This window comes from Schistocerca serialis, chromosome 1, assembly GCF_023864345.2.
Source record: "Schistocerca serialis cubense isolate TAMUIC-IGC-003099 chromosome 1, iqSchSeri2.2, whole genome shotgun sequence".
NCBI classification, from domain to species: Eukaryota; Metazoa; Arthropoda; class Insecta; order Orthoptera; family Acrididae; genus Schistocerca; species Schistocerca serialis.
Window position 1 is genome coordinate 828,698,006 of NC_064638.1, and position 288,358 is coordinate 828,986,363.

The 288,358-nt window shown below is 42.5% G+C and overlaps 1 protein-coding gene across 1 annotated transcript; it reads left to right on the plus strand.

Moving 5' to 3' along the window:
- Positions 1 to 855: 855 nt before the first annotated feature.
- LOC126458302 (glutamate-gated chloride channel-like) lies at positions 856 to 234,642 on the plus strand. The gene is made up of 12 exons (XM_050095248.1): positions 856 to 869; positions 27,733 to 27,814; positions 47,937 to 48,040; positions 57,072 to 57,142; positions 77,450 to 77,519; positions 90,712 to 90,865; positions 126,509 to 126,591; positions 144,046 to 144,180; positions 154,826 to 155,232; positions 177,957 to 178,082; positions 189,511 to 189,639; positions 233,801 to 234,642. The coding sequence occupies exons 2-12, from the start codon at positions 27,738 to 27,740 to the stop codon at positions 234,194 to 234,196; spliced, it is 1,752 nt and encodes a 583-aa protein (XP_049951205.1). The 5' UTR covers positions 856 to 869; positions 27,733 to 27,737; the 3' UTR covers positions 234,197 to 234,642.
- Positions 234,643 to 288,358: the final 53,716 nt, after the last annotated feature.

The window sequence follows — 288,358 nt, forward strand, 5'->3', positions numbered from 1 at the left end:
CAGGTCCTGTACGGGCCTTTCTGGTAACAGGAAATGTTCGACCGCTGCCCTGGCCAGCACATTCTCCAGATCTCTCACCAATTGTAAACGTCTGGTCAATGGTGGCCGAGCAACTGGCTGGTCACAATACGCCAGTCACTACTCTTGATGAACTGTGGTATCGTGTACCTGTACACGCCATCCAAGCTGTGTTTGACTCAATGCCCAGGCTTATCAAGACCGTTATTACTACCAGAGGTGGTTGTTCTGGGTACTGATTTCTCAGGATCTATGCACCCAAATTGCGCGAAAATTTAATCACATGTCAGTTCTAGTATAATATATTTGTCCAATGAATACCCGTTTATCATATGCATTTCATCTTGGTGTAGCAATTTTAATGGCCAGTAGTGTATATGGACGTACCTTTTGATTGCATAGACTTAAAAGCTTAAATTATTTGCAACGCCAAGGGGCTGGGACCTTGGTATTTGATATGAATTTCAACTTGGTACCTCTACTCATTTGTGAGAAAAAGGGGGTTTAACAATCGGCCAGAGAACCAAATGATCCATTCGTTTTTACCGATAGAAGAACGGAAGCCTAAAAATATAGACGGGTTTAGTGGAAATTTATTGGGGGTGCAATGAGCTGAAGGAGTGAGTTATGGGCAGTAGGCAGACTGTTAGCAGCGTAGGCGTAGTGTAGCACGTCTGCTGTATCGCAATTTGGCGGATAGAAGGGCAGGTGGACGGAGTGGAGTGTGTAATGGAGGGCGCGTGTGACGGCTCAGCCCTGGGGGCGCAGCGCCGCCACAGCGGGCGAGATGCGACCTTGCGCGCAGGCGCGCCACCGCTGCACTCTCGCGGACGCCGGCGCGCCGCTAACAGGTAGGATCGCTGCGCGCCCCGTGCTCTGCTGTGCTCCTCTCTGCCGTGAGGCCCGGCCGGCCGGCCGGCTGGCTGGCCAGCTGGCTCACTGCGGCGGCCGCCTCTGCTCTGCGCTCTGGTCGCCGTCCCGCCCCTATCCGTGTACCCCTGTGTAGCCACTCACTCCCCGCGCATTCGTTATTTAAGCTCCGCATGTGCCTGCCTTTACACGAGTTTACCTGCGCCGCCGTCTCGCGCGCCGGCCGCCGTGCGGGGTGTGGCCGCTGGCTCGTTTCGCCAATCTCCGCCAGGTGGCTCTGGAGAACTAAAAATAGATTCCGGTTTGTCCATCGCGCTCTTTTTTCCGGAAAGTAAATCAAATTTACGAGTGTATACGCTGATCCTACTGAGTATACCGCTTTGAGTAATTCAGTGTGAAAATATCGGTCTTAACGACTGCAATGCGGGATAATCTACATGAAATGCATTATCGTACTTAATTTCCATAGGTCTTAACAGCTTAATACCCTCCTTTGGACGAACGAGGTAGTCATAACGCGATCAGTCGCGATATTTTGTTGTTCACGAGCGTACATTAATCAATGAACGTCGTACGTGTTGTGGACAGGTGTGTAATATTCACCTCCGTCTGACACAGCTATTTTTGCAGTGTATGAATGATTGTACTCATATCCTTCAGTGTTTGTTGACATAAATTTTTACATCTTTTATACCCATTACGGGTTTTCACGATTATATTTAATTATGCTGCAGACGTTCGTTAAATTAAAGTGTAAAATCACCCGGTATTTTACATAAAATAAAAAATCGAAAACTCATTTCTTCATAGTGCATTATGATCATTTCCCTTTTGATACGACGACGTAACGAAACATCCGTGGCTCCATTGAAGTATACATCCTGTCATTCGTCCACATAATATAATGAAACAACAAAAACTCGTCATACAGAAATTGAGAAAGTATTTGATCGAGGCCCTACGCGTATACGAAATCATCGTTTATCGGTTGCAGCATCATGTTTAGTGTAGTGGTTACTTTGTTTTGTCTTCATATAATATCAAGCAGTGTTGATATTACTGCAACATTGCTCTGAAATGGCTTTTACTCACTACCTGCACAAGAGCAACTGAACGAAATGAATTGTTTGCGTTGAAAATGGATTTGTAATGCTCTGAAACTAATACGCTGATAAATACATTTGGTAGCGGGATGATGAGCTTTTTTTTCCTTTGTAGTTTACTCTATATTACTTAGATAAAAACGATAAACTGTTTGCTTTTTGTGTACCGGAGGTCTGTGTATTGATCCATAACCTATGGAGAAAATAATATAAATGTTTCATATTTACCACCAAGGATGGGAATTGATATGGATACACAGACATTTGGAATTTCATCACATCTGCAATATTTTTGTATTCAATTTTCAGTTTATCTTGGAGGTATCGCTGCTTTTCTTGTTGCTTATAATCGGAACGCCACAAATGTCTTATCTGTCTAATTGTTAATACGAAATACTCGAAAATTCTACGTCAATTCAAATTAAAATCCGAAAAATGCCTCCATCAGCTTCAGTATACTTTTTAGTTCTCATGCTGGGAGTGAGTGTGTGGCTGTTGCGGAAACATGTTGGCATAATTTTGCACATAGCTGTTGTAATGATAATTCGAGTGATCAATATCGGTTCCGTACCTTTCGCTTTCAATATTTTTTAGCCTTATTTTCACTCGTAGAGGGCCTCTAAACGCGACCGTGTCGATCTCGGAATCGTTCGGTGAAAGTAAATTTCTCTAATGTGTGGTCTCACTATAATAGTGAAGACGTTGAGAAGCTGAAATGCAGGAAGAGTTTAATACCCTAGACAGCCTTTCCCAAACCTGGTGAAAGCCAGACAACCAGCGACAGATTGAAATGGAAGTCGCAAATGTGATTCAGCAATAGCATATTACGCCCAGTCTAAACCGTGTAACTCAATTTTTTAAAATTTTAGCAGAGACAATCAATATATGATATATAGGTAGATACGTTGTAGTCGCTCATACACATAATGAAATCACATATCACAAAATTATTTTTATTATCGTTATCCTACCTGACTGACCGTTTTGAAAGTTCATATTTTAAGTATATTATTCTCCCTTAACTGTATAATTATGAAGAGAGACAATAAATTTTCAGTAAATAAAACGTCTACAGTAGCGAACGGGCTGACGTTATACTATTATTATAAAGGAAAAACTTATTTCGCTGGTAAATTTTTACGTATAACCAGAAAATTCGCACGAAGCTTTCTACATATTGTCTTGTCAAAGAACTACAACTCTGATATCCTGCATTTAAATATGTTTGACCGATGTCATAATTTAATTGCTATTTACTTGGTGGAAATTATACACTTCGTAATTTGGTCTGCATACATATTTTATGTGCCAAGCTCGTGCCTGATCCTTAATGTGGAATAATAATTAGTGATTCGAAAATTTCTTTCAACGTTAAAAAAAACTATTACTGTATGATCTGACTTCTACAACTAATCTTGAAAGATTTGACTTATCGTCTTCTCTACAGCGAGGCCCTTAAAGACAGAGTATATTCTGAAACTGGAGAATGACGCGACAGGAAACAAGTGAGAGACTGCCCGCAGAAATTATCCTGAAGTTCGCCTTACTTAATTCGGGAAAGCTACGAAAAATCTGAACTGCCTAGTTTGAAGCCGATTTGAACCTCCTTCTTCTAAAATCCAGTGTGTTAAATACTGTACCATCTAGCTCTATTTTCGTATGAAATAACAGTATTTGTTTCTGAAAGTTTTGTGCACTTACTCATGCTACACCCGCTTACGTTTTAAATTACGAAAACTCAAAAGAAAAAAATAGACATACGTTAATACTATCTATGCTAGGTTACGGCCGTTAAGGGTGACAAGCCGAAACGACGGGCTGAGGCACAGCAACATAATAATAAAAAAAAAAAAAATTACAAATTATACCGTTCAAGTAACTTTAGAAGGCAACAAATGTTTTTCTGCGCATTCGTCATGAGGAAAGAAGCCAATTTTGTATGTATTATCTGATTTAGATGTAATGATATTTTAAATTAAAGCGCACGTCGAGCGTTGCAGATGTCTTGTATATGACCGGAATTCGTAAAAGCGAAATAAAATGCATTTTTTTTTTTTTAGCCGGCCGAAGTGGCCGTGCGGTTAAAGGCGCTGCAGTCTGGAACCGCACGACCGCTACGGGCGCAGGTTCAAATCCTGCCTCGTGCATGGATGTTTGTGATGTCCTTAGGTTAGTTAGGTTTAACTAGTTCTAAATTCTAGGGGACTAATGACCTCAGCAGTTGAGTCCCATAGTGCTCAGAGCCATTTGAGCCATTTGCATTTTTTATAACAATGAAAAGAATGCCTTCGTTTAAACTTATTTGTACTTTCTCTGTAACACATCTATACCTATAACACATCGACAGTGACAGTCTTTCAAGTCATCAAGATAAAGTAAGGTACACCGAGATCATCTGTACCAAAACATATAATAAGGAGCCGCCCCTTCACACCGCTATAAAACTCTTCAAAGTTCCCACCAAAGATGACGCCACATATACTGTAAGCCACAGAATTCGATTAACAATAATACATCGACACAGAGTTCAAGAGCTGTCTCACAAGTCGTACTTCATCTCCAGCAGTGTTATCTCCGTACTTGTGCTAACACGGAGGTCGAAGCATGACCTTTCCTAGATCTCGCTGTAATTTACTAAGGAACGGGGAAGCTAAATGTCAATGCTGAGCCTGTAAAACATAGTGCAGCGCTAAAGAAACCACTATTAGCATTATTACGCCTGTAATCCAGTATACGTACACAAGATGTATGAAACCTTTGTAATGTAGTAAATACAGTAGTGGAAATCAGCATAGACGCAGGGTTTCTACGACAGTAATGTACAATGTCTTAAGAATACGGGTATAGATTTTAATATGAAACTAGAAGATCCACATCAGACACAGACAGTCATGACGGAATTAGGCAGTTTGTTTCGTAGCACTAGAAACAAAATAAGACGTTCGCATTTCCTGGATGGAAATTCTAATGCAGCCACGCGCTGTCCTGTTGTGTTATTGCACTTTTGGCACTCTGTCCGTCCTCCATTCTTCCTAATTATCTCAGACATTCTCTTCGGCGTTGATTTTGTTAGGATCTGTAGTTCTTGCAGTGAAATTGTCTCCCGAGTGGGAGCTCATATATGGCCTCAAATTGCCCTCCATCGCGATAAACACACCTTGCAGGTATTCCCCAAAGGTTTCCCACAGAGTTCCAATCCACGTTACGTGCAGGCCTTGGCAAGACATCGATATGTTTATCTACAAACCAGATTTTTGTTGTAGCAGAACCAGGCACCGACGTATTGCCCTATTGAAACATTAGGCTTTCGTCCCCTGAGACCTCATACATTATAATTCATTCAGTCTCTAGCATCTCTGTGTAGATACTTGAGTTGATACTAGTGTTCATCCACTTAATGCGTGTTTTACCTTTAGTGAAGACGTCTGTCCAAATCATAACGCTTCCACTACCAAAACTTCCACTTATTCTTACTTGCCAGTCTATTTTTACACCATGCCAATCATACTGAAATCCATCTAGGCCATCTAAGTCAAATTTCTCCTCACTCAAGATTACATTCTCCCATCGTCAAGTCCATGACATATGTTTTTCCGTACATTCCAATCTAGACTGTTTATGATTGGGTGTTACAGCAGATTTATTAAATACAAGATGTTTCCATTTGACAAAATTTGTCGTACACGTCAGGAATTTACTGGCAATTGTAAATCAGCAACAAGGTGAGAAGAACAACAGTTTGTGGCCCTTGCTTTACGCATCGGTTTCGACGTCTCAGATAATTTTCTACTTTGACCACATTTTCCGTTGTGTCCATATCGTGCTCCCAATCTAAAGAAATTATCACAATACTTTAACTGTTCAGTTGCTTGGCGATTTAACGATTAGAGAGTACCATTCCCTTCTACACAACGATTTTTGCTTTTTCGTAACATGATAATTGTTTACCGCTTGGAATTGTCACAATCATGGTTTATGTACACAATATGCATTGTCACTATTGGTGCTGTTTCCTGTCTGCAGAAAGGCACGTACGCCTACACTAACACTCCACAGACCCGACTGTCTTTATACCGAGTTCCACACTTGGTCACCTGAATCGTTGATGTCTTGTTATATACTGTACTACTGACATCAAATGCGATACCATTTGACCACATTTATCAGTATACTAGATCTCATACTATTGGATGTACACTGTGCGCAACTATTGAAACTGACAATGTTAATTTTGCTACATAATCCATGCCTTTATATTGATTTCCACTACCGTAGACTAAACAGAACATGAAGCAGCGAACACGCTTGTAAAATCGTGCGGGTTGAGTAAAAATGTTATGCGGATGACAAGCAAGCTAATGCTATATACAGCGTCCGTACAAAATGTTCCAAGACTGATTTTATTCCTGGCGTATAAGCGACGTCAGAGAAGTAACTACGATGGCAGCTTGAAATAACTACTGTAAACAACAGATATATATTCGACCGATCAGTACTGAGCAGACAGTGTTAAGCAGTGGACGTGCGGCTGGAATGTGTCCACTTGCTGTGTCACAAGTCGTCATGCGTCAGTATCTTTAAAGCAAGTATTTGACATACAAAATGCGAACAATTCTTTTGTGGAAAAAATCATTATGGGTTACGAGACTTGATGTCATCAATACAAAACTAATACAAAACGACGAAATGCAGAAATTCACATGAGAGATCAACGCTTTAACGACTTAATCTTCGTTCAAGTCAATGTGACATGCGAATTGAACACAACATCTCCAAGAAGGACTTCCTGACAGTTTCTCATGGCTGTGTGCATGTTCTGTGCGTTGTACTGAAGTAGGGAGAAATTATGCAGAACATCTGAAACATTAAAAGCACAACCTTAAACTTTCTCTATTTTTTTATTACTCCAGTCTTACTTTTTCAACAGATATGGTATGGGGAACAGCATCTCGAGTAGAGCATTATCTCACAGTTAAGCGTAGGTTGGAAGTACACCGTTGTGGAACTGGAGTTTTAGCAGCGTCATATTTTCAGAGTTGTACTCCGGAGCAGTCAAGATCTGCGATGGACATGAAATTTACTAGTGGTACTTTTTTGTAAAATACCATCCATCTGTGAGGACTAATTATTGCTATAGGAGAGTTCGTTTTGCATTACTCGTACCATCTCCAGGAAGTTACTGCTCACATTCAACACATAACTGGTGTGAAAGAACAGTATCAGCGACGTTGGTACTAAACTATTCGGGACATTTCATTTTTCAACATGTATACTGTGCATATCACCTCTAAAACCAACCATCTAGTAAACCAATTTTTTCGGCAGAAGTATGAACCGTAGGTGGCCACAGTGAATATGAGGACGCGATCAGCAAAAAACACAAAGATATATATGATAGGAATTAGTTCGGGAGACAATGAAACAAAGAAATGGATCAAGGGAAAGGCTGGAATGAATAGATTTTTTTTGCATGTGTGCTTTACATGTACCCTACGGACTGTGCTGCTCTGCACTATTTGTTGAATTCATTTCTAATCGTGCTTCATATCCTTATAGGAAAATTATCCGTGTTGTTAAAGACAACTACTGTGATGCTTTGGTTAGTGTATTTAAGGATTAATTAGTAGGATTTATTAACATTTACTGTGATCGAACATTACGAAATTAAAAAAGTCTATCTATTTACACATAGTCAAGAAGCGTTCAGAAAACGTCTTTCTTTTGTAACACAAGTAGCTCTTTGTTCAGACTAAGTAATGAGTGCTATCGATACGGGATATGAAACTGATTCAGTATTTCTAGATTTCCATAAGGCTTTTGACACTGCTCCTCACAAGCGACTTTTAATCAGATTGCGTGCCTATGGAGCATCGTCTCAGTTGTGCGACTGCATTAGTGATTCCCTGTCAGAAAGGTCACAGGTCGTAGTAATTAAGGGGAAGCGACCGCCTATAATAGAAGTGACATCTGGCGATCCCCTAGAAAGTGTTATGGGCTCTCTGCTTTCCTGATCTATATAAACGATTAGGAGACAATCTGAGCAGCTGTATTAAATGGTTGTGGATGATACTGTCATTTACGGTGTAGTAAAGTCATCAGAAGATATCTGTATGGTGTCAAAAATGAAAACTGACTCTAAATAATGAAAAGTGTGAGGTCATCAACGTGTATACTAAAAGAAATCCTTTAAATTTCGGTTACAAGCTAAACCTCACAAATCTGGCTGTAAAATCAATTAAATACTTAGGGATTACAGTTACGAACAACTTACACTGGAACGATCGTGTAGAAAGTGCCGTGTGGAGAGTGAAACAAATAATGCATCGCCGGCCGCTGTGACCGAACAGTTCTAGGCGCTTCAGTCCGGAACCGCGCTGCTGCTACGGTCACAGGTTCGAATCCTGCCTCAGGCATGAATGTGTGATGTCCTTAGGTTAGTTAGGTTTAAGTAGTTCTAAGTCTAGGGGACTGATGACCTCAGATGTTAAGTCCCATGGTGCTTCGAGCCACACACTGTATCATTCATACAATACCTTGAGGGTGCAACAGATCTACTGAAGAGACAGCCTACACTAAGCTCGTCCGTCCTCTTCTGGAGTGTTGCTACGCGGTATAGGATCAAAGGAAGGTAGATCGTTTTGTATTACACTCCTGGAAATTGAAATAAGAACACCGTGAATTCATTGTCCCAGGAAGGGGAAACTTTATTGACACATTCCTGGGGTCAGATACATCACATCATCACACTGACAGAACCACAGGCACATAGACACAGGCAACAGAGCATGCACAATGTCGGCACTAGTACAGTGTATATCAATCACCCTTTCGCAGCAATGCAGGCTGCTATTCTCCCATGGAGACGATCGTAGAGATGCTGGATGTAGTCCTGTGGAACGGCTTGCCATGCCATTTCCACCTGGCGCCTCACTTGGACCAGCGTTCGTGCTGGACGTGCAGACCGCGTGAGACGACCCTTCATCCAGTCCCAAACATGCTCAATGGGGGACAGATCCGGAGATCTTGCTGGCCAGGGTAGTTGACTTACACCTTCTAGAGCACGTTGGGTGGCACGGGATACATGCGGACGTGCATTGTCCTGTTGGAACAGCAAGTTCCCTTGCCGGTCTAGGAATGGTAGAACGATGGGTTCGATGACGGTTTGGATGTACCGTGCACTATTCAGTGTCCCCTCGACGATCACCAGTGGTGTACGGCCAGTGTAGGAGATCGCTTCCCACACCATGATGCCGGGTGTTGGCCCTGTGTGCCTCGGTCGTATGCAGTCCTGATTGTGGCGCTCACATGCACGGCGCCAAACACGCATACGACCATCATTGGCACCAAGGCAGAAGCGACTCTCATCGCTGAAGACGACACGTCTCCATTCGTCCCTCCATTCACGCCTGTCGCGACACCACTGGAGGCGGGCTGCACGATGTTGGGGCGTGAGCGGAAGACGGCCTAACGGTGTGCGGGACCGTAGCCCAGCTTCATGGAGACGGTTGCGAATGGTCCTCGCCGAAACCCCAGGAGCAACAGTGTCCCTAATTTGCTGGGAAGTGGCGGTGCGGTCCCCTACGGCACTGCGTAGGATCCTACGGTCTTGGCATGCATCCGTGCGTCGCTGCGGTCCGGTCCCAGGTCGACGGGCACGTGCACCTTCCGCCGACCACTGGCGACAACATCGATGTACTGTGGAGACCTCACGCCCCACGTGTTGAGCAATTCGGCGGTACGTCCACCCGGCCTCCCGCATGCACACTATACGCCCTCGCTCAAAGTCCGTCACCTGCACATACGGTTCACGTCCACGCTGTCGCGGCATGCTACCAGTGTTAAAGACTGCGATGGAGCTCCGTATGCCACGGCAAACTGGCTGACACTGACGGCGGCGGTGCACAAATGCTGCGCAGCTAGCGCCATTCGACGGCCAACACCGCGGTTCCTGGTGTGTCCGCTGTGCCGTGCATGTGATCATTGCTTGTACAGCCCTCTCGCAGTGTCCGGAGCAAGTATGGTGGGTCTGACACACCGGTGTCAACGTGTTCTTTTTTCCATTTCCAGGAGTGTATCACGAAATAGGGGAAAAAGTGTCACGGATGTGATGCGCGAGGGGTGCTGATAGTCAGTAAAACAAATGTATTTTTCGGTACAGCGAGATCTTTTCACGAAATTTCGATCACTAGCTTTCTCCTCCGAATGCGAATATATTTTGTTGACGCTCACCTGCATAGTGAGAAACGATCATGCCATAAAATGAGAGAGATCAGAAAAATCGATTAACCCATTACTAGGCAGCTGAATGTGAACTGCAGAGTAGTGACGTAGATGTGGATTGTAGTGAATGTGAAATGGAGGTTGGAGGGTCACGTAGCCAGATGAATGGATTAGATGGCTCCAGGGAATTGTCTCTTGGACTCAAAGAAATTAGAATGGACTCATAAGACAACCTAATGGAACGTCAATCAGTGCTGCAGAAGTAACATACTTATGTTTATCGTAAGACCTTAATGTGTAGAGAAGTCTCAGGGAGATGGACCCTTCCGAAATAATAAAAAATAAATAAAAAAGAGACTCTCAAGGACTGCGTTTAGTGCGTACCCAGGGGTTTTAGTGCCAGTGATTCATTTCTCACGATCATAAGCAATCAGATGCTGCTTATGAGGCCTGTCTGCATACCCTCTGTTTTCACTCTGCAGGCTGTGACTACGCTGAGTTTATAAGTGAACAATGTTTGAAACATTCGTTCTAGAATACAACCTTGTTTGGCCGACGAGTACGTACGCCTGTTTAACAGCTTCAGCAATTATGAACGAGGTCACATTGAGGGGCTGCGGGAAGCCGGATGGACGCATTGACGGTTTGTTGCATCGGTTGGACACAATGCCTCAGTGGTATGTCACTGATTTGAATAGTGATCTGTGGATAATGGCAGCATCTGACCAAGTTCTAGACGTCCGCAAATTGCAGACACATCAAGATCGACGCATTATGCAAGCAGCTGTGGTAGAACGAAGATCACCCACGGACAGAATCCGGGCACATACTGCACCTGCTGCGCCATCAGGGACCACTGGGAATTATTGCTTGTAACAGGATTAAGATAACTTACGTTTCTGGCCTGGCTACTACTGATACCGCGACAGCGCCAAGCACGGCTAAACAGGCCGTTACTCCAGTGTTACTGCCATTTCTTCGATTGAAAGGTGATGTGATTTTTCAGTAGGAGTATGCACGTCCACGTAAGGCTGTGAATTCCTAAGGGACCAAACTGCTGAGATCATCAGTCCCTAGACTTGTTCACTACTTAAACTAATTAATGCTAACACATACCCATGTCCGAGGGAGGACTCGAACCTCCGGCGGGAGAGGCCGCACAATCCGCGCATGGCTCCTCAAACCGCGCGGCCACTCCGTGTGGCCATACATGTTCTATCTGGTACAAATCTGGGGATCTCGCTGGGCACAGGAGTATCTCAACATCACGCAGACAGTTCATAGAGACATGTTCCAAATGTGGATGAGTATTTCCCTGTTGGAAAATGATATCATGATAGCGTCACATGGAAACCACACATGAGGACGCAAGATGTCCGTGATACATCGCCTTGCCTTCACATACCCGATGGTTCGTTATTCCATGACGCCAGGAGTAACACCGCTGTGCCTCTCCAAAATGAGCAAGTCATGGTAACTCAAGACCCACTGTAATAAGCGTTGAGTCCTGAATTGTGCCAAAATTGAAGTGATAAACTTACGAATCATGACAATGGTTGTAAAACGCCTCTAACTTGATCGAAAGGTTCCAAAACTTCACATGATGCTGATCTCAGTTAAATCCTAACAATACAACGAGAACACTTACATTCTGCTGCCGTCTCGGATCCCGAACGCTATCTGCTCTCCATCGATCGCTGAACCAGGAAGCTACTGTTCTCCACCACTCTTCACCTATCTACAAAACCGAATGCTCTCTGTACTGTTCCCATTGTTGACCTATCGGAAGAGAGAAAATTTACGAGTCGAGGCCAAGTCTGGCTGGGGGCGTAACTACATAGTCAATCAGGGCACTGTCAAATCTCACCTGGCACAGGCAAGTCTGTGGTGGGCGTATCCCAACTTCAGTTCCAAGGTTGTCCCCTCACGGCTAATGCCAGCTTGTCTCGCGGAGGCGTAACTTCAGGATAATGAGAAGGCCGACCACCACTGGGCATTCCACCAAAATCCTAGCGTGATGAACTCCTGGCTTGCTTGACAGGAACTCTGAAGTCCCGCTCGCCAGATTGTTGCCTGCATCCATTATGTGAGGGTATTCTCCATTGTCTGACTAATACAACAGTCCATTCTGTCCATAGACAGACACCGCTGATGTGAGAATTCGGTCAGTCGAAAATATTACATCAGACGAAACATAACATTATTTCAATGAAATCTGACTTACTTATTGCTTATCTGACTTACTTATCTGACTTGCTACTTATTGTATTGCATTACCGATCTATATTCTATTTTTTCTTTTTTTTACTCATCTGTCTACTGACTGGTGTAATGTGGCTCGCGACGAATTGCTCTCCAGTGTCTACCTTTTATCTGAAAGCAGTACTTGCGACCTGCGTCCTCTATTATGTACTTCAATCTCTGTCTTCCTCTACAGACAGCTGACCCTGGTACCATGGAAGATATTCCATTCTATTAAAAGGGCTAACTGCCAGAAAGATTGCAATTACTTCTGCTCACACTGAAATTACTGGTGGAAACCAATCTTAAGCGACTTTTAATCAAAGAAGGCGGATGTCTACTCAAAGAGAAAATTGTGAGATATACACCAGGATTTTCCTATGTTCCTTTTATTAATTTCCCACTTTGTCATCGATTGTCGGATTTCATTTTCGTGTTGGCTGGGTCACGAAATGAGACAGGAATGCCGGCCCATATTATCATTTGTCAAGCATGCAAAGCTAAACAATACAATGACACCTTTCTATCCGAGAGGTTGGTTACATTCCCAGGCATTTAACAGGAGTCAAAAGCAAGTAAACAGTTTAGAAAGGGATAAAAATATGACAGATATCTGACATATCTCTCACTGATCACCGTGTCTAGTACGAGTACGTCTCATCTCCGTGATGTCCACGGTGATTACTCAGTACCTAACGCTATTCACACCCTTTATGTACCGTACCAGGCGTGGCAACAACACTGAAAATGAAGTACCTTAATGCACTTTGGTGGCTGCGCTATCCGTGACGGAGAATTGTAATTATAATCGTTTGCTTTTGTGTGCCAAATTAAACTGACTTCCGACAATGTCATCCAGGTGCTTAACATTTTTTTAGTGCTTTTGTTATAGTAGTAATTTTGCTACAAACGTGTTTCAAACCTCAACCACTGTACACGGTTTAACCATATGATATGTCCGATGACGAAAATATCTGCCATGTGCTGTATTAGCGTCAATAATAATGGTGGCATTTTCCGCTACCGACATACTGCAGTCTCGCTCCATGACTCAATCATGATGCTATCATCGTTTCACGCGTCCCTGATGATGTCAGTAGGTCAAAAGTACTGTACGTGCAATTCCTCTGCCGAGTGGCCCTTTGAAAAATTTGTGCTGTAGATGATTAGGTGTTGTAGATGTAATTATTGTTTAAACTAAATGTAACTATGCCTGTTTTACTTGCATCGACAGGAATATGGTGGCCACATTCTGGATGGGCCATGGACCTTTTCACTGGCTACTGGCTGCTTTATGGTCATTCATCCCCTTTCGGATACTACTAATGATGAAAGAAGGGAGGGGTTAGAGTTAAACGTCTTACTGGGAACTGACGTGACTCCACATTAGATGTTACTACAAGGTGCATCGTAATCATAGTCGTTCCAATCATATTCGCTCATTAACTAGGCGTAGATGAATAGAACTTTTCCTCTCTACAGTCTGTTACATACATTCTGCATGATATGAGAAATTATGAAAATAAAGGAGGAAGATTATATAACCAACATCAAAGTCCAACCGAGAACACACATGGACAAATGTGAAGTCAGCATTGTTGGACATCTGCTAAGACGGTTGAACATTTTCGCTATGTGAGTGACGCCGAGCTTCGCCATCAGCTGCCTAAAAATTTACCTTTCTCCTCTTCAGATGCGAGCGAAGTTCATATAAGACGTTACAACGACCAGTAAATCATATACAAGAGAAATGATGGAAATCAATCCTGATAAACTAGCATATTTGGTTAACAATAGTCAATGTTTGCTCCAAAATGTCCATAAGGTTGTCTTCGAAGAGAAGCTCAATGCCAACAAGAAAGCCTTGCTGAGCTCTATCACAACCTTATCCTATTAACGAGTGTCATCGCAACTTTCATGACTGAAATGGACGTTATATCTATTCCAGCCGTTTCACCCTTTAATGGATACGACATATATATCGCACACATTTTTTCCTCACCTTCTGTCTTCCCACTTCTTTCTCACTCTGTCCATCCACCTCATCCTAACACCTCAGTCTGTCTATCTCCTCCTCACCACAATCTCAATATCTTCATCTCCTTCTCCCCCTCTCTTTCTCCATTTCTCCACACCTTCTCTCTGACCATACATGCTTCCAATTCACTCTGAACTTATTCTCCACCAGCTTTCTGTTTCCATGTCTGCCTCCACCTCTTCTTTTTCCATATGTCCATCACCCCCTATATCTTAACCTGCCTCATACATCTCCCCCTTCCGCGATCTTTCTGTCCATCTCCTCCTCCTCAATCTGTACTGAGCCTTGGCCATCAGCATGTCTATCCCCTGAAATACAGTTCAGTAAAGCAGGCTGATACTACTCCCACAACAAGACTACATATTGGTGTCCTACATGTTGTTGTCCAGGAAACTACACTCCTGGAAATGGAAAAAAGAACACATTGACACCGGTGTGTCAGACCCACCATACTTGCTCCGAACACTGCGAGAGGGCTGTACAAGCAATGATCACACGCACGGCACAGCGGACACACCAGGAACCGCGGTGTTGGCCGTCGAATGGCGCTAGCTGCGCAGCATTTGTGCACCGCCGCCGTCAGTGTCAGCCAGTTTGCCGCGGCATACGGAGCTCCATCGCAGTCTTTAACACTGGTAGCATGCCGCGACAGCATGGACGTGAACCGTATGTGCAGTTGACGGACTTTGAGCGAGGGCGTATAGTGGGCATGCGGGAAGCCGGGTGGACGTACCGCCGAATTGCTCAACACGTGGGGCGTGAGGTCTCCACAGTACATCGGTGTTGTCGCCAGTGGTCGACGGAAGGTGCACGTGCCCGTCGACCTGGGACCGGACCGCAGCGACGCACGGATGCACGCCAAGACCGTAGGATCCTACGCAGTGCCGTAGGGGACCGCACCGCCACTTCCCAGCAAATTAGGGACACTGTTGCTCCTGGGGTATCGGCGAGGACCATTCGCAACCGTCTCCATGAAGCTGGGCTACGGTCCCGCACACCGTTAGGCCGTCTTCCGCTCACGCCCCAACATCGTGCAGCCCGCCTCCAGTGGTGTCGCGACAGGCGTGAATGGAGGGACGAATGGAGACGTGTCGTCTTCAGCGATGAGAGTCGCTTCTGCCTTGGTGCCAATGATGGTCGTATGCGTGTTTGGTGCCGTGCAGGTGAGCGCCACAATCAGGACTGCATACGACCGAGGCACACAGGGCCAACACCCGGCATCATGGTGTGGGGAGCGATCTCCTACACTGGCCGTACACCACTGGTGATCGTCGAGGGGACACTGAATAGTGCACGATACATCCAAACCGTCATCGAACCCATCGTTCTACCATTCCTAGACCGGCAAGGGAACTTGCTGTTCCAACAGGACAATGCACATCCGCATGTATCCCGTGCCACCCAACGTGCTCTAGAAGGTGTAAGTCAACTACCCTGGCCAGCAAGATCTCCGGATCTGTCCCCCATTGAGCATGTTTGGGACTGGATGAAGCGTCGTCTCACGCGGTCTGCACGTCCAGCACGAACGCTGGTCCAACTGAGGCGCCAGGTGGAAATGGCATGGCAAGCCGTTCCACAGGACTACATTCAGCATCTCTACGATCGTCTCCATGGGAGAATAGCAGCCTGCATTGCTGCGAAAGGTGGATATACACTGTACTAGTGCCGACATTGTGCATGCTCTGTTGCCTGTGTCTATGTGCCTGTGGTTCTGTCAGTGTGATGATGTGATGTATCTGACCCCAGGAATGTGTCAATAAAGTTTCCCCTTCCTGGGACAATGAATTCACGGTGTTCTTATTTCAATTTCCAGGAGTGTATTTCTTGATATGAACAGTAGGCTGCCCTACAAAGCAGATTGGTTTGTCAGGCTGATACTGTTCCTACACAACATGCGTGTCATGCAGTGCAGCCTATATGCCGGTGGCTTGGAAAAAAAACAGTTTTTGCCTTTATCTCTACTCCTGTTGGAGCTAGGAGGATATCAACACCACAGTGCTGTTTTTACGCCATATTGGGTTGGAATCAATCCAAGGATCTGGTAGTAGATACTGGACACACACACACACACACACACACACACACACACACACACATTGCTTTTTTATGTGACAGAACAGGTATGACATGGAACAACACAAGGTGACTGATAACTGGAAAGCAAATAATGTCAGAAATGAGTAAGACCCCACCACGATGATGGCATGTATAACTTTCGAATGTAGCAGATGTGCTCATTCATATGGTGGATCTGTAGCTGATCACTTCATATTTAACTGATCACTGAATATTCTGTTACAAAGGCTGACATATAAGAGGAACACCAGTCATACTATTATGAATTGATCGAATTCCTGTTTGCTTGTTGTTGTTATGGTATTCTGTCCAAAGACTGCTTTTATTCAGTTCTCAGCACATCTTTATCCTATGTAAACAACACAGCATGTTGTTATCAATGGAGAGACGTCTACAGACGTTAAAGTAACCTCTGGCGTGTCACAGGGGAGTGTTATGGGACCATTGCTTTTCAAAATATATATAAATGACCTAGTAGATAGTGTCGGAAGTTCCATGCGGCTTTTCGCGGATGATGCTGTAGTATACAGAGAAGTTGCAGCATTAGAAAATTGTAGCGAAATGCAGGAAGATCTGCAGCGGATAGGCACTTGGTGCAGGGAGTGGCAACTGACCCTTAACATAGACAAATGTAATGTATTGCGAATACATAGAAAGAAGGATCCTTTATTGTATGATTATATGATAGCGGAACAAACACTGGTAGCAGTTACTTCTGTAAAATATCTGGGAGTATGCGTGCGGAACGATTTGAAGTGGAATGACATATAAAATTAATTGTTGGTAAGGCGGGTACCAGGTTGAGATTCATTGGGAGAGTGCTTAGAAAATGTAGTCCATCAACAAAGGAGGTGGCTTACAAAACACTCTTTCGACCTATACTTGAGTATTGCTCATCAGTGTGGGATCCGTACCAGATCGGGTTGACGGAGGAGATAGAGAAGATCCAAAGAAGAGCGGCGCGTTTCGTCACAGGGTTATTTGGTAACCGTGATAGCGTTACGGAGATGTTTAATAAACTCAAGTGGCAGACTCTGCAAGAGAGGCGCTCTGCATCGCGGTGTAGCTTGCTTGCCAGGTTTCGAGAGGGTGCGTTTCTGGATGAGGTATCGAATATATTGCTTCCCCCTACTTATACCTCCCGAGGAGATCACGAATGTAAAATTAGAGAGATTAGAGCGCGCACGGAGGCTTTCAGACAGTCGTTCTTCCCACGAACCATACGCGACTGGAACAGGAAAGGGAGGTAATGACAGTGGCACGTAAAGTGCCCTCCGCCACACACCGTTGGGTGGCTTGCGGAGTATAAATGTAGATGTAGATGTAGATCCCTGAACATCTATTGCAACCAACATTCATTTGAACCTGCTCACTGCACTCATCTTTTAGTCACCCCATACAGTTCTATTCAGTACGTAATTAATGATTCCTAGGTCTCTCAGAATGTATCCTATCACCTGACCCCGTGTTTTAGTCAAACTTATGCTACATATTTCTTTTTTCCGCAATCCTTTTCCAACTTCCTCCATTTCTGCAGGGTATCGCAAGAGGAACGGTCAGTATTCATGCGTATTACAGGACTAAATGTTCGAAGCAAAAAAGTATCGTAAACGTGAGCTTTAAAATTCATACGTTAAAAGCTATGAGAACTTCTTGATCTTCAATACTCTGACAGAAATCTCTTCTACGGCAAGCTCTTTGCTTTTCATATTTTAGAGGTGATGGTATGAAGCCAAAATAAAAAAAAATCCAGTAAACATGAGCTCTGAAGTGCTATGCGATAAAATTCATACGTTAAGGGCTATGAACACTTGTTCATCTCCAGTACTGTGGAAGGCATCTCTGCTACTGACCAAGTGCTCGCAGCTCTTAAGGTATGCACTGTGTAACTCATGTTACTAGACAATTTTTTTCCCTTGTTTTGGTCGATATGGAAGGCAATGAGCTTGCAATATGAGGGATTTGTTCCACAGGATCGAAGATGAAGAAGACCTCATAATTCTTAAGGTATGAATTTTAGATCCCACATTTACTAGGATTTTTCGATTCGAATGATCGTTCCTGTTATACTCCTAAATATTGATAATTACGTTTGGGACATCCTGAATAATGTTACTTCAACTTCATTTCTCTTGTATGGCTCCTCTATATATCCCTTCCACCTTTCGGCTTTCCCTTCTTTGCTGGTTATCCATCCGAACTCTTTGTATTTGTAGAGCTACTTTTCTTTTCTCCAAAGGGCTTTTCAATTTTCCGATAGGCGGTATATACGTGTCTTCTTCTATAGCATTTCATGCGTACATCAGCTATTGCTGTTTAGCCATTTTGCACTTTCTGACATCTCGTTTTTTAGATACCCAAATTAACCAATAAATTATGATCAGAATGCATATCTGCCGTTGGAAATGTCTTACAGTTTAAAATCTGGATCCGAAATTACTTCCTTACAATCATACAATCAATCTGATCCAGTTGCCTCCTGGTCTCTTCCACGTATACAGCCTTTTTTCATGGTTCTTAAAACAAGTGTTAGCGATGATTAAATTACGTTCTGTACAAAATTCTAACAGGAGGCTTTCTCTTTAATTCATTTCACCCAGTCCATATCCTCTTAGTATTCTCCCTCTTCTTTCTTTTCCTACTATCGAATTCCAGTCCCCCATCACAATTAAATTTTCCTTTCCCCTAACTATCTGAGTAATTTATCTCTTCATACATTCTTTCAATCTCTTCATCATCTGCAGAGTTAGTTCAAAAAATGGTTCAAATGGCTTTGAGCACTACGCGACTTAACTTCTGAGATCATCAGTCTCCTAGAACTTAGAACTAATTAAACCAAACTAACCTAAGGACATCACACACATCCATACCCAAGGCAAGATTCGAACCTGCGACCGTAGCGGTCGCTCGGCTACAGACTGTGGCGCCTAGAACCGCACGGCCACTACGGCCGGCTAGAGTTAGTTGGAAAATAAACTTCTACTACTGTGATGGCTTGTGCCTTCGTGCCTATCTTTGCTACGATAATGCAGTCACTATGCTGTTTGTCGTAGCTTAACCGCATTACTATTTTCTTATTCATTATTAGACCTACTCCTGCATCACTGCTATTCGAGTTTGCATTTGTAACCCTGTACTCATCTGACCAGAAATCTTGTTAATCCTGCAGTCGAGCTTCACTAATTCCCACTATATCTAACTTCAACCAATCTATTTCCATTATAAAGGTTTGTTGCCTTCCTTCCAAAATAAGGGCTCTAACATTCCACCCTCCGACCAGAAGAATGCAAATTTTGTTGTTACTGATGACACCCTCTTCAGTAGTCTCTGCTCGGAGCTTCGATGGTGGACTATTTCATCTCCTGAATACTTTACCCAAGAGGATGTCATCATCATTTAACCATACATCATAGCCGCATGCCACCGGGAATGGTTAAAAGCCCAGATCAATCGATCAATCATCCATACAGTTACCCGCGCAACTACCGAAAGAGCTGCTGGCCCTCTTTAAGAACCCTATGTTTGTCTTGCCTCTCCATAATTACCCTTCCGTTTTGGTTGTACCTACGGTATCGCTATCTGCATATCGTTGAGGCACGCAAGCCGCCCCACCTCGGCAAGGTCTGTGGTCCACAATGAAACGGTAGTTCGTTTTGCTTACACAGAAAAAACGATCGTGGATACTTACTTTATGACCCCAACTGTTTACCTCGTAGGTAATATACTCTATTCAATTCCAGATTATCCTTTCAGCCCTCTGATCTGAGCATAGCCACCCTATTTTCACAATAAATTAATTAAATGTTAATATATGTTACGTATTCTATTTCCATTATACAGCATGGAAGGACAACACTTTGCATATGTTAAGACATTCATCGATGACGGTTACGCTAAACAAATTTTCGTTAAGCATAAATGCAATCTAAACAGACTGTCCTGCGAGCATAATTTTTGCAGGAGTCTTTAGACAGGAATTCTTAGGAATTACACCCGACTGTGTGCGTCATAAGGCACTGTCGGAATTATCCTACTCGTACTTCGGAAAAGACGCAGGTTCCTCTCGTAGTCTTTAGAATAGACACTGACTAGGTTCAGTCCGCGCTAGATGGGCTAACACGTAATCCACTGCTTCATTGGGAAATATCCGTGTCAGAAATGTCTTCATCATACGACGGTCGACGTGGGAAAGCCTTCTCAATAAACAGTTTCACGCTTGCACTGACAGTAATAATCGGCACGTGCTTACATTTCTGATAGAGCACCTGTGTTCCCATATATTAGTAAACTTGTCGACTTCTTGAGTTAGTTGGTGCGGCCATCCACTTCTGCATAACTTACACCAAAATTTTAGCCTTCGTATACCTACTACAAATAACGTCCTCCATAAATTGTTATGCAACCTTTGCCCTCCGCTGATCCGTCCAAAACTAGCTTTTCGTGTCTGCCTAAGAACATGTTCCAATAATTTATCGCTATTGATCAAGGCACTGACGTATTGTAAAGCAGAGAAAGACGCGTCTACTGTATTATTAAGATGTCTCTCATGCAGCCGACCTACAAAATTGGTGACGCACGGACTATTATGGATATCCAAGAAAAAAATAAAGACTGAAAGTTTATTTAAAAATTCATATTTTGGGGCGCTGCAGTTAATCTTGTTGGAAACTGTTACATTGCAGTGGAGATAAACTTTATAAAGTACTATGCAGGAGATAAAAAAAATTAAATTCCATAAACAGTTAAGCAAAGCCATATGTGAGGAAAATGTCTGCGATTACAGAGACCATAATTGTGTGTCTGTAGCAATACATATGATGACGCTCAGGGACACATAGACCGTATTTACATGGTTGCTACGTCTTTAAGTACAGTAAAATGCCGAAACTTCGACGCCCTCTTCGAAAGTATAATAGGAACAGATTATTTCGTACCTGAGCACTGGTATTTAACGGGCACTCGGTTTATTGCTTGGATTTCGGTGCTATTTCTCGATAAATTTCACCAGTGACTACATAGAGAGGTAGAAAAAGTCTAAAAAGATCATAATTTTATGTTTAACTTCTACTGGTAATGATTACAGACTTAGAATATTTTTATAAATTATGGTAAGTAAATCATTCCACAAAGTAAGTGAAGTCAGAAGACATGTTTTATTAATTTTCGTATCACCACTAGGTGTGGAGTAATTACTGCTACTGAGTTCATCTACTGAGCTGTGCTAACCTCACCTGGTACTTTTTCGATTTTCCTTCATATTCCTGTTGACATTACTATTCTAACTAAAACTTACAAAAGTGAGATGTCGAACTGATCACAAACTGTCCTTACTTCTAACTGTCCATGTTTTGGACAACAGCGTACTTTTCAAGGATTACAGATAGTTAATGGCGTGTCTCTAGTTTCACAAACCACTTACTAACTCGTATGCTCCCCACTACGTTTGGTAGCAAAAAAAGGTTTCTAAATTAATCTTGACGTTTTCGAACATATACCTGTTAGGTTTGATATACTTACTTGAATAAATGAAGATTGTTTTATGAAACTCGATGTAATGTAGGGGGCCTATGGTTCTTCGGCTCTAACGCACCAGGCTCAGACTGTCGTGGTAACTACGTATACTGGTCTCCGCAATGCCAGGGCTGGAGGAGGCTTCTGGTGGTCTTATTTCCGGAGAGAGGGGGTGAGGCCCCGGTTCTCCTGCGCACATGTCGCACAGTAGAGAACTACAGGGAAATTATGAGCTCATTATGAGACAGCTTGGACATGATGCGGAACCTCCGTCCGTAATGAACGGACCCCAAAAGAATACCTTTACGGCAAATAAACACAGATATTGGAGTGTGGACCTCTAACTGGGCTTACTGAATAGCTGATAAAGGATAAGCTATAAAATATCTCCCCCTTTCTGAGCATCCCAATTAATAATGCGGCTTGTTCTCTCAGGAAACCTTAAAACGGTTAGCTGATAATCCACGAGCGAGATCAGAAACTGTAATACGGGCAAAAGTGGAGCAAATCCCATGTTTTGCGACACTACGAGGGCGAATTTCGGCTGCATTTTCAACGAGCTGCGCAGGATAGGTAGTGTGGTTCTTTCGCTAGGTGGCATAAATAAATATGACAAAGTTTCTCCTACGATTGTCAATTAAGCACATATTTCAAATGTGAAAACGATTCAGAGGAATTCAAAATTTTCCGAGTTTTTTAGATTTACATATGTTGAGCTGATAATATTTCCCGAGGGAACTTTTACACATTCACATTTTTTTTCTTTTTACGTTTCCGTACCTCAATCGGTATAAACGGAAACCTTATAGGATCATTTTGTTGTCCGTCTGCCTATCTGTCTGTCCGTCCGACTGTCAAAACCCCTGTTTCTCACGAACGAGTAGACATATCTCATTTAAATTTATGCTGCATACTAAGGTCTACGGTACCTTGGTGCTGTAAGAAATTGAAACTTCTATGTTAATGCATTCAAAAGCTACTGTCAATTGTGTCATATTTTGATACCAACTCACTCAAGAAAACAATGTACTTGCTGTGGACTTAGAATCATAAAATTTGGCAAGAAGCTAGGTTTCAAAGTCAACCTAAAGAAATAAAATCATTAAATTGTTAATTTGTAATTACATCAAGCGAAAAAACTTTTTGTCATTTGTTATACGATTGTCTGTCTGTCTGCTCGTCTGTTAAGTTTATAGCCCCTTGGAGATGCAATAAATTTAAACTTTTAAGTCGGTGCATTCAAAAGATACGTCCATTTATGTCTCACATTTTGATATTTGCAAATCACCAGGGTCTTCATGTTTACCTATAATCACGAAATTTCGCAGAAAGAAAGTTTTTACACTACAGCGAAAGGAAAACATTCGAAAATTGAAAATTTCTAATTATCTAACACAAAAAGTTTTTTCTTATTTGTACACAGATACCTGTCGATCCTGAAGGCCCCTTTTTCTCAAGGTTGGATGGACGTAACAAGTGAAAATGTATGTAAAATACTCACGTCTATGGTTCCTTGGCGATGTAATAAATGTAAACTTTTAAATTAATACAATCCAAATATATTGCTATTTATGTCAAACAATAAAATGTGTTAAGATACTTGAAAACTAGGTCATTAAAACCTTTACGGTACTTCCCATTGGCCTTGAATCATGAAATTTGACTGGAAGCAAGGTTTAAAAGTAAAAATGGATGAAAAATTCCCCAAAGTGTTCATTTGTAATTACATCATACGAAAATAATTTTTTGGAATTAGTTATTCAACTGTCTGCCTGTCTGCTAAAACACATTTTTCTCAGGAACAGGTGGACGTATCGAGTTGAAATTTATGTCACATACTAATGTCTATGGTTCCTTGATGGTGTATAAAAGCTAGACTTCTAAGTCGATACGATGTAAAGATACGACAATTTACACCACATATGCCGGCCGGTGTGGCCGAGCGGTTCTAGGCGCTTCAGTCTGGAACCGCGTGACTGATACGGTCTCAGGCTCGAATCCTGCCTCGGGCTTGGATGTGTGTGATGTCCTTAGGTTAGTTAGGTTTAAGTAGTTCCAAGTTCTAGGGGACTGATGACCTCAGATGTTAAGTCCCATAGTGCTTAGAGCCATATGAACCATTTTGAACACCACATATTCTGCAGTCGCAAACTGTCTCATTAAAATCTATAACGTACTTTAGACTGACATAGAATCATGAAATTTGGCAAGAAGCAATTTTTCCCAACACAAGTAAAGGAAAAAACAAACAATTCTTAATTTGTAATTATATCACACAAAGAAACTCTTTCTTCTGTCATTTGATATCCAAATTAAAACATTCTTTAAAGTCTAGGAATTCAGAGGACTGATATCTTGTATCAGTGTCAGTAACATGTTCATGAGTACTTAATGATGAGGCCTCAGTAGTAGGTAGATGGTGGTGCTGGTACAATTTTGATATAAAATTGGTATCAAATAGATATACAAATTAATGAAATTGATCATTTAATTATGCCCCCAACCACACCTATCCACACCCACACCCACAACGTCCACTCCCAGATGACGTCTTATGTTTGTCTCTGCCTGCACGTGGGGCCCCACATCCTCTCCTCTCCCCACCCGATCCCACCTCATCCCCCACCCACCCTCCTAGTGGGGATTTCGAATTTTTGTGGAAATTTCGAATTTTGGCAGGAATTTCTTTGTCCTTGGAAAGTACTGACGTCCCATGACTATACATGGTTTCGTGTTGGCGAAGGACTGTCACCTCAAGGTGGCGAGAGTGCACTGGGGTATGGCAGAAGGCCGGGTGTAGCCAGCGACTGCAGAGGGTAGCTGTTGGCCTCAGAAAAACCGCGAGGCACTCAGTGGTAGAAATTAACTGTTTGGAAAAGCCTGTTTCCCCCCGCCCCCCACTGGTGGATAGAGGGAGGGAGGGAGGGAGGGAGGGAGGAGACAGATGAGGGGAGTTCAGAGTACCTCCAATTTTGGCAGAGAGCCCATTGAGGAGGACATGGCTGCAACTGTTGCCCCTCCACAGTCTTCTGGGGGTCGGTTTTTGCGGTAGTTCTTTTATTCAATGATTTTTTGCCAGGCCCCACTACATGTGTTCACTATGACCTATTGATTTCGAGTGCTGGTTTTTTTCACAACAATTTAGATGTGTAACTAGAACATTGGTGCATTTTCCATCAGTTTTGTAGTGTATATTGGCTTCTGTTACTTGAGCTGCAAGAAGTTTGTCAAGCAGGAGTCCATTGCAACCTCTGGCGAGAATCAGCGACCCATACAGCCGTCAGGTGTATGCTTACAGGTAATACACTTATCAAACTCCCCTTTGTCCAACACAAGCATCTCATAGTTGAATATATTTCCTGCAAAAATAAATAAATAAAGACAGTACCTTACACCCCAACCGTTTTCCAGCCAGCTTGTAGGTGAAGGGTAGATTTTGAGTGTATCTCCTGCTAGTTTGGAGAGGTATTGTGAAGTTTTTTTCCCTGCAGGATAACACCAGTTGCATGGCATCGTCATGTTTTGAGCTGTATTGCGATTTTAGGCACACTAATGCTATGCATGTAGTTGTGTAACTAGGTCTGATCCTTATGACTAATTTTGTAATTGTGTGTGTGAATTCCTAAGGGACCAAACTGCTAAGGTCATCGATCCCTAGACTTACACACTACTTAAACTAACTTAACGCTAAGGACAACACTCACACCCATGCCCGAGGGAGGACTTGAACCTCCAGTGGGAGGGAATTATGTAATTAGGACCGATCTTTATTTCAGTTTCCCAAACAAAAAAAAAGAAAGTACACTAACCTAACCTTCCTCTCCTGCATCTGGGCAGTTTCCATGTGTTGAGAACTTGGTCTTTCTGTCCAGAATTACCAGGGTTCGAGTCCTAGAAAGGGCACCACCATTTTTAATTCAAAGACAATTCCAGGGAGGGTTGTGGTGTCGAACGTCAGCACAGCCCTAGGACAAAGAAATTCCTGCCAAAATTCGAAATCCCACTAAAATTCGAAATCCCCACCATGAGTGTAGTCGGGGTTGGGGAGGGCTGGCGTGGGAAGGGAAAAATGCCTGGGACCCATGTGCAGGTCTGAGGTAAACACATGATGTCATCTGGGGCTGGGAGGGTATATCAATTTGATATGAAAATTGCACCAACACTGGCATCTCCCTTTTACTGCCCTCCACCTTGAAAATATTATTGTTAATTAACCAGTTAAATAATGAAATGAACTGTAGCTATGATAGACGTATTTCCTGAGACATTCAGTGGATTTGAAAATTTGCGGCAAAACATTTCCAATGACACAAAATCACGATTTTCTGCATCGTTAAGAGTGCTCCATCGATTTACTCATAGTAGTACCAAGTGATTTTGCATATAAATGTATTTCTTGGAATTGACGGGAGCAACAGGCAGCAAAAGGTCATTATTCACAATTTTGATAACGGTTGTGATGTGGGATCTGAGTGGGGTACTGTCAAGCGGGGGTGCCCCAGGGATCAGTGTTGTGGCCACTCCTGTTCCTTATTTATATAAATGGTATGCTCTCTAGTATTATGGGTAACTCTAAAATATTTCTGTTTGCTGATGACACTAGCTTGGTAGTAAAGGATGTTGTGTGCAACATTGACTCGGTTTCAAGTAGTGCAGTACATGACCTCAGTTCATGGCTTGTAGAAAATAAACTAAGGTTAAATCGGAGTAAGACTCAGTTTCTACAGTTTCTAACACACAATTCAACAAAACCTGACGCTTTAATCTCACAGAACGGGCATATGATTAGTGAAACTGAGCAGTTCAGATTTCTAGGTGTTCAGATAGCTGTCGTGGAAAGCCCACACTCAGGATCTTGATCAAAGACTTAATACTGCCATTTTCAATATTCGAACGTTATCAAAAGTGAGTGATACTTCGACACGTAAATTAGTCTACTTTGTTTATTTTCATTCACTTATGTCGTATGGTATTATGTTTTGGGGTAACTTCCCATTCTACAAGGATATTTTTGTCTCAGAAACGGGTGGTTCGGGCAATAAGTGATGTGAGTTCAGGAACCTCTTGTCGACCTCTGTTCACGAGTCTGGGTATTTTGACATCGGCCTCTCAATATGTATGTTCCTTATTGTCTTTTCTTCTTACCAATTTTAGTTTATTTCCAATAGTAAGCAGCTTTCACTCGGTTAATACTCGGCAGAAATTAAACCTCCATTTGCATCGGACTTCCTTAACTCTTGTGCAAAATGGTGTGCAGTATACTGCTGCATCCATTTTCAATCAGCTGCCACTCGAATTCAAAAATCTTAGCAGTAATCTACGCGCTTTCAAATCGAAACTGAAGAGTTTCCTCATGGGTCACTCCTTCTATTCTGTCGAGGAGTTCCTTGAAAAATTAAGCTGATTCTTACTGTATTGCTGATAGCGTTTACTTAAGCTTATGGACTAACACTTTTTCAGGTTCATGAACATTTATTTTTATCTGTTATTACTTTTATGTTGTAAGAACATGTACTGACACGTTCCATGACCTGGGAGATTTACTCCTCAATTTGGTCCTACGGAACTTGACGTGTAAATAAATAAATAAATAAATATACAAGTTGAAGTGGAACGTGTATTAATTGCAGTAATATGAATGCTCCCCGTTTGCAGGGACAATGGCGGCCTTAACACGGTGGCTGCCAGGACACTTCCACACGCTGGTGCTGATGGCTGCGGTTCTGCCAGAAGTCTGGTAAGTGCTAGATCTAGTGTTCATGACGTAGTTACAGGTCTTGAGACTCCATGATTAATTTATATATGTTTAACCGCTCAAAGTCCTTTTGAACCGTAAGAGGTAGTCCAATGTACGGAAAAAGTAAATAAACTGTTTATCATTTCAAACATTATCGGCGTAACTGTTAATGTATTTATTCAATTGTGAGCCAAGGCGTTCGGTTCTTCGTGGAAAAATAGTTGCTGTTGCCTACGGAGCAATGATTGTAACCTTGTGTGCACCTCTTCGTCCGTTTCAGATCGACGGCCGCGAATGTCTTTCTTTAGGGCTCCAAAAAATGGAAAATCACGTGGAGAGAGCTCGATAATATGTGGAAGATGTGTAAGTGCAGGCCCACATGTTGCCAATCTTGTTTTGCGTATGCTGCAGAGGTTTTGGTGTGAAGCTCTTACACATCCTTGATGCAGGCCCGACCTCTCTCCAAGCGATTTACATTTTTGAAGAAAGAGATTCATGGCCGTCGATTTTCTTCGGACGATGAGGTGCACACCAAGGTACAGTCGTCGCTCCGTACGCAATCTGTTTCAAAAAATGGTTCAAATGGCTCTGAGCACTGTGGGACTTAACATCTGAGGTCATCAGTCCCCTAGAACTTAGAACTACTTAAACCTAACTAACCTAAGGACATCACACACATCCATACCCGAGGCAGGATTCGAACCTGCGACCGTAGCAGTCGCGCGGTTCTGGACTGAAGCGCCTAGAACCGCTCGGCCACCTTGGCGGCCATACGCAATCTCATGCATTTTTCCATGAAGAGAAAACTTCACTTGAACACACAAATGTAAAAGATGAGCGTTAAGTTCCTCCTTTGTATACCCCTTGTGTTTGTAGATTTCGCTTTTAAGCTAACCCCACGAACATTAACCAAATGGAGTAACATGGAGGCCTAGAAGGCCAAGAAATGACCCCGTACGAATGAGCTCAGATCAACAACACAGCACCTGTTTATAAGAACTCCGAAATGACTTGCAGTGGACGGCGGACTTCTGCGATGCAAACTACATAATTAAAGAAAACATGTGATCACAATGTTTCATTTACTATCACCTGCATATGTCCCGTTCCCATTGTTTTCAACAGTTTCCTGGGAAACTGTTAAGAACAGGTTATTGTTCAGAATCACTAATCCGATCACCACCAAAAACATGTACCTTTCCTCCTGACTCGCCCAAAATAATATGAGAATGACTTTAATGCAGGAATGCCAAATTAAACATGAATTTCCCTAATAACACTGAAAATGGTACATAATTTAGGATTGCATTATTACTCCTACGCCTGCCGCAACCGTGGTACACTCTCCTTAGGCACTGCATTTTCAAACTGATTCGGCGAAAATTTAAGTGTAGATGGAGAGGAAGCGTAGATGGCGAACGCCCACTAAGTTTACAAATGACGACCTGTCGAGAGTAGAAAGAAGCAATAACCACGGAAGATCTTTGTGTAAGTGAGCGGTCGGCAGTGACATGTAACCAAACATAAACAGTAGCGGACAAGTCAGTGCCAAGTTGGTGTACTGTGTGGTGCCAGCACTGTAGTCGATTATACTGCAGACGAAACAATGTAGCCTCGTATATTTACTATTGCATCAGTTACATCTTGTACTCCGAAGAGCATCAAACAAATATCCAAAACCATTACAGGTCCTGTAAAGTAAAGTTTTTTCGTTCCTCTATCTCTCTTTTGGAGACAACGCACATTAATTACCGTCCACGGCGGTATCTAGAGTGTCTGTGAACTCTTCTGATGTAAAAGACGTTTAACAGACAGAAATATGTGCTATTGCCACAAGAGCGATGTCCGGTCAGTACCCGCGGAAAGAGTACCAGCAGTTTTCCACTGTATAAATTAATTTCTCTCTCTGGCAAAAGTGAATTCCTCACATTAGTGTCAGATCGGCGCACTTCGTTTAACTTGGCAGATACTCGTTTGACGTGTGAGACCACGGTCGCCTTGCGATTTACTACAATCTGAGGGCGCTTCTTGGCCGTGACGAAGCCAGTGTGTAGATCGCACCGAGCTCACCCCTAAACGTCTCTGGACTAACCAGTCCGCCATATGAGGATAAAAGGTAAACATTGGCAACATATGCGTGCGGTGGAGGCAAAGCGAATTCATCCTCAAAGGCGAAACTTCAAATGCGGTCAGAGTAATCGCCGCAATGAAATTATTATATATCTGCGACTGTGAATACCAGTGTCTACTGGGAACCATTTCTGAAATGTTCACTCAGTTCTTTACTTGCTCCTCATACAAGTCAAATATTATTGGCAATACCAACATCCTTTTTAACAGTAATTTATCTTCCTCTTCTTCCATTGTTGTCACTTCCGATTTTGTGTGTGTCATACACAACAGAAGTATTTCCTTTATAGCTTAAGGAAACCGTAACAAATTACAGGGAAGACGGCTTTACAACTAGGAGATCATAAATAAAGAAATGAGAAGACGCTGTTTCAAAACAATTACACTGGCAATGTCATTATTTATTTGTATGTTTACATCCGGAAATATTGGCAATAGAATACAAATATCAGCGTTTTCGAAGAGTAGCATACAATTAATTTGCATTAACCATCGAAAATATTTTTCCGGCTACAAGTTTTGGAACTGAACGCGTAAGGTGTCGACGGTCAAGAATAGGAGAAGGAACTCAGATGCTCTCTCTCTCTGGGGATAGGTACTGGTTTCTACATCCAAACTATTACGGCAGTGACCGGTAATATGCGTAGCGCTGCTGTTCTCCTCGTACTCTTTAGAATGTCTACAATATTTCTTGTAATAATTAAATGAAATTAATACGTTTCCAAAAAAATCTCAGCATGAATAAATCTGATATAGAGTGCAATGTTCTATAAAGAAAAGAAGGTCCCGCTATGTACTGCTAGAATTTGTTATAGGAAATAAACGTAACAGTCATATTTATGTTCTACTATCACCCTACCTACAACTGTGGGATAAATTCATTTGCACAGATTTACAACATAAATAAACAGAATAGTTCTAACCTTGTTTGGAGCTGAGTCGAAACAAGGCCCCGGGTGAAGACAACATTCCATTAGAACTACTGACGGCCTTGGGAGAGCCAGTGATGACAAAACTCTACCATCTCGTGAGCACGATGTATGAGACAGGCGAAATACCCCCAGACTTCAAGAATAATATAATAATTCCAATCCCAAAGAAAGCAGATGTTGACAGATGTGAAAATTACAGAACTATCAGTTTAATAAGTCACAGCTGCAAAATACTAACGCCAGTCCTTTACAGACGAATGGAAAAACTGGTAGAAGCCGACCTCGGGGAAGATCAGTTTGGTTTCCGTAGAAATATAGGAACACGTGACCTTACGATTCATCTTAGAAAATAGTTTAAGGAAAGGCAAACCTACGTATCTAGTATTTGTAGACTTAGAGAAAACTTTTGACAATGTTGACTGGAATACTCTCTTTCAAATTCTAAAGGTTGCAGGGGTAAAATACAGGGAGCGAAAGGCTATTTACAATTTGTACAGAAACCAGATGGCAGTTATAAGAGTCGAGGGCGCACGAAAGGGAAGCAGTGGTTGGGAAGGGAGTGAGACACGGTTGTAGCCTCTCCCCGATGTTATTCAATCTGTATATTGAACAAGCAGTAAAGGAAACAAAAGAATAATTCGGAGTAGGTATTAAAATCCATGGAGAAGAATTAAAAATTTTGAAGTTTGCCGATGACATCGTAATTCTGTCAAAGACAGAAAAGGACTTGGAAGAGCAGTTGAACGGAATGGACAGTGTCTTGAAAGGAAGATATAAGATGAACATCAACTAAAGCAAAACGAGGATAATGGAATGTAGTCGAATTAAGTCGGGTGATACTGAGGGAATTAGATTAGGAAATGAGATACTTAAAGTAGTAAATGAATTTTGCTATTTGGGGAGCAAAATAACTGATGATGGTCGAAGTAGAGAAGATATAAAACGTAGACTGGCAATAGCAAGGAAAGCGTTTCTGAAGAAGAAAAACTTGTTAACATCGAGTATAGATTTAAGTGTCAGGAAGTCGTTTCTGAGAGTATTTGTATGGAGTGTAGCCATGTATGGAAGTGAAACATTGACGATAAACAGTTTGGACAAAAAGAGAATAGAAGCTTTCGAAATGTGGTGCTACAGAAGAATGTTGAAGTTTAGATGGGTAGATCACATAACTAATGATGAGGTATGGAATAGAATTGGGGAGAAGAGGAGTTTGTGGCACAACTTGACAAGAAGAAGGGACCGGTTGGTAGGACATATTCTGAGGCATCAAGGGATCACAAATTTAGCGTTGGATGGCAGCGTGGAGGGTAAAAATAGTAGAGGGAGACCAAGAGATGAATACATTAAGCAGATTCAGAAGGATGTAGGCTGCAGTAAGTACTGGGAGATGAAGAAGCTTGCACAGGATAGGGTAGCATGGAGAGCTGCATCAAACCAGTATCAGGACTGAAGACAACAACAACAGTTCTAACCACACAAATGTACGAATCTGAGTTTGGCCATAGGTACCCAGAATCGTTTATGGCATTAATAAAGGAGACTTTTTACAATAGAAACTACTGGAACTTCACTTCCTCATGTTACAAGACAAAAAAGAAAATTAACTTTAGAAAGAGCAAAAAATTAAACGTACAATCTGGGACCAATGACATATTAGTATCTGAGATTGTCCACGGTTAAATCAGACCTTCGATTATCATAATAAACAAGGTCAAGACACAGTAATCCAGAATGTAATGTCAGTGATTGGATCTTTAGTCATAAGTGTGAAGACGAACCGGAATAGGAATTTATATTACTGATCCTGCCGACGAAATTTCTAAATAATATGCACACAAAGTAACTAGGGCGAAGATTAACAGTTGTAACTTAGTTTCCTTTTATGTCAATGCACTTTACCGAAAATCTTTCAGCCAGTAGACTCCATGCGTTAAGTGCAATTCTGGACGGCCTGCGAAACTCATCAACGTTTACCATTAATTCTTCATTAGTTTAAAAACCCTTTTCCAGAAACATTTCTCTTTATAAAAATGAACAGATGGTAGTCGTAGATGAATGCAGTAGACGTCATAACAATTTCTACTTCAGTTATCTCACTTTTGATGGGGGTTGGGGGGGGGGAGGGGGGGGCAGATGCTTTTTCCTATTGGCAGATTACTTTCTCCAAACCTGTTCTCGTGACGTTTTACAGCCAGTAGTTCTAGAGGGATTTCATAGCATCCGTCAGTCACTGAATTACTTTTTGAGGGTAATCTATAAGAAGAATTCCTTTTGTCTCCTACTTAACATTTGTCAACCTTTCTGCGCGCTTCATCCACAGTAACATATTGCGAATCAAAATAAATCAGATTCTTTTCAAAAGAATTTCGATGGTCCTGAGCAATTCGTTTCTGCTTTTTAAAAGCTATACCTTCAACAAAATTGTCATCCATTTAGTGCATAAACATAGTTAAATAATAACTTCGCGTCATAAGTTCAAGGTCAAGATACATGCTTGCACAGCAAAATTACATCAGCAACACCAACAAAAATGGAATCACAAAACATTGTGGTCATAAACACTTCCTTAAAAATCCATTTGTGTCATGAAGTGTTCAAAAATCCCACCGTTAATTGCGGTAGACGTTTATAGTCGGTTGTGCAAAGACTTCTGGGAATATTGGAAAGATTCCTTCGATATTCTTGCACTTGCTGCAGCAAGGCAATCTTTTAGATCCCCTCGGCTCGTCAGAACTTGTGCACGGACTTCCCGTTTGAGTGAGCGTGCAGCACAGTTGGTGACGCCTTCTCGCCCAGTTCAATGATGCAACCCTGATGCTAGTACCCCAGACATTTTCGTATTTCTAGTGATACTTCCTCTATGGAAGCTGGTAGCAATTGAGTAACAAACTGTGCATATGTTTCACCCATTAAGGTTTCTTAAGGGTATTAAGGACAGACATGTAGTTTCCAATACGCCTGCGCTAAACGTTGACCAGTGCGGCTTCTCAGGAGCCCAGTAGTGTATATCTCTGACTAAGCTTTCTCATGGGATTTAAAGATAGCTTCATCAGTAACGACAATTCTCTGCAGAAAGAACCCATTGTCCTGAAGTCGCATCAGAAACGAGTGACAGTAAACCATATGATTTCTGGAATCCCGCTCGTTCATCTGCGAGTGAAGTCACACATGATACGGATGGAAGCCGTCTGCGCAGAAAATTTGTGGGCTGACTTATTCCAAAGGCACTTTCAGTTTCTCTGGAGATAACATGTGGATTATGAGCAAAAGCTGCCACGAAAAATATTGCGTGCGCTCCGTTCGTTGCAGTCTTGCTACTTGCTCTGTGCACAGTATGCTAGTGCCCACCCAGTAACAATATTTTGCACATTCGCTTAATTAGCATCCTGCTACATTCTTCATACAAAAGTAGCGTAGGGAAGGTGGGGATAAAGCCCCGCACTTTTCAGAGCTTCTAATATTGTGGTGAATGAAGAGGTAGAGGAGGAGGAGGAGGAGATTAGTGTTTAACGTCCCGTCGACAACGAGGTCATTAGAGACGGAGCGCAAGCTCGGGTGAGTGAAGGATGGGGAAGGAAATCGGGCGTGCCCTTTCAAAGGAACCATCCCGGCATTTGCCTGAAGTGATTTAGAGAAATCACGGAAAACCTAAATCAGGATGGCCGGAGACGGGATTGAACCGTCGTCCTCCCGAATGCGAGTCCAGTGTGCTAACCACTGCGCCACCTCGCTCGGTGAAGAGGTAGATTTTCCGGCAGTATTCAATTGAAGTCATAGGTTGGATTGTTACCTGCAACTCATCCAGATTCCGGCACCATCTGATTATTAATAACAGAATAATTTACAATATGTAAAGCAAAACTTTCCGGTTCTTACCCCACAAAATTGGGCGAATCCTAGCACTGCGGAACTTTGTCCCATTTGATATAAACATGGATAAAACTGATGATTTCATAATGAAAACACTTGAAATGACCCTTGGCTGCATTGTAGTCAGGTTGCTCAACACAATATTGAACTGAAATGTCTCGTAAACTTAAATATAATGCTTAAAAATCTTTGTACAAAATTAATATTTTCTTTTCCACAAAAGGACGATTGGTTGTTATTTTTGCAGTCTTCAGTCCGAAAACTGGTTTGATGCAGCTCGTAACCTCCCCCTTCCTAATCGGCCCACTGGATTGCGATATATCTGAACCGTAATTGCATATGCCGAATGAAAATTTACAATGAATAAGGCTGTCGTTACCAAAGAAAAATAACACCGGTTAGTTGGAGGTAAGTAAACAACAGACTTTTCTGAAGGAAGAATCTCTTCTTGGAAGGAGAGACAGCATTGGACGTATTTTTTGTTTTTTGTTTTTTTTTGTTTTATTAAACGCAAAATCGATTTTCGGTCACTTAGTGACCATCTTCAGTGCTGTAATATATAATTTAAATTGGTAGGCACTGGTGTCAACAAGGTTACAGCGATCACATAAACTGTTATGTGATCGCTGTAAGCTTGTTGACACCAGTGCCTACCAATTTAAATTATATATTACAGCACTGAAGATGGTCACCAAGTGACCGAAAATCGATTTTGTGTTTAATAAAACAAAACAACAACAAAAAATACGACCAATGCTGTCTCTCCTTCCAAGTATACCCATTATATGGTCGTGGTGCACAGGACACTCCATGGAGTCGCCAATCAATAGAATCTCTTCTATATTTAAGCTAATTTAGATGATAACTTTGAAATGGGTGGAACATAGTGCAATCGCTCACGAATCGGGGAAAGGGTATCACGTAGTATTTACTAAAAAATCTCTGCTAACACAAAGAAAACACTGATTAGCTGAAAAATGGACAATTAAACGTTCGCCAGCCCGCTAGGGCAATGAATCTCCAGAATCTTGAGAAAGGTAATGGCGAAGAAATTTAAGCAAATAATCACTGGCGTGGCAACAGAAGGGAGTCACGCTTTTCCGCAGCACAACAGTTCACGAGGAAATAAATGAATCAGAAAGCACTGAGTTTGCAGTTACTTATTCTGAAATACTAAATTTCGAAAGTAACGTTAAATGAAATTACTGGTTAAATAAATGACCGGCTTAACTTGAACTTTGTTAGGTAAGAAAATAAATTTCGGTAAACTCAGTGTAACGTAATGCAAAAGTTAGAAGAAGGCAAGTAATTTACTTTTGATTATAGAAAGACTGAACTGAATTTAATTTAAGCAAATGACTGAACCTAGCAGTAAACAGGAAAACGACATCCCGGATGCCCTGTAAGTTTTAACAGTTGCAAGTTATTATTCAAGTTCTCCATACTTTATGAAAGAAATGTTCCTGGGCAGAGCCTCTACATTACTATATTTGTCAGTTAACAACCATACGACGTTGTAGCTGTGCGGACGACGAAGAATGTAGCGGACGACAATGCTGAGCAGCCGTTGTTGTTGTTGCTGCTGCTCGATGAGAAGAACCTCGAGTTGTCTCCAGAGCCACGGATGGTTATGGGACAGGCAGTAGTTGGAACTGCAGCGTCCTCCACCTGTCCACTCCTACCGTGCTCTCAATACTCGCAGGTTAACGAATGAGGCGCGTCTGCGCTGGCGCGAGCATAGTTACACTACTCGCAATTAAAATTGCTACATCACGAAGATGACGTGCTACAGAGGCAAAATTAAACCGACAGGAAGAAGATGCTATGATATGCAAATGATTAGCTTTTCAGAGCATTCACACAAGGATGGCGCCGGTGGCGACACCTACAACGTGCTGACATGAGGGAAGTTTCCAACCGATTTCTCATACACAAACAGCAGTTGACCGGCGTTGCCTGGTGAAACGTCGTTGTGATGCCTCGTGTAAGGGGGAGAAATGCGTACCATCACGTTTCCGACTTTGATAAAGGTCGGATTGTAGCCTATCGCGATTGCGGTTTATCGTATCGCGACATTGCTGCTCGCTTTGGTCGAGATCCAGTGACTGTTAGCAGAATATGGAATTGGTGGGTTCAGGAGGGTAATGCGGAACACCGTGCTGGATCCCAATGGCCTCGTATCACTAGCAGTCGAGATGACAGGCATCTTATTCATATGGCTGTAACGGATCGTGCGGCCACGTCTCGATCCCTGAGTCAACAGATGGGGACGTTTTGAAGACAACAACCATCTGCACGAACAGTTGGACGACGTTTGCAGCAGCATGGACTATCAGCTCGGAGACCATGGCTGCGGTTACCCTTGACGCTCCATCACAGACAGGAGCACCTGCGTTGGTGTACTCAACGACGAACCTGGGTGCACGAATGGCAAAACGTCATGTTTTCGGATGAATCCAGGTTCTGTTTACAGCATCATGATGGTCGCATCCGTGTTTGGCGACATCGGGGTGCACGCACATTGGAAGCGTGTATTCGTCATCGCCATACTGGCGTATCACCCGGCGTGATGGTATGGGGTGCCATTGGTTACACGTCACCTCTTGTTCGCATTGACGGCACTTTCAACAGTGGACGTTACATTTCAGATGTGTTACGACCCGTGGCTGTACGTTTCATTCGAGCCCTCCGAAACCCTACATTTCGGCAGGATAATGCACGACCGCATGCTGCAGGTCCTGTACGGGCCTTTCTGAATGCAGAAAATGTTCGACTCCTGTCCTGGCCAGCACATACTGCAGATCTCTCACCATTGGAAAACGTCTCGTCAATGGTGGCCGAGCGACTGGCTCGTCACAATACGGCAGTCACTACTCTTGATGAACTGTGGTATCGTGTTGAAGCTTCATGGGCAGTTGTACCTGTACACGCCATCCAAGCTCTGTTTGACTCAATGCCCAGGCGTATCAAGGCCGTTATTACGGCCATAGGTGGTTGTTCTGGGTACTGATTTCTCAGGATCTATGCACCCAAATTGCGTCAAAATGTAATCACATGTCAGTTCTAGTATAATATATTTGTCCGATGAATACCCGCTTATCATCTGCATTTCTTCTTGGTGTAGCAATTTTAATGGCCAGTAGCGTACATCACGCCCAACAAACACTTCCGCACTCTTTCATAAATCAAGCTGCTGTGCCTCCTCTCTGCTCACAACGCAACTGAGGCTCTCCATACGCAAAGATAACCAACGGCACAGCTACTAACATTTCGTCGTTGCCATCGAGACATTTTAATAAAGTTCCCTCGGCTATTACCCAGCAATTTACAAGGATTCCCTTATACTTACAGTCGGTTATATATAGTCAAAATTAAATACACTAGTACATCGATTGCGTATTAGATACAATTCCTGTAGTAGAGCTTACAGCTGCAGGAGCAAAAGTACAGCGCAAGTTATCAACGGATATTAAACGGCGAAAATTTTAAATGGGGCAGAAGGTATTTTATGCACGCTACTATATCCTGCGCAAACCTCATCATCTCAGAGTAACTACTGCAGCCTACATCCTTCTGAATCTGCTTACAGTATTCATCTATTGGTCTCCCCGTACGATTTTGTACCCCCTCCCGCACCCTCCTCTAGTGCTAAATTGCTGATCCCTTAGTGTCTCAGAATGGGTCCTATCAACCGATCACTTCTCCTAATCGGTTGTGGCACAAACTTATTTTCTCCCAATTCTGTTCAGTGCCTCCTCAGTAGTTATATAATCTACCCATCTAATCTTTAGCATTCTTCTGTAACACTACATTTCAAACGCTTCTATTCTCTTCTTGTCTAAATTGTTTATCGTTCATGTTTCACTTACATACATGCCTACACTCCATAAAAGTAGTTTCAGAAAAGAGAAAGAAGAGAAAAGAAGGCGAAGAAAGGGGGAGGATTGGTAGTGTAATCTAAAAGAGTTGAATTACTGAGGCTAAGCTACCTAGGTACCTACCAAACAGTGTAATTTGTTAAGTGGTCTGATTCGTCCTTGCTCTTCTTCTTCTTCTTCTTCTTCTTCTTCTTCTTCTTCTTCTTCTTGAGATACTTCTTCGCCAAATAAGAAGTACATACCTATATCTGAGCTGCTGTCATGATGTTAAAAGTCTGAATCTGAATCTCAAAAATAATCAACTGAATGATTTATTTTCTTCTTTTTTGGCATTGATGTAGTCAAATCTATCTTGCGTCGTTTCGTTTCTATAGCACACTACTTTATTGCTTTGGCACAACTTTGCTTCTGAATAGCAAGTTTTTCTTTTCCCATACATTCTGCTTCTATTCGTTCTTTACTGGTTATCGATATTAGTAACACAGATTTCAATGCTTTGCCAGAGGTTCCCCTAAATATTTATTTTATACAGCGGAATATTATATTACCATGAGATAATCTCACCCAGTGTGCGTCGAGTATTATCTTTTGCGGAGGTTATCATTGAATAATTGTAATCACGTTGTTAGAACTGCAGCGATTTACTCCAAAACACTTGCAGGGATTTGACCCATTTTGCCTCTTTTCTGAGAAATCTGTCATTGTTGATTTTGAGGACCAACTGGAACAATTATTTCCATGCGGAAGTGAAGCTTAAATGCAGCGATGTCAACGAGTAATTCGTTGATACTTCTTTTCAAAACATTAGAAAAGTTACAAGCAATTAGTACAAAACAGACTTATCACGTTTTATCACCTCTGGAGCAACTTGTCAGGACGCATGGAACATTAAGTCACGATGAGACAAACCTTCCACCCGCAGTCATAGTTCTAAATACGCGAATTCAACGGTATTTCACGTTGACACTCGATGGCAGTCATTTCAAAGACTAAGTGCGGGTTTTTACTCCACCCGGTGCTTTACCCCCACCTAACCGACATGTTTCTCTCGTCTTGTGAAAGGTATTTACTTTTTCAAACTCGACAGATTAGGTGCTACATCCGCTCTGGGCACCTTTTACACCGGTATCGCAGAGGTGTAACACTGTTTCCTCCTTATCCGACGTGAGGTATTTCCTTCTCTTAGTAGTAAATCACGAGCTTCAGCATAAGACAGCAGTCGGTATCAACATCAAAACACATATATCGGTAATTGCTAAATATTATAATTCCTCTGAAGCTAGCTACTAATCTGACTGCGAAGAATAATACGCCGTTGTATCCGTCTGAGTCAGAACTGCGATACTACCAGCAAAAAATTACTATGGTTCCATTTGAAGCTGATACCGATATCTCCGTAATTGATACGGCTACGAGATAAAGAGACTATACGTCGCTTACAAGGAACGGAACTACGATATCGTAAACGGTTGCGGAAGTATTTGAGACGAGCGGCGTAGCTGAATCAAATGGCTCTGAGCACTATGCGACTTAACTTCTGAGGTCATCAGTCGCCTAGAACTTAGAACTAATTAAACCGAACTAACCTAAGGACATCACACACATCCATGCCCGAGGCAGGATTCGAACCTGCGACCGTAGCGGTCGCTCGGCTCCGGACTGTAGCGCCTAGAACCGCACGGCCACTGCGGCCGGCGTAGCTGAATCACTCTGTTTATGAGATACGTGTAAGCTACCTCCTTTTCACTTTAACAGCATTTCCATTCTTCTTACTTTTTGTAGATGAATGATCAATTTGCAGTTAGTAAGTTTATAATCTCGTGACACACCTCACTAGCATATGGCATTGCGAGGGTACTGCGCGCCATGAGTGTTACGTGTAAGAGTAACGCCGCCTTCCGTTCCGCTTTAGATGGCAGTGTGGCCCAACGGGGAGCGAGGATAGATTGTCACTAAAGAGCAGCACGTGATTACAGGCAAGCTACCGCTATAAAGGGAAGAATGTGTGGGCGGGTGGTAGGACGGAGGACGTTCGCACCTAAGCCCTCAGAAATGAATAGGTGTCTCCGCAGTGACAGCTCACTTGTTTAAGTTAAGATGCCAACTTATATAATACTATAATCAATTTCTACAACTGAAACACAATCACAACATAAATAAAGCTGCCACTAAACCTAATAGTACCAGTAACATAACGTTTACCACTTAATGCTGCGTGTTGTCTGGAACTGTAAACGTATCCTAATTTAATGTATTCTATAGACAATGTCCCCTCGTGGAACCTAAAATAATGTTCACCTGTTATCTTAAGATAGTCACTTGATCAAAACTAATTGTCTATGACTAAGCATATGTAGAAGAGCAACAGCAATTCTATATAATGGGACGAAAGCAACAGTGAATCTGGACCAAATTTTGTATTAATCTGTTACTCTTTGTCGTCAAACACAAATGTGGCAGGAAGAGGACACCTTAACAACGAAAATAGTTTTTGTTATTGACGTGGCTTGCTTTCAAGCCTCGTCAAAACACCGGATACACTGACTGAGAAACAATTCAAGCACCCAGGAGGGTAAGACGAAACGAAATTAAACTTCACGGATTGAGAAGATATGTTATATTACTTAAGTGATTACAATATCGAATCAAATTTACAGGGAATTTGGCAGTATGAGCCCACTTAGAAGCACGAGGCTGGCCTGGATGTATGCACTAATGCGGTTAGAAATAGTGTCATAAAGCCATTCATCTTGTTCTAATTCAAGCTGACCCTCAACTGTTGCAACTGGTATCCAAGATATTGGCCCTAGGATGGTGTCGACGTCGGAGCTGGCACCACATGTACTCTGTTGAGAGCATACCTGCAGTTCTTCTTAGCCACTAAATTACCTCGACGTCACACAAATAGCTCATAGAGGCACGTTCCATGTATATATGAGAAAAATCCTGCAGAAAAAAGAAACTATAATATTGACCTATCAGACGCAACAGGTAGGGACGCAGGATGTCCACGACGTATAGTCGTATAGCCAGAGTTTCCTCAGTCACTACCAGCAGTGACCTGAAGTCATAGTCAACGACTCCTCACAACATTGGTGATCATCATCGGCCAGTGTGGCAACGATCTGGCAAACGCATTCTTCCAATTTTTGAAGAGGCACAGCAGTGTTACGCCTGGTATTATCTGGGGACCTCAGCATCATGTAGACAGCCATTGGCTTTGACTTCAGGTGACACATTGAAGTGACTGAGGGAAACCTGGTGGCGCAATGATGTCACGGACATCCCACATTCCAATGTGTTAGCCTTTCATGTGGCAGTATCATGGTGACACTTTTCAAGACGACAATTTGCACAAGCTTGGACGTCAACTCCATACCAGTGCAAGTATCCACGATAGCAAGCATCAATTATTACAGCTATGGGCCAGCTTCCAATAGGAGAAAATATAACAGCGTCATGACACCGTTCCAAACCGAATCATGGCATGTATCCAGACCAGAGATGGTGAATCATCATAATGAGAGGTGCACTCATACCCCCCAAATTGACTATGTCGTTAGCACCGATAAGGCGTCACATACCCTGAGTCGGTGATGTTTCATTTTGTTTCCTATTCCCATTCTGGGTGCTCGTTATCTCGTCACTGACGTAATTCGTGTACATAAATCACGAGGACGTAGTTATCAGGAGAAAGAAAACTGGCGTTCTATGGATCGGAGCGTGGAATGTCAGATCGCTTAATCGAGTAGGTAGATTAGAAAATTTAAAAAGGGAAATGGATAAACTTATATATGGAAGGAATTAGTGAAGTTCGCTGGCAGGACGAACAAGACTTTTTGTCAGGCTAATACAGGTTTAAGGAAACAAAAGAAAAATTCGGAGTAGGCATTAAAATCCATGGAGAAGAAATGAAAACTTTGAGGTTCGCCGATGACATTGTAATTCTGTCAGAGACAGCAAAGGACTTAGAAGGGCAGTTGAACGGAATGGTTAGTGTCTTGAAAGGTGAAAATAAGATGAACATCAACAGAAGCAAAACGAGGATAATGGAATGTAGTCGAATTAAGTCGGGTGATGCTGAGGGAATTAGATTAGGAAATGAGAAACTTAAAGTAGTAAAGGAGTTCTGCTATTTGGGGAGCAAAATAACTGACGATGGTCGAAGTAGAGAGGATATAAAATGTAGAGTGGCAATTGCAAGGAATGCGTTTCTGAAGAAGAGAAATTTGTTAACATCGTATAGATTTAAGTGTCAGGAAGTCGTTTCTGAAAGCATTTGTATGGAGCGTAGCCATGTATGGAAGTGAAACATGGACGATAACTAGTTTGGACAAGAAGAGAATAGAATCTTTCGAAATGTGGTGCTACAAAAGAATGCTGACGATTAGATGGGTAGATCATATAACTAATGAGGAGCTTTGAATAGAATTGGGGAGAAGAGCATTTTGTGGCACCACTTGACTGGAAGAAGGGATCGGTTGGTAGGACATGTTCTGAGGCATCAAGGGATCACCAATTTAGTACTGGAGGGCAGCGTGGAGGGTAAAAATCGTAGAGGGAGACCAAGAGATGAATACACTAAACAGATTCAGATGGATGTAGGTTGCAGTAGGTACTGGGAGATGATGAAGCTTGCACAGGATAGAGTAGCATGGAGAGCTGCATCAAACCAGTCTCAGAACTGAAGACCACAACAACAAATCACCGTAGTCACAGAGAGAGCTGTTCGGAGTTTGAACTATACCAAGGTGCTGACCGTATGGAATGATTCAGTAAACAGCAGTATTTGATTTCTGAGCACATTGAAAATTACTTCATGCAAAACAAGCAAATCATTATTAGCCTCAATAGGGACAAAGTGCTTCGATAATCAGAAATTTGCCCCATCTACAAATAATGGCTCAGATAACTGATTCGAAACACAGGGATCATTGTCATTTTACTGAGCTTCATTTTTCAAGAGCTTCACATAATATCTGTAATTCGTATTACAGAGCAAATTTTACAGTGCCAATAGTGTTTCACGATCAGAAGAATTTTCATCCTCATTTCGCAATTAGAAACTAATACGAGCAAGTGCAAAAAAAATAATTGGTGAAAATGAATCCAAGTCAAAGTTTGAGACATTTACTAGAACTATCGCAATGAAATATCATTGCGACATAACATTTCGGCGTGTTTCGATGTATGTAAGTGACAAATCCATTTTGTTGGCCGAAGAGGGTCTTTCAATTGAAGTGTTCAAAAGCCTGCTAACTGATGAAATAACTATCAAAGAATGTGTTAAAGTGCGCGCAAATACTGGTGTTGATTTGATTCCAACACATTCTGAGATATCTCCGAATTATATTAGAAAACTGATGTCTTGCTATTCGCTGATGCGCACTCTGTCTCAAGACATGCAAACTAGATATGGTACGTTATGCAATTTATCTGCTTTAGTGTGGAATACTTTGGTGAAAATTAAAAAATGCAAAATTATAACTTGTTACAGACAAGGTACAAGTACAATTTGTTGAGCATGGCGTCAGAAGTGGTACTGTTCACTGTTTCCATAGGCAAGCTGTTCGATAATTACAATAAAAATAATGACTAATTTTCTATTTTGAATCCAGATGTTGGTTGTCTCTAGAGCGGGGAAATGACACAGTACCTACCATTCTCTGATTTTGTGTGACTGTCTGTGAATAGTTTTGAGGTAGTGAGCAATCCAGCTGATGGAGACAGAGGTTACATTTTAGAAGTAGACATTGAGTATCCGGAATATCCATGCATTTCACACTGATCTAAGGCCTGAAGAAATGATACTGCTACGAAACATAAACAAGCCAAGAGTTACAAATATTCTATGAGATTTTCAACATTTTATGATAGCAAAATTCCGCTACCCACTACAGATATTCAAAACATTCCATGATATTCCATTTATGTCACCATATATCACTATTAGTGCTGGGAAACCTATAAACGTAAAAATTCAAATGAATGAATAAGAGTTTTTGGCAAAACTATGCAGAATGTGCAAAAAATGAATGATTTCAAGCTAGTAACGCGTTGGGGAGGTAGATATAACACAACTGATCTGATTACAAGACCGCATTTCGAGTGCAGTGTCATATTAAGTAAAGTTAATTTCCTTTTTAATTCAGTAGACACCGTTTCTGACAAATTCATAGCTGTACGAATGGCTACTTTAGGACACTTCTTCCATTATAGGTATATGAATGAAGAATTTTGAGGCGAAAAATGGTGAAATGAATCACACAGACACACATAGCTTAATATATCATGCATCTGTCTCAAATATTTCTGACATTATTAAAAGATACATGGATAAGAGCGTTGAAACTTCTAATTAACGCTATAATAACATTTATAACATTGTGTTCTTCAATAAAAAGAAAGTTCATTTAATGAAAATCGAGTTATATGAGGACATTATTACAGAATTCATACACTCTCGAAAGTGAAACACAGAGTGTCATGCTTAGAGCGAAAGGTGTGAAATGCTCATCAGCTAAGCATTTAAGTACTGATGATTATTCACAATGTGTATTAACTATGTTGATAAATCGACTGTTCAGCATTTTAATAGATTCATATTACATACAGTTTCCAGAAAAACCTGATAAATGCTTCATACTCAGCAATAAAGTGAGCAATATAGCGTGCAGTCATTTTCAGGAAGATATGATTAGTCATCATCTGTGTGTGTTCAGCAGGAGGCGATATAAAATTTATTAATGTAGCAGTGAGACCTGGCTGTGAATGTAATGTGCTGATATTGTAATATACATGTTGTGTATATACACTACGTGATCGAAAGTATCCGGACACCTGGCTGAAAACGACTTACATGTTCGTGGCGCCCTCCATCGGCAATGCTGGAATTTAATATGGTGTTGGCCCACTCTTAGGCTTGATGACAGCTTCCACTCTCGCAGGCATACGTTCAGTCAGGTGCTGGAAGGTTTCTTGGGGAATGGCAGCCCATTCTTCACGGAGTGCTGCTCTGAGGGGAGGTCTCGATGTCGGTCGGTGAAGCCTGGCACGAAGTCGGCGTTCCAAAACATCCCAAAGGCGTTCTATACGATTCAGGTCAGGACTCTTGCAGGACAGTCCATTACAAGGATGTTATTGTCGTGTAACCACTCCGCCACAGGACGTGCATTGTGAACAGGTGCTCAATCGTGTTAAAAGATGCAGCCGCCATCCCCGAATTGCATATGACGATCACCGGGCATTCGCCATACAAACACCCTGCCATAGAATCACCCATTTTGTTCTGTGATTCGTCACCCCCAAAAACATACGTTTTTCATATTAGAAGTGACATACAAAGAAAACATTTTTCTCATAAACTTTCAATTTTTCTCATACGATGCTTGTCTGGTGTTCAACGATGGTAACATGGAAGAATTAGGAACCTTATAAGACTAGGATTTGATGCACGTTGCTTCAATGAAAGCCTTTCAAAGAAGATTGATCATGTGCATATTGCTAGTTCTGCAACGTCAATGAAACATATGCCAACAGTGCACGCCAGAAGGATTAACTGGAAGATAAGAGCTACATTAAAACTAAAAAGACTAAATGTATGATTATGGCATTAAGATGCTCGTTTCTGGCATAAATTCTAATAAAATCTTTTTCCTGTATTGCCCACAGTTTTCATTTTTCAGTGTGTAAGGAAAATTTTCTGCTGAACCATTGCAGATAAAAAGGTGAAATTTGTTACATACTTTGTTCATACTATTACACAACTTCCTGTGATGCAAAATTTTTCAAAATGCGTTGCTGCCAAATTTATTTAAATTATGGGGAAAAAAATTTCTATTTATTATTCGTATGAATTTTTAAAAAATTGTTGCGTGAGTTCCAAGGTGCTATTAGCCAACTGGTACACAGTTTTCTTTATCTATTTACTAAGACCAACCAACCACATTTTGAAAGATATAAGCTAAGTATCCTTTAAGAAATGTTCCTCGCGTGATAGTATGTCTTCTAAAAGTGTCCCGGAATGTCCTGATCAAATTATTAGACAAAAAATTGGGAGACACATCCACATTATAACCAATAACATAATGACAACAGGGGTAAAACGTGGTTCAATTACCTTTCATAACAGTAAAAGTTGTTTTAGCTTATATGTGCCCATGAATATTCTCATGAGTCCTTAAGGTCATTAAATTTGATGACGACAAGAATGAGAAAGGAGTGACAGCACCAAAGGAAAAGTTGACGGAACATACAAGTAAAAAGTTTATGTTGGGTAAATCGATGGTATACAAATTACACGATGCTAAAGAGGTGGAATTCAAATATCTACCATTAAGTGAAGCGCGTATAGTAAATGCGCCATTGACAATATCTATACATGTTTTATTACCCAGCAATCTCTGCAATATTATGTACAATACTAAGAAATACCAACTTCACGAAAACTACACCGGCCGCGCAGGGTAGCCGCGCGTTCTGAGGCACCTTGCTACGGCTCGCGCGGCTCCCGCCGTCGGAAGTTCGAGTCCTCTCTCGGGAATGTGTGTGTGTGTGTGTGTGTGTGTGTGTGTGTGTGTGTGTGTTGTCCTTAGCATAGGTTAGCTTAAACTAGACTAAGTATTGTGTATGCATAGGGACCGATGGCCTCAGCAGATTGGTCCCATAGGAACCTACTACCACCACCACCAAAACTCCACAGCTTTCGTCGGACAGAACTGGACTTCAAAGCTAAGAAGGAATATTTGAGAATAATTGTTTTTCTATGGGAACTGGCTAATGTAATAACGAGATGACATAGTTTGAAAACTCTCACCATCAATATTATAGTGTCCAGTTGTTTATTCAGTCACATTACACTGCGACCAAACTTTGTCACAGTGATAGTGTATGAGGAGTATTGTCAAACAAATGTGCTTATCAGTGTCTAAGTGTTGTGTTATGCAGTGCATCGGCGGAGAGGTATCGCTTAACTTCTGAGAATACTGGAGTTTATAGTGTTTACAGTAGTGTTCACAGATACAGATATTTCATGAAATCAACTTTTCATGATACATCGACCTTCACGGAATTGATTAATTTACATTCTTACGTCTCGTCATCGAATCAAAGCTTACAAAAAATTTTAATGTCTTCCTTAAACGTAAAAAATGCTTGAAATGATCTAATACTGAAACTTAATCAGAACAGAGATACAGACAGTGAAAAATAAGAATGATTCATGGTTGGTTTATGCTTCAAAAAATTTTGAGAAACTATATTTTCTTATTTTGATCATAGGGATATCTATCTGGATATTTTTTGTTGTTGCAGTTGTGTGTGGGTGAACAGGAGTCTGCAACAAGAGATGCAGACGCTGGAGTTGTTGCTGCGGCCGGACCGCTACGATCCACAGGTGCGCCCGCCCGGCATCACAGGTGCGTCGCCTGTGTAGCTCTGGGTTGCATAGCAGCAGGCGCGCCGTGCCAGCAAACAGCTCCCTCTCATTTTACAAACGAGGTTCCCGACACGCATTCCGAGAATGTTTCTTTTTCGATTGCGGAATAAAATTATTGCCTTAACTTCAGAAGGAATCCCTCAAACCTTTAGAGTCAAAACTACGTTTTTGGTACAAGGTCCTCAAAGAGGTGAAGAAGTAATGACCTACAGGGACTTTTTTTGTTTAGATAAAAATTGGATCTGCGTAGCCATAATGTACAGCTCAAAGGGATACATCGAAATGGCGACCGTTAGCACCGACGTAAAACATTGGCCAAATGTTTTGCCACACTCTCTCAATAACCCGTGGTGTTTGTTGTACAACAAGACAAGTGTCTATAGTCATCATCATCAGTTATCTGCTATATTAGCAGGTCCATTGCCTCTCCATTTTCTGCGATCCATTGCTTCCTTCTTAAGGCTGCCGTATGTTGTACCATCCATCATGGCGCCCAGTATCTGGAATCTCTTCCTTCCTCGCTTCCTTTTCCCTTCTACATAACCTTCTGAAACTGTTTTTATCAGTCCGCTTTCTTTCTTAATATATGCCCAATCCAATTTCTTTTTCTTCTCTTTATTACATCTAGTAATTGTCTTTTCTCTCCCACTCTTCTCAGTACCTCTTCATTTTTTACTCTGTCCATCCAACTTATTCTTTCCATCTTCCGCCATGTCCAGATCTCAAAAGCCTCCAGTCTTTCTCTGTCTTTTTTCCTCCTAGTCCATCTTTCAGCACCATATAGAAGAACACTCCATGCAAGACATTTTATGAGTCTCTTCCTGAGTTCTCTGTCCAGACCGCTGCAGGAAATTCTCCTTTTCTTATAAAGCGCCTCTTTTGACATTGCTACCCTTGTTTTAATTTCTGTGGTGCACTTCCAGTCGGTGTCTATCCTGCTTCCAAGATACTCAAAATTTTACACTTGTTCTAGCATTTCTCCATTCAGCATAATTTTTATTTCCTTATTTCCTCCTAGTGCCAATACTTTTATTTCATTTGTGTTAATTTTCATTCCATATTTTTTCCGTTAGTTGCAATGGTGTCCACCAAATCCTGTGATTCTTTTTCCCCTATGGTTAGAAGGACCATGTCATCAGCAAATCTCAAACACCCTACTCTTCTTCCTCCAATTTCTACTCTTTTGGCATCTAATGAGCATTGGTCAATCATATTTTCCAAGTAGAGGTTGAAAAGAGTAGGTGATAAACAGCATTCTTGTCTTAGTCCTTTTCCTGGTCTGATCCAGTTTGTACTTTCTCTTCTCACTTTAACTGAAACTTTTTGATTAAGATATAATGAGTTAATAAGTCTTCTGGTTTTCCAGACCACTCTCTTTTCCCTCATTACAGTCGCCAGCTTGTCCCAAACCACACTGTCAAATGCCTTTTCTAGATCGATGAATGCACATACATAGGTCTCTTCCTTTTTCAATAAACCTTTCTTCCAAGATTCGTAGGAGTCCTATTGCATCTCTGGTGCCCGTATTCCGTCTGAAGCCAAACTGCTCCTCGCCGAGATTCTCCTCCATTACTTTTTCAAGTTTTTTATTGATTATTCTTAACATCACTTTGGCTTCATGTGAAATGAAGCTGATTGTCCTGTGCTCGTTGCATTTCTTGGTTCCTTGTTTTTTCGGTAATGGAATCATTACTGTTGTCAGAAAGTCCTCAGTCCATTCACTACTGTCAAATATTTCATTACATAACCTCAATATTTCTCTTATTCCATCGTGGTTCAAGCATTTTAATATTTCTCCCGGTATTGTATCTGTACCTACCGCTTTGCCATTTTTCATTGCAGCTATGGCAGATTTTACTTCTTCCATTACGATGGTTGGTCCTTTCTCGTCATCACTTACACTCTTGTGTGATTCAAGTTCCAGAGTTTCTGGTTTGCTATTTGTGTCATATAGCTCTTTTATATATTCTTCCCATCTCTGGAGGACATCGTTACGATCTTTGTACACTACCTCTTCGTCTTTACTCAAAATTTCCGTAGTAGCACTACCTGCTCTGTTTTATTCCCATGTCATAGTCTTTACTCTGTTGTATAGTAAGTCGTATCTTCCCTTCCTGTCCAGTTCTTCAATTTCATCACATTCCTCTTTTAGCCATTTTTTCCTAGCCTGCTCTGTTTCTCTTCGCAGTTCATTATTTAACCTTCGATATATCTTTCTTGCATCTTCAGTGTTCTTGTTTTTCAATTTTCTTCTCTCTTCCATCTTCTAGGAAATCATTTATTGTGTGACCCATGGTTTTTTTTATCCTTTTCCCTTTTACATATCCTATATTTTGCTGTCCTGCTTTAATGATTCCTTCCTTCAGCATATTCCAGTACTCGTTGGCATTATCAGGTGCTTCTTTGTCTCGTAATGTGTTTAGAAACTCCCGAGACAACATTTCGGTAATTTGTTCATTGTTGGATCTTATCTTCTCTAAATCCCACTTCTTCACCATGGTCGCCTTCTTCAGTTTATTCATTCTTATTTCTATTTCTGCCATAAGTAAGTTGTGGCCACTATTAATATCTGCACCTGGTAATGTGTGCACCTTCTTGATTCCATTCCTGTATCTTTCTTCTACCAGTATAAAATCGATTTGGTTTCTATAATTATCCCCTGGTGATTTCTAAGTGTAGAGCCTCCTCTTTTGGTTCTTGAACCATGTGTTTGCCGCTATCAACTGTCTTTCCCTGCAGAAGTCAATTAACCATTCACCTCTGTCATTTCTCTTTCCAAGACCATGACTGTCTACTATGCTTCCCTCTTTCCCTTCTCCCACAATGGCGTTCCAGTCTCCCATTACTATTTTGCAGCATTTTTTATTTTCGTCCATTATTCTCTCAATTACATTGTACGTTTCCTCTACAATTTGGTCATGATGTTCTGAAGTTGGCCTATACACCTGGACAACCAGTAAATCTTTTTGTGCTCCTTTCAGTCTTACACCAATATCCTGGTCATTTGAATAGTCTACATATTCCGCACACTTAGCCAATTCCTTTGTCATAATCATTCCTACTCCATTAATTCCTTTAACTTCTCCTCCTGAGTAGTACAATACGTATTCATCTGACTGCAACTCTCCATGTCCATTCCATCTTACCTCAGCAACTCCTACGAGCTCCATATGATTCTTTTCCATCTCTCTTTTAAGGTTGTCTAGTTTTCCTGCTTGTAGCAGAGTTCTGACATTCCAGGTACCAATTCTCGTTTTGGTTTTTTCCCTCCTTTCAAGTTCAAATATTTCTGATAAGACTGTTGTTGTTGTTGTTGTTGTTGTGGTCTTCAGTCCTGAGACTGGTTTGATGCAGCTCTCCATGCTACTCTATCCTGTGCAAGCTTTTTCATCTCCCAGTACCTACTGCAACCTACATCCTTCTGAATCTGCTTAGTGTATTCATCTCTTGGTCTCCCTCAACGATTTTTACCCTCCACGCTGCCCTCCAATACTAAATTGGTGATCCCTTGATGCCTCAGAACATGTCCTACCAACCGATCCCTTCTTCTGGTCAAGTTGTGCCACAAACTTCTCTTCTCCCCAATCCTATTCAATACCTCCTCATTAGTTTTGTGATCTACCCATCTAATCTTCAGCATTCTTCTGTAGCACCACATTTCGAAAGCTTCTATTCTCTTCTTGTCCAAACTATTTATCGTCCATGTTTCACTTCCATACATGGCTACACTCCATACGAATACTTTCAGAAATGACTTCCTGACACTTAAATCTATACTGGATGTTAACAAATTTCTCTTCTTCAGAAACGTTTTCCTTGCCATTGCCAGCCTACATTTTATATCCTCTCTACTTCGACCATCATCAGTTATTTTGCTCCCCAAATAGCAAAACTCCTTTACTACTTTAAGTGCCTCATTTCCTAATCTAATTCCTCAGCATCACCCGACTTAATTAGACTACATTCCATTAACCTTGTTTTGCTTTTGTTGATGTTCATCTTATATCCTCCTTTCAAGACACTGTCCATTCCATTCAACTGCCCTTCCAAGTCCTTCACTGTCTCTGACAGAATTACAATGTCATCGGCGAACCTCAAAGTTTTTATTTCTTCTCCATGAATTTTAATACCTACTCCGAATTTTTGTTTTGTTTCCTTTACTGCTTGCTCAATATACAGATTGAACAACATTGGGGAGAGGCTACAACCCTGTCTTACTCCCTTCCCAACCACTGCTTCCCTTTCATGTCCCTCGACTCTTATAACTGCCAACTGGTTTCTGTACAAATTGTAAATAGCCTTTCGCTCCCTGTATTTTACCCCTGCCACCTTTAGAATTTGAAAGAGAGTATTCCAGTCAACATTGTCAAAAGCTTTCTCTAAGTCTACAAATGCTAGAAACGTAGGTTTGCCTTTCCTTAATCTTTCTACTAAGATAAGTCGTAAGGTCAGTATTGCCTCACGTGTTCCAGTGTTTCTACGGAATCCAAACTGATCTTCCCCGAGGTTGGCTTCTACTAGTTTTTCCATTCGTCTGTAAAGAATTCGTGTTAGTATTTTGCAGCTGTGACTTATTAAGCAGATAGTTCGGTAATTTTCACATCTGTCAACACCTGCTTTCTTTGGGATTGGAATTATTATATTCTTCTTGAAGTCTGAGGGTATTTCGCCTGTTTCATACATCTTGCTCACCAGATGGTAGAGTTTTGTCAGGACTGGCTCTCCCACGGCCGTCAGTAGTTCCAATGGAATATTGTCTACTCCGGGGGCCTTGTTTCGACTCAAGTCTTTCAGTGCTCTGTCAAACTCTTCACGCAGTATCATATCTCCCATTTCATCTTCATCTACATCCTCTTCCATTTCCATAATATTGTCCTCAAGTACATCGCCCTTGTATAGACCCTCTATATACTCCTTCCACCTTTCTGCTTTCCCTTCTTTGCTTAGAACTGGGATTCCATCTGAGCTCTTGATATTCATACAAGTCGTTCTCTTATCTCCAAAGGTCTCTTTAATTTTCCTGTAGGCGGTATCTATCTTACCCCTAGTGAGATAGGCCTCTACATCCTTACATTTGTCCTCTATCCATCCCTGCTTAGCCATTTTGCACTTCCTGTCCATCTCATTTTTGAGACGTTTGTATTCCTTTTTGCCTGTTTCACTTACTGAATTTTTATATTTTCTCCTTTCATCAATTAAATTCAATATTTCTTCTGTTACCCAAGGATTTCTACTAGCCCTCGTCTTTTTACCTACTTGATCCTCTGCTGCCTTCACTACTTCATCCCTCATAGCTACCCATTCTTCTTCTACTGTATTTATTTCCCCCATTCCTGTCAATTGCTCCCTTATGCTCTCCCTGAATCTCTGTACAACCTCTGGTTCTTTTAGTTTATCCAGGTCCCATCTCCTTAAATTCCCACCTTTTTGCAGTTTCTTCAGTTTTAATCTACAGGTCATAACCAATAGATTGGGGTCAGAGTCCACATCTGCCCCTGGAAATGTCTTACAATTTAAAACCTGGTTCCTAAATCTCTGTCTTACCATTATATAATCTATCTGATACCTTTTAGTATCTCCAGGGTTCTTCCATGTATACAACCTCCTTTCATGATTCTTAAACCAAGTGTTAGTTATGATTATGTTGTGCTCTGTGCAAAATTCGACCAGGCGGCTTCCTCTTTCGTTTCTATCCCCCAATCCATATTCACCTACTATGTTTCCTTCTCTCCCTTTTCCTACACTCGAATTCCAGTCACCCATGACTATTAAATTTTCGTCTCCCTTCACAATCTGAATAATTTCTTTTATTTCATCATACATTTCATCAATTTCTTCGTCATCTGCAGAGCTAGCTGGCATATAAACTTGTACTACTGTAGTAGGCGTGGGCTTCGTATCTATCTTGGCCACAATAATGCGTTCAGTATGCTGTTTGTAGTAGCTTACCCGCATTCCTATTTTCCTATTCATTATTAAACCTACTCCTGCATTACCCCTATTTGATTTTGTGTTTATAACCCTGTAGTCACCTGACCAGAAGTCTTGTTCGTCCTGCCACCGAACTTCACTAATTCCCACGATATCTAACTTTAACCTATCCATTTCCCTTTTTAAATTTTCTAACCTACCTGCCCGATTAAGGGATCTGACATTCCACGCTCCGATCCGTAGAACGCCAGTTTTCTTTCTCCTGATATCGACATCCTCTTGAGTAGTCCCCGCCCGGAGATCCGAATGGGGGACTATTTTACCTCCGGAATATTTTACCCCTAGAGGACGCCATCATCATGTAATCATACAGTAAAGCTGCATGCCCTCGGGAAAAATTACGGCTGTAGTTTCCCCTTGCTTGCAGCCGTTCGCAGTAGCAGCACAGCAAGGCCGTTTTGGTTATTGTTACAAGGCCAGATCAGTCAATCATCCAGACTGTTGCCCTTGCAACTACTGAAAAGGCTGCTGCCCCTCTTCAGGAACCACACGTTTGTCTGGCCTCTCAACAGATACCCCTCCGTTGTGGTTGCACCTACGGTACGGCTATCTGTATCACTGAGGCACGCAAGCCTCCCCACCAACGGCAAGGTCCATGGTTCATGGGGGGCTGATAAGACTACTGTTATGAAATTGAAGAATCGATTATTTGCGATTTAATAAATTATGTAAACGAAAACTGCGTTAAGGTTGACATGCTCAACAATATGTTGTTCACCGAAGTAGTCTTGATATCAACCACCAATTTATTTGCAGATAAAATAACATTTACATTTTCATCATTTAATCTGCAGATTTTTTAAGTTGTAGATTCCTAAGTCATATTTTCTGTGATATTTGTATTACGCCATCAACAAAACTATTCCAATACTAAAACGTTATACCACATTTGCTGTGGTAACCTCAAACTTAATTTTTACATTGTCAACATAAATTAGGTTTTGATTATTTATGATTTAAGTGAAATTACCCAACTACTTTGAAACTTATGACAAATGATAATACCATCCAAGAACACAGTATTAAATGTTTGATTATGCATTAATGCTATTTGATACTGATTGTGAATATTATTTTAAGAGAACTTGATACAAATTTCTAAATAATAATTTGGGAATATTATCTTGGCAAACACCAGTTGTGCATTTCTGAAGAATATTTTTCCCCCTGATTTCGAAACACCTCATTGACAATCTTCTTTTGGGACAGGACGAGGGACAGGACAGATAATGTGTATCAAGAACGGTAAATCTTAGGTAGACCAATTGTTGTAGATTTTTGAAGCCATGTAAAGCTAGAAGAAGGAGGTGAAGTCAAATTGCACCTCTCAGGAAGTTTCATAACTCTCGAAAATGATTCTGCGCAGTATTTTATTTTATTAGGAACATATCATGCAGTCAGGACCTTATTAGACACAAGACTAAAGCCACATGTACACGAAAATGTACAGCTCATATTAGATAATAACAGATCACAGTAAAATTTCGTAGTAACTATTACATAACGTGGAGAAAAAAGATAAACAATTGTCAAATACATTAATTGGTTCTGAAACGAAATTGCTATATAGTTTTTTGATTATACAATATCTTTAAAGATAAAGATAGTGATTATCGCCCAAAAGACTATGTGAGGGAAAAAAATCCTCAGTAGAAATAGAATCCCAATCCCATACAGAGAATGAAATCTGTTATAAAGACCATGACAATTTTGTTTGAGTAACAATGGCATCCAAATCAACAGTACCACAAGACGAAATCGTTGCGTTTTAGCCGCCCAATGAAATTGCGAATTTTTATCACTCAGTCAAGTAATTCGAAATTCTAAAACAACAGAGCTAGAGAAACCATAAATGTGTCTTGCCTGATCATTCTTCTAGTTACATAAGCAGCTCACGTGTTGACTATTACAATATTTCGTGTGGCTGCTATAATGTGTAATATGAACCATTGGCTTTAGTATTAAAGACTATTATCACTTTTTTGACTGCTTGGTTCGTAAGTTTCAGTTTCTTACATTCTTTGTTGGATTAAGGAATAGATTACATAGCGCTACATCGTCTGGCTTGCACGAAAATAGAGAGTGCTTACCCTATTTTATTTGCTGGACAATGTATAATTAGCAAAGATGATTAAATAACGGAACGAATATACTGAACCGTTCGTGTTATCGTGAAGGTGTATTTCTTGCAATTTCATCTTGTCCAAAATTTCAATGAGCGGAGTTATAGGGAGATAATTTGTTGCTCCTTTTTTTTAACATTGATATGAAAGAAAGTATATCATTGGTTTTCGTGTTTGAATCATAGTGATAGACAGTTAGAGACCTCATTAAGTACACTTGTACTTTATAGTTGTTGGACATATTTTAACCTTAGTGGTGCATTTGTTTAAATAACAGTACTATGGGTGGATGTACGCATTGAGTCTGTCGTGTCAGTCCAATTGCCAAGCAGTTGTTAACTGAATTGATACGTAAGTACGACTGTTATGTATATTAGAATATTCATTGAAACTAAATGTGAAATATCGTGTGATAAAGGAATTTCATTTTAGGTCACAGAAATCATTCTTGTGGAAAAAGATTGGCTCCAAACGACAGGCTATTAACTGTAGAAAATGAAACAGTTTTACTTGACATTTATAGCGACAGGCTCAATCGCAGTAACAACTGCTGGTACTTTAAACGTTCCTATTCTGCGATAGCGCAACGGTTTCTACATAGTAGTTTGCTGTATATTTGGTAGATTATGAGTTTTTTGTGCAATTCCAACTATTTATGTTCTTAACATGTCCTTTACTTTATCTCGTAGTATACAAGTCGTAAATTATTCTCTCTTGTGTCGCTGTGTACTTGCATTTCCAAATAACTTGACTACTGTGTCTTTAAGTATCACACTATTTCCGAAACAAACTCATGAACATCTCGTAACCTAGGCAAACGTTTTGGCTGCCGCAGCATGCTGCATTACGCAACAACAACGTAACGACTAATGTTCGTTCCATTTTGTTTGCCTATAGGTGCCAACCCAACCATAGTGAGAGTCAACCTCTTCGTCCGCACGCTTACCAAATTTGATGATCAGAATATGGTGAGTATGCCGTTCAAAGCTATCTTTGTGCCTATTTATATACACAAACAGCACATTTTAAGTTAACTACTTACTGAATCTACATTCTCTTGCGTAAATGAACATGCAGTCATAACAAGAACTGTAATGAGTTATCAGTTTGCAGCGGACTATGCACTGACAAATTTATTAACACAGAATTTAAAATTAAGTAATAGGAGATCATTTCTGAAGATATTTATCTGGAGTCTAGCCTTGTACGGAAGTGAAACAGGGATGGTAAACAGTTCAGACTGGAAGAGAATAGAAACTTTTTAACTGCGGTGTTATAGAAAAAAGATAAGATCTCGGGGAAGCAGAGAGAGGTCTTCAGTCTCAATATGTGTGTAACAATCACAGTAAAATGGTAGTCATATCAACAATCAGCACTGTAGTTGTAAACTGTCGTAGCTATGTTGGGAAAGAGCCAAAGCTCCACGCATTAACAGAAATCACTGAAGCTCAAATCGTTGCACGTATCGAAAGCTGGCTAAAGACGGAGACAACTTCAGCCGAAATTTTTACAAAGGACCTAACGGATTCTTAAAGAAACGGATGGAAAGTCATCGACCAAAACGCCAGTGATATCTGTCACTTCCCCAAGGAATTGTTGTAGGTACTCTGCTGTTGCTAATCTACATTAGTAATTATATTCTTGGTAAATGATTTTGTCATTACTGTCTAGTACAATCATCAGAATATCAAAACCAATCGCAAAATGATTTAGATATCTGTATGGTGCGAAAAATGAGAGCTGACCTCTAATGATAAAAAGTGTGAGGTCATCCACATTAAGTACTAAAATCCGTTAAATTTCGGTTGTATGATAAATCAAACAAATTTAAAGGCTGTCTGTTCTGCTAAACACCTGTGAATTACAATTACAAACACTTTAAATTGTCATGATCCATAAATATAACATTGTGTGGAAGGGAAACCAAAGACTGCGTTTTATTGACAGAACATTTATAAGATCTAACGGATCTACTAAAGAGACAGCCCACGCTATGTTTGTCTGTCCTGTGCTAGAATACCGATGTGCGTTATGGGATCCTTACCTGATAGCATTGACGGAAGGCATCGAAAAAACCCAGAGACGGGCAGTTTGTTTTATATTATCGTGAAACGGGGGGGAGAGTGACACAGATATGATAAGCGAGTTGTGGTCGCAATAATTAAATCAAAGGTTTTTTCGTTTCGGCGAGATCTTGTCGCGAGATTTCGATCACCAACTTTCTCCTCTCAATGCGAAAATATTTTGTTGTCGCCAGCCTACATAGTGAGGCATGATCATAGTAGTAAAATAAGAGAAATCATAGCCCGTACGGAAAGATTTAAGTGCTCATTTTTGTCACGCGCTCTTAGAGAGTAGAACTGTGGAGAAATAATGTGAAGGTGGTTCGACGAACTGCAGAGTAGACATATAGATGTAGATATTGAAGATTGTTGGGTACATCAAATAACTAATGATCGTAATGAATCGATTTTAGGAGAAAGGAAGTTTCTACCTGACTAAAAGAAGGGTTTAGTTGATGTGACACATTCTTAGTCATCAAAGGCTCATGAATTTGGTAACGGGGGGGAAGTTGGAGGGGGGGGGGGGTGAGGAATTTAGAGGGAGACCAAAGATCCACTATAGCAAGCAACGTCAAATGAATGTAGGATGCAGTAGTCATGCAGAGATGAAGAGACTTGCACAGGATATAAAGTAGAGAGATGTATCGTACCAGACTGAAGACCCCTGAACATCGCAGGGTTAGCATTATTGTAAATTTATGACGCTTGTAACACACGATAAAGCTCAGTTTCAGAACATGGGTCTAAGAGGGTACAAAATGTCGCACAATAAGCAGCTTTTTGACTAGCTAAAAAGAGTGAAAAAGGGGGGGGGGCACTTCCAGAAGACCTAGTCCACATCATGATAATAGCTATGCATCGCAAGAACGACGTGAGACTCAATCCTGATCACACCTCATGAAAATCCCCAGTAGATGGAACTATCAAAATATTAGTGATTTTTGTAGACGCACTCACAATAATACCGCAAAAAATCGCCAAAGCATATTAGAAAACTGTGACGTCACATTTGGCACTGAGATCTGGCGAAAACCAGAAACAGATGATAGTAAAATCTTAGGAGAAAAAGTCAGGCTTCACGGCACATCTGTATCAGTAGACAATCCTAATCGAACTGTAGCAGATATTAATTCTGCACTCGAATGGAACTTAAGACGAAGTTTGCTGCTTTAATCGGCCACCGGATTCATCTGCAGACGTAACTGCTAACGTCAGAGACAACCACCATTGTGGTGAACGAGAGAAAACTTCCAGCGAAACAGTCTATAAAAGATTTCTTTGAAAATTACCTGTTACAGATGGATACTATGGATATGCTCTGAGGTAACAGGCCATGTGACAGCGATACGCACTTATACTGAAGGCGATGGTATTAAGTGGTAGTGCATTGGCGGAGCTGCCATATGTTCTCAGGTGATTCATCTGAAAAGCTTTCCGACGTTATTCTGGCCACACGATGGGAATCAACAGATTGAACGCTGATCGGTAGTTCGAGCTAGATGCATGGGACATTCCATTTCAGGAATGGTTGGGGAACTCAATATTCCGAGATCCACAGTGTCAAGAGTGTGCTGAGAATTCGAAATTTCAGGGATTACCTCTCACCGTGGACAAGGCAGTGGCCGGGGGCCTTCACTTAACGGCCGAGAGCAGCGGTGTCTGTAGAGTTGTCAGTGCTAACAGACAAGCAACACTGCGTGAAATAATAGCAGAGGTCAATTTGGGACGTATGACGAACGTATCCGTTAGAACAATGCGGTGAAATCTGAAGTTAATGGGCTGTGGCAGCAGACGATAGACGCGAGTGCTAAAACCACATCTCCTGCGGCGTCTCTCCTGCGCTCGTGACCGCATCGGTTGGACCCTAGAAGACTGGAAAACCATGGTATGGTCAGATGAGTCCCGATTTCAGTTGGTAAGAACTGATGGTAGGGTCCGAGTGTGGCGCAGACCCCACGCAGCCTTGGACCCAAGTTTTCAGCGTTGCAATGTGCAAGCTGGTGGTGGCTCCGTAATGGTGTGGGCTGCGTTTACATGCAATGGACTGGAAATTGTTATGTTCGGCTACGTGCAGACGAATTTCACCCATACATGGACCATGTTTCCAAACAACGATGAAATTTTTGAGAATGACAATGCATCAAGCCAGAACAGTCTAGATAAATCGAGCGAGTGATTTGGCCACCCAGATCGACCGGCATGAATCCCATCGAACTTTTATGGAACATAATCGAGAGGTCGTTATATGCACAAAATCACGCACCGACAACAATTATGGACGGTTATACAGCTAGCATGGCTGAATATTTCTACAGGGGACTCTGAACGACTTATTGAGTCCATGCCACGTAGAGCTACTGCACTAGGCTTTTGTCACCTCAGTGCATGCTACACGGTGCCATCACATTAATGTGATCACCGCATACGTTCGACGTCAGTGTGCAATAACCACTCACAGTCGGCAGGTGGCAGTTCTAGCGTTGGAAGGTGTATGAAGCTTAGCTTATTGGGGGGGGGGGGGGCATACAGTAAAGTCGTCATAATGCACGAAACGCAGCGATTTATCTGGCATCCAGAAGGGCATGATCAATGGCATTCGGCCCAAGGGTGCAAGATTTTCCAAATCGGCTAAGTTTATGAAATATTCGCGTGCTGCCGTGGTTAAAGCATTTCGAACATGTCAAAATGACGATATCCAAAACCAACGCCGAAAGAACTATGCTGCCGGCCGGAGTGGCCGAGCGGTTCTAGGCGCTACAGTCTGGAACCGCGCGACCGCTACGGCGCAGGTTCGAATCCTGCTTCGGGCATGGATGTATGTGATGTCCTTAGGTTAGTTAGGTTTAAGTAGTTCTAAGTCCTAAGGGTCTGATGACCTCAGACGTTAAGTCCCATAGTGCTCAGAGCCATTTAAACCATTTGAGAACTATGCTGCACAAGGGCGGTACATGATAGAAATGAACTACGGCTGCGGTGATGTGTATGGGAGAATGGGCGTGCAACTGTTGAACAACTGACCGTCCAGTTGAACCAAGTGGTTACCGACAGAGTCTCCTTAACAACTGTTCAGGGAACATTGCTGTGTATGGGCTCTGCAGCAGGTGCCTGGTTCGTGCACCGATGTTGGCTGCTGTTCATCGAGACGAAGGCTGGAATTCGCACGCCAGTACCGCAACTGGACGTCCACAGACAGACGACAGGTGGAATTTTCAAATGAATCACGTTTTTCGTTCGATCGGAGACATGGCCGTTGGCGTGTACGGCGTGAAATATCTGAAAGCAAACACACTCCATGCGTTATGGTTTAGCAAATGTTTTCGTGGCATTACCTGTGTGAGCTCGTCATCCTGGAACGAACAATGAATCAACGCAATTATGCGTCTATCCTGAGGGACCGCGTCCATCCCTTCATGCAGTTTGTTTCTGCTCGGCCCAATGGCATCTACCAGCAGGACAATGCATGCAATGTGTCACACAGCTAGCAGTGTACGTGCATTAAAAATAGTTCAAATTGTTCTAAGCACTATGGAACTTAACATCTGAGATCATCGGTCCCCTAGACTTAGAACTACTTAAACCTAACTAACCTCTCAATGTTCTCAATGGAGAGACGTCTACAGACGTTAAAGTAACCTCTGGCGAGCCACAGGGATGTGTTGCGGGACCATTGCTTTTCACAATATATATAAATGACCTAGTAGATAGTGTCGGAAGTTCCATGCGGCTTTTAGCGGATGATGCTGTAGTATACAGAGAAGTTGCAGCATTAGAAAATTGCAACGAAATGCAGGAAGATCTGCAGCGGATAGGCACTTGGTACAGGGAGTGGTAACTGACCCTTAACATAGACAAATGTAATGTACTGGGAATACACAAAAAGAAGGATCATTTATTGTATGATTATATAATAGCGGAACAAACACTGGTAGCAGTTACTTCCGTAAAAGATCTGGGAGTATGTGTACGGAACGATTTGAAGTGGAATGATCATATAAAAAGGCGTGTGCCAGGTTGAGATTCAGAGGGAGAGTCCTTAGAAAATGTAGGACATCAACAAAGGAGATGGCTTACAAAACAGTCATTCGAACTATACTGCTCACCAGTGTGGGATGCGTACCAGGTCGGGTTGACAGAGGAGATAGAGAAGATCCAAAGAAGAGCGGCGCGTTTCGTCACAGGGTTATTTGGTAAGCGTGATAGCGTTATGGAGACGTTTAGCAAACTCAAGTGGCAGACTCTGCAAGAGAGGCGCTCTGGATCACAGTGTAGCTTGCTGTCCAGGTTTAGAGAGGGTGCGTTTCTAGATGAGGTATCGAATATATTGCTTCCCCCTGCTTATACCTCCCGAGGAGATCACGAATGTAAAATTAGAGAGATTCGAGCACGCACGGACGCTTTCCGGCAGTCGTTCTTCCGCGAACCATACGCGACTGGAACAGGAAAGGGAGGTAATGACAGTGGCAGGTAAAGTGCCTTGCGGAGTATAAATGTAGATGTCGATGTAACCAAAGGACACCACTCACATCAACACCCGAGGCAGGATTCGAACCTGCGACCGTAGCAGCAGCGGGGCTCCGGACTGAAGCCCCTAGAACCGCTCGGCCATAGCGCCCGAGTGTACGTGCGTGGTTCGTACAGCACCAGCATGAGCTTACCGCACTCACCTGGCCACCAACTCCACCGATTTAAACCCAGTCCGGACTCTGTAGGACCACCTAAATTGGGCTGTTCGCACCATGGATCCTCAGCCGAGTCCAGTCACGCCGCTGCTATCGGCATGGCACCACGTCCCTGTTGGTACCTTCCAGAACCTCACTGACTCTCTTCCTACATGTCTTGCAGCAGTCCGCGCTGAAAAGGTGGTTATTTAGCTCTTTCACAGGTGGTCACGTTAATGTGACTGGACAGTGTATATGTGTTAGCAACGTACCGGCGCGACCTCTTCGAGGATGTTCGCATAGAAACTGTAATTAGTGATGCAGTTGCAACAACTGTCGTCACTCAAGTACATATGGTGTGCTGCAGGGGACTGTAATGGTGACCACTGCTGGTCGGTATAGATTAATGACTTATCAGATGGTATTTTTGCTTCTCAGGCTCTGCAGATGATGCACTTATCTATGAAGAAATTCTGTTGGACAAAAATTGCAATGTTATCAAGCTACATATCTATAAAACATCAGCCTCATACAGAGATTTGCAACTATCGCCTAATACACTGAGACGGAAAGCTGTGTCCTTCACGAAACCTGAAAATCGATGAGTGAGATATGTCATTCCAGAATTAAGGAAAAGAAGAAGCAAGATTAGGTGTAACTGTGCATTCAGCTACGAAGTCTTTAAAGACGGAAGAGGAGTTCGGACCGAGCACGAAAATTGGCTGCACTCTTTCAAAGAATCGGCCATAAGTTGAAAGGTTCCCTTTGGAAAATTTTAAATGACTGTGCTGGTAAACCTCTACGATATTTGATTTTCAAACAGCTGAGCAGAACTGAACGTACTCAGACATTTCTCTCTCTACTTATTCTGATCAACACTAAACTGACACACAATATTTTTAGCACAAAGCAATCTGACTTCAATAATCCCTACAAAATAATGGCCCTGACTAACAATAACCTATATATAACCTATATACCTTTCATAAACCACTTACCTCACAGAAATCTTCGTTACTCGAACTACTGCATTACAGCGAGCGCCAATACTGCCAGCTAAATAAAAGATTCTAACTACTGATAGGCATAGTTAGCAAATGAAAGATTTTGTTAGAGAACAAACAATGTATTTACCTTAATAATGTTCAAAAGTTATATATATATATATATATATATATATATATATATATATATATATATATATATATATATATATATATATATACACTCCTGGAAATGGAAAAAAGAACACATTGACACCGGTGTGACAGACCCACCATACTTGCTCCGGACACTGCGAGAGGGCTGTACAAGCAATGATCACACGCACGGCACAGCGGACACACCAGGAACCGCGGTGTTGGCCGTCGAATGGCGCTAGCTGCGCAGCATTTGTGCACCGCCGCCGTCAGTGTCAGCCAGTTTGCCGTGGCATACGGAGCTCCATCGCAGTCTTTAACACTGGTAGCATGCCGCGACAGCGTGGACGTGAACCGTATGTGCAGTTGACGGACTTTGAGCGAGGGCGTATAGTGGGCATACGGGAGGCCGGGTGGACGTACCGCCGAATTGCTCAACACGTGGGGCGTGAGGTCTCCACAGTACATCGATGTTGTCGCCAGTGGTCGGCGGAAGGTGCACGTGCCCGTCGACCTGGGACCGGACCGCAGCGACGCACGGATGCACGCCAAGACCGTAGGATCCTACGCAGTGCCGTAGGGGACCGCACCGCCACTTCCCAGCAAATTAGGGACACTGGGGTATCGGCGAGGACCATTCGCAACCGTCTCCATGAAGCTGGGCTACGGTCCCGCACACCGTTAGGCCGTCTTCCGCTCACGCCCCAACATCGTACAGCCCGCCTCCAGTGGTGTCGCGACAGGCGTGAATGGAGGGACGAATGGAGACGTGTCTTCAGCGATGAGAGTGGCTTCTGCCTTGGTGCCAATGATGGTCGTATGCGTGTTTGGCGCCGTGCAGGTGAGCGCCACAATCAGGACTGCATACGACCGAGGCACACAGGGCCAACACCCGGCATCATGGTGTGGGGAACGATCTCCTACACTGGCCGTACACCACTGGTGATCGTCGAGGGGACACTGAATAGTGCACGGTACATCCAAACCGTCATCGAACCCATCGTTCTACCATTCCTAGACCGGCAAGGGAACTTGCTGTTCCAACAGGACAATGCACGTCCGCATGTATCCCGTGCCACCCAACGTGCTCTAGAAGGTGTAAGTCAACTACCCTGGCCAGCAAGATCTCCGGATCTGTCCCCCATTGAGCATGTTTGGGACTGGATGAAGCGTCGTCTCACGCGGTCTGCACGTCCAGCACGAACGCTGGTCCAACTGAGGCGCCAGGTGGAAATGGCATGGCAAGCCGTTCCACAGGACTACATCCAGCATCTCTACGATCGTCTCCATGGGAGAATAGCAGCCTGCATTGCTGCGAAAGGTGGATATACACTGTACTAGTGCCGACATTGTGCATGCTCTGTTGCCTGTGTCTATGTGCCTGTGGGTCTGTCAGTGTGATCATGTGATGTATCTGACCCCAGGAATGTGTCAATAACGTTTCCCCTTCCTGGGACAATGAATTCACGGTGTTCTTATTTCAATTTCCAGGAGTGTATATATATATATATATACATAATCATTTCATGATATCCAGTATTAAAAATTTACTCTTTCTAATGGACACACGTCCACATCGTCCGCTCTCAAAATTCTGCCATCTCTCTCCCCACATCCACCACTGCTGGCGGCTCACCTCCAACTGCGCAACGCTACGCGCTGTTCACATACAAGTGACCAACACTACAATAGCAAATATTCCAACAATGCAAATCAGCCACAGACTGCACACAGCACAGTCAGTGGTTTTCATACAGAGCGCTACATGGCGTTATCAACATAAAAACCTAAACAGCCTACTTAGAAAGTGACTTAGGATAATAATGGAAAATCTAAATTGGTATGGTCGGAGGGGCATTTGAATCGCTGTTCTCCTGAATATGAGTCCAGAGTTTTGCAGCTGCGCCTCCTCGCTCTGTAATGCTTATAGATATAAAGTGGAATGACCGGATAGACTCACCTGTGGGTAAAGAAAATGGCCGGTTAAGATTCACTTGTAGGATACAGCGAAACTGCATTTCCCCTACAAAACAGGCAAAATACATGTAAGGTCTATATTTGAATACTGTTCAAATGTATGAGACCCACATCTAGTCGAACTAACTGAGAATATCGATCATACACAAACGGGAGGTGCGACTGGCAAGAACGTGTAACATAAATAAAGAAAAATCTTAAATTACATAAACTCGGTAAGAGGCGCTGAACAGCTTCCTAAAAGCTGGTAAGAAAACTTTAAAAACAGTCTTTTAAGGTTCATTTCAGTACATGTGATTGTGTTAAGGGTTGCTATGTTCAGCTACATTGTATCACTTTTATGTCTAACTTTTGACTACATGACAAAATCAACCAAGAGACGTTTGAAGAAGAAGATAAAAGAAACTTTAAAGTTACATCAGGTTCTAACAGCTAAAAATTACAAAACTGAAAAATGCAGTTTATAAACAGAAAATGGGAAAATATTAATACAGTAAAAAATTTAATGAGGAACCGATTCATATGATCTTCGAGGCAAAATTTCGATAAATGGAGGTTGAGAAACTAATTTAACAGCATTTCATGGCGTTAGCTACATCTGGAGATAAATCAACACACTCCAAATAACATTTTTTTTCTCTCTGTGACAGATACTTTTTTCTGAACATTTCAGTAGTAAATAGACTCTGGTTTCTAAGAAAAGTGTTCTAAAAGAAGTTTGAAATAATTTAATTACATCTTCCAAAGATGTTTTCAATGTTATCAGCTCTCTCAAAACTAAATGTTCAAATTCATATTATGACTTCTGCAGCAAAATATTCAAACTTTATTTGACTGGCCTTATAAAATATTAATTTAGTTACGTAATGGCAAAATACGGAAATTCGTCCTATTTTGTAGGTTATAGACATACAGATATAAAAATTAACACCAGTCGTCTTACTTCAAGGGCAGCTAATAAATTTTTGAAAACCTCAGCAGATGGTTCAAAATATATGGATTAATTTTAAATATTGACAAGACAGAAAATTCAGATTAGTACATCTCATAGAACTCTACAACCCACTGAAATAGTTTTCTCAGCGAGTAGGATACAAGAAGAAGAGAGTGTTAACTTTTTGGGACTGCATCCAGAGCACTTCCTGGTGTTACTAGAGGCTTTCCCTACGGACAGGTTCTTCAAATGATTCTCGGATGGAACGTCGGATATTATGAAATCCGTGCATGCATGATTGCTGACTAGCAGGCAGTGTGGACACTGGTTCATGGTCACTACCTAGTAGTGACTGACAAAGCTTTGAAGTACATTGTTCACGAATAGATGTCGTGTTTACTTAAAACTTATAACATCCACGATAACTATTAATAAAGCTTACAAAAATACCACAGCATTGCAACTGCATTAACCAAAGTGACTGACGCAGCCAAACATGCTATGGGCAGACGTGAAGCGACCATTTTAATACTGCGTGATTTCAGAAAGCCTTAACGTGCTCTTGATTTCGATATATTACTTATTAAAATGAATCAGCTGAATTTCCCAAACTGCGCTATATATGTGACTCAAAAAAAAAAGATGTCTGTGTCTATAAGTCAGAGACGTCATCAGGAAAACATGTCGGCTCTGGAATACAGCAGGGTTCAGTCCTTGAACCACTGCTTTTCTTTTTACGTGTCAGTGACGTTTCATCTGTGCTTCACTCTAGTAACTTCGACTTATATATGGACAATATTCATTTGCATCAAAGCTACAGCCCTGCGAAAATTGCTGCTGGCGATTCATATGACTGATGACCTTTGTTCAGTATCACGGGGTGGACAAAATTTGGGTTTAAACTAAGCCCTAAACAGTTTGACGTCTTCCTCATTAACACACGAGAAGTTGAACGGCTGGCATTTTCATGAAACAGTTCTTCCAGTACTTCTTAATAGTGTTCAATCACCGTTTCAGAAAAAAATTAAAAAACCCATAGTCATGTATCAGCGTTCAAATTACGAAGAACAAATTACTGCAGCATGCAGGAGATCTCTCTCTCGTGTCTACATGAAATCCAGAAATTTAGAAAAAAAAAATTAAACAAAAATTAGTCCAGTCTTTAGTCTTGCCTGATCTTTATTGTTGTGGTGATGTTCAACACGGCACAAATAGCGGAGAGACGACTCGAGCAGACACGCTCTGAATATTTCACTGTTTATTTGAGTGGCACTCTAAGTACTAGCGTCACATATTAAACACGTATCATTGTGCCACAACTGCAACACCAGAGCGGATACGGCGAGCATTTTAGCTGTACTACTGTGTAACACTAAATCTTTCTCAGTCTCTCTCATTTTCAGCCATACGACTGTGGAACAAATTACACTACTGGCCATTAAAATTGCTACACCACGAAGATGACGAGCTACAGACGTAAAAGTTAACCGACAGGAAGAAGATGCTGTGATATGCAAATCATTAGCTTTTCAGAGCATTCGCACAAGGTTGGCCCCGGTGGCGACACCTACAACGTGCTGACATGAGGAAAGTTTCCAACCGATTACTCATACACAAACAGCAGTTGATCGGCGTTGCCTGGTGAAACATTGTTGTCATGCCTCGTGTAAGGAGGAGAAATGCGTACCATCACGTTTCCGACTGTAGCCTATCGCGATTGCGGTTTATCGTATCACGACATTGCTGCTCGCGATGGTCGAGATCCAATGACTGTTAGCAGAATATGGAATGTTGGGTTCATGAGGGTAATACGGAACGCCGTGCTGGATCCCAACGGCCTCATATCACTAGAAGTCGAGATGAAAGGCATCTTATCCGCATGGCTGTAACGGATCGTGGAGCCACGTCTCGATCCCTGAGTCAACAGATGGGGACGTTTGCGAGACAACCATCTGCACGAACAGTTCGACGACGTTTGCAGCAGCATGGACTATCAGCTCGGAGACCATGGCTGCAGTTACCCTTTACGCTGCATCACAGACAGGAGCGTTTGCTATGGTGTACTCAACGACGAATTTGGGTGCACGAATGGCAAAACGTCATGTTTTCGGATGAATCCAGGTTCTGTTTACAGCATCATAGTGGTCGCATCCGTGTTTGACGACATCGCGGTGAACGCACATTGGAAGCGTGTATTCGTCATCGCCATACTGGCTTATCATCCGGCGTGATGGTATGGGGTGCCATTGGTTACAAGTCTCGGTCACCTCTTGTTCGCATTGACGGCACTTTGAGCAGTGGATATTACATTTCAGATGTGTTACGACCCATGGCTCTGCCCTTCATTCGATCCCTACGAAACCCTACATTTCGGCAGGATAATGCACGACCGCATGTTGCAGGTCTTGCACGGGCCTTTCTGGATAGAGAAAATGTTCGACTGCTGCCCTGGCCAGCACATTCTCCAGATCTCTCACCAATTGAAAACGTCTGGTCAATGGTGGCCGAGCAACTGGCTTATCACAATACGCCAGTCACTACTCTTGATGAACTGTGGAATCCTGTTGAAGCTGCATGGGCAGCTGTACCTGTACAGGCCATCCAAGCTCTGTTTGACTCAATGTCCAGGCGTATCAAGGCCGTTATTACGGCCAGAGCTGGTTGTTCTGGGTACTGATTCCTCAGGATGTATGCACCCAAATTGCGTGAAAATGTCAGTTCTAGTATAAATTATTTGTCCAATGAATACCAGTTTATCATCCACATTTCTGCTTGGTGTAGCAATTTTAATGGCCAGTAGTGTACACTGTAATCGCCATCTTACCTAACCTGCACTTAGGAAAAGCTTAAAACGTTATCTTTTATTATCGACGAAGCTTCCTTGCCGGCATATCCCAGCCGTTTTCTTTCAGTCCAGCACGGAACCAGGATTTGTCACATTGGAAACTACTAGTGCTTTTTTCATGCGTTTCACTTTGTTTTCTTCTTTCCATTTCATTTCTCGCCCAGACGAACTCTAGCTGAAGTTTAATTACTTCTGTACTGTTGCCCCACGTCTTTATTCGATGTCACTACTCACACCGAGGCGAACATAACGAGCAAATTGTCTAATATAATATCGGTAAGACTACCATATCTTAAATTCCTTACATTGATTATTATACGTATCATTATTAATTTTGTGGTCATTACCATTACATACAGCGTGAGAAAATGGGAGATACCCAGAAGACATGCACAGATCGAGCTGTAAATCTGTTCACGTACTCAACATCGGCAGGCTACGTAAATTATCAGATTTGCAATTCTCTATTACAGTTACAACGGCTGTACGAGTGTATTATGTTGTTCGTGTAACCTGGCTTGGTAGGGTGTATAAGGGGCGTGAACAGCGTCAGATGTTGAGTGGTCACTGAGAACGACAGGGAGATGTCGCGTACACGAATGAGGCAGCGTTATCAGCACCTGACAGAGTTTGGATGGGTTTCCATTTGGCCAGGGGGTTAAATCGTGGAATATCCAGATTTGTATAGAATTCGGGTGTGACAGTGGTCCGATGTTGGACTGCATGGGGAAATGAGGGTAGGATTACCCCTCGTCAAGGTTCCGTCCGACCACGTGTAGACACAACAAGGGAGGATCGCCGTTTTGAACACCAAGCATATTGTTACCCCTTCACATCTGCGCCTGCTATCCGGGAACAGCAACACTCTGCGTCATCTCACACCATTAATTGCAGACTAGGAACAGCCGGGCATTGAATTACCGTTCCATGCGCAGGCTGCGGTTAACACAATGCAAACAGCTTCGTTTGGAGTGGTGTCGTGAGGATTGCTGATGAGTGGCAGCGACGAACCGCAGTTCAGCGCTATGGTCGGCGAGAATAGTGGCGAGCTGGGGAGAGGCGCCATTCTTCCAATGTTTGGAAAGACACAGCAGTATTACGATTAGCGTCATAGTGTGGGGAGCCATCGGGTACGACTTCTGGCCAGAGCTGAAATGACAGGCAATCCTGTCGTCACAACAGTACGTCACGGACATCCTGTGTCTTGATGCGCTTCCTATTATGCAACATTATCATAGTGCCATTTTGCAACAGGGTGTTGTTCGTCCACGCATGGTTCGTGTCTCTGTGAATTGTCTACCTGATAACATATGTTTTTGAGTGGGTCCGCCTATAGCAGACCACAATTTTGTTTTTTGTCCCAGACATATTTCACTGCAGTTGCAGCATCATCAGTGTTTTTTTTATTGATATGGCTGCTAAATATAAGGAATGTTCTTTACTGTTTAAATAGATACAAATATTAGTTTATAAATCGTAATTACACGTTTACGTGCTCATCACAAGCCTACAATTATTATTTAGAAACTAATATTTGTATGTATTTAAACAGTAAAGAAGATTCCTTATGTTTAACAGCCATAACAATAAAAAAACATTGATGATGCTGCAACTGCAGCGAAACATGTCTGGGACAAAAAATAAAATTGTGCTTTGCTAAAGGCTGACCCCACTGAAAAACATATGTTATTGTTAAAGTAAACACAGACAAAAAGCTTCAACATCAAGATGATTGTCTGCCTAATGTTGAGGCACTACCGTGCCCAGTAAGATCCCCAGCTATCTCCAACACAACATACGAGGGATCAGCTCAGACGTCCCAGTGCCAATATCCAGGACATTAAGGACCGTTAACATTAGTTGCCTCAGTAGAGGATACAACGGTTTTATGACACCGTTCCGAACCGCACCCTGGCCAGAGGAAGTGCATCTCACTGGTTTAAAATGGTTCAAATGGCTCTGAGCACTATGCGACTTAACTTCTGAGGTCATCAGTCGTCTAGAACTTAGAACTACTGAAACCTAACTAACCTAAGGACATCACACACATCCATGCCCGAGGCAGGATTCGAACCTGCGACCGTAGCGATCGCTCGGTTCCAGACTCTAGCGCCCAGAACCCGAAAGGCCACTCATCTTACTGGTAAATAGTTTAATAGTGACAAGTTTCTTGTAAATTTGGCGCAATTTTGTCATCACTGAAATAACGTCACATACATTTCAATCCGTGCTGTTTGATTTCGATTGCTTCTCACTTTCTGGTTGATTTTTTATTTATTTATTTATTTTACAATTCTCCTGCAGCGTACTAATTGCAGTGTTGACTCATTAAGGATGTCTAGTTAGATGTAAGACAGAATAAACGAATAAATAAAAAAAGTAAATAAATTTAAAATAGCAGCCTTGTTGAAACAGCATCGTTGGTTACATTTACTGAAGCTGTGGTGCCCATGCCGAGAAAGGTAAGAGCAAGAAATGTATCCCACTCACTAGAGTACACGGGCTCCGTTGCTCCAGGTGCCTCAATACTGCTTTTAGGTCGTCTTCAACAGCGCAGATGACTACGACGGACGTGGAAAAAGTATTGAATCCTGTTCGTTGAAAATTACTGTCGGATTAGAATTTTGTTGACCGAGGTAATCCGGGGGAGAAAAGGTTTGCAAACTCATGACACAGATCATCAAGGACCTGAACATACTATTTTGATTACCCTATTGACATATTCATTTATTGAGATTCAAAATAATCAAATACGCCTAATCCAAACTTATTTACAGACATTTGGAATGAAAATACTAAGAATAATAACATGTGAACAATTCTTCTGTACGACACCCCACACGAATATTTTGCCTTGGAGATCGGTCGATCACTCTACCTTAACTAACGCCGTTGCATTATTGTAAACACAACTTAGACGAATGAATATTAGAGAAATTCACGAACTTATGTAGAACAAATAAAGTTTTTGTGGTGTCACCGCCAGACACCACACTTGCTAGGTGGTAGCCTTTAAATCGGCCGCGGTCCGGTAGTATACGTCGGACCCGCGTGTCGCCACTACCAGTGATTGCAGACCGAGCGCCGCTACACGGCAGGTCTAGTCTAGAGAGACGACAGTTTAGCATAGCCTTCAGCTACGTCATTTGCTACGACCTAGCAAGGCGCCATTATCATTTGCTATTTATCTTGTGATGCATGTACCGTCAGACCGATGTTCACCAATTATGGATTAAAGTTAAGTATTCCACAGCTACGTCCTGTTTTTGCTAGTTCATTTCCGTGTCCTGTTCCAGACCTCACGCCAGCCTGCGTGAGCTTAAACGCGTGCCATTCGGCTACCCGTCATTGTGGATTGGCTGTCTTGCCAGTCCACAACAGTTTTACTCTGCAAAACGATCACTAACTTTTTCATCTTGCCTGTTTCCGAGCTCAGCGTGATCGTGACGCAGCCTGCAGCTGGTGTATTGTTGGTGGACGACGCACAATGGCGTGTAGGGCGGCTGCGGCAGACACTGAGGAGGAGGCCTATCTCTGTGGCACTTTCTGCTGTATCGATGAAAACCGGGTTTAACAATCCTCGACAGACAGAACATCAGCAGATAATACAATTGCACGACAAGCAACAGCAGCCAGACGCGATCTCTGCGACACAGTGGCAAGCACCTGAGTGAACCTGCCACTTGCAGGGCCGGCCCTTAATGTCGCGCTGGGTCTCGCAAGACCCTGTGGTCTTGGCACATCGACAGGCCGAGCGGGACGTAGTTGAGGGTCTCGCTAATGGCTACGGACGCAACACGTCTGACGGTGTGGTCGATTATACCTCAGAATCGAATCGGGATGTAATTATCAGCACCACAAATTTCCCCTCGTTGCTCTTTCCAGAACCAAGTTAAAGGTTTATGTTTACAGACATGCTGCTTCTTTGTCTCTTCTTTTGGTGAGGGTGTTTATCAGATTTTTTTCCTCGACTAATTCTTCTACTCTTAAATGGTTCAAATCGCTCTGAGCACTATGGGGCTTAACTTCTGAGGTCATCAGTCCCCTAGAACTTAGAACTACTTAAACCTATCTAACCTAAAGACATCACACATATCCATGCCCGAGGCAGGATTCGAACCTGCAACCGTTGCGGTAGCGCGGTTCCAGACTGTAGCGCCTAGAACCGCTCGGCCTCTCCGGCCGGCCTTCTACTCTTACTCGTACTCAGCCCGCATTATATATTTTTCTTACACCGTTGAGTAGTGCGCCATTTCTGGTGTTTGCAAACTCTTCCGGTTCTCCAGTGGTCTGCGCATCGTCTCCTTACGGTATTGCGTGCCATTTCAGTACCACTTTCATCAGTACTTGGCACCAGGATAAATCGTCTGTAAGACAACATTTGTCTACATCACTCTACCTGTTGTCAGTAATTCTCCGAACTCGTTGTGTAATCTTGCTTCTTGTGGAAGTTCTGCCATATCCGATTTTGATGTTAACAGAACAGCTACTCTCCATTATAGTACTCTTCACAAGTTTCGGCCTTCTCTGTTCTCGTACTTAGTCCATTAATTAAGTCCTACAGAAATTAGTATAACCTTGAACATTCAAATGTCACTTAAGAAAACCAACTAGCTCGAGTCGTTTGTTGTGTAACCATTGCAAAAGCTGGCAAACGCAGTTTACAATGAATTCTTTGACTGGACATTGAAAAATCTTACCTCTCACATATTATTGCATAAGACGTCTGTTAACCGTTAGAGTTCCCGTGCCGTCGCTTCAGTCACTAAGTGCAACTGCTCTAGCTTATGCCAGTATGGTTTGTGACCAGTCAGCTGCTGTTCGAATATAACGAACGGGATTACGGTTCTCGCGCAGAAAACACGTAGTTCTTATAATGTATACTAAATGGAGAGGAGAAAAACGATGCAGCATACCCGATTTGTAACACCAACTTTTTCGTTACTCAGAGGTCTACGAAGATCAAAACGTAAAATAGGTAAGGTCGCTATTGTACTACGCACATTCCATTAAACGTACTCTTAAGTAAGAATTCGAGAACTGTTTTCTTAAGACTATGTAGTGCACTGAAACATTCTCCCCCTTAGTGTTCCATTTGAACTAATGATTAAAAATTCTGAACAAAAAATGAGAGCATATGTACTGAGTAACAGATAGGTTACAGAACAAGTGAACCTTTATCTCAAAACGCTTCAACTGTTTTCGAAATATGTAATTTGGAAATTCTGAAACCGAAGGTACAATCATAGAATAAGACCCATGGTTATACTTAGCTATCATACATTCGAAACTTCCAGACGGATTAAAACTGTATGGTGGACTGGGATCGAATGTGGCGCCATTGCCTCTCTCTGGCAAATGCTCTATCGGCTGAGTTATTCAAATAGGACTGAACGCCCGCCCTCCCAGCTTTACTTCCATCATTATCTCACCTCCAACCTTCCAAACTTCACAAAAGTTTCTCTGTACGTCTTGTGGGAATACCCCACTCGTGGAAGAAAGAATACTGCGGGGATATGGCTTAGGCACAACCAGAATGAAAATAAAAAAAATCGTTCTGGAAAATTCATTCTGTCTCACATGGTTGTCAGCGAAGTGTTGTGTTGTGTTTGATGTTGCTCTAACTGATTCCTGAATGAGAACTCCACGGAGAGATATGGAACGGTTGAAAGGGAGCAGTTAGTCTATCTTTTGCACGAGCTCATCAAGATTCAGTCTAAAAACCTCAGTGTTCATTCGTTTTGAAGCCTATCGCTATTTGAAATTTGTACACGAGTACAGGTCTATTCCAATAGGCCTTGATGTCCATAGGTAAAAGTCTGATCAAAGTGTATTTCTGGAAACCCGCAAATGTGTTTCCTGTGCCTCATCTATGTGCCTCAGTCCGTTATCAACATTCCCCTCGTCACCAAGAAAGACGGTTTACTTCCTTCAACTAACTAACAACGATGCTCTCGCACACTAACATCCCACCAAAATTTTCTTGCGATTTCATCGGTTGTAGTTTGTGTTTGACGGCTTTAATAAGCGTGAAACTGTGCAAGTAGCTTTTTGATGGCATTATAACGAAATTTCGAACAACTCTGAGACATTTGGGTCAATCAAGTTGCTTTCCGCTTTCTCTGAAACACCTGTCCATGCGGAACAATGTCTGATTATTAACTTTTGGACTCTACTGTACGACAAATAATTACCTAAAAATTTCGGAAACAACTAAGGTTCAAATATCAGCCCACTTACTTTTGTATCAAACATTGTCTTTTACCAACTGTCGACAACTTAGTACACCTCGTGTGAAACTCACATGCTTTGGATCTATGTATACAGGAAGGTTCCATGACGATGTTACAAAGTTCCAGGGGTGAAGCAGAATGTAGCTGTTTCAAACAGAGGTAAGAGTTCCTGGTCCGGAAACAATCCAGTCGAAAAGTAGAAGCGAAAATCATTCTCACAATGGAATGCAAGTAGTTGTACTGTTTTTGCTGAGATTTTAGACAAGGCAACTTTCAGAGGCGGTAGTATGGACCAAAACAAGAAAAAATGTCTAGTAAACGTGGGATCTAAAATACATGTCCTAAGAGCTATGAGAACTTGTTCGTCTTCGATACTGCGAAACACATCTCTTCTACTGCTGGCTCTTTGGTTTTCGGAGGAGGTAGTGTGGACCAAAATAAGGAAACAGTCCAGCAAACAAGGGCTCTGAAGTGCATTCCTTAAGAGCTACGACCACTTCATCATCTCCGCTACCGTGAAACCATCACTTCTCTTAAGATTTGCATTTTAGAGTTCATATTTACCGGTATTTATTTCTTTATTTTGGTCCATGCTACCTACTCCACAAAGATGGAAACCAAAGATCTTGCGGTAGAAGAGATGTTTTTCACAGTATCGAAGATCAACAAGCGCTCACATGTCTTGAGGTATGCATTCTAAAGCCCATATTCAACAGACAATTATTTCCCTGTTTTGGTCCATGCTACCACCTCTAAAAGGTGCCCACGTCTCAGCAACAACAGTTCTGACACGTGTATTCCACTGTCAAACGTAACACAACGATTTTCGTTTATAACTTTCGATTCAATCGTTTCCAGACCAGGGTCCCTTACCTCGAATTAATGCATTTGCCCTTCTGCGTAATCCCTGAAAGTCTGTAAAATCATCACGAAATCAACTTGCGTAGTTTTGCTTTTACCTATTCTCAACAGAAGTATGTCCGTGATCTCGGCTTTACGAACGACCTTTCCGTAGAAGCATAGTCAAGATAGAAGTAGAACTTGTTATCGCATTCTACAGCTCTGTTTCCCAGTAATGCTGAACGCTTGCAAGTTCCACATCCTTGTCAAGGATGTCGTGCACCTTCATTGCCGGAACATCTCCCTTGCTAATATCCTCTTTAACATTTATTGGATTACACTTCAAAATAATTTGGTGTGTATTGACGTACTGTTATTAGTCGTAGCCATCAGTTTTTAAAATATTATTTGACTTGCCTTTTTGAGACATTTATGTACTGCTCTGGATTACATTGTTGCATGGTTATTCGTGCAGTTTTAAGGGCGTAAAGACGTTAAAGCATTCGTGCACGGATAGAAACGTGACAGATAACTAGTGTTTAATTTTTTAATCTATGCAGACTGGCGACATGTCTCTGTGTTGCAGGAATTCGAAACGCAGATAACGTTCAAGGAACAGTGGACGGACGCGAGGCTAAAATTCAACGACTTAGGAGGTTTGTACCGTTCATACTTCATTTAACTCATTATAAATCGCCGTTTCTTTTCTTCTTCCTTCTTGTCGACGTAAGGCGCCAACATGAACAGAGAAAATGTCACGAACGGAACGGACTGTCTCTTAAACAGAGAGAGACAAAAAGAAAACTGTGATAAGTAAAGAAATACAACAGATAAATGAACCAGATTATCTTAAGTCCCTGACGATACATTATACAAGGTGGAAATATTGCTACTCGGACAATTAAGCTGTTTACTTATGTATTTATGCATGTGTCTGTTGATGTGATATTCTCCATTACATATCCCTCTAATGTAATCTCTTAATCGGAACATAAATGCAGATTCCCAGAACTCTGTACTGTAAGTGTTTCTCATGGTGTAGCTTTCCACTCACTGCTTCCTCGCCCGCCTGATTATCATATTTTGTTTGCTTTAGCGTACGTCCGTCTGCTTCATTCATCTCACATTTCTTTCCACTTCAGTACTTTATAGTATATACTTTCATTTCGTATCTTATTTAACCATTCACATTTTACCATCTATTTGTAGCTCCACGTTTTTAATATTAACATAATTCTTTTGCTACATACTCTCTCCATATTTCATAAATGCTCGAATTCGTTCTCGAACGTTAAACATAATTTCAGGAATTTCTTCTTCCATTCTATAAAGGTAATTTTTTGAAAAATGTAATTTTTTACAATTTATAAAAGGCTGCTTCGCTCATGCCATTTGCTTTTTCTTTCTTCTATCTTTCATAGTGTTAGATATTCAAGACCCATTTCCATTATTTTTCATTGCTTCTAATAAGCTGACATTCATTCTCTTCTTATTTATATTTATTTATTTTGTAAGGACAAGAGGAGGAGTGAAGGGGAGATTATTATCAGAAACTTTTTGTTTATTGGTCATAAATGTGAGCAGGATATAGTGCATGTGAATACATGTACTACCGCGTTTCTCTTGCTGGTGCAGGTATCTCCTTGTGTGCCTTGTACTTCTTTCCGCTCCATGGTCTTTACAGCATTTGGTAGAACTATGGAGGGACTTTATCTCGGAAGTCCTCCTCCACCATACCCAAAGACTTGTAAAACGTGGATATCTCACTGCGGATTAATCTGAGGTACGTATTTGTTTAGTAGCAAATGGCAACAATCCACAGACCATGGTCAGATCTGAAAATACTGCCATCTTCTGAAACGATCCTTTTTTGTGATTTCTGCATATGTCCTATTAACTCGTAAAGATTGCTTTCTCCTTTCCATGCTCATGTTTCTGTCACAGTATTTGTTCTTAGCATTGCTGAAGTTCTTATGCTGGCAGAAAACATCTGTTGAGGAAGAACACGCACAGAAGTACCACTGCTCTCTGCTTCTTAAACTTGTAGATTTAGTAGATAGTGCTGTAAGACTCGTAAAAGTGCTGTTGTGTGACAACTGTTTAGTGCGCTTCTTGCCATGTACTAAAAGCAAACGAAATGTTTTTCACTACTCAGGCCATATCGTAGAAACCGCGATGTCTTTCGATATAATAAATCAGTAAACGTCTTATGGATCACAACTTCTTTTCTTACCAACTACAGTTTTCAATGTGCGCTGCAGGTCATCTTCAGGTCTGCCACGGCGTAGTGCAGTTTTTTAACAGTGGTATAAGACGGCTATTGACAAACACATCGCAGTGCCAGACCTGAAAATAATCTGCGACGCCGACTGAAATCTGTAGTCGGTAATAAATGAAAATGTGGTCCAGACAGTGTTTGTTTACTTATTATAAAATGTTTTCCTTCGTGAAATTACTTTGGCGACTTTCTTCAAGAAAGCCACATGATCCTTACGGGACACTCTTCAGTTTCATCCAATCACGTAACATCTGAGCCGGTCACCGCGAAGGAAGCGCATAATCTTCACATCAGCTTTAGAATGATAATATCTACCATCTACCACTGGTGTATGAATGTATCTACGTGGCTTACATTTTCAGTGTAGTTAGTTGATGTTAAGAAATGGCAATTCTGACGCAAATGCAGAAGCTGCTAGCCAAATAGTTTTTGAATCTCGTCTTTAGGGCAAAAAAACAGGGAACACGTCATAATTAGCAGTATATTATGAAAACAAGACGATTAAGTTGAACATTTGACTTGGCGGATTTAGTAAGAGTATCTTAGTCATCCTAAACACGTAAATAGTGGATCGGAACGGACTGACAGATCGTAGCTATATCTCAGCTTACGTGAGGTAAAGGCAGGGAGAGATAATCATTCTCAAACTCAGTGGTAGTGCCAACAAACACTAATGAAACTAAAATGTACAGACAGTATAATGTCCGAAGGAGCATGGCATCGTTGTGCTTTACAAGACAGGCACTGCAATTTCCGATGCAATACCCGCACTGCAATTAAAATGTCCTCCTCTGTACGGGAATTACATAATGTGTGTACGAGTACAGGTTGAGTCGCAGGAAATACGACATATGGAGGTTTGGGGCTGACCGTGAGTCGTGCGCGGGTAGCCAAAGCCGTTAAGGTGGTCGATCGCGGAAAGCACGAAATCCTGGTTCGAATCCTTCTCAGTTACGAATTTTGGTTCTCGTCATTCCCTTACACAACTGATGGTTCGTATTCGCAACTGGAAGTAAATCGAAATAACTCGCGGAGATGTAACAGCTTACGCACAGTCGACATTAAAACAAAGTCAGTCTTGAACTGATCTGAACTTTGATCTTCATCTGTCATTGCTCATTGAACAAACTGCTTCTTTTGCAAAATTTAAGTTACGGTTACTCCATAGGAGTTTTGTAATACTGAATACAACAGAACAACACAAATTAATGACGCCGTATATGAAATGCCGCGCTGATTAGAATAGTTAGACAAATAACACAGTAACGAAAGGCCAACACTTATAATAATATGGCTACGATTTCATTCACGATTAAGCCCAGTCTAATTTCAACTGTTTCTCTGATTACAGAGTCCCAATAGTTCGATGCGTCGGCAAGAATTCTCAATTGCTGAAACGTAACCTTGTGTTTATTTTTACAGGCTGCGGTCGGTCACCGTAGATTTTTCGAAATTCTTATATTCAAATTGAATCACAGAGAATGGCAAGAGTCCTGATAGACTGACACACGTATCTACTGACACACTCGAAAGGAATTAGTCTGTGTGAGAACAACTTTGAATCAGACACCTACCATGGCTTTGAAACGCATGGAAGCGAGAGCCTGTTAAAGATAGAGCTCAGGAGAAAACTTCTCATGGTTTATCAATCCAGTACCTAGCGGCGCTGCAGCCGAACTGGACAGCAGGCGTAGACGTCATCTATGGAGGCAGGGTGCACCAGCTCTACATACTTCATCTCCTTGATGTAGTCCAGCCAATCAGACACCGTTCTCTGGGCGGATGGGGGGGGGGGGGGGTGGACCATACGATGGCCTGTGGAGTGTGTATGAAGACTCGGACATAGAAAAAAGTGGAAGAAGCCTTGCCAGTTTCAGACAGTCAGATTTTGCCTCCAGACGATGATGATGAAGCCGATCATCTAAAATTTGGGATTCTATCCGAACTTAAAGCGGCAAGTTTACCGTGAACGTGTCATCCAAGAAATAAAAAAAGGACTATCGATGCGTAATTAAACTGCAGAAACTGGAGAAACTGGAGCTATTCAGTTATGATTTATAGCTTTGTGTTAACCTTCATATCGAATATTACTATCGAAATTTTAACAAATTTAATATTTTCACAACTTTTGAAAGTAGCAGTTGTTTTAGACAATGCTTAAATAATTTAGTGGGTTTATATAAAAAACGTTTTAATGTCTTTTTGATTTCATTAACCGTTAAGTCACATCTAATATGGAAGGAGGCGGTTCAATTTAAAATTATCTTTTCTATCTGTGAATGTTTAGTAATAAATGCATGATATTGTCATTACAAAATATATCCTGCAATCCTTAAATTTACTGGTATTGTATTCCCATTATCTATGATCAGCATTCTCTTCTGGTCCGTAAATTTTTTCTTAAGATTCTAGTTGTGATTTATGCTGTTGTAGTTCAGAACAATACCTGGAATCACATCTGGACAGATGGAACAGTCACAAGGTGCCTACATAATAAGAAATATTTCATAATGATCTAATGTGAAATCACGGTGCTCAGTAGATATGCACGTTAGAAGTTGTCATTATTCTGATATTCTGTAACAACATTATCAAAATTTCAATAACGAAAAAAATACTGACATTAATATACTTTAAATAAAGTAGATACTAAAACGATAATGTAAAGAACAAGGGCAGTGTCAACAATTAGGGATGACTTTCAGTTATTACTTTAATAAACTTCATTATCAGAGGAATAGTGTTATTGACCCAACTGAACACTTTATGATAAATCGCAGCTCAATGATAAATTACAATAATTAATTGTGTGTATTGTAGGGGTGTTATTTGCTAAATAAATTTTATATACTTTTCTTTAAAAGATTTTCTGTTTCATTGTAAAAAAAAGTACTACAATGTTTCATAGTACGATAAATGATTAAGGTGAATTATATAAATGATTATATTTCCACATCATCTTAAATTTCATTACATTTGTGTATCTTCCATTTTACAGAATTTTAATTAAAATACATTCCAATATACACTCCTGGAAATTGAAATAAGAACACCGTGAATTCATTGTCCCAGGAAGGGGAAACTTTATTGACACATTCCTGGGGTCAGATACATCACATGATCACACTGACAGAACCACAGGCACACAGACACAGGTAACAGAGCATGCACAATGTCGGCACTAGTACAGTGTATATCCACCTTTCGCAGCAATGCAGGCTGCTATTCTCCCATGGAGACGATCGTAGAGATGCTGGATGTAGTCCTGTGGAACGGCTTGCCATGCCATTTCCACCTGGCGCCTCAGTTGGACCAGCGTTCGTGCTGGACGTGCAGACCGCGTGAGACGACGCTTCATCCTGTCCCAAACATGCTCAATGGGGGACAGATCCGGAGATCTTGCTGGCCAGGGTAGTTGACTTACACCTTCTAGAGCACGTTGGGTGGCACGGAATACATGCGGACGTGCATTGTCCTGTTGGAACAGCACGTTCCCTTGCCGGTCTAGGAATGGTAGAACGATGAGTTCGATGACGGTTTGGATGTACCGTGCACTATTCAGTGTCCCCTCGACGATCACCAGTGGTGTACGGCCAGTGTAGGAGATCGCTCCCCACACCATGATGCCGGGTGTTGGCCCTGTGTGCCTCGGTCGTATGCAGTCCTGATTGTGGCGCACACCTGCACGGCGCCAAACACGCATACGACCATCATTGGCACCAAGGCAGAAGCGACTTTCATCGCTGAAGACGACACGTCTCCATTGGTCCCTCCATTCACGCCTGTCGCGACACCACTGGAGGCGGGCTGCACGATGTTGGGGCGTGAGCGGAAGACGGCCTAACGGTGTGCGGGACCGTAGCCCAGCTTCATGGAGACGGTTGCGAATGGTCCTCGCCGATACCCCAGGAGCAACAGTGTCCCTAATTTGCTGGGAAGTGGCGGTGCGGTCCCCTACGGCACTGCGTAGGATCCTACGGTCTTGGCGTGCATCCGTGCGTCGCTGCGGTCCGGTCCCAGGTCGACGGGCACGTGCACCTTCCGCCGACCACTGGCGACAACATCGATGTTCTGTGGAGACCTCACACCCCACGTGTTGAGCAATTCGGCGGTACGTCCACCCGGCCTCCCGCATGCCCACTATACGCCCTCGCTCAAAGTCCGTCAACTGCACATACGGTTCACGTCCACGCTGTCGCGGCATGCTACCAGTGTTAAAGACTGCGATGGAGCTCCGTATGCCACGGCAAACTGGCTGACACTGACGGCGGCGGTGCACAAATGCTGCGCAGCTAGCGCCATTCGACGGCCAACACCGCGGTTCCTGGTGTGTCCGCTGTGCCGTGCGTGTGATCATTGCTTGTACAGCCCTCTCACAGTGTCCGGAGCAAGTATGGTGGGTCTGACACACCGGTGTCAATGTGTTCTTTTTTCCATTTCCAGGAGTGTATAATGGAGTACTATCCAATCTACAACACTAAAATAAACAAAATTTTTGAAAGCTGATCACAAATTAATAACTTTTCAGTGGAAAATCTCTTGTAATAACACAAGTCAACAACGTGACATAAGTAAAATACGTACAAGTAGATTTACGTTGTATCTTATAAGATTTAGACAGGGCAAAACTACGTGCTCCACAAGCTGAGTATGGTACCAAGTCTGTTCCTTCATGTTCTTATTGTTCCAAAAGGGAGTTCCAAAAAAACCATTATTTCCAAATCTATGTTCATATTTAATGAGGTTTGTAGCAACATACACCGACATTTACCACTAAATAATCTTTTCTGAAATTATTGTTTTTCACTTTAGCTATTTATTTGTCGCTATTTCTTAAAATGAGATTTTTTTCAAAATATGTTGTTTATTTTACATATTTTGTTGATATTACATCTGTACCTGGTTATGAACCTTACTGTATAGCAACATCACTGTTCTTCGTTTTATGAGAGGTACATAATGTTTCTGATTTAGCAACCTGCCTAGTCGAAATGCATGAATGTAGTTGTTTCTGAGAATGTTCTATTATGGAGTCAACCTGTATTTTTACATATTTTTTAATTTAGCGTTTTGGTTTCTTAACCGTACCTCTGTGAATTGGCTTTTTACTATTCCTGTCCTCCTTATACATATTGCACAAGAATTTTTCAAAAAATCTATTATTACGGTTTTAAACATGGCTGTTACTCAGCATCTGTATACTAGTTTCAGCACAGGATGATACAGCTAACCGGTTGGCTGTATAATCCTATGTTGAAATCTATTATTATTAACTAAACTGAAAATATAAAAATTAATTTTTGCGCTGTTGTCAGATACTTTGTGCACAGAAGTAAAAATAATAAAAAGCAAGGTTTTGGTAAAAAAATGTAATAAGTTATGAGAATCTTATTAATGACAGAAACTTGGCATTGTGTCTCCAAGAGAAAAAAAGTGATGTTTTATTAGTCCTTTATCTACTAAGAAGGCCTAATAAAAATGGAAGCAGGCACTGAAAATTTACAGTATGTCAAACATTTTTCTGGGTTTTCAATGTCTTAAAATGTTCCAAACCTTGGTCAAATAGTAGATGGCTTTTATTATAATGACGAAGTAAATTAGTAGTCCAATGCCACTACTGCTCTATATATGATACTATTTCCTGCTGCTCCTACATCCACATGGCACAGATATCATACTGCTTGTCTGGATCCTGGCTTACTGGAGCAGCGAAGAGAGGCAATCATGTGATTCGTTTTGTTAATTATTTATTTGATGTCATTGGCTGACATTGCGAGTCAGATTGGAAGCCATTGCTGTAGGATGGCACTGTAGCGTGTATCTCAGTATCTGACAGAACAAGACTAAACGTGTAAGAAAACTTGTACCAGTAAATCACCTAGCTCCTTCCCTTCTACTCATGTCATTCTTTCACGCGAGTTCTATGAGATCCTTGTTATGATTTAATATTGGTCTAAGACACGCTATGGTTCAAATGGCTCTGAGCACTATGGGACTTAACATCTGAGGTCATGAGTCCTCTAGAACTTAGAACTACTTAAACGTAACTAACCTAAAGACATCACACACATCCATGTCCGAGGCAGGATTCGAACCTGCGACCGTAGCAGTCGCGCGGTTCCGGACTGCAGCGTCTAGAACCTCGTGGCCACCGCGTAAGACACGCTAGTACATGTATAGTGCTACTTTAGTAATGTACTCTTGACAGCACAAGAAATGGCCGTGGCTGGTATTTGAACTACCTACCAAGCTACATAAGTGAAAATCACATGATGGGGAGTGCAGATCAGTTCAGAATGTAAAGAACACTTGTAATTTTGAGACCAGACAAGGAATAAGATCTTTTTGAAACTCGGCGAACGGTCACAACCTCTGGAAACAATCAAGAAGACTGCGCCGCATTGCAGGCCTGTTAACAGCATTTCATTTCGTGATGTTGAGTCAAGAGCGATAAGAACAATTTACACGTCGACAGCTGCAGTACGGTGCATTCGTAGCTCAGCGGCATAGTCAGCGGTCTAATAGGCAACTGCCTGGCGACAAGGTTTGTTTTGTGTGTTACTGCATTAATTTTTTTAATCAGTAGAAACCACGAAATTAATAGAACGGACAGCTTTCGGTTATTATTAAGATATTTTCGACCCTCAAAAGGGTACATACAGCCTGTAGCTTTTTTTACCACTTTATATCCCACCCAAAGTGTTTCAACTTCAAAGACAGTCTGCAGTCTACAATTTGCAAGGCATGGAAGTTTTCAGGCGGATAATATGTTTCCCATTTTCTGTCACCTCCTCCCAGACAGGTAAGGTGACGTTTCTCTAAATGTCGTCATGGGTTGTTGGCACGGTGGTAGGCCTGTTTTCTAGTATGTTCGGTTTCGTCTCTCCCCAAACGTTTTCAGTAGGGCCGGCGCAGGAGGACAATGAAGAAGAGAAATCTTATTCTGTTTAGCAAAGAACTCCTGCACCATCGCTGACATGTGTATGGGGGCTGCTATTGCTGGAAACATTAATCCATCAAGATATAATTGTCGATTGATGGGGCCATAATATTACTCCACCATTCGCTCATGATAACATTGATTCGTCGGAAAATATCAGGTTCCAACAGCCACTGTTGACATTGGCCTCGATAAACGCTAATCAGTAGAGGCGAAGTCACCACTGAGCCTCTCCATGATGGCCACCCGTTTGGTAAGTAGTCCGACCTCACGAAGCACGAGCCGAACCGCATCCACCGACCGGGAAAACTTATTGTTTCAACCACATCGCGTTTAAATTATTTTTTTTATTTTTACATGTGGATGTCGAGTTTCCTCACACCTACTGGATTCTTCAGCAACTCGATAACATTTTATCCGTCGTCGCGCAATGCGTTCAGGAACGCCATACCGTATGCAAGCCTCCAACAGCGTCAAATTCCCTTCCCTCACAAAAGCAATGACGCGGCCGTGAATAGACAGTTAATGATGAGGAATGGTGCACGGATAATGTGACTCGAATGAAAGAGATGTGGTGTATGTACTTGACGTTGATCCTGTACTGTCGATGGCTATTATACACTGGTGTGCAAAACCTATGAACGACAGTAAACTAAGCACGAACTGTCAATACCAAGTGACACACCTCAATGAAACTTGGAATGTGCCTCGGTGAGCCATTCTGCGGCTCGCGTTGGTGCTGTTTGTAGGTTTCTGTCCTCTGTTGGAGGCCAGACCGTATTGTTTAGCTGACATGGTTGCGGCTGTTTGTCTTCTCTTGTTGACTGGCTCCACTTGGTTTTTCCAGCACTGCCTGTCCGCCAGTGGCAGCAGCAGCAGTTATCGATATGTAGTAACTGTGGCCCTATCTTTGGGGTGACGTCTTGGTTCTTCCAGGTCGTGTCAGTGGGAGTTCTGTTGGGGACTCAGGAGGAGCCACGTCCGCACAATGCGAAAACACGCCAGGACTGCTGGCGGCGCACATTGGCTGCTGGACCGAAGGCCTGTGGTCACGAGGGTGCACGACCTCGTCGGAAACCGGATCCTGCAAGTTTAAGTTGAGTGCATTTGGATTCAAGTAGAGAAACCTCCACCATTGTGAGATCTTGCGGTTCTCCAGTGACTTGGGTTCGTGTTGCTGCTCGTAGTGTTGCCGAGGCGAAGGGCAGTGAGTGGAGTGCTTGGGAAAGGCACATCTGATTAGCTTTCCTGCACTTCTAATTACTATTTATTGCGTTCAGTTTGTTATTTGTTAAGTTCAACCAGCGGTATTTTTCCTGTCTCGTGGCCGTTAATGCCCAAGTTACCTGCCCTGGGGGTTAGTGGTTGTAATGGCTGTGTACATTTCCTCTCCTTGCCACTGCTGTCTGGTGAGGCGTGTAGTTTTGACAGCATCCTTGATTGTAAGTTGGTTGGCGGTTGTTCTACTCTGGTGATAGTGATTCCTTTCTCGTTACGGGTGTTCTAAGCACAATATTCTGCTGGCAGAGTCCAGACCGCCGGTTCCAGTTCAAATGGTTCAAATGGCTCTGAGCACTATGCGACTTAACTTCTGAGATCATCAGTCGCCTAGAACTTAGGACTAATTAAACCTAACTAACCTATGGAAATCACACACACCCATGCCTGAGGTATGATTCGAACCTGCGACCGTAGCGGTCGCTCGGTTCCAGACTGTAGCGCCGGTTCCGGCTTTGGCGTATTTTTACATCTTTGCATTTGGTTTATTCGACGTCAGGTAGCCTTAGCAAGATTATCATTAGTCATTTGTTAGACCGCCACTATTCTGAGTTACCATCTTGCTGTTTTACAGTATGTTTGTTAATTTTTTTTCATAATTGCCGTTCTTGGCGTTAAAGGTCTTCAGCCCTGACTGGTTACTTGCTTGAAATTCTGATTGGGATCACCGGGCTTGTTTTAAAACATTATTTGCTGTGTCTATAGTTTATCTCATTTGGTAAATTGTAACGCACTGAAAGCACTGGGTTTATTACGTGTTCCCAGTACGTTCAGCATATGATCGTTTTGGAGGTCCGGGTGTTGCTGTATGGCGAGGCATAATGATGCACGGCGCTACTGACCTCCAAATCTTTGAACACTGTACGTTCACAGGTCTGTTACTGTGGCACTGTTCTGCTTACCGACGTGCATGTTTTTACTGGTGCATTCGGCCCTAACTTTATTTTTATTGATGTCAGTGCGCAAGTGCATCGAACTGCACAGGTTGAGGAGCTTTTGGAACGAGAGGACGTTTGGCGATTTGACCAGGTTGCTCATTCCACGGACTTAAATTGTATCGAGAACGTGTGGGATGTGTTTGGAAAACGTATTACACCACGCCCATATGCACCAACGACCATCCAGTCGTTGCCAGACCCAGGGGTGGACAAATGGAATGACCTACCACGAGGACACCTTACCGACCTTCTGGCCAGCATGGGAGCACGTTGCAGAGCATACATTCCATCCGTAGTGATCAGACACCCTATTAAGAACCACGTCCCGCCTTTTGTAATGTCCATGGGACAATCATGAATCTGGATGGCTACAGTATAATTATAGCCTCCGAATAAAAGTTTCGTTTGTGCTCGTCTCTTGCACATTTCTTTCAGTTACCTTCTGCACTACATTATAGAGTTATTTCTATGTATGGTACAAGTTTCATTGAGCTATGTTACTTGGCAGTGACACATAAGGTGGAAATTAATTTCCTCCATATGTTTTACGTACCAGTGTATATCAAATAGTGCTCTTGCAAATCTAACTATCTCACTGTCAGTAAACTACCATGTAATATTAATGAAACTGGGTGAATAATTCTCACGTATTATCTGAAACAGAGCTAGTGGATTTAATTTTACGACTTCAGCGAGGTAATTTTCCACCATTAATGACTAATTAATTAATACCGAAAATTCTGTCGCACCTTCTGTAGGAAATAGGCTGTACAACATCGAAATGTGTTTAATCTAATACAGTGGAGAGTTCCATAGACTAGATATTGTAGAACCAGAAGAACAGCCTCCTGTGGTGAAAAATAATTGACATGAATTCGAACATGAGACACTATACATATCAAGACTGAGCGATGTTTACTGAACTACAGTGACCATCTGCTGGCCAGAGTGGCCGTGCGGTTCTCGGCGCTACGGTCGCAGGTTCGAATCCTGCCTGGGACATGGATGTGTGTGATGTCCTTAGGTTAGTTAGGTTTAATTAGTTCTAAGGTCTAGGCGACTGATGACCTCAGAAGTTAAGTCGCATAGTGCTCAGAGCCATTTGAACCATTTGAACAGTGACAATTTACTAACTTGTATGTATGTATTGAACTGGGTACGTAGAAACATAGGAGAGGGTTCGTCCCCGCCGTAGCCGTCAGTGGTACCCAACCCCACAACAGGCTACAGCAGTCCACTCACCACAACGCCGCCCCACACCGAAACCTGAGTTATTGTGCGGTTCGGCCCCCAGTGGATCGCTCCCCCTCCCCCCTCCGGGAACGTCTCATTCTAGACGAGTGTAACCCCAATGTTTGCTTGGTAGATTAATTACGATGTACGCGAACGTGGAGACTGATTTACTAACATTGTATTCAGTTAATGTGCCATTACTTTCGATAATGCCAAAAAAATGGCTCTGAGCACTATGGGACTCAACTGCTGAGGTCATAAGACCCCTAGAACTTAGAACTACTTAAACCTAACTAACCTAAGGACAACACACACATCCAAGCCCGAGGCAGGATTCGAACCTGCGACCGTAGCGGTCGCGCGGTTCCAGACTGTAGCGCCAGAACCGCTCGGCCACCAGCGGCCGGCCGATAATGCCAGAGTATTCTATTTGTAGGAAAGATTTTCTGCCTTCTCGGAGGAGATCTATAATGCTGACAAGATCAGTTTTCCGTAATTTTTGAAGTAATATTTCCTTGTTTGCTTGTTCCCTAGGTAAGCAGAAAAATTTGGCACATTGCATTTCATTCACGTGAATGCCGTGCCGGACTTCGATTTCCGTCGGTCAGTTTTTCTGCTGTCATGTGTACATAGTCACCCGAATGACTGCATCCTTCAGTATTGGCCAAAACGGTGGTGGATTTATATCAGGGCACACATCTAGAACACTGGTGATCAGGAGCTTTACGTCACCAACTCTCCTCCCTTTCCGGCTAAATACTAGCAATGACAATTTCATCCACTATCGCGATTCAAACCGACGTACACATTGCCCAGTGACATCATACTGGAAATGACACGGCATGCCACATGCCAAACCTTTTTTTAACTCTGTACAATCGCTAAAACACCGGCGCTGCAGGGGCAATGTAATGCTCCTTTACCGAATATGAATTTTCATTTGTTGGTTAGAGCCCAACGTAGCCAGTCTGAAATGGCTATTCTTCCACCTAAAAGCTCTAGTGCCACGGTGATTGTGTATTAAAGCTATTCGTGATTTTTGTTAGAGTATGTGAATAAATGAGTTTGTGTTAGGAATTAACCACTTAAATTATGGCACCTAAACTTTTGGAAGTGCCTTATTTTCGAATTAAAATTCCAAGTTCATTGACGACTTTTTGAATTCTTCTTTCTCATTTCAGGTAAACTGAAGTACCTCACGCTAACAGATACTAAGAGGATATGGATTCCAGATGTGTTCTTCGTTAATGAGAAGAAAGCATATCATCACAACGTCGTCACACCTAATGTCTATATACGGATATTTTCTTATGGTACTGTGCTTTTCAGTACAAGGTAAGGGCATCAGTACGTTTTAAATTTCAAATAGAAAGATAAATGGACGTTTTTGAGTACCTTCGATGGGTTGTAGTTGTGGTCTTAAGCCCGAGGACTGGTTTGACGCTACTCTCGACACACTGCTGTGCAAGGTCTTTAATCTCTGTCCTACAGGGACCTACATTCATTTTGATCTGCTTACTGTAGCCAAGCCTTGGACTGTCTCTCCACTCTTTCATCCATTATCGCATTGATCGCATATCTGTGACAGTCCCAGATGAATTTGAAATAGAGACAAGTCGTAAGAACAAAATGAAGTCATCTCAACATAAAATACTTAACATCAAAGTTTGGCAGTACAGCTACACAAATCCTTCACAAGTATACTAGCGGCGTTGGAAAAGCACATTTACATGGCGGCTAACCACATGTAGGAAAAAGGGCGGCAGTTGAGGCTGTGAGCGTAAGGAACGACGGCTCGGCCTCGATAACGCCTATGCACCATTAAATAGAGGAATTTCGACGGAGAATCGTCGGCAAATGAGAAAAGGGCCATTCAGTCGGAGGAATTTTGGTACTCGTCCTTCAGCTGTTAATTTACATGTAGGTTTGTCATTAAAATGAACTGGGGCTACGATATTAGATGCAATCTACTCGAATGAATAGACCATATTCTAGTTACGATCTGTCATTCCGACAAAGGAAGTAGACACCATCTATTGTCGTAAGTAGAAACCATCGTCAACGTTATGTGAACATTGATGAGCCAAAACATTAACCATATACGTAACAGTGTCGGTCCTCGTTAGGAAAGGGATACAGCAGCGATTCTGTGCGGCACGTATCCAAAAAGTCCTTAGTATATTTTTCGAGAATGTGTAGCACAAGTCGATAAATCCCTCCAAAATATGGGCCGTTGGTTTGTGGGTGCAGAGCTGGCCCTTGATAATTTTCCTGACGTATTACACTGAAGAGCCAAGGAAACTGGTACACCTGTCTAATAACGTTTCGGCCCCTGCGAGCAGGCAGAAGTGATGCAACACGTGGCATGGACTAGAATAATGTCTGAAGTAATGTTGGAGGAAGTTGACACCATTAATCCTGCAGGCTTTCCATAAATCCGTCAGAGTACAAGAGGGTGGAGATCTCTTCTGAAGAGCACGTTATAAGGCATCCCAGATGTGCTCAATAACGTCCATGTCTTTGGAGTTTGGTGACCAGTGGAAGTGTTTATACTCAGAAGAGTATTCCTGGAGACACACTGAAGCAATTCTGGACGTGTGTGGTGTCGCATTGTCCTGCTGGAATTGCCCAGTCCGTCGGAATGCACAATAAATGGATGTAGGTAATCAGACAGGATGCTTACGTACGTGACACCTGTCGAAGTCGTATCTAGACGTATCAGGGGTCCATATCACTCCAACTGCACACGCACCACACCATTACAGAGCCTCCACCAGCTTGAACAGTCCCGAGGTGATATGCAGGGTTCATGGATTCATGAAAGACCAGGTGAATGCTCTGCAGTGCGTAGTACCGCGCCGACCGTTTGGTGTCCATGGCGCGATCCGGACACGACCACCGACTTGATGTTACAAGACATGTGGCTCATCGGGAGAGGTGACACGTTTCCACGGTCCAATCTCTACGTCCGTTGAGAGCATAACTGACAATAGCGTTGGGCCAACGTGCAGGAGTCGTCTACTGCGGAGCCCCATGTTCAATATTGTGCTGTAAACGGAGTGCTGCGACACACACTTGCTGCACCAGCATTACACTCTGTCGTCAGATATGCCACAGATCGCCGCCTGTTCTGCTTTACCGAGCGGCCAATCGCCCGATCTTCACATTCTGTGACGACGCGTGGACGTCCAATAGCTTGTCGTCTACTCGTGGCTTCACGGTGCTACAACAACTTTTCGTACATGCTCGTGACAGCAGCATACAAACAGCCGACCAGCTTCGCCATTTCCAGATGCCCATTCCCAGGTGCCGGGACATGACAATCCACTCTTTGTCAAATTCGCTTGTGTCAGTGGATTTCCTCATATGCGGCTAGTATCTAAGCTATAATGCTTCCCCATTCGACTCTGGCCTGCTTACATAATTTTCTTACCGTGCCACATGTCGCAATGCCCACCGGTGGCATTCAGTCTCACCGTGGACAGTGGATACGATGTGGCTCATGAGCCTATGCAACGATAGGTGTGTACTGTTTTCGTCTTATCACGGGAAATATCATTTATACGTCATGCCGAATACCCACCACTCATGACTTTCACGTATGACGAGCGAGGTGGAACAGTGGTTAGAAAACCGGACCAGCATTCAGGAGGACGACGATTCAACTCACCGTACACCCATCCAAGTTTAGATTTTTCCGTGATGTCCCTAAATCGCGCCAGGCAAATGTCGGGAGGGCACTGCCGATTTCCTTCCTTATTCTTTCCTAATCCGAGCTCTAATGACTGCAATGTACTTGAGGTGGCAAACTCTAACCTTCCATCTTTCTTCTATTGAACAAAATATAAACAAGTAGTATAAATTCGACAGCTATGGAAATTATCTTTTTTTTATTTACGTGTTTCGTCTTGGCTTTCTTTTATTTCATCTTTTATTAAAACATTCTCGGAACTTGATCTGAAATCCCAGATCGTCTGCAGCATCATGGTGTTCTGATGATTTAACATTGTATCAGGTCTTGCAGACATTCAACGAAAGAAAATATTTTCCTTTAGTTGGTTTAGGATCCATTACAACACTTATAAAAAGAGTATGGAGCTATTTTGACACTTAATTTTGACATATTGCTCAGAAAAATGCAACAGCTTAATTTCTCGGATAGTGCAATGAGATGGTTTGAAAGCTACTTAAAAGACAGACAGCAATGTGTTGTCTGCGTAAATGAAAAATCTTCCTGGAAAAATGTTTCCTCGGGAGTGCCACAGGGATCAGTCTTAGACCACTTTTGTTTTCAATATATGTCAACGATATTTCGTCGGTTCTGTCCTCCTGTAAATATCATTTCTATGCCGACGACCTCCAGCTCTACCTAACCGTCAGACCTGAAGATGTAAACACTGCAATCGCTCAGATGAATGATGATCTGTCTTCAGTAGTGACATGGGCGAAAAACCTGGGGCTTAAAGTAAATGCAAAAAAGACGCAAGTAATCTTAATAGCCCATCAGAAATTAATAAGTTCAGATTTCCGCGAACGGCTACCTCCTATTCTGCTCGACGGTACTCCAATACCATATCAGAAAACAGTTAAGAACTTGGGTGTAACTTTGGATGAGCATCTCATCTGGGCGAAGAATACAGTCGCAGTGTGCCGAAAGAATTCTGCTTGTCTCTATGCTCTCAAAAAGTTTCGGAACATATTTCCACAGGACTTGAAACGCCAGCTCGTGCAAGCACTCGTTCTAGCGAACCTCCACTATTGTGATGTAATTCAACAAGGCATGAGTAGTGAAAACAAAAGACGGCTAGAAGTAACCATGAATGCCTGTGTGCGTTACACCTGCAACATTCACCGATATGATCATGTTAGTGCTTCATACTCCGAGCTAGGATGGCTGGGGCCGGACAAATAGCGTGACTACCACACTCTGTCTACTTCACCGACTCCTCGTCGCGCAAGCACCCCAGTACCTTGCTTCAGAGACTAAAAACCTGTCGTGCCATCATAATCGAAACACGAGGTCACTCTTATTTGGTATCCTAACTGTGCCTACTCACAAAACAAAATCTTTTGCAAACTCCTTCTCAGTTACCGCTGTCCGCCTCTGGAACAAACTGCCCCTTACCTTGCGCAAAATTCAATCTCCTGCTGCTCTTAAGAAGAAGCTGAAGCATTTCCTACTATCATCTTCATAACGTTCTCCACAAAATTAATGTACAAGGCCAATCCTCTCAATCTGTCAAATAGCAAAGCTAGCGTCTCCTATCTTGCTCCTGAAGTGCCTTCCTCTTCATCTATCTCTATTAGCCACGCAATCTTCTTTTCCTTTATATTTCCTTAATTATGTTTCATCATGTCTCTATTCTTCTCCTCCCTTCACCATCAGTCTCCCTCATACTCCCTGCTGCTAGCACTCCTATCTAAAATCTGTCTCTTCAATAATGTCTAATTATAACAGTACTTATGATCTACGAATATAAACTCTATATGTATGTATGTATGTATGTATTTTTCCAGGTGTGCCTTTGTAATTGTTTATTTCACTTTTTGTACTAGATGTAGTTTAACATGCCTACTAAAACATATGAATGTAAAATAAGTAGAATGCCTGGTTAGATGTAAGAGAGGGCCTGATGGCCCTAATCTTGCCAGGTTAAATAAATAAATAAATAAGAGATTGTTTCTAATCTTATAACAATATTCAGACTTGAAAAGAAACTTATTTATTTATTTTTCAAGTAAAGACCTGCTGCCTGTTGTTATACGGCAGGTCGTACATTTTGTGACTTTGCATGTTATGTCATACAAATTCAGTTTCATTGCTAGTACGCAAGAGATTCTACATAAAATAAAGTATTTTCTGCAATTGTAAAGATAAGTCGTTAAGTATCACTTTGGACGATTCACGTTGTAAGCAATTTTAACAATATTTGATAAGGATGAGTAAAGATGGATATGCTGTTTAACGCAAATCGTTTATTTAGAAAATGTGTGCTTAAATAACATTATGATTACCTGGATAAGTTACTGCTCGTATAAAATCTTCTATTGCCTGCCAGTTTCGATCAAAAGCCCCATTATTCGCCAGCGACTCGTTTTCCAGTCGAGTAATAAGTGTCAAGTTCAGCATGTAATGCTGACGTTTGAGTATCAAAAGGAATGTTTCAGGATAGTGTAAAGCAGGGCTACAACGTTGAAGCTACGAGAGAAGCGCAGCCTACGCCCCTGACGTAGTGAGATTAAGAAGTTCTTCCGAATATCGCCCCGTGATCGTGGCTGAAATTTTTCTCTCAAATATCTCTCGGCCTTTTTTACACTAATTTAATAATGCTTGTAGAAAGGGCAACTACAGCTGTGACTAGTCATCCTGACCCCTAAGCAATTCATTATTTGTATAGGGTGGTCAATGTATTTAACACAGGTAATAGTGCAACGTAAGAAGCATGTAGTAATACAACTGTGAAGAGGTTGGAGCAATAAAATACCTGTCATAATGACAACTAATTACAGATGTGCAAGTTTTAATTCGCAACTGTTCCTTCCGTTTTCTTTCGGAGTACAACGGTACTACTGTTCAGTAAGTGTCATGGTGCAATCTCAGAAAGCACTTACTTTGGATTTCCTTAACACCTAACAGCGAAAGCAACAAAGCCGAAAACGTATCAAATGAAACAAAAGACGAGTTAATAAATGCACATCCACAGAAAGAAGTATACAAATGGAACTATCTCTATTTGGCCGCTCGGATTAGGCGAGCGGTCTAAGGCACTGCTCAAATGGCTCTGAGCACTATGGGACTCAACTGCTGAGGTCATTAGTCCCCTAGAACTTAGAACTAGTTAAACCTAACTAACCTAAGGACATCACACACATCCATGCCCGAGGCAGGATTCGAACCTGCGACCGTAGCGGTCTCACGGTTCCAGACTGCAGCGCCAGAACCGCGCGGCCACTTCGGCCGGCTAAGGCACTGCTGTCTGGGACTGTGCGGCTGGTCCCGGCGGAGGTTCGAGTCCTCCCTCGGGCATGGGTGTGTGTGTTTATCCTTAGGATAATTTAGGTTAAATAGTGTGTAAGCTTAGGGACTGATGACCTTAGCAGTTAAGTCCCATAAGATTTCCCACACATTTTTTTATCTCTATTTGTTTCTCAGTTGAATGAAAAGAATCTGTACTTCTCACGTTAAATATCAGTCGTTTGTGTTAGAGAAACTGTGCGTATCTGTGTAAGAACACTTGGTAAGGTTATTAACAAATTATTAGACTCCCTATTCAAATTATCTACAGTGTTTACTCTTGACGAGAAAGCTGTTTTCTTTGTTACTCTTTCCGTTACATCTTTGCATGGTTTTGCTATTAAGAGTACGTGAAACACTTTGTCGATTTATTTTTTGATGTATTATTTTCCCAGACACGTAAAGTGGCACGCTTGAGATCCGGCACATGGGAGTGCTCGGTCCTTTGGAGCCAAACACCACTTGGCTATTAGTGAGATGGTTGATTTCGCAACTGGGATTATTTGGAAGGAAATTTACGCCTAGGGTGTTTGCCTTCCGAAACCTTGGTCAGAACTAGTAGATTGGATTGACATTTATTATTATTCTGGGAGCATACATGCCAAATAAAAATATGGCGGTTAAGTACATGAGTTACTTCATAGTACCCGTTCTCTCAAAGTTGCGAAACAAATTCTTAGCATACTTGGACCGGTTGTCTTCAGCTTGAACTCGGTTGTAAACTTCTTTGAGCCGCAGTTGGGCTGTTGTTGCCTGCATAGTAGGCCTGAGGATACGTACCAAATAAAAATATGGCTGTTAAGTGTATATGAGTTGCTTCGCACGTGTTTCAGCATGATTGATTCAAACAATTTTCTTTTCATTCTCTACCTAGAGCGGGAGCGCGCTGTTCGAGTAATGATCCATTGCAGATCAGGGACTTTTCAGCCACATACCAAATATCACATAGGGATCCCAGAAACGGAATGCGAAGCGACTCATATTTGCCTTACATTCAAGGGAAACCAAAACAAAAGTATCGGAACTATTTCTAATCTATTTATGAGATAATAGGTCTCAGAAGATATAAGACATAGTGCATGTGGAAGAGTATTAGTTCAAAAATAGACTGCTACGCACCATAAAGATAGCCCATTGAGCGGCGGACATGCACGACGAAAAGACTGTTACGCATCATGGCTTTCCACCAAAGCCTTCTTCGGCAAAGTAAACACACACTCGTTCACAAAGGCCCGCACACCTCACGCAGTCATGTCGGCTACTACCCATAGCTCCGACAAGAGCTTCAACTCAACGGATCATCTTTACGGTGAGTATCAGCCTATCCCTTTCCTAATATTGTTGATATTCCAGCCGGGAGTTTCCATTGTTTGGTTTAGTTTAAGTACCTTCAGAGTCAACAAATCGCTCGACATATGTCGTGTACCTGCACGATCATCAATCGATTACTCAGTATTGATTGTATTTTGCATTCCTTGCTCCAAGAAGTAGGGCGAGCTGTTTGAGATCCGGCGTCCCCATTAGGTTGGGTGTGGGACGGGGAGGGCATCTCAGCTGAGAATATCTGGGCATGTCATACGATGGTTATAATTTACTTCCAATATTTTCATTCTCCACTTATGAGAGTGTAGCGGACTGTTCGAGGCGCGGCCCATTAAAGAGTCACGGTTCTATTCATCGAATTATTGGGCAAGCTGATGATGGGCCTGATTTTTGTTATTAGCTATCAATAAACGTTTGCAGCATAACTGACGGCAAGAAATATCGTTTTTAACTTTGTTCAGTGTCATGTAGAAATCCTCACGATACATAACTATTTAAATAGATGTTAACCAACACTGATCTTTACATCATATTAAATATTTAATTATCAGGAGACGAACCGCTAGTTAGTCAACACAATAACATACACAACGAAAAGACCGTTACACATTATGGTTTTCCGCCAAAGCCTTCTTCAGCAAAGTAAACACACACAGAGACAGACAGACAGACAGACAGACAGACACACACACACACACACACACACACACACATACACACACACACACACACGACACGCACACCTCACGCAGTCATGACATACCACCCGCAGCTCCAACAGACAACTCAGCAGAAATAAGATGTTTCCTGGTATTACTTTCCTTCGATATACAGCCATTATAACTCCTTGGATGCAGCCGATAGAACCAGAGTGACAATTATTGAAATAAATGAAATAAAATCGTTATAACTTCCGAACGGTTTGCGTTAGGACGTTCAAACTGCACAGTGGCAGCGTGGCATGATAGGGAATTAGTATGCGCATGTGCACGCTCCTTGTTGCTGTCGGCCATTTGCATGTGAAAATGCCTGTGCGTAAAGCGCTTGTGAAGGCCTACTACGCAAGCAACAACAACGCAACTGCGCCTCTAAGGAAAAAAATGGCACTAAGCACTATGGGACTTAACATGTAGCGGTTCTAGGCGCTTCAGTCTGGAACCGTGTGACCGCTACGGTCGCAGGTTCGAATCCTGCCTTCGGCATGGATGTGTGTGATGTCCTTAGGTTAGTTATTTTTAGGTAGTTCTATGTCCTAGGGGACTGATGAGATGACCACAGATGTTACGTCCCATAGTGCTCAGAGCCATTTGAACCATTTGAACTTAACATCTGAGCTCATCACTCCCCTAGACTTAGAACTAAATAAACCTAACTAACCTAAGGACATCACACACATCCATTCCCGAGGCACGATTCGAACCTGCGACCGTAGCAGCCGCGTGGTTCTGGACTGAAGCGCCTACAACCACTCGGTCACAGCGGCCGGCTGGCTCAAAGGAAGTTTGCAACCGAGTTCAAGCTGAAGACAACCGTCCAAGTGTGCTACGAATTCGATTCGCGGTTTTGAGAGAGCGGGTAGTGTTGGTGATGACATTTTTCTCAATGTCAGTCGTCCAAAAAAAAAATGACAACACCTAAAAACATCGACAAGATACGCGCTATGTTTCAAACCAGCCCCAGGAAATCGATAAGACTAGCTGCAGAACAGGTGGAAATCAACCAGGAGACACTGCGACAAATGGCTGTTGCAGACTTGCATCTCTTTCCATACAAAATTCAAACCCATCAGCCATTAAGCACCAGGGCCATGGAACAGCAATTGTGTTTCGCCAACACTATTGCCCACTGAACTGACGAACAGGACTTTGATGTGAATATGGTTTGGTTTAGCGACGAAGCCCACTTTCATTTGGATGGGTTCGTCAATACGCAAAATTGGCGCATTTTGGGGACCGAGAATCCGCACCCTCAACAGGTGACTGTGTGGCGTGCAATGTCCAGTCACGGAATAATCGGTGCGATATTCCTTGACTTGATGGCACGGTGACTACCGAACAGAACGTCAAGGTTTTGGAAGATGATTTCATCCCAGTTATCTAAAGTGACACTGATTTCGACAGTATGTGGTTCATGCAAGACGGAGCTCGACCCCATCGAAGCAGGAGAGCATTTGATGTCCTGGAGGAGCACTTTTGGGACTGCATTCTGGCTCTGGGATACCCAAAGGCCACTGACATGGGTCGCAATTGGCCGCCATATTCTCCGGATTTGAGCTTATGCAACTCCTTTTTGTGAGGCTATATTAAAGACATGGTGTACAAAACCATTGCTGAGTTGAAAACAGCCATTCAGGAGGTCATAACAGCATCTATGTCCCGACACTTCAGCGGCTCATGCAGTATTTCGCTATTCATCTTCGTCAGATCATCGCCAAATGACAGGCATTTTGAACATGATATAACATAAATCCGAATATCTGTAGCGACGTTTACGTGTTGAATAAAGCGTGTGCACGCCGTACTTTGTAACTAATTTACGTTTTTTCATATAGTTCAGTAACTATCGCCCTGTAATATCTTTGAAGAAGCTCTACGATGTCTGCAGCTCGGAGCGGATTGACACTGCCGATTTATTTAAATTAGTTCCAAAGATATCCCGGGCGTTCCAGTTTCACACAGCAAATGATCTGCAATATTAAAAGATTCGGAGCAGCATCAAGGAAAATATGAGGTAGAGAATGTAATTATCTGAATTTCTCACAAAGACCTGATTTCAAAGCATTTGCATGGGGCGCCTCTAATTAACTGACACCACGTAATTTATTACAAGAAAAATGCAAATATTAAATCACACAGCTTTTGCCCGACAGTGAATAGATGCCAAGTCAAAATTCCTTGCCATTTGTATCCATTAACTTCTGTCCAGTAGGTCTGTGAATCGTTTGCTCGGGCTTGATGTGTTAGTTTTAGTGCTGTGTCGGCGTTTGCACGTTAGGCAACTCCACTCAGCTCCGCGATTACTTAAATTTAATTTACAAACTGCATTCTCCACAACCAGACAAGTAAGCTAGTTACAGACATCCATCCATCGTAAACTATTTCGAAATTCTGTACGCACAAACTCTCCTCCGTCTGACATTGACGTCAGCTATAGACGACATTAAAATGAAAATTTCAACTGCCTCTAGAAACTGTCATTGAGTTAACTGTGAAAGACATCCCTGGTCATAGCTGTTTACAAATATAAATCTTTCATCGTCTTAATATAAAACTAACGTTCAGATTCACATCTCCCAGCTTGTGCAGTGTAGTGAAACGTTGGCAGAATTTAACAAGATAAAATCATTATGAAGCCCTTGAGAAACTGAATAATCGAACTTAAGTTACATAAGGCTTCTGTGGAGTCTCAGATACTTTTGGAAGACACACACGAAAGATCATGGGACCAGTTTTTCATTGCACATAAACTGTTCACCCTAATGTATTAATATTTAATCTGTACTATTCTCATCAATTAAAGCCCGATAACAAACTGGTTTTTATTGATATAGCCACAGATGTAACAGCGTACTTGAAATGGTTATGCAGTCGTATATGGCAGTCTAAAAGCACGTAGGAACAAATAAATATCTGACTAATTCAGTCCTTCGTTGCGGATTTTGTAATATCTATTTTCCATTATTGCGGAGCGGTGCCTCCTGACAATGTAGTGCAATTTTTCGGTAATGAAACTTTTGTACTGTTAACGTGAGAGATTAATAACGGTAGCCTGAGCCCTACATTTGTTCACCTCCTTCGTAATTCCCATAATGTCGTTGCTAATATTCCAAGCTAGTGTAGAAATGAGAATATTTTTGCCTCCACTTCGAGGCATCGATTACAAGCCAATAGATTTTTTTAAACTTCATATGTTTCTGTATTACCTCAGCAGTTTCAACGGGATGCGGTTGTTCTTAACGGTTGGGCCACTTTATTCACTTATCTTTAAACCAAGAGAATTGAGCCTGCATTGCTATAGCCATCTATATGTTGTTAAAAGCAGTACCTAAGACAAGATTCAGTAATGTTCATAATATCTGATATCATAAAGCAAATGGAAACTCAAACCAATTCTCTGGAACACACTTACTTCCTGAGGAAAAAATTCGGTACCTTTGTGTTAAGAAACCATCAGTGACGCTAAAGGTTCAATTAAGCAGATTATTGTAGAACAAAGGCAGAAAAACTATAAATAAATAAATTCCGTAAATATGTTACATCTGCCTTGTTATCCCACTGGCAATGTGTAGGACTTGACAACACATCCACTAATCCTATGACCACTTGCAGTGAAGATGGAATTAGCAAGGAACACAATTTTTTAAGATGTCATCTGACTACCCTGTGATCTCTATGTAGCTGTAGGAGCCTAAGCAAGATACTAAAATTATTTCTGAGATAATCTGACGGTAGATATATGACTGAGTATGATCATATTCGGTAGAAAACGTCTCCTCTTCTTTTTTTTCTTTACATATAGAAATTTAAGTCCTCTGCTCGCCTCTTTCTATATATTCAGGCTAATCTCAGGAACAACAAGAACAACTGTGGAGATTTTGATATGGTTTTCATTAAAAGGTAGATCAATTTATAGCCCGCATCTCGTGGTCGTGCGGTAGCGTTCTCGCTTCCCACGCCCGGGTTCCCGGGTTCGATTCCCGGCGGGGTCAGGGATTTTCTCTGCCTCGTGATGGCTGGGTGTTGTGTGCTGTCCTTAGGTTAGTTAGGTTTAAGTAGTTCTAAGTTCTAGGGGACTTATGACCACAGCAGTTGAGTCTCATAGTGCTCAGAGCCATCAATTTATAAGGAAGTTCTGTGTATACAGTTTACAAATATTTCGATTAAATTGGTTGAACTATGATGAATTTGTGAACCGTCGCTGTGAGAACGATGCCGTTTCCAAAGAGCAGTGAAGGGAAATCTCCTTGGATCAATAGCTCTGTGCAACACGATGTAGCCACAACGAAGGTAAGGGCCTGACATGTGGGTCTCCGATTTTGATCAAGTTTTGCAAGGACATTCTATATTGAAAATAAACAGAAACATGTTGTGATGTTGTGCTAGACACACTCCAATTTTAGAAAAAAATCGAGGCCATAGGTGATGACGGAAAATTGCGTTTTCAATGCTATGTGTCGAAACGTCGTATAAAAACAAACATTTTTATTAATATAATTTGGATTGTAAAGTTAAAGTTAACGTTAACGTTTTTCATGCTATAGTTTGAATATACATCATTGTACACTCCTAGCAGAGCGAGGTCAGTGGTCGAGCTCAGTAGACCTGTAACAGCCGAGCGGAGTGGACGTGCTTTGTGTTTTCGTCTGCAGCGCGAACTTGCTTGCCTTGTTTACTTCCTCTGCCCAACACAAAATTGACGCCGTAGCATGATAAGATTACGGTAATCAATACAGAAAATCAATACTGAAACTTGATTCTCGAAGCAACATTAATAGACTAAAAGCGCTTGATGTCAAGCGCTTTTTAAAGGAAGCGGTCAAGATCCCACCTTCTGACATTGTCCCATTCACTTTTCGATCATAAGTAATACAGTCTATATGAAACTTATTGACGATGCTACATCAGACATAAAGCAAGGATTCCGCTTCTGTATGCATATGGCAATGTTTGCAATTTCAAGGTTGATCTTGCTGGACTGTACATGTATTCGACCTACCCTTCAAACAACCACCAGCAGATGTTGTGGCATTGCTCTGCTCCTGTGGCATGGTAAAAGAACACGTGACAGAAAAGTGGACCCAATTTAAGACGTATTCAGTTCTCAACAGAGTATGGCAGTAATGCAATGAACTCCAATGACATGTACCATCACACTCCCAAATAGGAGGCTACCAGGTCATAGTTAGTTATGAAGGCCAGTCTCTAACGTATACTGGATGTAGCAAGCCAGGTCGTGCAGGTCACCTACATTAAGAGTGTCTAGTGACGTCACTCGTAAATTATGCTTCTCTCCACCATCGATATGGATAGCCCTCCATAACCACTACACCACCACGCTTACCACCTGGCTATGGTGAATATCAGCATGGTTAGCTTCACTGCCAAGATTCAACTCTTGAGAGGAACAGTTGAGCCACCGGAATCGACTTTGCATTTCTACAAGAAATTCAGACAAATGCACTTCTGGTCTTTTATGGTCGCACAAATACATGACGCCTGGTGTCCCATAGACACCAAAATGATAATTTTAGTGCGCGATGGTATCGAAGCCACCGACATCATGCATCTCCCTCCAGTTGAGGATTAGTCGTCACAACGCTCGACACCTGATTCTTTAATGTTTATGCACCAAACGTCATGACCAAGCTTGGTTCTACGTTGTGTACGTTGCCGCTCTTTTCCTAGGCTGGTACGAGTCTTCGCCAGCGATATTAATTGCGTCCTTCATCCCAAGGACCAAATCCCGCACAGCTGGGTGTGGTGATTCACGATCCTTCCTTGCGTGACATGTGGGAAAAGGTAAATGGCGACAGCTCTGGATGCACGCATCTTACCTATCATTCGGTGAACTGACTATATCGCATATACACAATGTGATCAAAAGTATCCGGACACCTGGCTGAAAATGACTTCCAAGTTCGTGGTGCCCTCCATTGGTAACGCTGTAATTCAGTATGGTGTTGGCCCACCCTTAGCTCTGTGACAGCTTCCAACCTTGCAGGCATACGTTCAATCAGGTGCTGGAAGGTTTCTTGGGGAATGGCAGCACATTCTTCACGGAGTGCTGCACTGAGGAGAGGTATCGATGTAGGTTGGTGAGGCCTGGCACGAAGTCGGCGTTCCAAAATATCCCAAAGGTGTTCTATGGGATTCAGGTCATGACTGTGCAGGACAGTCCATTATAGGGATGTTACTCTCGTGTAATCATTCCGCCTCAGGCCATGCATTATGAACAGGTGCTCGATCATGTTGAAAGATGCAGTGGCCATCCCCGACTTGCTCTTCAATAGTGGGAAGCAAGAAGGTGCTTAAAACATCAATGTAAGACTGTGCTGTGATAGTGCCACGCAAAACAAAAAAAACACGAAAAACATGAAAAACACGACCACACCGTAACACCACCGCCTCCGAATTTTACTGTTGGCACTACACACGTTGATAGATGACGTACACCAGGCATTCGCCATACCCACACCATGTCATCGGATCGCCACGTTGTGCACCGTAATTAGTCACTCCACACAACGTTTTTCCACTGTTCAATCGTCCAACATTTACGCTCCTTACTCCAAGTGAGGCGTCATTTGTTATTTACTGGCGTGATGTGTGGCTTATGAGCAGCCGCTCGACCATGAAATCCAAGTTTTCTAACCTCTCACCTAACTGTCATAGTACTTGCAATGGATCATGATGCAGTTTGGAATTCCTGTGTGATGGTCTGGCTAGATGTCTGCCTATTACACATTATGACCCTCTTCAACTGTCGGCGGTGTCTTCAAATGGTTCAAATGGCTCTAAGCACTATGGGACGTAACATCTGTGGTCATCAGTCCCCTAGACTTAGAGCTACTTAAACCTAACTAACCTAAGAACATCACACACATCCATGCCCGAGGCAGGATTCGAACCTGCGACCGTAGCAGCAGCGCGGTTCCAGACTGAAGCGCCTAGAACCAGTCGGACATAGAAGCCGGCTCGGCGGTCTGTCAGTGAACAGACGAGGTCGACCTGTACGCATACAGAAGTATGACACAAGGGACACCCAATCACCTGACCACGTTCGAAGTCCGTGAGTTCCGCGGAGCGCCCCATTCTGCCCTCTCACGATGTCTAACGACTACTGAGGCCGCTGATGTGGAATACCTGGCAGTAGCTGTCAGCGCAGTTCACGTAATATGAAAAAAAGTATGTTTTTGGGTGTGTGCGGATACCTTTGATCACATAGTGCACCTGTCGAAGTCTTTCACAAGAAGTGGTGGCCACCAAACGATATCCTGCAGCCTTCAACAATCACAGTACCTATATCCACATAATGCATCTCCATCCCCAACAAGTCTGGCATAGTAATGGCTTTTGGAAGTTTAACATTACTCACTTCCAGGACCTAGACTGCCATCAGCAAGTTACCATAACACGGGCCGACTGTAAACGACGTCAATCCCGATACCCCTCGACTTGGCGTGGATGTTCCTTTGTGCTAAACGGCAATCCTGAACACATTGATGCAATTCGACAAGGTCCAGCAGATGCTGGACTTTTACTATGCTGTCCTCAGGCGCCTCTATGCTCTGCCCTGATCACTGGACAGACAATGAGAATGACACAATCAAGGCTCACATACTATCATTGACGAAGCAGTGATGACAGGGCATATAGACAGCTCACGACGACATGACCGGTCTGCCGCAGAGCTGCCCACCATGCACAACAGTATGACAGAGATGTGCTGACGATTAATCACACGTCTCAGACGCGAGACAGTCGCCCCTATACGACTGAAGCAGCCATTGTGAAAGCCGTGGAGCATCAGTTTTGTCGTTTTGACCAGGAAAGTGTCGTAGATGACGAAGCCACTGCGAAAGCTTTACAGAATGTGATGTGCACTATTGACACTTCAACAGTGACAGCATCAATGGAGGTAGTATCGCCTGAAGAAGTGGGGGCGCCTTGGACAAGGGTGTAGTCAATTAGTCTGCATGGCGCGATGGATTACCAGTCGAGTCTTACCAGGTATTTCGTAACTTCATGATGCTCTGCTGGGTTACAATGTTCAATGAACTCATGCCCCGAGACAGCACTGTACTGCCTACTTTAGTCGAAGAACTTCGTATACCAGTGCACACGCCAGCAGGTGGGCAATTGGTCAATGACTATTGGCTGCTTACAATATTGAATGCTGACTACAATATCTTAGCCAGGCTTTCGGCAGGCCGCATTAAGGTGACACTGCTGATTATCCTCCCTCTGGGATAGGTGTCGCTGGGGTAAAACGCCAACGTAGGTCAACAAATGGCCACTAGGGACTGCGGGGACTTAATAGCGATTTCCTTGGTGTACCACCTGAGAGCCGCAACCGTCTACATCAATTTCGATCAGGGGTTCCATAGAATGCACCATAACTTCCTCCTGCAGCTGATGGACCATATGGACAACCCATCCCCCCCCCCCCCACACACACACACACACACAGGGCCCCATCGACATGCTGCTGCAGCTTTTGCCAGTGGCCAACTCTCAGGTCCAGATCAACGGATGGAAAGTTGGCACGATATCCACTAATGGGACTCTATGACAAGATTGCGCCCCTTCTACCTTCCTGGAGCCACTCCTTGGGGGCCTCAACTGCCCTCTACCTGAGATCAACTTGCGGGTCACCCCTTCTGCTACAGGGCGTGTGCTGATTACCTGCTGCTGTTGTTTCGTTCCACTGATGTTCACAGCATACTGAATCGAGCGATATGTACAGGTTGAGGCATTCTTCTGAACATCAACAGATCGGCGGCATTGGACATTGGGCGCTTTCTAAGGCCCGGCACTGTCTCTCTCCTTCTGCCAGTTACTGAAAGGAAATATTTGGGAGTCACCTTCATGAAGGATGTGCGCGGAACCGCTATAGTAAACTGTCGGTGGTTACTACAGGATATATGCGTGATTGTGTGACCGAATCTGCTCCAGGACTTAAACCATCTGCAGTGTGTGGAATACGTGAACCTCCATGTAGCATCAAAACTCATGTGGCACTGGTCCTCCCCCAGCTGGTAGAGCTAGGTCAAAGACTTCAGGCAGACTTCGGCTATCTCCTATCCACACGACACGTATCTAAAATATGTTACGACACTCTCACCCTCTCCCTGCTCAATGGAGGGAGAGACTGGTTAACGTGTGGGCAGGCAATAGACCAGCCAACACGCCTCCCTCACGGGTCGCCTATTGGAGGTCTGTTGCCGGTCTCTCATGGCCTGACAGTGTCGGTGACGCACGTCGCAACACAGCACCCTCACAGATCTACATTCATTCTCGAATACACCTATCTGATCTCTGATGTCCTCGCAACGCGCCCGCCGACGCCAACCAATTTTTACATCGTCCTCCCGTAGGCGGCTCTGCGTATCATAGTAGAAACCAAGTACGTAACTGTCGCTGTCCATTGGCCACAAGTGTAGCAAACGATACACCACCACTTTCTGCCCACCTCCATGTGCCCGACGTAGTATCAAGCCAACAACAAAATATATGTGCTGAGACACCCACCCACGCTATCAGATTAACGGACTATCCCCTTTTCCCAAACTGTCGTCTCCTGTGCACTAATGAACATCGCTTCACGTGCATTTTGTCGTCCAGTGTTTGCCGACCGACACAGATCTTAGCTTGTTACCTCCGCGTAACACGTGACGTGATTGAATCTCAGATCCTCCTCTGTTCGGGTGACTATTACTTTCCCCTCACAAAGTATCATGCACTTTCATGGTTCAAGGGAATGATCATCAACTGCGTCTTCGGTGAAGGGTAGAAAGTGCTTAGTTGCTGGAGGTACCTGCAGAGTGCTCACAACGCTCTCCATAACACACCGAGTTACCGTACAGTCCCTGTAAATTATTTACGCAGTTTCTCCCTCCCCCTCCCACCAGTTGGGGAATGCCAAGCTAAGTTTGACATTCCACACAGCATCACATTGAAGACAGAATGCCCTGAATTTTAAGCAGTGATGAAAGAAAGAGAGGCTGATTTATGCAAAGTTGCATTCATTGAGGAAACAGCGAAATGCTATGAGTCTGTTATAAATATTTTATAGTTCATTGTTGGAGACAGAAAACGCCAATGGCAGTGGACGAGAAAAATCCAGTTGCACCATTTCTTGAAGAGATTCTTTTAGATAAAGTACCGCAGATAATGTACAAATATTTCTTTTGTTTATCCTTTGATAACATTGTGTTATATGGGATTTTCTTTTGTAAAAAATTTACTAATTATAATCAAATAATCAAGAAATAAAAAGGAAAAGTTAAACAATGTGGGTCCTATCGCCTTGGAAGGATTTTTGGGTAAAATTAGGAGCAACGCCTGAAGAGAAATAGTGTCAGTGCCAAGTAGGGGTAGCTTTGATTTTTGCTTCGCTTTTTTTTCTATTTGAAGATGAAAGTCAGTCAGGTAGGTAGTTGGGGGAAAAAATCGGTAGCCTGACAACTAAGAGGTCGTGAGATGCGTTCTCTATTGAGTCACCGAATATATTTTTTTTTTTAACAAAGCTGTCGAGACTTAGTACCAAATCGCTGGCCGTGTTCGATTCTTGGTCGACGCTTCTTTTTCATTCGATACTTTTCCGGTGTATCGATAATACCGTGTTAATCAGACTACTATTCTTTGCCTTTTGGAGGGGGGGGGGGCAAAACGTCGGGAGTTTCGATTAATAATGATAAATAATGTAATAAATATATATAATGTATTGAGTAATCTTCATCATGGTAAAGAGTATAAAAATACATCTACAGTATATTATTCTGTAATACTGACTGTTCGTCTATTCGTAAGCGTTCTCTCAATTAGTGGGATGAAACTTATCGTAGAAACAGGCAAAACAAATATTTCTCACACCACGCACATCAGACGAACAAAATCTCGCCACATTGACATTTTTCCGGTGTATTCACGTTGTCAAAAACGTATCTATCAGATATGAGTTTGCAACTCATACCAAATATGTAAAAGAATGTCCTGAAAAACAGGCAGGAACAACTGGTTAAGGACCAACGCACGAATCTGTAGTGTTACCTTTTATTATCTTCTCCTCATTAGCTATTGAAACAACATCGCTTTGTTATGTAATTTTAATTTTCACCAAAAGCACATTCAACATATCACGGAAAAATACACGTCTTTCGTATCAAGACAAGAGAGAGAGACATCCATTATTTCTTAGAAACAAAAAAACTACGCAAAAGTAAAAAAAAAAAAAAAGAACAAAATTATTTATAAAATCGGTCGCTGGCGCAGCGCTCTTCTGCGTGTGCGATCGTAAATTATAACTTTGCGGAAGTCAAAGTACCATTACAATGCCTCCTCTACTGACACGCTCCGCAAGCGAGCGTGGCAGTATAGAAAATTTACATAGATACATACATATATGAGAAAATAAGAAATTTACATATTACAAAAAATATTTCTGAGCATAATGCTCTTTGCATATCAGTCTTTGTATACAGTCTTTTTGGTGTGTATCTTCTTTAGGAGTCGTAACATTAATGTCTTTGAATTGCAGCGTATTATCGTTGCTTAGCACAGCGTTTGAATTCAGTTCACATGATTCGTGTTTACAATGGAATTAATTCGAACAATAAACATTTCTATTATATTGCTCCAATGTCTTTAAACGTAGTATCGGATTCTGAGTGTGTGTGTACTGCCTGGATCTCGTGCGTGTGACTTGAAGAAAATCCAAAGTTTGTTCAATGTGTCAACACGAAATTGTGATCTCCAGCAGTCGAATTTTGGTGGCGTCTACCGGAGTATAAATGGTCAATGAGGGCACAGGAAACACCTCACTGCCTACGACAGGTGATGAGCTTGTCTTTTACACCAACCTGAAGACCTGCCGGCTTCCACAACACCATACACTTCAAAGCATATTGACACTACGTAAATATTGCTTGACCAGTGTTCCATCACGTTGGTTTCTTCTTTGCATTTTCAGTTCTATTTATATGAATCATGTGCTACATGCACAAGTCCTTTGCAGCTCATTAACATCTCCTTAAAATACATTTCTTGATATAGTAAGTACATAAATATACAAATATTTACAATTAATCGTTACATGAGATAGTTACATTGTTGTCATATGCTACATATACACAATTAAATGAAAAATATAGTAAATTTTTTTACGTTACATTCAATATCATTGTGCTGACATGTGAATTACATTACATTCAGATTGAAATATACATTTTATTTATTTTATTTGTTAGCTCTCTCTCTCTCTTTTTTTTGTCCTCTTATTAAACTAAAATTACATTCACTCATCTCATTCAGTCACTCACATCACTCATATCAACATTACTATTATCACATGCCTCCTAAAGAAAATAATTCTGTTTAGTTCTCTGCCTCCTCTAATGTGTACATGCCTCAATAGCAACTCCTCTTATAACCAAATATCTTATTAGCTATTGGATGGTTCACATTGCTTTCTAGACTTACCTGCATTCATTAGATTGTAAGTATCTGTATAACTTAAATGTAGGCTCATCATAACTGTATATCATATTAATTATCTTCTCCTCAGTAGCTAACATTTTACTGTATGTATTTTTTCAAATGTCTGTGTGGATGTAGACCTCTGGGTTTATGTGTTAATGGATATTCTAATGAATAACAGCCAGGGTGTGGAATATTTGCAATTCGGTATGGTCCAGAGTATAAGATCTGCCATTTCCTGTTTAAATGTTTCAGTTTTGTGGGTTTAGGATGTGTTCCTAGTAAAACTAACTCATCAACTTGAAATGTTTGGGCTTTCCTGACACCTCTGTCATATTTCTGCTTCCTTTCCTTAGCTTTGTCACATAATGTTGTGTAAGCTAGTCTTACCTTTTCTTCTAAACTAACATGATTTGTTGTTGCTGTAAATTTAGGTAGAGGGTCTGCTCATTCATTTCTTTCTGTTTTATCCATAATTAATTCAGTTGGTGTGTATCCAGTAGAAATGTGAGTTAAACTGTTCACTATTTGTTCAAATGGTGCTAGGTATTCTACCCATTTTGTGTGTTTCTCTGGTGTGTGTGTGCTCATAAACTGTTCAAAATCTCGAAATGTTCTTTCTACTGGGTTTCCTGCTGCGTGAAATCTTGAAATTAAAATATGTTTAACATTCTGTTCTTCAATAAATGTCTTCCATTTTAAACTGGTAAAATATGCTGCATTATCCGTGATCATAACTTCAGGTTTTCCTATTCTTACAAAATAATCTGTTAATAGACGTCTGGTAATAGCAGTGGTAGAAACTGAACGTAAAGCATATAATTTTAAATACTTTGTGAAAACATCTAACACAGCAAGGATGTATTTCATTCCTCCACGTGCTTGTGGATAGGGTCCTGCAATATCTAAAGAAATTAGCTGTAATGGCCTCTTAGGTATGATTGGATGCAATTCATTCATGCTTGTGCGATTAGAATATTTGGCTTTCTGACATATGATGCATTTCCTAATATTACTCAATACTCTTCGCCTTAAATTTGGAAAATAGCAATATTGTATAATCTTATCTGTACATTTGGTTACACCATAGTGTCCCCAAGTTCTGTGTGTAAATAAAATAAAATCATCAACATGAGCTTCAGGTAAGCAAACACACCAATGCTGTGATTCAGGGTTTCGTCGGTGAAATAATACTTCTTTGTGTAACGTGTAATATTTTTCAAGATGTGGGTCTGTCCCTGCACGTAATTTATTCTTTATCTGGATCCACCTGGGATCATTGTCCTGCAATATGGCTAACTTCCTGCACATGTTTTTGTAGTAAGGTGCAAATGTACCGTCATACATGAGTAAAATTTTAAAATCTGATGTTTGTTCTGTCACATCTGAAAATTCTTGTAGGCCTTGTGGCAAACGAGATAGAGCATCGGCTATAATGTTGGATTCTCCTTTTATATATATAATATCAAAATAATATTCTTGTAGTGATGCACACCAGCGTGCAAGACGTGGATGTAATAACTTGCATGATAGGAGGAAAGAAAGAGCTTGATGATCAGTATAAAGCTTAGTACGTTTTCCCCATAGAAAGTAGCGAAACTTGCGAAACGCCCATACTATGGCAAGTGTTTCGCGCTCGGTCACTGAATATGACTTTTCGCATTCAGTGAGCGTGCGGCTAGCAAAACTTATAGGTTTGATGACTGTTTGTTCATCTTCTACATGAATTTGGAATAAAAATGCTCCGAGCCCATAGGAACTTGCATCTGTTACTAGGCAAAAGTCTGACGTCATGTCAGGATGACATAACAACGGTGCATTAACTAAAGCATTCTTAATCGCTTCAAAATCTGTCTGATAGAACTCTGTCCATTTCCAAATATTTATTTTGAGTAAAGATAGAAGATGTGGACTGTTAAGAAGGGGGTAGGGTACAAATTTCCTGAAGAATGAAGATAGACCAAGAAAGGCTTTGAGTTGTTTACGATTCTGTGGGGATGGAAAATTCTTTATTGCATCAATTTTTCTTGAGTCTGGATAAATGCCTTCAGGTGATATGATGTGACCAAGGAATTCGATTTCTCTCCTCCCTAATTTCGTCTTTGATAAATTGATAGTGACACCTGCGGCACAAAATTTAGTCAGAAGTTGCTTCAAAAGATTTACATGTTCTTCCCAAGTAGTGGTTGCAATGACAATGTCGTCAACATAAACTGTGATTTGCGATAACAATTGTGGTCCAAGAACAGCATCTAAGGCTTCAATAAATACTCCAGCACTCACTCGTAGACCAAAGGGTAGAACACAAAATTGATAACTACGTCCCTCACATAGAAATGCAGTGTATTTACGACTGTTTTTATGGAGGTTCACCTGCCAAAATGATGAGCGGAGGTCGATACTGGTTAAATACTGTACATTATGAAATTTTAAAAGTTGTTCTTCCAAATTAATAGATTGTGTGTTGATTGGAATTATAACTTTGTTAATTTCTCGTGAATCCAGCACTAACCTTACACTACCATCCTCTTTATTAACTGCTAGTATCGGACTGCAATATGGTGAATGTGACCTTTCAATGATACCCCAAGCTTGCATTTTTTCAATCTCTTTCAAAACTGCGGGTTTCTTTGACCAAGGAATATTATAATATGTTCTACAGTATGTTTTGTGTGGTTTAACATCCATCTCATAAGTATAGCCTCTAATAATTCCAGTTTTTTCCACAAATACCTCAGCAAATTGCTGCAAAACTTCAAGTAATTCAAGTTGTTGTACCTTCGTCAGATATTCAGATTCTGTGCATTTCTCATATAAATCATTAGGTTTAATTCCCTGAGATACAGCTTCATTAAAAGTGAAATCACATATGTTTATTGCTGGTGGATACACAAAATGTAACTGTTCAAATTTACCTTGTTTACTGTTGAAGTTTTTACCCTGTGTTAACTCTATTGTCAGTTGTTGTTGGTTTACAGTTAAATGACATTTCCCTTTTCCTAAATCTATGATTGCTTGATATTCATTCAAAAAGTCAATTCCTAATATGCAATGCATAACTAATTTGTCTACTACCAGAAAACTGTAATTGAGTGGTATATTTGAAAATGTGAAGTTAATTAGCACTTGAAATTTCACATTCTTTGATTTGTTACCGGTGGCACTTATAATGTGACAATTCTGTACTGGCAATGTTTGTATGTTCATTATTTGTTTGAGTTCATTATATAAGGACATTGAAATGACACTTGCTGCTGCTCCTGTATCTAACATTACTTCCACTTCATAACTACCAATCATAACTCGTGTTATAGCCTGAATAATCTTCTTTGTTTTACTGGTACTATTAAAATTTACATCCTGATATAATTCTTTTTCTATTTTCTTACTGTCATCATATCGGAGAAAACAAATCGTCGGTTCCGTTGCGCTCTGCTCCCTATTGACCGTAACTCGAGCGCTTAGCTCGGTCGTCGTTCGTTTTCCGGCAAATTCGGTTGTTGCTGCGGGTTGGGTTCATTGCCCAACTCAATAATATTTACATTTCTGTCGCGCGTCACCCAAGTATCAGCTGTTTGGTTGTTGACATTACCCCGCGTCGCATCGGGAGTTCCGTTAGGTACAAATTGAGGGTTGCTGTATTGCATGTGTCGTGGCGGTTGTCCATTGTGATTTCCCCATACATTATTTCGCCCATGACTGTAACTGGTATTGTCATTACTGTTATTCCTGCAATACATGTTTGGATGTTGTTGGATGTTGTTTCTCTGAAAATATCCTGGATGGTACCTGTTATCCTCTCTTCTTTGATCTCTATAATTTCGGTTCCTTCTTCTGTTGTTATTTTGAATATAACTTATTGTTCTGATTGTAATTACTGTTCGGATAACCATTATAGTAATAATTACTGTTTCCTTGCCAATGCTGCGAGTTGTTTCTCCTAATATTGAATGGATTTGTCCCACTGTAGTGTGAATTGTTTCTTTGAGTGTTTTGTTGTGGTGTCGGAGGCGGATTCCAATAGCCTCTGTCATTTCTGTTGTGCGTACGCGAATTGCTTGGATGGATTGGATACAATTGATTGAAATTCCTGATCTCAGCTCTGTAAACAACATCTATCTCATCAACATAACTGAAAAAATTCTTTATGTTGTCCTCGGACACTCCTATTAATTTATCACGGTAAGGAAATGGTAAGTGGCTTTTAAGTGTTCTAATTACATCTGGTAAATCTGCTGGTTTTGTCCAATATAATTTTTTGTCTAGGTAGCGTTCAAAGTATTGTCGTAAAGTCTCTTTCTTCGGGTTGTAAATATCTGGATTGTATACTTCTCGTTTTAAACTTTGCTGTTCTGTGATCGACCAGAATTCCTCAAGAAATGTTAGTTCAAACTGTTCAAATGTTAAACATCGTCTTTTAATTGCTGCTCCCCACTTAGCTGCTCTTCCACGTAACAAATTTGTAACATATCGAATTTTATCGGCTTATAACCAATGTCTCGGGAAAATACCATCAAAAGAGCGGATGAAAACAATCGGATGCACTTTGTCTTTCTCATCACATGAAAATGTCTGAAAGTATCCATGTCGTACTAATGTTTCATCAGCTACTCTCGATGGTATTATGGGTCCTGTATTTTGTGTCAAACTGTGCATAGTATGTGGTGATGTCTGATAGTAATTTTGATCTTGTGGTAGGATTGAAAATGGTTGATTGGAATTTGTGTCACTCATTGGTAATTCTATTTTCGACTGTGTGCTGGGTCTAGCATTATTATGATTCTCATTTCTGTTTTGGATGTCTGTTATGGGTTTTGGTATCACTGACGAACTTGGTATTACATTCTCTTTAAGTTTACGTACCTCTTTCTGAATATTATCTGTTTCTCCCTTTACTTGTTCCTTTGTCTTATCTAAAATGATCTGTGTCATTGTCTCAAACTTCTCATCTAAATAATCATCACATAATTTGCATTCACGTACAAGTTTTTCTGCTAGAGTTGTGTCATTCTTTAAAGATGCTACATCTGCTCTGTCTTCAAGCTTTTCTAACTTTTCCTGTAAGGATTTCTGCTCCAATGTTACATCATTTAATCTGTCTGAAAGGTCTGTAATCGTCAGGTCTAAGTGTTCTTGGTTTGTTTTTACAGAATTGTGTGACTGTCGTAATTCGTCAACTTAGGTACTGGTTTTCTGTTGTCCAAAAACTACTGTTAACAATTTCTCATTACATCGTTGTAAATCAGTTTTTGTCTCGTCACTGAATTCCACAAATACCTTTTCTTGTCTCGTAACCTTGTCTGATAAGTCAGTAAATTTCCTTCCAAGACTACTGGTGGTTTCTGTCAAGTCGGCAATTTGTCTCGATTGTTTTTCAAAATTTTGTTTTATGTCCCGTGTTAGTTCATCGAATTTAGTGTCAAATTTCCCAATGTCACGTTTTAAATTTTCATTTTTCTCGTCTAAAGCGTCCAATCTTTTGTCAAATTTTCTGTTTTGGTCACCAAGTAACTTCAGAATCTGGTTGAGCATGTCAGACTCCTGTGTCTTAGTTTTGTCCTTTTTTCGTGTCTGATTGATGTCTGGTTCTGAAGTTGACGTTGTCAATGTCACGTTTTGTCGCGTAGTACTCACTCTCCATTCTCCTGTATATCTGTTTAAATATAGGGGTTGTTGTCTTAATCGATCCGGAAAAATTATGTCGTGAACATCCTCCCTATTAAGTTCAATATTCATTGACTGTCGGACATGTTTTGCAATGTGTCACTTTCACTAAGCTCGTCCGCGGAAACAATTTCTACGCGTCTAGCGTCCATCTTGCGATTTTCATAATTAATTGCAAATAAAATTTTCCAATGGTAAAAAATTTTTTTTAAATATGATATGTTGAAATCTGAAATTTATCTTATGGAAATGGATATTTCTATATGATTTCTAATTAGAAATTGAATTATTAAACTGGTACTGAAATTTCCCTCTCACAAATAAATGACTGAATATGCTCTTCACTCACCATTTCCAATAATAGTAGTAAATCAATTTTAACTACAATTTGAAAAAATAATTTCGAAATAAATGGATTGGAATAAAGGAAGTACAGATGGCTGTTTGAAACTGGAAAAAAATGTAAATTTCTGTACTCACCAATTTTTTTCAGTCTTATGTTGCAAATGTAGCGTCAAATATACAGTTTTCAATCCAAAATTTTTCTTTCGCGTCCGTGCAAATTATTTTATGGAACGTTATCCTTTTCCCTTTTTTTACCAAATTAATTTCCTCAGCATGAAAATGCAAATTAACACAAATTAATAATAGGGAAAACAATATTGTTGTAAATTTCATGCACGTAACATTACAATTGAAATGAATGAGACTTAGTCCAAATTCATTTTCTGATGCTATTAAGTGGTTAAAATTAGATAAAATGTCCAAAATTTATAATAACTGCACTTGTATCAAATCCAAACTGCACTTGTATCAAATCCAAACTGCACTTGTATCAAATCCGAAAATTGCAAGTCCTGTCACGGTCGCCAATTGTAGTGTTACCTTTTATTATCTTCTCCTCATTAGCTATTGAAACAACATCGCTTTGTTATGTAATTTTAATTTTCACCAAAAGCACATTCAACACATCACGGAAAACTACATGTCTTTCGTATCAAGACAGAGAGAGACATCCATTAGATCTTAAAAACAAAAAACTACGCAAAAGTAAAAAAAAAAGAACAAAATTATTTATAAAATCGGTCGCTGGCGCAGCGCTCTTTTGCGTGCGCGGTCGTAAATTATAACTTTGCGGAAGTCAAAGTACCATTACAAATCTTAATAGCATCCGTCCTATACTGTATTTCTCTCTCTGCTTTGATATCGTATGATTTTGAAATCGTGCGACGAAGTTCTTTACCTGTCGGGAAAAGGATTCATCACACGTTTGACAGAGAGAGGTACATTTCGGTGGTATCACTTTCACGTTGCAGGTCGGTTGGGCATCGTCATCTACAGAAGTCCAATGGTAGTGCGTCACATATCAATGAAAATGGGTGTCAATACGTTATGTATATTTATTTGGTTATTAATCACACCTCCCTTTATTTTATTTCAAAAAACGGCAAAGGAAAGTATTCTGATTTTCAGAATATTATCAGATACACCGACAAAAATATCGAATGGAAAAAAGGGAAGACTATGGATCGAACACAGACCAACCGTTTGGTAGTTTAATGTCTTGACCTCTCTACCGACAATCTCGCACTGCTAGACGTTAGAATAATGTGTTACCAAGCTACAGCATGAAAACAAAAAACGCTAATAGCTCTAATATTATTAACTTTGGGTCCTCCACTAAATTAATAAAAATGTTTGTTTTTGAACGTTCTTTTGATGTAGAGGATTGCTTCGATTTTCAAAAACTAGGGAGTGTCTAGCAAAAAGCCGAAACACGTGTCCCTTTATTTTCAATATAGAAGGTCCTTCCAAAACTTGATCAAAGTCGGTGACACCCCCTTTCCCCCCCTTGTGTGGGCGCATGAACGCTCTCTTCGTTTGATGTACCGACAACTAGAAGACGTGTCTGGTGGGGCGTGGTCAGCGTGGGCGCGACTTACCGTAATCACGCATTATTCGTTAGGGCACTTTGAAATAACGCTACATTTCACGCTCAGTGCTGTGTAATGTAAAGTGGTCCAACTGAAAAGTAGCAGCACTGCTCGTAAAAACTGGCGAATTCCGAGAACTTCTTAGAGAAGGAAACAGACATGGGCACGATCTTCTTGACACCTTAAAAATAGAGGATGGAATGGCATTCAGGAACTCATAGCGGATGACTACAGAAAATTTCGAAATACTTTCAAAGATGGTTTGGCGATGCGCTTCGAAAATAAATAATTGCAGACTGTCAATTTGTGCTTCCTTCACACTAGCAATTTTTCAAATTGTAATTTTTCAGGAAACACGAAAGATTGTTCAGAGATTTGTATATCCATGAACATTTTTCGAACTTCACACGTAATGCATTAATTTCTAAACAGCAATTGATACCTCCATAAATCAAAAAAGAATATGTATAAAAATGTGTTTAGAAAAAACCATGAAAATGTCGAGTTATTTAAAAACTTACTTAATGCGTAACACATTTATGTACAGATTTTTTTCTCATCATCCACAAATCAAGGAAACAAAGTATATTACATACGACTGCTTTTTAAATATAACTGTTGTAGACTGCAGTAATTACATTAAGACAAACTTGTAAATATTTTAAGTAATTAAATTAATTAATATAGATACGCGCGGGATAACAGCGCCGCCCTCCTCCTCCTCCCCCCCCCCCCCCCCCACCACCATGCCGTCGGAGGTAGGAGTCCTTCCCATAGCAACTTGCCACAATTTTCCAAATTTCCTAGTTAATACATTGATAGTCCAGTGTCTCATTCTGTTTCCCCAAAAGATACATTTACCATCACATTACCTATATTTGCGCTATCCACAACACAATTCCTCTTCAATATATTTTCATATAACTCCATGGCATCATCAGGTCTTTCAATGAACTTCATCAGCTTTGACATATCTCGTCTATTTTCTTTACTGGCATGATTCATTTTCACTTCCTCGGATTCACCCATGGCTCTGAAGGATTTCTGGCCTTCTTTCTGGATCTCTATTACAGTTGACTTCCCACAATATGTATATCTAAAAGTAAACTTGCTCTAAGTTTCTCACCATCTGTTTCATCATATGTTAGTGTCAGCTGCACAAAAGCCCCTTGGATTCCTATGCATGTGTAATCGCTTGGAAGGTTTTGTGGCATACAGCGAGTTTTAGAATAACGGAGGGCATTTCGTAGCTTCTAACCATGGAAGTAAATGGGTTCTGAAACAACTCTTTTCTGAATAAGAAAGACTGATATGTCAGGTGGTATATTCTGTAAAAAACTAATTTTGGCCATTGTCGAAAAAAGCTAGTTTTGGAAGCACGGCTTTCAGTTTGGACTTAGAATTCACTGCACAGTCTTCGAACAACGGGCAGTGTTCCTTGACTTCGAAGTCATTCGTACAGTACGCAGTCATTTGAGAACTACTGCATGGTGAAAAAACTTGTGAATCCAAATTCTGCTATTTTTAATTTTTTATACGAAAAGTAAAAAGTTTCGAAAAGTTGCTTCAGCGAAGGATGTACCTTTAACAAGGAAGTTCTTACAGTAGCTAAACAGATGATTCAACTTTCAGCTTTCTGCTTCCCTTAACCGTAGATGCAAAGACGATTCTTTGCATGACAGGACGAATAAGTCGGCCACAAAGACTCAGACAAAGAACTAGGGCAATGCTCCTGAACAACTGTCACGGGTTACACTTCTAGGTCGGCCTCTGTGGCCGAGCGGCTCTAGGTGCTTCACTCCGGAACCGCGCTGCTGCTACGGTCGCAGGTTCGAATCCTGCCTCAGGCATCGTTGTGTGTAATGTCCTTAGGTTAGTTAGGTTTAAGTAGTTTTAAGTCTAGGGGACTGATGACCTCAGATGTTAAGTCCCACAGTGCTTAGAGCCATTTGAAGACATCAAGGTAAGCCACGTTTGTTTCTGTTTCATTTTCTTTTATTCGTGGCTTTCGGACTAGATTCACACAGTATTCGCACAGAATGTTTACGTTGGTTGTAAACATATTAAAACAAATTAAATCGCGATGTACTTCCATCATTGCCTCGAGATCTCACTCCAAACGCAAAATACGAGTACATATGAAACAGGTAACATTCATGCCTCCTAAGAAGTCTCGTGGCGTGCGCTGCTTACATCACTTCAGTTGTATGGAACTAACAATTTTCAGTTACCTAACATTGTCCTAAGAAATTTATGTATAACTCTACGTAGCAGGCCGTAAACAAATTTACCGCTACGCCAGACAGATCATCCGGCTGAAGACAATTAACGTTAGCCCCACCCGTGCGATTTCGGAGTGGGTCGCTAGTCTCTACTACGTGAATACAACTTCGGTCCTGTGGGACCAATGTCTCACTGCGTTCATTTTTCATTTTCTGCTATTCTATTACTGGAAAAAACCTGCCACAAAATCCGTTATAGCTCTTTGGTGATTTCCCTTTTCATATTGGTTTCATTATTGAAAAGCGTTCCAGTGGCGTAAGCATCTGTGACGTCAAAAATTATTCTTAACTAAGAAATGGAGCAATTTATCACCAAAAATATCGCAACAGCCTTCACTGTTTACTATAGCAGTTTCTGTAATCTAAGGGCCCTACGATATAAATAATATATCAGATGTCAATTTGTGCCACACAACCAACAATTTCCCATTATTCAGCTTTTATTTTTTCCGATTTTCATGCTTATATCAGTGCTTGATTTTACTTACAAATAAAGGTTTCTATAATACTGCGATGCGAATTCAGGGTCACTGTTTTAACCATCCAACGGTGCTCTCGGCTTTTATCAAGATCAATGTCTTTTTTAAATTAAATCTGTCTACGTTGTCTATGATACAACATTACATCACCTGACAAAGTTACTTTACAGTTATCACTACCGACCACACAGGAAATAAAAATACATTTGTATTGCTTTCCCTCTTTGAGTGGCTTAAATAACGGCCCCACAGTGCATTTAAAAACGTATTCGCATATTCAGTTTGGTCATGAAAACTCATTAATCGTATAAAAATAAGGGGGGGAGAGGAATGTTATATTGTTATATCCCAACTAAACCATCGTAAATTGCACTACTCCAAATTTATTCAAAGCAAGTCATAATCTATACGTTTGCATTAGTTACTTACAATTTTTTGATATCCAGTGGTATGTTACACAACAAATTAAGTACAAATGTTCCGTTTTATGCCCTACTGCAATCGTAAATTTTATGATAGTTTAGTAATCTAGAGTTAAGGAGAAGCAAACAGAAGTGTGCCAGCACGCATTTCGTACCCATTTTGGTTTAATTTCAACAAGAATGCTACAGCGTGTAGGGCCAGCACTACCAGTATCATTTTTCTACACACGCAGTGGCCGGTTCACCAGCTACCGCTCTGGAATGCGCTCCTTCTCCATTATGTACTACTTTCGCCTAGTGTTGACAAGAGACTCTCCTATTAACAATCACTTAGCTTTTATTTGTATGTCTACAGCAGACGTAGTGTTAGTTATTTGTCTAATGCAGTTTATTTTCATTTCAACTCTGCTTGGATTAATGAAAACTTACCGCTGGTTTTTCCAATACGGTCTGTTCTTAAACGTCTGCATTAAGTTAAAACCACAATGTCTAGAAATAGGTCATATTTAATAGTGCTCAAAAGAGAAAATAAAAGCCCGTCGAGACGATGTTAAAAAAACAATGGAGACAGATACAATCTTGAAGTGACCAGCTACATGCCAAGAACAGACATGTATTAAATTTACTAATAGAAGCTAAATTGGAGAAAAGTCTGACGATTTAAAAGTGTAAAGTGGTACCTAATACCGCTGCATAACGACAAGGGGGGAATATTCTGACAGTTCGGAAGTTCATTGACGACACGATGCCAGCTGTGAAAATAAATTGAGCGTAGATTCTGGTGCTGCACTCCGTTTCACTATCATCGTGCGGTACACTGTATAGCCTGCTGTTTATTCGGAGATGGAAAATACACAGGACATGATGCATAAATAACGAGCGGCAAGGTCAAAGTTAATTAAACTTGCGCTACACATTTAAAATCATGTATTACTTACAGAATGTGGAAATATGGCGAAACCATTAATACAGTTCTCGATGAAGGGTTGTTGGGTTAGGTTGTTTGGGGAAAGAGACCAGACAGCGAGGTCATCGGTCTCATCGGATTAGGGAAGGATGGCGAAGCAAGTCGGCCGTGCCCTTTCAAAGGAACCATCCCGCCATTTGCCTGGAGCGATTTAGGAAAATCACGGAAAACCTAAATCAGGATGGCCGGACGCTCTCGATGAAGGGCGTGATCAAATGAAAGCTATAATTTCTATAACACTAGATATAACAAGGACATTTAATCTATGTAAAATTCCTTTCTGCAGCCATTGTGAATACGAAATAGTGGATCAGAGTAATAATATCTTAATTTAATAGACCTCTTCAGGTGTGATCCTGTTCTGAGGACACGTTTTTCAAATGAAATACAAATTTGAAACCAAATTGTGAACCCACAAATTCAAAACGATGTGAAAACTGTTAAATGATTCTATGTTGGAACGGATCTTTAGCGAAAATGAGCAGCATCAGTTCTATTCACTTACTGAAGACCTAACCCCCCGATGTTGGGAAAGGACCAACTTAGTGTTGTAAGATATTTGTACTTACATATAAGGAAACCTGATAGAAAGGAGTGAAGTAAAGTAATCGTTTTTAAGATTCCGTAAGGTATGGGACCAAGATGCTGAGAATGCTGAAAAAGAAATACCTGATTTAGAAAAAATGCGACTGGATAGGTGCTGAGGTCAAGGATATGATGGTGCTTCATGTGTCAGTGGCAAGTACTCAGTTTTGCATTCCAGAATCGAAGAACAGGTCCCAAATGCTGAATTTACATGTTCTTCAACACGAAACTTTAATATGGTACTAAATGACTTCGTGAAGATTGTAGCGGAGCTGCAACAGTCTTATGAGAAAGTACAATGCATTCATGTTTTCTTTAGTACTTCGATCGTTCGAAACAAACGAATCTGTTGCAACTGTGAAGTTTTACAGCGACTCTGAAGAAACTGTTCCCAGCCAATTGCTCTTCCAGATTTTGTTGTTCTCAATCAAACAGAATTCCATACTAATTTTTAGTGTTTATCCTATGGGATTTTAAAGCATAAGGAAAAAAGCAAAGAGGAAAGAAGCTTATAATTTAGTAAAAATATGGAAACTTTTGATTTTGTCCTACGTCTCAATTAAAAGTCAGACTTTGGAAAATACGAAGCTACTTTCCAAACGACTGCAGTCCCGTAATGGTGAGTGAGTGTTTGAAATCTTATGGGACGTAACTGCTAAAGTCATCAGTCCCTAAGCTTACACACTACTTAACCTAAATTATCCTAAGGACAAACACACACACCCATGCCCGAGGGAGGACTCTAACCTCCGCCGGGACCAGCCGCACAATGCATGACTGCAGCGCCTCAGACCGCCTGGCTAATCCCGCGCTACTCGTAATGGTGATTTAGAGATTCCGTCTCCACTACTTCAAACTGTGAGAAACAATTTAGTCACCGTAATAAACAATTGAGATTGTTGTAGAAGCGAAAGTACTTTCAAAAGTTTGAAGCTTGGATACAAAGTACAAGTAAAAGCGTATCAATTTAAAGTAAAGAAATGTTTGGACGAGCTTTCTGCAGATCTTAGAGTTATGGATATGCTAAAGTCTTCTGAGGCCATAGTTCTAATGCTATACATATTTCTATCAACAATATTAAACATTTCACCAGCCTTCAGAATGTTAAGGATAATTTTTATTTCTTACATCCTTTTCAACATTTTAAACTAGAAAGCGAAGAAAACAGAAAAACTGGCTAAAAATACGCATCATATTTTACGTTAAATCTTTCACATGAACGTATTCGCATAAAAACTCATGTCGAAAGAATTAAGAAAGAGAGGAAACTTGTCAATTACAGATATCGAAAAACGTTTTTCTGTTGAAAACATTTCTCGCAGGTGGTCTACGTGATGCGTGCACAGCTCTTCAGCTGTACCTTTGTATATGACTATGAAAGTCATTTTTACTATGAAAGTCATTTTCTAAATTGAAACTAATCAAAACGTTTCGTAGAAACTCAATATTCTAGTGTAGGTTGTGTGCTTCAGCAGTTGTAGGCGTTCACTGAAACTGGAAACTATCGTTCACTTCACTTGCATGACGTTGTCTAAAAGTTTGTTGAGTGCCACACGTAGAATTGGAAAAATGTGTGTTCCTTAGCATCTAGCCTCACTTCACAAAACTGAAGGCGTTGTTTTCTACAAGGAGCGCACCAATAGATCAGTTTATTTCACTTTTAAACGGAATTACGGTGTGTGAAATTCTAATTTTTTTCATATTTATTCTTTGAAGGTTTGTTACTAAACAAAGGCCCAAAAAATTTATTTACATGAGGGAGGGGGGGGGGCGTCAAAACCTTAGTTACGGCACTGCCTCTTGTATTAATGTAAGGCGGCTTGTCACCCGATATTGTTCCGCATCGCCTCTTTGAAATACTCCTGTTAACTCTTGTAACCCTAAATGTCTTATGCTATAATATCATTAATTGAAAATGCCTCCAAACTTCCGGAATCAACACGTGAACCTGCAACAGTAGCTTCAGTCAACCAAGTACTTTGAAGTATAGACATTGTAGACTCGGCTATATGCCTTGAAATATTCGATAGTATAACTATATTGTACCGGGTGATCAAAAAGTCAGTATAAATTTGAAAACTTAATACACAACGGAATAATTTAGAGGTAAAAATTTACACACATGCTTGGAATGACAAGGAGTTTTATTAGAACAAAAAAAAAAGTATTGCTAGACGCGTGAAAGATCTCTTGCGCGCATCGTTTGGTGATGATCGTGTGCTCAGCCGCCACTTTCGTCGTGCTTGGCCTCCCAGGTCCCCAGATCTCAGTCCGTGCGATTATTGGCTTTGGGGTTACCTGAAGTCGCAAGTGTATCGTGATCGACCGACATCTCTAGAGATGCTGAAAGACAACATCCGACGCCAATGCCTCACCATAACTCTGGACATGCTTTACGGTGCTGTTCACAACATTATTCCTCGACTACAGCTATTGTTGAGGAATAATGGTGGACATATTGATCATTTCCTGTAAAGAACATCATCTTTGCTTTGTCTTACTTTGTTATGCTAATTATTGCTATTCTGATTAGATGTAGCGCCATCTGTCGGACATTTTTTGAACTTTTGTATTTTTTTGGTTCTAATAAAACCACATGCCATTCCAAGCGCGTGTGTCAATTTGTACCTCTATCTACATTATTCCGTGATTTATTCAATTTTCAAATTTATACTTTTTGATCACCCGGTATTTGTGCTATTCAACAGGCCTCTACAACGCGGAGGAGATGTTATAGATATCATCACTATGTTCCTCTTTACAGGAGCTTGAAGGCAGTTACCATTGAGATTTATGATGCGGCATATAAACTGCAGGTTTTTAAATGGGGGACGGGGGAGGGATCCTAATGTATTTAAATGTTGTGCATGCACCAGAGCACCAGTTCAGAATTGTATGTACAATAATAACTATCACTTTCAAGTAATTCTCTAGGAATTTCCAACATTAAAAGTCAAGACAAATCAATAATGCTGTGTCATCAGTCTTCTTTTTCAGTTTTCGAAACAAACCATTTTCACACAGTAGTGTTGTAACTGCCATCATTTTAGGCAGCACCAGTTTATCATACATATTTTGCACGAAACTGATTGCATGTTATATTTCTTGCAGAATCTCGATGACGCTGTCCTGCCCGATGGATCTGAGGAGGTACCCACATGACGTCCAAGTGTGCTCCCTAATGATGGGATCCTGTAAGTCTGGCATAGATTACACGTCGTAGGATTTTATTTTTGTAGACCACTTTTTTGGAGCTTTTATGTTACTTCATGTTTCTTACAATTATTGAGGGAACATTAAACAATCGCAATACCTATCTTCAAAAGTGTATTTGTCCATTAAGGTTGATTCCACGCTTCATCTCGCTTTCCACATATGGCAACATCTACAGGACATTGAAATACTTTTAAGATTACTGCGAAAAATTTAGTGCTTGTGAAACCACATGCATTTAGGGGAGTACTGTTGTTAAAATAAGTAGCAAGCATCAGGAACAGGCCCATTATTATGCTTGAGCCCAATAGTACGATTTACGTGTCATACAAATCAGAAGGCCGTAAAAGATTTTTAAAGACTGGTAATGTTTTATCGTTTTTAGCTAGCGGTTTAAGTCCAGAGCAAAGCCGTTGCTTCAGTAGCGTGGCTAAACAAACATTTTAGTGGTAGCTTTAGTTGTTAAAGTGTCATGTTGGGCACAATTTTACATAGTTTAGCCGTTAACTAGGCCCCACAGCAGAAGTTAATTTATGTGATAACGAATATCATTGAATCTCACATCGGTCATTAATTATCGTTTCTTATATTTCATAATATAAAATATTTGCAATTAAGTGTAATATAAGCAACGGACAACAAAAGATTAGGTGCCCCATGCACATTAATTTAAATCCAGTGCATTACAAACGTTTTATGCTGACTAAATATCTCTTGAAACCATAACTAGATTGACTGCAGTTAGCCTTTGCAGAAATTGTTACAACATTAACATTTTACTTTGCATATTACAGTTCAAAAGGGGAAAATAATACGCTCATTGTCATAGTTAAAATCTCAGTGCCACTATTCTAGGATTTTGGTAACACAGACAACCAGCACATTTTTGAATGTCACTACCAGATAGTAAATGACGGCTGAGATGTTGTGACTTGGGGCACAGCATACATGGATTGACAGCATTTACAGGTGCTGCACGTGGCAGCCGAACGGCAGGTAATTAACTTTTCATAACTGTAAATGACAACGACATAAATGTGCCAGCGTGTATAAAGCTGACATGGCCTAAATCCAAAACATCTGCACTTGATAATGGACTAATAAATAAAAAAGTTTAATTTCCACTGGCGTAAACATGTCTTTGAAGGGCAGGCGTCTATCAGCAATGAGTCCAGAAACAAAATTTCAGAAATAAAGTACTGACCTATCCCCCAGTAGATATTGAAATGCCGACAGTGAAATGGCGCATCAGGAAGATCTCTCGTTGCCTTGCAAAAATTTTCTCTGCATGTTGTCTCCTTGCATCTGATTGCCCAGCTTGTATTTTTCATTCATCAGTCGAATTATTTGTTGGTCATCATTCTGTTGTATCCGTCCTCTTTTCTCCCATTAAATAAAACAAAGACTAAGAATTTCCCCCCTCCCCCCCCCCCCCTAAAACCATTGCTGGGCAACCTTGAGTAACAGATTCTTCTACAAGCCCAATGTCCTTTCGAATACTCAGTCTGATAGGCCCCTTCAACCACCAACACTACATACTGCCATGTCCTAGAGATGAAAACACAGTGTGCCCCATCTCGTTCACCAGACAACTAGACAAACAAAAGCTGAAGTTAAATGGGGTGGAATTGTCAGAGGAAAACCTTCCTCTTATTGCCTGGCCAATGCTTCATAGTCCGAATAGCATGCTTTTTTTCTCTGCCTCAGAACGACATCTAACACTGCTGACATTAGGAGCCATAACATGACACAAGTGAGGTTTCTTGTTATAAAATCTATGCAAACTATGGTTCCTTTGAAGATGCTGCCTGTCAAAATACAGAATGGTATGTTGCAGCATGTTGTTAACAACTGATCAACGCAGTTTAGTAATAGACAACAGTTTTACTAAGTTTTCACTAAAGTCTAAGCCAGTTTAGCTGCTTTCTAGGACTGCAATTAAATGAATACAACTGAATAACAGTTTTTGATCCAGTGTTAAAATTAAAAAGCAAAACTAAAACACAGAGTAGAAATTAGAACATGGAACAAAGGCCATCAATGGCTTCAGTGGAATTTACGGTAATGACAAACAGCTTTGTAATTGAACTGAGGTCCACGATCTCAGAATGATCCTGACAGATTCTGAACTGGTGATATAGTGACTGTGACGAAGCGACGAGTGGTGTTCGCTGGGTACACAAAAAGGCTGTCTGCTTGGAGATGATTGATTTCGGGCAGTCTTATGCTGGACCATGAGGAGGTGCATCTCTGGGCCAGTTGATTTATCTCATCCCACAGGTCTCAGCACTGCTAGATGCGTTATGTCATTTAGTATAATGGATCTGACAATTATTCTTTGTATGCATAAGTACAGCTACACGAGAGTTGGAACTTTAAGAGTGGCAACTACAGGGTGGCGCCCGAAATGTGTAACCAATTGTTTCTTTCACAATTTAGGACGCACATTAGATATCCCGCTGGGATCTCTACAGCAGTACCAGCAGAGCTTGGAAAAACAAATGAGTTACGAAATAACGTGTAATTCACGATACTGGCACTAGGAGACTAGTAAGCAGCAATGGCTGACAATGGAAGACTGAAGACACAGCAACGATCGGCAATGTGTTACTTTCTCATGAAACTAAAAACCTTGTGACTCAGAGGCGTTTTCGACAACAGTTTAACACACGATGGGTCCCTTGCAAGAAAACCATCCACAGGTTGCACGATAAATTTCTACAGGAAGGAACAGTATCGGAAGCGAAGTGACCTCGGCCTAAGCCTGTTTGTTCGCCGAAGAATATTGAAGCGGTAAGAGTTGCTGTACAGAGAAGTCCCGGGAAATCGTGTAGAAAGGCAGCAGTGCAACTGGGAATATCCAGACGCTCCGTTCAACGCATTCTTGAAAGTGACCTCCATTATGTACCCATACAAGATGACCTGTGTACAGAAGCTCACTGAAGAACACAAGCAGCAGAGACTACTGTTTGTTCAGTGGGCAGAGGATAGGGAAGAAACTCTTAACAACGTTTGGTTTTCAGACGAGGCGCATTTTTATTTAGACGATATGGTTAACAAACAAACTGTGCGCTTTTGGGCCACTGAAAACCCACAAGTGCTTCATGAACGACAACATTATGCTCCGAGGATTACAGCGTGGGCAGGAATTTCCAGTCACGGACTTATTGGACCCTTTTTCTTTGAATAAACTGAACAGCGAGCGTTATTTGAGCATGTTTCGCAATAGCTTCACTCCACAGCTTCTTGCAACTGCCTTGCCCTTCAACAGGCAGTGCTTCATGCAAGATGGAGCAAGGTCACATACTGCCAACACTGTGTTGGAGTTTTTACATGAGCATGTCGATATGCGGATCATTTCACTCAGGTTTCCAGGTCGCTTCAATGACGGACAAAATTGGCCCCCCAATAGTCAAGACCTCAATCCATGTGTGACTTTTCTTTGGGGGTAACCAAAGGAAAAATTTTTTCCCGAAACGTCCACGTGATTTAATGGAGCTCAGAAGACTTATTCTTCAAGCTTGCAGTGAAATTACGGAAGACATGTGCCAGAGGGTAATCAATAACTTCAGTGTTCGTTTGAAGGAAGTTAAGAAACGAAATGGTAGACATAGTGAGCATGTGCTGAGTTAGAACAAATCTCCATGGACGGCTCTTCATTGTAGTACATGTTCCTTTCAGATTCATTGACAAAGTTTATATTCAAAAACAAAATGGTAACATTTCGTGCATCACCCTGTATTTATTTACAGCTCATACAAAATAGATACGTGTTTCAAAGTTTTACTGACCTTCAGAGTAGTCACGAGAATTGAGTATAACCCGTTGCCAGCGATATGAAAGTCGTAGGATAATGTTAGCAGTGCCAGTTGTGTTGACAGTTCGAGCGGCGCGTTCTATTGCCCGACGAATTTGTAGCAGTTCTGAAGCAAATGTCGTGAAGTGTTTCCTTCACTTTAGAAATCGAGTTGAACTTACGAGGGCTTAAGTCTGGCGAGTGCAGTAGGTGGTATAACACTTTTAGCAGCCCCATCGGTCAAACAAATCAGTAACAGCTTGCACTGTACGTGCTTGAACATACACCTGCAAAATGATGGTCATGTCTTGCAGAAAGTGTCATCACTTCTGTCTCTATGCTGTTCATTTTTGGAACACAACCTACAACCAGCTTAGAGACAGAAGTGATGACACGTTCTGCAGGACCTGACGACCATTTTGCAGGTGTGGTTGGGCTGCTAAGTGCTATACAACCTACTGCACTCCACTGCATTAAGCCCTCGAGAGTTCAACTCGATTTCTAAAGTGAAGGAAACGACGGCATTCGCTTCAGAACTGCTACAAATTCGTCGAGCAATAGACCGCGCCGCTCGAACTGTCAACACAACTGGCACTGTTAAGAGTATTCTGCGACTTCCACATCGCTCGCAACGGGTTATACATAATGCTGGTGACTAGTAAGAGCTGTAAATAAATAGTTGCCAATATAAAAGTTCCAACCCTCGTATATAATTGCATGACAACGATGCTGCTGGACATTAAGACCTGTAAATAAATATGGTTTAGTCTGAAGAACATTTTCCGCGAAAATTCAGGCATTTAGAGCTCGCACAAAATACAGTGAAGAATCGTATTCTCGTCCTGAGAGCTGGGCGAGCCCAACTCTGTTCCGAAGGGGAGGCCACCTCAGCTGATTGATACTTCCCAACCTAAGCACTGAGTGATCTCGGTGCTGTCTCTTTACTACATAGCACGTCTCTACAGTCTTCGTGCACCATAGATCTGAGAAAAGTTCTGCGTAATCAGACACAAATGACTATACGCAATGCCGTTAAATTTATGTTGGAAGAGGCAAATGATGAATCCCAAATCTCGTTAAACTATGTGCTTGGGAGGGTAACAGGAACCGGTAACTATTTTAATCAAACAATATACATTGTAAAGAAAGAAGTGGAACAGCTACAAGTACATTCCAAGATCAGTGCGGCCATGCAACATTATGCCAACGTACCATCTGCATCACAAAACCTATCATGTTCCACTATGTCCTTGCTTTCATTGCGTGTTCCAATCTCTCGTCATATCAAAGCACATCATGCATTCTCGAGTAAGACCGTTTTGTCCGACTAGGTGCTGTGATATGGAGACGCATAATGTTGCATGGGCATACATATCTCCAAATCTTTGAACACAGTACATTACCATTAACATTATGGTGAGCCTGTGCTCCCTTGTTATGTGCATCCATTCTGGTCTGATTCCATTTTTATGGACGACAATGCGCGATCGCATCGAGCAGCGCAGGTGGAGGACCTCTCGGGAAGAGATGACATGCGGTGAATGGACTGGTCTGTCGATCCCCCCCCCCCCCCCCCCCCCCCGACTTAAACCCCATCGAGCACGAGTGGGATGCATTGGGGGGCCGTTGCAGCAAGTCCACGCGCACCAACGACTGCGCTGTTGGAGGAATGAAACGCCCTGCCACAAGAACTAACTAACTTCGTGACCGAAGAGAAAGCACGTTGCAAAACATTTACGTCTACATACATACTCCGCAATCCACCATACGGTGCATGGCGGAGGGTACCTCGTACAACAACTAGCATCTTCTCTCCCTGTTACACTCCCAAATAGAACGAGGGAAAAATGACTGCCTATATGCCTCTGTACGAGCCCTAATCTCTCTTATCTTATATTTGTGGTCTTTCCGCAAAATATAACTTGGCGGCAGTAAAATTGTACTGCAGTCAGCCTCAAATGCTGGTTCTCGAAATTTCCTCAGTAGCGATTCACGAAAAGAACGCCTCCTTTCCTCCAGAGACTCCCACCCGAGTTCCTGAAGCATTTCCGTAACACTTGCGTGATGATCAAACCTACCAGTAGCAAATCTAGCAGCCCGCCTCTGAATTGCTTCCATGTCCTCCCTCAATCCGATCTGATAGGGATCCCAAACGCTCGAGCAGTACTCAAGAATAGGTTTTATTAGTGTTTTATAAGCGGTCTCCTTTACAGATGAACCACATCTTCCCAAAATTCTACCAATGAACCGAAGACGACTATCCGCCTTCCCCACAACTGCCATTACATGCTTGTCCCAATTCATGTCGCTCTGCAATGTTACGCCCAAATATTTAATCGACGTGACTGTGTCAAGCGCTACGCTACTAATGGAGTATTCAAACATTTCAGGATTCTTTTTCCTATTCATCTGCATTAATTTACATTTATCTATATTTAGAGTTAGCTGCCATTTACACCAATCACAAATCCTGTCCAAGTCATCTTTTATCATCCTACAGTCACTCAACGACGACACATTCCCGTACACCACATATCATCAGCAAACGGCCGCACATTACTATCCAGCCTATCTGAAAGATCATTTATGTAGATAGAAAACAACAGCGGACCTACCACACTTCCCTGGGGAACTCCAGATGATACCCTCACCTCCGATGAACACTCACCATCGAGGACAACGTACTGGGTTCTATTACTTAAGAAGTCTTCGAGCCACTCACTTGTGAACCAATCCCATATGCTCGTACCTTAGTTAGGAGTCTGCAGTGGGGCACCGACATGTACTGCGACCACTGGTGATCGCTCACCCTATAGAGAACCACGTCCTGTTTTCTGTAATGTCCAGGGGATCCTCATGAATCGCAGTGGGCTTCAGTGTAATTGTTGTCTTTGAATAAAAGGGTCGTTTCCTTTCGTCTCATAGTTTATTTCTTCACTTACTTTCTCTGTCATACTGCAGCAGTTTTTTTTCTATGTGTGGTTCAAGTTTCATCGAGTTATGTAACTTGGCAGTGTTAGATTATTCGAAAGTTACTTTCGTCCATTCACGTTTTGCACTCTAGTGTATTTTTTGGCCGATCTACTTTTTGTATTCCGCCTGGAAGGCGGCGCCTGGGTAGGAGCAGGGAAAGGTAATACACGTCGGTACTGCAGTATGAATTTAAATCACCTTTACTCTAGTAAAATGAATACATAACTTGGAATGAGGTGCGAAGTGTCCCAGCCGTCTGCTCTATATGAAATGGGGAGAATCTGTAGCGATGTTCGTAGAGCTCTCCAGCGCCGGCTAGAGGGCGCTGTCGTTGGTGTCTGTCGTAGTGTCAACCTAAGCCATGGCATTGTAGCTGTTAACACCACATCCCTCCTACCTGAAATGACGGCCCGTCGTTGAGTATGGTTTCTGACGGCGGGTGGAGGGACCCAAGGGCGGCGCAGCTGAGGGGGCGGACAGCGGAACTGCCGGGACGCGCTGTCTACCCGCGACCTCGAATTGCTCGCGAGTGGGCGAGGAAAACGCCCCGTGGAAAACCTGCCCAGGCCGCGCACCGCTTCTGGGTATGCTCGGATAAGGAGGCGGAGCAACGACCTCCATGGGCGACGGCGGCGGCGTGACGGCAGCCTCAGCGTTCATCGGTTCCGGAACCGTGGAGGAACACGGCGGCGGCAAGAGACGCCCATCCGATGCAGGTGACCGGACCGGCAGTGGCGACGACGGAGGCGCGTGCGACGGAGGCGCGTGCGGCGGAGGCGCCGTCGGTGGCGTCGTGGGCTGAGTCGGTGGAAGCCGCGAAGCCCCCAATTCTGTCGGAAAACCAGCGGCAGAAAACCGAGGACGACACAAACGAATCTGGTTCCAGTGTCCCTTGATAGTGCCGGAGGGACCAGAAATGAGAAATAAGGCGCGGCCAAGCTGGCGAAGAATGCGCCCCTGCTCCCAGCGCTGCCTGCCAGAGGAAATGCGATAGAACACCAAATCATGAGGCGCCAAGCCAGAACGAGGTGAAGCAGCGGGAGCGCGCGGTGGCGGGTGCAATAGCTGCAGGTGCGACCGATGGGCGCGGCCGTGTAGCAATTCCGCTGGGGAAGTGGTGCCGCGTGGATAGGAAGCAAGGAAAGTCCAGAGCGCGCACTCGAAAGAGTGCGTGGCGCGCTACTTGCTCATCTGCGACTTAAACGTACGCACAAAGCGTTCAGCCTCGCCGTTTAACTGGGGTTGGAAAGGGGGTTTGGTCAGATGGCGAATGCCATTAGCAGCACAGAACGCTTCAAACTCTGAGGACACGAATTGGGGGCTGTTGTCGGAGACAACTTCAGGAAGGCCCTCAATGCAAAAACTAGACCTCAAAGCTCGAATAGTACTAGCAGACGTAGCAGAAGACATACGGACAACAAAAGGAAAATTGCTGTACGCATCAATAACTAGCAATCAGCGGGTGTCCCAGAATGGACCTGCAAAATCAATATGAACGCGCTGCCAAGGCGTAGTAGGAGTCGGCCACGCAAAGAAGCGCTGGCGGGGAGCAGATTGATGCTCCATGCAAGATCGAAAGTTAGCAAGCAAATTCTCAATTTGTTTATCAATGCCGAACCAAGTGCAGTGACGACCCGCTAATTGCTTCGTCCGCACGGTACCCCAATGACCAGCGTGCAGTAAACGGAGGATCTCCGACTGCAACGAACGAGGTAGAGCCACACGAGACTGATGATTTTCAGTTCGTAACAAGATAACATCGTGGTGTACAGACAGGTTGTGGCGATGAGCGAAGTAACGTCGAACAAGTGGATCGCGAATCTGCGAAGCAGATGGAGGCCATTGAGTACGAATATATTGCAAACGAATCTTCAAAGACGCGTCGGCAGTTGTCGCGGAAGCAATGCGACGAAAATCCACTGGAAAACCATCAGCTAATGCCTGATCTTGCGAATCAAACATGCAGGACAATTCAGAAAAATCGAACACTTCGTCAGGACCGATAGGCAGACGAGACAAAGCATCAGCATTGCCATGCTGGGCCGTAGGCCGAAACAAGATTTCGTAATTGTAGTTAGTAGCAGTAGTGCAGTACGGGCCGGAAGTGGCTTTGACGGGTGGAACAACGACGTCAAAGGCTTATGGTCGGTAACCAAAAAGAATTTGCGACCGTACAAAAAAAACACGAAACTTAGTTACGCCATATACAATGCCCAAAGCTTCTTTCTCGATTTGAGAATAGTTTTGCTGGGCAGAATTGAGCAACTTATATTCAAAAGCTATCGCGCGATCGACAGAATTAATGCGGTGTGAGAACCGCTCCGATACCGTGAAAAGATGCATCGACAGCAAAAACAACTGGTTTGGAGGGATCTAAATGAATCAAACAGCAATCACTCAACAAAGCAGATTTGAGCTTGTTTCAAGCAGCGTCACATTCCGAAGACCAAACAAACGGAACATTCTTACGCCGGAGGCGATGCAAAGGCGCGGCACTCTTCGCCGCATTTGGTATAAACCGAATATAATATGTAATTTTGCCCAACACAGACTGAAGTTATTTTAAGTTCCTGGGGGCTGGCAAGTATCTAATCGCACTGTGACAGCGAGGGATGAATACCCAGTCCGTTAATCATGTGTCCTAAATACTGAATTCCAGTTTGAAAAAAATTGCTCTTGTCTGTTACACTTTAGTCCTGTTTTTAAAGAACAGTAAATAAGGCACAAATTCTGCGAATGTTCGTCAGGGGAACGACCTGATAGAACTACACTACTGGCCATTAAAATTGCTACACCACGAAGATGACATGCTACAGCCGCGAAATGTAACCGACAGAAAGAAGATGCTGTGATATGCAAATGATTAGCTTTTCAGAGCATTCACACAAGGTTGGCGCCAGTGGCAACACCTACAACGTGCTGACATGAGGAAAGTTTCCAACCGATTTCTCATACACAAACAGCAGTTGCCCGGCGTTGCCTGGTGAAACGTTGTTGTGATGCCTCGTGTACGGAGGAGAAATGCGTACCATCACGTTTCCGCCTTGGATAAAGGTCGGATTGTAGCCTATCGCTTTTGCGGTTTATCATATCGCGACATTGCTGCTCGCTTTGGTCGAGATCCAATGACTTAGCAGAATATGGAATCGGTGGGTTCAGGAGGGTAATAGGGAATGCCCGTGCTGGATCCCAACGGCCTCTTATCACTAGCAGTCGAGATGAGAGGCATCTTATCCGCAAGGCTACACCGGATCGTGCAGCCTCGTCTCGATCCCTGAGTCAACAAATGGGGACGTTTTGCAGCAGCGTGGACTATCAGCTCGGAGACCATGGCTGCGTTACCCTTGAAGCTGCATCACAGACAGGAGCGCCTGCGATGGTATACTCTACGACGAACCTGGGTGCAAAAAGGCATTTTTTCGAATGAATCCAGGTTCTGTTTACAGCATCATGATGGTCGCATCCGCGTTTGGCGACATCGCGGTGAATGCACATTGGAAGCGTGTATTTGTCACCGCCATACTGGCGTATCACCTGGCGTGATGGTATGGGCTGCCATCGGTTACACGTCTGTCACCTCTTGTTCGCACTGACGGCACTTTGAACAGTGGACATAACATTTCAGATGTGTTACGACCCGTGGCTCTACCCTTCATTCGATGCCTGCAAAACCCTACATTTCAGCAGGATAATGCACGACCGCATGTTGCAGGTCCTGTACGGGCCTTTCTGGATACATTTAATGTTCGACTGCTGCCCTGGCCAGCACATTCTCCAGATCTCTCACCAATTGAAAACGTCTGGTGAATGGTGGCCGAGCACCTGGCTCGTCACAATACGCCAGTCACTATTGATGAACTATGGTATCGTGCTGAAGCTGCATGGGCAGCTGCACCTCTACACGCCATCCAAGCTCTGACTCAATGCCCAGGCGTATCTAGGCCGTTATTACGGCCAGAGGTGGTTGTTCTGGGTGCTGATTTCTCAGGATCTATGCACCCAAATTGCGTGAAAATGTAATCAAATGTCAGTTCTAGTATAATATCTTTATCTAATGAATACTCGTTTATCATCGGTATTTCTTCTTGGTGTAGCAATTTTAATGGCCAGTAGTGTATCATCCAGATAACTGGAACAACCAGAGACAGTGGAACAACTGCTGCAAGTATGACTGAAAAATAGCAGGAGGCAAAGCACAACCGAACGGAAGGCAGCGAAATGTTAACAATCCATGGCGGGTGTTCATCACAAAATAACGCTGCAACTGTTCGTCGAGCGGAATCTAAGTACGCGTCCCGAAAGTCAACCGTGGAAAAGAATTTTTCCGCACCAAGCTAATCAAAAATGTCTTCAGGGCGTGGTAAGGGAAACGTAGCTACCACTGTGTGGGATTTACTGTAGACTTGAAGTCAGCACAAATACGGAGGCAACCGTTTGGTTTCTTCACACTACAGGCGGAGTCCATGGCGAAGCAGAAACAGGGTCTATGACACCAATGTCTAGCAAATGCTTAAGTTCAGAAGCTACGGCATCACACAGGCATGGCATTGTCTTTATCTAACATATGCTGCAAAGTCTGTGGCGCAACCAAGACCATCAGAAAAAGAGTTCAGCAAAATCATCGCATAGTGCGGCAACACTGTCTGCATGGTCACTAGCGTTGATGCAAAGTACATTGTCCTGAATTGCGAGGCCAAAAAATTCAAATGCGTCCAGCCAAAAATGTTCGTAGCATCACTAGAGCAGAGACATGGAAAGACACAGTACGGGTCGTTGCACCATACGTTTCTTGCAAACTACACACGCCGAGCACAGATTTCCAGTCCAGTAAACGTATTCAGCGTGGAATGCTAACGACGAAGTGGGGGCGAATCAAGCAAGTCATACGTAGATCTGTTCAGTAAAGAAACTGAAGCACCAGTGTTCAGCTGCATACTAACAGATCGACCACAAATGTTCAAAGTCACAAAAAGTTTCCTCGCATCGCGCTGAATGCGAGAGGAAGTGTCTGGAAAAAATTCACACGACGAGCCGTTGTCGCACTTTAAGCATAATGCTTTCAATAAATAGCATTAACGTCCATCGGCTGATGTGAATTATCATGGCGGTTGCCGTTGCGCTGACTCCCACGAGAATCACGCGAACGGGAGACAAGTTCGGAATTAGAGTTTCTCTTGCTACACACAGCTTGCACATGTCCTTATTACAAAAATAAGATTGTGCTTGACGGGATGGGCAACTGTTCAGTAGGTGGGCACGAAAGCAGTTCGGATATGGATTTCAGTTTCTTAGTGGGTGCCTGGTTTGAGAATTGTTTACGTGCGCGAGAGCGGCGCGGCTGGCTGGGCTAGGACCGGGCGAAAGGGCACGTGTTGTGCCGCGCTAACAGTACACACACCCGGCCGGGGTCACGTCGATCGCGGAAGTAGCCATATCTAAAGTATCTTGTCTGTCTAGCAAGTCCACTACTTCCTGCAAAGACAGGTTTTTAAATCTGAGGATTTGTTCGCGGATCAGGTGATCCTCCACATTCTGCGTAATAGCGTCTCTAATCATATCCGCATGTGAACGTCCACACGAGCAATTTAAGTCACACTCAGAAGTTAGTCCCTGTAGGTCCGCTAACCGAGATTTATTCGACTGAGTAGGGCCACGCCGGAGATTAAAGAATTTATATCGTGCAGCTACCACATTTACACTGTCACGGAAGTGGGAGTTCAAAGCATCAATCACTTCGTCGTAAATTTTAGTTTCCGGGCGGATGGTGGGAAAATTTCACGAGCACACGGTATAACCCAACACCCGCGTTGGCAATGAAAAAGGCAAGCCGCTCTGTAGCTGGTATGTCGTACGCTGCGAAGTGTGCCTCGAGCTGGGCGATGTATTCTGGCCAGCGTTCAACGTCAGGATTGAAGGCATGAAATGACGGCGCCGTCGGTGACGGCGTCGGTACAGGCGGTGGCGTCGGAGGCGCCGAAGTAGCTGCAGTCTGTAGTGTGACCAGTCCATTTACGGCAGCAAGCAGCTGCGTCATTTGTTGAGCCTGAAAACGTACAAGATCGGACAGCGAAGCCTGTTCCTGTGGCGAAGCCATGGTTGACACAAATGAAAGTTACATAGCGAAAGGGGGGAGCACGCAGATACAGTCACTCAAGCAAACGGAGGTATCACAGAAAAAGCTAAAGCAGTACCGAGCAAAAAAGGAAATGATAGGAAGATCGCCTCGACGCCAACTTTTGTATCCCGCCTGAAGGCGGCGCGTGGGTAGGAGCAGGAAAAGGTAATACACGTCGGTACTGCAATGTGAATTTAAATCACCTTTACTCTAGCAAAATGAATACATAACTTGGAATGAGGTGCGAAGTGTCCCGGCCGTCTGCTCTAGATGAAATGGGGAGAATCTGTAGCGATGGTCGTAGAGCTCTCCAGCGCCGGTTACAGGGCACTGTCGTCGGTGTCTGTCGTAGTGCCACCCTAAGCCGTGGCATCGTAGCTATCGATACCACACTACTATTCGTTATGTTGTAAATAGCTTCATGTACAAGAAATTATTTTTAATACGTCTTCAAGATGATCACTTCTTCGCAAAAGTTTAAGGAAATTCATTAACAACTTATCTTCCTTACCTAAATGTTATGTTTATCTTCTGTGTCGGTTCTCCATCCTCAAAGAGTATCTTTGGGCCCTTCAGAACATCATATGGGAGTACAACAAAGAAGGTAGGCGAACACCATCTGCAGAAGTCCGGATTTCTGCAATGCCAGCTACATTTGTTTCTTCTTGCGACAAGTTCTTTGAAAATTTTGTAAACTCCTCAGTGTGGGATTTGAAATATTTTAGCTTAGCCATCAATTTTGCATAAACAGATTCTGGCTTTTCTCAACCGTTGCACTACCTGCTTTTTACCTTTCAGACAAGGACCTAACGTCAATGATTTCCTCAGTTTTGTTATTTACTTTAAGATTTGCCATGTTGATAACGAAAATACTATGTGAAAAAAGTACACAACGAACTGCACTAGAAATTAGTACAACGTAAACAACAACAAAAGTGACTTTCGTGCTTCGGCAACACGTTTGACGAAGTGCTGGATCACACAAACGCAGTGATATGCACTCTTGCTCATCTGCAAGTAATCTAACTTCAGTCTTACTTCGGTCGACTGTACAGAAGCGATCGCGAGCATAGCTATTTTGTAGTACGTACTATCCGGTTCAGCTGTACTGTACGCATGTAAACGTCCAACTATCATCTACCGGGAAGAGTGGGGAGGGTTCTTCAGTGGCTCGGTCGCCTTGTCCCGGTTCTTCTCGGCTCCACTCCTAATGACTTATCAACAGATGAGTCGCAACAAAGCAGTCAGTTCCTCTTGCTGGTATTCTATTCGCTCATTCATATACGCAGTCCGGGCCGCCTCATGAGTTAGTATTCACCAGGTGATTCAAAAGCTCTCCACCTGGCCTATCACACACTAATATGTTCAGTTACTATCATCAGAGCATCTAATCGATATGTAGTTTCTAAGACTATACTGTATGCTCAGGTGCGGGGTCTTTCCTACGCGAAATAGAATATGTGCATTAGCAAGCTTCTTTGATACTCTATGAAATACCTTTTCGTACAACGTCCCAGAAATTAAGTAACACGGTCGTAGGTAAAGATACTTTGCCTACAGTTTCCCTTTCCTTGCAGCCTCTTCTGAGTGGGCTATTGTGACGATATCCACCCAGATACCCTCTCTTGATTTTTATTTATTTTATTTATTTTTATTTTTATTTTTTCAAGCAATGCCATGTTTGTGAGCTATATCGTCCTTTTATATTTTTCGTTCTATTCAGTTGCGCGATCAATATCTTTCACTAATTTCCCGCCGGCCGGAGTGGCCGTGCGGTTCTAGGCGCTACAGTCTGGAGCCGAGCGACCGCTACGGTCGCAGGTTCGAATCCTGCCTCGGGCATGGATGTTGTGATGTCCTTAGGTTAGTTAGGTTTAATTAGTTCTAAGTTCTAGGCGACTAATGTCCTCAGAAGTTAAGTCGCATAGTGCTCAGAGCCATTTGAACCATTTGAACTAATTTCCCAAATAGCACGTTGCATGCCGCCTATTGGAGCGTGTAACTGCAGTTGGTCTTATAACAGAAGACAAAGTGAACATAATTGTTATTTCCATTTGATTCTTTGTGACGTTCTTCATTTGTTCGTTCCTACTCATGTGACGAGCTAAATTGTACCTCAACACAAATCAGACGTGACTGTTCATATTGCCGAAAACGTATTTTTTCTGAAGTATTCGTGTGTTCAATTTTCAGAGCACACTAATTCTCCTGGAGAAATACGTCTTCGGGAATGTGAACAGTCATGTAAAAATGGTGTCGCTCTGACATCACTTGGCTCTCCTCGAACGTTGATAGTCACTTATTTATTTAATGATTTAAACAGTTTATCGCACAAGAAAGTTCTCCGACAATAGCAAAGTTATTCAAGGGCCTTTCTTTGGTCTTTATCCTTTATATCAATTTAAGCCAAAGATTATGTGTAACATTGCTTTTAACTTCAGTACAGATATATGGATTTGTAAACGACCGTTAAGGATAGACTCGTCTCCGCAACTGAGGTAACGTCCTCACGCTAGTGTGGTAGCTGTCGACGTGGAGAGAGCCGTTTCGAATCAATGTACTGAAACTACTTTCATCGTCAGTATTGCCCAGCAAGAGAAGGAGGTGATTCCTGATCACAAGGCTCTATGCCATTCCTGATCACAAGGCTCTATGCCAAAGTCCTCGGTTAAATTCGATATCTCTCTGCAGTGTCCCATCGAGCTTAATGTGACACTGTCGATGGCTGTCTGTACTTCGGATGGCGACGTAAAGATCTGCTGCCATCTGTCATTAACAGCAGAAACAGGACGCTACACAACGCAACACTCATTTACGCCAGCTATACAAGACTGTTACAGATACTGGAATACCTGGAATGCAACCAGTCCACATGCCACAATAAAAAAAGCAAAACAAAGAAAAAAACACCTTGTGACATTGGGACGTGATTCACACGACCTTATTCGTTCATTCATTCATATATGTGTTAACAAAAATGACAGACATCTACCTTGAAGTGTAATTACTATACAGTATCACAGGGTTGCAGTAAATTGTGATCGATTTCCACATGCAAGGAAATATTTCGTTCTGTTCAAAATGGGTGGCAGATTGCGCCAGATCAAATAATATTAATTAATGTTAGTTAATTTACCTTCTATTATTGATTTTATGTTGTATAGAAATTATTTGGCCTCGTTCCATCTGAATTTAGTGAATATTTGATTTCCACCAGTTTCATTGTGGATTTCAGTAAATGTATTAACCAAATTACGAAATAAAATACTTGTATACAATCGATACCCCAAATTATTTTGTACCAATAGAGAGTTACAATCGGTCAGTACCTATAAGTAAAACTAAGAACGTGGCATTTTTAGATATTCATCCAGTAAGAAGAAAAATAATCCTCAATTACAAACCGATAGAACAGGTGGCCCATTTTAAGTATTTAGGATGTGAAATATCGTATGATGAAGATATGTATATACAGAAAAAAGTAATTCTTATGGGCGCATATGTGGCACAATTAGAATGACACTTAAGGGAAAACAAGGCAAAAGACAGAACTGAAATTTTATTAAGCCACGGCCATTCATACTTTATTATATGGGGCAGGAAGTTGGACTTTGAGAAATAAAGATTTACGGCAACTAGAAGCATCGGAAACCTAATTTCTAAGATCTATGGAAGGCTACAATAGGGAAGACAAAATTAGAAACGAAGTAATGAGCGAAGAACTGATAATACAACCAGTATCCCAAAAGGCAATCCAATACAAAGAAAAATGGAGAGAATATCTATTTCGTATGTCACCACAAAGACTTCCTAAACTAGCAATGGGTTATAAAGCATGGGGTAAGAGAAGTGTGGAAATGCCAAGGATTTATTTATTTAATCGTATGGCTAGGACTCCCCGTCGGCCAGGCCGTTCGCCGGGTGCCGGTCTTTCAACTTGACGCGACTTCGGTGACCTGCAGTCGATGAGGATGATAGGAGGACAGCACAACACCCAGTCCCTAGGCGGAGAAAAATCCCCGACCTAGCCGGGAATCGAACACGGGCCACGCCGACCATTCAGCTACCGGGGGCAGACAATACCAAGGATGATATGTTGAGACGGGGATAGGCTTTAGGCCTAAACCTGGAGTGGCAGAAGGAGATGAATGGATCTGATTGTCAGGCAAGCCAATAGGCTATCGATTTCTAACACTGCTTAATAGCTCTACGAGTGCCCTTTTCAGTGGCATAGAAAGAGTTGAACTTAAGAAAAGAATTCTCAAATGGCTCTGAGCACTATGGGTCTTAACATCTGAGGTCATCAGTCCCCTAGACTTAGAACTACTTAAACCTAACTAACCTAAGGACATCACACACATCCATGCCCGAGGCAGGATTCGAACCTGCGACCGTAGCAGTCGCGCGGTTCTGGACTGAAGCGCCTAGAACCGCTCGGCCACGGCGGCCGGCAAAGAATTCTCAAGGCAGTATACTAAGCTCATTGTGGAATGTCTTCGCCAGTTCCTAGCGAGTTTCCTAGAAGTTTTTTCACGAGTCATTATGTTGCAGATGGTTGGAAGACTGATGACGTGGTGCTCCTGTGGAAAGACGGCGACCCTGTGCAGATCATGAGCAACCTACACCTGTCGCTCTTCACTCTGGAGAAGTTCCTCACGGACTACTGCAACACCGCGACGACCACAGGTACGGCAATGGCCTCTACTGGAGCATCGGCCGCTCTGACCAGGGAGAGAGAAGGGTGATGGTAAAGATGCAACCAACAGTCGCACTCTCTAAATTTGTGAAACTGGATCTATCGGTCGTTGAAACACTAACAGTTAGACCTTACTGTGTTCCTAGTCCCATTTGATCCCTTTTGACGACCATGTGCTACAATATAAGAGAATGAGAGCGACAGAGGGCTAACTCATAATTGTGGTGAACAGATTTTCTTCCGACTCATAACACAATCCTTGAAAACAGATGACGTTGAGTATGGTAGTATAGGCACCTAGGAGACAGACAGTGCATGAAGACCTTTTATATCCGATAACCTATCGCTTACTCTACAGTTGGGTTGATATTTTGCAATATTCAACTGTTGTCACTATATTTTTTATCGTATCTAATAAAAAGTTAATGTTGTTAAAACAGACCACAAGTCCGCTGACGTGGACAATCTAACCAACCATACGAGAAGGAGGCTGGTCAGAAGCAACGAAAAAAAAATTGCATGACGTTAGCTAATTTTGTTAATTTTATATTTCACACGACCTGTGTTTCGGGTTCCAACCATATTTTCTAGTGTAAATAAAAAATAGTAAGTCATGGGAAAAGAGTTACGTAATAAATACAATGTTTCAACAAGAATCCACAATCATGTCAGTTAACAGGAAGAGACAAGAATGTTATCTAAATATACTTATTCTTGCTGATTGGGTTTGCATGGTAAAAAATGGGAAAACAAGAAACCTATTTTCGTTTTTCACTAGGGGTGCGGCAAGGTGGCTTTTACGTCTCTAATGATATAACAAGTCGCTATTGCCACGTGAACAAATTCCGTCAGTGACTGAAATTGCAATCGGTTGGTATAATGCTTGCATATTGATAAAACATCAGTTCTACCGTTAACAGATATTTTTTCCGCAGTGTATGTGTTTTACTTCCTCCAGTACCTCGTCTCCTACCTTCCAAACTTTACTTGTGGACGGTGCGTGGGTCGTGCTTGGGTAGCTCAGCTGGTAGAGCACTTGCCCGCGAAAAACAAAGGTTCCGAGTTCGAGTCTCGGTCCGCCACACAGTTTTAATCTGCAAGGAAGTTTCATATCAGCGCACACCCCGCTGCAGAGTGAAAATCTCATTCTTTAAGTATTTGACTTCAGTATTCCTTGCATAATGAAATACTCAAAAAAATCCCAATTTCGTCTCCTTAGGAGTCGAATTTCTAACAGTCCCTTCTTAACCGAGAAGCCAAACATCAGTTCCCGAAGATGTAACTTTAAAAATGCTGACACACTGAAAGATATTCGTAAAACACTTCACTACCTCTTTCACCCACTTAGGAATTAAATTTCCAAAAACAGTGAAATGTGTGTTTTTTATTTCTAAAATAGAAGCCGAATACCAATTCTTCATAGCTTTAGCCTTAAAAACGCTCGTATAATGAAATCTTTCCATAAAAACTTTCATGTCCTAGTTTACCCCATAGGGCTTGAATTTCCAAAAACAGTGGAATACGATTTTTATTTTTAATCGTGAAGCCAAACTCAAATTTTCATAGATTTGACATTAAAAATCCTTACGCAATGAAATATTTCACCCCATTAGTGGGTTTAATTTCCAAAAACACTGAGACACATTATTTTTTTTCATTTGTAACCGAGAAGTCAATTACCAATTTTTAGAAGTATAGCTTTAAAAATACTTAAGTAGTTCTCTAATAATTATTTATTTTCAAAAATAATTTTAGTCATTTCGAAAAATTCTGAAACATGTATTTCTGTATTTCTGACAGAGAAACCAAATATCAATTTATGTAAGTTTACCTTCAAAATGACCTTAGTAGCGACATATTTTTGAAAAACATTTCATCGTCTGTTACATTCCTTTAGGGGTGGGATTTCGAAAAACGAAGCCAACAGTATAAGATAAATACCTTCTCCAATTTTCAAATTTCCGCCCTTAGCCGTTTGGGTTGGGCAGTAATGAGCCAGTGAGACTAGGTGGCCGTTATCAAATGCGTCTCCATTGCTACAGGTAAGTATCATAGTGACCGACCGCAAATGACATGTAAGTAATCGAAATTAGTCGTTAGGGGAAGGCATTAAAATAACTTACTTTTAACAACCAACAGCCTATACGGGAAACGTAAGTTCTCTCAACAATGGTGGAAGGCTCTGGCGTTTCCAGACGGTGGCAGTGATGAAACACCGCGACATTTCGACGACTGTGACATTCATCATCTTCTCAAGCAGAGGTTCCCAACAAAATTTTCTCGACGACCCCCCCCATCGAGCATGATTGGTGCCTTGTCATATCACAGTATCAAGTACCTAAAAAAGCCAAATTAAGAGTCTTTTTATACGTTTACTGGTACTTAGAAAAAACATTGACATATTCATTATCGAAAAAATATTGAGCTTAAAACTTTTCCAATTTAGCCATCATTGTTTTTGCTAAATTTCTGATTATCGATCAAAATCTTTGTCTTCAAATCTGGGTCTTCAGTATAACAAACTCCTTAAAAAAATGAAAATTGAGTATGAACTGAAAATGAGAGGAAAAAATTAAAACTGAGTGTATTGGTCTTTCAAGTGTACTATACTTGAGACTGCATTGAGTAGACATGTGTGAAAAATAAGAAAACACTAATTTCATACAAAGTATTATTTATTTGAAAAAATACAGTTGCAACAGAGTACTCCATCAGTATGCAGTTAGTTTTTATTTTCAGTTCTTAATGGGATGAGTTCAATCTGACCTTTGAGTCAATTATTTCTGAAATATTAGATTCCAAACTTGGAACTTTCACTCTGAAATCCGACTGTATGTCGAGCCGATTCCTATATTTATTTTTCACGAAACACGTGGAAGAAAATGCTTGCTCACACCGATGTTTGGTAGGAAATGGAAGGATATTTTTCATTGCCTTATCTCCAAGTTTCTTGTAGTCTTTGGGTGCCGATGCCCAGAAGCCTGTAATTTTATCACCGATGAAAATGTTTATCGTCGTACCACATATGGACAGATCCACAAGTTGATCTTGCTCATCTTCAGTGACGCCATGGATTTTGTCTATTTCTTCATTGCTGAAGGGATTTCGAATCCATCTGTCGTCAGTTTCAGGTTCAGGGAAATACTCTCTAAAAGTGGTGGCTAGGCTACGTAGATGCTCGGTTACATTGATCTTGATCTGGTCAGGCAAACTCTTATCTGATGACTCCAAGAATTGTTTTAAAGTAGAAAAGTTAGTTAGTGACTCATTTTCTATCCTTGACGCCCAGACCTGACACTTTTTGACCATAGCACTAATCGTATCCTCAACTTTGAACATGTCTACACTTTTTCCTTGTAAACTCAAATTTAACACATTCAAGTGTTCAGACACATAGCTAAGAACGCAACTGAGCAAAGCCAAGAGAAGTTAGTGAGAAAATCCGCGTACTTTGTGTCAAGAAGGAAGACACGAACCTCGTCTCTAAGTTCAAAAAATCTTGACAAGATCCTACCTCGAGAAAGCCATCCTACTTCTGTATGAATAAGAAGTTGCTCATGCTCACTGTCGATCTCTTTACACTCCAGGAAAAAGCTAGACGCAGAAGTTAGCGTTCGCTGAGACTCTGCTCATGCAGGAAGTGACCAAAACAAAAAATCTGTTATCGAACGAAATATATTTAATATATTTTTTAATCTAATAGCATCTTGCGGACCCCTCTGGCATAGCTCGCGGACCCCTGGTGTGCCGTGGACCACCTGTTGGGAACCACTGCCATAAATTATCTGGGAGTACGCATTAGGAATGATTTAAAATGGAATGTTCATATAAAGTTGATTGTCGGTAAAGCAGATGCCAGACTGAGATTCATTGGAAGAATCCTAAGGAAATGCAATCCGAAAACAAAGGAAGTAGGTTACAGTACATTTGTTCACCCACTTCTTGAATATTGCTCACCAGTGTGGGATCAGTACCAGATAGGGTTGATAGAAGAGATAGAGAAGATCCAACAGAGAGAAGCGCAATTCGTTACAGGATCATTTAGTAATCGCGAAAGCGTTACGGAGATGACAGATAAACTTCAGTGGAAGACTCTGTAAGAAAGAGGCTCAGTAGCTCGGTATGGGGTTTTGTTAAAGCTTCGAGAACATACCTTCACCGAGGAGTCAAGCAGTATATTGCTCCCTCCTACGTATATCTCGCGAAGAGACCATGAGGATAAAATCAGAGAGATTAGAGCCCACACAGAGGCATACCGACAATCTTTCTTTCCACGAACAATACGAGACTGGAATAGAATGGAGAACCGATAGAGGTACACATGGTACCCTCCGCCACACACCGTCAGGTGGCTTGCCGAGTATGGATGCAGATGTACATTTTCTTTCCATATACTTCGGTATGTGTATAGCTAAGTTTGTGTCAAGTCTTATTACGCTTATCTAATGGTCAAGTGGCAAACAGTGCCACAGAATAAAGTTTTTCTAGCACTAGACGAAACGCAACAAAGCATAAATGTGAAAATATGTATTATTAGTATTCTTAGAATTTATTTGTAGAATTTAAGGTCATTGAGCCAATTTCCGCATAATGGTAGTTATGAAATCTATGCTTTCATGAATAAGAATTCAGTTAACTATGCTATGTTTTATATCAAAACACTCAGTGTATTATCACGCGTCTAACGGTGTACTTTTTTTTTTTAATTCGAGAGTTGTGAATTTTATGTAATTCGTGGTGACAGGAGTCACAAATGACTACGAGGGGCTGTAGAAGTTGCAACCAATGGGAAGCGAGCGTGCTGCGACGTTATGGGCTAGGATAGAGAAGAGGATTTGCGTTACGGATGTGGTGAAGGGAAGTCTCGTTTATGGTCACGGTGAGGTGAATTTCCATCTGAGTCACGGTACAGCGAAGACTTGCTGCACTTAGTTTTTCTTACAAGGGAACCTCCCATCGCACCCCACCCCCACCCCCCTCAGATTTAGTTATAAGTTGGCACAGTGGATAGGCCTTGAAAAACTGAACATAGATCAATCGAGAAAACAGGAAGAAGTTGTGTGGAACTATGAAAAAGAAAGCAAAATATACAAACTGAGTTGTCCATGCGGACATAGGCAACATCAAGGACAACTTGAGCTCAGCAGCGCCGTGGTCCCGTGGTTAGCGCCAGTAGCTGCAGAACGAGAGGTCCTTGGTTCAAGTCTTCCTTCGAGCGTAAAATTTTACTTTCAGACAATTATCAATGTTCAGGAACTCAGATATATTCAACTTCGCTCTCCAAAATTCCAGGACATGTTCAGATTTGTTTGGACATAAGCAGGATTTGACGGTCTACACACGGAAAAATTTGAAAACGTTAAAAACATATGTTTTGACAGAGCACAGGGAAAAGTGTGCGACTGTGAAACTGTTGGATTCGTTTCTTGCAGTTTATGTGACAAACTCTTATGTTTTCATCACTTTTTTGGGAGTAATTCTCACATCCACAAGAAAACCTAAATCGGGCAATGTAGAATCTTTTTACCCATTCGCAAAGTGTACAAGTTAGGTGGGTCGACAACATATTCCTGTCATGTGACGCACATGCCCTCACCAGTGTCGTATAGAATATATCAGACGTGTTTTCCTGTGGAGGAATCGGTTGACCTATGACCTTGCGATCAAATGTTTTCGGTTCCCATTGGAGAGGCACGTCCTTTCGTCTACTAATCGCACGGTTTTGCGGTGCGGTCGCAAAACACAGACACTAAACTTACACAGTGAACAGAGACGTCAATGAACGAATGGACAGATCATAACTTTGCGAAAATAAAGAAAAACTTTTCACTTGAGGGGAGATTTGAACTAAGAACCTCTCGTTACGCAGCTGCTCACGCTAACCACGGGACCACGGAGCTTCTGAGTTCAGATTATCCTTGATGTTGCCTATCTTCGCATGGACTACTCAGTTTGTATATTTTGCTTATTTTTTCATAGTTCCACACAACTTCTTCCTGTTTTCTCGATTGATCTGTGTTCAGTTTTTCAAGGCCTATCCACTGTGCCAACTTATAACTAAATCTGAGGGGGGTGCGATGGGGAGGTTCCCTTGTTAGCAGCATGGGTCCGTATGTGTGCGTGGTTGCGATACTTAGAAATTCCAGAAGCGAAGCTGTGTTATGAAGTTTTTAAACCTCAGGTAACTTGCTGATGGACTGTGTAAGAGCTTAGCAATGTACATTGTTTATAAAATTTAGTAGTATAGTATGTGAGCTTTCTCTTACGGATTGCAACTGACTAAGCCAGTTATTTATTTGCCGTAAAATATCTTCTTTCTCTTTTTCCTGGCCTTTATCCAATATCACCACAGGATTGATATGTTTGATTTTAAATTAACAACAGCTTCAGTTGCAATGTTTACCTAGATTTACCTAGGTTTCAGTTGGGATAACCCAACCTTCTTCAGAATAAAAGGAACTACGATTTGTCCATAATGGACAACGTCAAAAACTGAAAACTATAATATGGTAATACATCGTCATATTGCAATAACTTATCTGGGAAAGAGCCTCGCCCCAACTTCGTGACCGCAGTACGGCAGCAACGGATGTTCACATCTACATCTACATCCATACTCCGCAAGCCACCTGACGGTGTGTCGCGGAGGGTACCATGTGTACCTCTATCGGTTCTCCCTTCTATTCCAGTCCCGTATTGTTCGTGGAAAGAAAGATTGTCGGTATGCCTTTGTGTGGGCTCTAATCTCTCTGATTTTATCCTCATGGTCTCTTCGCGAGATATACGTATGAGGGAGCAATATACTGCTTGACTCCTCGGTGAAGGTATGTTCTCGAACTTCAACAAAAGCACGTACCGAGCTACTGAGCGTCTCTGCTGCAAAGTCTTCCACTGGAGTTTATCTATCATCTCCGCAACGCTTTCGCGATTACTAAATGATCCTGTAACGAAGCGCGCTGCTCTCCGTTGGACTTAGTCTATCTCTTCTATCAACCCTATCTGGTACGGATCCCACACTGCTGAGCAATGTACAAGCAGTGAGCGAACAATTGTACTGTAACCTATTTCCTTTGTTTTCGGATTGCGTTTCCTTAGGATTCTTCCAATGAATGTCAGTCTGGCATTAGCTTTACCGACGATCACCTTTGTATGACCATTGCATTTTAAATCACTCCTAATGCCTACTCCCAGATAATTTATGGAATTGACTGCCTGCAGTTGCTGACCTGCTATATTGTAGCTAAATAATATGGGATCTTTCTTTCTGTGAATACGTAGCACATTACACTTGTCTACATTGAGATTCAATTGCCATTCCCTGCATCATACGTAAATTCGTTGCAGATCCTCCTGCATTTCAGTACAATTTTCCATTGTTACAACCTCTCGATATACTACAGCATCATGCGCAAAAGCCTCAGTGAACTTCCGATGTTATCCACAAGGTCATTTGTGTATATTGTGAATAGCAACGGTCGTACGACACTCCCCTGCAACACACCTGAAATTACTCTTAATTCGGAAGACATCTCTCCATTTAGAATCACATGCTGCGTTCTGTTATCTAGGAACTCTTCAATCCAATTACACAATTGGTCTGATAGTCCATATGCTCTTACTTTGTTCATTAAACGACTGTGGGGAACTGTATCGAACGCCTTGCGGAAGTCAAGAAACACGGCATCTACCTGGGAACCCGTGTCTATGGCCCTCTCAGTCTCGTGGACGAATAGCGTGAGCTGGGTTTCACACGACCGTCTTTTTCGAAACCCGTGTCTATGGCCCTCTCAGTCTCGTGGACGAATAGCGTGAGCTGAGTTTCACACGACGGTCTTTTTCGAAATCCATGCTGATTCCTACAGAGTATATTCCTAGTCTCCAGAAAAGTCATTATACTCGAACATAATAAGCGCTCCAAAATTCTACAACTGATCAATCTTAGAAATATAGGTCTATAGTTCTGCACATCCGTTCGACGTCCTTTCTTGAAAACGGGAATGACCTGTGCCCTTTTCCAATCCTTTTGAACGCTACGCTTTTCTAGAGATCTACGGTACACCGCTGCAAGAAGGGGGGCAAGTTCCTTCGCGTACTCTATGTAAAATCGAACTGGTATCCCATCAGGTCCAGCGACCTCTCCTCTTTTGAGCGATTTTAATTGTTTCTCTATCCCTCTGTAGTCTATTTCGATAACCATCATTTTGTCATCTGTGAGACAATCTAGAGAAGGAACTACAGTGCAGTCTTCCTCTGTGAAACAGCTTTGGAAAAAGACATTTAGTATTTCGGCCTTTAGTCTGTCATCGTTTGTTTCAGTACTGGAACTGGCCATAGCCTCAAAAGCGCTTCCAGGTAAGTTATTGCAATATGACGATGTATTACTATATTATAGTATTTAATTTTTGACGTTGTCCATTATGGACAAATCGTAGTTGCTTTTATTCTGAAGGAGGTTGGGTTATCCCAACTGAAATCTAGGTAACTCTAGGTAAACATTGCAACTGAGGCTGTTGTTAATTTAAAATTAACATTTATATAGTTCCTGACAGGGCCACGAAATGTTGAAAATATTGATATGTTTGTTGTCAGATTTTGCAGTATTAGTGGCAAGAGGGGGCGGGTGCCATTCTTGTCGCCATCCCTCTCACCATCTCTCCAGAATGAAATCTGTGCATTCCAACTGTCGGCGTCCAATGTTGTCACATGTGAAAGTGTAAGTCTTCTAAATGTTTGCGAATCGTGTAACGGCACATTGCTACCTGTCAAATATTGATCTAGTCGGACTTGGGAAACCGCCTAAAAACCACATTCAGGCTGGCTGGCACACCGGCTCTCCTCGTTAATCAACCAGACGGATTCAATTTGGGGTCGGCGAGCCTTCCCCAATTTATAACGCGCGTGCAGCTGTCCAAGCGGGTCTGTTTGCCGCGAAAGATGTGCCTGATTAATAAACAGTTCTAGTTCGCACTCGTCCACTGGTTGTCAGATGTTAGCCATTCAAAGCTATTCCCACTATAGCTTGATAATTTGAAGCAGTTCTTGTTCTGCAGTGAACTTTATGAACTACACTACTGGCCATTAAAATTGCTACACCAAGAAGAAATGCAGATGATAAACGGGTATTCATTGGACAAATATATTATACTAGAACTGACATTTGATTACATTTTCGCGCAATTTGGGTGCATAGATCCGATGAAATCAGTACCCACAACAACCACCTCTGGCCGTAATAATGTCCTTGATACGCCTGGGCATTGAGTCAAACAGAGCTTGGATACCTTGTACCGGTACAGCTGCCCATGCAGCTTCAACACGATACCACAGTTCATCAAGAGTAGTGACTGGTGTACTGTGACGAGGCAGTTGCTCGGCCACCATTGACCAGACGTTTTCAATTGGTGAGAGATCTGAAGAATGTGCTGGCCAGTGCAGCAGTCGAACATTTTATGTATCCAAAAAGGCCTGTACAGGACCTGCAACATGCGGTCGTACATTATCCTGCTGAAATATAGGGTTTCGCAGGGATCGAATGAAGGGTAGAGCCACGGGTCGTAACACATCTGAAATGTAACGTCCACTGTTCAAAGTGCCGTCAATGCGAGCAAGAGGTGACCTAGACGTGTAACCAATGGTACCCCACACCACACGCCAGGTGGTACGCTTCCAATGTGCGTTCACCGCGATGTCGCCAAACACGGATGCGACCATCATGATGGTGTAAATAGAACCTGGATTCATCCGAAAAAATGCCGTTTTGCCATTCGTGCACCCAGGTTCGTCGTTGAGAACACCATCACAGGCCCTCCTGTCTGTGATGCAGCGTCAAGGGTAACCGCAGGCATGGTCTCCGAGCTGTTGCTGCAAATGTCGTCGAACTGTTCGTGCAGATGGTTGTTGTCTTGCAAACGTCCCCATCTGTTGACTCAGGGATCGAGACGTGGCTGCACGATCCGCTAGAGCCATGCGATAAGATGCCTGTCATCTCGACTGCTAGTGATATGGGGCCGTTGGGATCCAGCACGGCGTTCCGTATTACCCTCTTGAACGCACCGATTCCATATTCTGCTAACAGTCATTGGATTTCGACCAACGCGAGCAGCAATGTCGCGATTCGATAAACCGCAATTGCGATAGGCTACAATCCGACCTTTATCAAAGTCGGAAACGTGATGGTACACATTTCTCCTCCTTACACGAGCCATCACAACAACGTTTCACCAGGCAACGCCGGTCAGCCGCTGTTTGTGTATGAGAAATCGGTTGGAAACTTTCCTCTTGTCAGCACGTTATAGGTGTCGCCACCGGCGCCATACTTGTGTGAATGCTCTGAAAAGCTAATCATTTGCATATCACAGCATCTTCTTCCTGCCGGTTAAATTTCGCGTCTGTAGCACGTCGTCTTCGTGATGTAGCAATATTAATGGTCAGTAGTGTATTTGTCTAATGAATAACCGTTTATCATCTGCATTTCTTCTTGGTGTAGCAATTTTAATGGCCAGTAGTGTACTTCGCAGCGATGTGCGATCGTCCCTTTAATAAGAGGCAGACAGGCCAAATATAGACAAACTCATTCACTTACTCACACAAGCTGGGTGACAGGTCTCAAACTGTCGGCACTTTGCCTTGTTGCAGGAGACTACAGCTGCCTGAAGGTGGAGCTGCTGCTGCGGCGGGAGTTCAACTACTACATGATCCACGTGTACCTGCCGTCGTGCATGCTGGTCATCATGTCGTGGGCGTCGTTCTGGCTGGACCGCGGCGACACCGCGTCCCGCCTGTCGCTGGTGGTGGCCGCGCTGCTCATGCTGGCCGTGCAGGTGTCGCGCGTGTACTCCTCGGTGCCGCAGGTCGCCTACACCATGGCCATCGACGTCTGGATAGGCGGCTGCTTCACCTTCGTCTTCACGGCGCTGCTGGAGTCGACGCTGGTGAGCCACGCGAGCCGTTCAGACCTGCTGCGGGAGATGAAGGAGCGCGGCCAGCTGCCTCGCATGGCCACGGACACGACACTGGACGACACCAGCCTAACGTCTCCTAAGGTAAGCCTCCACTTCGTCTAGATACACACAGTATGCCTCTTCACTCCGCGTGCACACCTGTGCGAGCGATGCCATTTGCAAAACTCTTATATTACACTACTGGTCATTAAAATTGCTACATCACGAAGATGACATGCTAAAGACGCGAAATTTAACCGACAGGAAGAAGATGCTGTGATATGCAAATTTTTAGATTTTCAGAGCATTCACACAAGGTTGGTGCCGGTGGCGACACCTACAACGTACTGCCATGAGGAACGTTTCCAACCGATTTCTCATACACAAACAGCAGTTGACAGGCGTTGCCAGGTGAAACATTGTTGTGATGCTTCGTGTAAGGAGGAGAAATGCGTACCATCACGTTTCCGACTTTGATAAAGGTCGGATTGTAGCCTATCGCGATTGCGGTTTATCGTATCGCGACATTACTGCTCGCGTTGGTCGAGATCCAATGACTGTTGGCAGAATATGGAATCGGTGGGTTCAGGAGTGTAATACGGAACACCGTACTGGATCCCAAAGGCCTCGTATCACTAGCAGTCGAAATGATAGGCATCTTATGCGCATGGCTGTAACGGATCGTGCAGCCACGTCACGATCCCTGAGTCAACAGATGGGGACGTCTGGAAGACAACAACCATCTGCACGAACAGTTCAACGACGTTCGCACCGGCATAGACTATCAGCTCGGAGACCATAGATGCGGTTACCCTTGACGCTGCATCACAGACAGGAGCGCCTGCGATGGTGTACTCAACGACGAACCTGGGTGCACGAATGGCAAAACGGCATTTGTTCCGATGAATCCAGGTTCTGTTTACAGCATCATGATGGTCGCATCCGTGTTTGGCGACATCGCGGTGAACACACATTGGAAACGTGTATTCGTCATCGCCATACTGGCATATCACCCGACGTGATGGTATGGGGTGCCATTGGATACACGTCTCGGTCACCTCTTATCCGCACTGATGGCACTTTGAACAGTGGACGTTATATTTCAGATGTGTTACGACCCGTGGCTCTACCCTTCATTCGATCCCTGCGAAACCCTACATTTCAGCAGGATAATGCACGACCGCATGTTGTAGGTCCTGTACGGGCCTTTCTGGATACAGAAAATGTTCGACTGCTGGCGTGGCCAGCACCTTCTCCAGATCTCTCACCAATTGAAAACGTCTGGTCAATGGTGGCCGAGCAACTGGCTCGTCACAATACCCCGGTCACTACTCTTGATGAACTGTGGTATAGTGTTGAAGCTGCATTGGCAGCTGTACCTGTACACGCCATCCAAGCTCTGCTTGATTCAATGCCCAGGCGTGTCAAGGCCGTTATTACGGTCAGAGGTGGTTGTTCTGGGTACTAATTTCTCAGGATCTATGCACCCAATTTGCGTGAAAATTGAATCACATGTCATTTCTAGTATAATATATTTGTCCAATGAATAACTGTTTATCATCTGTATTTCTTCTTGGTGTAGCAATTTTAATGGCCAGTAGTGTATATGAGATTAAGTTTAGTACAGCATTTGTAGAAAGAGTGGTGTATAATAAATATAAGTTGTTTCAATTCATTGTTAATTCTTCAGTCACAGATTTTTATGGCACGTAAAATCCTATATATTGCTAAAATTTCTCGTATAAAGTACTGACAGATAAGCCATACTTCGTCAATCGAAGAAAATTTTCTATCTTGAAGGTGCAAGAAGTTTTCTTTTTACCATGGTACATATGATGCTTGGAAAGATACTGCGATTCTTATACCTCTTAACAATTTCCCCTATCTTGAAAATAGGAATATGTGTTAGATTTCAGTAGCTTCATTTTCAAAATGTATTTAATGTGTAACTGCGTTTTGGAAGAGGAGGAGGAGACTAATGTTTAACGTTCCGTCGACATCGAGGTTATCAGAGACGGAGCACAAACTCTGATTAGGGAAGGATGGAGAAGGAAAGTGGCGATGCCCTCTCGAAAGAACCATCTCGGCATTCCCTGAAGCGTTTTAGGAAAATCACAGAAAACCTGAACCAGAATGGTCGGATGCGGATTCGAACCGACGTCTTCCCGAATGCGAGTCCAGTGTTCTAATCACTGCGCTACCCCTTTCGGTAGTGCCTTATTTGATTTCACTAACTGGCTGTTGGTGCACAGTCAATTAATAATGTAAGAAATAGACGACTAAGTATATTTGTGACAAGTGTACATTACCATATGTTGTAACTTGAAGATGTTTTCACATTTGAAAACAAAAAAACAAAAAATCACAGTAACGTTTGCAATTCCTGAAAAAATATGCAGCACGTTAAACGCGAATAATATCGTTTAAATCCTGAATAAGAAAATATGTTAAATTTCCATTACAGGCTAGAGGCGAAACTCTGAAAAGCGTTCCAACGTACATCTCTCTTCCCTTATTATTCACTTATTTATTCAGTGCATCACCCTCCCCTTCTTATTAACATTCTTTGTTTTTTCGCAACACCCACTTGCGATGTGAGACAATTCGCTGAAATGCTGTCCTTCTACACTTATGATCTAATTTACAATCTGCGAAACTGGGACATTAAATAAGGCTTTCATGTCCACTTCAACTTCTTTTTAAGGGAACAAGCGTGACGCCCATTGTCTTAATGCAACTACAGCCATACCAGAGAGCAGTGAAAGGAGCGGTTGGAGAGGTAAGTGTTGAAGGAACCTCTCCTCTTTTTCTGTACGCTTCTCCCATTCGTGCTCTCCCCGAACACCTTTGTCATGACGGGCCTTCGGCCTGAGTTCAGTCAATACCATCAGACAGTGCTATCCTGCACATGTCTGCTCAGTGCATTGCACGGCGCTCACTTGAAAATTATATGATATCCCAAAGCGTCAGCTAGAACGTTTCGGCAAAGATTTCTGATTAGAAGCGGACAGTTACTTATTTTAAACAATTTATTATGACTGCAAAACAATACCCCATGATAATGCTTAGAAAACACTAAAGTGAAACAGCAGCTTCACCATGCTAATGTAGTTTCGTACGTTTCATAAGCCAGGTACCTTCTTATCGCCCTTCTGTTAAATTGTTTGTTGTTGTGGTCTTCAGTCCAGAGACTGGTTTGATGCAGCTCTCCATGCTACCCTATCCTGTCCAAGCTTCTTCATCTCCCAGTACCTACTGCAACCTACATCCTTCTGAATCTGCTTAGTGTATTCATCTCTTGGTCTCCCTCTACGATTTTTACCCTCCATGCTGCCCTCCAACGCTAAATTTGTGATCCCTTGATGCCTCAAAACATGTCCTACCAACCGATCCCTTCTTCTAGTCAAGTTGTGCCACAAATTTCTCTTCTCCCCAATCCTATTCAATGCCTCCTCATTAGTTACGTGATCTACGCACCTTATCTTCAGCATTCTTCTGTAGCACCACATTTCGAAAGCTTCTATTCTCTTCTTGTCCATACTAGTTATCGTCCATGTTTCACTTCCATACATGGCTACACTCCATACAAATACTTTCAGAAACGACTTTCTGACACTTAAATCTATACTCGATGTTAATAAATTTCTCTTCTTCAGAAACGATTTCCTTGCCATTGCCAGTCTACATTTTATATCCTCTCTACTTCGACCATCATCAGTTATTTTACTGCCTAAATAGCAAAACTCCTTTACTACTTTAAGTGTCTCATTTCCTAATCTAATTCCCTCAGCATCACCCGATTTAATTAGACTACATTCCATTATCCTCGTTTTGCTTTTGTTGATGTTCATCTTATATCCTCCTTTCAAGACACTGTCCATTCCGTTCAACTGCTCTTCCAAGTCCTTTGCTGTCTCTGACAGAATTACAATGTCATCGGCGAACCTCAAAGTTTTTACTTCTTCTCCATGAATTTTAATACCTACTCCGAATTTTTCTTTTGTTTCCTTTACTGCTCGCTCAATATACAGATTGAATAACATCGGGGCGAGGCTACAACCCTGTCTCACTCCCTTCCCAACCGCTGCTTCCCTTTCATGTCCCTCGACTCTTATAACTGCCATCTGGTTTCTGTGCAAATTGTAAATAGCCTTTCGCTCCCTGTATTTTACCCCTGCCACCTTTAGAATTTGAAAGAGAGTATTCCAGTCAATATTGTCAACAGCTTTCTCTAAGTCTACAAATGCTAGAAACGTAGGTTTGCCTTTTCTTAATCTTTCTTCTAAGATAAGTCGTAAGGTTAGTATTGCCTCACGTGTTCCAACATTTCTACGGAATCCAAACTGATCTTCCCCGAGGTTGGCTTCTACCAGTTTTTCCATTCGTCTGTAAAGAATTCGCGTTAGTATTTTGCAGCTGTGACTTATTAAACTGATAGTTCGGTAATTTTCACATCTGTCAACACCTGCTTCCTTTGGGATTTGAATTATTATATTCTTCTTGAAGTCTGAGGGTATTTCACCTGTCTCATACATCTTGCTCACCAGATGGTAGAGTTTTGTCAGGACTGGCCCTCCCAAGGCCGTCAGTAGTTCTAATGGAATGTTGTCTACTGCCGGGGTCTTGTTTTAACTCAGGTCTTTCAGTGCTCTGTCAAACTCTTCACGCAGTATCGTATCTCCCATTTCATCTTCATCTACATCCTCTTACATTTCCATAATATTGTCCTCAAGTACATCGCGCTTGTATAAACCCTCTATATACTCCTTCCACCTTTCTGCCTTCCCTTCTTTGCTTAGAACTGGGTTGCCATCTGAGCTCTTGATATTCATACAAGTGGTTCTCTTATCTCCAAAGGTCTCTTTAATTTTCCTGTAGGCAGTATCTATCTTACCCCTAGTGAGACAAGCCTCTACATCCTTACATTTGTCCTCTAGCCATCCCTGCTTAGCCAATTTGCACTTCCTGTCGATCTCATTTTTGAGACGTTTGTATTCCTTTTTGCCTGCTTCATTTACTGCATTTTTATATTTTCTCCTTTCATCAATTAAATTCAATATTTCTTCTGTTACCCAAGGATTTCTATTAGCCCTCGTCTTTTTACCTACTTGATCGTCTGCTGCTTTCACTACCTTATCCCTCAGAGCTACCTATTCTTCTTCTACTGTATTTCTTTCCCCCATTCCTGTCAATTGTTCCCTTATGCTCTCCCTGAAACCCTGTACAACCTCTCGTTCTTTCAGTTTATCCAGGTCCCATCTCCTTAAATTCCCACCTTTTTGCAGTTTCTTCAGTTCCAATCTGCAGTTCATAACCAAGAGATTGTGGTCAGAATCCATATCTGCCCCTGGAAATGTCTTACAATTTAATACCTGGTTCCTAAATCTCTGTCTTACCATTATATAATCTATCTGATACCTTTTAGTATTTCCAGGATTCTTCCAGGTATACAACCTTCTTTCGTGATTCTTGAACCAAGTGTTAGCTATGATTAAGTTATGCTCTGTGCAAAATTCTACAAGGCGGCTTCCTCTTTCATTTCTTCCCCCCAATCCATATTCACCTACTATGTTTCCTTCTCTCCCTTTTCCTACTGACGAATTCCAGTCACCCATGACTATTAAATTTTCGTCTCCCTTCACTACCTGAATAATTTCTTTTATCTCGTCATACATTTCATCAATTTCTTCATCATCTGCAGAGCTAGTTGGCATATAAACTTGTACTACTGTAGTAGGCATGGGCTTTGTGTCTATCTTGGCCACAATAATGCGTTCACTATGCTGTTTGTAGTAGCCAACCCGCACTCCTATTTTTTTAATCATTATTAAACCTACTCCTGCATTACCTCTATTTGATTTTGTATTTATAAGCCTGTAATCACCTGACCAAAAGTGTTGTTCCTCCTGCCACCGAACTTCACTAATTCCCACTATATCTAACTTTAACCTATCCATTTCCCTTTTTAAATTTTCTTAGCTACCTGCCCGATTAAGGGATCTGACATTCCACGCTCCGATCAGTAGAACGCCAGTTTTCTTTCTCCTGATAACGACGTCCTCTTGAGTAGTCCCCGCCCGGAGATTCGAATGGGGGACTATTTTACCTCCGGAATATTTTACCCAAGAGGACGCCATCATCATTTAATCATACAGTAAAGCTGCATGTCCTCGGGAAAAATTACGGCTGTAGTTTCCCCTTGCTTTCAGCCGTTCGCAGTACCAGCACAGCAAGGCCGTTTTGTTTAATGTTACAAGGCCAGATCAGTCAATCATCCAGACTGTTGCCCCTGCAACTACTGAAAAGGCTGCTGCCCCTCTTCAGGAACCACATGTTTGTCTGGCCTCTCAACAGATACCCCTCCGTTGTGGTTGCACCTACGGTACGGCCGTCTGTATCGCTGAGGCACGCAAGCCTCCCCACCAACGGCAAGGTCCATGGTTCATGGGGGGGTCTGTTAAATTATCAAAGTGTTATGTAAACAATTAACAATTCTTTAGCTTTGCATGTTAGTTTAAACTAAATACAAGGCAGAAAACACAGCTCTTCTGTTCGCCACAAATGCCAGCACAAGCAGTGTACGTCAGGTGGTTGTTCTTCCTCATATTGATAAATTTTTTGGAGTGGGGATGGGAGGGGAAAGAGAAGAGCAGAAGGAGGAAACAGCGTTCAAAACTTCGACGAGGGGGGAGGAACAACAGACAGAACTTTTAATGCAAATTTATTGCTGTTTATTTTTCCTTATCTGAAGACTTAGTGTTCGAGAAATCATTGCTATCAACGAACTTTTCTCGGATGCTTCCTTCAAAAAGACTTTTTCTGCAGATTTATTAGAGTGACGTACGTACTTAATCCTGTCTTCCGCCATGACCTCATCAAGTGTTTACTCAAGTGAATTCTGCACATCTCTCATGCTGAGTTTGAAATTTCTGGATGGAACCTTACCTTTCAAGAACCCACACATTTACTAAAGGGTTGTATTGGCAGTGATAAGGGGGCTGCCTCACAAACTCCTACTCCATTTCTGCTGCTAAGATGTCAAGTTAATATTGTTTGTAAATGTGTTTGTCACCCCTGAGTTCCTACAACATCGATCTTGTGTAGCATCCCAAAATTGAAATAATTTCTCTTCTAGCCACTGTGGAATTTCTGTCTTCTTTTTATTTATATTTGGAATTGTCACCTTTTCTCTTGAATGATAACGGGGGTTATCCAAGACATGTCACGACTCTCTTCTAAATCTAGTAATAAACCTAAACCAATATGTAAATACATCACTATTCACTCATTCGTGTTAATAATTGAATTTGCAGAATGTAAATATTACCTTTACGCTTTCGACGAAGCGATATCTATATGATACTGCATGGTAGGTGGTAAATCCGTTTCCTTTGCCAGTCGATATTTTAAACACGTCGTTGCCTTTTGAAACCTGCCAGATGTGCTTTCTGGTGTGATTCCGATTTAGGTCACATCGGTACAAATGAAAGGCCAGTGGCGCTTTCCTTTCCTGAGATTTATTTTTCTCAGAAAACGAAATATAGCTGCTGCATTATCGGAACTCTCCAGCAGAATATATTGTCCTTCTTTGCATTTTCTGTACTTGAATCCCAAAGATGTTACAGTTTTTAACGTGAATGGCAGGTCCCTGTGAAAGCAGTCTTGTGTAAAACAACTAATATCTTTTGGCTTGTAGTTCACTCGCCTAGGTCACAACATTCTAATACAGTACGACGATCCACGTCTTTCTGGCGACTAAAGCTTCGTTTCTTGACCACAAGTTTGCATTGCCCGATCTTCTACAAATTTTATCTCTACGGTACGTAGTGAAATATTACACACATCTCTTGCATTCTGCGGTGACAAAGTTTCGTGTGTTCTGGTATTGTCTTTAAGACAGAGCAAAAATTGTATAGGGCTTCTTCTGTTTGGATCTTTGTGTCTTGAAATTCAGTCATCTTAATTTGTAAACAAAGATAGCAGTACTACCTGGTGAAAGTCACTGCTCTCTTCGCAGACGTACACTTACATGTAAGGCACACACAAGCGAATACTAGACAGTGGGTAGCAGCAGTGTTGCATGGCCGTGCCAGCAGCAGTACGAATGAAGCGCAGTATTCCCGCATAAAATTTATTGACCGGTGTTCGTTTGGTACTAGATGCTGCGTGGACGGCACCTATGATAGAACCGATTCTGTGCCAGAAGTGTGTGTTTAAAGGCGCGGATCAAGCCAGACTAGACCAACTGATTCTCATTGGCAGTTATAAACGAGCGGAAGACGTGGGGTGGAAGCATTAACATACCTCCCTCAGCCTCCTCTTTCACTGCTCTCTAGTATAAAACAGAAGTGGTGTTTGAAGAATGCCACAGTTCAATGAAATAGTGTCCCTAATACCTATGGCCCTTCAACAGTCCTCGCACAGACTTCTCTCAGATGTGACGAACAACATGGACCACAGCGACGGAAGCGTCTGTAATTATACGCCCAGTACTCATATCTTTGGTGACACTAATTGTGTGGAAAAAAATGGTTCAAATGGCTCTGAGCATTATGGGACTTAACATCTGAGGTCATCAGTCCCCTAGAACTTAGAACTACTTAAACCTAACTAACCTAAGGACATCACACACATCCATGCCCGAGGCAGGATTCGAACCTGCGACCGTAGCAGTCGCGCGGTTCCGGACTGAGCGCCTAGAACCGCTAGGCCACCGCGGCCGGCAATTGTGTGGACAATAGGACGTAGTCTAACTCATGTTTCCGTCGCTAACATTCAGTCTCCCATCCTAGTTGGCCATAAAGACGCAGTTAGGTAATTATTTAACTGACATAAAATGCTGAACAATTTGAAAGGTGTCTGTCTTAATCACCAATCTTTCATATGTTCCATTTATTTACATGTCTATTTCCAGCACGCACGTTTGCTTTTGTATCGGCAAGACATTGATGATTTCCGCACATCGGCTACGCTTGAATCTTCGCCTGTGGTATTTCAAGCTCGTCAGGTTCAGACGTTGAATACCGTCGCCTTACGTGGCCAGGCTAGATTTCGAAACGAGGGAATGGCAGTTAGTTGGAGTGTGTTTTCTGTTGTGGCTGCTGGCCAGGAAGTGGTCGCTGGAAGTTGTGTGTGAAGGTCAGACAGTTGTCTGATGTATTCCGTTTTGACACTACTGTGGGTAGAAGGCGTGATATTAGTGTGAAGTGGTTATGAGCTACAGTAAGCTGCACTGAATATATATATATATATATATATATATATATATATATATATATATATATATATATATATAGGGCGGTCCATTGATAATGACCGGGCCCAATATCTCACGAAATAAGCATCAAACGAAAAAACTACAAAGAACGAAACACGTCTAGCTTGAAGGGAGAAACCAGATGGCGCTATGGTTGGCTCGCTAAATCGCGCTGCCTTAGGTCAACCGGATATCAACTGCGTTCTTTTTATAAAAGGAACCCCCATTTTTTATTACATATTCGTGTAGTACGTAAAGAAATATCAATGTTTTAGTTGGACCACTTTTTTTCGCTTTGTGAGAGATGGTGCTGTAATAGTCACAAACGTATAAGTACGTGGTATCATGTAATATTCCGCCAGTGCGGACGGTATTTGCTTCGTGGTAGATTACCCGTGTTAAAATGGACCGTTTACCAATTGCGGAAAAGTCGATATCGTGTTGATGTATGGCTACTGTGATCAAAATGCCCAACTGGTGTGTGCTATGTATGCTGCTCGGTATCCTGGATGACATCATCCAAGTGTCCGGACCGTTCGCCGAATAGTTGCGTTATTTAAGGAAACAAGAAGTGTTCAGTCACTTGTGAAACCACAACCACGACCTGCAACAAATGATGATGTCCAAGTAGGTGTTTTAGCTGGTGTCACGACTAATTCGCACATTAGTAGCAGACAAATTGCGCGAGAATCGGGAATCTAAAAAAACGTCAGTGTTGAGGATGCTACATCAACATCGATTGCACCCGTACCATATTTCTATGCACCAGGAATTGCATTGCGACGACTTTGAACGTCGTGAACAGTTCTGCCACTGGGTACAAGATAAATTACGGGACGATGACAGATTTTTTGCACGCGTTCTATTTGGCGGCGAAGCGTCATTCACCAACAGCGGTAACGTAAACCGGCATAATATGCATATTGGGCAACGGAAAATCCACGATGGCTGCGACAAGTGGAACATCAGCGACTTTGGCGGGTTAGTGTATGGTGCGGCATTATGGGAGGAAGGATAATTGTCCCCTATTTTATCGATGGCAATCTAAATGGTGCAATGCATGCTGATTTCCTAAGTAATGGGTTGTTGGGTTGTTTTGGGAAGGAGACCAGACAGCGAAGTCATCGGTCTCATCGGATTAAGTAAGGATGGGGAAGGAAGTCGGCCGTGCCCTTTCAAAGGAACCATCCCGGCATTTGCCTGGAGCGATTTAGGGAAATCACGGAAAACCTAAATCAGGATGGCCGGACGCGGGATTGAACCATCGTCCTCCCGAATGCGAGTCCAGTGTGCTAACCACTGCGCCACCTCGCTCGGTCCTACGTAATGTTCTATCGATGTTACTACAAGATGTTTCACTGCATGACAGAATGGTGATGTACTTCCAACATGATGGATGTCCCGCACATTGCTCGCGTGCGGTTGAAGCGGTATTGAATAGCATATTTCATGACACGTGGATTGGTCGTCGAAGCACCATACCATGGCCTGCAAATTCGCCGGATCTGATGTCCCCGGATTTGTTTCTGTGGGGAAAGTTGAAGGATATTTGCTATCCTGATCCACCGACAACGCCTGACAACATGCGTCAGCGCATTGTCAACGCATGTGCGAACATTGCGGAAGGCGAACTACTCGCTGTTGAGAGGAATGTCGTTACACGTATTGCCAAATGCATTGAGGTTGACGGACATCATTTTGAGCATTTATTGCATTAATGTGGTATTTACTGGTAATCACGCTGTAACAGCATTCGTTCTCAGAAATGATAAGTTCACTATGGTACATGTAACACATTGGAACAACCGAAATAAAATGTTCAAACGTACCTACGTTCTATATTTTAATTTAAAAAACCTGCCTGTTACCAACTGTTCTTCTAAAATTGTGAGCCATATGTTTGTGACTATTACAGCGCCATCTATCACAAATCGAAAAAAGTGGTCCAACTAAAACATTCATATTTCTTTACGTACTACACGAATATGTAATAAAAAATGAGGGTTTCTATTTTAAAAAAACGCAGTTGATATCCATTTGGTGTATGGCAGCGCCATCTAACGCGCCAACCATAGCGCCATCTGGTTTCCCCCTTCAAGCTAGACGAGTTTCGTTCTTCGTAGTTTTTTCGTTTGACGCTTATTTCGTGAGACATTTGGCCCGCTCACGATCAATGGACCACCCTGTATATTTCAGTTATGACTTCATATTGAGAAAAACAAACGTATGCCTCTCTTTGTCTGCTCAGCAACAGCTTTTCTTTACGACTTGGCGTGTTACGTTGGAGCAGTGCGGTTGCGTAGATCTTCTTATCGATTGGGTAGGAAACTGGCATTAACGGCTATTAGGCCTGCAGCGTTATAGACGTATTGTAAGGATATTATATGTATAGTAAGCCAAAATGTTACTATATTCGGACTCTTTGTTGAGACTTAACGAAAATAAATACCGACAGTCGTAATTTTATAAATTATTTTATTTCGTTTTGTTTTATTAGCAGTTTCGGTTCCTCATTGGCACCATCTTCAGGCCCCTATACACTTACCTGGATATGTCATCTAAACGTTTGTGCTGTTTTGTGGTATTATGGCTTTGGGAGGTCATTTCGACGAAATATAACAACGTTATACTTGAAAGCATAAATCTGAGGTAGGAGATATTAAATGTAACAAAAAGTTCCCCTGCGCTATGAAAGTATTTTGTACGTAGAACGACAAGTGAGAGTAGTCAAATTGTATTTTGCTAATTTAGGCCTTTTTCCTTTTTGAAGGCAGTTATATATTCATACAATTTAACAGACGTGACGGAAGTTTAAATCTGGAACTAGCCTTTGTAGCCTTTGAGGTTGTCTCCAGTAGTAAGGGATGAAACGTTGGGAACGGAAACATCCCTGTGAATACGACTTAATTCCTATGAAATAAACGACGCAAATACAGCGTTTATACGAGATAATACTGTCTCTTTTCATTTCTGGGTTTGCATTTCCATCTGGGTAAGTTGAGTGCTGTTATCCAGGCATTATCATTTATTCTGGGCATACTTTTTGTTCGAAAACGGCTACTTGACGACCACTAACGACTGTTAGCGTTAATATTTGTCGGAAAAATATCACAATAAATATTTAAAGGTGTAAGCGTTTGATACAGCTGATAAGACTCGATAATAAAGTCTTAATGTATAGTGGAATGAGACGTTAGATGTAAGGAAAAGCTAAAATTAATTATACAGGGCTATTACAAATGATTGAAGCGATTTCATAAATTCACTGTAGCTCCATTCATTGACATATGGTCACGACACACTACAGATATGTAGAAAAACTCATAAAGTTTTGTTCGGCTGAAGCCGCACTTCAGGTTTCTGCCGCCAAAGCGCTCGAGAGCGCAGTGAGACAAAATGGCGACAGAAGCCGAGAAAGCGTATGTCGTGCTTGAAATGCACTCACATCAGTCAGTCATAACAGTGCAACGACACTTCAGGACGAAGTTCAACAAAGATTCACCAACTGCTAACTCCATTCGGCGATGGTATGCACAGTTTAAAGCTTCTGGATGCCTCTGTAAGGGGAAATCAATGGGTCGGCCTGCAGTGAGCGAAGAAACTGTTGAACGCGTGCGGGCAAGTTAAACGCGTAGCCCGCGGAAGTCGACGAATAAAGCAAGCAGGGAGCTAAACGTACCACAGGATGGCGCTCCACCGCACTTCCATATGACGTTCGGCATTTCTTAAACAGAAGATTGGAAAACCGATGGATCGGTCGTGGTGGAGATCATGATCAGCAATTCATGTCATGGCCTCCACGCTCTCCCGACTTAACCCCATGCAATTTCTTTCTGGGGGGTTATGTGAAAGATTCAGTGTTTAAACCTCCTTTACCAAAGAAACGTGCCAGAACTGCGAGCTCGCACCAATGATGCTTTCGAACTCATTGATGGGGACATGCTGCGCCGAGTGTGGGAGGAACTTGATTATCGGCTTGATGTCTGCCGAATCACTAAAGGGGCACATATCGAACATTTGTGATTGCCTAAAAAAACTTTTTGAGTTTTTGTATGTGTGTGCAAAGCATTGTGAAAATATCTCAAATAATAAAGTTATTGTAGAGCTGTGAAATCGCTTCAATCATTTGTAATAACCCTGTAATCTTCATGCAGCATCCACTAGTCACTTGGAGCCTGTAATCAATGTACCGCTACAATTTAAATGTCTTGATAGTGCATCAACAGTTCTTAAACGATTTAGATAACACTATAGAGGCCCATAAACACTCTAAAATACTTCTGAAACGGTAACAAAACTGGAAACGCATTCAAGTTAAACAACAACATGCCATGTCTGATGGCCTTTGAAGTAAGTTTAACTTGAAAGGACGTCAGGCATCAAGGCAGGCTGTTGTTTAAATTGTATGGCGAGGAAGCAATAAGGGAAGTGAAGGAAAATTTGAGATCGTGAGTGAGAGCTCAAGGGAAATAGGCAACATTGTTAAGATTTTCTAGCAGTGAAGTTCTTTTGCACTGACGTAAAGAAGGGCGAGGAAATCTATTAGATGAAGTAGACGGCATACACTGTGGAGATTCCGGGATGACGTTAAAAATAAAACAAATAATTAGAAAATCAAAAAGCTATGATGAATGTTACAAAGAATCATAGAAAGGAGAGCAAAGACTCGCTCAAAGTGAAATTTCGGTAGTAGGAGATACGGAATGAGTGTCAAATCTAGGAATCAATCAAGAAGGAACAGAATTTCCGTACACTGTTACAGGCAAAGGACTTTTTCTACATCAGCACGGTCCAACTCTAATCAACTACTTGCACTGAATCTAGATATAATCTCCTGAGACTGTAGCGGAGAAACAGCACTGTATGGAAGAGAAAGAAGGTCCGTGAATTAATCAGGTAAGCGACAGGAATCATTTGAAATGTGATACTACGAATGATCTAAATTTCTTTCTCTTCCTTCTCGCTCATCTGTAGCTGAGCGAATACTTCGTCTCTGATTTTAACGATGTTGCAGGAACGTCAACCTTTCACTCTTCAAGATGACGATTACATGTCCCTTTATTCTTCATTTTCACGTTTTCTCTGCTGCATAATGCAAAATAATGTGAACCTAAATACTGAAGTTTAAAGAAATTGTGGAAATCTGGCAGCTGCAAGTGTCGACGGGACAATTTTGCAGCCAGTGCAGGCTCTTCCTCCGAGCGTTTCCAGCGACTGGATGTAAGACGTTTCTGTTTGTTGTTCTATTGTTTGAAGTGCGGCAGATTAGAGACAGAATTATGAAGTATTGTCTTGAAGCACGAATTTATTTGAAGAAGTAATATGTGAAGACAAACAATTACACGAAGTGTTGCCCACAAACTTCGTGACGTCGTAGTTCCTACCAAGTCTTCGTCCGAGATTGTCATACTTTTGTCTTTAGCAATAAATAAGCGTAAACGTGGGATCAGCTATGAAAGAAGCCTCGTAAACTCGTCCATTCCAGACCATATAAAATGTAGTGTGCGAAAAGAATGCAAGGAAGTAGATTTATCCAGGAGAAAGAACTTCTATAGATGGTTTGTTGACAAGGATATTTGCACGTAAAAAAATTTCTTGTGACTGGTGTGGCGAGGTTTTACATTTTAAGGCACTTCTGCACAAGAAATGTACGATATTGCGCAATAAAACACCATAAAAGCTCACCACGTAAAGCATTGCCCACCCGCTTAAAACAGCACTCTGCTGGCTTTGTTACGAATGTGCCAGATAGTGTGTAAAATCAACGCAGTAAGTGGGATCGACGTGAAGGTCCTGATAGAATAGCTGAAATAAGCTTTTGGAAGTTCCCATGACCTCAATACGATTGAAGTTACCTGATTTATTGATCTATCAACAACGTATCTACATGAAATAGTGTATCTCTCGCACCCCCTAAACACGGCCTAAAAAAGATCTTAACCGAAAGGGGCCAGAGGCAAGTGGTACGCTTTACCAGTAACAGTCGGCTTCAACTCGACAGGAATTGTTGCCGTCTGTGAAAGCAGGTCCATCTCAACCAGATTTCGAGGGAACACTGCGTAGCGAACTGTTTGCAAGGTGTCGAGCGCACCGACTGACTAATGAGTCGTTTAACCTGCAGTGCGTGAAGGACGAAGTTTAAGTGGAATAAGCTTCTCTGATGTTAGGTGGTGCATTGTGTACCATTACTTGTGCCTAACCGTTCAGATAACTCTGAACAAACTGAGATGTTTATTTCAACTCTGTTTCTTTTACTTTTTAATGTTGAGTATTCTGTGGACAGTGGTATTTTCCAGGATCACAATAGCCTTGTTCACAGGACAGACGTACACGTACCTGAGATGAGAAACACAGCGGCACTCTATCTCATTCCGACTGGCCGGCTAAATCCGGCAACCTTCACCAAGAGGAAATGTCTGGGATTATTTGGAATAGTACACTGATGACCCAAAACACTATGACCACCTGCTTAATAGCTTGTGTATCCGTCTTTGGAACGAAGTACATACTGATTCTGCGTATCAGGGATCCGACAGTTTTTTTGGGAGGTTTGTGGAGGTATGTGACATTAGATGTCTACGCACAAATCATGTATTCGCGTAAATAACGGGCAGCTGATCTGCGGTGATGGCGGCCGGTAGCGAGCCAGATTGATTCGATAGAATCACGCAAATTTAATCGCCGAGACATCAACGAGAGTTCAATACAACACTCCTCAAAACACAGCAGCACATTTCTGGCTCCGAAACAAATTATACTGCTGAAACACGACATCGCCGTCGGGGAAGACATCTGGCATGAAGGGATGCCGGTGATTTGCAGCTGCCAGCGTGTCTTCGATTACTTCCCCATGTCCCACGCGCTGCACGTCTCGATCCGCCGTTCGCCTCGATGACGGCATTTGTTTGAGACGACCATCGACCTAGTGTAGCAAAAATGTGATTCACCCGAAGAACCGAGAGGTTTCCATTGATCGACGATCGAATCCCAATGGTCCCATGCCCACTGCGTAGTTGGCGATGTCGTTGCCTCAAAATAAGAACACGTAGTGGTGGTGTGCTGAGGAAGTCCACGCTCAACAATGTACGATGAACGGTGTGCTCCGAAACACTATTGCGTGCACCAGCATTGTGCTCTTTCGGCAGAGATGCCACAGATCTCCAACTATCCTACTTTACAGAGCAGTCAAGCCTCCGAACCCCACGTTCTGTGAAGAGTAGTGGACGACCAACCATTTAGTGCCTTTGTGGTCGTTTCACTGTGCTTCTACCTCTTTCCGTAGATGCTCACGACAGTTGCACCCGAACATTCGACCAGCTTCGCCGTTTTCGAGATACTCGTTCACAGACTCTGCGTAGTAATAACCTGCCCTTTGTCAAAGTCGCTTATTTCAATGGATTTCCCAATTTGCAGCCCATATGTTCACTAGGGTGATTTCCCATCCGGGTCTACTCCATTTACGAGGGTAAGTCAATTGTGAAACGCAAAGTAGTTATAAAATTTTATTGTAATCAAATAGGAAACTTACAAAAACATCATTTTTTGAAATAGCTACTTGGTCCATCATTGTACAAGCGTCTTGATTCCCTCATAAAAGAAGGTTCTCGGCTGAGCTGCGAGCCAGGAATGCACCGCTTGTTTCACTGCTTCGTCCGAGGCCAATCGACGGCCCCTTATTGTCTGTTGGAGTGGGCCAAACAAGTGATAGAAGGGGCAAGATCGGGACTGTATGGAGGATGATCCAGTACTTCAAATTTGAGTTTCTGGAACGTTTCAGCAGTGTGGGCAGCACTATGCGGACGGGATTGTCGTGCAACAACACAAAAACACCTTTTGACAGCAATCCTCGGCGTTTCTACATCTACATCTACATTTATACTCCGCAAGCCACCCAAAGGTGTGTGGCGGAGGGCATTTTACGCGCCACTGTCATTACCTCCCTTTCCTGTTCCAGTCGCGTATGGTTCGCGGGAAGAACGACTGTCTGAAAGCCTCCGTGCGCGCTCTAATCTCTCTAATTTTGCATTCGTGATCTCCTCGGGAGGTATAAGTAGGGGGAAGCAATACATTCGATACCTCATCCAGAAACGCACCCTCTCGAAACCTGGCGAGCAATCTACACCGCGATGCAGAGCGCCTCTCTTGCAGAGTCTGCCACTTGAGTTTATTAAACATCTCCGTAACGCTATCACGGTTCCCAAATAACTCTGTAACGAAACGCGCCGCTCTTCTTTGGATCTTCTCTATCTCCTCCGTCAAACCGATCTGGTACGGATCCCACACTGATGAGCAATACTCAAGTATAGGTCGAACGAGAGTTTTGTAAGCCACCTCCTTTGTTGATGGACTACATTTTCTAAGCACTCTCCCAATGGCTACGAAGTCTTTCGCGACGTATTTCCTGAGTAAAAATTTCTCGGTGTACATGCCGCGTCAAATCAGAATAAATCTCCGAGCTTTCGACCACTACCTCCATGGTCGTCGTCAGGGCTAAAACTGACTGTCGTGAACTAGCGAGGTTCCCACATTTTATATGTAAAGGACGGCTTCTTATTGGCTGGAATACGTCAGCGATATGGCGCGTAGCGAAGTGGTGCCCTCTACTTCCATAGATGTACGAGTAGTTGCTATCCCACGTTGCTTGCAGCGCCATCCCTTAAATCAGGAGGTAAAGTGCGAGAAGTTTTTCTCTGCGATTTTTCTTTATCCAGTGCGCTCTTCCAAGTGTTGCTAAGTGCATAGCCGTTGTCTCTATTAAAGTTATTATCGCTAAGTCTAATTTCGACTGCTTCCCGGATCACAGAGTCCCAGTAATTCGATGTGTGGGCTATTACTCTGGTTTCTTCAAATAAAATCTTATGCTTGTTAAGCAGGCTATGTTCAGCCACCGCTGATTTTTCCAAATACCTGTATTTCAGGTGGCGTTGGTGCTCGATGCAGCGGTCTGCAACGGTTCTTACAGACTGGCCCACGTAATTCTTGCCGCATTCGCAAGGAATAGTATAAATTCCCGGCACTCTTAAGCCGAGACTATCTTTAACTGGTCTCAACATTTCCTTAATTTTCCTAGGTGGTCGAAAAACTGGTTTTATTCCTTGCCTCTTCAGGACTCTGGCTATCTTGCTCGTTGTAGCACCGCAAAAAGGAAGCCGCGCTATGTGTTGGTCCTCTTCTTGTATGTGGCCGGCATCGTGTCTTACTTTCTTGGACAATACTGATTTAATTTCACCGGCAGAATAACCATTCCTCTTGAAAACAGTCGTCAAATGGTTGATCTCGGGACCGAGGTGGTCCTTGTCGGAAATAGTCCTGGCTCTGTGTACTAAAGTATTCAGCATAGCTCTCTTCTGAGACGGATGATGGAAGCTATGGCTATGCAGATATAAGTCTGTATGGGTGGGCTTCCTGTACACAGAATGGCCCAGTCGTCCATCCGGCTTTCGCTCTACCAACACATCTAAAAAAGTTAACTTCCCTTCCTTCTCGACCTCCAATGTAAATTTTATGTTTGGATGTACACCATTCAGATGTTCGACGAACTGCTGCAGCGTGTCGCTGCCGTGTGGCCAGATTAAAAAAGTATCGTCGACGTATCTGTAGAAGCATGATGGGCGGAGGTGAGCACTGCTCAGGGCTCGTTCTTCAAAGTCCTCCATGAAAAAATTCGCTATTGCTGGTGACAATGGCGAACCCATGGCTGTTCCATCCGTCATTTCATAATAATTTCCACTGTATAAAAAATAAGTGGTCGTCAAGGTATGCCGGAACAACTTCAAAATTTCTGAGGAGAAATGAGCAGACAACAATTGTAATGTGTCATCCACAGGTACTTTGGTGAACAGAGAAACCACGTCGAGGCTGACCATGATATCACTTGGGCCTATCTTCATCTGTTTTATGATATCAACAAACATTTTTGAATTTTTAATATGATGTGGGCAGTGACCAACTATAGGCCCCAATGAATCTCAACCTGGTACCCGCCTTACCAACAATTAATTTTATATGATCATTCCACTTCAAATCGTTCCGCACGCATACTCCCAGATATTTTACAGAAGTAACTGCTACCAGTGTTTGTTCCGCTATCATATAATCATACAATAAAGGATCCTTCTTTCTATGTATTCGCAATACATTACATTTGTCTATGTTAAGGGACAGTTGCCACTCCCTGCACCAAGTGCCTATCCGCTGCAGATCTTCCTGCATTTCGCTACAATTTTCTAATGCTGCAACTTCTCTGTATACTACAGCATCATCCGCGAAAAGCCGCATGGAACTTCCGACACTATCTACTAGGTATTCCTTCGAATTGCAGGCTTTAACCTAGCAGTAAGCATCTCACTGTAATGTACACTGTTTATTGTTGTGCCTCTTTCCCCATAACGTTCCAGTACTGGACCTTATGCGTCGCAAAAAACCGTAAGCATCAGTTTTCCTGCGGACGGTTGGGTCTTGAACTTTTTTTTGCACGACGAATTTGGATATTTCCATTCCATACTCAGCCGTTTACTCTCCGGCTCGTAACTATGTGTCCATGTTTCGTCACCAGTAATGAACCTATCGAAGAAGTTGTCCCTTTCGTTACCATAGCGATCCAAATGTTTTTAGCAGATGTCCAAGCGCGTTTGTTTATGCAACTGTGTGAATTGTTTTGGGACCAGTCTTGCACAAACTTTATAAAACCCAAATGTTTTGTGGATGATTTCGAAGGCAGAAGCGTCACTAATTTGCAGATGATGTGCCACTTCGTCAATAACCAATCGTCTGTCTAAGAGAATCATTTCACGTGAACGCTCAATGGTTTCTATATTTGTGGCGGTAAACGGTCGACCGGCTCCTTCATCGTGCATAACACTTGTGCGACCATTTCGGAATTTTTCAATCCATTCGTAGACACTCCGTTGTGGTAAAACACTGTAATTCGGCCCCTGATACGTCTTCCGAGCACAAAAAAGAATCACTGAACGTTGCTCTTCTTTAGTGCAAATAGACAGCGGAGCAGCCATGATTAACAGCACGGCAGCGATAACGAAACTAACCTAGCAGCTTGAAAATTGCAAAGATATAACAACAAATAAACAAAGTATGCGTCATCAACGTAAAACGACAGTACTACCAAAATAAACAAAATTATAACTGAATTGCGAATAATAAATGACTTACCCTCGTACATGCTTTTGTCACCGCGTCATGTGCCTGCAACGCCACCAGCCGGCATCCAACGCCGCGGTGAGCGGTGGTCGTAATGTTTTGGCTTAGCGGCGTGGCTCTATAGAGTCCAACCATCATGAGCAGCTTCAGCTAGATGTTGCACACCTGAAGAACCGTGTGGGATCTCTTCCTCGCCAAAGTAAGGCCGTACTCAAGGCAAGAGGCGGTGTTAAGACGATACTAACGTAATGTCTGCTGGATGAGACTAATTTTTTGTCTGGTGTGCTTTTCATACAGTTGATGCCATTACACAGTTCTAAAATGCAGGTGAAGTGTTCAGTAAATGCAAGCGCGAACAGCTCGGTCTAATTCCTGGACTCGCATTCGGGAGAACGACGGTTCAATCCCGCGTCCGGCCATCCTGATTTAGGTTTTCCGTGATTTCCCTAAATCGCTCCAGGCAAATGCCGGGATGGTCCCTTTGAAAGGGGACAGCCGGCTTCCTTCCCCGTCCTTCCCTAATCCGATGAGACCGATGACCTCGCTGTCTGGTCTCCTCCCCCAAACAATCCAATCCAACCCAAATTAATTCCTGTCACGTCACTGTTACCTATGTTCTATAAGCGGCAGTCAAATGAAAACGAGAAAGATTAAAAAATGTAAGTAAACTGTAACTTATTCCAAAAGTAGCCACCATAGCTGTAATACATTTATCCCACCGTGAGACAAGACGATCATCCCTTCATGGTAAAATATTTGTGGTTGTTATACGGAACCTTGATTATACGCTGACGCGGACCTTTTCGTCTGAAGCATACAGACGGCCACGAATGTCTTTCTTCAGGGCTCCAAGAACACTGAAATCGCATGGGAATAGAAAGGAACTGTGTGAGAGATATGTAAGACTTTCCCAGCCAAACTTTGCAGCGTAGTCGAAACAACGTTGGCAACAGGTGGGTGGGTGTTATCCTGTAACGTAGTGATGCCGTCCGCTTGAACTTCATGGCGTGCTTCAGTTTTTGTCCACGTACCGCTGTGCGTAAATTGTGGTCCCGTGAGCCAGAAAGACAATGAGCAGCGGCCCCTTGGAGGCAAAGAGAAAGTTCATAGTGACTTTGCCCAGCCGGTGTGCCCGTTGTTTCGGCTATGCTGTAGGCGTTTCGCTCGAAGCACTTATATATCTTCCATACACTACCGATCTCCCCCCCCCCCCCCTCCCTTTCCCCTGCGAAGAAAGACATTTCTGAATGTCGATTTGCAATCACAATTCCTTAGTCAACCACAAATATTTTTCCATGAAACCGGACCGTCCTGTCTCACAGTTAACACTTATGGAGAGTACTTTTGAAATAATAGGCAGTTTACCTCCTTTTTTCCATTGGTCTCGTTTTCATTTGACTGCTCCTCATAGAGGAAAAAATTCCAGGTCATTTTAATTAGTTTGTAAGTTCGCCCCTGGTAGCTGAGTGGTCAGCGCGACAGAATGTCAAGCCTAAGGACCCGGGTTCGATTCCCGGCTGGGTCAGAGATTTTCTTCGCTTAGGGACTGGGTGTTGTGTTGTCCTAATCGTCAACATTTCATCCCCATCGACGCCCAAGTCGCCAAAGTCGCCGGCACGGTAGCTCAGCGCGTTCGGTCAGAGAGCTGGTTGGCCTCTGTAATAAAAAACTGAGTGGAAGGGACAACAAACGAACTTGAACGGATGTCATGTGACGTCCGCATCGACCAAACACAACGAGTAACGACGAACAAAATAAAAAAAAATGGCGTCAAATCGAAAGACTTGCACCCGGCGAACGGTCTATCCAACGGGAGGCCCTAGTCACACGACATTTACATTATATTTATTAGCTTACAAATGACTGGAAAAAACCATGGATATTTTCACGCTACCGGGCACATCTCTGCACATTCCTTGAAAGTTACAGCAGAAAGTTTCGATGTCTGGACAGTCATTCAAAGTCCTTCGCCGGCAGCCCTATACGTTTAAGTTTCCCTAAAACATCCGCTTGCTATTGACGCATTGAAGGATTCAACAACACATGAAACAAATGTAATTAGTCTTAATGAATTGCAGTACATGACAGATAATTTGGTCAAAACTGTGTGCGGAATACCTTAGTGCAGTGCAGTCCTAATACTAGTATTTGAAATACATTAGAAGTACGGAAAATCCATATCTAAAATCTAGCTCCATCAATGAAAATCGTTTTGCGGTTGCTGACCTTGTGATGCGCTGCGTATTTACCTTGACACACATTTATGATAGGCCCCGAGGAAGAGCAGACAAACAGTACCGTTGGCGTTCGCAGTTGCTACGTTTCCACACTAATGTACTAATTTAACAAAATTTTACAGAATCTGCACTCTGCTCTAGAATGTAATAACGGATTTTTCTGTCTCCGAAACCAGCTGGGCCCGTTGTTGGAAAGCGCGACCTTCGCGAGCCACGTGGCCAGCTCGGAGCTGCTTCTGCAGAAGAGGCGGCAGCTGGCTGCGGACTTGCCCTCTGTGCACAGCAACCCAGCGGCCTCCGAGGTGGGTACTCGTACGCTCCCAGACACGAACTCCTCAGTCCCCGTGCTGCATGCGTTTCAGTTGCATCACTTTCCTTTAATGGCTTGCCACGTCCGTCTCTTCTGCCCGTTTGTACCTTTTAGTCTTCGCTGAAACATTACAAGGATGTTTGTCTTCCTGCCAAGAGTGGTGGTTAGAGGGACGGGGGAGGAGGGAACAGGGCGCTAATTGCTACGTCTGCAACACGGAAGGTCTTGCTGTTTAATTCTGTTAACTTCTTGTCTAAAACGGATAGTGATCAACAAAATGTGTTAGAAAAGTTTTCACAGTAAATGTTGTTTCATTATTTCAATCAGTGTACAGTTAACTGTACTTTAAAAAATGTAGAATATTAGGTAACGAAAAAAGAAAATCAACAAAGGAAAACTAAAAAGCCCAACTTACCAATATCTAATCTACTATCGTACGAATACAACCTAAAGAAGAAGAGGAGATTTTCACTGGTGATGTGAGAGACCCAGAAAGAACTTTCTGTATTTTTACATGTTAGCAGGAACCTACTTTCAGCGTTAGTAGCGGTGACTAAATCTATTCTTTCTAGAGATACGTCTACTACCACTGGTGTATTCCGACAAGACGGTGAAATTCCCTTACCGTTTCTCCAGTAAACTATGAGTCCAAATATCGCACACTCTTTGCTTCTACACTGGTGTGCGCAGCATAAGTACGGAAGTAACTTTCGTGCGATATGTCAGTAACAAGTAACATAGCTCGATGAAACATAGACAGTAAACATAAAGAAAGGCAACTGAAAGAAACAAGCAATGAGACGAACAGAAATGACAGTTTCCACCACACTGAGCTTTGTGGCTGTGAGCATTCCCTGTTAAAGGGTGCACAAAAATTGCGCTCTGGTATCAATATTATTACGCTAATTGTTGGCGGGCGACATTGACCATGATCAGAACATTTATTAGCCCCAGCTGGTATATGAAATCACATGAGCGTTTGGAATCATTGGCCGGGAGGCCCCTTGCGGGGCAGGTCCGGCAGCCTGCGTGCCGGATGGGGATGTAATGATGATGAAGACAACACAACACTCAGTTCCTGAGCGGAGAAAATCTCCGACCCAGCTGGGAATCGAACCCGAGCTCGTATGACGGCAATCCGTCACGCTGACCACTCAGCTATCGGGGCGGACAGCTGGTATATGCCATCATAGGATCGAAATCGACGTCGTCTTTCCAGGTGCGCCAATTTTTTGCGGTGGTGTATATTGTGTTCACCAAATAAGTTTGGCACCCAGTATGAAGTGTCAGGAACAGAACCTCTCACCATAGAATTTGAGGTGGTTTGCTAACTTTGAGGCAACTAGGTACAAACAGAAATTTAAGGCAACACGGATTAAAATATTTAACGATAATTTGTTGAAAGAACTTTACAACTACTTAACTTTAGTATGATGACGAGTCCGATGCGTGGCAATGTTCTTAATTAAAAACTAATGTAGTTACTGACTAAACCAGTACTATGTCCAGTCTGGCTGTGCTGGTGGTGACATGCATACTGTGACACTGTGAAAACTCTAGGAACACACTGACTGATCACTTAACCTATGCGTTCTCTTAAATTCGTGGTGGGCGGATGAATGAATGTTCATTTGCGAACTATTTGCCTGACATGGACGGAAGCACGAATTCATATTTTTATCGCCCTCTATGGAGTCAGAAAAACTATGGTGGATGGATTGGATTGGATTGGATTGGACTATTTGAATAATATACACTCCTGGAAATTGAAATAAGAACACCGTGAATTCATTGTCCCAGGAAGGGGAAACTTTATTGACACATTCCTGGGGTCAGATACATCACATGATCACACTGACAGAACCACAGGCACATAGACACAGGCAACAGAGCATGCACAATGTCGGCACTAGTACAGTGTATATTCACCTTTCGCAGCAATTCAGGCTGCTATTCTCCCATGGAGACGATCGTAGAGATGCTGGATGTAGTCCTGTGGAACGGCTTGCCATGCCATTTCCACCTGGCGCCTCAGTTGGACCAGCGTTCGTGCTGGACGTGCAGACCGCGTGAGACGACGCTTCATCCAGTCCCAAACATGCTCAATGGGGGACAGATCCGGAGATCTTGCTGGCCAGGGTAGTTGACTTACACCTTCTAGAGCACGTTGGGTGGCACGGGATACATGCGGACGTGCATTGTCCTGTTGGAACAGCAAGTTCCCTTGCCTCTCTAGGAATGGTAGAACGATGGGTTCGATGACGGTTTGGATGTACCGTGCACTATTCAGTGTCCCCTCGACGATCACCAGTGGTGTACGGCCAGTGTAGGAGATCGCTCCCCACACCATGATGCCGGGTGTTGGCCCTGTGTGCCTCGGTCGTATGCAGTCCTGATTGTGGCGCTCACCTGCACGGCGCCAAACACGCATACGACCATCATTGGCACCAAGGCAGAAGCGACTCTCATCGCTGAAGACGACACGTCTCCATTCGTCCCTCCATTCACGCCTGTCGCGACACCACTGGAGGCGGGCTGTACGATGTTGGGGCGTGAGCGGAAGACGGCCTAACGGTGTGCGGGACCGTAGCCCAGCTTCATGGAGACGGTTGCGAATGGTCCTCGCCGATACCCCAGGAGCAACAGCGTCCCTAATTTGCTGGGAAGTGGCGGTGCGGTCCCCTACGGCACTGCGTAGGATCCTACGGTCTTGGCGTGCATCCGTGCGTCGCTGCGGTCCGGTCCCAGGTCGACGGGCACGTGCACCTTCCGCCGACCACTGGCGACAACATCGATGTACTGTGGAGACCTCACGCCCCACGTGTTGAGCAATTCGGCGGTACGTCCACCCGGCCTCCCGCATGCCCACTATACGCCCTCGCTCAAAGTCCGTCAACTGCACATACGGTTCACGTCCACGCTGTCGCGGCATGCTACCAGTGTTAAAGACTGCGATGGAGCTCCGTATGCCACGGCAAACTGGCTGACACTGACGGCGGCGGTGCACAAATGCTGCGCAGCTAGCGCCATTCGACGGCCAACACCGCGGTTCCTGGTGTGTCCGCTGTGCCGTGCGTGTGATCATTGCTTGTACAGCCCTCTCGCAGTGTCCGGAGCAAGTATGGTGGGTCTGACACACCGGTGTCAATGTGTTCTTTTTTCCATTTCCAGGAGTGTAGTTCGGTGGAAATGTGTTACGTGCGCTGATCAGTAATCTATGTCTTTATACTGACGTTGAGATTCCGGGTACTGCTGAATTCTGTAGCCATCGCAATATTTCTTCTAGACGCATAAATGAAATGCTCGCTTCTTTTATAGGCAACCAGTAGAAGACCTCAGAGGTTATTTGTTAATTAGTATTTATCATATCTGGAAGGTTATTGAACTATCTTAATGTTTTTATACTCTGTAACGTTCGATGTCTGTACAAATACCAGTATTCTGGTGTAGTCGATATTTGTATTTGTATAAAGGCCGATCAAAAAGTTTCCTTTCAGACACTATACAGTACAGAACTGATATGCCAGTCAGGCAAAATTTCCACGAACGTCGAGGCAATCATCCCATCGACGTATGAGGCTGAATATACCTGTTTGGTAAAACACCGTGTCCTGCTGCGTGAAGAAATCTGTAACTTGCCCGATAGGAATCGTCGACATTTCAAGGCCTTTTTTAAGGGACCGCATAGGGAGACATCAGGATTATAGAGTGGATGTTCAAGTGTCTTCTAGAGACGCTGTTCAGGACCCGATGAAAGGGCTAAAGGAAACACATTACGTGGGATGGCATGAAAAATATGGCAAATGTGTATTTTTACTTGGACGGCGCTATCCAGCAGTGGTCTGAGAATAACAAAGAGAAGTTCAATGGCTGAGACAAATTCCAGACTGAAATGAGGAAAACGTTTCACGACAATCAGCAACAAGTTCGTTTAGCGAAAGAAAATTGAAGAACAGGATCCATCCTCATGCGGAAACAACACAGTCGTACATGCATAATGTTTTAACCCCTACCACGTTGTGAAATAAATATGATGGAAACCGACAAAAGCTCACACTTGATGAAAGAATTCGCAAAATTCAAGTACCAAGTTCTGATTATGGATTCCACAACTACACAGGAATTCATAAAGTGGAACCACCGAATCTAGGAAATGTAACAGAAAAACAGTCGAACAAAACAGGTGTGAGTGACTGCCATGTGGTCCCTACGGCAGTTGTGGAAGACGTCCACAAGCTCGCCTCTCTCATACGCGAGATGGTGAGAGACGAGATAGAGCCGTGAATGGCTGCCTGAAATTTTGGGCCCAGTACAAAAGTGGTACCAGCCATGAACGTCGACCCCATATTGCAGAAGGTAATAGAGAATGTCGAAGAAGAGCTGTAGCACCAATCTTCACCAATAGCCGGTCACAATCACACTATGAAAAATGGACTAGGCCAACTCCGACGCATGCCACAACCGTCAAACGATACTCCATCGTCTGATCAACACAGTTACAACCATATCCTCCGCCAAGTACAGCAGTCTGCAGGAGAACAGATATTTGGAGGAAAAGGAACAACATCCGGATATTTTTTCACAGTGTCAGCCATCTCAACAGTCTTCTACGCGCGACTCAACTATAGAAGTTTATCGTTGACCTATGCCACGAAGCCCGTCGCCATACCCTGGACAAGGTTTCTTCCCGGCAAGCTGTACAGAGGTACCAACACCTCTTTTATCCTCCAAATTCAGGAAAACCAAGCACGGCCACCTTTCACGGAGACGGGGCCACCAGAAATGAAAATCTTCCAAGGACGACAGCCTCAAAGAGGTTAGGAAATCTCATTGATGCCGTCATCAACGTCCAGTATGTCCAAGCGCTAGTGGATTCAGGTGCCTCATTTCCCATTATGTCGAGTGCTTATTGTCGTCAGTTAAAGAAGGCTGTATTCCAACATATGGAAGTGATTGTGCCGAAGGTCGTAAATGAGAAATACGAAGGTCATTTCAAAAGTTCTGCAGAGGGAACTGCAGAAAACATTTGCTTTACAAAATATTTTTACAGGCCTTCAACATAACCTCCATTCTTGATTATAACAGCTTCCCAACGTTTTGGCAGCTTCTGCTTTCCGGACAGGGCACGTCCATTGTTGAGCTTTCTGATTAGCCGGGTCACCTCACTGGAAGCTTCCCAAGAAGTGGTTCCTTCAATTTGGGAAATAAATCAATCTTCTGGGCTCATATCAGGATTGTATGGCGGGTGGGGAAGTATTTCCCATCCATATCTGTAGAACTGCCTCTCACTGGTAAGACAATACGCGATCTTGCATTATCGTGCAATATGAGGACTCCAGTTGCAAGAATGTAAGGCTTTCTTTGACGAATTTTCGGGTGCTGATCATTCGCAGATACAACTTGTAGTATGCGCCTATTATAGACGTCTCCTGGAGCACTCTATCTGTAGCTATAAGTCTGTTCACGTCGTATGCACAGACCATCGTCAATCTCACCTTTGAAGTTGTCAACGGTATTTCTCGAGCGTGGAGAGTCGGAACTTTTCCATTCTGACGGCTAAGACTTCAGTTCTGGCTCAAAATCTCGTATCCAGATTTCTTCAAGTGCAACAATGCTTTTCAGAAACTGTTCCCCTTCTGTCCCACAACGTTGAACCAATTCTTCCGCGATTCTTTTGCTGCCAGCTTTCTGCTCTTCACTCAGGTTACGAGGAACCCATCTGGTAGCAACTTTTCTCATTTTTAACTTTTAATTTATGATTATGTAAACTGAAGTGACGAACGTTCTAACCACATATGTAATTTCCTCTCATTTTTCGTCGATTCTCTCTTAAAATGACATTAATTATAGCCTGAGACGTGTAGTCCCTTGCATTTAACGGCCTTCCACTTCTTCGGTTGTCCTCAGTGGTTACCCGACATTCACGGAAACGAGAAAATCACCAATATACTGTGCTGCGATCCACTTCACTACTCCCATACACCTCTCTCAAAGCGCTGTAAGTTTCTGTTGGTTTGTTTTCACACAGGTATTCGACTTCGTTGTAGGAACGCTGGTCACTAGGTGTAATCTGACATAACTCGATTTCGGCTTCCATTTTAAAACTGGATTACTCACGACAAAGGTACGAGAACCAGCAAACACACATACGACCGTCATGCCAAAAGTTTCGCTCACAACTGAGAATGAATTTCGACTTGACCACGTCCCTGTAACGGTCGCTCATTCGCAGTGTGCAGGAATTTTGTAACGACCCTTTTACGTCTATCCAACAGGAAAATGTATTGCAAGAATAACTACAAACGACACAATACGGCCCTTAGAATTTTTCGTTTGAGTCGAATGCAGTCTTAAAGTTGTTCTCGGGTGAGACCTTGAAGACATTTTATGCTGTCATAGATAGTGGAAGATCAAATCTCCAGACTGACGAGGCTGCACTATCAAGCACGTAAAAGAAAGACTTCGCTTGGCAGCTGTTTGCCGTTAAAGACGCCGTTATCCCGCCGTCAAGTGAGACGAGTTCCAGTCACCAGTCAAGACGTTTACGAGGAGTACAGGGCAAGTGCTGTCATCCGATTCCCCAGGAACTTCGCTTAGTGAAAGACGGGGTCAAACTAAGCGAGTACGTGTCTTGATTTATCCGTAGATACTCGGTCGTTTTTGAAACAACGGCAGTCAAAGTTTTCGACGTATTTTCGAGGTACTTTATGCGACTTTTACCGCGCGACATAGACGAAATCATTAGTCTTACGGCATCTTAAATTTGCGACCAGCGATCGAAACCAGATTACTGTTTTTTATTTATTTTATTTTTGTTATTTTCATTTACCTACTAAGTCCGCAGAAGTTTACTACATGAATGTTTTTTTATCAAATTAAGGCTTATAAGGACGTTGTGTAAGACAAGGCTGTAGCCTTTCGCCCCTACTCTTCAATCTGTACATCGAGGAAGCAATGATGGAAATAAAAGAAAGGTTCAGGAGTGGAATTAAAATACAAGGTGAAAGGATATCAATGATACGATTCGCTGATGACATTGCTATCCTGAGTGAAAGTGAAGAAGAATTAAATGATCTGCTGAACGGAATGAAGTCTAATGAGTACACAGTATGGTTTGAGAGTAAATCGGAGAAAGACGAAAGTAATGAGAAGTACTAGAAATGAGAACAGCGAGAAACTTAGCATCAGGATTGATGGTCACGAAGTCAATGAAGTTAAGGAATTCTGCTACCTAGGCAGTAAAATAACCAATGACGGACGGAGCAAGGAGGACATCAAAAGCAGACTCGCTATGGCAAGAAAGGCATTTCTGGCCAAGAGAAGTCTACTAATATCAAATACCGGCCTTAATTTGAGGAAGAAATTTCTGAGGATGTACGTCTGGAGTACAGCATTGTATGGTAGTGAAACATGGACTGTGGGAAAACCGGAACAGAAGAGAATCGAAGAATTTGAGATGTGGTGCTATAGACGAATTTTGAAAATTAGGTGGACTGATAAGGTAAGGAATGAGGAGGTTCTACGCAGAATCGGAGAGGAATGGAATATATGGAAAACACTGATAAGGAGAAGGGACAGGATGATAGGACATCTGCTAAGACATGAGGGAATGACTTCCATGGTACTAGAGGGAGCTGTAGAGGGCAAAAACTGTAGAGGAAGACAGAGATTGGAATACGTCAAGCAAATAATTGAGGACGTAGGTTGCAAGTGCTACTCTGAGATGAAGAGGTTAGCACAGGAAAGGAATTCGTGGCGGGCCGCATCAAACCAGTCAGTAGACTGAAGACAAAAAAAAAAAAAAAAAGACGTTGTATTAATTGTAAAGTTATAACTAGATTTCACGATAAGTGTCACACATTTATTATATAATAAGTGTATGTATGGCATTATAAATACTCATATTCTGAATTTCATTCTCATATCAATTCTTATATTAATTTTATATCTTATTCAAATGTTTCTTCTTCAGGAAGATTTGGTGCATTCCATTGGATGATACCGATCGTAAGAAACATTCGGAAAACAGATATTCTGAACACCAAGAGAAACGGGCGAAGAGGGTTTGCCACACTGTCATTTCTTCGTATGAATCTCACACTGGAAAGAAATGTTGTTAACAATGGTGAATATTTCGCTTGTTGGCAATAATTTCGCAGGAAACCACGCATAACGGATTACTTTCTCATAAATTGGAGCTTATAATTGACTACGAATCAAGGTACTCTACAAGAATTTCAACTAAATCTTCAAATACACTCATACTCATAAATTAAGGATGATTGCAGAATGTGGTGCCACACAACGTGGCACTACACAAAACTAGTTCAAAAATGGTTCAAATGGCTCTGAGCACTGTGGGACTTAACATCTATGGTCATCAGTCCCCTAGAACTTAGAACCACTTAAACCTAACTAACCTAAGGACATCACACACATCCATGCCCGAGGCAGGATTCGAACCTGCGACCCTAGCAGTCGCGCGGTTCCGGACTGAGCGCCTAGAACCGCTAGACCACCGCGGCTGGCACAAAACTAGTGCTAATAGCATAGGCACATAGGGAACACACACGACAGAGATCTGTAAGTCCACGGTATTGGTGAGAAGTTGAGAAAACCACCCCGTAACACATGTGCTACAAAACGCCACTATTTCCCGCGCATATCCCCTGACATCAATGTGGGATATGATCACCATGCACATGTACACAGGCCACACAACGGGTTGGCATACTCTGGATCAGGTGGTCGAGCAGCTCCTGGGGTATAGCCTTCCATTCTCGCAACAGTGCCTGTTGGAGCTCCTGAACTGTCGTAGGGGTTTGAAGACGTGCAACCATACGTCGACCGAGAGCATCCCAGACGTGCTCGATGGGGTTTAGGTCTAGAGAACAGGAAGGCCACTCCATTCGCCTGGTATCTTCTGTTTCAAGGTTCTCCTCCACGATGGCAGCTCGGTGGGACCGCGCGTTGTCATCCATTAGGAGGAAGGTGGGACCTACTGCACCCCTGAAAAGGCGGACATGCTGGTGGAAAATGACGTCCCGATACACCTGGCCTGTTACAGTTCCTCTGTCAAAGACAGGCAGGGGTGTACGTGCACCAATCATAATCCCACCCCACACCATCAAACCACCACCTCCATACTGGTCCCTTTCAAGGACATTAAGGGGTTGGTATCTGGTTCCTGGTTCACGCCAGATGAAAACCCGGCGAGAATCGCTGTTTAGATTATACCTGGACTCGTCCGTGAACATAACCTGGGACCACTGTTCCAATGAAAATGTAGTGTGTTCTTGACACCAGCCTTCAGGAGCTCTCCTGTGACCAGGGGTCAGTGGAATGCACCTTGCAGGTCTCCGGGCGAATAAATCATGTCTGTTCAGTCGTCTGTAGACTGTGTGGCTGGAGACTACCGTTCCAGTGGCTGCAGTATGGTCCCGAGCAAGCTACCTGCAGTACTCCGTGGCCGTCGGCGGGCACTGATGGTGAGATATCGGTCTTCTTGTGGTGTTGTACACTGTGGACGTCCCGTACTGTAGAGCCTGGACACGTATCCTCTCTGCTGGAATCGTTGCCATATTCTTGAGATCACACTTTGTGGCACACAGAGGGCCCGTGCTACGACCTGCTGTGTTTGACCCGCCTCCTGTCGCCCTAGTATTCTACCCCTCGTAACGTCATCAATATGTGTTCTTTGAGCCGTTTTCAACACACAGGCACCATTAGCAAGTCTGAAAACGTTTGCATACTTATTCGCTGCACCGCACTCCGACATGCACCAACACACCTCTGCGTATGTGAACTGCTGTCAGCGCCGTCTTGCGACGACCGCAGGTTAAATGCACCGCATGGTCGTACCCCGAGGTCATTTAAACCTGCAATCCGCTCACCAGAGCGTTGTTTCACTATGTATCAGCATTACCCCTAATTTATGAGCTGTACTTTTCTCATTTCTTTATTCAGTCATATGACATACAATTATCACACGAATAAGAACAACGTTATATAAATATGCATTAGGTAACGTTCGCGTAGCAATCTTCTACATACATAAGTATATAAACGAAAAACAAAAATAAAAGTAATAATTGGGTGTGGAACACGGTGCCCAAGATTTAGAAACAGCAACGCTAACTACTGAGCCACCATTCCATGCGGAGACATATAGCTAGATAACATTGGTATATCTATATAATAAGAATAAAGAAAGACAAAACTACATATAAAACTAACTAAGTGTCAAAATCTAAGTTCCTACACCATGTAAGAGCTCTATGCTCAGCTTCCGTGACGTTGCTCTAACTCTCGTGGTGTGAACGTAAGGGGCATCCATTTCTAATGTGCTTGAGTGTCTATTTCGGAGCCCCACAGTCACAAACCGGAAACTATGTAGCACGCCATCTGTAAATTGAGTCTGCGCATCGACCATGCCTAGTGCGATCTCTGTTCAATTTTACCCGTAGATTATCGAGTTCTGTGTCATGGGACTTAACATCGGAGGTCATCAGTCCCCTAGAACTTAGAACTAATTAAACCTAACTGACCTAAGGACATCACACACAACCAGGCCCGAGGTAGGATTCGAACTTGCGACCGTAGCGGTCGCGCGGTTCCAGACTGTAGCGCCTAGAACCGCTCGGCCACTCTGGCCGGCGCAGGGCCCCGACACTAGCAGTTATTGAATAGGTGCACTTCTATTGAAAACTCAGTAAGGTGCAGAAAGGTGAAAGCTTATACTTCCAGAGTACCCCTAAAGTCGTAGATAAGCTATCCTACAGGCAAGACAGAGTGCCTTGCAATGGTTTCGGCCGTCAACAGGTTCTGACCGTTTTTATTTGGCAAACTATTCACCGTTGTGGCAGACTACCATTCTGTACTTTTGCTGACTAACCTGAAGGATCAGTTGGGTTGTTTAGCGAGACTGACAGACTTCAGGAGTAGGACGTCATAATTATACGCAAAAAATGGATGGAAACACAAGTATGGCGACTGCGTTTCAAGGCAGAAAATAGAAGCGTGTATGAAATCTCAGTCATCACTGCATTAAATGACGTTACTGCTGAGCAGAAGGAAGATTCAGCACTACCGAAATTCAGGGAAGACTTAAATAATTAGGAGCTGACCAAAGTAGAATTCCAGTTGATAAACGAAGTATTATATGTTGCGTCCCATTCCGTTGTCTTCGTAGTGCCTAATTTTCTGTGTCTCAAAGTGTACAACCATTAATTTAACATTAAGTTAAAAAATTCTATGTTTTAAAATATTTAATTAATTTAATCGTTTAAAGTTTTACATTTGGCAGAAAATGGTATGAAATTAATTTTCATGTCGTATAACGCAGACTTCCATGACGAATACTGTAAAAATATGCTTTCTTTATATTTAATCCGACTAGTACGTAGTTGCGATCATTCCAGAATCAGTACATCGCGATGGTGGAGACGAGGCGTTCAGACACTGCACAAGAGAAGACGAAGGAGCAGGCTCACCAACCTTGTGCAGTTGCGGCCCTGACCGTGGAGGACAGCAGCGCCTCGTCCAGCAAGGTGAGTGCCTGAGGCCGCTGCAACAGACAATTCCCTACCTGTATCTACGTCGTCAAAACCATCCTCCTGATAGACATAATATACCACGCCTCAAGCACTATTCTCTGATTACGTAGCTATCGTGTCTGGGTGTCTACATTTTCATTTCTGAAAAAATACGAGGTGCATGGAAAATAACTTGCGGTACTTACGGTTTCCAATACAACGTCGTAAATGAGGGGAAAAAACATGTATAAAATGGATCTTCAAATGATTAACGTCCGTCTTTTAACAGTCAGTTACTATTTCTGTCTCCTTTATATGTATATTTCATTTTCTCCCTGAAAGTACATGAACTGTTTACTTGAATAACACACAGCTAGCAGTTCTTCGTACTCCACTCAAAGTGGCGCATCTCCAAATTTCAGTGTGCCCCCGTCCGAATGTGAAATTATATACTCCATTCTGCTCTGATTAGATAAAGTATCGCACGTGGGGTGAAAGCTCTGCACACTAATTATAGCACTGCACCCAGAGCCGATCACGATCCTCTGGTTTGGAGCACAGAGAAACGTCTAAACCCGAGGTTCAGACAATTCTGGGATGATATCGGGTGCGAATTTCTCGACCTCTGCTGTCAGGTCAGACTTGAAATACACGAATGAAGGACTATTCGGGTAGCGGAATACTTGTTGTGTACACGAGGAGGTTTTGTATGTTAGAGGAAGGCCTTTTGGGACCAGTGATGGACTGCCTGCTGAAAATGAAAATATGGCAGCTACATTATTCTCACAGAATGTTCGTCCTGGCCAGTCGGAAATAGAAAATGTTTGCACGTTAAATGGTAAATTGCAGCAGCATCCATGGTATGGTTCCAGAATTATTATGATCGCTTATCGAAGTTTCTTGGAACCGGAAGCGAATAGCACTGAAATCCTAAATATAGACTGGAAAATGTATCGCTGTTGTAGATTAGAGACGCCAGTTGCGGTGGCGTATTTATTGCAGTAAATAATTCGATAATATCTTATGAGGTAATTACACATTCCGAATTGGGAAATAACCTGGGTGAAGTTAACCAACAGCGTTGGTCCAGCAGGGTAGGTGGGTGCTTTTATAAACAGTTTACTTCATAAGCTGTAATGACAGAGCGCTTCAGGGAGAACTTGCAGTGATGAAGTTTCTGTTCACGTTGTTATAATAGGGGGAGATTTTAGTTTGACAGCTATCGAATGGGAGAGTCATGCTATCAAAACTTGTGCTTGAGATAGGGCTTCGTTTGCCGTGATTCTGAATGTCTTGAGCAAACATTACTAAGAGCAGTCTGAGAGAGAAACGTCTTAGATCTACTAGCAACATACAGACCTGAAGTTCTCGAATCAGTTAGAGAAGAAGAGGATGTGAATGATTATGGTCATAATAACGGATACTCTTAACCTTTCTTTCACCTCCAGCATCTTCCTAATGGCGTGGTAAAAGGGACTCACGAATCCTCTACCCAAAAAGGAATATGCCAGAGAACCTTCTGACAACCGGCCCATCTACGTGCTATCAGCATTATCTAAGACTACAAAATACACACATCACAATCAGCCTACAAATTTATTAAAATGAAGTTACCTTCTGGACGAATACCAATCTGGTTTCCGTAAAAATCGCAGCACGAGGACTGCTCTTATAAATGTGACTGTCAAACTGAAACAAGCCATGGAAAAACAAGAAGTGACAATTGTGCCCTTTTTGCTTTTCAGCAAAGCTTCCGAACTGTCGACTTTGACGTTCTACTTGTTAAACTCAAAAATTAAAACTTTTCTTGAAGTGGTGTACAGTGACTCTGATCATACTTTACACAGCAACAGTGTGTAATGATCAGAACAAATAGGTCACACTGCAAGAATGTATCACAGGTCCACAAGGATCAGTATTTGGTCAGTATTTGGCCCATTACTTTTCTAATTATATGTCAATGATGTGTCGACTTTTACCTCGCATTGCAAATATCTTTTACACGCTGACGACCTTGAGTTACACTAAGTAGAAGCCCAACAAATCTGCGCATAGCCATCCAGAGCTTAAGCATTGACTTACTTGCTTTATTAGAATGGGCGTAGAACATAGGTTCGAAACTTAACCAAAATAAAACGTAAGCAAACTTAATCGCTCACAAAAGACTCAATTCTTCTTCAGGGAATCTCTTTCAACCCTAATCCTAAACAGCACAAAAATCACCCTTTCTTATTCTGCAAAGAATTTGGAGATAATTCTGGACCATAACCAAGACTAGACTTATCACACAACTGCAACCTCTAAGAAGGTGTCAGCATCACTCTATTCACAAAAGTAATATAAAAAAGTATTTCCTCTTAGGCTTTAAAAGAAACTCGAAGTGTCACTTTATCGTGGCCAAGTGCCGGTAAGTGTAGAGATGATCATACTCTGTGTTTGCTGTATCGTCTTCTCAATCATCACACTCCATCCTGTTTATCTTCAATCCTTACTCTACTACCTGAACAATACAGCAGATATACTCGTTATCAACAAAGTGAAATCCTCTCTGTACCACCACATAACACTGCCATCTTCTCTGAGTCATTTCCTGTACCAGGAAACCGTCTTTGGAGCAATATTCCTCAAAATACGAGGGCTGTTCAATAAAGAATGATCATAATTTTGATGGTCCTTCTCAAAGTAGTCTCCCATGAATGGGATGCACTTGTCCCAGGGTATATGCCAGGCTTCAAGTACATGCTGAAAACCATTTTTGAGAGGGCCTCCAAATCCGCCTCCGCAGCCTTTACAATTGCTTCTGATGATTTACAATACCTCCCTCGAAGGCGTTTCTTCATGTTAGGGAATAGAAAAAAATCACATGCGACTAAATCCGAACTATAGGGAAGGTGAGGGATGCATTTCACGTAGATTTTTGCAAGATATTCAGCAACAACATTGGCAATATGCACCTGCGCATTATCGTGGTGCAGCATCCTGCCTGCTTCATGAAAATGTGGTCTTTTGCGCCTGATATGGCTTTGCAATGTTTTCAGGACATCCGACATCCTTGTGGTATTGTCCAGTTACTGATGTGTGTGCAGGTAAAATACGCTGATAAACTATTGCATGAATAACAAAGAATGAGTTGACCGTAAATTTCCCAGCAGAAGCAACCGCTTTTTTTTTTGGAGGGGGGCATGGTGATGAAGGATATTTACACACTGAGCTTTGCTGTTTCCTCTCAGGATCAAAATGAGCTAGCCAAGTTTCATCACCAGTGATTACATTTGAAAGAAACTCCGGATCTTCCTCTAATATCAACTTAAACCGCATGCAGACTTGCACACGAATGTCCTTTTGTTCGCGAATCAACAGTCTTGGAACCCATCGCGCACAAACACGTGCCATGTGTAATTTTTCTGTCACCAACGTGTGGGTGGCACCCAATGAAACGTTCAGTATTTCAGAAAGTGATTCGTCGATCCTCTCTCACAATGATAGCAGCAGTGTTGATGTTCTCTTCCGCAAGAGCAGTAACTGGAGCACCGGGTCCACCTTCCTTTGAAATTGATTGTTTCCCCTCTCTAACCACTTTAAATCACCTTAGAGCTATGATGTAGGGAAGAACAGACTCTCCGTAGGCCTCCCGTAACATTGTATAGGCCTCAGCTGAAGATTAGTTGAAAGCAGAATTTCATAGCCGCATATTGTTCCTCGTGTGTTCCCTCCATTGCAGCGGTACGCGATACTGAACACGTCTGACCTTGCCTGCATCTCACAGGCGGGAACCAGGAGTCTCAAAAATGAAACTACTACAGCCCCTTTGTTGCACATTAAACTAACAGAATATCATAAGATTAAATTTTAGTGCGAGAAATTATCACCATAAAAATTTTGATCATTCTTAATTGAGCAGCCCTCGTATTACAGAAATTAAACTCCTTCCAAAGTTCAAAAAACAGCTAATGGTCCACCGTCTATCGCAATAGCTATCACTCCTTGCAGATCACTCTCATCAGCCCTCCCTCTTCCACGCTTTTCCCTGTCCTTGCCTACAGAGTTCTGTATTGAAATTCTCCTCTTTCCTAGCAGTCTTTGTTACATTCTTATCAATGTTCTTCTCTGTTATTATCCCTTTCACTTCTTCTAGTAACAAACAAGGCTTCAAAACTGCTAAAACAATCAGTATCAATCATAATGATTCAATTATTTTATCAGTGTTAATGTTAATGTTACTATTATTACTGAAAATTAATTTTTATTAATAATGCAAATTATTATTAACGAATTTATTATAGAATCATTAATATCATTCTTAATTCCTCCACAACTTTATCTTCAATCTCTATATTACCAATATTATTATTATTATTATTATTATTATTATTATTGGAAGTTATTAATTTTATTAATAATGTAAATTCCCCCCCCCCCCCATGAACCATGGACCTTGCCGTTGGTGGGGAGGCTTGCGTGCCTCAGCGATACAGATAGCCGTACCGTAGGTGCAACCACAACAGAGGGGTATCTGTTGAGAGGCCAGACAAACGTGTGGTTCCTGAAGAGGGGCAGCAGCCTTTTCAGTAGGTGCAAGGGCAACAGTCTGGATGATTGACTGATCTGGCCTTGTAACAATAACCAAAACGGCCTTGCTGTGCTGGTACTGCGAACGGCTGAAAGCAAGGGGAAACTACAGCCGTAATTTTTCCCGAGGGCATGCAGCTTTACTGTATGATTACATGATGATGGCGTCCTCTTGGGTAAAATATTCCGGAGGTAAAATAGTCCCCCATTCGGATCGCCTGGCGGGGACTACTCAAGAGGATGTCGTTATCAGGAGAAAGAAAACTGGCGTTCTACGGATCGGAGCGTGGAATGTCAGATCCCTTAATCGGGCAGGTAGGTTAGAAAATTTAAAAAGGGAAATGGATAGGTTGAAGTTAGATATAGTGGGAATTAGTGAAGTTCGGTGGCAGGAGGAACAAGACTTCTGGTCAGGTGACTACAGGGTTATAAACACAAAATCAAATAGGGGTAATGCAGGAGTAGGTTTAATAATGAATAGGAAAATAGGAATGCGGGTAAGCTACTACAAACAGCATAGTGAACGCATTACTGTGGCCAAGATAGATACGAAGCCCACACCTACTACAGTAGTACAAGTTTATATGCCAACTAGCTCTGCAGATGACGAAGAAATTGAAGAAATGTATGATGAAATAAAAGAAATTATTCAGATTGTGAAGGGAGACGAAAATTTAATAGTCATGGGTGACTGGAATTCGAGTATAGGAAAAGGGAGTGAAGGAAACATAGTAGGTGAATATGGATTGGGGGACAGAAATGAAAGAGGAAGCCGCCTGGTAGAATTTTGCACAGAGCACAACATAATCATAACTAACACTTGGTTTAAGAATCATGAAAGAAGGTTGTATACATGGAAGAACCCTGGAGATACTAAAAGGTATCAGATAGATTATATAATGGTAAGACAGAGATTTAGGAACCAGGTTTTAAATTGTAAGACATTTCCAGGGGCAGATGTGGACTCTGACCACAATCTATTGGTTATGACCTGTAGATTAAAACTGAAGAAACTGCAAAAAGGTGGGAATTTAAGGAGATGGGACCTGGATTAACTAAAAGAACCAGAGGTTGTACAGAGATTCAGGGAGAGCATAAGGGAGCAATTGACAGGAATGGGGGAAATAAATACAGTAGAAGAAGAATGGGTAGCTTTGAGGGATGAAGTAGTGAAAGCAGCAGAGGATCAAGTAGGTAAAAAGACGAGGGCTAGTAGAAATCCTTGGGTAACAGAAGAAATATTGAATTTAATTGATGAAAGGAGAAAATATAAAAATGCAGTAAGTGAAACAGGCAAAAAGGAATACAAACGTCTCAAAAATGAGATCGACAGGAAGTGCAAAATGGCTAAGCAGGGATGGCTAGAGGACAAATGTAAGGATGTAGAGGCCTATCTCACTAGGGGTAAGATAGATACCGCCTACAGGAAAATTAAAGAGACCTTTGGAGATAAGAGAACGATTTGTATGAATATCAAGAGCTCAGATGGAAACCCAGTTCTAAGCAAAGAAGGGAAAGCAGAAAGGTGGAAGGCGTATATAGAGGGTCTATACAAGGGCAATGTACTTGAGGACAATATTATGGAAATGGAAGAGGATGTAGATGAAGATGAAATGGGAGATATGATACTGCGTGAAGAGTTTGACAGAGCACTGAAAGACCTGAGTCGAAACAAGGCCCCCGGAGTAGACAATATTCCATTGGAACTACTGAAGGCCGTGGGAGAGCCAGTCCTGACAAAACTCTACCATCTGGTGAGCAAGATGTATGAAACAGGCGAAATACCCTCAGACTTCAAGAAGAATATAATAATTCCAATCCCAAAGAAAGCAGGTGTTGACAGATGTGAAAATTACCGAACTATCAGCTTAATAAGTCACAGCTGCAAAATACTAACACGAATTCTTTACAGACGAATGGAAAAACTAGTAGAAGCCAACCTCGGGGAAGATCAGTTTGGATTCCATAGAAACACTGGAACACGTGAAGCAATACTGACCTTACGACTTATCTTAGAAGAAAGATTAAGGAAAGGCAAACCTACGTTTCTAGCATTTGTAGACTTAGAGAAAGCTTTTGACAATGTTGACTGGAATACTCTCTTTCAAATTCTAAAGGTGGCAGGGGTAAAATACAGGGAGCGAAAGGCTATTTACAATTTGTACAGAAACCAGATGGCAGTTATAAGGGTCGAGGGACATGAAAGGGAAGCAGTGGTTGGGAAGGGAGTAAGACAGGGTTGTAGCCTCTCCCCGATGTTGTTCAATCTGTATATTGAGCAAGCAGTAAAGGAAACAAAAGAAAAATTCGGAGTAGGTATTAAAATTCATGGAGAAGAAATAAAAACTTTGAGGTTCGCCGATGACATTGTAATTCTGTCAGAGACAGCAAAGGACTTTGAAGAGCAGTTGAATGGAATGGACAGTGTCTTGAAAGGAGGATATAAGATGAACATCAACAAAAGCAAAACAAGGCTAATGGAATGTAGTCTAATTAAGTCGGGTGATGCTGAGGGAATTAGATTAGGAAATGAGGCACTTAAAGTAGTAAAGGAGTTTTGCTATTTGGGGAGCAAAATAACTGATGATGGTCGAAGTAGAGAGGATATAAAATGTAGGTTGGCAATGGCAAGGAAAGCGTTTCTGAAGAAGAGAAATTTGTTAACATCCAGTATTGATTTAAGTGTCAGGAAGTCATTTCTGAAAGTATTCGTATGGAGTGTAGCCATGTATGGAAGTGAAACATGGACGATAAATAGTTTGGACAAGAAGAGAATAGAAGCTTTCGAAATGTGGTGCTACAGAAGAATGCTGAAGATTAGATGGGTAGATCACATAACTAATGAGGAAGTATTGAATAGGATTGGGGAGAAGAGAAGTTTGTGGCACAACTTGACCAGAAGAAGGGATCGGTTGGTAGGACATGTTCTGAGGCATCAAGGGATCACCAATTTAGTATTGGAGGGCAGCGTGGAGGGTAAAAATCGTAGAGGGAGACCAAGAGATGAATACACTAAGCAGATTCAGAAGGATGTAGGTTGCAGTAGGTACTGGGAGATGAAAAAGCTTGCACAGGATAGAGTTGCATGGAGAGCTGCATCAAACCAGTCTCAGGACTGAAGACCACAACAACAACAACAATGTAAATTATTATTATTGTAATGGTTATGTTCTATTTTTTATATTTGTTGTTCCTGGTCATATGTAAGAGATTACCTGAAGGTCCTAATATGATCAAGCTAAATAAGCAACAAATACACAAATAAAGCTGTAATAACATCAGTGACTACAGGTGTTGTGAGGACTAGGATATTTTTGCCTATTGGGACTATCAACTTGCAGAGTATCTGAGTAATCAACATCAAATACTCACTTCTGAAGATGACTGTGTACTTGGAACAATTTTGCAGAATTATGTTTGAAATTCCCTCATCCCCACATGAGGTTTTGATTTTTAGAATTTTTAGAATTGTATTAATTTCAGTGTAAGACGTTGGTGCTATTTCTAGTTGCATAAAGTTTTGTGTAATTACTTTGTTAATATATACTCTTGCTTCTTCAACTGAATCATTTGATCCCACATTTGCTGTTAAGATTTGAAAGTAACTGTTAAAAGTACTTGCATCTACATCTACTTGTAGCTTGTGAAATATCAGTTACATTTTCATTTAGTTTAATTGTTATGGAATCTTGTACTGGCTGTCCTGTCTCCCATTTGATAATGTCTTGTATAGTTTCAGTCTTATTTTCTGCAATATTTATTTCTATCTGTATTTATTTATATCATGCATACTACTGTAAACTTCAATGATTTTCCTTAAAATACTATAGTAGTTTTGCAGTATGCAAGTAATGTCGGGTCCAGACTTACTCAAGTCTTTACATAAATTCGCCTATTCCTGTTACAAGAGATTTTAATTCCCTTGTGTATCCATAGCTTATTTTCTTTAAATGGATCTTCTAAATAATTTTTTAGTAAAGGGACTTTCAAATATTGACACAAATTAACTGTCGAATAAATTGAATCTGATACTAGCATCTCTTCCTACATATACCTCATCCCCTACCACCTCTTTCAGCTTACTCTTAAAAAATGTGCTCATTAATAATATTCACTACTTTGTATGAACCTGCCTCAGGGTTGTAAAGAGCCATACTGCTTACTTCCATTAACTGCCCATCGTGATTAGATAGATCATTAGCAACTGTGTGCACATTAATTGTTTCAACACTGTCTATAAAATGTTATCAGTCAGTAACCTAGTATTTTGCTGCACATGAATTGGAAAACCATCCTCTAAAATTAGATTTTTCCCATCCATAGCTTTTAAGAAATCCACATTGAAATCTCTATAAACTGCTGTGTTTCTTCTTGTGTCACGTAGCTCAATAATGCATCTAGATTTCTCATAAATAGCTTAAAGTTTCCTAGAAGAGATCTGTAGACTCACAAGGACATGCTTCTAGGTTCTGATAAACACAAAAACTATTTCTTTCAATGTTTTTGACTTTGTGTCCACCTTGTACATATGATACAACTCCTCCTTTTTCTATATTAACATTGCACGAATATGATGCAACTCTATGACCGCTGATATAAGAGCGTAAAGAGAGCAATGAGAGAAGCATTCAACGAATTCGAACATAAAACATTGGCAAACAATCTAAACAAGAACCCTAAAAAGTTTTGGTCATATGTAAAATCGGTAAGCGGATCTAAATCCCCTATTCAGTCACTCGTTGACCACGATGGCACCGAAACAGAGGACGACCGAAGAAAGGCAGAAATACTGAATTCAGTGTTCCGAAACTGTTTCACTGCGGAAAATCGTAACACGGTCCCTGACTTCAGCCGTCGCACGGACGCCAAAATGGAAAATATTGAAATAAACGATATCGGAATTGAAAAACAACTGCTATCACTTAGTAGCGGAAAAGCATCCGGACCAGACGAGATACCCTTAAGATTCTACAGTGATTATGCTAAAGAACTTGCCCCCTTTCTATCAGCAATTTATCGTAGATCGCTGGAAGAACGTAAAGTACCTAGCGACTGGAAGAAAGCGCAGGTCGTTCCCATTTTCAAGAAGGGTCATAAATCAGATGCGAATAATTATAGGCCTATTTCGCTTACGTCAATCTGTTGTAGAATAATGGAACATGTTTTGTGTTCTCGTATTATGACGTTCTTAGATAATACAAATCTCCTTCATCATAACCAACATGGATTCCGCAAACAGAGATCATGTGAAACTCAGCTCACCCTATTTGCCCAAGAAATTCACAGTGCCGTAGACACTGGCGAGCAGATTGATGCCGTATTCCTGGACTTCAGGAAGGCATTTGATACGGTTCCGCACTTACGTTTAGTGAAAAAAATACGAGCTTACGGAATATCGGACCAGGTTTGTGATTGGATTCAGGATTTCCTAGAAGAAAGAACACAACATGTCATTCTTAACGGTTCAAAATCTGCAGATGTAGAGGTAATTTCGGGAGTACCGCAGGGAAGCGTGATGGGACCTTTATTGTTTACAATATACATAAATGACTTAGTTGACAACATCGGTAGCTCCGTGAGGCTATTTGCAGATGACACGGTTGTCTACAAGAAAGTAGCAACATCAGAAGACTCGTACGTACTCCAGGAGGACCTGCAGAGGATTAATGCATGGTGCGACAGCTGGCAGCTTTCCCTAAACGTAGATAAATGTAATATAATGCGCATACATAGGGGCAGAAATCCATTCCAGTACGATTATGCCATAGGTGGTAAATCATTGCAAGCGGTAACGACCGTAAAATACTTAGGAGTTACTATCCGGAGCGATCTGAAGTGGAATGATCACATAAAACAAATAGTGGGAAAAGCAGGCGCCAGGTTGAGATTCATAGGAAGAATTCTAAGAAAATGTGACTCATCGACGAAAGAAGTAGCTTACAAAACGCTTGTTCGTCCGATTCTTGAGTATTGCTCATCAGTATGGGACCCTTACCAGGTTGGATTAATAGAAGAGATAGACATGATCCAGCGAAAAGCAGTGCGATTCGTCATGGGGACATTTAGTCAGCGCGAGAGCGTTACGGAGATGCTGAACAAGCTCCAGTGGCGGACACTTCAAGAAAGGCGTTACGCAATACGGAGAGGTTTATTATCGAAATTACGAGAGAGCACATTCCGGGAAGAGATGGGCAACATATTACTACCGCCCACATATATCTCGCGTAATGATCACAACGAAAAGACCCGAGAAATTAGAGCAAATACGGAGACTTACAAGCAGTCGTTCTTCCCACGCACAATTCGTGAATGGAACAGGGAAGGGGGGATCAGATAGTGGTACAATAAGTACCCTCCGCCACACACCGTAAGGTGGCCCGCGGAGTATAGATGTAGATGTAGATATTTAACTTCTCCATCCCTGTGTATACCGGGTATTCAGAGAAGTACAGAACATCTATCACTTCAGAATTTTCCACATCTTCTAGAAACGCAATAAACTCATGTATCTTCTTTCTTAACCCTATAATATTCAGATGAAACTAATTCATTCTATTTTTCTGGAAACTGTTACAAAACTGTTGTACTGCTCTAATTTCTTTCAGTACTCTCTGTCTGTAACCTGACTGAAACCTAAAAAATGTACCCATATGATTCCAGTAGTCACAGGGGTTTTGCCTTGTGTGCTTGAGTTCCCCCTTACACTCTCTGCAAGGTGCTCAGCTAATCATTCCTTCCCTCTCCTACTCACGCGTGAGCCATGATTACTGTATCCCAATCTCCCAATTGCAGCTATTATCACGGCACAGACATACTTTAAGTCAAAAGTAATTCGCTCAGCTCTTTGTTCACACAGTTAACAGCCACGTTAACCCAAGGCTGGTCATGTCGCTACAAAACCTTGACAAATTGTACGAGAGTGTGTATTGTTGCTATTTTCTCAGGTTACCTTTAATTGTATATTCTAGGTTGTTAGCCAGACTGTTTTCTGCTTCTCCTACTACAAGTACCCTATCCTCGCCATCAAAATCTCTGGACACGGCCCGTATGTTCTCTAGCACCTGGCTGAGCTTGCCTCTAGGTTTCACGATGCTTGTGACTTCCTATTCTACCACTACCTTTATCTGTAGCAACAGCCTACATCTGTCATGTGACTGCTCCCTGGTAGCAAAACTCTTTTCTATCTAAGTGACTTTTCCACCGATTTTCCTTAAAATGGTACCTATGGCTCTGTTGCACCTTATTAAGCTCAAAAACTTGTTGAGGTGACCGGAGGCGTGGTGTACTGTTTATCAACCATTTCACCACGGAAACTAGCGCCACCTGATAAATCGTCGTTATCGGTAAATACCCGATGCGACACAAACTCCATACCTCACCTTGGCAGACACCCCCTCTGCCTGTGGTGTAATGTGGATGATATGGACAATCACGGCCTCTTCCGCTGCGCGGAGGCGGACGGATGTTTCCTTCTCCAGCTGATACTGGTCCTCTACATCCGGGTGCCAAAGCACTTGATTGTCGCCAATAAGCTCCTGTGTGCGAACGCAACATATTTTCCATCATGAAAGGAGTATGCGGTCATCAGGATAAAGGTTATGGCCGTCATGTATCTTTCCAGAGATAGTGCCAAGAATGTGATCGATGGTTGGACGGTTTTTCTAACACAGCACCAAATAATGAGACGACACGTCAGATGCCGGTACACTTTTGCTAGCTACTTAGGAAGAATTTTTTACTACCCGCACGGTAGTTGGAACATCCCCCGTGAGCGGGGTTGAAATGAAATGAAATGAGCGTATGGCATCGTTGGCCGGGAGGCACAATCCGGGGAAGTTCGTCTGCCAAATGCAAGTCTTATATCAGTCGGCGCCACATTGGGCGACTTGCGCGCCGGTGACGAGGAAGAAATTATGATAACACAACACCCAGTCCCCGAGCGGAGAAGATCTCCAACCCGGCCGCGAATCGAACCCGGGCCTGCTTGCCTGCTTGCATGGGAGGCGAGCACGTTACCACACAGCTAAGCAGGCGGACGGCGCGGTTGAAAGGTGCAGCTATATTTCATGACCATCAAAGGCTCGGTGTTGCATCCCGATGGCGCGTCCCCACCCGGCGTCTGGCGTCTTTAAAACAAACGGTCGCTGGTTTGTTTTCGCACTTAAGGCACATCTTGGAGTTATTTTTTGTCTGTTTGCAATGTTAATTAAAGCAGTTTCCTGCTATTCTTTTTATGCTGTATAAAAAAGGCAGAAATATAGCTGGGCGGAGCCGAATATGGCTGTAGATATTCTTGCCAAGGAAAATAAAAATAAAAGAGAGAGAGCGCGTAGCGTCAAAAGTAAAAAAATAAAAGTAATATCTTGCTCGTGGCTTAGATCAAAGTTTGTTGAGCTTTGTGAATTTCTTGAACACTCAAGCTGGCTACTTTAAAATTTTACGGGACTCGGATTAATTTCATGACCGCAAGGTCCAGACACAAACTTCTGAAGGCACAGAATTATTGCGTAGGTTTCTTTGATTGTATTTACGGAACCACCCGAACGTAACATTGAGTGAGGAATGTGAGTCATCTGCGAACTGTGATATTTCGCTGCATATATTATTTGTAATAGTGAGTGACAAACTTGTTAGTCGTTTTGATGCAGTAGTGTTGAGAATACTGAACTTTCGCTTACGTAGAAATGGCAAGCGAGAAGCTGCAAATTTTAAGTATTTTCTGAAACTGTGCTCAACTCTCTCCTCGCGCTACATTTCTACTGCATAATTAATTGTTGTGTACCTTTTTAATCTTGGTTTGAACCTGAAAATCTATGTGAAGCCGCCATGCTCATTTGTGCAAAATTTCGTGTAATGAACATTCTTTGGTTGAACCTCAAACTGTTTACTTTAATCTGCATCATTGTCTTATGGTATTTTATCTAGTTTTATAACATATTTTCATTTAGTTTATTTCATTATATGTACTTACTGTATTCGCTGACTTGTACACCTACTATTTAACGGTTTCAAGAAAATTTCGGATGCCTTAAAAGCGCTCGTGCACGACTGGCCTTTCTGACTTATTGCAAGCCAAGGTAATGAGTTTTGCTCACACCGACACCGATTGTTTTAAACCGTAGCGCACACGTAATTCTCGTAGCATGAAACGCTGTGTGAGGGTTACTTCTTTCGAGGTTACGGCTGATTTGCTCTGATTAATAACGACAGAAATCGTGAAGCGGCAACGGGAGTGAGCAACTTAAAACTCTTACCACCCTCTCGTCCTGCACATCCCTCCTCCATGTACCACTGGACTGGAAGTGCGTTAGCCCAGATATTAAGTCAACTGCTGCACACAGTGTCTCGTGCAAGGGCGAAGATTGGAAACCCGTCCAGACTGAGACCACAGACTGAGAATCTAGCATAAACTGTTGATGTTATCGTCGGAGATGACTACTTTTACTAATCCAGACCACTTAAAATAAGTAGCTCACATTTAACGAAACGCTAGTCTTTTGCACTATCTGACAGGGCACGAGTGATATCCGGATTATTTATATAAAATCCAGAGGAAGGAAGCAGCCCAGCTGTCTCGACGGAACCACTGGTGCACCGGGACAATCCCTAGAGAAGCGTCTAGTTTGTGAGTGCTAGAAGCGAGGCAGCAGCTTCAAGACATCCCTGTTGCGAGGCATTGTGTGGTGAGAAAATATATGGTTTCTCGAATTAAATATCTTCAAACTTCTCACAGAAATACAAAAGAGAGCACGTTGTTCAACTAACTCGTGTCCACGGCAGAAGGTTGTGACATACAGCAGAGAAAGTGAACAATTCGATACCAGGACAGGAAATACGGGAAACAGTTTTTTTTAAAAAAAAAGTCTTTATTTACAATACATAATAATAATAATTATACAATATAACCCACCACCTTAATGATTAGTGGGTCCTAAGTGATACAATGTTGTACGTTACGTGCAGTTATTACAGTTAATTTGTAAACTACAGGCAGTGTAAACAGTACAGCTTAATAGGCAAAACTTACGATTTTTTGTGAAACTGTGCACTACTACCTACTTATTAATAATCCTAACTGACTGCAGCGTTACAGGTGTGTCAGTATGGATATAAACCTACTGCAATGCCTTGCTCATCGAGCTAATCCTGATGAGCGTGCCCCTGACATTAGGCAGGCCAAAATTACTAGTCGCTGCAGGTTCCTATTTTGGTATCTGCTTCTAATCCTACTAACTACTAACTAACCTACGTCAAATCCGGTGCTGTCATGATCGTGAAGTTAATGTACCCCAGTACCCCTAGCCCTGCACGTGGCGGATTCCAACTAGCAAGTCGACCTGTTCACGCACAGGCGGTACAGGATTAGGGTACTAGGACACGTTCAGTAGTTGGTTTTAATCGCGAATGTCCCTCAGTTATGCAGTCAGAACTTTACGTGACACCTCATTTGCCAGGTTATTCAAAGTTTCGAAAGTCTCTTCGTGTCTCAGTAGGTCATATGTATTATTGTTTGGTAGTTGTTGCTACATCATCGAAAAGGGGGCACTCGTAAACCACATGGTCGGGAGTACCCTCCGATGCGCCACAGTCACACTCAGGTGTAGCCCTTTCCCCAAACCAGCGTAAGTATGTCGGGTAGGACCTATAACCAGTGAGAAAATGAATTAAACCCCGGGTTGGCTCAAAATACCTCATGCCTAACCTTTCTTTAACATTTGGCAAGAGTCTGAAAGTTCTTCTGCCAGATTCATCCATTTCCCATAATTCCTGCCATAGATTCTCGCCCCTTTTCCTTATCTCTCCCTTGTCCCTAGCCTGAACTCCCAGAATATTCACTATTTTCATATCGTTCCCTTTCTTAGCCCAGTACCATGCTGCTTGCTCTCTAATTTTGATGTCTAGAGGTCAGAGCCCCATTATCACTAATAGGGCAACACCTGGAGATGTTCTATAAGCTCTCACAGATCTTAACAGCACGTTCCTCTGTACTCTTCTCACTGTCATGGCGGGCACCACACTTGTGAGCCTGTGTGCCCAGACTCGCGAGCCATAACCCACTATTGAAGTTAGTATACCGTTATGGTACAATTTTATCAAGTGGGAGGAAGGTGAAATCTTTCGTGTCCTATGGAGATGTGGTTATTGAGTACTTGTAATGTTCTTTGGATTACGGATTCAATGTGCTTCCCGAAGTTCCACCTTTCATCGCTGATAACTCCCAAGTAGCGAGTGTCATGTCGCCTGAGAACTGGTGATCCCCCAATTCTCACTGTAGGATTTCTTACTAGCTGTCCTTTCAGCAAAAGGTACGTTCATTTAGTTGGTGAAATAGACATTTTAGTATCATGGCACCGTAGTTGCAATTTTGCTTTGGCCCTTTCTATTTTTGGTTCAATGTCTTTGCGGCTCCGGCCGCCAACCAGCAGAAGGTCATCGGTGTAGGCTATAACCTCTAGCACCTCTCCGCTCTGTTGCAAGTTGCCTAGAAGTGGTTCCATATGGATATCCCAGAATAGGGGATCTAAAATGGAACCCTGGGGACATCCATAAGTTAAGGTTTCTCCAACTTTACCGCTAGGGGATGATAGCCAGATCTCCCGACCCTCACAATAGCTCCTCAGGCAGCCATGTAGAAGCCCTGGACACTCTGTCTCCAGCAAGCAGGAGAAGAGCGAAGGCCACCACAGGTTGTCAGAGGCGCCACTGATGTCAACCATGATGGCAACAACGTACTTGTAGAGGGTAGAGCCACAGACCTCAGCCGCCAGGGCGATTGCATCAGTTGCCGATTGCCCCGGCCTGAAGCCGAGCTGCCTGCTGCTCACCCCACACAGCACTCGGTGTACGCTCAGTCTCTCAGCTAGCAATTTCTCAAGTAATTTTCCAAAAATGTCTAATAGGCAAATAGGTGTATAGGACTTAGCTTCAGCTGGGTCTTTATCAGGCCCTTTTCTAATAATTACTACACTGGCTACTTTCCAGATTTTAGGGATTTTTTCCTTGTCCAAGACATTCATTGGATAGGTGGGTAAGTGGGGCTACCAGTTGGGGTGCTAGGAGCTGCATAACCTCCGCCACAATGCCGTCGGCCTGGGGGCTTCCCCTCTCTTCAGTGATTTAATGTGGGCAGCCACCTCCTCTTCAGAAAAGGGGTAGACTGTCCTGTCGTTTACAAGTCTGTGAAGATCTTCATTCTGTAGTTGATATTGATCTTCGGTATCTCCAACCATATCGTCATCAGGCAGCAGAGACCTGAGAAGGACCTGGGCAGTCTCCTGACAGGTTTCCATCATCCCGTCCCTATGCCTCATCGTTGATGTCATCATTTGGGGAGCGGATCTTTTCCCTAACTAGTTTATAGGGTACACTCCATGTGTCCAATGCTAATTGATTTACCACAAAGCTCTCCCAAAACTGCTCGAAGTTCTTTTGAAATTTCTCTTTCGCCTCCCGGTATCGCAATAGCCATCTTTGCTTTTCCCACCAGAGGACATTGCGCTGGTAGTGCCTCCTCAGCCTTCTGACTGACTGACGCAATTCCTTTAGCAGCTGACCACGGTGACGGGGAGGCTGCCTGGCCCTCCTCCTGGTTGGAACGGCTGCCTTCACCGTTCTGGATACTGCACTCACCAGTTCCTCAGCCCTCTTGTCTACGTCTCGGCCCTGTTGCACGTCACCTTCTGGCAATGGAGAAATGTCGCACTCTCTCGCTAGTCCCTCCCAGTCTGCTCTTTTGTAATTCAGTTGCAGCTCCCACCTCATGGCCCAGTGGCACTCTGTGTCTCCTAAAGTAAAGGTAATAAGATTGTGATCGCTTGTTGTGGCATTTTCTTCAACTTTCCAACTTTCCAGTTTTGTATCATGTTTACAGCGTTCGGTGTGACTAGTGTCACATCAGTGTTGGTACCTTGTCCCTCTCCCGCCGCATAGGTGGGAGGATTACCAGGTTTATTAGCCACCACAAGTTGTAAAGCCATGATCATCTCCTCCACTTTACCACTTTTCCATCTCTTGTGCCCCTGTATTATAGGGGGGATTTTGCATTTATGTCAGCTATTATAACCATTTTTCGCCCCCGCAACGCCGTGGCTACTCTAGTTAAGTGATCTAGGTGTTGTTCGATGTTATCTCAATACTGGAAATACATATTTATGATAGTTATAACCCCCACAGAAGATTGTATCTCCACAGCGTTGCAGTGACTGTTGGAGTGTTGCGAAAGTGTTGTTATCCATAGGGTTTGGTTTGTGACAACAATTGCCACTTCGGGGGCATCCCCACTGCTGACAATCTGCCATGTAGCGGCTGCAACGGATAGTTTCCCGGCTTGAGAGTATGGCTCCTGTAGGCAGAGCACATCAAGCCTCCTCTCCTCCACCTCCCTTCGAAGCTCCTGCATCACAAGTCTGCTGTTATGTGCGTTCAGTTGTCCGATAGTTAATTTGCTCATTACGGGAAGTAAGTATGTATTCTGTCGTCAGGCCAGGTCTTGCTCCAATCACAGGCGATACGACCATTGGCTAGAACTGACTGAGTGTAGATGTCATTGAGGTCAAATTTCTCACCACGTCTTTCAAATACTTTGTTAAGCAAATCTCGCAGGGCTCTGAAGTCGGTGGGAAGGTTCACTGACTTAAGCTTTATTCTGTCTACAGCCTCTATTACCAAGAAGGTGACCTTTCTGCCGTTGTTATGTCCCCTTCCGGACCACATGTCTTAAGGCAGTGGTCAGGATAGTCGGCTGCTCCAATCTTGCCAGTTGCAAAGTGTATTCTATATTGGGATACACCCTAACTGGGCCTACAGGCGGTAGCCTGATTACGGGGGTGTCTGGTGCGGTTGTGTGTGCACTGGTGCTGGTGACTATGGATTCTCGGAGTGCCTGACACTCTACTTTCCTTGGCTCATCTTTGGAAAGTGCCAGAGGCGGGGCCCCCACTACAGGATGCTCTTGCCGCTGTTGATCTTTAATCGGCCTCATTCCACGGTTGTGGGAGGGGAGAGCTGTGATCTTCACAGGGAAATCTGTTTGAGTGCCTATGTCCATCATAGGGAGATCTGCTTGAATTCCTTTCTCTGCTGTTTTCACTTTAGAGGCGCCTGAAAGCGACCTTATAGATTCTTTAAATCTGTTTTCCCTCATGCCATCCCTCCTCCTTTTACTCGTGGGTTTACGCTTAGCCATCCTGTTTACTGAGCCCTGCTCAGCCATAGTCAATTCTTGAAATTAACATTTGTTCGAGCATCCGGTAGGTTGGGCCATTCCGTCCCGTGGCACCACAGGATTTCTTGCCTTGACTTTTGCACGGAGTACAAACTCCTGCTGCCCTACATTCTTTGCGAGTGTGACCACTCTCACCACACTTGGAGCATGCCGACCCCCTGGTGCAGTGCCTCATAATGTGGTCCAGGTCACCACAGTTGTGGCAACGAGGTACCACGTGGAAGCCTACATATAATCTGCCCATTGACCTGATTCTTTTCCACATTTGCGCAGAGACCCCGGCGACGTGGTGTACTATATCATGGTCCCGAGGCCCCGTTTTAAATCTCAGCTTGGAAGAATTCTTAAATTCCTCGTCATCAGTTTCATCGAAGTTTTGTGTCCTGATTGTCTCATATAGCTCATCATTTGTCATTACTGTCAGTACATAGCACAAAATGACTTATGGGTTGCTTTTCCTAGGTGATTTGCATTCGACCACCGAGTTCAGCTTTTGATTGTTTAGTAGTTTCTATTTATCCTCCTCGTGGTAACTTCTACGATCACCGAATTCCTACCAGGTTTAACTCTTTTAATTTTGATTTTGTCTTTGACGGGAATGATTGTGGTAGTTAATAATTCTTGAATTTTCTTAACACTAGTGTCTTGGAGAGGCAGAGTCCTGAGGAAGAATGCCGTGTCTGGCCGTTTGGTAACTCTTTCGATAGTGTCTTTAGTTGTTTGTGGCTTGCTTGGCGCTTGCGCAGCCACAGCCTCCCAGGTCTTAGTGGGTTGCTTCCTCAATCTGTCATTTTTTTTTCTAACTCTATAACGCGGCCTTCAAGTTTTGCATTGGCTATAGCCCATGCAGATAACTCATTCTTGATTTCAGACAAAGCCGCTTGACTTATTTTGCCGTTTTTGATGTTTTGCTCCAAGAGCAGTGTGATCCTCGGGTGTCTCTGTGTAACTGTTTCGTCCTCTGCCTGTCCCATCTCGTCCTGTGGAGAGGGAGCAGACATCTAGGTTCCCGTTTAGGCGCACTCTAATCACTCGTTTCGATTTCAGCCATCATAGGTAACAAGTGATAAAAAGGTGGGAGCCCATCACTTGCCCTGGATCGGCTCCTCTGGTATGGGGAGGGGGGACAAAAAACGAAGCTCGCCCACCGACCTCGCCCCAATACCAAGGGCACTCTCAAGCTGCAGGGTTCAACGCGCCGTCGCCAGCGCACTGGTCCCCATCGGTGGCTCCGTCATCGACGATTTCACCCGACGCTCCTCGGTAAGTGCACCCCGCACCCCGGAGAGGCGGATGCACCTCTCGCCCTTCGCCGCTTACTAGCCCGAGCTTCGGCCAAGGACCCACTCCTAATCAGGTGGGGGGTCGGTCATCCAGTCTTTCGGCGGTCTGGACCCATCTAACCTGGCCCAGGCGATGTCACCACCTCCTGGGTTTGGCAGAACACGTCCCGGTTACCCAGGGGCGCGGCGAAGCGCCCTTGCCGACTCGCGCCGTGATCCCACGCCGACAAACGAGGTCGCCGGCATGCAGAGCACCTGCTGGTCTAGGCCTTGCGAAAAGAGAGAGGGACAGATCGTCGGTTCCTCAGTCTGGCACCACGGGAAGGCGGAAAGAGCCACTTGGGAAGGAGAGGCTACAGGAGACGCGTCACTTCCCTTTGTGACGACTGCCGCGGCACGCCCGACTAGAAGCGATACGACCTAGTGCGAGCCTCCGTGCCTTACGGCGCGCCGGCAACGGACAGCGCCGCACCGAACGCACCGTCAAGCGACCGACGCCAGGCGGGAAACAGGTTTAGTAAACCTTCAGAGTTCCAAGCCGAGGGTCAGCAGTCGAGTTATAAAGGGAGACTGGATCTTAAGTATCTAACCAACCACACACGCGGTGAAACGAATAATTCTTCAGACACCGTCAACTTGTTTCTGGCTCCACGTTGTTTCCGAAGCTAGCGCAAAGAGTAAAATCGGCAAAGAGTTCCCGTGTCGCCGAGACTGCACACGACCACTCAAAAACTCTCACAGTATATCACGCCCGCCTCACCTAACTATATAATAATGGTAAATTTCTATCTTATTTTTCTTCTTTCGATCTTGCCTGTCTTTCTCACTTTCCACTGTTTTTAGTTTTCATTTATTGTTATTACCAGATTCTTTTGTGATACATTGCCTGACAAAAGTAGGTGCACTACCTCCTCATTACTTGTGTGTTCTACCCATCTAATCTTCAGCATTCTTCTGTAGCACCACATTTCGAAAGCTTCTATTCTCTTCCTGTGTAAACTATTTATTGTCCATGTTTCACTTCCATATGTGGCTACACTCCATACAAATACTTTCAGAAACGACTTCCTGACACTTAAATCTATACTGGATGTTAACAAATTTCTCTTCTTCAGAAACGCTTTCCTTGCCATTGCCAGTCTACATTTTATATCCTCTCTACTTTGACCATCATCAGTTATTTTGCTCCCCACATAGCAAAACTCATTTACTACTTTAAGCGTCTCATTTCCTAATCTAATTCCCTCAGCATCACCCGACATAGCACCACCCAGAAGACAAATCTTCACACGTTCAGAGGATATGTGATGTCATTTTAGTGAGTCAAATTTACACAGAACTTTGTGTCGTGAACCCGATCCGTGTGACGCTGCACCCGCTCTGGCCTGGATGCATGCAGTGATTCGGTTGTGAAGCGTCTCATAAAGCCGTTTTATCCTCTCGTCAGGCAAGACGGGTACCTCACCACCACGCATACAGTTAATAGACATAAGTGCCATGTGCGGATGAGCATTGTATTGTTGAAATATGACACCACGATACAGCTTCATGAGAGGTAATACCGTATTTTACGGACTGTAAGACGCTGCGGACTATGAAAAATGTCTTAATTTTCAAGCAATTTTGTTTAAAAATAACATTTTTACCAATTTCATTATTAGATTGCAAAGCCAGCCTAAAAGAATTCTTAGTTTATAAAATCTAACTGCTTTTAAAAGTCCCTGAAAATCGTCATCTGAATTTCCTTCTTCTTATTCTTCTTTTTTTTTTTTTTTTCGACGTCGTCGTTGTCCTCTTCGCATATAAGATGGTCCTCACTATCACTGAGAGCATTACTTATGCCACACTTCTTGAAAGATTAGATTTAACAATAATGTTTTCTCTCACTCTAGACCAAGATTATTTTGTCCACTAAGACACTTGTTTGATTGTAGGTCGTTCGAAAGCTCCCTTCGGCGTGAATTCATGTTGGGTTTCATATGCTATTACTTTCGATTTATAACCCGCATCATATGAATACTTTTTATTTTTTTCCATTACGAAACTAGCTACTAACAAAAATATTGTACTGTTACCGGTAACACAAATCCCTTTCAGTTCAAGTCCATTTGCTCCGTAGACTGCAATGACGCATCAGACATTGTTCTAGGTTTGTGATGGCGCGGCAGGAGTGGGACAGTGTTAGCAAGCTTGCGAATCCTCCGCAACTCACGTTGGTCGCATCGGTGCACCGCTGCTGTCAGCTGAATCCTATGTTGCAGATGGAGATAGGTTTCCCGCGGCGTGGAATATATGGCCATTTTTGAGACTGGTGGAAATTTTAAATCAAACACTGGGCATTTTTATATTAATTTCGAGCATAAGACGCACATGAATTTTGGAGGCAATTTTTAGAAGAAAAGAATGTGTGTTATAGTCAGTGAAATACTGTACATGAGAACATACCGTTGTGCCGACAGAGTTCGGTCAATCATTACCAGCCACGACTTGAACTTAAACCCGATGGGAATCCACACCTTGACACAACGTGCAAACTGCTATGTTCCTTCAAAACAGTGGAAGAATGGGATTTCTTTCCAGCTCACCCCCATGCAAGCCGAAGAAGGTCGTCCGAAGTAGCACTGTGGTGGATCGGCGCCATTCATCTGTAGTCCGTGCTTCCAGATCGCGGCATCACTCCAAACGCAGCCGTTTGTGTTGCACTGTTAGCGCCATCTTACACTTGGGACGGTACTTCCCTTGTCTCCTGCTGCTACTCTCCGACCAATGGTGCGGGATGACTCAGAATGTCGCAGGAAGTCCTTTACTTGTTCTCGGACGGAAGAAGCAGATTTAAAGGGGTTGCAACGCCCTCAGTAAACGAAATGGCGATCCTGCCTTGTTGCGGTCAGACGGGGTCGACCGTAACCTTGACGACGAGCACGCTTGACTTCACATTTCCATGCAGTCCTACATCGGGTCACTGTCGCATCCGAATGCCCCACAAATCTGGATACTGCACGGCCCGACTAGCCAGCCAAATGAAGACCCATAATGAGGCGCCTTTGAAACTCTTGTCAGGAGTTTAATGCGCTGTCTCATACAGTTATGCGGCCGGCCGGTGTGACCGAGCGGTTCTAGGCGCTAGAGTCTGGAACCGCGCGATCGCTACTGTCGCAGGTTCGAATCCTGCCTTGGGCATGGATGTGTGTGGTCCTTAGTTAGGTTTAAGTAGTCTAAGTTCTAGGGGACTGATGAGCTTAGAAGTTAAGTCTCATAGTGCTCAGAGCCATTTGAACCATGTGAACATTTATGCGGCTTGATTGTGTTATTCACACTGATCGCTCAACATCTGGCGCTGCTCACGACCTTATTACCGTGACTGGCCTGGAAACAGCACTAAACAAGAACAGCGCTAATGCATTGCCATGCCCGTATACCTCTCACAGAGAATTGCAGCTCCGACCATTGAAGTTACATTAACATCCGACCATGTGTTCTGGGTGCTTTACTTTTTTTGTCAAGCACTTTATTGTATGGAGAATAATATTGACGAATAGTTTTAATGGCTAAATTAGTAATAACTAAATATCACATAGAAATTATTCATAATTTGAGATAAAATAAAATCTCGTGTGACTAGGGCCTTCCGTCGGGTAGACCGCCGGATGCAAGTCTTTCGATTTGATGCCACGTCGGCGACCTGTGCGTCGATGGGGATGAAATGATGATGACTAGGACAACATAACGCCCAGTCCCTGAGCGGAGAAAATCTCCGATCCAGCCGGGAATCGAATCCGGGCCTTCTGGAGTGACATTCTGTCACGCTGACCACTCAGCTACCGGGGGCAGACATTGGAGATAAGAAGGATGATCCGTAATTGCTTTGGAGAAAATTTAATAGCCAAGATCGCACTCAGTACAATTTATTCCTGATTGTCAGTTTCAACAGTTGAGACTGTCATCTTCTGATTTTTAAAAGAACCTGTTCCGTTGGCTGTATCACACGTACCATTTTACCATTGTAGTGGATATTATGTAACACATTCCACACAGGTTTCTCAAAAATAAAAATAAAGACCTGTTTGTCTGAAATAAAAACAATACAGTTGAAAAGCACTCTGTGTAACTGGGGAAGTCCACAGCACACAGCATTCCGTTGATGTTTGCTAGACGTTGAATTGCGTAACAGTGCACATTTCAGGGCATGTTGACTTTTACACTCCTGGAAATTGAAATAAGAACACCGTGAATTCATTGTCCCAGGAAGGGGAAACTTTATTGACTCATTCCTGGGGTCAGATACATCACATGATCACACTGACAGAACCACAGGCACATAGACACAGGCAACAGAGCATGCACAATGTCGGCACTAGTGCAGTGTATATCCACCTTTCGCAGCAATGCAGGCTGCTATTCTCCCATGGAGACGATCGTAGAGATGCTGGATGTAGTCCTGTGGAACGGCTTGCCATGCCATTTCCACCTGGCGCCTCAGTTGGACCAGCGTTCGTGCTGGACGTGCAGACCGCGTGAGACGACGCTTCATCCAGTCCCAAACATGCTCAATGGGGGACAGATCTGGAGATCTTGCTGGCCAGGGTAGTTGACTTACACCTTCTAGAGCACGCTGGGTGGCACGGGATACATGCGGACGTGCATTGTCCTGTTGGAACAGCAAGTTCCCTTGCCGGTCTAGGAATGGTAGAACGATGGGTTCGATGACGGTTTGGATGTACCGTGCACTATTCAGTGTCCCCTCGACGATCACCAGTGGTGTACGGCCAGTGTAGGAGATCGCTCCCCACACCATGATGCCGGGTGTTGGCCCTGTGTGCCTCGGTCGTATGCAGTCCTGATTGTGGCGCTCACCTGCACGGCGCCAAACACGCATACGACCATCATTGGCACCAAGGCAGAAGCGACTCTCATCGCTGAAGACGACACGTCTCCATTCGTTCCTCCATTCACGCCTATCGCGACACCACTGGAGGCGGGCTGCACGATGTTGGGGCGTGAGCGGAAGACGGCCTAACGGTGTGCGGGACCGTAGCCCAGCTTCATGGAGACGGTTGCGAATGGTCCTCGCCGATACCCCAGGAGCAACAGTGTCCCTAATTTGCTGGGAAGTGGCGGTGCGGTCCCCTACGGCACTGCGTAGGATCCTACGGTCTTGGCGTGCATCCGTGCGTCGCTGCGGTCCGGTCCCAGGTCGACGGGCACGTGCACCTTCCGCCGACCACTGGCGACAACATCGATGTACTGTGGAGACCTCACGCCCCACGTGTTGAGCAATTCGGCGGTACGTCCACCCGGCCTCCCGCATGCCCACTATACACCCTCGCTCAAAGTCCGTCAACTGCACATACGCTTCACGTCCACGCTGTCGCGGCATGCTACCAGTGTTAAAGACTGCGATGGAGCTCCGTATGCCACGGCAAACTGGCTGACACTGACGGCGGCGGTGCACAAATGCTGCGCAGCTAGCGCCATTCGACGGCCATCACCGCGGTTCCTGGTGTGTCCGCTGTGCCGTGCGTGTGATCATTGCTTGTACAGCCCTCTCGCAGTGTCCGGAGCAAGTACGGTGGGTCTGACACACCGGTGTCAATGTGTTCTTTTTTCCATTTCCAGGAGTGTATATGACGAGTTCAATACAGTACATTAAGGAACCACATTTTTTGAATTACACAGATTATCCAAGATGTATTTAACTTGCCATGTAAACGTCAACATGCGCTGATATGTGCACTGTTACGCAAATCAACGTCTAGCAAACATCAACGGAATGCTATGTGCTGTGGACATCTCTAGTTACACAGAGTGCTTTCCAACTGTATTGTTTTTATTTCTGACAGACCGGTTTTTATTTTTATTTTTCAACAGACCTGTGTGCAGTCTGCTGCATAATGTCCACTAGAATGTGAACATGGTGTGTTTGATGCATCGAATGGAATATGATGTATGACAAAAACTTTTTAAAGATCTTAAATGTTGAAACCGGTAATGAGGAATAAACGGGCTGAATTGCCTATTAAATTTTATCCCTAAATATCATATTTTTCTTAGGAAATACAAGAGGAGCAACGGTTACCGCCGGAACGATCACTGGAATGTAATACAGTAGATACGTTGTCCACAGCTCGTGATCTTGCAGTTGGCGGCGCGGTAGGTCAGCGCGCTCGGTAATGAAGCTAATAAAGGTTTCATCGACAGACTGGTTAACATTGTTGCCTATAGATTGCGGGGTCCTAGGTTCGTTTCCTGTCAGCATGGGAGATTTTCTTTACTCTTGGACTTGGTGTTTGTTTTGTCCAACATCCCATCTTCACTGCAACGATGTGTAAGTCTTTGAATTAGCGTGAAATAGGAAGACTTGCACCAGGGTCCTAACAACCTCTGATTGCGTTTCCCAGCCAATGATGCCATACCATCATTTCATTTCGCTAGGGACTTTAACAAATGGTGATAAAATGTATATGTTTTGTGCAACATGTCTGAAAAATATAATGTAAAGTAAACAGTACATATTAGTTAGCTAAGTCATACAATGTCAATAAAAAAATAATCTCTTGGCACGTGTGCCGTAGTGCGACATTAAGTACTTTTTCATGTGGCACGCAGCCACTGAAAGTAGAGTGAGGTGGCTGTATCAACTACCAAAGCAACTGCGAAAAAATTTTCAGTGTTTGGAGACAGCGTAAGGCAACTGAAGTATCAGTGCTAGGGCAGTAAGAATGACGTAAGAAACTCAGATTTGAGAGAATGCAGCTCTAAGATGACACAGTTACCGAAAGACCTACGCGCTTCGAATGCAGAAGCTTGGAATACGTCAGTGTTCTCCTGTTTTGCGTCATTTCCGGAACATCAAGCAGCCGTTCCTTCGTTACTCGATAGGAGCCGAAAGTTTCTTCTCCAAGTATCCTATTGTTGCGAATTGTCATAATACCTCTGTAAGTCCGTCAACTTTCTTGGTGTTTCCTTAATATTTTAAAAATTTAATCATGAGTGAGTGCGTTCTAACAAGCCCTAACTATATCTAATTCAACTCGTAGTGGTTCATTCAAGGCCTTTCCGTGGCCTTTACTGTGAACTGGGTCACGTAGTTGCACGGACAGCGTGTGCCCTCCCAAGGGTCACGTCCTGGCGCTGGATGGCTGCCCTTTCGAAGTTTGCGAATATCGCTGCATCTACATGCAGAACCGTGACCAAGTTCTCCCGGCAAGGCAGCTTCTCAGAACTGGATAGCTCTCCAGCGACTGGGGAAGGGGGGGGGGGGTGTTGGGCTTGTGTGTGACGCACTCCCCTGTGTCCCTCTGCAGGCCATCTGCGCGGACTTGCATGCGTCAGTGGATCCTGCTTGTCGATTAGAGACAATGACAGCAATCTCGACTGCTAATTAATTAGTTAAAATCTTATTATATCAGTCCTAAAATACGTTTCTATCTTCCTTGTTGTCTCAAATCAGTGAGTAATTGGTTATGGGTAGACTGTATAGATTGGGAATATGTCAGTTTAAACTCTATTAAGCAGCCTTTTTGCTCTTAAAATACGCAGCTGTCAGTATACTACTTATTTGTATAGGTAAAACTAAAAATAATTATTAACATCAACGATATTAGACGGTGCACGACGAATTTCGTGGTACTCTTGGCTCTAGATTTCATTGAAAGAAGTCACGCTAACTCATCACAAAAACATAAATTTCGATCCTATTCGAGCCTTATTCGAACGTATCTCTAGGATACCCACTTTCTTTTAACGTCTCCCAATGTAGTTCGTTAAGTATTCCTGTGACACCACGATTCTGCATTCGTTAATACAACCTGGTAAGGTTGGCAGGAGTGGGAACGAGGGCGAAAATGGATTGCCTCACCACATTCGACTTTATCAATGGATTGTGTTAAATTCTTTTATCTCCTCTAACGGGATGCTAAGGTACTGTGGCGCTGGGATCTCATTATATACAAGACTTCACACATGTAGTTGCAAACAAACTACATATTAATATTCTGTTATTCTATTTTTTCAAGGCGATAATTAAAACCTTGACTATCTTTCGTACGGTATAGTTAGACACTTCTTCATAGCAACATACCACATTCTCACTTTTCCATTTTGCAAGGGACGTTTATATATATATATATATATATATATCTTAGATCAACAGTTGAACTTCTGATACTCAACTTACCGGATAAATGGAAACGTTCTTCATCGCTCATCATTTCAAGCACTTGTTCCAAAAACGTTACGCGTGTTGGTAATTTTCAATCTTCAATTACGGAGCCACGTCTATTTTTTAATGATGAAAGAGTAAAATATAATGAAGTATTCGCTTTGCGCTGCGACTAGAGCTTTGAACTGTTCTCCGCAGCATGTCTTACATATCCCAGCAACAACGGCAAATGGTCTTGTCGAAGACAGCTCAGAAACAAAACGTAAGACTGCAGTGTCCTCAAAAAGTTTGAGCTACTATTCTTGTAATTCTTTCATCACCATAAAGAATTCTTCAAATTTCGCGTTTTCCTTAACGCCAGTGGGCTTAAGGAAACGGATTGTGTTTTATGTCAGAATCTGTCTCTTCCTAAATGCGGATTGCTTTAAATAAATTGCCATAAAATCAGAAATAAGTTGTTTTTCACCTTGAAACGTCTTACTGAGGGCAGTGTACAGCTAAATCCACTTAAAATGCAACTGTTCAATCCTCTAATTTTCGTTCCTGCTTTCCTTTCTCCTTCAGAAATCCAACAATTGCGACTCTTAAATCGAGAAATCGTTGCAGTAATGCCCCTTGACTTAACCAACGCACTTAGCATTAGTAAGCAACATTTCCACACTCTTCAAGGAATCCCATCAAAAACTGTTGCAAAGGACGGTAAATGATGTTTGCCACTTCAAAGAATTTACTATTCGTACCAGTAATTTTATCACGTGCTCCTTGCATGTAAATTTAGAACAAAGTGCTTCTTCATACACAAATCAATAATTCCCGTGCAAATCGTCTGTCAATCGTTGTAAGTTTTTGCTCTTTCTTCTGCTAAATCCATAATTTCTCTTTGCGTGGTACTGTATTGTCGTTCGATGGCATATTTGTAGTCGATTATGCTACTGCCTAATACATATTGAGAACTTTCTCGTTCTGTTCTGTGATAACCATTAATTCTGAAAGGCTTGTGACGACAGGTCGCCAGACTGCTTCATTTTGTGCAAAGAACCACTGTACTTGTGGAATTCTTTTGTACCGCGAAGAAATAGCAAAAGGATTTAATAGCGTACACACAACGATTCTTCGGAATTGAAGAACATTTTCCTGTGGAACAGTACTGCACAAATGTTGAATAAAAGACAAATGTTGAATAAAAGATATCAGATGGGAAGTGAATGACGTTTGTATAACGCGTTTCAGGGTAACTCATCATAAGATATCTATGAAAGAGAAGATGCGTAGTGATAAGTAAAAGCAACAGCGCTGCCAAGCCCCATCACAAAAATATCCGCTGGTTACAAGCAAAGGGAGCATACCAGATACATCGAGTTGCACAGATGAAGTGAAGTTACATAATACACTGCCAGACTCAGACTCATGGCAGCAACAGTGATAACAGCACTACGAAACAAAATGCTGCCGGTAGCCAGCAATGGTGTACCCACACTGGCGTTACACAGCGTCAAATGACAAGCTATTTATGTGTGGCAATTTTTTAGAGAATTACGTAAAGTCTCGTTGACAGAAAGATCCAGCCAACATTATAAAATGTACACATAACGGAATTGGTGGCTTATAGAGCCAATATGGCAGACAAAAGTTTTAAAATAATTTTCCCCAGGTAAAATAAAAACACAATTTTTGAAACCGTACATAAATTTACAATATACTCCTTTCACGACAGCAAAAACATAGATCGATCCAAATGACAAGTTGAGAAATTAAAATACAGAGCTACTGTTGGCTTATGAGCGCCAGTGCAAAGAACATAACTATATGACATTATAAGTAGATGGAGCTTAAGAAAATAAAAGCACAAGTTAATATTTACAGGTCTTCGTTTGGTGCCATAACGTATGTATTGAAGAAAGGTTGTCAGACATAACATATTACACTCATTTAAAATAACACCCTATATCAGACAGCCTGAATATCATAACACCTTTAAAGACGCAAAATTAGCCAGCTTATAAATACATAAAATAAGAATAAAACAAGGCGCAGGGGCAGGGACTGAGGAATATCAAAAGTTACGCAATCAATATGTCGTTAAAAATATCAAACAACCAATGGCTGTTAGTGCGAAATTGTTCATTCAGTATTGCAAAGGGGCCATGTGATTGGTGATATAGACTTCTGTATCTTCTGGAATGTTCAGTTCATGTTCAGCATGGAGCCTGTTCATTCCTCTGTCAATCGAATACATGGAATGCCCTCCTTCTAACAGATGGCAACCCAAGGCCGTATCATTTTTGTGTGTCTGTTCTCTGAATCTGATTGCAAAATCAGTACCGGCCTGTCCTAGACAACAACAATCACAAGGTACACATCTAATTTTATACACCCCAGACTTTTGGTACTTGCCTATCTCCCCACCCACGGAATCACGAAAAAGCAATCCGAGTCCCTTCCGAGTGCGGGAGATCATTTGTACCCTTGTATTTTTGAAGGCGTGTGCAATATTTTCGCACTGTGAGCCAAAACGGAAAAGGGGGTGTATTTAGCCTTTTCGTTTGCGAACGTAGGCCGAGATTACTTGTTTGAGAAGAACTTACTTCCCTCTATCACGGTTAGCCAATCCGACTTGCACGACTGTACCTATTTCCCTGTCTTAACTTAGCCAGTCTGTTAAACATTCATAGTAAATAGGGACGTTTATGTTTAACTGGATGACATGAATCATCACTAAGTATAATATCAGAAATTGAAGGTTAGTCAATAAATTTGCACATCAGGTGACGTGTACAAGTTTGTATTAATTAATAAGTCTAGCAGCAAAAAGTGTTTACTTGTAACACAGGCCCGGCGCACGCTACGTTGATCATTCTGCGCTACAAGTGTACGTAGCTTACGCGCATGCTGTGATTAACAATGCCTCTCTCCCAATATAAATTATCATTAGGAAGATTACTTAAATAAAAGAACTACAGTGCAGAGAAAATATAAGACAAATGAGTGCAGAGATATTTACCTGCGATCTAAGAAATTATTTGTCTCGTATTCCTTCAGTATTCCTCAAAATTTATTGATCATGGCTTTACGTTTTAATTTTACTTCAGAAATCAGTGGTCAGATCATCAAAAGATGGCAGAACAAGGTTACAAAATTTCTTCAGATTATATAACTGTTAAAACACGCAAACTTCTTCAAAAGTATTTAAATGTAGGACATGTTTCTAAGGTTCTGTTAACAAACATAGCCCTAAATTGCGCGAAAATTATTTTGTTATCACAAGGCCTGATAAAGGCAGCTCAGTGATACTGTTGATTATATTTCTGATGTTGATTATATTTCCAACACTTTTGAATTATTTTAGTCCAATGACATTGTTGAAGTCAAGAAAAATCCGAGGCTTGCGTTTTATTAACTTTTTTAAAACTTGTGCAAAAAATTCTAAGTTTTTGCTTGCATCGGATCATTCCAAGAAAAGCCAGTGTATGATAAATCCTAAAAAGTCTAGGCTTCAGACAATATTATATCTGCATAAGACTAATTTTCCAATCAGGCCGATAGTGGGTCGATGCCGAAACCATACTGATAATATAAACAGTTCCTGTTAAACTAAACTAAAGGGAGCTTTCACATTTTCTTAATCACGGAATGTAAATAATAGTTATGAGATGGCTAAACGTCATAAAGTTTGTTCTGTGCCAGAGCAATCAATGGTTGCATCTTTCGATATAACTATCGTTTACAAAAAGTATTTATACGCGAAACTTAGGAAATTATACGGAAAAGTCTTTTGCAGTCCAGAAAGCTAAGTATTGGTGAAATTTGTGAGCCGACTAAGCTCATATTGTTTACCGTGACCCTTTCATTTTTTCACGTTCTGTAATAAGATCTATTACCAAAAAGATAGACGTGCCATGGGATCCAGCCTTTTGGGTATCCTTGCCGACATTTTCATTAATGACCTAGATAGTACTTTTTTACAAATATCGAATCAGTTAAGAACAACATTGCCGTCTACTGTTGGTACTTAGATGACACCATCGTTCTATGCTGAAGAACCAAAGAAACAGGTGCACTTGCCTAATACTGTGTAGGACCCCCAGGAGCCCGCAGAAGTGCCGCAACACGACGTGGCATGGACTCGACTAATGTCTGAAGACGTGCTGGAGGGAATTGACATCATGAGTCGTGCAGGGCTGTCCATAAATCCGTAAGAGTACGAGGGGTGGAGATCTCTTCTGAACAGCACGTTGCAAGGCATCCCAGATATGCTCAATAGTGTTCATGTCTGGGGCGTTTGGTGACCAGCGGAAGAGTGTGTTCCTGGAGACACTCTGTAGCAATTCCAGAAGTATGGAGCGTCGCATTTTCCTACTGGAATTGCCCAGCTCTGTCGGAATACACAATGGACATGAATGGATGCAGGTGCTCAGCTTGAATAGTACCCTGCTTACGTACGTGTCATCTGTCGGATTCCTATCTAGACGTATCAGGGGTTCCATATCACTCCAATTGCACACTCCCACACTATTACAGAGCCTCCACGAGCTTGAGCAGTACCCTGCTGACGTGCAGGGTCCATGGATTCATGAGGTTGTCTCCATACCCGGACACGTCCATCCGCTCTATACAATTTGAAACAAGACTCGTCCGACCAGGCAACATGTTTCCAGTCATCAACAGTCCAATGTCGGTGTTGACGGGCACAGGCGAGGCGTAAAGTTTTGTGTCCAAAAGCCTACATCGATGATGGTTCGTTGAATGGTAAGCGCACTGACACATTTTGATGGCCCAGCATTGAAATTTGCAGCAATTTGCAGAAGGGTAGCACTTCTGTCACTCTGATCGATTCTCCTAAGTCGTCGTTGGTCCCCTTCTTGCAGGATCTTTTTCCAGCAGTAGCGATGTCGAGGATTGGATGTTTTACCGGATTCCTGATATTCACGGTCACTGGAGAAACGGTCGTACAGGAAAATCCACACTTCAACGCTCGTGCAACGACTATAACTCGCTTAAATCTTGATAACCTGCCATTGTAGCAGCGGTAACCGATGTGACAACAGCGCCAGACACTTGCCAACATCAGTGCCGTGTTCTACCTGTTTATATGTGTCTGTATTTGAATACGCATGCATATACCTGTTCCTTTGGCGCTTCAGTGTGTATCGTGGAAGTGAAAAGGAAATTAAAAATTATCCTGTTAATGGTGGAATTCTTGAAAGAGTGGTGCCTTATTTTTCTCGATTTAAAAAACTCAAGAGAAGGGTGAAGGCTTATTTTTAGACATTTTCCGCAAACCTACGACTTCTGACATTATAATTGGTAGTGATTCATGTCACCTACTTGCACAGAAAGTGCCTCTTTCCTGTTAATGTCTAACTGAATGCCTAAGTTATACCTAAATTATGAGAATACGAACAGGGAAATAGATAAAATCGTGCAAGTCAAATTAGCTTACGCTTACCCTCAAACATTTATACGTGATGTAAGGAAAAAAGAGTTCTTGTCACGCAAAAATCTCGGCTTCCGTTAGCAAACGATGGTGTTAAATATGCCTCCATTTCCTTTTGGGCTCACAGTGCGAAAAAATTGCACACACCTTCAAAAATGCAAGGATGCAAATTGGCTTCCGAGTGGGAAGAGACCCAAATTGTTTTTTCGTAATTCCGCGGGATTGAGGAGGTAGGCAAATACCAACAGTCAGGGGTGCTCACGATTAGTCGTGTATCTTGTGATTGTGTTCATGTGGGACAGCCAGGTACTGATTTTTCTATCAGATTCAGGGAACAGACACGCAAAAATGATACGGCATTGGGTTGCCATCTGTTACAGGAATGGCATTCCATGCTTTCCATTGGCAGAGGAATGAATATCCTCCATATTGAACATAAAGGGTGAGAACTGGATATTCTGGGAAAGATAGAAAATTATATGTTATATTTCGCAGAGTGCTTGTAGGGGGGTACAAGGTGCCTTAGACAAAATTTTTCGTTGGTGTGATGAATGGCAGCTAGCTCTGAATGTAGAAAAAAGTAAGTTAATGCAAATGAGTAGGAAAAACAAACGTGTAATGTTCAAATACAGCGTTAGTAGTGTGTTATTTCACAAGCCACGTCGTTTAAATACCTGGGAGTAACGTTGTAAAGCTATATGAAGTGAAATGAGTATGTAAGAGTTATAGTAAGGAAGGCTGACAGTTGACTTTGGTTTATTAGGAGAAACTTAGGAACATTTGGTTCATCTGTAAAGGGCTCGCAATAGGACACTAGTGCGACCCACGCTTGAGTACTGCTAGAGTGTTTGGGATCCTCTGCAGGTCGTATTAAAGGAAGACATCGAAGCAATTCAGAGGCGGGCTGATAGATTCGTTAACAGTAGGTTGGAAAAACACGTAAGTATTACGGAGATGATTCGGGAACACAAATGGGAATCTTCGGAGACAAGGTGACGTTCTTTTCGAGGAACACTATTGAGAAAATTTTGAGAAGCAGCATTCGTAGCCGTACTGCAGAGCACTCTTACTACCACCAAAGTACATTTCGAGTATGGACCACGTATACACTATAAGAGCAATTAGGGTTTATACGGTGGCATATAGACAGTCGGTTTTCCCTAGCTCTATTTGTGAGTGGAACAGAAAAGGAAATGACTAGTAGTGGTACAAGGTACCCTCCTTTAAGCACCGTATGGTAGCTTGTGGAGAATTTATGTTGATTTGGTTGTAGATATAGCTTTGAACCAGTAGCATTACCCACTTTCAATACTGACTCAGCAGTTGCACTCTAATCGCCAAAGGTCTTTTGATATTTTTAACGACATATTGACGACGTAATTTAGATACACCACAGCCCCTATCTAGCCACAATGCTTTGTTCTTATTTTACATATTTGATAATTGGCTATTTTTGCGTATGTCAAGTTGTTTGTGATCTTCAGGTTGTCTGATCTATAGTTTTATTTTTAGTGATTTTAACACGTCACGTCTGTCAACCTTTTCACAATACATACATTAGGGTATCAAAATAAGAGGTGTAAAGATTAAATTGGGCTTTTGTTTCTCATATCCCATTTTTTCATAATGTAATTTGTAAATGATTATCTTGTATATGTCTGTAGATTTATTTACAAAGTGAAATTGATTATTTTACTTGTACATACACACATACATAGATATTCAGTGGTCATACTCCCTGAGGTCCGTGCGCTGCTTCCACAAACTGGCTCCATTCTATTTTGTTTCATGCTCGGTTCGTCTAGGTGTCTTCATTCACTAGGGCCGCCAGGTCCTTCGCCACGTCATCCATCCATCCATCGCTGGTTTGGTCATCCTATGGAGCGTCTGGTGTTTGGGTTTCCCTCAGGTGCTTCTTTCACTTGCTTTACTTTTTGCACACGGACTACATGCCCCCCACCGGATTTTTGTGCTCTTTAGCTCCTGTAGGATTGTTGCCTGTTGCATCAAGAGGTAGATATCCTCATTCTTTCTCCTTCTCCATTCTCCTTTATCTAAGATCGATCTTCATACATTCCTCGTTACATTACTTTCAAATATTAATAGTTTTTCCTTTTCTCGTCTCACATGACTGCTGAGTGTGTCATTTTTTTTGTATTCTCATCTGATATTGATTTTGAGCTGAGCGTCTCACTGAGGGAATACATGCATTTCATTACCACTGCTATTCTTTCCTTGATGTCCATTTCTATGATGTTATTACTATTAAACCAAGATCCGAAGCATTTGAAGTAGTAAACTCTCTTGAACCTAATGCCCACTATCTGAAGAAATTTTTGCTACTTTTGTCTTATTTCTGACTGCACGAACTCCGTTTTGTATTGATTCACCTTTACCACAAGTTTCTGTACGTAATTGGCCCTTTTCTGGTATATTTCTTTCGACTCGTAGTTTGATTCACTTGGCAGTATTATATCATCTGTGCAAGCGAGACAGTTGAAATTACCATACACCTATACTCCAGTCCACACCTGTTGCCTGCATTCCTTTATTACTTTCTCTGGGATGACACCGAATACAACACACAGGAGAGCGTCGCCTTGTCCTAGACCTGTCTAAATCTCGAAGGTTTTCGCTGTGACTCTTCGGAAACGCCCTGGTGCTCTTGACTCATCCATACAATTTTGCACCATTCTCACTAGCTTCTCAGGGATTTTGAAGTCACGCAGTGCATTGTATAGGCTATTACAATGGATTCTGTTGCAAATCGATGAACACGCCATTCTATCTTTATCATATTCACAGCGTTTTTCAACCCATTCTCTTAGACTGAAAATGTGATCCGTTGTCGATCGGTTTGGTCGAAAGGGAGCTTGGTGTTCCTGTATGCTGTTCTGTATGAATGGTTGTAATTTGCAAAATGCAAAATAAAATTATTCCAGTTTGTACGTTTCTATATTAGCCCTCTTAAGCCAACAATAACGCTGTATTTAATTTATCAAGTTGTCATCTGGATCACCGGCCACAATTTTTGTGATCGTGGAACGAGGGCATTGTAAACATCTGATTTCTCTTTTTCTCTTATTTTATCAAGTAAAACCATTTTAAAAATTTTGTCGAAAACACTGGCGCCATAAGCAACCAATTCAGTTACCTGTATATTTTATATTGTCTGCTGGATCTTTCTATCTAAGCGACTATGTATGTTTCTTTAAAAAATTGTAGCGCATGCACTTGACGCTGGGTAGTTCCACAAAAGGTCCACTATCGCTGCCTACCGGTCGAATTCAGTTTCGATCACTGCAGAGCTGTCAGCTTGCCTCTGTCAGCTATGTACGTGTTGTACAACTTCAATTCATCTGCTATGCGTTCTTTAGTTGTAACCTGTGGATTTTTTCGTGATGTGTCATGGCACCGCTGTTGCTTTTACTTACGATTATGTATCCTCCGTTTCACAGATATCTGATGACTGGTTATATAATGATTGGTTATCCCCACCAGCTGAGGACGTTTTATTAAGCGACTTATTCAGCAATGGTGCAGTTCTCTTCCAATTATAAGAAGGCTGTTCAAAATATATCCGACCTTATTTTTTATTGTTGAAACTAACGGTGGTATCAGGGCAAGCGCGCGGCCTATGTTTGTAGACTTAAAGTGCACATGCCTGACTTTTGTTCACGGCTGTGGAAATAACGAGTCGCTGGATAACCGTTGACAAGTGGACATGTGTAAGTGGTAGTCGTCGGATTTGTGGACAAAACTACTGAAAACGTGGAACAAGATTATTGCATCAAATTTTGTTTTAGGCTTGGCTATTCTCAAGTTGAAACAATCAGCAAGATTTGGCAAGTGTTTGGGGGCGATGCAATGGGAACCACACAGATAAAGGAGTGGTATAACCAGTTCAAAATGGTCGCTCATCAGTGAAGAGTGAATTGCGTTCAGTTATGCCCTCAACATCTGCTAATGAGGTTTTTATTGATTACGGAAGGATTCTGGTGTAGCAGGACAAAGGAATCTCGATCAGAGAACTTGCAGACGAATTTAAAATTAGTATTGGATCCATTAATTTCATTTTAATGGAACATTTGGACTTGAGGAGGATCTCCGCAAAATTTTTAGGAAGTTACTAACGACTGAGCAGAAGCAACCTCGTTCAGAGATCGCACATGACATGCTGGATACTATGAACAGTAACCCCAACTTTCTTAACACCGTGATCACTGGCGATGACTCCTGTGTTTGTGGGTACGATCCAGAAACAAAATTCCAGTCACCGCAGTGGAAGCGTCCATCACACCTGAGACCCAAAAGGACAGATCCGCAGCAATGTGGAAGTCAAGCTGACAGTCTTTTTGGCTCCAGAGACGTGGCCCATCACGAGACACCCCAAAAGGTACTAATGTCAATAAGGAGTACTACAAGAAATTCTGCGTCGCCTTCGTGAAGCAGTGAGACGCAAACAGCCGGACTTGTGGGCAACAGGCAGTTGGTACCTTCACTATGATGAGGCATCCACCCATCGTTCTCAATTAATTCAGTTCTTTGGCCAAACATGAGGCGGCTGTCGATTGTGCCTCTCTATTCCACTATTTCACTCACCTAGCAGCTATTGGCTTCCGGCTTTTCTCTGAACTGAAAAAGGCTCTGAAAGGGAGCAGATTTCAGAAAATGGAAGACATTATGGATAATTCGACAGAGCAACTGTGCACCATTCAAAATAGGTTTTCCAGCGATGCTTCTAGTAGTGGCAGCAGCGCTGGATGAGATGTGCAGAAGCTACTCTGGAGGTGACTGATGTCAAAAAATTGTATGTGAATAAAGACTGATTTTATAAATAAAAGTCGAATACTTCTTGAATAGCCCTCGTACAGCATGGTCGCATGCTTCCTGTACGACTCTTTGACAGATCTCCAAAGTTGTTCTGACCGAAAAATGTCACACCAAACAGTGGAAGGAATAGCGCCGCACCACATTGCTAAATGGAATGCCACACTATACCGAGCAGTTCACAGGCGTACTCAGTAGTGACCAGACCGGCTGTGTTTCTCACTGCACGGGTGATGCGCATTGTGCACTCATGTACTTTTGCATCCTGTGGCCGACCCTACTGCAGACTTTTTTTTGCCTAGCAATTTTGCAATAATCTTGTTACTTTTATAGTTCCAGAGAAATAAAAGAAAATTTTCTTCTATTTTTGTCCTTAAATTTTTTACGAACTAAAGCCATCAGCAAGCGGGAAGATGTAGCTAACATTGACGTAGCTCTTTACGAGTTTCGTGACGTCACTTTCTGCTATTTCACGTTGAGGAGCCATTTCGGCCGACCGCTGTGGCCGAGCGGTTCTAGGCGCTTCAGTAAGGAACCACGCGGCTGCTACGGTCGCAAGTTCGAATCCTGACTCCGGCGTGGATGTGTGCGATGTTCTTAGGTTCGTTAGGTTTAAGTAGTTTTAAGTATAGGGGACATATGACGTCAGATGTTAAGTCCCATAATGATTAGAGCCATTTGAACCATCTTGAGCCATTTCGTAAAGTGAAACACAAAATTCACTGTAGTGGCCAAATTCGTGGGATTCTTCCCAGTATCGTGTCGAACCTTATTTTACCCGGCAGAGGGCAGCAACTCGACATGGTATGGACTCAACAAGTCGTCGGAAGTAGCCTGCAAAAATATTGAGCTATGCGCAACAAGTCGTTGGAAGTTCGCTGCACAAAATATATAGCCATGATACCTCTATAGCTGTCTATTTGTGCGAAATTGTTGCCAGTGTAAGATATTGCGCACGAACTGACCTCTCGGTTGCGTCCCATAAATATTTGATGTGATTCATGTCGGGTGATCTGGGTAACCAATCCATTCGCTCGAATTGTCCATATGTTCTTCAAACCAATAACGAACAATTGTGGTCCGGTGACATGGCTCATTATCGTACATAAATATTCCATCATTGTTTGGGACCATGAAGACCTTGAATGGCTGCTGGACCGCCAACAGCCAAGATCGCAAGAATATTAAAGAAGCACGAAATAACTACCATCTTTCGCGCACCGAAAAAAGTCAAAGATATACTTGGCTCAACTAAAGACAAACTGGTGCTGCAGACGCCGGACATTTACAGTATTGAGTGCGAATGTGTGATGGAATATATCGGCCAGACACAACGATGTATTTCCAAGCGCTGTACTGAACACATCAGGAACGTACGACTAGGACAGACAAACAAGTCCGCTGTAGCAGAACATAGCATTATCGAGGGGCACACCTTCGTATTCGAAAAAACGAAGAAGGTGTGCAGCGCCATCGGTTTCTGGTACTCGATCTTCAAAGAGGCAGTGGAGATACGTCTGCACAATTTAGTAAACAGGGATAGCGGTTTTCAGCACAGTGCAGCGTGGGATCCCACAATTGACAAAATACGTCAGGAACGCTCGGATCTGAAGGCAGCGGCGTCCGCAGACAGATTGGATAGCCACCGGGTCTCGACGCCAGTCCGCGCCGCGCCCTCTCCCCTCCCCTCCCCCAACGCGGTACCTCCTTCCGGAGGAACGTGATTGGCCGGCCTACAGTAGCACACGACGGCCAAGCAGCTATATAGACATGCAGCATCCTGACCACAGAGGCTACTGCGGGATAGTGCTACTAGACGTAGCCAAAGCCTTTGATTCAGTATGGCATAGAGGGCCACTCTACAAGTTGTACACACAAGGGTTTCCCGGGAGCATAGCTCAGCTCAACAAGAGCTATCTCACGAATAGGACTTTCTCCGTCAAAGTAGAAACTGCCACCTCCACCAGAAGGCGTATTCGTGCTGGGGTGCCACAGGGATCGGTCCTGGGGCCCGTATTGTACAGTTTGTACACTGCGGACACTCCAACGGCCCCCCTGGTGCACACCGCACAGTACGCTGACGATACAGCCTTCTACACGAGAAACGCGAACAAGGACCTGGTCATCCGTAGGCTACAAAAGATTTTAGATGACACAGAAACTTGGGCCCGTCGCTGGCGCATCACCATCAACTCTGAGAAGACGCAGGCAATGCTGATTACCCGCAGGCTCGGAAGGCGCGATCCTCCTCAACGTCCCCCCCTCCACCTTCACCTAAATGGAACCCAACTCCCCTGGCGCAGAACCGCCAAGTACCTTGGCGTAACCTTGGACTCTCGTCTTACGTGGAAACTCCACATAGACGAGGTCCACAGGAAGGCCTGCGCCAGAATGTCCATCCTATATCCTATCCTGAACACAACTAGCTCCCTTCCCTGCCCTGTAGCAGTAAATACACAGTAATGGAGTATGCGTGCCCTGTCTGGGGATACGCGGCAAAGCATCACCTGGACAAACTCCAGAGGCTGCAGAACCGCGCCCTCAGAAGGGCACTGCACTTACCTCTTGGATTCCCTACAGACGACTTGCACGCCGCGGCCGAAATCCCACTCCTGAGAGAGCGTTTCCAGGATCTGGCAAGGGCCTTCTATGAGGGTTCTTCCAGATCCGGAAACGCGCTCACCCACTCCCTAGGTCGGTATGACATGTCCCGCGATAAGCATAAGCGCCCTATGACGATCTTCGACGATTAAGTCGAAGAGAAAATCCCAATACCCAATCCCTAATCCAGTTCCTTCCCATACAACACAAATCTTTTCGCCTACCTCAGGCAAGTACCAGACTCACTCACAACAAACATCACAAGTCACAGACACCAAAAAACTACAGAAAAATCACACACACACGTTCACAGGGGAGTAAAAGCCGAAAGGCTACAAACTTCCCCTCACACTTCCCCAAAAAGGGGAAAGTAACAGATACGAGCAGCAGCAGCATCCCGACACTTCGCCAGAAGATGATGGGTACGAAACTCATTGAAACGTTGCGACGACGCCACCACTCGGCTGATAAAACGCGAAGAATTCATCAGTGGAATACGCCGAGAAAGACGGAAATCCCATGTCTCCAAGTAGCCATTACAGTCACTTGGGCCGGAGGATCCAGTCCATTCCAAGTAAATACAGTCCACACAGTTGTGGGGCTACCACCAGCTTGCACAGTGCCTTGTTGACAACTTGTATCCATGGGTTCGTGGGGTCTGCACCACACTCGAACCATATCATCAGTTCTTACTAACTGGAATGGGGACTCACCTGACTAGGCCACCGTTTTACAGTCGTCTAGGGTCCAACCGATATGGTCACGAGCTCAGGGGAGGTGCTGCAGGCGATGTCTATTAGCAAAGTCACTCGCTTAGGTCTGTGGCCATAGCTCACTGACACCAAATTTTGCCGCACTGTCCTAACGGATGCGTTCGCCGTACGTCCCACATTGATACCTGCGGTTATTTCACGCGGTGTTGTTTGCTTATTACCACTGACAACTCTACGCAACCCCGCTACCTTCGGTCGTTAAATGAAGGTCGTCGGCCACTGCAATGTGCACGTTGAGAGATAATGTCTCAAATTTGGTATTCTCGGCGCAATCTTGACACTGTGTTGATGTCGGAATATTTAATTTCCATGCGTCTAGCTCCAGCTACCATTCCGCATTCAGAGTCTGTTAATCACCATCGTGCGGCCATAATCACGTCGGAAACATTTTCACATGTATCACCTGAGTGCAAGCGACAGCTCCGCCAACGCACAGCCCTTTTATACCTTGTCTACGCTATACTACCGCCATCTGTAAATGTGCATACCGCTATCCTATGACTTTTGTCATCCTAGTGTAAGTCGCGTGATGTTTCGGCAACCTGTCACGTAAAGTAGAATAAACAGGAAGCATGAACGCTCCCTTTGTCACAAGCAGAAAGCTTGTGGCCCCGCAGTAAGCAAGACGTCATATTGTTCTTGTCGTGTTGAGTAGAAGACCCTATTCGGGGGGTTTTATGTTATATCTTATATTACATGAATCCGCGCTGTTTCTAAGTACCAGGCCGGCCGAAGTGGCCGTGCGGTTAAAGGCACTGCAGTCTGGAACCGCAAGACCGCTACGGTCGCAGGTTCGAATCCTGCCTCGGGCATGGATGTTTGTGATGTCCTTAGGTTAGTTAGGTTTAAGTAGTTCTAAGTTCTAGGGGACTAATGACCTCAGCAGTTGAGTCCCATAGTGCTCAGAGCCATTTGAACCATTTTTTTCTAAGTACCAGGATATTGCATGCCTCGAGAACGAATTATTATTGGCACGGCTTTTGGTTGTAATTCGACGGGGAACGTCGTATTTGAGGTTAAAGAATTTTGTATTTAGTTATAATCGCATTAAAACTTGTGCGTTTTGTTAAAATTAAATGTAATTAATAACATGTCGGTGATTACGGCCTATAGACGACAGTAAGATAAAATACAGTCATTCATTAGGAAGCTACACCCTACTGTAAGTAGTAGAGACCCTATAATATAGAACAGGGATTAGGTCGACATAGGATTCGAGTCCTGTTAGGTATAGTTTTTTTTCTCCACCTTCGCGATTTCCAAAAGGTTGAGACTTCCTTACGAAATTAACAAAAATAATTTCTGTAGTATTTGATGCTGCGAGAAATGTAAGAGTTTCTCCATAATGAGTGAGTTTGTTCGATTTAGCGAACTTTTATAAGCTGGTGTCCTTACTGACAGGACATGTGTCTTTCCTTTTTGTCTTATTTTGTGTTGAAAGTACTGACTTTTTTTTGTTTTTACACCACAGAAAGAACAATGTGACTGGAGCATAGACAAGGAAGAAAATGTGCGCTTCAACACAGCTTAAAATGTTGTATGTTGTTAGCTGAATGTTTGTATGTGAAATTTAATGTAATATTCTGATCACATACAGACTATTTTTGTCCTGGTTCAGCGTGATCTGGAAAGAATCTTTTCTCTTTTTCGCTTGTTGAGCGAAGTTGTCCCTATCTCATTGGTTGCAGATTCGTGAAATTTTCGTCAGTATCGAGTCGACCTCACTCAAGTAAAGTCTGAAACTTCTTCATAGGTATCAACAACTAACAGAAATAATATGTTTTAGCTGAGTCTCAGGTAATAAATCTTTGTCGTCGAAAATTCATTTATTTGTCTTTGATGAGAATAATTCTTTCATACTAATACAGTGATGATGAACATATCCTTCATTTAGTTAATAGCTCATTCAAGCATCCGTTTTCTGTCATGAGCAAGCCCAGAACAGAAGAAACCCCAATAATCTTAGTCTTAATCACGATCATGCTCTCCCAGAGATATTATTTAACCGTTGTTTGCTATTGTGAAGGCAGTCACTGAGTACTGTCTTTGGTTCCTAATCTCGCTAGGCAGATTTTACAAACAAGCAAATTGTATAGGAATGATATATTACAAGCTAACGTAGGAACCTGGCCCGCGTAAACCCGACAACTGTCGCTAGAGAGCGCTGAGACCGCAAAATCACGCTAAGCACATCGCCCCCTCTGCCAACTGCCCTGCATCTCCTGAGATCGGATATCGCGTCCGCGTGTACTCAACGTTAGCTGCCGACGGCTAAGTGAGCGATAACAATTTCTGTTGCAGGAGGCAGCAGCGAATCAACCTGGCGCATCTATGGTGAGTAGTGTGGGGCCAACCAAACCAGAGAAGCAGCACGGGCGAGAGACGGTGTCGAGTAAGGAGTGCGAGATCCAGGTTGCGCCGCCGGCACACAGGAGCGCTGCAGACCTACAGTCCGATGTGGGCAGTGAGGAGGCGACCGAGTCCCGCAGGCCCAACCTGAACCTCCTGTCCTCGGGCAGTGCCGGCAGCCTGCTCCAGGCCAGGGCTGCCAACTGCTGCTGCTGCGTCTTCCTTGCCAAGTTCCCCTCCCGCGCTACGCGCATAGACATCATCTCTCGAATCACGTTCCCAATCGCCTTCACCCTGTTCAACTGTTTCTACTGGTACACGTACTTATTCACTGAGGAGGAACCTTAATGGGGCCTTGTTGCTGCAGTCGTATCTGGGCCGCGTTAGTTTCCTGGAACTTAACAGATTCTAAATTTTTACACGATCTTATATCTGTGATGCGTTTGCTACAAGTATTTTATAGTAATCAAAGTTTTATTCTAGCGTATTTTGGAATACAGTATCAATCGAATGTTTCGATTTATCTTCGCAGAGGAAATAAGGTTTTGTGATGGCCTACGAATTCTTGATATGCTCATTCTACTAGTATCTCACATTTACTGCTGATAGAGTACAAGCAACCAGACATGATTCACAATTTTCTTTGGGGCTTACAACCTGTCCCCTTACGAACTAGCCATTTTTAATGGTGTTTAGTGACTGGCAGTTATATAAATGTCGCTTACTTTTCACTTCGAAACTGCTGAAGGATGTCTGCGCTCTGAGTGTTGGTCGAATCTACTTTTTCACCCCTGTTTCACACATTTCTGCTCAACGTTCTTATCTTAAACATCAATTAACTTTGATGTTAAAGTAAATAAATAAAAATTGTTTAGAACGTGACGTTCAATAAGAAAAATAATTTATACCGTTTTTCTGTTCCTGTTATTTCTATGTTTCTATGGAAGCAAGTCTTTCAATTGGTTACAAATTCGCCGACTTGTATGTCCCTAATGTAACCAGTTACCCAACCGGAGAAACGAGACCAACAGCTTAACGTGCACCCGCGTGTCTTTTCAGGCGACTCCTCCATCGTCGAGAAGTGAAGGCTAGCTGAGAGGCAGAGTTCGGACAAGGAATCGATCCCGCGCCCTCACGGTTTAAGGGCGTCCGGTTTACCACTAGACTTTTTGGCGATTATTTAGATGTTTCAAATATTTTTGATAAATAACTCTACGTCACTTTATTAAAACCACCAGTTTCGATCAAACGACTGACCATCATCGGGTATAAAAAACCTTAGTTACGTGGCATGTGTCTAGTCACGATCATTTGTATCTAGATCAGCGTTATAGACTAAGTACGTCCAACTTACAGAATGTAGCAAGTATCCGATTTGTACTTGGGGCAATATGTTAACAGGGCATATCTCATGGTCATATGAAAGTGTTAAGCGTTACTCCCCGTTAACATATTGCCCTATGTGTAAATCGGGTACTTTGGTGTATTCGAGGCACTTAATGTGTAACGTTGATCTAGATTCAAATGATGCAGATTGAAGGCATCTTTAACTCGATGATGATCTGTCGTTTGACCAAAACCATTTGTTTTAATAAATTCGCATGCAGCTATTGTGACAAATAACGATTTTTCTTATCTCTGTAAGAACCATTTGTAGTAGTAGTGATTAAATAAAAACAAATCTTTTTCTTTAGTGTATACGATCTTGCAGTATTTAAAAAACGAGAACAGCACACCATGCATGCGTCAACGCCTTTTCGTTCCTTTTCACAGGGTAGCGTCCTCGTATCAACCATATTCAGATGTTTCATTTCAAGTTCATATGAATAATAATAGAAGTATTCATCATGCAAACATGAACCCCTTGAAGGAAAATATGTGTTTTAGTACAATGATCATCTGATAACAAAATATATGGTTTTCGTGTGCATAATAAAGAACAGAAACAATAGTAACTTACAATGTGAAACTAATTTTCTTGCTATTTCATGAATTTCATTATAAAACTCCAGAAATAATTAAATCGGTTTTGAATGAAGTTGCTGTGTTCAAGCGACTTATTCGATCAAATGAAGTTTTAATGTTCAATAAATGTCGTCACTTACCTAGTTACAATAAATGCTCAATCTGAAGAAACTGAGTTGTTCCTGATTTGAACCTTTCCACTTGTGCAAAATTTATTTCCTCTAATTGTCTTGGAGACAGGTGTTACTTGGTGTACAATTTGTTTCCACTAAAATCTATAGGATGGAGTTTATTCGTGCATATTCTATGAGGTCAAAACAGAAATATAACTTCATTAGCAGAAATTTTTCTCCACATTTGAACACTCATAGCTTTCTTCGGTGCTTTTCAAAATTTTCTGTAGCTCTGTACCTAACCCTATAAAGATATCAGGTAGAAAAACCGCCGGCCGGTGTGGCCGAGCGGTTCTAGGCGATTCATTCCGGAACCGCGCGACTGCTACGGTCGCAGATTCGAATCCTGCCTCGGGCATGGATATGTGTGATGTCCTTAGGTTTGTTAGGTTAAGTAGTTCTAAGTTCTCAAATATTAAGTCCCTTAGTGCTCAGAGCCATTTGAACCATTTTATTTGTAGAAATGCCCTTCTTCTTAAATAGATCATCCTTTATGTGGGCGATGCTCATTCGTGGTATTATCACACAGAAGGTATCTGAATAGTAAGTATTTATTATGACTGCATCATAAGGAATAATGAACACATTGTCATCCAGACAGTAATTTTATGCAAGAAATCGTAAAGCAATAACAAAAAACAGAGCTGAAGTGGACCAACCGCTCATCGTACGTAAGTAGCAGTCCAGATGCGCCTTGTATTCACAAAGCAGATGACGGGTTCGAGTCTGAACACATCTCATTCACTCCATTGTCTTTAGCATAATCAGCAGTTTCACATCAAACACTGCATAGTGATTTGGTAGGCGTATCCTAAGGACAGACACAATCGAGGAAAATGATGATGCATCTAACCACACCCACATTCTGGACCAATCACGTACAGCACCTTAAAACTATGGTTTTACTTAAAATATTATAAACAGTGACCCGAAAAACTCAGTACCTTCTATATCTCGTCACATTTAAATTCAAACTGAACCTTTTGAGGGATCAAGGTGGAAATTGGTTAATGGCAGTCATACCTACCGGTTACCAGCTCCGCCATACGTTGCTATGCTGAAAAGGGGAGTGTCTGAAAAGTGAGTTACCGATTTTGATCAAGTTTTGGAAGGACGTTCTATGTTGAAAGCAAAGAGACACGTCTTTCGGTTTCGGCTTTTTGCTACACACCCCCAGTTTTGTGAAAAAATCAATATCAAAGGTGATGACGGAAAATCGTATTTTCAGCGCTACACATCTAAAGATCGTATATAAAAAAAAAAAAACATTTTTCTTGGTATAATATGCGGTCCAAAGTTAATAATGTTAGAGTTATTAATATTTTTGTGTTTTCATGTTGTAGCTTGGGAACCCGTCATCCTATGCGTCTAGCAGAGCGAGGTCGGCGGTCAGTCGCTCAAGACGTTGGAGTACCAAACCGCTGGTGGGTGCTTGATTCTTGGTCGTCGCTTTTATTTTCGTTGCATCTGAAAATATTCTGATAATCAAAACACTTTTCTTTGCCTTTTTTAATAAAATTTTGGTAGGCGTGATCAATAAACATATAATTATATATATAACGTATAGTTATTTTCATTGTGATAAATAGCGCGCTATGATAGCACTTTTGTAGATGCTGATACTAAACCGATATGCACCGTTAAAGTGATAACACCGAAATGTACACCTGTTTCTCAACCGTGTGACGTTCACTTTTTCCGACAGGTAAAGAATTTCACCACATGACTCCAAAATCGTGAGACATCACAACAGAGCAGAGAATTACAACATTGGTCAGATGCTAGCAAAATTCATGCATTGACACGGAATCAGTTATTCTCATCTCTCCTTTACGACATGCTTTTATACGCTTGGTACGCATGAAAACTGATAGATCTGGCTCTACCAACGTGAATGAGATGTTTTCCACTATCAGAGTAAAACTTGTCAATGCGTCGTTATTTCGTTGGTCTGTTGTGCATGCTGCGAGAAATATTTATGTTCTGCCTGTTTCTGTCTACATCTACATAGATACTCCGCAAGCCACCGAACAGCGTTTGGTGGAGAGTATCGGTGCCACTACTAGCCATTTCCCTTCCTGTTCCACTGGCAAATAGAAGGAGGGAAAAACGACTATCTATATGCCTCCGTATGAGCCCTAATTTCTCGTATCTTATCTTCGTGGTCCTTACACGCAGTGTGTGTTGGCCGCAGTGGAATCGTTCGCCAGTCAGCTTGAAATGCCAATACTCTAAATTTTCTCAATACTTGTTCTCGAAAAGAACGTCGTCTTCCCTCCAGGAATTCACATTTGAGTTCCCTATGCATCTTCGTAACATTTACTTTTTGTTCGAACCAAATGGTAACAAATCTAGCAACCTGCTTCTGAATTGCTTCGATGTCTTCCTTGACTCTGACCTCGTACGGATCCCAAGAACTCGAGCGCTACTCAAGAACAGGTCGCCCCAGCGTCCTATACGCGGTTTTCTTTACAGGTGAACCACTCTTCTATGATACGTTTCACCCCACTGATTTCGAGAACGCTCAGTAATAGATGATCAGTTAGGGTTACGCAATAATGTACATCAGGTCCTTTCAATTACTATGCATCATTATGAAAATAACTTTCAATACGCTATACATATTTATTTCATTATGATACCATACCTGCTCATGTTTTATTTTAAAAAAAATGCAAAGAAAAGTATTCTCATTGTTGTTGTTGTTGTTGTCATCATTCCCAAGACTCGTTTTATGCAGGTCTCCATACTGCTCTATCCTGTTCACGCCTCTTCATATCTGGGATACTACTGCAACGCCTACATCCCCCAGAATCAGCTAACGATTTTTACCCCAGTACTAAACTGATGATACATTACTGTCTCAGAATATTTCCTATCAACCGATCCCTTCTTCTAGTTAGGTTGTGATACCAATTTCTTTTCTCCCCGGTTCTATTCAGTACATACTCATTAACTTTCATCATTCTTCTGCAACACCACATTTCAAAAGCTCCTATTCTCTTCTTGTCTAAACTGTTTATCGTCCATGTTTCACTTCCACATATGGCTTCACTACATACAAATACTTACAGGAAAGATTTTCTGACACTTAAATCTATACTCGATGGTAACAAATCTCTCCTCTTCTTCAGAAATGCTTTTCTTGCAGTTACCAGTCTACATTTTATGTCCTCTCTACTTCGGTCATCATCATTTAATTTGCTGCCCAAATAGCAAAACTCATTCACGACTTTAAGTTTCTCATTTCCTAATCTAATTCCCTCAACATCATCTGATTTAATTCGACTACATTCCATTATCCTCATTTCGCTGTTGTTGATGTTCATCTTACATCCTCCTCTCAAGACACTGTCCATTCCGTTCAACTACTCGTCCAAGTCCTTTACTGCCTCTGACAGAATTACAATGTCATCTGCAGACCTGAAAGTTTTTATTTCTTTTCCTTGGACTTTAATTCATACTACAGTTTTTCTTAGGTTTACCTTACTGTTTGTTCAGTGTACAGATTGAATAACATGGGGGAAAGGCTGCAACCCTGTGTAACTCCATTCTCGAACACTTCTTCTCTTTCAAGTCCCTGGACTCCTTTAACTGCCATCTGGTTTCTGTACAAGTTGTAAATAGTCTTTCGCTCCCTGTATTTTAACCCTCAAAATTTCAAAGAGAGTGTTCCAGTCAACACTGTGAAAAGCCATCTCTACGTCTACAAAAGTTACAGACGTATAAACGTATCTTCTATGAGAAATCGCAGGGTCAGTATTGTCTCACATGATCCTACATTCCTCCGGAATCCAAACTGATCTTCCTGCGGTCGATTTCTACCAGTTTTCCCATTCTTCTATAAAGAATTTGAATTAGTATTTTGCAGCCACGACTTATTAAACTAGTAGTTCCGTAATTTTCACGCCTGTCTGCACCTTCTTTCTGAGGAATTGCAATTACTACATTCTTCTTGAATTCTGAAGGTGTTCCGTCTGTCTCGTACATCTAACTCATCACACAGAAGAGTTCTGTCATGGCTGGCTCTCCCATTGCTACCAATAGTCCTAACGGAATGTTGTCTATTCCCGGGGCCTTATATCGAATTAGAACTTTCAGTGCTCTGTCACATTCTTCAATCAGTATCGTATTTCCCGTCTCATCTTCATCTACGTCCTCTTCCATTTCTATAATATTGCCCTCTAGTTCATCTTCCCTGTATAAATCCTCTACATACTCCTACCACCGTTCTGCTCTCCCTTCTTTGCTACAGACTAGTTTTCCATCTGAGCTCTTGATATTCATACAGGTGATTCTCCTTTCTCCAAAAGTCTCTGTAATTTTCTCGTAGGCGGCATCTATCTTTCCCACAGTGACATGTGCTTCTCAGTCCTTACATTTGTCCGCTACCCATTTTGCACTTCCTGTCAATCTCGTTTTCAGGCGTTTGTGTTCCTTTCCGCCTACTTCATTTACTGTATACTTATATTTTCTCCTTTCATAAATTAAATTGAATAGCTCTAATGTTACCACAGATCTTCTAATAGCCCTCGTCTTTTTACCTACGTGAACCTTTGCTGCCTTTACTGTTTCATCTCTCAAAGCTACCCATTCTTCTTCTACTGTATTTCATTCCCCTATTCTTGAACAGTTTATCCAGTTCCCATCTCCTTAAATTCCTGCCTTTTGGCAGTTTCTTAATTTTTAATCTGCAGCTCATAACCAATAAATTCTGGTAAGAGGTCACGTCTGCCCCTGGAAATGTCTTACAGTTTAAAATCTAGTTCCTAAATCTCTAACCATTATATAATAAATCTGAAACCTTCCGGTGTCTCCAGGTCTCTTCCACGTATACAGCCTTCTCTCGTGATTCTTAAATCAAGTGTTTGCTGTGTTTAAATTATGCTCTGTGCAAAATTCTACTAGGCGGCTTCCTCTTTCATTCCTTTCCCCCAATCCATACTCACGTACAATTTTTCCTTCTCTTCCTTTTCCTACTATCGAATTGCAATACCCTACAACTATTAAACTTTCGCCTCCTTTAACTGTCTGAATAATTTCTTTCATCTCATACTACATTTCTTCAGTCTCTTCAATATCTGAGGAGCTAGTTGGCATGTAAACTTGTACTACTGTGGTTCGTGTGGGCTTTGTGTATATCCTGGCTACAATAATGCGTTCACTATGTTGTTCGTAGCCTCTTATTCGCGTTTCTATGTTTTAGTCATTATTGAACCTATTCCTGCATTATCCCTATTTGATTTTGTATTAATAGCTCCTACTCGAGCGAACTTCACTAACTCCCACTATATCTAACTTCTTTTTTTTAATTCTGTAACCTACGTGTCCGATTAAGGGATCTGCCATTCCACGTTCCGATCCGTAGAACGCCAGTTTTATTTCTCTTGATAAAGACATCCTTCTGATTGTCACCGCCCGGAGATCCGAATGGGGGACGATTTTACTTCCGGAATGTTTGACCCAAGAGGATGCTATCATCATTTAACAATACAGTAGACCTGCATGGCCTCGGGAAAGTTACAGCTGTAGTTTCCCCTTGCTTTCAGCCGTTCACATTACCAACACAGTAAGGCCGTTTTGGCTGATGTTACAAGGGCAGATCAGCCAATCATCCAGACTGTTGCCCCTGGCCCCTGCAACTACTGAAAAGGCTGCTGACCCTCTTTAGTAACCACACGTTTGTCTGGCCTCTCAACAGATACCCCTCCGTCGTGGTTTACATTACGTCTACCTGTAGCGCCGAGGCACGCCACACTTCCCACCAACGGCAAGGTCTATAGTTATCAGAATATTATCAGATATAGTGAAAGAAATACCGAATGAAGAAAAGAAACGACCAAGAATGGAATACGGACCAGCCGATTGGTAGTTTAATGTCTTGACGCCTCGACCGACGACCTCGCTTTGCTAGTAGTGTGAATGACAGGTACCCAATGTATAACATGAAAACACAGAAACGTTAATGATTCGAACTTTATTAACTTTGAGCCGCACACTACATTAATAAAAATATTTGTTTCTAGACACTCTTTCTATGTATATCACTGAAAATACAATTATCCGTCATACCACGGCTTTTGCGAAATCTGGGAAGTATCTAGCAGAAAGTTGGAACACGCATGTCTTTATTTTAAATGCGGAACGTCCTTGCAAAATTTGATCAAAATCGATGACCCACATGTCAGACCGTCCTTTTGTCAGACTCCAGAATGGTCAGCCGACTGCAGTCTAATTGGATTGCACCATACGAGCTGCCACTCCATTTTTACTGAGGGTTGTTTAACCGGTGAATATACAAGACGAAGTGCTAATCCGATGCTCTCACCGTGCATTAAATAAAGCATTTTGATATACTGACATATCATGTAACGCAGCCATTAATCGAAACAAAAACCTCTAAAAGATAAGAGCCGTTTGTTCACAATATCTTTCTATCCAGAAATCTGAGAAAGTGAGGCGTCTTATCTCTATGTCCTTCAAGACAGGCAATCATGTCAGTTTCTCGTCAAATACACTAATGAGCCAAAACATTATGATCATCTGCTTAATAGTTTGTTTTTCCGTCTGTGGAACGAAATAAATCACTGATTCTGCGTATCAGGGATCCGACAGTTTTCTCGTAGGTTTGTGGAGATATGTAGGATTAGACGTCAACGTATAGGTCATGTACCAGGGCTGTTCGGAAAATAAGGTCCGATCTGTCGTGAAATGAAAACCATAGTGAAAATTTTTTATTCGCAACAGTTAGCCACACCTTCGAGCTACTTCTCTAAATAGTCGCCGCTCAGACTTAGACATTTGTCGTGGCGGTGTACAAACTCTGCAGTATCCTCGTCGCAGAAAGCAGCCGCCTATGCTTTCCAGCGATTCTGTACGTCGGTCTTCCTTTCGTTGTTTGTGCCACAATGTTGTCTTCGTAGCCACCGGTTCATGTGAGCAGAGATGAACAACGGCGGGAGCCAATTAAGGGCTTATCAAACACTTCCCACCGAAAACGCTGCAATAGCGTCTTCTTTTCCCCTGCAGAATGCGGCTGAAAATTGTCTTAAAGAAACGCATGTCATTTGTGTTATGTGGGCTGTATAGCTTTAGGCGAAATCTCTCACCAGGTCCACACACTTGGCGGGAGACATTGTTGTTTTAGGCATTTCTACATGATCACCTTGGGTTCTGAACTGAAAAGAGCGACGTGAAGCGATTTATAGGCACGCTAAAGACACAGTGGTTTCCATTTCGCGCCTAATCGGACCTTACTTTCCGAATACGCCTCGTAATTCCCTTAAATAACGAGCAGCTGATTTGCATACGCGGTGATGGCACCCTGTAGCGCCGCTGATGGGTTCCACAGCATTTACATTAGGCGAATTTGCTCGCCGAAACCTCAAAGTGAGTGCATTATAATGCCCCTCAAACCACTGTAGCACAGTTCTGGCTCCGAGACACGGACAGCTATACTGCTGATAGATGACATCGCCGTCGGGGAAGACACCAAGCATGAAAGGATGCAGGTGCTTCGCAGCGTTCAGAGTGTCTTGGAGTACTACCGCAGGTCCCACGCAAGCGCAGGAGAATGTCTCCCATAGCATAATACTGTTCCCAGCAGCTTGTGACCGTGTCGCCCCGCACGTCTCGAGCCGCCGTTTACCTCGATGATGGCGTTTGTGGAGGCGACCATCGACCTAGCGTAGCAAAAATAGCTTTCCACTGATCGATGGTGGAATCCCTATGGTCCTGTGCCCACTGAAATCGTAACTGACGATGTTGTTGGATTACCATGTGAACACGTAGGGGTGGCCTGCTGGGGAGCTCCACGTTCAACATTGCACTATGAATGGTGCGCTTCGAAACAGTTGTGCGTGCAGCAGTATTGTGTTCTTTCGGCGGAGATGTCACAGATCACCATCTATCCTACTATACAGAGTAGACAAACCTGTGAACCCCATGTTCTGTGAAGAATAGTGGACGTTCAACCATTTAGCACCTAGTGGTGGTTTCACTGTCCTTCTACGTCATTCCGTATATGCTCACAACAGCAAAACGTGAACGTTTGACAAGCTTCGCCGTTTTCGAGATACTTGTTCACAGGCTCAGCGTAATAATAATCTGTCCTTTGTCAACGTCGCTTAACTCAATGGATTTCCACATTTTCAGCCCACATCTTCGTTATAGTGATCCGTCTTCAATGTCTGCTGCGTTAAGATACTTTATTTACCGCGTCACGTGCGCGCAGCGCCAACAGGCGGCTTCCAGCGTCGCTGTGGGCAGTGGCCATAATGCTCTGGCTGTTCAGTGTATAATATCGTAGACTAGTTGGATTTGTGTTTGCCATCTTTCAGTAGTACTAGTGATAGATTAGAAACTGGTCGGTCATGATTGAACGAAATACATGCTTCCTTCTATATGAATAATTAAAATCTGTGTTCTTTGTCCTTTCCTCTAAGTTTTTAATTTCACCAGCAGTTTTGGCTGTAGTTACGGGAGCAGATGATGATGATAAAATCTTAAAGTTAGTTCTTTTTCTGCGTGTGGTAATGAGCCATATTTCGTCTTGGAGGAGTGTCAGTCTAGGCAATCAATGCAACATGAAGTTTGCGATCATGTTGTGTTCACCATGAAGAAAAGGTTGTATTGGATGAGAATGGAGGAGTAAAATTTTGCTGAAGTGTTCCTGACCACACTGTGTGTCATCCAAGTGTTGCTAATCAAAGCAGTTTAACCGTGGACCGTGGCAGTGACAGTTTTATCAGAGACGTTTACTGACGAGACACTGTAACCCACGCAAATTCCATTAGGTTTATACTATGTACATACACTACTGGCCATTAAAATTGCTACACCACGAAGATGACGTGCTACAGACGCGAATTTTAACCGACAGGAAGAAGATGCTGTGATATGCAAATGATTAGCTTTTCAGAGCATTCACACAACGTTGGCGCCGGTGGCGTCACCTACAACGTGCTGACATGACGAAAGTTTCCAACCGATTTCTCATACAAAGACAGCAGTTGACCGGCTTTACCTGGTGAAACGTTGCTGTGATACCACGTGTAAGGAGGAGAAATGCGTACCATCACGTTTCCACCTGTAATAAAGGTCGAATTGTAGCCTACGGCGACTGCGATTTATCGAATCGCGACATTGCTGCTCGCATTGATCGAGATCCAATGACTTAGCAGAATATGGAATCAGTGGGTTCAGGGGGGTAATACGGAACGCCGTGCTGGATCCCAACGGCCTCGTATCACTAGCAATCGAGCAGTCGAGATGACAGAAATCTTATCCGCATGGCTGTAACAGATCGTGCAGCCACGTCTCGATCCCTCAGTCAACAGATGGGGACGTTTGCAAGACAACAACCATTTGCACGAACAGTTCGATGACGTTTGCAGCAGCATGGACTATAAGCTCGGAGACCATGGCTGTGGTTACGCTTGACGCTGCATCACAGACAGGGGCGCCTGCGATGGTGTACTCAACAACGAACCTGGGTGCACGAATGGCAGAACGTCATTTTTTCGGATGAATCCAGCTTCTGTTTACAGCATCATGATGGTCGCATCCGTGTTTGGCGACATCGCGATGAAGGCACATTGGAAGCATGTATTCGTCATCGCCGTACTGGCGTATCACCCGGTGTGATGGTATGGGGTGCCATTGGTTACACGTCTCGGTACCCTCTTGTTCGCATTGACGGCACTTTGAACAGTGGACGTTAGATTTCAGATGTGTTACGACCCGTCGCTCTACCCTTCATTCGAGCCCTGCGAAACTCTACATTTCAGCTGGATAATGCACGACCGCATGTTGTAGGTCCTGTATGGGCCTTTCTGGATACAGAAAACGTTCGACTGCTGCCCTGGCCAGCACATTCTCCAGATCTCTCACCAATTGAAAACGTCTGGTCAATGGTGGCCGAGCAACTGGCTCGTCACAATACGCCAGTCACTCTCTTGAGGAACCGTGGTATCGTGTTGAAGCTGCATGGGCAGCTGTACCTGTACCATCCAGGATCTATTTGAGTCAATGGCCAGGCGTATCAAGGCCGTTATTACGGCCAGAGGTGGCTGTTCTGGGTACTGATTTCTCAAGATTTATGCACCCAAATGGCGTGAAAATGTAATCACATGTCAGTTCTAGTATAATATATTTGCCCAATGAATACCCGTTCATCATCTACATTTCTTCTTGGTGTAGCAATTTTAATGGCCAGTAGTGTACTTAGGTAAGCAGCCTGCCCTAAAATATCCGAGACTGATTTTATACGCATCGTAAAAGCGACGTCAGCGCAGTAACGACGGTGGCATCTTGAACTGACAACTGTGAACAACAGAATGATCTGCTATCGACCGGCCGGCCGCTGTGGCCGATCGGTTCTAGCCGCTTCAGGTCGGAACCACGCGGCTGCTACGGTCGAAGGTTCGAATCTTGCCTCGGGCATGGATGTGTGTGATGTCCTTAGGTCAGTTAGGTTTAAGTAGTTCTAAGCCTAGGGGACTGATGACCTCAGATGTTAAGTCCCATAGTGCTTAGAGCCATTTGAACCATTTTTCGCTATCGACCAGTCAGCAGGCAGTGACAAATACTGGACGTTCGATCATAGTGTGACAACGTTGTTGCATCACGAATTGCAAAGGAGCAACGGACTGAACATCTCTAAATAAACTGTTCCAGACATTCTCCAGAAAAGTTTCAACAAGGAAGCACGCCTCGATACGCGAAAAATCACAGACGCGTGGACGACTGCCGCATCTTGACTGAAATGAAAAATGCGAACGACTTTTTAGAAGAAATCATCACAACTGACGACACTTGGTGTTGCGAATACCAACCTACGAAAAACGGAAAAATGCTGAATGCATTTCTGATCGGTCGCCAAGACCGCAGTAGGTGAAAATGTGACTCACGAATCCAGCAACATCCCAAAAAGGGATTTTTGACAGTTTCACTAGGTTGTATGAATCTTCTGTTGCTTAAACTCAATAGGAAGAGACTATATAGAACACTTTTACTGGATGAGAAGGTAAGTAAACCACCATCTTAACGTTTCTCTATTTTTCATTAATATAGTCTCTAAACTCTTTGTGTTGACGTGGTATGGCGGTATGTCATATATCGTGAACTTCTACTGACTGCTACATCTTCCTGAAATGACACCTGCAGGTAAATCGAGGTTGCAAGAGAAAAATTTCTTCAGTCCATACCTGGCCAACAACAGCTTATTATTCCAAAAACTTTGCTCACAAGAAAATAAAATTATACAATATTTCTGCTGATCCGTTGTTGGAGAATAGGAACAAATGACGTCCAAAATTCTAACAGCATATGACGACTGCAAATCATTTATATTATTTCTAATGCGATCACCGACAACAGCCCTTTTCATGTAAGAGAGTAGACCACTTTTACACAGCGGTGACGAGTGGCCTCGAATAACTGACACCTTTCAAACTCAGAATGGTGGAAATTACTCATATCCTAATCACTTACCTGTATTACAATGACCTCCTGGAAACGATCTGAAAATCGCTGAACGCTACTGGCACGGTCCTACAGACGGAGGGCTGCACTTGTTTTGTTCCGATCTGACGATCGTGTGAGTTAGTCACATAGGGATTACCTGTTTATCGTCAAGTTCAGCCCATCCCGCAATGTGTCACTTTGTATGTACAGAAATCATTACAACATTGCGTGTAGAAAATGAAAGAAAACGGTAGCCTACCAAAGATCGACCACTGAACATAAGGATTTGTTCCTTTTCACTCCAATATAACTAATACTAATGAAAAGGATTAATGAAAGAAACTAGAATGTCTCAGTTTTTTCGAGCCATAATTATGAAGCACTTCAGCATAAGGAATCCCTCTTTCCTAACGTTTATCCGTCGTACAGGGTCCACCGTTTCCATGATTCGGTAAATTTATTCTATTTAACTCGGTGACCGGATGCTCTTCCCATCGCCACAGTCGCCAGTTAACCTAAGGGACGGAAGTCGTATGCTCCCGGTCTGTTTGTAAATCGTGTAAGCCGTGCCCTGCGTGTTATCGTATTTTAATTGTGCCTGTATTGTATTTATGAGATGAAGACAGGGGACTACCCTAGCTTTCGCTTAAACGAGTGTGGAAAACTGTCTAAAATCCACACCTGGTAGTTAATCCGCCTCGCGGATTCGATCCGGGTCCTGCTCGCCTCCAAGACTCGAAAAAGGGACTTATCGTCGGAAATGAAAATTTAGGTTTCTCTTGATGTGAACAACTTACACTTTATAGGAATAACTAGAGCCCACAGCCGAAGTGCTCGGTGGGACGGCCTCCAGTCAACGCAAGCGTTGGAACGCAACGAATGATTAGAACTGATTTCTGGGTTTGATGTCCCATTGTGACTGCACAAAAACTGGCAAGCTTAAGCCGCAGCCTGAGTTAAAACACGATGCAGTATTGACGTGATTGAAATGCAACACTCCGTATCTTTCTATTTACCTGCGCTAGAAGAAATATTACTTCACAAATTACAGGAAAGTGATCCGTTCCAAGAATGCACAAAGTCTTTTCTGTGAACAGAATACTGTCCAGTCGTGTCACAATTTCCCTACAACAGTTTTTTTTTCTTTTGCCGTCGGTGTTATCTTTGTGGCACAATCAGGATGTTAACTACAGTGTGGGTTTAGTTAGGTTATTCAACAACCTTCATAGTGGAGATGAGACCGAGGAGCTCTCCTTGGTTGGGATGACTGTTCCATTGCAACAGGTTGGTAGTTTTGGTGTATTTGGCAGGATTGATCTGCTGAAGTAGCAACTTATTACTTTTGGTAGTCAATTCATTTATTATTATTACCAACTCGTTTGTTTATTGTGGTATCAGACCAAAACCCCTTAACAGAATGTCAGATGATTTCAATAATCACTGAGAAGAACCTTTATCAAAGACGGGTGCCTTCATTGCCACTCGGTCTGCCACTTGGCCTAAATCATGAATCATCAAAGCTTTGCAATAATCGACTATTAGTCAAGGGCCACTTGCCACATAGTACAATAGACAAGTAACAATCAATAACTTGTTAGTTCTACTGACTGAAATTCCGCTGACTCTTTTTTTTTTTTTTTTTTTAGACAGAGACAGGTAGTCTCTGTTCATTGCGATTCCAATGAATTCTGAAAACTGCTGCTTGGCTTGCAATTTCCGGGTGTCCATCAGAATCTATCACCGTCTGCTCGTAGTTGAAGTGTCTATTGCTCCATCAGGCGCTGCTGAGAAGCGTTGATGCTCAGATTCAGCAATCTCTACTCTCCTTTACTCCGCCCCTTTGAGCTTTTATTCCGTTTTACAATTATTCTGAGTGCACACAGCCCTCTGCATATCTGTCGAGAATGTTCCCTTGGAGTCGGCCGCTGTGGCCGAGCGGTTCTAGGCACTTCAGTCCGGAACCACGCTGCTGTTACGGTCGCAGTTTCGAATCCTGCCTCGGGCATGGATGTGTGTGATGTCCTTAGGTTAGTTAGGTTTAAGTAGTTCTAAGTATAGGGGACCGATGACCTCAAATGTCCGCCCCCGGTAGCTCAGTGGCTTGCCGGCACGGTAGCTCAGCGCGTTCGGTCAGAGAGCCGGTTGGCCTCTGTAATAAAAAAACTGAGTGGAAGGATCAACCACCGAACTTGAACAGGATGTCTTGCGACGTTCGCAACGACCAAACACAACGATCAATAACGAACAAAATGCAAAAAAAAAAAAAAAAAAAAAAAAAAAAAAAAAGAAATGTTGTCAGCGCGACAGACTGTCACTCCTAAGGGCCCGTGTTCCATTCCCGGCTGGGTTGGAGATTTTCTCCGCTCAGGATCTGGGTGTTGTGTTGTCCTAATCATCATCATTTCATCCCCATCGACGCGCAAGTCGCCGCAGTGGCGTCAAATCGAAAGACTTGCACCAGGCGAGCGGTCTACCCGTCGGGAGGACCTCGTCCACGACATTATTATTATGAACTCAGATGTTAAGTCCCATAGTGCTTAGAGTCATTTGAACCATTTTTATTCCGTTGGAAGCTTTCCTCTACATTTTAGCACTTTAATGTTTGTTCAAAATGGTTCAAATGGCTCTGAACACTATGGGACTCAACTGCTGAGGTCATTAGTCCCCTAGAACTTAGAACTAGTTAAACCTAACTAACCTAAGGACATCACACACATCCATGCCCGAGGCAGGATTCGAACCTGCGACCGTAGCGGTCTTGCGGTTCCAGACTGGAGCGCCTTTAACCGCACGGCCACTTCGGCCGGCGTTTGTCTATCATTCTATCTCCCACTAGAAATTCCTCCATTATGTGCATCGGAAGGTTACCTCTGACACCTGTGACATCGGCCCTCGTCACCTTGGTGAAGCGTCAAGAGTTTAGTCACTGGCATGTTTGGTCAGCTGCTGAGAAGTAAACAGCTTTCAGTGTCCTCCGGACTATTATCTCATCCTGTTTGTCATCTGTCTGTTCCAAGCGCCTGGAAGCAGAGTCCGCTTCTAGTTACAATCTAACATGTAATTAACATTATTAACATTTTGTGATCTGAAATGTACTGGAAATTTTTAATGTTTTCTGCCGTCATGACAATACTGGGTGTTACAAAAAGGTAGAAGTGTACCGGTAGAGGCCAATCAGCTGCTGATAGTGCCTGCACACGCTGTACATGGTACGGAAACAACTGGTTCTCCCGTAGCACTCTCTATACAGCCGGCCGAAGTGGCCGTGCGGTTAAAGGCGCTGCAGTCTGGAACCGCAAGACCGCTACGGTCGCAGGTTCGAATCCTGCCTCGGGCATGGATGTTTCTGATGTCTTTAGGTTAGTTAGGTTTAACTAGTTCTAAGTTCTAGGGGACTAATGACCTCAGCAGTTGAGTCCCATAGTGCTCAGAGCCATTTTTTGAACCACTCTCCATACAGTGACGTGGTCAACGTTACCTTGGCAGCAGCAACTTCCCTCACGCTGACGTTAGGGTTATCGTCAACTGCACGAAGAATTGCCTCGTCCATTGCAGGTGTCCTCGTCGTTCTAGGTCTTCCCCAGTCATGAGTCATAGGCTGGAATGTTCCGTGCTCCCTAAGACGCCGATCAATTGCTTCGAACGTCTTCCTGTCGGCACACCTTCGTTCTGGAAATCTGTCTCGATACAAACGTACCGCGCCACGGCTATTTCCCCGTGCTAATCCATACATCAAATGGGCATCTGCCAACTCCGCATTTCTAAACGTTGCACTGACTGCAAAACCACGTTCGTGATGAACACTAACCTGTTGATGCTACGTACTGATGTGCTTGATGCTAGTACTGTAGAGCAATGAAACGTATGTTAACACAAGCACCGAAGTCAACATTACCTTCCTTCAATTGGGCCAACTGGCGGTGAATCGAGGAAGTACAGTACATACTGACGAAACTAAAATGAGCTCTAACATGGAAATTAAGCGTTTCCGGACACATGTCCACATAACATCTTTTCTTTATTTGTGTGTGAGGAATGTTTCCTGAAAGTTTGGCCGTACCTTTTTGTAACACCCTGTATACAGGTACTATCTCTAGATATATTGCATGTTAACTGAATAAAGATACGTTCGTAAATGGTCACTATAGCTGAATAAACAACTGGCAGGCTTTATATGTAAAACGCCTCAAGTGCGCATCCATGTGAATTTTTTCTTTCTTTTTCACCATACAGACACATTCTTTTGTCTCAACAATTTGTCGCCCGTGCGATCCTCCACTGTATTATGTGAGACATATTTCGATGATAAACGCAGCTAATTTCGCATAGAAGATACTACGGAATTTTGGCTGCAAATCAATGACAGTCGCTTCTGTTGGAGAATAACCTCCCTGGAATCGAGAAATTTAATTTAATACGTCTTTAAACACAATATTTGGCAATTATTCTTGCAATCTGATTGATATTACTCGCTAACAGACTGGCAGTCTGTCACGAGTTAGGTCTGCAATTACAACATTCGTTCTATAACAGCCATTGACAATGCACTAGCAAGGTAAAATAACTGCAGCACTTAGTTTTCAGTCGACTCACGTTACTCATGCACTATGCCACGACGTCAGCAGGCTATGCGTGACTGTGTAACTTCTCTTGCGTAGGAAGGGAATCTGACTGCGTCGGAGGCCGGGGAATGATGTGGCGACCCTGAGCACACTGCACGACGATGGATAAAACGTTATCGAGATACTGAAGAATCCAGTAGGTGCGTGTTAACTACACTTTGACTTTTAGCAACACCCGTACAGGACAGTGAACTTGTCAATAAGTCACGGCAAAATCATTTTTTAAACGCGTTGCAGTTAAAACATACTACTGTGTTTACTGGGTCGGTGAACGCGGTTCGGCACCGTATTCGGTATGCCGGACCACATAGGAAACGTGCACCCATCAAGGAGAGACTCCGTGATGGTCATCGACTCTACCAATTGGCATCTGCCGAGGACAATGTCAATCGTGACTGGTGGAACGTGATATTTACCGAAGAACTGGTATTGTCCTCGTCGAATGATAGTCCAACACAAGCATACAGGCTGCAATGTTCTCATTTCAACTTCAAATACATCCGTAAGTCATCTCACAATGGCCGTGTGTCTGTGGCATTTTGGGTCTGGATGTAAACATGCAATACTTCACGTGATAGATGATCTGCTTGATGCTGCCCATTATATTCACATCATATGTAATATTATGGTCCCTCTAGTGTGGCACCTATGTCCTAAGGGAGCAATCTGTATCCAGCAAGCTCTGTCTCCGACACAAGCATCAGCTAAGGAGCAGGAGTGGATTACAGAACAGATCAGGATTTTTGTTTTCTATTGGCCTCCTCCTGCTTCAGACCTAAGCCCCATAGAAAACTTATGGACAGAGACTCAACAAGACATGCGAGAAAACTGCCCCGACGCCGCGTCAAGAACTCGTGATAAACTTTGGAATGTATGTCACTGTAGCTACCTGGGAGGAGGTGCAAAAAATGGACAGACACTGAAGTGGAAGGACTTTGGTGAGGTATTAAGTGTTAAAAGGCACATGCTGTACCCCTTTGAGGACAACCAAGTAACGCAAAAGATATTGCGCTAAGCCAGTTTCTAACCAAAGCTTGTTCCTAGACGATTGCCTACTAGACCCCCGACTATGCCACTGAGGTTCCAATGCATTACATCACAGCTGCCGACATTTAGATACGTCTTAACTCTCTTGACTCCACATCACGAAACGCAATACATGAAGGGGCGCAGTTTTCTTGCGTGTTTTTAGAACGTGACATGAAGGGACTACGCTATCTCTCGAAGTGATGTTAATCCTTCTACTGTACTCACAAATTAAATATGAGTTATTTTTATGAACGCATCTGTACGCTCTGTAATGTGACTGGCTCCTGCGTAAGGTGGCGGGTAAACTAAATTTCAGCCACAGACACTTTTTTTTCTGTTAAGTGTACATTCCACACTTACGAAGTGTGAATTCCACGTGAAAGTTGACGTGTGCTTTTTGACGAATCTTCTTCCGCGTCATCCAACATCTCAAATTCCGTCGTGTGAACGAACAATTGTTCCTCAAGAGCCTTGGTTGGCTGTCTGTGGTTTGATCGAACCAGTTTTCCGTAAGTTTGTATCTATGCCGATAATTTACTTCCAGTTAGGATGACGCATGTTGCGAAACGTTCGTCTGTATGTTCGTCTGGCTTTCCGGGCACTATATGCTGCTCCACCATACACTAAACGTAAGTCAGCAAGCTCCTGTAACGACTAACGTTGCATTTTCGAGAACCAGACATGAACTGTAAACAGTGGTAAATATTATCGTCGATACATGGCAGACGACTGCGCATTGTTTTATAAGGAAGCTTCATGAATGTCAATGACGCAGGCATTTTTTATAAAACTTAAGCAGCGTACATGCGTGTGCCTCACACCTATTGCTAGTTGGAAATCACGTATCGCCTACAATATACACTGATCAGCCAGAACATTATGACCGCCTACCTAAGAGCCGGTAGTCCACCTTTGGCACAGATAACAGCAGCAACCCGTCGTAGCATGGAAGCAATGAGCCTTGGTAGATCGCTGGAGGGATTTGTCACCACATCTGCACACACAAGTCACCTAATTCCCGTAAATTCCGGGCACGGGGGCGGTGAGCTCTGATGCCACGTTCAATCACATTCCAGATGTGTTCGATCGGGTTCAGATGTGGCGAGTTGGGGAAGGGGGCATGTTGCACATTAATTGGAGCTCGACGCGGTGTTCCACGTGCCTATTCATTACACTCCTGGACATGACATGGCGCATTATCTTGTTGAAAAATGCCATTCCTGTCGGGTAACACGATACTCATGAAGGGGTGCACGTGGTCTGCAACCAGTGTACGATACTCCTTGGGTGTCATGGTGCCTTGCACGAGCTTCACTGAACGCATGGATGCCCCCGTGGATGTTCCCTAAGGCATAATGGAGCCGCCGCCAGCTTGCATCTGTCCCGCAGTACAAGTATCAAGGAGCTGTTTCCCTGGAAGACGACGGATTCGCGCCCTCCCATCGGCATGATTAAGAAGATATATGATTCATCAGACCATGCAACGCTCTGCCACTGCCCCAACGTCCAGTGCCGATCGTCACATGCCCATTTCAGTCGTAGTTACTGATGTCATTGGGTTAACATTGGCACATGCATGGGTTGTCAACTGCGGAGGCCCATCATTAGGAGTGTTCGGTACACTGGGTGTTAGTTACGCCACAGTTCGCCGCCTGTCCTGTTTTAACAATCTGCCCAGCCCACGATGTCCGTCATTTAAAATGAGGAGTGGCTTTCCGACCCCACAAATTCTGGACGTGGTTTGGCTTTGGTTTTGCCACGTGCTGAAGACTCTCACCACCGCACTTCTTGAACACCCGACAAGTCGTGTAGTTTCCGAATTGCTCGTGCCGAGCCTCCAGTCCATCACAATCTGCCTTCGATCAAACCCAGATAGATCGCGCGCCTTCCCCATTCTACACACGGACAGCACGCTCGCTTATACCACATGCAACGTGCGTGCGGCTGGCTAGATGTCATTCCTCGCCAGCTGACGCTGCTATCGCCTGGATGGGTTAATATCGACAAAAAGTACGTGGTCATAATGTTCTGGTTGATCAACGAACTTTTCTGACACAGAGGAACAGACATAAAAAAATGATCTAGAAGTTCTTAATGCGGCAACAGCTCTTCACAGAAACCTATAATAGGAGAACATTATTATGTAAATAGCCACAGTAAAAGGAAAAGAAATGATAAATTCATGCCCCGCACACTGCAATGGAACTGTTTTCTCAGTTCTCCAAGAACTATCAGAAGAGTGAAACATAACAAAAGCACACTCACACACACATAGACACACATACAGATAAACCCTCAAAGCCCAGTCTACTGTGAATATTAGCAGGGGGCCATTCACACCACTTAATTATGGAATACGATGAGTCTCAGGTATGTTGTAGATGGACCTGTCATGAGTTCCTGGCTAGCGGCTTTTCATGCGACGGCTTCTAATTTCCGAAAAAATCTATGTTTAAGTTCTATGCATACCTTCTATATCCGCAACGTTTACTATATATTTACACAGCCAGCGAAGTTCGGGAGCTAAGATTCTCCGCTACCACGCTGACGGTACGAGTTCAAACCCTGTTCTAATAGAATATCATTAAATAGCATATGTCGTGAAAAATTATTCAAAAAGAGTCATTTTCGCCGTAGTAATTTCATTAATAAACTAATCATTACACTTCACTTTCTTCAAACGTGTATTCCGTTTGTGGTTCGTAGCTAAAATTCCAAATACTTTGACAGCTCCAAAGAGTTTTAATCGACGGACTAAGTATTAGCAGCTGCGGAAGCGTTCCAGACACAGACGAAATTACTCATCCCTAATTTTGACTACAGTTATGTAATTAATACCGTTCAAACCTATCGATGTACAATAGATTCCATGCAGAGCAAGAAGCGAAAGCCCATTTGAACAAGATTAGTCGTTCCTTCACAGAACAGTATACTATAACTGCATCAGGAGAGATATTCCGTTACGTTTCCCTATGTATGCAAGAACCATCCGGAAAATTTAGTTCGAATTTTCAAAAAGGATTCGACGAATTGCCTCATACAAAAAAGCCTAATAGTGACCTGCAGGAAGTTAGTGAAGTTCACGAAAGTGCTGCGCGAAGAGGTTTTAAAATCTGTCATTCTTCCGTAAGTGGGAAAAGAAAAATTTCTTTACATTATTCGTCCATGAGGAGAAGAGAACGATCAAATACTCTACGATCAAATCTTTGAAGACGAAAGACAAGCGAGGACCTGCGCCGTAAAAATTATCCCACCGAAATCTACTCCACTTTGTCAAACCTGTTATGTTTATTTTTACAGACACGTTAAAACTCTCACGAAAAGAATTAAAAATGCTCCCGACTTACTGAAGACTAATAGAGAAATCAGTTCGAGGTGGGATTCCATGAACATACTTTTTTTTTTAAATTCTGCATCAATTTAGTGCATCTGATTTCAGACGAGTGATCAAATACGGGCGGTTCTCATCGAAGTTGATCGAAGAAAGAACGATCTTTTTGAATTGAAACGAACTGTGTTTTCCGGTATCACTTCTGAAAACTCCATGTGCCTGCAACGCAGTAACTTTCATAACAAAAATGGTTCAAATGGCTCTAAGCACTATGGGACTTAACATCTGAGGTCATCAGTCCCCTAGACATAAAACCACTTAAACCTAACTAACCTAAGGACATCACACACATCTAAGCCCGAGGCAGGATTCGAACCTGCGACCGTAGCAGCAGCGCGGCTCCAGACTGAAGCTTTCATTACATGCTCGTGGTGCTCTACGAATTTGTGTTTCAGTTGCTTCTGCACCAAATACCATCCGTAATGCTGTTCTAGCGCAGCAAGCGATAGCGAGTAAGATGATTCTTTAATCCATTCTGAAACAAACGGAATACACAATTCCTTTAATGATTGATTTTTTAATGAACTTATTAAGGTGAAAATGAATATTTTTGAACCATTTTTCATAATACGTACTATTTAATGATATTATGTACGACGAAATTAAAAATTGTAAACGAATTGGATTTGAAGCAGTACCGCTAACATAGTAGCCTCATTATTTAGCTGCTGCGCTATGTTGGTAGAAACAATCCAAAGCTACACGTGTAGGAAACCAGGGGCCGTCACCTGAAAAACCGTTAGCCATGGACTCAAAACACGTACCTCTACAACACAGCCAAAACTATCAGAATCCGTGATTAACAGATCTGATCGTCCCCTCCTAAGTTCAAAATAAGATGACGAAACGTGAAAGTGTTTCGTAAACAAGGACACAATGCGTCTTACAATATACAAATTGCGTAGAAGCATGAAAACGCTGAGAGAATAAAACATCGCTACATAAAAATTACGTTCACAGCCCCCTCTCCTCCACACACCGATTTACAAATTTTTTCGTAAGTAACAGGTCTTGTAGTTAAAGGATAATGAAGAAAACACTGTTAACAACAGATTGTAAGATATTTAACATGAAAAGCGTGGAAAAAAAGGTAACAGCTTCAGTTTAGCCTCACATTTCGATAAATATATGTAATATGCTATTGAAAAAACCTGACTGGTGCAAAATACCTACTGTACTGTAAATGATAGGTCATACAAACAGCAGTATGTGATTTTAAGACATATGTTTTATCGATAACGTTATGAACAAGAATACCATAATTCCACAATAGTGTATACTATCAGGCGAAATTTTTAATTGTTGTTGACATAAAGTACAATCAACCAACTTGACGATGCTGAAAAGTCATATATAAATGTATGGGTATTAAAGATTGACATTAACTGATAGAGTTGCTACATGTTCTACTGAGGAATATCGTGCCGGATCTGTCGAAATGACCCGTTAGATCGTCAAAATCCCCCCATAAAGGTCCAAACTTTTTCAATTGAGGTGCGATCCAACGACCTTGCGGGGCAAGCACGAAGAAATGCACTAGAAACTATCGCCGTGTGTGAGCGGGCATTATCTTGTTGAAATGTAAGCAAGCCCAGGATGGCTTGTCATGAACTGAAATGGCACCCCAGATCATCACTCCTGGTAACCGGACCGTACGGCGGGTGACAGCAGATTGCTGTCCCACCACTTCACGGGACGTCTCCAGACACGTCTTCAACCAAGAATGTCATTGACTGGAGTCGAACTGTCATCAGAAACGAGTCCCTCTTCGAAGTGGGCCTCGATGACCAGTGAAGACGTGTCGGAAGACGCCCCAGACAGCAATGGGATACCAACCTGTCTGCTACCCGCCCGACAGCCAGGACTAACTATCTGGGGTGCCATTTCTTTTCATAGCAGGACCGCTTTACTTGCACCCGCTGCACCCTTACAGCACACCGGTGCGTCTATGATATTCTACACCTCGTTTTTATGCTCATTATGCAAACCATCCTTGGCTGACATTTTAGCGAGATAATGCCCTTCCGCAGTTTCTGTTGCCCGTGTTCGTGCTTTCCAAACACTCCCTTGTCTAGCAAGGTCGTAGGATTTCTCCTCAGCTGAGAACGTTTGGAGCATTATGGGAATGTCCCTCCAACCAGTTCGAGATTTTGACGATATAACGAGTCAACTGGACAGATTCTAGCACGAAGGAAGACATTGAACATCTCTGTCAATCAATGCAAACCAAATGACTGCTTCCAAAAGAGCTAGATGTTGCCCAACTTTCTCAGTTTGTGAAACTCTTTCTCTGTTTGCCTGCACATGCGTATCACATGTACTGATTTCCGTCGCATTTGGGGCACGTCGATTGTTTTCTTTCTTGCGCTTAGAGTGAATTAATACACTGAAGAGTCAAAGAAACTGGTACACCTGCCTAATATCGTTCAGGGCCCCGGCGAGCACGCAGAAGTGCCGCAACACGACGTGGCATGGACTCGACTATTGTCTGAAATAGTGCTGGAGGGAACTGACACCATGAATGCTGCAGAGCTGTCCATAACTCCGTAAGAGTACCAGCGGGTGGAGATCTCTTTTGAACAGCACGTTGCAAAGCATCCCAGATATGCTGAATAATGCTCATGTTTCTGGAGTTTGTTGGCCAGCGGAAGTGGTTAAACTCAAAAGAGTGTTCCTGTAGGCACCTTGTAGCAATTCTGGACGTATGAGGTGTCGCATAGTCCTGCTGGAATTGTCCAAGTCCTTTGTAATGCACAATGCACATGAATGGATGCAGGTGATCAGACACTACGTACGTGTCACCTGTCAGAGTAGTATCTAGACGTATCATGGGTCCCATATCACTCCAACTGCGCACACCATACACCATTGCAGAGTCTCCACCAGCTTGAACAATCTCCTTCTGACATGCAGGGTCCATGGATTCGTGAGGTAGTCTCCATACTTCTACACGTCCATCCGCTCGATACAATCTGAAACGAGACTCTTCCGACCAGGCAACATGTTTCCAGTCATCAACAGTCCACTATCAGTGTTGACGGGTCCAGGCGAGGCGTAAAACTTTGTATCATGGAGTCATTAAGGGTACACGAGTGGGCCTTCCGCTCTGGAAGCCCATATCGATGATCTTTCGTTGAATGGTTGTCACGCTGACACTTGTTGATGATCCAGCATTGATATCTGCAGCAGTTTGCGGGAGGGATATATTTCTGTCACGCTGAACGATTCTCTTCAGTCGTAGTTGGTCCCGTTGTTGCAGGATCTTTCTAAGGCGTTGGATCTTTCTAAGGCATTTGATACAGTCGACCACAAGATTCTATTAAATACATTAGAAGCATTAGGAATAAGAGGGGTAGCTAATGACTGGTTTCGATCATATCTAACAGATAGGGTACAAAAAGTGGAGATAACACATACTTCAAATAGATCTAAACATTTAGTAAAACTTTTATCAGAAACAAACTGCATTAATATAGGGGTTCCGCAAGGTAGCATATTAGGACCAGTACTGTTCCTGATATACATCAATGACTTTCCCAGTAGTGTTACTCATGGTGAAAAAATCCTCATCGCTGATGACAGCAATATTACAGTCACTGAGAAAACAAGAGACCTCCTTGCCGAGAAAACAAATGAAACTCTCAAGGAAGTTTATGGTTTGTCAACAAGTAATAAAGTGACATTGAATAGAAAGGAAACTAATGCCATGAATTTCAGTTTGAAGGGGAAAAATGACAATGTTAAATTAAATGTAGATGGCACCTCTATAGACTGTGTAACAAATACAAAATTTCTAGGAATGAATATTTATTCTCAGTTGAAGTAGTGTGAACACACAACGGTACTTGCAAACAGAATGTCATCAGCATGTTATGCCCTCAGAATCCTATCATCAGTGTGTAACATGCAGTGTCTTTTAGTTACATATATTCATATGTACACTCAGTTATTAGCTATGGAATTCTTTTTTGGGGAACAAATGCACAAAATATGAAAACAGTTTTCAAGCTCCAGAAAAGAGCCATTAAAATAATAACCAAAAATACTAATCTAGCTCATTGTAAGGATCTGTTAAGAACACTGGGGATTTTAACTGCTCCATGTGACTACATTTACACATCAAAAATAACATTGGTAATTACTGCACAAACAGCTCTGCCCGTGACCATGCAACAAGAGACAGACTCAACTTACATTTACCAAGAAAAAATAAGCATAAAGCTGAAAACAGCATTTTCCACCAAGGAATAAAACTGTACAATAAATTACCAAAAGAGATTAAAGAAATTGCCAAAGTACACTTATTTAAAAAGGCAGCTAAAACGTACCTGTTATGCAATACATTTTATACATTAAAGGATTACTTAGCTAAAACAGAGTAGGGGTTTGATAAAAAATGTTATAAAAATAAATAATAATAATAATTATTATAATAAAATATCCAACATTCCACATAACACCTTCACTTTATGTTTTTCCTTCTTTTCTCCCTTTCTAGAAATACTTACCCCCAAGCTATGCATAGCACAATACTAACACCTCTTCCTCTTTTGAGCTCAACATCTAACTCATTATGGAGGGATGTTGACTCAGTTTTTCAGGATACCAAATGAGAAGTTGCGGTACAGAAAATGGCCCAGGGATCATAAGTGTGTGTGTGTGTGTGTGTGTGTGTGTGTGTGTGTGTGTGTGTGTGTGTGTGTACAGAGTGAAGTGATATGAAACAATGGGTGTATAGTGTGTGCAGTGACTGATAGTGAGATATGAGTGAACAACGTGGCATTACATTATTTAATAAGTTATTTGTAAAAAAAGTATTGTATTCCAGGAGTTAATCTAATGATTGTCTCAAACTAGAAATCTGTATGTATATGTGTAAACGAATTAGCTTATTTTAAATTAATCTAAATTTGTAAATACTTTGACATGTCCTACATCCCTGTAAAAAGAGATCTGCGGATGAATAAAGCTACTATTACTACTTTTTCCGGCCGCAGTGATATCGTAGATTTGATGTTTTACCGCATTTCTAATATTCACGGTACAACCGTGAAATGATCATATGAGAAAATCCCCACTTCGTGGCTACCTCGGAGATGCTGCGTCCCGTAGCTCGTGCGCCGACTATAACACCACATTCAAACTCACTTAAATCTTGATAACCTGCAACCGTACCAGTAGTAGCAGATCTAGCAACTGCGCCAGACACTTGCCTTACACGAACGTTACCGACCGCAGCGCTATATTTTGGCTGTTTACATATTTCTGTATTTGAATACGCAATCCTATACTATTTTCTTTGGCGCTTCAGTGTATTTTACTTTACAGGATTTTAACGCTCAGTGGGATTTACAGTGGCAAAGAAAGCTGAACTCCCAGTGATCTGAAAATCGGCTCACTAATGAGGTGTGGCGTACAACACCTATTTGGAAGTGCATAAGGCGTTCTGGACCACTCTCATCGTTATGTGAAGATAAAAACTCAAGAAAAATTTTGCCTAGTGCGAAAATCATCTGACACTCACCTATAACCTGAGGTATTCTTATGTGATAGTGATCCACACCCGTGGTCTAAGGGTAGCGTCTTTGACTAGTAATCAAAATGTCAGTACTTAAATTTTGGATAAAAATCATCAGCAGTGGCGGCTGAAGACATCTGGTATAAGGAGCCATTTTCGTTCTGCCAACGGTTTTGTCAAGAAGGGCGGAAGAATAGACAAAGTTTCTTGGCAACCTCGTGCACTTGGGACGGGAAAAGGCGGAGAAATCAGCAATGGCAATGGAAATGAGCGTTTGGCGGCATTGGCCGGTGGGCCCCTTACGGAGCAGGTCCGGCCCCTTGGTGCAGGACTTATTACATTCGACGCCACATTGGGCTACCCGCGCGCCGGATGGGGATGAAGTGATGAGGAAGACAACACAGCACCCAGTCCCTGAGCGGAGAAAATCCCCGACCCAGCCGGGAATCGAACCCGGGGCCCGTAAGACGGCAATCCGTCGCACTGACCATTCAGCTATCGGGGCGGACATCAGCAATGATTAACAGAATAGGAATGCAGAAACCATTATACCCACTGCATTACATACACGTAGGGTGTTTCAACAAGGAAAGTGGCCTGTAATTGAAAAAAGTGTCTTCATGATGTTTCCATTGTCAAAGATTCCGGACTAGACCCACATTCGGATCTCGGGGAGGGGAGTACTGCGAGGCAGTAACCATGAGAAAAAGACTGAATAACCTACGAAAGGGTAACATTCCACCAGCGGAAGCATGGAATTTCCGTAGTTTGAACTTGGTAGGAAAGTTAGAAAATCTGAAAATGGAAATTTAAATTCTCGATTTAGAATCATTGGGGTTCAGTGAAGTGAAATGGAATGGAATGAAGATAATGCCTTCTGGTCACTTATACGGTAATATGAAGAGCAGCAGAAAATTGTAGGAAAGTAGGACAAAAACTGAGCTACTGTGAGTAGTTTAGTGATACGGTTGTTTTCATCGCTGTCGACAGCAATACAACGCCAACAACAACAGTTCAAGCATAACCTCGTATGCAGTCGTCACAAGCAGGAGATGAAGAGGTGGAGTAAGTTTATGAGGATATTGATCGTTAATTCAGAATGAAATGCAGTGTCGTGTGGCTAGGGTCTCACGTCGGGTAAGCCGGTCGCCTGGTGCAAGTCTTTTGAGTTGACGCCTCTTCGGCGACTTGCGTGCCGATGGGAATGAGATGATGATGATCGGGACAACATAACACCCAGTCCCTGAGCAGAGAAAATCTCCGACCCAGTCGGGGATCGAACCCGGGCCCCTTGGCATGACACTCCGTCGCGCTGACCACTCAGCTATCGTGGGAGACAGGTTATTCAGATTACAAAGAATCATCGGGGATTGGAACCAGTATTAGGGAAAGAAACAGAATTATGATAGAACACGGGCTAGGCAATAGGAATCAAAGAAGGAAAAGAATAATTGAGTTCGGCAATAAATTTCAGCTAGCAATAGGAACCACAATAATAAAAAATAACAAAAGGCAGAGGTACACTTTGAAAAGGCCCGGAGAAATAAGAAGATCCCTGCGGGACTACATCGCGGTCAATCAGAAGTTCAGAAATCAGATACTGAATTGTAACGCGCACCTTGGATCACAATTTAATGATGACGAACAATAAACTGAAGTTAAACAATTGTGTAGAATTATCAATGTGAATAGAACGGGAATACTGAAGTAGTGAGGAATGACGAAATGTGTTAAGTTATACAGGGTGGTCAAAAACAATCTGAAAATCTTGTAAAGATGTTGCAGGATGGGTTGTGTGAGAGATAACGGTTAAGAAAAACATTCGATATTTTGCTCCGTTTCCGAGTTAATTAGCACTGAAGTTAGCTAATTAGGCAGTTGCGTGTCCAAATTCAAGCGTCCCGCATGAAGCGGTATGGCCAAATGTGTTCTTCATTTGATTTAGAAAAACCGAACAAGAGAGGGATATAGAAACTGCACATGGGACTGTAGTGAGGATCGAGCCCGAGCCAAAAGCTGAACCGAGCGAGATGGCACAGTGATTAGCAGATTGGACTCGCACTCGGGAGGACGATGGTTCAATCCCGCGTCCGGTCATCCTGATTTAGGTTTTCCGTGATTTCCCTAAATCTATTCAGGCAAATGCCGGGATGGTTCCTTTGAAAAGGGTACGGCCGACTTCCTTCCCCGACCTTCCCTAATCCGATGAGACCGATGACCTTGCTGTTTGCTCTGTTCCACCAATCCAACCAACCGAAAGCTGAACGGTCTCATGCACTCATCTACGCTATGAGAACAACTGACACTAATTGTCTCTGGCGACCTGCTTGAATAAGCGTGCGCAACGGCCTGATTGCTTAACTTCAATGCTAATTAAATCGGAAACAGCGCAGCGTATCGAATTTTTTTCTTGTCAATTATTTTTCGGAGCAACCTATCCTGGGACACCCTTACTTGCTTTTCAAACTGTTTGTGACCACCCTATGGAAGGCTATAGATACTGTAGTAATTAATATCACTGTAGACAATTCAGTTGGAGAGGAATCAGAGAAGCTGAAGGGACAAACATTGTTGCAAGGGAGGTAACTGCGAAGAAACTGTAAGTACCAAAACCAACACTTCGATGGATTTACGAATGAAGGTGGTGGTGGTGGTTAGTGTTTAACGTCCCGTCGACAACGAGGTCATTAGAGACGGAGCGCAAGCTCGGGTTAGGGAAGGATTGGGAAGGAAATCGGCCGTGCCCTTTCAAAGGAACCATCTCGGCATTCGCCTGAAACAATTTAGGGAAATCACGGAAAACCTAAATCAGGATGGCCGGAGACGGGACTGAACCGTCGTCCTTCCGAATGCGAGTCCATACGAATGAAGGAACTGCAAAAAGTTATCAAAGAAAGATATGTCAATAAAAGTCACTTAGAACTAAATAAACAGGAAGTGCAGAGAAACCAAAGCGAAATGGCAGCAAGAAAAAAGTGAAGAAACCGAAAAACGAAATGGTCGTTGGAAGGACAGAATCAACATACAGAAAATTCATATCAATCTTCTGTGAAATTGCAAGCAAGAGCGACAACATTAAAAATACAAAGGAGATTTCAGTGTTAAACGCAAAGGAGGTAACAGATCGATGACAAGAGTACACTGAAAAATGGTTCAAATGGCTCTGAGCACTATGGGACTTAACTGCTGAGGTCATCAGTTGCCTAGTACTTAGAACTACTTAAACCTAACTAACCTAAGGACATCACACACATCCAGGATTCGAAGCTGTCACCGTAGCGGTCGCGCGGTTGCAGACTGTAGCGCCTAGAACCGCTCGGCCACTCCGGCCGGCAGTACATTGAAGGCCTCTAACTACGATGAAGTGTTAGAAGAGGAAACGGGAATCGTATGTAAAAAATAAGGCATCCAGAGTTAGAGTGAGGGTTCTACACACCTCTGGAAGACATGAGATCAAATAAGGTGCAACGCATAGATAATATTCCTTTGGTATCTCTAAAATCGTTGGGAAAATGGCAACTAAACGAGTTTTTTAGTTGGTGTGTAAAATCTATGAGACTGCAGGTTGACCATCAGACTGTTGAAAATACACTATCCACACACTCCCGAGCGTAAGATGTGTAGAAAAGTGTGAGAACTATCGATGCATGTTGACAAGGCTAATAGATAGGAAGGTGGAAAAGAAAATTGAGAATGGAAGACGATCAGTTTGGGTTTCGGTAAGTTTGAAACAGGTCTATTGGGACTTTGTTATTTGCATTTCTGGAGTCCGTACATACTTTTCACGTCTCTAACGTAAGCGACAATTTTGAATTGCTTACTATTCACGCGCAGTCTTTGATCAGAGTAGCTGTGTCGCTGGAAGATGTGGATATTTTGTCATCGCTGCTTCGCAGCGAGTCAGACGGCGAGCAGAGGACTCTTGGCAATGTAGATGTAAAGTTAAGTGCATCTGTGTTTGAGTAAAATGTTTTGTATTTGAATATTGTGAAAATAGGAGAAAGATTCGATTACCGATTTAGAATGAAATAAGATGTAATGAGGTTCGACAAGAATATGAAGAGGAATGAAGAGCATATACAACGTCATGTTCTAAGGTAACTTACCCAGATCTTTACAATCTACCATTTTACAAGCAAAGGTCACTTAAAAGAAGACAGCAAGGATTTTTTCGTTAAAGAGAAAGGCATCACAGTAGATAAAAGTAACATGAGACAGAATAACATCGAACTTTTTACGTCAAAAGGCATTTTCTCTTACGGCTGACGTACAGAAGTATGCAGTTTTGTTTTGAGATAGTAATGATGAAACAGGTAGCGTATATATATTTCCACAAGCATAACACGTACTGTCAGTAATCGGAGGAGATATTCAATTTCAGCTTTTGTACTGAGATACTTTTACTATAGGTGTCATATATGAAGCGAAGACTTAAGGATTTATTATAGGTAAAGTATGTGAGGCGATGACTTATGGATTTTTATAATGAGAACACGACGGGATAATAAGAAGTGAGGATCGCAAACCTTTTACGATTATTGTGCAGAAATTTATTATTTATGATATGAAGTACGGGTACAGAGTATAGATGTTATGGATTGTTAGAGATTATGTGATGATTTTACCCTTGGTGCGTGCTCTGTTGATTGTGTTCTGTTGTGTTTCTCTGATGAATAGTATTTACAATGGTTTGTGGCTAGGTGTTAACGATAGCAAAAGTCAACGAATTTACAGGAAGATAAACACTTCGTTTCAAAAATGTGCATTTTTTTGTGTATGAATAGCGACGTGAAGGACTGAAAACGATTATCGCCATGTACTTGCTTTGATGAATTTGTGAATTTGCTCGCGCTGATGGATTTTGTCTCATTCACAGAATACCACAACTTTCCATTCTTTTTCAGCTGTGGTTAACTGATTTCATCCGAAAGACATAATTTCTTAATTATTTTCACTCTGTATGTTTACTTTGCTTGTTCGTAGATATTAGATACTCTACTAGACCACTTAAATTTTGCATTTGGGGTAATTATAAGTAATCGGCATGTGCATACGTTCAGGTTTTGTGATCACATTTTCATTTCCTTTATGTTTTGTGACTGACAAACGACAGACAAATGCAATAATAATTTTTTTACTAGGGCAGAAAAATAGTGCTCACATTCCTTTCTTTCCTTCCCTTTACGGTGTATCCTTATACGCATTTACTCGAATATATAAAAAAAATGTGCTGCAGAAATTATGATTGTACTCTCATATAACAACGGAGTAGTCCACTCATACTAACGTAAAAAGTAAGAAGACTGATAACAATGTTTACCTATTGATATTTTTACAATGCATTAGGCATGCAAATATTACTCTATTTTAATGTTTCTTTCCTCCCACAGCATAAAAGCGATTTCGGTGATGATTATTTACTTTAATATGTCACTACCGACGCATCTTACGAAGTTCGTAAAAAATGTTTGTTATTCTTTGTCATGTAATTTGAGAGTTTACCGTGCCTAGTTTTAGATAAATAGTTTTATTCTCTTTCACTGTATTGTAACAGACCATGTGGACTCTCTGTACTGTGAGAAAGTTCGATGTGTTATGAACGTTTTCTTTAGCACAAGATGCCACATCGATTAGCATGATTTTAGGTGACTTCACACAATGACAGTACCTTTTGTGATTGGTCTGGCTCTGAGTTGTCACCGTATTTATTATGGGCAAATACTGCGTCCAATGAGTCTGCTCTTAGTCGCCTCACAAACAATCATGATACAAGATTTCGCTTGATGAGCTATTACAACTTTATGAACGCTAAAAGACGCTTCAACATGTGCTGGGTAGTATACTGTGTACATTGTTGTCAACAGCTTCATGTTCAACCACCACGAAAAGATATTACTTCGATGCGTATTTTATACAGCGAAAAGACAATGTATTCACAGTCAATCTCACTAGCTTTTGTGCTGAATAACTAGAAAAATAATGGCGCCATGAATGTCATTTTTTCCCACAGTTGATGACTTCAAATCTAGTGCACACTAGCGTAATGGGCAATTTTCTTTAACTTGTGCAAACTTCTTTCAGATGAAATGTAACATACTCTGAGTGCACCTGAGTGCCAATGTAACATTCGTAACTTTACATTGAATCCAACTAAGCACAAAATGTACAACGCTTCTTGCAAATTAATTTACGTGCGACTACATCTACATCTACATCCATACTCCGCAAACCACCTGACGGTGTGTGGCGGAGGGTATCTTGAGTACCTCTATCGGTTCTCCCTTCTATTCCAGTCTCGTATTGTTCTTGGAAAGAAGGATTGTCGGTATGCCTCTGTGTGGGCTCTAATCTCTCTGATTTTATCCTCATGGTCTCTTCGCGAGATATACGTAGGAGGGACTCCTCGGTGAAGGTATGTTCTCGAAACTTCAACAAAAGCCCGTACCGAGCTACTGAGCGTCTCTCCTCCAGAGTCTTCCACTGGAGTTTATCTATTATCTCCGTAACGCTTTCGCGATTACTAAATGACCCTGTAACCATATCTGGTACGGATCCCACACTGCTAAGCAGTATTCAAGTAGTGGGCGAACAAGTGTACTGTAACCTACTTCCTTCGTTTTCGGATTGCATTTCCTTAGGATTCTTTAGGCACCATTACTTACAAAACAAGAAAATTTTTCATGACCGCTTTACAGTGGATATATGCACTTTACATCTATATATTGTTCTACTTCCTCTCTTACTACTACTTTTGTGTGATACTGTATAGACGAATTTTTCAGTATTATCTTTGCCATATGCAAATATCATCCTGAAAATTTGTGGCCAGAGAGGTCGTGGGGTAGTTAAATAGGTGTATTGGGAGTTTATTTGCATTTCTGGAATTTATACATACTTTGGATGTCTGAAACGCTTAGCGACAATTCTGAATTGCTTATTATTCGCACGCAGTCTTTGGTCAGAGTAACTGTGTCGTCAGAAGATGTACTTGTTCTGTCATCGCTGCTTGCCAGCGAGCAGCGCGGCAGTTCTATCGTTGGTGAAGAATGGGTCAATTGCCAAGCAGAGGACTCGTTGCATGTGTTTAAATAAAATGATTTGTATTTGAATATTATGAAGCAGAGGAGAAAGATTCGATCAGTGATTTAGAATGAAATGAGATGTAATGAGATTAAAAAAGGATATGAAGAGGAATGAAGGTAATATTTTGTATTTAGTTGTACTGCAGTCGCGTGTAGTTTGGAACCATTGTTGACTGAGACATCCATATCACGGAACCTTTGATTTTTCATTAAAAATTGAGTGTGCAAAGAAATGTGTAGAAAATACTGTCAAGAAGAGGGTACAAAATGGTAGGTCAGGTCTTAAGAGATTTGCGAATAGCTTCTGTAGTACCAGATGGAGGTGTAAAGTGTAAAAATTGTGGGAGAAGACACAGATTGGCTACGTCCAACAAATAATTGAGGACGTGGGGTATAAATGCTACTCTGAGATTAAGAAGTAAGGACAGGAGAGGAATTCGTAGTGGGTCACATCAAACCATTCAGAAGACTGATGATTCAAAAATAAATAAAAAATAAAATATGTCGAAAATAGCCATTATGGAAAATTGACGCTAGCACTTAAGGTGGTGTGATTTTGACTACATTAATACTGTATATATGAGTCGAAATGTGATGTATTTTAATAAGCAATCAAACCAGAACCGATTCTGTGGGCTGTCACAATACATTTAGTTTTCTCTATCAGCATTCAAACTTTGTTCTCTCGAGAACATGACGGTTTTTCGTTTCTCGTTACCTACGCTTAATAAACTGCAAGAATCATTATGTAATGAACTACATAAACCACTACATATCAACTTCCTTCATTTCAGTAACATACGATAGTCACGACGTGCGAATCGTTGTGTCATGACGATTTTACATTACCAGATGTATGTTTCACACTATTTTTGTAACGATTCCTTTAGCTACCGATATCTGGAATGTTTTCTGACAATGGAGCGCAGAAAGCGGGAGTGTTACAACGGTTAACAACTTTTGTTACCACCTACAAGTCAGTCCATAACTTACGGTTTATCTGTGGGGACTCATACATTGAGCTTCATTATAGTTGCTCCACTACAGTTGCAAGAGTGGTAGGGAGGTGGGGGTGGGAGGTTGGGGGAGGGATCTAATTAAAACCCTTGTTAGCGCCTAGGAGTTGAGCTGCAGTTTCAGTCGTAAAATCTGAGACATTATCAAGAGTCGCCCGTCAACGATGACCTGGAGACGTGATACACTTATACCGGCGGGCGAATGAGTGGCTCCGAGGGTCTAAGAAGACTTCCTCATTAGGTCTTAACTGGTGCAAACTAACTTTAAATTAGAGGTACAAGAACGAAATTGACGTATCCATCCTACACCAAGCACGTTGTACCAGCGGAATTGTTGAACAGGGAATGCATGTAAAAGCCTCGTAATAGTTACAGGGTGTTTCAAAAATGACCGGTATATTTGAAACGGCAATAAAAACTAAACGAGCAGCGATAGAAATACACCGTTTGTTGCAATATGCTTGGGACAACAGTACATTTTCAGGCGGACAAACTTTCGAAATTACAGTAGTTACAATTTTCAACAACAGATGGCGCTGCAAGTGATGTGAAAGATATAGAAGACAACGCAGTCTGTGGGTGCGCCATTCTGTACGTCGTCTTTCAGCTGTAAGCGTGTGCTGTTCACAACATGCAAGTGTGCTGTAGACAACATGGTTTATTCCTTAGAACAGAGGATTTTTCTGGTGTTGGAATTCCACCGCCTAGAACTCAGTGTTGTTGCAACAAGACGAAGTTTTCAACGGAGGTTTAATGTAACGAAAGGACCGAAAAGCGATACAATAAAGGAGCTGTTTGAAAAATTTCAACGGACTGGGAACGTGACGGATGAACGTGCTGGAAAGGTAGGGCGACCGCGTACGGCAACCACAGAGGGCAACGCGCAGCTAGTGCAGCAGATGATCCAACAGCGGCCTTGGGTTTCCGTTCGCCGTGTTGCAGCTGCGGTCCAAATGACGCCAACGTTCACGTATCGTCTCATGCGCCAGAGTTTACACCTCTATCCATACAAAATTCAAACGCGGCAACCCCTCAGCGCCGCTACCATTGCTGCATGAGAGACATTCGCTAACAATATAGTGCACAGGATTGATGACGGCGATATGCATGTGGGCAGCATTTGGTTTACTGACGAAGCTTATTTTTACCTGGACGGCTTCGTCAATAAACAGAACTGGCGCATATGGGGAACCGAAAAGCCCCTGTTGCAGTCCCATCGTCCCTGCATCCTCAAAAAGTACTGGCCTGGGCCGCCATTTCTTCCAAAGGAATCATTGGCCCATTTTTCAGATCCGAAAGGATTACTGCATCACGCTGTCTGGACATTCTTCGTGAATTTGTGGCGGTACAAACTGCCTTAGACGACACTGCGAACACCTCGTGGTTTATGCAAGATGGTGCCCGGCCACATCGCACGGCCGACGTCTTTAATATCCTGAATGAATATTTCGATGATCGTGTGATTGCTTTGGGCTATCCGAAACATACAGGAGGCGGCGTGGATTGGCCTCCCTATTCGCCAGACATGAACCCCTGTGACTTCTTTCTGTGGGGACACTTGAAAGACCAGGTGTACCGCCAGAATCCAGAAACAATTGAACAACAGCTGAAGCAGTACATCTCATCTGCATGTGAAGCCATTCCGCCAGACACGTTGTCAAAGGTTTCGGGTACTTTCATTCAGAGACTACGCCATATTATTGCTACGTATGGTGGATATGTGGAAAATATCGTGCTATAGAGTTTCCCAGACCGCAGCGTCATCTGTTGTTCAAAATTGTAACTACTGTAATTTCGAAAGTTTGTCTGCCTGAAAATGTACTGTTGTCCCAAGCATATTGCAACAAACGGTGTATTTCTATCGCTGCTCGTTTAGTTTTTATTGCCGTTTCAAATATACCGGTCATTTTTGAAACACCCTGTAATAACGCTGTACCGGATTACTGTAGCGTAATGACACACCTCTGTAATTACTTTTTGAATTTTGCTACGCTATTTAAATTTTTTGTTCTTTAATGCGTTCCTAAATGTTAAATATCATTATGAAATATAGAAGCTGTATTGTTGTTTGAAGTTAACTGTGATCACAGTTTCACAAGCTCTGCAAAGAGAAACATGCTGACTTAAATCATACAAACTTCTTTTGCATGTCCAGTTGATTTCACTGAACATAATGATGCCGATACTGTATGAACAGGTATATGTGCTTTCAAATTGAGGAATAACATGGCCTTTATCTGAAGTTAAATAAAGTACCTGTTCAGAAAAGCGCCTAGTTGATTTTATTGAATATTTTGTTTTTGAATAAACCAATGAAACTTGCATATGAATTTAACTGAAATAAAGTTACAGATTATTCTCAATGAAAGAGGTAACAGACTTCTGCGAGATAGTCTTGTTCCGTGCCTGTAACATGTATGATTTTCTACTGATTACGCTATGATACCTCTTCTTAGGCGTAACGTTCATTCTCGTTATGAATTACGTAGGTAGTGAAATAAGTTTCTGATTTGTTGACTATGTAGCATGGAGCAAAGGACGTCGTCTAGTGATCATGTGATGTTTGTTGTGTATAGGGAAGTGTTTAGACGAATATGCTCATTCAAGGGGGTTGCGGCAGGACAGGCCTATGTATTCTTCATCGGTTTCTTAGCCACTAGTGTCCGCAGAACTTCTTCCCACATGTCAACTTCCTATTTTCATTTTTAGGTGTCGATATTAGAGGTGGTCAATACAGATAACCAGACAGCTAGAAAAAGGCATATAGTTATTTACAATATGTACGTACACTTAATAATTGAGACATAAATAAAATTGCAGTGCTGTAGGCCCTTTCGCGGTGCAGAATTATATTTAGTGACAGTAGTGTTCTTGATAGAAACAAATAATCTTGAATGTTGATACAGTCCCATCAATAATGCTTAGAAGCATCATCCAATGTGGATGTAACTTCCTCGCAGCAGTCGTCTTCACTGAGACTAATAATTCTGTAGCAGTGGCTGTCGAGGCATCTCCATGACAGAGTCGTCGGAAGACCCATGCGCCCAGAGTCTCTGAAAAATTTAAATCTACATCGTGATCACTACAGCCGTGGAAACGACAACAGTCGCTGGCTGCTCGATGCACCGTGCGTGTATAATGAGTGTTCCTCTTTTTGAACGCCCAGTAAAAAGAAGAGTGGACGCCACATTAGGCCACAACGTTTACCGTCGACAAACAAACATCGAACCGTATGTACATGTGGAGAGCTACCACCACCCGGTGAAGAGGAGCGGTGAGCTCAAAACATTGGCACACAGGGCTCGCACTCCCTCCGACAATTAGAGCTTCAACCAAGAGCTTGAACATTTGAGGATGGTGTTCCAGTAAAACAATTACATAAGTGGCAAATTCAGAGAGCCATAGTCTTACACTGACTGTACAGCCGCCGGAAACAGAAGATGTAGCCATTGCAGTAATTCCATTTTCTTGCGCCTTATCCGCGAAGATTGGAGGAATTCTTCGCAAACACCAAATGAAAACTCCGTTCCACACGCCAGCTAACATGTAGGCGCTACTTGGTTGTGTACAGGACGATCACAGATTACGAAAATTCGGGGTCTGTCAGATCCCCTGCCAGTGTTGCATGACTTTCATAGGTCATACGGTGTGAACTGTCGGAGATCGTTGCCAAGAACACCAACAGCACACCAGACTGCAGCAGCCTAACAAGTTAGTAGTTGCGGAAACATTGGCTATCAGAATTACACGGAATGGATTATGAGCATACTAAGGTTCCGACACAGACTTCTCATTTCTGGAATTGTATAATCAAAGTATCTATTGAGAACTGAATAAAGGAGCCGTTTATCATATGTGATAGTGGCTACACTCTTTGTTAGGTTGGGGAGCCGGCACTGAGTCTGATTAAGAATAGGAAGGTGATATCCCACTACAAACTGACTTCAGTGGCAGGCAGAGAAACAGCAGAGACGCTGTCAGCGTTCCTGGCGCAAACCTCGGACGGAATGACTTGGAGGCTGGAGGATGTGGACAGGAGATGCTGGGTAAGGGTCTCAGCAGACAGCTAGGTAGGAGAGAGGAGGGAGGAGATGTAAGGATGGCTGCGGCTGCCCGTCCGGTTGGCCGTGCGGTCTAACGCACGGCTTTCCGAGCCGGAAGGAGCGCCTGGTCCCCGGCACGAATCCGCCCGGAATTTGTGTCGAGTTCCGGTGAACCGGCCAGTCTGTGGATGGTTTTTAGGCGGATTTCCATCTGCCTCGGCGAATGCGGGCTGATTCCCCTTATTCCGCCTCAGTTACACTATGTCGGCGCCTTGTGCGCAAACAAGTTCTCCACGTACGCGTACACCACCATTACTCTACCACGCAAACATAGGGGTTACACTCATCTGGTGTGAGACATTCCCTGGGGGGTCCACCGGGGGCCGAACCGCACAATAACCTTGGGTTCGGTGTGGGGCGGCGGCGGGGTGAGTGGACTGCGGTAGTTGTCGTGGGGTTGTGGTCCACTGCGGCAGCGGCGGGGACGGAACCTCTCTGTCGTTTCTAGTCCCCAGTTAACATACAATACGATACAGTACAATGGCTCCGGCTCCAGTTCGTCAGCACACCTGATGGCGGCAATCTGGTCAGTAGCCGAAATATTGTGCCCATTCGACACTGACATCTGGCCGTTCACCCGTGAACTGTTTCACCACGAATTACGCTAGGAGAAGCTGAAGAATCACTTTTTTTACTTATCCAGAGGAAGTAGAAGATAATCATTGGCTAAATCAGTTTTTGAAAATAATCGTCCATCTGCTTGGCAATTTCGGAAACAGGAAGGTATCGATCACTGTTTGAGCGTTAACTATGGCTTTAAAATCAGCACACTTTTCTCGTGCTTACAGAGGGAGATGCCCACTGACTTGCACAAACGGGCTTTAAAACTCCGATTTGCTCTAATCCGTTAAGTTCAGAAGCAGCTTCATCACGAATCACGAGGGTACCATACGAGCGCAGTACAGCTTAGGTTTTGCATTGTCCGTGAGTGTAATGTACACCTGAATATTCTTCGTATGTACCAATGAGCCGTCGAAAAAATGGCAGTATTTTTCACACAACTGATGAATACCGGAATGGGAAAGTTGCATATTGTCCTCGGTATTTAAACCCAATAAATAAAAAAGCATGTGTGCCAAAAATATAGGGACTAGCTGCGAATGGCACTAATGTAGTTATATATGTATAATTCGCTTGCAAAGTTCATTTTCTAGTAACAGAGATACTGTCTCCGATATAGGGTGTGAGGTGCAGGTGTGATTGTTATAGTGGAGGGTATTCTAGTTGCTGATAAGTATTTTGATTAATCATAGTAACTGAAGCACCAATGTCTAACTGAAATGGCACAGACAGTTTCCAGATCAGCAGAGAAATGAACTCCTTGCGTGATGTGCTCTGGATGTGTGACTATCTGTTCCCACTCATGGACCTCTTTCTTAGAACTGTGGTTGAGAAAGCGTTTGGCTGTACGTCTGTTAAAGGAGTGCTGGTCAGAGTGAGGCAAGTCTTGCACTGTGTGAAGTGATACTTGCGTGCGTTCAGAGTTGCATGTACGAAAAACAGGCTTATGACTTGAGGGATCACTATGACACACCACTCGTTTACACTCCATGGACGCTGACATTCCACCTGACGATTGGCAGCATACCAACAGAGCATGTTTCGGCTGTTTGCCTGGCCATGATTGGTAAATGTGGTTTCATCACTAAACGAGACATATGATACACTGGCGCATTCGGTCTTAATGCCCATGTGGAAACGTTAACACGATTCTCATAATCGATTCCACGCAGCTCATGATGGAGAGAAATGTGACAGGTGTGAAACCTTTGTCGATGGAGAAAGCTTACGACATTTAGCTGACTCATACCATTTCCTTGTGTGATTGTGTGGGAGCTAACGTGTGGTCCAAACGCAACAGCAGCGAAAACATTAATTTCCCCTTTTTCCGTCGCACTTGCTTCCTTCTATTAGGCTGTCCAGGTGTTGCACTACCGCTTTCACGTAACTGTTTGAAGAGGCTGATAAATTATTGCCGACATGGTGGACGTCTATGAGGATATCTTGCCGTCTGCACCGAACAAGAACGAATTTCATTCTTCCTACAATCTCCATACATCATGAGCATGAGGCTTTACCTGCACTGGTAAATACCACCGTCCTCTCACGACCCACTGCTTGGACCGTCACACAGTAACTGACTAACAAGTCGCTATGCACTCACGAAACATCCAAGCACACTGTAAGCAAGCATAACAACATCGTATCTAGCAACTGCGCAGGGTGAATGGCGCAAACATGTATTGGTGTGAAAACTTTGCAAAATTCTATATGTCGTAAAAGACTCGCATTAGACTGCTGCAACAGATACCACTGACATTCTAGTTTACTGGACTTTTAGTTTGTTAATGTCAATAGACATTGTTCGATTTAAGGTAATATATGTTTGCACAAAAGATGCACTTTCTAAGTATTATTAAAATCTGTTTATTGGCTAACAGTACGAGCACCTGAATAACAATTTATTGTATGAAAACCGCACTTCAATAGCACTTTCCATTTTCGCAATATTTACGGTCCAAGTTTTAGGTGATTCACCGTTTATATGTCTCAAAATCTCTCAATATTTTATTGCAGATAACGCAAAGTCAATGGCATCTGTTTCCTGTTCTCCTGTATTTTAACTCAAATCACTCTCTCACTTAACTGAATTAAAAAGTGAAATATACAGTCAGATTTGCCACTGAGTATTTTTCGTAATTTCTATTTGTTTAGTGTCGATTACGATCGGTATACTCAAATCATTGTTTACTCATTGTAATTATCTAGTTAATTAGCAACACCCCATTTTCTCTGATCATCAGTTTTAGCGAAAATAAACAGCAACAACTAGCAATAACGAAATTTACATACGCAGCAGAACATTGTTAGTGCTTTATCAAAGAAATACTCCACTAGCCAACTTTTGACATCCACTGCCATGTATTATATATAAAATAAGCACATCTTGCCTATCTCATAGATGTTTCATTACACAGGAATCATATATGTATTAGCACATAGTTAGTATGTTATACTTATTTACATGTGTTAATTCCATCATTTTATTCTTCTACAAGACTCTGTTAACTAGAGAATTCAATCACCACAAATATTCTACTGTTAAGACAGGTTCCCCAACCGTTAATTACCGACCTAACACATCACTTCTAATTCTTACTTCATTATTCTGTCGATGCATCATTATGCCTCATTACTTCATTATCAAAGAAATAAGCACCTTCTTTGCTCTTCATATGCAAAAAACGAAGCTACAGCACTCAGAAGTAACAAATACTAGTATTATATGCAAACTTTGCTCTCGTACCGTAACAGACAAAATATTTATTTACCGATTTTATTACTTTACACCATCATATTTTTTAAGAGCCTGAAGAACAATGCGGATACAAAACTTGCTTTCTCATTTCACATATCTTACTATAGGCAACTGCGTCTCTTTATTCCATTTTTCGAAGGCTGAAAGGTCTATACAATGACATATTTTAACACAGATGTACAAATATCTCCATAAATATCTGCACTGAAAACTTTTTACCTGTTAACCACAAGAAGCATTAATCCACGTATTCAAGATGTACTCTCTTTTTTTATGTCTGCTGCTGCACAATTTCCTACTTACTCCAAATATTAGTTAATTACTATAGAACGTAAATACGATTTTCAAATACTTTCACATTTTTCACATACGCTGATGCACCTTTCATTTTCTATTCATCGTACCTTTTGGCTGACGAAAATGTATTAGTGATGAAAAATTATTCTCATTATGACCCCCAAAACCAAAATAAACACAGTACCTCCTCAGTTTTATCAAATTATTAGTGAGGAAAAATTATTCTTATTATGACCCCCAAAACCAAAATAAAAATAGTACTTCCTCAGTTTTATCAAATAACATATATGTATTGTAAATTATCTTTGCTTCTATTTTGATAGCCGGCCTTGGTGGCCGAGCGGTTCTAGGCGCTTCAGTCCGGAACCGCGCGACTGCTACTGTCGCAGGTTCGAATCCTGCCTCGGGTATGGATGTGTGTGACGTCCTTAGGTTGGTTAGGTTTAAGTAGTTCTAAGGTCTAGGGGACTGATGACCTCCGATGTTAAGTCCCATAGTACTCAGAGCCATTTGAACCATTTTTTTTTCTATTCTGATAGTTTCATTTCTTCTGATCATTAGTGAAACAAAAACTAATGGCACGAAAGAAACTCTACTGGAATACTACGTTGGTGTATAAGTTCGCAGCATTTTTGTTTTGCAGTTTGGTATTCCGGTTGATATGCGTTTATTCATCGAGTGTCATTTTTTATCCGTATTTAACTGTTGCTATCTGAGTTTACATATTGTCGTTTTGTCATTTGGAGATAGTGGAGCTGTAGATGGTAGAGAATGAAGCGCCACGTGGGGAAAACGGAACATTTGCGACGTATTCTTCTGTTTGAGTGTAACTGAGTCTTGACAGCGGTGAAGGAAGCCGGAAACATATTTTCCATATGTGGGGAAAATGCACTTGGACAGAGCACGGGGAGAAAATGGTTTTCTCTTTTAAAGGAGGATAGTTTTGGCATTAGTGACTCTCCACGTTCAGGAACAATTTCGAAGTTTGATGAAGAAAGTTTAAACACATTAATCCATAATTCACATGTCATTATACTAAGATGGTATCTGTTCTTTTCGGACATGTCCGTAAGAACAGATATCATCGGTGACCATGCAGCTCGTTAGGATGAAATTACAATGAAATGAACACCCTTAGATGCTTACAGGCGTTGACATACGTCAACGGGGACAGATGAAAATGTGTGCCCCGACCGGGACTCGAACCCGGGATCTCCTGCTTACATTGCAGACGTTCTATCCATCTCAGCCACCGAGGACACAGAGGATAGCGCGACTGCAGGGATTTATCCCTGGCACGCCTCCCGCGAAACCCACATTCTCAACGTATTGTCCCGCACTACATTCGTAGCTACCCCGCCCATTATATCTTAGTATATATATAGTTAAGGCTCACCGGCCACTTGACCATCTTCTTCTTCTGTGCGAATGCACAAACAGTGCCCGAACTCTTACGGGAATCGGCAACGCGCCGCGAGTAATGAGTATAATGGGCGGGGGCACTACGAATGTAGTGCGGGACAATACGTTGAGAATGTGAGTTTCACGGGAGGCGTGCCAGAGAGAAATACCTACAGTCGCGCTATCCTCTGTGTCCTCGGTGGCCTAGATGGATAGAGCGTCTGCCATGTAAGCAGGAGATCCCGGGTTCGAGTCCCGGTCGGGGCACACATTTTCATCTGTCCCCGCTGATGTATGTCAACGCCTGTAAGCAGCTAAGGGTGTTCATTTCATTGCAATATTAACATGTTATTGTGATCGAAAAACGATAAAAGTGATGAACTTTCATCATCCCATCATTGTATGACATTTGCATACAATGGGAAAAGTTCAAAAATCAAGTGTGTGGGCACCGCATGCTCTAAGCCAAAATTACAAAAATCTGCAAATGGCCATATGTGCATCTCTGCTTGCTCTGAAAGCCAGAGAAACTGACGGTTTTGTTGACTTTCACATTATCGATATGTAATACACAAATTGTATGGAGTGATATGTGGATCGAATTAATTTGATCTGACAACAGTGTATTTCTTCATTTTTATTAAGGATTATCCAGCAGTGATTACCAATACATGAAGTACTTGCAGGGGTTTTAGTTCCTGAGAATTAAGTTTGGCTGGGCTGGCAATTTACAGACACAGCACATCAAATGGGTCAAAGGGCACCATTAACCTAACACTGGTTGTTAAATGTGACTCTGAAGCCAAGAAGAACAGCGTTTGTCAAAATTTGTTGTGTGTACTGCACAAGATGAGGGGACACCCATCGCGAGCTGCCACAGACAGAAGGTAACGCCTCCCTCACCTGGTCGACTTCAGAGGAGTCGTTGGAATTCTGCAAGAGATGACGGCTGCCCCCACGTTCCTAATGCGTTTTTGTACGGTGAGGGTGTCGCGAGGTACAGTAGACGTCCTGGACGTTGGGCAACAATGAGACTTGGGTGGAGAATCCAGAGAAGATGGCGCCAGTCTGCTGAAAGGAGAGCCGTACACTGATGGACACTATGAAGGCTCTGTGAAAATTACAGGTACTTGTGACTATGCTCTCGGCAAAACACAGCAGATGAGGTATGAGGATTCTGTAAGTGTGTGACTACAACTTTCTCATCCCAAAAAGATCTATATCTGACCCCTCATATAAATAAAGCAGATAGGAATCTTAACAGCGTTGTAGGAAACAACATGCTGTAACACACTAATGTACTCCTTTTAGGCACCGACAGGACAGAGCCGAAAACAAATTCCTTTCTTTAGCTGAAGGCCACTGGGCCCGAAAATGTGGGAATTTCATTGGTCAGTCCGGTCTGATGTAGCAGTTCGGAAAATTACTGAGAAGTGAGAGGACGCCCCAGGAAAATTGACACTTGTCATTGGATGACTGTTCGTGAGAGGTTTGGACTGGCTCTCGAAGAAGGGTCCAGTGTTATGAGGGAAGATAGGAGGAACAAAGGAGACACTTTGTCTGCTGCTAGTGCGAGGAAGACTTTGAATTATCTTCGCAGAATTCGGTGTGAGAAGTAGACACTTCATTTTGCAGCTCCAACTGGAGCACGAAGTAAAGTTTGCGCTACATAACTTTCTGGGATTCACAGGCATTGTATCTGACACAGTGGGTGCCGGCAGCAGCACTGGCAGACAACACAAAAAGTGATAAGAACCTCAATCGGTTTTGGCGTGTTGTTGCAGTTGTCGTGGTCTTCTGTTCGGAGACTGGTTTTATGCAGCGCTCCATGCTTCTCTATTCTGTGCAAGAATCTTCGTCTCAGAATAGCTACTGCAACCAACATCCTTCTGAATATCTTTACTGTATTCATCTCTTGGTCTCCCTCTACGAATTTTACCCTCCACGCTTCCCTTCAAAACTAAATTGGTGATCCCTTGATACCTCAGAACGTGTACTACCAACCACTCCCTTCTTCTAGTCAAGCTGCGATAAAAAAAAAAAAAAAAAAAAAAAAAAAAAAAAAAAAAAAAAAAAGTTCAAATGTGTGTGAAATCTTATGGGACTTAACTGCTAAGGTCATCAGTCTCTAAGCTTACACACAACTTAACCTAAATTATCCTAAGGACAAACACACACACACCCATGCTCGAGAGAGGACTCGAACCTCCCACGGGACCAGCACATTCCATGACTGCAGCGCCTTTGACCGCTCGGCTAATCCCGCGTGGCAGTTGTGCCACAAATTCCTCTTCTCCCCAGATCTATTCAGTACCCACTCATTAGTTACTACCCATCTAATCTTCAGCCTTCTTCTGTAGCACCACATTTCGAAAGCTTCTACTTTCTTCTTGTCTGAAATGTTTATCGTCCATTGTACCACTTGCATACATGGCTACACTCCATATAAATACTTTCAGGAAAGATTTCCTGATACTTAAATCTATACTCGATTTTAACAAATTTCCCTTCTTCAAAAACGCTTTCTTTGCCATAGTCAATCTACATTTTATATCATCTCTACTTCGACCATCATCAGTTATTTTGCTCCCCAAATAGCAAAACTCATTTACTACTTTAAGTGTCTCATTTCCTAATCTAATTCCCTGAGGATCACGTAATTTAATTCAACTACATTCCATTATCTCCGTTTTGCTTTTGTTGATGTTCATCTTATATCCTCCTTTCAAGACAGTAGGTCACAAAGTACTCAGTAATCACTCCACTCGTTTTGTGTGAGGATTTATAATAGACGATAGAACTTTTGGTAACTCTGACTGAGGCTTTTTGCGGGTGATGCTGTGGTATATCGAGAGGTTGTAACAATGGAAAATTGTACTGAAATGCACGAGGATCTGCAACGAATTGACGCATGGTGTAGGGAATGGCAATTGAATCACAATGTAAACAAGTGTAATGTGCTGCGAATACATAGAAAGAAAGATCATCTATCATTTAGCTACAATATAGCAGGTTAGCAACTGGAAGCAGTTAATTCCATAAATTATCTGGGAGTAGGCATTAGGAGTGATTTAAAATGGAATGATCATATAAAGTTGATTGTCGGTAAAGCAGATGCCAGGCAGATTCATTGGAAGAATCCTAAGGAAATGCAATCCGAAAGCAAAGGAAGTAGGTTACAGTACACTTGTTCGCCCACTGCTTGAATATTGGTCACCAGTGTGGGATCCGTACCAGATGGGGTTGATGGAGGAGGTAGAGAAGATCCAACGGAAAGCAGCGCGCTTCGTTACAGGATCATTTAGTAATCGCGAAAGCGTTACGGAGATGATAGATAAACTCGAGTGGAAGACTCTGCAGGAGAGACGCCCAGTAGCTCGGTACGGGCTTTTGTTGAAGTTTCGAGAACATACCTTCATCGAGGAGTCAAGCAGTATGTTGCTCCCTCCTACGCATATCTCGCGAAGAGACCATGAGGATAAAATCAGAGAGTTTAGAGCCCACACAGAGACATACCGACAATCTTTCTTTCCACGAACAATACGAGACTGGAATAGAAGGGAGAAACGATAGAGGTACTTAAAGTACCCTCCACCACACACCGTCAGGTGGCTTACGCAGTATGGATGTAGATGTAGATTACATATGTATCTCACCTGGTAGCAAAATTAAATTACAAATTACAGTGTTACTATTCCACATCCTTCAGAAGTCCGGAGGGCCATAATTTAGAGTCAATTACAAACCTTCAGTTTACAGTCTTCATTGGGCACATACATACTGATACTGGTTAATTACCTGAAGGCATAATTGGCGGTTTAATACAGCTCGTCACGAATTGGTACGTGCACAACGCCGACCATTCCTATCCTTTACCATTAATGGTGACGAGGCATGGTGTTTTTATGCTAAAATAAGGAAAAGAAAGGAATGATTGAGCCCAAACAAAGAGAAACTCCCCGTTCAACAGCCTGCGTCCATCCACTGAAAATAATGTTATTAATCTGGTGGACCAGTGACGGTGTTGTGTATTACCAATTGCTTGCCCGAGGTAACCGTTATCGCCACATAAGGAATTCATTACTGCTGATATTTATTGACAAAAACTGAGATGTCTTACAGACGCAGTCCAAGAAGACGGAACAGGAAGACTACTTGAAGTGATGCTACTCCACGATAACCCCCGCCCACAATCTGCTAGGCTGACAAAACTATACAAGAACTGTGTTGTGAAGTCATTCTGTACCCATCTTCTTCACCTGATCTAGCGTCGTCAGATTTTCACCGTTTCGGCTCTCTACCGAACAACGTTCAAGAAGCTTCCTTTCCGTATGAAAATGAGTTCTCCGTCCCAAATCCACGCGATTTCTCCTGAAACGGAATTGGAAAGACAGCCCAGCGTTGCGGGTCTTTTGAAAGTAGTGATGGAGGCTATATTGTTGATGAGTAAAATCTCTATTACGAGTAGCTGTCATGTTTAAAACTTATGAAAAACGCTACTATCGTATGCACCAACCCAATAATATTACCACGGAGACCGCACAAAATTTTAAGACAGTTACTGAAATTACTGATCAACTTACAAGCTATTGACAGGATAGTAGAATGAGTAACTCAAGAAAAAGGAAGGATGAGATACCCATGTGCGGTAACCATTATCACCACATAAGGAGCTCATTATAGAGCGTAGAACCCTCTACTTGCTGGCAAATTCACAATTGATTGGACTCCTTACTCTTCTATGTAATTTTTTACAACTGATTTCAGACCAACATGTGTTTTCCAGAACCTGTACCAAACCATGCAAAACGCAACCATTCTTTCCACATTCGACCCCTAGAAAACACCAACTCATTGCTCACCATATTTACATTTGAATCAGTTTCTTTGACGGTTGCATTCGGAATTATTCTCATTCCATCTTCATCGAAAATTAATTCCTGACTCTTATTACTACAAATTTCTTCCTGTATACCTTTACTGAAACTTGTCCTTTGCATACAAATAATGAAATTTACTTTTTGAATACGGGGACCCAAATTTACTTTTTTGCACTTTTTCGCCAGATAGTGTTGTTTGCAAACTCGTTTGTCTGTCTCTAATGATCTGTACATATTATTCACTGATAACTCGAGAACAGGTTTCTTTGAATTTATGACTGTTCTCTCAGTTCACACATCAGCACAATATTGCTTACACTGACGTGTACTAATTGCAGTCCCTCTGCAGATCAAGAGCATCAATATTTACATGAAAAATATTCTGATCGACGTGTAGGTCTATAGTATTAATATTATCGCTTACAATGCATCCGCAATCTGTAATTGTTATTATTATTATTATTATCATCACATGTGTTAGTATTTTGTTCCATATTTGTCTGCACTACCACCAGATTCACAACATCAATAACAACTTCGTCAGTCTCTTCATTTAACTTCCTTACAGATTGTTTTCATAAAAAATTATACCATTAGTTACAGCAAAATCCTCTATCTAGTCCCACCCTCTGAATATCAGTAGTATTTACTTGCGTTGGATCGGAAATCACTTCATTGCTAACATGTTTGTACTACTTCAGTTAAACCATCCTGAAAAAATCAACAGTTTATTTTTTCTTTTTCCATTTAACATCAATTACATTTTCACTTGACGACTCGTTACTCCCAGAAGGTTCCTTTTTCGAATCAAAATTTTTCGCTGCATTTTCATTTTTCTCCATCAAAAAAGTTTGCTCTGAAACTACGTCATTACTTACACTTACAGTACTGTTGTTCAGTTTAGTTGATTCGAAACCCTAGGAACACCTTCTGACACTACTTCTAATGTCAGTAGAAAGAGTGTCAATTTCCGAAATAATCTGTTTTAAATTCTCTTCCTCTTGTTTAAAATGCTTTTCTTGTTGTTTCATGAATTGCAAAGATAATAACTTCGGGTCCTAGTTTACTGATGCTGCTGATGCTTTCTATCGTCCCACACTATCCGACAGTCACTCCACTTCTCCTGTGAATAGTTCTAAAGTGTCCTTTACGTTTAAGTTACTCATTTTGGCTGAACAGTTAACAATCACTTGATGAAATAAACACTTTCACCTTGATAATTTTTCCGTCACCAATTGCGACTGCCCTTTCGTCGTCTGCAAATTGCTGCAGCTCGCCAGCTCCGCGTCTGATCAGTCCTATGCTCTTGTTTACTACTATGTCTCACGTTGTTTGGGTGTCTCCTCCGGGCTGTGACGTCAATTGCACACTGATCAGTATCTGTCCAAGACGGAGTCGACGCTGATGACATCAGGCAGTATTACGTTTCTCATTGCTCAAACAACCTGCGTAATTGCTTTCGCATCCGCCTAGCAGCGACAAACAATTAAGGTTTCACTGTTACAAAATGAAATTGTCTGTGCACTGTTCCGCTCGTTGATCGCTTGTAATTTCAGTTCGTTTATGCCATACAAAAATGTTTTAGACTTCCAACAGTCACTTCACTTCTCCTGTGAATAGTTTTAAGTTCACCGCACTGTACGTGAGTTCTTATACACCTCATTTTTTATACACGATGTTTTCACTATAAAGTGCTCCTCACCCGGAGCACCAAACGAAGCGTAACCGTTACCTGAACAGATATGCCTCCATCGAATTTGGCTGAGAACTTGGTGGTGGGGACAATTTACTATTGAGTATGTGGTCCACATTGGATTTGCAGCTCTGACGCTTTACTTGAATTTTGATTGCTGATTAAACTAATGTTTTTAGCAAGATAGAGTCGCATCTACTATAAATTATTCGCAGGTACACAGGTAGCCACGTTCTACATTCGATAGTTGTCCAATAATGTGATTGTTCAAGTGTAGTGATCTAACACTGAAGTGACGCTAAAATCCATTTGTGGCAAACAAATTTGATTGAAACAGTAACTGACTAAAGCTCTTAAATCATTGTCCTCGGAAACTAACAGTCATACCGATACGAAGAGGGTGTACACAGCAAATAATTATCGGCATTTCAGAAACAATGTCCATATTCTGATACTATTGTCGCAGTTATCATTATTAAAAGTTGGCGTAGTCCACAATGAAAATTACACATTCAGTGTCCAATTAATCATTTGGAACAGTCACTAACTTACAGAATAATCTCACGGATGCAAAATTTAGATAAAACTCGGCACATTTTACCACTTGTAACTTGCACTACCCCGTCTGCGGTACATTTCTCGTACTGGCGAACAAAGATTTTCCTCCGTTCGAACTCATCGCAGACAGAACTAAAATCGCTTTCAAAATTTTTCTTGAATAGATTTTCAATAATCAGAACTGAATTTAAATATTGTTGCTTCCTGCGTTTTTGCAAATTACAGTTACAGATTTACATTTCTGAATAAATGAACAGTAGAGGAAAATGCTTCTGAATGTGAACTTTTAGGTACAGCAATAACTGCTACTGAATTTCGCTGTTTGGTTTGCCTAAACATGGATGGGTATGTTACAGTAACATTGTTTTAATTAAGGAAGCTAATTACTCCGAAGCTAAAAGAGGGCAAATCTTGCTAATATGTTTCCAACATTAGGTGTCTAAATTCTATAGTTATTTACACATGTTTTTCATCTACATCAACAGGGAGCATTAATCAGATATTTGCTTACGCATGAACAATGACAGCGACTTCTGAAATTAATATTGTTTGTAATTAGCCCGGATTTTAGATAAACTAATTACTCTTATGGGCCCTAAATCATCAAAAGACTGTCGTAGGCACTAAACTTATGTCGTCTAAGCCCTGAACCAACATTCAAGAATTTTATGTGGTGTGTATATTCCATTTGCAAAAGAAGATAATAATTTCAGGGAGGAAAAAAAATAAAACACCTGCTTTGGTACAATAGCAACACATTTATTGCTCAACGTATTCACCCTGGCGACGAACACATTTCTCCCAACAAGAGACCGGCTTGTTGATATCGTCACTGTAGAACGTTTGACTTTGTTGATGCAACCACACTCTCACTTCTGCTTGCACAGCTTCATCACCATCAAAGTGATATCTTCGAAGGTATTCTCTGAGTTTTGGAAATACGTGAAAATCGGATACAGCCAAGTTGGGACTTTATGGAGAAACACCGATGAGAGTGAAACAAAGCGCCGGATTGTTGCAGATGTCGCACAGCTCGTATGTGGTCTTGAATTGTAATGCTGAAGAGGAAGGGTGCTCCTTGAGTGGACGACCTTTTCGAATTCGAAACTCGATTACAGTACACTGACATAGTTATCTTATGAAATTACAGTTAAATCAAGACCATAAACTGTCGACAGGCGTTGATATATATCAACGGGAACAGTTGAACATGTGTGTCCCGATCGGGACTCGAACCCGGGATCTCCTGCTTACATGGCACACGCTCTATCCATCTGAGCCACCGAGGGCACAGAGGATAGTGCGACTGCAGGGATTTATCCCTTGCACGCTCCCCGTGAGACCCACATTCCCAACTTAATGTCCACACAATACATTTGTAGTACCCCTACCCATAACACTCATTATCGCGGCAGACAGTCTTACGGAGTCCCGGCAATGCGTGTGCATCCAGCACAGAAGAAGAAGGTCAATGGCGGGTTAGCCTTAACTGTATGAAGATGGTATCTGTTCTTTCGGACATGTCCGACAATTCAAACAGCTCTGAGCACTATGGGACTTAACTCTTTTCCACATTGATTCTTTCGGACTATGCCCTTAAGCTTCAGTCTACTCTTCATCACTTCTAAATTGTGATAAGAGTGTCTGCTTCAGCGTGCGCCTTACAGTGATTTATTTGATTCCCAAATCCCTGTCTGACAATGATTTAATTAAGCTCGAATCTTCTGGTGTCCCAGGACTTTTCGAAACGTACTTCCTCCTGCTGTGGTTCTTCAACAGAGTACTCGCTATACTGGTTGACATTTATTGCAGACCTCATTTAGTCGTTCTGCTCTCTCATTCCTGCTACCAATAACATTTCCTCCCACAAGTCTTTCTTCTACTGATTCCCTGGCAACCACATTACAATCCCCCATGACCATTAGATTCCCATCTCCCTTTACGTAATGAATTACCCATTCAGTATCCTCATATACTTTCTCTATCTCTCTCCTTCT

Coding starts and splice junctions, on each gene's coding strand:
- LOC126458302 (XM_050095248.1), top strand. CDS start 27,738: ATGGCGGCCTTAACACGGTGGCTGCCAGGACACTTCCACACGCTGGTG. Junction 144,181..154,825: donor CAACACCGCGACGACCACAG/GTACGGCAATGG, acceptor GCCTTGTTGCAG/GAGACTACAGCTGCCTGAAG. Junction 178,083..189,510: donor GCAACCCAGCGGCCTCCGAG/GTGGGTACTCGT, acceptor CGATCATTCCAG/AATCAGTACATCGCGATGGT.